The sequence below is a fragment of the Dermacentor silvarum genome, chromosome 8 (genome assembly GCF_013339745.2).
Source record: "Dermacentor silvarum isolate Dsil-2018 chromosome 8, BIME_Dsil_1.4, whole genome shotgun sequence".
Lineage (NCBI taxonomy): Eukaryota > Metazoa > Arthropoda > Arachnida > Ixodida > Ixodidae > Dermacentor > Dermacentor silvarum.
The window spans coordinates 125,802,118-126,074,540 of NC_051161.1; the positions used below are offsets into that span (position 1 = coordinate 125,802,118).

At 46.3% G+C, this 272,423-nt stretch overlaps 2 protein-coding genes and 1 long non-coding RNA gene across 4 annotated transcripts in view; 1 reads left to right on the top strand and 2 right to left on the bottom strand.

Moving 5' to 3' along the window:
- LOC119462392 (membrane metallo-endopeptidase-like 1) overlaps nt 1–18,490 on the bottom strand; it is a 258,366-nt gene extending 239,876 nt beyond the window's left edge. For both annotated transcript variants that reach the window (XM_049671870.1, XM_049671869.1), the window contains exons 1-2: nt 18,360–18,490; nt 1–155 (exon numbers count right to left, since the gene is read on the bottom strand). The exon at nt 1–155 is cut by the window's left edge and continues 627 nt beyond it. The gene's annotated coding sequence lies outside the window, so the exon portion shown is untranslated. The remainder of the gene's footprint in view (nt 156–18,359) is intronic.
- On the top strand, nt 9,467–13,501 carry LOC125947349 (uncharacterized). The gene is made up of 3 exons (XR_007468216.1): nt 9,467–10,335; nt 11,003–11,128; nt 12,231–13,501. It is a non-coding gene; the product is annotated as an uncharacterized LOC125947349 (long non-coding RNA).
- An 87,353-nt stretch (nt 18,491–105,843) lies between the features above and the next one.
- On the bottom strand, nt 105,844–243,416 carry LOC119461673 (uncharacterized). The gene is made up of 44 exons (XM_037723043.2): nt 243,257–243,416; nt 228,619–228,749; nt 218,522–218,648; nt 216,889–217,020; nt 215,424–215,519; nt 214,033–214,169; nt 213,384–213,588; nt 209,113–209,224; nt 207,697–207,851; nt 206,066–206,188; nt 205,226–205,401; nt 192,574–192,724; nt 189,282–189,416; nt 188,099–188,259; nt 186,650–186,742; nt 183,308–183,479; nt 180,382–180,519; nt 179,500–179,660; nt 173,250–173,370; nt 172,214–172,414; nt 170,414–170,530; nt 168,851–168,952; nt 167,706–167,804; nt 165,620–165,800; nt 164,571–164,704; nt 162,934–163,008; nt 160,302–160,511; nt 158,710–158,834; nt 157,028–157,169; nt 155,019–155,204; nt 152,332–152,447; nt 151,012–151,189; nt 145,779–145,969; nt 143,329–143,451; nt 140,769–140,859; nt 139,851–139,937; nt 136,931–137,116; nt 134,007–134,096; nt 127,142–127,301; nt 126,221–126,390; nt 124,860–125,027; nt 118,622–118,744; nt 117,454–117,601; nt 105,844–115,557 (listed from the first exon to the last, which is right to left on the bottom strand). The coding sequence occupies exons 1-44, from the start codon at nt 243,377–243,379 to the stop codon at nt 115,406–115,408; spliced, it is 6,204 nt and encodes a 2,067-aa protein (XP_037578971.1). The 5' UTR covers nt 243,380–243,416; the 3' UTR covers nt 105,844–115,405.
- Between the last annotated feature and the right edge of the window lie 29,007 nt (nt 243,417–272,423).

The following is a 272,423-nucleotide window of genomic DNA, read 5'->3' on the forward strand; positions in this document are numbered from 1 at the left end:
CTGACATGGTGGTGAACCTGTGGTGAACCATTCATGGTAGCAAGGAGCAGCACAATTGCCAGCATCCCAGGTTTCGTGTAAACACGTACAGCAAACCAACAGAGCGGTGAAACTCCGGCGCCACAACCGCACGAAACAGCAGGAAAACAGCCAACCTGAAAAGAAAACAATTTGAGGTAATACACAAGCCTTTTCCGTGTAGTTTTAAAAATTATTCCAATGTATTGTGATGCCTCAAGTTTTTCTAATGTGCGAAGTTCTCTCGTGCGTCCTGTAATGCACCTTCATCTCTTATTGCAGAGTTCAAACAAACTGGACTGCCTACAATTGCATTAAATTTCGCTGTTACTAGTTTTGTGACTTACAATCTTGGAGTATTTCTAGCTTCGCTGGATTTAGTCCTAATAGCTTCGAGCAGTGTAATATAGAAAATGTTCCCAAAATATACGCTCAATTTTCCTTAGACGTAGAAAAGATGCAGTAATGAGGCAATTTCGTTATGATTGTTCTTGCTACAGAAGCATATAATATAATTACTTGTGGTGCTAATTAGACAAGCAATAAAGAAAATTAGAATGATGGTCACGTTAACCAAAAGAGGCAGACGATTGGTCCTAATGCAAGACTTGGCGTCCGTCAAGAAGTATATAACCGCTTCCAAGCATGCAAACAGCTGACGCTGCTAAACTTTTCAGCTCAATAAATTCCAGCCAGCTTCGCTCACATAACGGAAAGTGGGGCAAATACACAAAACTTTGCGTGAATAAGTGATCTTGGCCATTGACCGCCCGCCTTCGTTACTTATACGCCCAGAATCAGGATTGATTAGAATTTGCTCTTGCGAAAGAATACTAGCGTAAGAAATTTTAACGCGTAGGTGGTGGTGAAAACATTTATTTCGCTATGGAGGGACATGAAGTATGCTTGGACCAGCCCGTAAGGGACTGGTCCTTACAAATACTGGATGGAGGTCCCTAGTTCGGGACCCCAGTGGCGGTAGCCGCCGCCCAGGCGCGCCCAACTAAGGCTTGTTGGGCCTGTAAGTCGTGGCAGCCGAGCAGGGTCGCCTCCCAGTCTTCCCTGGTTGGGTTGGGGATGGGGGGGATGGCCGGGTTGGAGGGAGAGGCCCACACCATGTTATAGGTGTCTGAAGACACTGCACGACAGTGTGGGCAGTTGCCACTAAAGGAGGGGTCAAAATGTTTTAGAACTGCCAGGCACAGCAAAGTATTCGTTAGAAGGCGGAGAAAGGGTCGCTCATCCTCCTTCCTAAGGCCTTTACATGGGCGGGGGTAAAGGCGATGACTATCTTGATAGTATATTGTAATATCTTTAAAGGCATAGGCCGGATTAAAATCGGGTTCCTGATCGGGTGGGGAGGAGAAAACAGCCTGGTGAGAGAGCGCGCGGGCGGCTGCGTCTGCTGCCTCGTTTCCTGCTAACCCCTGATGAGCAGGGCACCATATAAGGTAACGGTGTGCGGGGTCCGTATCCCGTATGCAATTTCTGTAGATATGATAGGCTAGAGAGGGGGTCCAGCCTTGTTCGACGTTCCGACAGGCCCCTCGCGAGTCGGTGATTATGTATTTCGAATCGGAATGTGAGGCCACGAGAGCGATGGCGACTTCTTCCACGTGTGTTGCATTGCGGGCTCTAAAGGTGAGGCCGTTAACTGTGTTGCTGTTGTGAACTACCGCCGCGGTGTTCTGAACTACTGCCGCGTTGTGAACTACCCCCGTGGTAGACACCTATTTTGTTGCCATAATGTCGGGCTAGAGCTTTCGCGCGCGCCAGGTGCCGGCCATTATGATCTTCATGTGACATGTTAGTTGGAACTGGTCGCACGTGGAGGGCGCGTCTCCACAGTTCTGGGATGCGAAACCTATCATCCATGGGAATGGTGTGTTGGACAGGGGCGTAGCCAGAAATTTTTTGGAGGGGGGCGGTTCACCGGGGGGGGCAAGCTTCTGCTTGCGTCTACGTCACGTGATCGATAGTAAATATCGGTAGTTTAAGCAGACTCTATACATGTATATCAAAGACATGGGACCGCCGCCCCACCCCCTCGCGTGTGCGTGTGCTTGTGAAGAAATTAAGTAAAATGTAAAGTAAGCTCAGTAAATGCAGTAAGTACGACAGGTACAGTGGGCGTTTGGAGCAACGGTCTCTCATCGCGCCACTGAATGGACCAGTCTTCGAAAACGCATCATTGAGACGACCCGTGCGATCTAAGCGTAGATGGCGTCGTCCTAGTCGGGGAGAAGTGCGTTTCACAAGTCAAGGACGGCTATACGCGTGAAAATGCACGTGTGACCAGGCTATACCTACTCCCATAGCAATAGCTTGTTCGCTGCGTCTGTGCGCTACAAAACTTAAATACGCGCAAAAACGCGTAAGGCTTTTTTTTTTCGAAGCTTTCGTCGCCCTGCTCCCTCATATACGAGAGGGTTGCTTTTCTTGCGACAAGTGCATTGGCCGCTGTGTCTTCAGCTGTGTGCGAGCGTGCAGCCGTCATTTGCCTTTACGTCAACAGATTTAGAATTATACAGAATATTTCACCGCGCAGCATAGATATGGCATGTGTACGCATTTTAAGTAGTACGTGCAACTCCTTTCTGCTTCACATACGCCGGTGCAAACAGGAAGCGGCCTTGTACCTCACAGAATCTCGACTGATTGGTGTACTAGTGATGCAGGAATGAACTCCGGTCTTGTTCAGTGCATAGTGCACATAATCAATTTCTCAGGACGCGTGAACTCCGACGAGAACTCTCAGCGCCTGCAACAAGAGTTTACTTACGCTGTACTGCGCACAGCAGTAATTCATGCTTGTCGGCTATCTGTTTCGTGCATTCTGTTGCGAGTCGATGGAATTTCACTGCTGTCATCAACCCCTTCGTGTGTACATTGCTGGTTTGGGATTCCACAACAAAACAGCAACTACCAGCCTTCCGTAATTGCTGGTTTGGGATTCAACAACACAACAGTAATTACCAGCCTTCCGTAGGGGCGAAATCGCAAACAAGAGACGTTTCTCGCGCAGACTAGATCCTGCGCGAGCGCGGCCTAACCGGCACCTGAAGGGAAGCGGCGGAAATGTATACCGGAGCTTTCGACCACCTGGGGTCTTTAACGTGCACCTAATTCTAAGTAAACGAGCCTCGAGCGTTTTCGCCATCATCTAAAATGCGGCTGCCGCATTTGTTGCTTCATTTGTTGCGCATTTGTTGCTTCAGAATGCGGCCGCCACATTCTCGCCCAACACTTCACTGAGTGTCAAAGCCTTGACAAACATCGTGACAGTTTTTTCCATATGCAGACATGATTCGCTGTAAATTACCAACCCAAACGAAGCACCCAGGAATGACATTGTGATAGTAGCACCGGTTTCATGAATTATGTCAGCGCGAAGCGACGAGAGCAAAGGGTGGGTAAGTGGGGGGGGGGGGGGGGGGCGTTGCGGAAAAAATTTCGAGCGAAAGACGAAGCACGGAACTGACACACTAATACAACGCGCAAGACAAAGCACGTAACTGAATCGTCACCGAGTCAAATCAGCGCGTACAGCGCGTCGTAATTGCAGCCTCCGCGATCAACTTCAGAAACATTTTCAGAGCTAATTGCGGAGGCCACGCTCCGCTGTGCTGAGTACGGTGAACGCCACCTAGGTGGCGTTGGTAGTGCTTCTTGATGCCAGCGTCCCTTCGAATGCTGGCATCGAGGCGTCGTAGTGCTGAGACCACCGAAGCGTTCACTGTCGGTGCGCGTTAGTGTCATAATGCAGTACTTCTCTTTTCTGCTCGTAGGCGGCGGCACCGCCCCGAGCAAGAGCGCGGGTACACGGAGGAGTGTTAGATATATAAGGCGCGTCTGTGTAGCTCTCTGCAAATGCGTTTGTGGCGCAATGGGTTAAACGCTCGGCGATCTATCGTCGCGGACCGAGAGGTCGTGGGTTCGATTTCCAAATTTTCCATGTTAAATTTCGGGGGGGGGGGTTGAACCCCCCCCCCCTGGCTACGCCCCTGGTGTTGGATATGGAGTCGAGCAACAAGGCGGCAACCTGACTCCGTTTGCGAAAGGCGTGTGTACTGGTTTGTGAGGTGCGCTTCCCTGAGCTCCCGGAAAGTGTTCACCACCGCAAGGGCCATAAGACGGCTGTTGGACGTGGTGACCGGGAGGTCCTGGGCACGCTTAACAATTTTGCGGAGGATGACCTCAAGGGCCTCCTCCTCTTGTTTCCGTAGGTGAAGGTAAGGAGTCGAATAGAGAATTCGACTGGTCACGAAGGCGTTTGCCAGCCGCAAGGCATCCTTACTTCGTAACCCCCCGCGTTTGTTCGAACCCCGGCGGACCATGCGGCCCACCTGTTCCCCCACCTTACGGAGTTTGGCCAATGTAGTATCTGGCCGTCTGTGTTTGTGGATGTAGAGTCAGAGTACCCGGATCTCTTCAGCTTCGTGTATGGGACCACTGTCAAGAGACAGAGAGATTTTAATTGTGCACTTCGGCGAGGGTCGGAGGTGCACAAATTCTGATTTAGGGGGGGAACATTGAAGACCGCAGCGGCGAGCGTAGTGGTCTACAATCGTCGCCGCTGTTTGCAGGCTGGTTTCAATGTCCGCTATGCTGCCCTGCGTGGCCCACAGGGTGATGTCATCGGCGTACAGGGCGTGCTTTACGCCGGCGACACCACCCAGCTGGGCCGGCAGGTGCATCATGGCCAGATTGAAAAGTAGTGGGGAAAGTACCGCGCCCTGGGGGGTTCCCCGCGTGCCGAGTAGGTAAGGACCGTGCTCTCTGTCTTGAATGCGGATGTAGGAATGTCGATCCGTGAGAAATTGGCGTATGTATCGGAATGTGTTGAGGCCACAGTCGGTCTGATTTAGGTGAGTGAGTATGATCTCGTGTGTTACGTTGTCAAATGCCCCCTTAAGATCCAAGGCGAGTACTGCTCGGTCATTATGGGGGCATTCGAGGGGGTCAAGGACTTCCCGATTTAGTTGCAGGAGGACATCCTGTGCGAATCTGTGTGGGCGAAATCCGAACATGGTGTCCGCAAACACATTTTTGTGTTCAAGATATGCAGATAGCCGAACACTGCTGAGCGCCCTTTGAGTTATGAACTCCTCGCGGGTAAGAGAGTGCATTGAGACGCTTGGCGCGTTTTCATAAGGCGCAGTTAGAATGCAGGCAAGAGCTTGCGTGGAACCCGCCGGGATGGCTCAATCAGCTAAAGCTGGTGAGCACGAGGTCGCGGGATCGAATCGCGGCCTCGGCGGCCGCATTTCGATGGAGGCGAAATGCAAAAACGCCCGTGTGCTTGCGTTGTAGTGCACGTTAAAGAACCCCAGGTGGACAAAATTAATCAGGAGCCCTCCACTACGGCGTGCCTCATAATCAGGACTGGTTTTGGCACGTTAAACGCCAGAAAGAAGAAGAAGAAGCTTGCATGGACAAAGAATGCGTGCATAACACAGGTTTACGAGAGCGACATGGCATGGCGGTGATGCGCTCTCCCTTCACGCAACATCTCTCGCGCTTCTGGGCTTCTTTGAGTTTCCACTTCTGGCTTCCCACGGGCTGCCAGAGCCAGCCAAAGCGTGTGCGTTTTTCACGGGTTACTCCGCCCACCGCGTGCCGCACTACCGCCGCGCGTTCGTTTTACACGGGCTGGAAGGTTTTGGCTACCCGCGGGCTGCCAAAACCAGCCAGGATGGTTTTGGTCTGGCTGATCTCTGAAAGTTCTCTGATTAGCATACGACAAAGTGTACGATGAGCGCTCGACGCCACCTTTATGGGGACTTGACCGGTTGCAACGCGGGTGCTTGCGGACTGATACCTCGCTCAGCCAACTGGCTTGCGTCGAACGCTAGCGCACGCCACCCCGGCTGACGGGGTTTTGGACTTTGTCTCAGTGAGCGCTCGCCGCTCGCGTACTTGTCGGCGCAATGCGTGCATCGCTGATGGCATTTCATCTAGCGTTATCTTGCTAGGGTTCTAACGCACCGGTCCGCCTTGCGAGGCGGTGCCATACGAGCGGCGGTGAACCAGTTGAAGCTTACTTGTGTGTGTGTGTGTGTGTGTGTGTGTGTGTGTGTGTGTGTGTGTGTGTGTGTGTGTGTGTGTGTGTGTGTGTGTGTGTGTGTGTGTGTGTGTGTGTGTGTGTGTGTGTGTGTGTGTGTGTGTGTGTGTGTGTGTGTGTGTGTGTGTGTGTGTGTGTGTGTGTGTGTGTGTGTGTGTGTGTGTGTGTGTGTGTGTGTGTGTGTGTGTGTGTGTGTGTGTGTGTGTGTGTGTGTGTGTGTGTGTGTGTGTGTGTGTGTGTGTGTGTGTTTCCCGGCCGTGAACAGCGCGCTGCGCTCTCGATCATGCTTGCACGGTATCTCACACATTGCGGCGCCTTTTCGGTTCATCTTTCTTCATTTTCACATCGCTCGCGTATCTGTGTTTTCTGCACTTAGCGTCGCAGCTAGCTCGTGTACGCTCCGTCTCCGTCGTATGCTTAGGTGGAAGTTCGAAAGCGATGCGTTATAACTATATATACACTCTTAATCTGGTTCCATATAAGTTTCAGTTAAAAAGGTGATCCACATATTTTTATCTGGATCCGAACAGTTAATAAGTGGAACGATACATATAAGTGGATCTTATGTGGAACGTTCGTTCTGTTTTCTTTGTGTTTATCGTTCTTATTTGGAACTCAGTAAAGGGGGGTAGGCGGTGTTGTATGATCCAGTTATCGTTCCACTTAGGTTCCAGTAACATTTCTAGACAGTGCGCTTGTATGTTTTTTGCTTGTGTCTTGTTCCACATAACTGGTGCGCTGCAGTGAAGTGTGCATTGCACCACATATAAATTTGACGCTCTTTGGGCGGAGATGCCCTTGGCGCATACATACATGGCATATAAAATTGCAAAAACTTACGCTGTATCTGTGAAGCTATCTTACAGCAGTTGACATTTATAAACTGCTAAGGAGGATGTTTAGTGATATCATTTTACATTAAAAAGATCCCTGTTCAGCAACGCCGTAGAAAGATTAAACGACGCAAGCAAAGGATATATATCTTAGCGAAAAGCAGAACTTGCAGGAACCTCTTGTGAGGTTGTCAGCGGCGCTCAAACGGCCTTTGCGAACCTGGTCTTGCTGACACTAATTTCAGACGCGCAGTACACCAAAGCGAAGGTGTCGTTGCCCTCTCTTGTGCTTGTCTCAGTTTGCGCTTACGTTTCAATGACGAATTTTCACCAGCTAGCTCGTCTCTGCATTTTGCTTCAGTGCGTATAAAATCATCAGTAACTTGAATTCTAGATGGTCTGGCATCTTCCGGTGCCCACTCTGCTGTTTGGACGAAGCCCATAACTGCCTGGGCTCAAGAATTTCTGGTGGACATCGCGCTTTTCTGGACACCTCGGTTACAAAATAATTCTTGAGGCTATCACGTGTTGTGCATTTGACTAACAAGTAGCACCATAGAAACAAGGGCTTTGGTTCAACGTTCAGCCATTTGCGCGCTGTGGTCTAGTACGTACACAGTTTTCAACGCTTAAGCAATAAGTCAATGACTACAGCCTTCAGTTATAATGCACCCTTGGGTCACGTTGCGGCATATTGCGCATGCTTATACGCATGCAAGTGTGGTTGCATTTTCCTGCTCCTGGTGGCTCTTTGATTTGCACAAGCAAACAAAAATATCAGTTAGCAGGGAATGGTCGACTGTATACGATTCAGAAGTGGGCAACTAAATTGAACTTAGAGAACTTAAAATACTTCGCAGTATCTGCAGTAAACTCTGTGTATTAATATTGATATAATATTTGTCTAAGTTATGCACTTCAATAAAGGAAAAATTCGCAGTGTAAACATCGATTTCTTCATGGTAACTGTAGCGCACCGAATGACCCTTCCGTCTCCTGTTGCTCCTTTGTTTATTGTTTTCCTGCAGTGCTGGCGTTAAGGAGGAAAAAAACTGTTTTGAAACGGGCCGGTGCTTTACTTTGTAATAAACTGTGCCACACCTTCCCCTGGCTGTACGCGAGTAATTTGTCATGGCTATATCAAAGAGCGTCGCATTATATTTTTTTGGTAATGACCAGGCTTGCTGTGGTCAAGGAAACGCAGCAAATGAAGCAGCGTACATTTTGCGCTTATTGTGAACAACAACGCTGAAAAGCTTTCTTTAGAAATTATGTAGGGTTATTGCGCGCGCTCACGGCCAGCAGAGCGAAACAACTTAAGTAGAAATTAACGTGTTAAGCGGTCTGCTAATATCTTTATAATGCATTAACTAACACCTGTATTACGTATATTGTATGTATTAAGTAAATATGTATATATATATATATATATATATATATATATATATATATTGACGTGTTAATATCTAACCACTGCGCCCTGAGGGCGCGCGGCGCGTCGTCATTTCCGGACAAACAAAAAGCGGCGACGGGGCGCAAGGCGTGAAACGGTGGTGTTGATTGAGAAGCGACATCGCCCACTGCCGATCCGGGCAGCATTGCATGTGTAGCGTGCGTTGGAATGTGGCCCGACTACTAACTGTTAAGCGTGGTGGAGCGCGCACAAACAAACATGAATGATCACACTGAATGACTGCATGACGACCGAAAACGTCTGGCAGCGAGGATACTGTCCTCGCCGGCGAACGTACGTTTACGTTCAACGGAAACTGACTATAAAGTCAGAGCCGTTTGGAGAATAATGCAGCGAGCGACGATTACCCTCCCTCCCTCCGGCGCTGGCTTACTAACTGTGCGGACCGAGCGCGGTGTGGCATGCCGCCCCACCCCCCCCCCCCCCTGCTCCCTCCGCGCTGGCTTATTGCTATGGATGCGCGTAAGTACAATATGTATATATATATATATATATATTTATATATTGACGTGTTAATATCTAACTCACGGCGACGCCTGAGGGCGGCGACGGCAGAAATCCGGTTGAAGTGTCCATATAATTGCTATCGCAATAAAAAAAAAAGCGGCGACGGCCGCGCAGTTGTCACGCGCTGTTCCGCGGGCTGGCCGCGGGCGACATCGCCCATACAATCGCTACCTCCAGATGCGCATGCGCGACGTCTGACGAGCTGTCCTCGCCGGCGCGGTTTACGTTGTGACTATATCTTTATAATGCATTAACTAACACCTGTATTACGTATATTGTATGTATTAAGTACAATATGTATATATATATATATATATTGACGTGTTAATATCTAACCACTGCGCCCTGAGGGCGCGCGGCGCGTCGTCATTTCCGGACAAACAAAAAAAAAGCGGCGACGGCCGCGCAGTTGTCACGCGCTGTTGCGCGGGCTGGCCGCGGGCGACATCGCCCATACAATCGCTACCTCCAGATGCGCATGCGCGACGTCTGACGAGCTCTCCTCGCCGGCTCGCCGGCGCGGTTTACGTTGTTACACGCCACGGCCGGGCTCGACTGGCGCCAAGCCCGGCCGTGGACACGCACAGTGCAGCGGCGCTTGCCGCGCCTGATACGAACTGCAAGAAATGGCGGTGGTGTGCTGTCGGGACAGTTTGGCGGGAACCGTTACGACGAGGCGGAGTGGTGGAGTTGCTAGGAGGCGCAAAGGTCTGTGCTGCATATTTATGTGCTCGTTACGGTTGTTCAGTGAAACCAAAAATATCATTATGTCGGGTAGGAATATTCAACTGTATTCAGTTGAATTCAGGCACGCCTGCCAAACTCGCTCCACAAAGACAATTACTGCTTATATAGTCCGATAGCTTAATTTGGGTGCCATCCCGGCGGATTTGTTTCCAGCGCGCGTAATAGAGCAATCTAAATGGCGGAATGATGGCAGTTTTTCCGTCAAATTGCGGATCACGAGGCAAAGGGCGAAAAGACAAGTCGTGTTACTACGTCATTTACGCTGTCTTAAGTTCTGCGCGGTGCAAATTTATGTTACCTTTGTAACATAAATTTTGCTTCTCAACACAGAATTTATCACATCCTGTGGTTTGAACGGTAATGTTTATACATGGTAGCAGCATTACAAAAACACATTGTGAATACATTCGTTATGTATTTTGTTATGTGAGATGTATAATAGCATATTTATAACCATTCCATATTGAGCACTCGATTCCCGCATAAACTGGAGAGGCCACTAGCATGTCAGGTATATACCGCCTATTATTTCAACGTTGACTCATGCTATTTCCGAAAGCATTCATGCGATCTGTGAGTGCAATGAGGAAAACGCGGCTGCTTTGGATGAAAAAGTATCTGAGAAGCCTGCAGAAAGTGACCACGCTTCCAGCAACCCAATCCCTTGTCCTGATGCACTACTTGAACTGAAGGTAAGAATTTCGTTTTTAAAAGGCCTTGTTCAAACATTGCCTGACAACATGTTAGTTACCTCTATGGTTAAAGTGGCAGCTGACGATATGCTTACAAGCAACCACCTGGTACCTTTTGCATTGGTAAACCATTTTTCGGCAGGCAAAATGTGATATCTTGTGGAACTACTAGATGTTAACAGGTATTGAGGGTTGTGCTGGCTGTCAGTCCAAGCATTTATGCCTATTGACCGCAGCTGTGGTAGACAAGGAATGTAAGAAATGCCTGTGCTGCTACTCAATTTGGAAGCTGCACTTTCGTAAAACAATTTGAGATTCTCGAATGAAAGTGCTTCATTGGCTCACTGCCTTTACTTCCTGTGTTGTGCGCCGGCATCATTCCCTTAGGCTCTAGCTTCCAAACAGGAGGATTTTGTATTTATTTTGTTGATGAGCTGCTTGCCATCTCTTCAACTATGCTATCAATTTTCATTATGTGCATATATTTTCTGCGATCAGGTGGAATGCAATTAGCCATTTTAGGTGTTAACTTCAGGCGTTTTTTCATGGATAATACTATGTGTGGTTTGTCAGAAGCATAAAAACGTAGCTTTTTTATAATCTGTGCTCTGATGATGTGTACAGTTCTTTATTTATCTGCCTTGCTTTTTTTGCCTATGCAATTGAGGACATGGTCACAGATCCCTTTTGCATGGACCTTGGGCGAATGAAAATGCTTTTGGCCGAAACTGCAGAGGCCCGCAGCTCCAATGCAGCAGATGATTTGCCGTCATACTTTTTAAATCCTGACGTGGTAAGATCACTCATGTTTTTCAAATCGTGTGTATCTGCTCTGTAAGGTTAAGAGTGTGTTATTTTGTTAGCTGTGATTTATGTTTAGTCAGCTGTGCTCTGTCGGTAGCATTTAATAAATGATAAAAAGTGAGTGGTCATTAACCAGACCGGCTCGCACTTTATAACCTTTAACACTGGTGAAAAGGCATTCCTGTAACAATGAATGTTCAAAGATGTCATCTAAGTCAAGATGAATATAGAATCAACTCCGCTGCTTGAGTAGTTGTGTAAAGGTGATGTTTTCTCTCATCGTATCGTTCAGCAGAATTAAAGTATTTGAAGCAATCCTAGGGCCTGTTTTTGTTTCATTGGGCCATAAAGTGTCACTCAATGTGCATTTCTTTCAGCTTAGCTTAGAAGCAGAAATAAGGTTTAGAGACACAGTGGAGGCTGTGGAGTTGGCCAAGCTAAGCAAAATGCAAGAGATTTTGAAACGGGAAAGTCTCATGGGACTTGAAGAATTTGTTCAACCCAAGAAGGCCTATGCTGCAGTTTTTACTATGCTATGACGGCACTTTCTGATCTCTTGAATGAAAAGCGACTGATAAAAAAACTTCAGGGCTGTAGTTCCGTACACAAAATACCTAAAAAAGGTATAGAAAGGTGAATTTCAAATCAAACTTTTTAAATCATATTTTACCTGGAAGTTACGTTAAGCATCATAACAGCACTGCAAAGCACATAATGGAGTAAAGAGGACATTTATTTGTAGTGGGAAAGTGCATGAAGTGTGAAGTGCGCAAAGATTAATATATTGTTTGGTTGGTAAATAACAATCCCTCAAGGCTGGAAAAGCCAATTGATGTTCAGGTCATTCAACCAGTAAAGTGTAATGCTTTTTCCAGAAATAAAGCAGCGATTCCATTCACACTAAGAAATCGTTGATGCGGCATGCTCATAGCATTTTGGTGCACACTGGCACCTTTTGCAGGTTTGAAAGAAAGGAAACCAAGAAATTATAGTGAAATAAATTATTAGTTTTATAAAAAGGGTATCATCACGAACACCACAATTTAAAGTCATTGTGTAGTTAAAATTTGCTGCTTCTCTTTTCTTTAAAGGCACAAGAACTTGGCAACAGGTCTCCACCAGGCCCATGCATTTTGAAATAGAATGGCAACTTCAAAATTGCCTGCAAGGAAAACATTGTGGCGTTACCACCCTGCATCATCACCTGACAAGGCAGTCATCCTTCTGTTGACTGTATATTTTATTTTAAACCTGTCATACCCATACGCTTTTGGACAGTTTTTGGGACTTGTGCAGGCAGTTTTTGTGAAGGGTGAGCCATTTGACAGTGGCTTGATGTCGTTTAAGGTAAAGTCTCTGTTGAAGAACCTGAAGCGGTCAGGCCTAATATTGACGTGCTAACTGTTTGGTAGGTAGAAGCAGCATGCCAGCTGCAACATTGTGAAGCCGTGCCTTCTTTTATGATTTTTTATCACCGAGGCAAGGCTCTGGCTGCAGGTTTCAAAGCTGGCTTGTTTTTTTAAGCTATCTCACTTGTATTTTTCAAGGCTGAGTTGTTTGGTTATTTAAAGATTTCTCACTTGTTTTCCAGAGTCTCTTACCTTTATATTTTGCTGTTGCCTTGTTGACTTTAAAATGTTGGTTTTGGCACGTAAAACCCCAGAAAGAAGACTTTAAAATGTGCAACATGCTTCCAGATATATTTGGGGCATAAAATTTTATAAACATTTACACTAGCTTTCATGGTAGTGTTTGGGATGAGTTATCCCAAACTACACAATGCTGGGGCAAATAACCTGCCTGGAGTGGGAGGCTTTTTCAGGGGCTTATTAAGTGTTTTGATCACAATTAGCTTTGTATTAGACGTACATCTGTTATCTGCCAACTGTATTGATTCTAGTGTTCATGTTTTTGTTGTGATATTTGCCACATGCTTCTGGCAAGTTTTTGTGTGCAAATGTTTCATTGTTTATTTTGGCTTGCACTGTCTTTTCTGTTTAATAACTTATCGACTACATTCTTCATTGGTCTTCTCTTAATTCAACTCTGTAAGCCCATTGTTTTATGCATTTTTCATAAAATTCTTAGAGTACTGAATTCTTTTGGAACGGGGATGCGTAAACTCGGTAAATGGCATATGGGTACTTGCGCATTTCAGTTACCTTATTTCCTGTGATAAGCCAGCTTATTTTATAGCCTTGTTTAATGTTTCTTTTTTCCCGTAGCCGATGTGCAAGTTTATTTGAATGTGGTGCACTTATGTCTCGGATCATTTTTATTACCCACTTATTAATATAGGCGCATACAAGTGAATGCCACTTAATGCCTGGTCTCTCTTCTTTTTGGTATTTGTTCCTTGTTGACTAGTGTATGCAATACTGCCATTCAATAAAGTTTGCTCATGTTGAAAAGCATTGTAATAATTTGTTTCATACCTCTTTTAATTTAGGTACCATGTTTCTTTTATATGCAGCTAAAGGCCAGAACAGGATCCGGCAGGCGAAGCCAAGGTTTCCACTGTGCCATTCCAGGTACCTCAAACCTACTTTTACATAGAACTGTGCTCTAATAGGCAACTGTTGGGAACTGTCGGGGACCACACTACTGCAAAATTTCTACTTTACAATTGTTGGTATCACTGCAGGCCACATGCCAAGCCAACTTGGCATATGACCTCAGTTTGTACTGACAGGGAAAAGCAAAAATATTGCAGAAGTGGGAACCCATAGGCAGCTTCCTAACTGTCTATTAGAACATTGTTTTATATAAAAAGCAGGTCTGAAAGTACCTGGAACGGCGCACCGGAAATAGCCATCGCTATTTTATGTGGATCAACGTTCCAGTAACTGAAACAACCCTTTTATTTGGAACAGGGTTCCATATACTCTTATGTGGAACGACGATCCACATAATTGATAAGTAAAAATAAGTGGTGCATTGTTCCATCTACTTTTTAAAGTACGTGGAACGTGGTTCCAAATATATAAGTGGAACTTTTTTGCAAAAAAGTTCCAGCTACTAAGTGGATCTTAAGTGGATCCAGATTAAGAGTGTAGGCCGGTGATATAGTAATGCAGTGGTTGAGATTAGTAACGGCCACACGTACATTAGCTTAATTATTGCTCTCATGATCGACCAGTGCTATTTCGCATGTGAAGCTGTTCGCTGGTCACAGGCGGCGTGCATTGTCATGCGCCAGCCGCCACCCCAGTTCCTTCAGCACGGTGCAGAATTAAGAGAAGAAGCATCAGCCAAAACAAACTTTCTGAAATAGAATTCAAGTATGTCAGCACGAAATTCTATGCGTATAAAACGCACCCGATATCTTGCTTTATCGTGTCATGTCAAAGGATTTCAAATGTCGCCAGTGGCCGACGTCCTCGAGGCATTCTCGAGCGATCGCTTTCGCGATCCCTTACGTGTGATTTCGCGTCTTGGCACCGCACGCATCGCAGGCCATTTGTTGAGCTGTGCAGAGTGAGGTGCCCTGCGCGCGTGCTGTGCCCACTCGCGCGAAATCTCGCAGAAGTGATCGTATTCCCGAATACAACTATCTATTTTCAAACTGGCAACGCATAAATAGACCGACTACGACCAACGCGCCGGCCATGCTGGTAGCATGTTTGCGTTTAACCCGCGGTCAGATGTCCGGGTGTTCGATTTTGCAAACTTCGGGCAGCTTCGGGTTCTCTTGGGATCCCAGCCCACGTGTCTTCCTATCAGGACCGGAACTAGCTGGCGGCCGTCTGGCTTGCCAGCGGGCTGCCAGAGGGCTGCCAGAACTCCGAAAATTGAAGAGACCCACTGCAGCTGCTGGTGTTCCCTTACGCCGGCTCCGTTCCGTCGAGGCGCGCTCGTACCCGGCCTTCCGGCCCAATCGCTAAGATCGTCATGAAGGGGCGAGATGCGACGAAAAAATCTGACAATTGTCGACTAAAACCTAAGCATTCCTTGCCACCCGAAAGTGCATAGCTAGGCCATGGATTATCTGAGGCAGAGAGTGGCTGCGTAAACACTAAGCCCCGGCGCCGATCGAACGTACACTCCAGTATGCCACTAACTCGTGACACTTGCTGCGCCAGTAACGGCTGGTCCTGCAAGTTGGATGACTTCTAAGCGCAGCTATTGTACAGTGGCAGCTATTGTTCTACGCTTTTCGTCTAAGCTTCGTTGCCATTTCTTAACATGTTTCATTGTTGTGAAAAGTGAGTGATGTTCATCGCTTTTCTTGTCGGTCCCCGTAGAATATTCTTGCTGCAAGCAGGCACTCTACGGCACGGTTTCGGGGGTCCTTGCCTCGTTTTCGTTTGTATCATCGTAAAGTAGAAAATATCAAGACCAGTGAGCACGTATAACCGTCGCCTGACCCGGTAATCCACCAAATCGTGGAGCAATTACAGTACCTCAAAGCGATTGGGTGCGCGCCCATTAATTAGTGAGTACAGCACCTCTACAAATCAGGGCTGAGACTAATGGCAGGCCTTACTTCTGTGTAGGATAATTCTACATTTGTAGATTGTTCTTTTTTGCACACATCTCTTCTTTCTCCGCCATTATAGCTGCCCTACGTCATCACGTTGGCCTCCGCAGAACGCCACATTCGGTGGGACTTCGATTTTCATCTCTTCTGAAGAGACATCGGCGCAGCAATTCTCTACACTCATAAATACTTGTTTGCCTTCTTGGTATCTTGCTACATACCCGCAACAGGCCTTCCTACTACGGTGGTTGCAGCCAAACAGAACATGTCTTCAGAATCAGGTGCCCATTAAATCCTTAAAATGTTGCGGCTGGGACAGTTATTCCAGCCGATAACCTTGGCCACCACCTTGACCTACCAATAATTAACTACCAGGTACACACATCTACGCCCCTCACTTGTAAGTACAAAGTAGAATGAATGTTGGACAAGGATGTCACAGGAACACGAAACCTCTCGGATACGAGACAGATTTTTTTCCGTAAGCTTGAGCAGACGTTCGGATACAAAGCGCACACTCTTGAAAACTACTACCGCAATATTTTATTGATCAGGAGCCGAATTCACAACACTAACAAACGAATTCTCGCATACAACAAATGAAAGCCCATAAGTGTATTCAAGAAGGAAAAAAAAGTCGCACTTTCTCCCAAAAGGTGAAGCGTCCATTGCGGTAGCAAATACAAAAATTTTGGGTTTTACGTGCCAAAACCGCCATCTGATTGTGAGCCACACTGTAATGGGGACTCCGGATTAATTTAGACCACCTGAGATTCTTTAACGTGCACCTAAATCTAAGTACACGGCTGTTTCTGCATTCCGCCCCCATCGAAATGCGGCCTCCGTGACCGAGATTCTATCCAGCGACCTCGTACACTGCAGCCCAACATCATAACCACTGAGCAACCACGGTGGTTTTGTGATAGTAAATTAGTAGACAGCTATACGAAGGAAGGATATTAGCTTTATCGGCCTTCATCATCATCAGCATCAGCATATACTTATGTCCACTGCAGGACGAAGGGGTCCTGTGATCTCCAATTACCCCTGTCTTGCGCTAGCTGATTCCAACTTGTGCCTGCAAATTTCCTGACTTCATCACCCCACCTAGTTTTCTGCCGTCCTCGACTGCGCTTCTATACTCTTGGTATCCATTCTGTAACTCTAATGGTCCACCGGTTATCCATCCTACGCATTACATGGCCTGCCCAACTCCATTTTTTGGGCCTAATGTCGACTATCGGCTATCCCCGTTCGTTCTCTGATCCACACCGCTATCTTCCTGTCTCTTAACGTTAGGCCTAACATTTTTCATTCCATCGCTTTTTTTGTGGTCGTTAACTTGTTCTCAAGCTACTTTGTTAACCTCCAAGTTTCTGCCCCATATGTTAGAACCGGTAGAATGCAATGGTTGTACACTTTTCTTTTCAACGACACCGGTAAGCTCCCAGTCAGGATTTGGCAATGCCTGCCGTATGCACTCCAAGCTAATTTTATTCTTTGTAAATTCTTTTCTCGTAATCAGGGTCCCCTGTCAGTAATTGACCTAGATAAACGTACTCCTTTACCGACTCGAGAGACTGACTAGCGATCCTGAATTCTTGCTCTCTTGCCAGGCAATTTACCATTAACTTTGCCTTCTGCATATTAATCTTCAACCCCAATCTTACACTTTCTCGGTTAAGATCCTCAATCATTTGCTGTAATTCATCCCCATTGTTGCTGAATAGGACAATGTCATCTGCAAACCGAAGGTTGCTGAGATATTCGCTGTTGATCCTCGCTCCTAAGCATTCCCAGACTTAGAGCCTGAATACTTCTTCTAAGCATGCATTGGAGAGATTGTGTCTCCTTGCCTGACGCCTTTCTTGATCGGTATCTTTCCACTTTTCTTGTGGAGAATCAATGTTGCTATGCAATCCTTGCAGATATTTTCCAAGATATTCACGTATGCCTCCTGTACTCCTTGATTACGCAATGCATCGATGACTGCTATTATCTCTGCTGAATCAAATGCTTTTTTCATGCTTCAAATTAGACACCATTAAACAGACTCAAGCTGAGTGGCACTCACAAATTAGGCAGCTCACAAAGTAGGCTAAGTAAAATCTGTATGAAGTAAAGTCAGAAGCCTAGGACAAAGTAACGTTGCTTGGAAGCTGTTCTCAACTGCTTTGGAATTGAACATACCAAACTCACACCGCTTTTTATCCTATTAAATAAACTGCGCCCCTGATACCTACCCTATCAAGAACCATAATAAAATTAGTACATTTTGATTATCTGTCTTTATTATAATAAAAGACAAAGAATGCAACGTTTTAATTCATTTTAAAGATACCCCACCCTCCACGCAGTGCTTCATACTCGGAGATGAAATGCACTTTTCATTGAAAAATATTTTAAATGTCTACATCTAATTTATATGTTACACAAACTGTATCTAACCTTGTAATAAAGGAGTCAAGTCAAGAATATAGTGCATCGTCTAGCGTTTTCCTGACTTAAAGATTTATAAGTTTGTTATTGGTGAAATACAGGAGGGAGTACCAAAAAAATGTTCACAAACCTTCCCTTAAAAGCCGATATCTGGATATCATCAACTTTGGTGAGTTCCATAGAACCTACGCGCACTGGCGTCAAGCGCGGAGACACAAACAAATGACGCTACTACAGGCCTTCTCCAACGGTTTCGTCTAATATTTCCGCACATGATAAAAAATCCTGCTACTTTTCTTACTTTTCTACTGAGGCTGCACCAGCTCTTCGAGCGTACTTTGCTGTGCAGAGAAGGCAAGAGTCCTGCAACAATCACCGAAATCCAGCGGGCAAAGCCGTCAGCTGAGACGCAAGGTCCTTGGCTACGCAAACTGGTATATTACAATACAGTCTGCCACGATGCACGGCGACTCTGCGGCGCCAACTCACAAATATTTCTTCAAGCTCTCATTCTCTTTTCAGATGCAGCTGTGTTAGGAGCAAGCATTGTGTGTTCCTAGCAGCGTCGGCAAAACCTCGACGACACTTGTGGCACGGGCGAATAGGTGGAGCCATTTCTATGCACTTCGCTTTTATCCTTTCAGGGTAGCGCAGCTTTCCGGTGCACCAAGTTTATGCGTTATTTCATCGCTACAAACTATCGAGTTCATCTGCAATATTTTCGGCCACAAGAACGCCAGACTTCCGTGATTTGCAGCAGGAGTCCTGTATGTCTGCCGACAAATATACACTCTTCACATGCTCAAGGGAAAACAAATTTCGCTGAAAACTATATTACAGTTGTGCGTGTGATGTGAGGCCAATTTTGAGACCGTATTTTTACTACAAGTTCATCTTAGTTTGGGATAAGTGTGTCAACACAGTGAAATGGTCTAATGCTATCGAATACAAATATTACAGCGAAACTCTTTACCTCTAGGCCCCGTATGCGTCTCCCGCAAGCGTTCCCAGGGAGGGTACCATATTTGTCCTACATTTTATATCATGATTTCACTACACAACCAGGCGAAAAATTGTCAAAGTGTAAACTTTACGGCCGTAAGCGGACACTTTTGATGTTTTTTTTTTCAATTCTGGAAATGACAACCAATTTCTTCAGTTCGACCAATTTGGCTATACTCTACAGAGCTAATTTGATATGAGTGAAAAATAAAAAGTTAGGTTGGCCCCACTAATATAGATTAGCCTTATGCATAATAGAATACGTATGTCTTGATTATATAAGATCTGTTCCTTATGTGACACACGCAGGAAGCATAAAGAATATGTACACATGCCTGACGCTTACGTGTAGATGTTCATGTGTGTTGTGTGCAACTAGCTAGGATAGCTTAACTTATTCCATCAAGACACTACATGCCAATTAGTCCCGTCGAAGCAGTTCTGTACAGTGTTTAGCTGGTCTTACTTAAACTGCATCAGTGGTTGTCATACTAGAATAAAGTTTTGAAATCAATCCAATTTATAGACTGTATCCACTGCATGTGAGAATGCAAGCTTTAGACCAATGACAGCACCTCAGGTAAGAAGTTAGTTGACATCTGCACTCATTTAGAATGACTGAAAGTTGAGAAAGCTGGTAAGGAGTAGTGATACTGAAAGGCGGGCATGCCAACACTGAAAGGAGCATAATGAAAAGGACAATACAGACCTTGTCGCTTATTAGAGTTGTCAAGCGGTCTTCAATCTCGATGTCACCTGAACAATTCAAAGTCTTGTGTTCATAGTATACCGGTACTGAATGCCCATAGAATACTTTGTACTCTAGTGAGATTAATTCCACCACACATTATACTGAGGGTGGGCTACTTTTGATGATTTGTTAGACATGACGACTGCGTCTAGTGTCATGGGTTCTAAACTCAATTTCACTTGGGCCTTTCAGTCGAACGAGCCAGCGAAATCCCTTCTTACAATGGTTGCTTTAGTGAAAATGCCAACCAGGGGTGCTATGCAGGATGCGCCGAGTTTCTCGTTCGCCCGAGTTTTACCCCAGTTTGCTCGATGGCAGTCAGTGAACGGATATACCAAGGAACGTGCAATAACAGCAGGCAAAAAGAAATGTCGAGATAAAGCCGCGTATGACAACATGAGCGCACCCTGCGCAGCACAGTGATTCCGCGCTTCAAGCACAGAGGACTGCGCAACAAAACGCGCCAGCACCGCCTGTTGTTATCAACGTATTATCGCAACTTAGCAATACCGTGACTGTCGCGCTGTCTATCTGCACACTTGCCGTGAGCCGCTTGCCACGCCTTTCTCGGGCGCGTCAAGGGCGTGCCTCCTCTTTCGAGCATTATCTTTCTATCCTCCGTCGAATGCGAACTGGGCACATGCGGTGCATTCTTGCACCTACACTTTCTCTCAATCGAATACATTGAAATACAACGAATAAAATAACAAACATTTTATTTCTCAAAGTATCGGTTTTTCGTTTTGAATGGTATAAATTTGTGATGACAAACGGACATCGAGTGAAGTATTAAATTTTGCACTTTTTTTGCCGCGAGTGGCGACAGTGAGGCGAAAGCTTACAAGCGGATAAATTCTAGAGGGTCGCGCGCACGAGGGAGTTCATACGGTGAGCAGTCGCCAGGGGCCCTGCAGTGCTTTTCTCGATAAAATCGATGTGATGACGACGCATAAAGTCAGTCATGACACTGATCTGTCCATTCCCTGTCTATTAGGGGAATTGCAACGCAGCGCTGCGGCGTGGCTGTTCACCGCAGGTGCTTTCACTGAGGCGGCTATTAAGGCCGCCACTTTACCAACTGAAACGACACTCTAGCCATAGAGACGGCGGCAACGGCTGTCACTGCGAAATTGCTGTGCGGTATTGTAGGGTCTGTAGTGACGCAGCACAGTGAAAATGCACCAGTTTATCTGTGTGCGCGAAGTCTCCGTGATGCATTGCGAAGAGCGGGCTATCCAGCGACACAATTCATCGCTTGTCATCGCTTGCCAAGTGAAGGTGCCTCCGTGCGCATGTACGCAGAATTTGTGTGTGTTGTTCACTCCAATGTGCTTTCCGATTGCCTCTGCTGCTGAGCTAACAAGCGATCGCAGATGGATATCGTAACGACAGCACAGCAATCGCATTTTGGCGAGTGAGGGCTCTTGTGTGCAGTTAGGATATTAGACTTCGAACGCAGGAAGGTGTTGCAATTGTTTAGTGTGCCGTGCTTGCGATGAAGAAATGCCATCGCACTGGGTGTGTTTGCGCTGACCGCTGACCGTGTTTGCGGCACTGCGGCTCCGATACATCACTGATGACAGAGCAGCCATCTCAAATGACAGCTACGATACGCTGTCGTTGGAAAACACTACGCACTGCTCAGGATCGTCGTCCACCACGGCGCATCGACGCCTTGCAAGCAGCTACAGTGACGTGCCGATAATTACTTGCTGTGCGCTACATCACCACAATGCACGCAATGAACCGTGTTGTGGGGCTATCACAGCCCAAGAAGATATATGCATAAGCCAGCGAAAGTCGACGCTTTTTTTTATATAGTGGTGCTCAGTACATCACCGATGACAGTGCGTTGTGCGTGCTTTATTTCGCCGGTCAATATTGTTAATGCCTCTCAGTTCCGCACCACGTCGCTGTTGCCGAAAAATAAGTTGGGTGTGGCCCAACCGTGGTGGGCGCGCACAAGAGTTAAATGCCTCGCGCGGGGCGTGACCTATGGTTTTGATTGACAAGTGAACTCGTGCCAAATTCGTACATCGCGAAACCCCCCTCGAGTTGAACTCGTAAACATGGCGGCGGCAGCAGCAGCCTGTGTTATCGCATCCAGCGTCAGTAAGCATCAATATGACCGTCTGGACCCGTTCACCTAGATGACCGACGTAGAGTTTCGCTCTTTTTGCCTTTCCAAAACGTCAGTGCGCTGGCTCTGTGAAGAGTTAGGCGAAGGCCGTCATCTGCGGAGACAGCGTGGCGGGCAAATTATGTTTTCTGGGCACAGAGTTGTGTGACTAGGCTGCGGAGGAAAAGATCGTGCGATCACTTCGGCTCTCTCTTGCTTCAAGCGCTGCTCGTCCACCGCGCCCCAGCCCCAGGCCCGGTCCGGCGTCATCATCGGAGTACTGGGGCACCAGGGGTTCAACCCGGACCAACCAACCTGCGCAGGCGAAGTGGTCACATTATAGTGGAATGCTCAGAATGGACGCAGGGCTGCCTTCCGGTGCAACAGCTGCCGAAATCAATTTTCGCAGTTACACGGTACCTCTGCACTGCACCGGCAGAGAGGCGAAGGAAGTTACTTCGGCAACACGGACGCCTCGGCCGTCAGAACGACCACGTCTCCAGGCGGCAAATGATTTGGCTCACGTACTTCATGAGCCAAAGTGTAGACATGTGACTGTTAAAGGAGATGACCGGCGACTTGTTTCCTTTATCGGAGCACGCCATCACCGACTGAAAGAACTACCCCCGTAAGTTCGCGAGGGACGAGCTGCTGGTGCGACCTCCACTCGGTGGCCCCGGGTAGATAGCGCAAATTGACGAGTGCCGTCTTCGCGGCGAGCAAAAGTACAATCGAGGCCGCCTAATGTCGGGCGACAACTTTCCGCCGAGCCGCCAAAATTACGTCGGTGTTAAAGATGGTGGACCATGGGTCTTCGGCATGTTCTGCGCGACCAGAGGGTGCAGCTACTTTCAAGGTCGACCGACGAAAGGCGGCGATGCTAGGTGCCATTATTGCAGCCAATGTTCAACTGGGGACCATTATTCATAGTGAAGAATTAGCCGCATACAAATATATCCCAAATTTAGTGGATGCTAACGGGTCTATGCCTCAATCGGCATTGGGAGATAGTCAACCACAGCTTGAAATTTGTGGACAATATCACGGGCGTTCACACGCAAAAAATAGAAAGTTATTGTCAAAAAGTGAAGCGCCACCTTGTCAGTGATAGGTAAAGGGCAACTGCACCGATGCTGGAGTCCCATCTGGGATGGATGTGGTGGCACTCAACGGCCATGTGCGCTGCAAAGAACCTCTCTTGCGTTTGTTAGAAACCACGGATCGCTCGGACTGCCCAGCATAAATAGTCTTTCCTGCGGTTGTTAGAAGCCATCGCTCGACGCTTGCCAGTATGAAGGTGCATCGCAAAGTAAAAGAAAATAAAGTTTAGTTTTCTGAACCCTGTATGAGGGCTTTCTGGCATTCCTGAGTGCTTAATTACACGGTAAGCGCGCGGCAAACCACTTGGCCGACGCTCACTTCGTCCCGCAGCTGGGGCAGCTGGGGTGTCTCTATGCGCGCGCGCGTGCATCGAGGCACCCTACCCGCAGCCTTTCTTTAGCGTGAGCAACGAGCGATCTGTTAAAAGCCCAGTGTGAAAACAAGGCGCACATCAATCTGTGCTCGGAAATGGGAGCGCAAGCACGTAGCGAGCCGCACCAATCCAATTCAGAGGAAAGAGAAAGAGCAACGAGCGATCTGTTGTAACCCCAGTGAGAAAACCAAGCGCACACCAATCTCTGCTCGGAAATGCTAGCGCAAGCATGTAGCGAGCCACGCCAATCCAATGCAGATGAAAAAAGAGGAGGGCTAGCATCCCCTCGTGGTATAACGCGAAACATATTAAACTACAAATTAGTCTAATACACATTCAGTGTACATCTTGTAAACTTTAAAATGCTTATAAACCACATTAATGTGACTAATATTATTGTACTAAATGCATTTATTTTATAACTTGCTTGTGCCTGTAATGCACTCGGTGGAACGACAAACAAGTGAAAGAAGGCACGACCATGCACCGACCGTATGATCGCGTGAGCCCCAGTTTGTCGACCGCCCATATGGCAACGCCCAAGGCTTAATAGCCACCCAGAGTGAATCTAGATAACCAATGAAACTGGAGGCGTGCCGACGGACAAATTTTGTCTTGTTACCATTTGTTCTTTCATCTTGGTGTGTCGCCAGAGCTCGTGAAGATCCCGAGTTTCGCCAAACTCGGCGCATCCTGCATAGCACCCCAGGGAACCAATAGCTCCAACACTGAATCCTGTCTGCTGTAGGCCAATGAGAATGTGCGCGGCAGTTGTGTATGAATAGTCACTTCAACAACGCCAATATGTTACATAGGTATGTCTGCTATGCGTGCGATCAATGCAACGACAAAGGTACACGAAGATGCACATATGCAGCCATCAGTCTTACTCAATATGTGACTGACTTAAAATGTTAATAATTAGCTTTGTTGTGCTCAAATAATAAACTTAAACTTTTGAAAGAATACTTCGCCAGCCTAAACTGATTCATTGCAACTATTCAGTGACCCTTTAAGCTGTACCATAGTCCCTCAATAGCTATTAAGGGACTTTGGCTGTACCCAGCCACTCGGCCGCCGTGTGAACGTGCAAGCAGAACAAGTACCATCACATGCAAGCAGGACCGGTACCAAGTATTTTTGTGGATATTTTTCAGTTCTTTATATGCTTATAGCACAAAACCACAGATACGGACTGGGAGCGCAGAATGCTAGCAATTCTGTCGTGACCTTCGTCTCCCACTAGGAGCTTTTGCATTATAAATTTAATTTTCTTTAGTGTAGCACCAGCTTGGCTGAATGCCCATCCTTAGTTTTTGGAACCCAAATGAATGATATATGTGTCTGCTTTCAAGCACATTCTGACAACTAATGTGCACCACCTTCATTTCAGAAGTATGAGAAACGATGATAGTGTATAGCCATGCTGTCCTAGCGTGCGTGCAGGAATACGTACGGAAGTGCTTGGGGGCTAATACATGTAAAGGAGGTAACAAGTAGTGAAGAACGTGGCCGACACTAAGCTGACCCCTACGTATGAGTTAGGAGGATGTCTTCAGAGTGATTCACATCTCAACGTCTTGTAAAGTTTCTTTTCGTTTAATGAATGGCCACAGCTGTGATCTGACAGGTGATTTTACTCCTCAGAGAACGCTACAATAAGGTTTGTGCAATAATAAGCAATACGAGAAAGAATAAGAATTTGTTTGCTACATGTCAATGCTTACTCAATTTGATATTTCGAATTTTTATCACAGAACAACTATGCGTTCAGCACCGACGCTGAGCCATTGTGGCTTCTTAACTGCAAACTTCTGCGTTCCATTTCACAGTGCTCATAGGGCTATGCATATTTGTTTGACTACTTATGTTGTGACTAGATGGTTATAGAGCACTCCACCCTGCAGATTTACACAAAACATATTGCGCTTCAACCAAGGCATTATATGTTGGTTTGTTGTGAAAATAAAGAATGGTAACAAATGTTTCGTCACATTGTTGTGCTTCCCTGTGCAAGGTGCTAATGAACTAATATCTATAACGCAAGCAACGTGCCCTTTCAGTGGAGGCTGGTGCAATATCCGCAGACACAATGAACATGGATTCAATGAAAAGTTTTAGCCTACCCGGTATTCGGGTCAACGCAAGCGCGCTAGGCGTTTTACTGGATGAGCGCTGGCGCAAACATGAACAGCCTGCACGGTGCAGCCACCTGGTGGCGCACCGTTCGACCAGACAAACACAGCTAATATTGCCGTAAAAGAGTGTATTTTACTTTGCTGCTAATGTAAGTTTTCGACAGCAACATGATTACGCCACTGCCGAAAACTTAGACCAACAACAGAGTACACGTGATTACTGTAACATTAGCTGTGTGTTCGTCTGGTTGAACTCTGCGCCCCGAGGTGGCTGGCGCCATGCAGGCCATTCACGTTTGCGCCTCCGCTCATCTGGTAAAGTGCCCAGTCGGCTTGCGTTTATTTGAATACCAGATAGGATAGGCTAAATATTTTTACTGCATTCAAGCACTGCGGGTTAGAATTAGTGTAACAGCAGGCATGGCTGAATGTTCTCTCCCACTTGCGGCTTGTGCCTAGTTTTTCTTTCACCGCCAGGTTCTTCTTTCTTGCTGTTTAGTTCGTCTTCGTAGTCGTTGTCGGCTTTACTTAAGCCGCTTCACTGTTCTCGAGCTTAGGTATTCAAGAACTCAAAATCGTGGATGTCAATAATTCGAACTGAGTTTAATTGCAGAAGACAGAGGTTACACTGCAAGCATATATTAAACAAGGAAAGCGAGTACACATTAATGAATGCAGCTGAGCAAAGGTCTCGGGGCAGTCCGTCACTCCGATCGGGCACTTGGGAGATCGGTCCGCTGTCTCTCAAGTCTCAGACCACACTGCCTGCTCAGCCGTGCATATTCTCACCCCTAGCCTCTGGACCACGTATCCGGGCTCCATAACTCACACCGGCGGTGGGCGCCACTCGAACCTGCCGAGCTGCCCACGCCATCTCGCTCCCGACCCAAACACTCCCGAAAAACTCCCTTCTCCAGATGCCTCTAGCGACGCGCCGTGTGATCTATGGCGCTCGCAAGACCCAGTGCGTGAGAACACCTGCGGCTCACTTTTTTGCCGAACCCCGTCCGGCCACAGCCGCTTTGCAGGCGTTCTCGGGAAGCGACTCGGGTCGCGAGCAAGGAGCACAACATTGCAAGGCAATATATACATAAACACACAGAGACCCCAGAGAAAACGTGTCACCACGAATTCCAACTAAACAAAAGGAATGCATACATGACTCAATCAAGGCGGACCTTCACAACGACCTTACATGCCATATGATCCTGGACTTCATTTTACTGTCACGTGCCCGTTTAAGCAGTTACTAATTCAGAAAGGCAAGCTCAACCATTTGAACTCTGGGATCACTGTACTCATTGCAAAGCTTAGTAAGTTTACAATCTTCAATGGCCTTGAGATCAAATACAAGTACCGGTCACCTTTTTATGTTACCCTATGCAATTTTTATTCTTTCAAGAGATAGAGAGAGAAGGGAGGAAGGAAGGAAAGGCAGGGAGGTTAACCAGACAGTCCAGTTTGCTACCCTACATGTGGGGATGGGGAAGGGGGAGTGAAAGAAAGAGAGAGAGAAGACACGAGTCTAGGTCGCACTTTCACATGCACTAAGCTAGGTGCAGCAAGTGAAGAGCTCGCCTTCAGCGACTATAGAAGAGCTCGAATGGCTTTCTGGGCTGATGAGCTGTGAGGCCAGGCTCCCAAGAACTTTCCTTCTGTAAATGACCTATCGTCCAAGGCACACTGGACAGTCTGGCTTTGATTAACGAAGCGAGAAGAGTTGCACAGAAGGTAATCGATGGTCTCTTCACACTTGCACTTAGCGCACATTGCGGCTGTGCATTAGTTAGCTAGTTGTTTCTATATGAATGGTATACATCCCATGCCCAACTTACTCAAATAATTTGAGTAGAGCTTGCTATAGCTCACCAACCTGATGTGTTCTATAACAGCTTATTTTTACAGCAACGATGTCTATCGATAACATCTCAGGATGCTTTCCGCGTCCGTCGACAGAAAACTATCATCATCAATGGCTCATACCCCGTAAGCACTCATGCCCTCGTAAGCAAGCAAAAGACGCAACGGCTTATAGCAACGTAAGGCAGAGGCTACAAGCACTCACCGAAGTGAAACGAATAGTCTATACATTTTTTGGAATCACGCATACAACACAAAGAACAGCATACCTTTAAATAAAGAACAAGCTCGAAACAAGCATCCTAACCACATGATTGATGATAAGGCGCTCGTGATAGCACTGCTAAGCACGTAGCGCTCCCCGCATAGGTTTTCCGGTAAAGATTACTGTTGCGCAAGCTGCCGCGGTGACATCAGCTTTCGACGTGGCGTGTGATGTCCCTAGCCTTTCGTACATAAAATAACCAGCCTAGCAACTTATTTCAATATTGTTGCAGCACCACTATGGGCGGCGGCGTGCTGTCAAAATTACCATTACTCCCATTCCCTACCATTACTACAAAATAACACTTCTACCATTACTCTAAAGCCATACAGCATTGCATATCCCCCTCAGCAGTTATAGGGTTAGTTTTCAACAGCTTCGCCGGACATCCACTTTCGCAGGGCCGGGATGACGACTTTCTTTTTTAATTTAATGGAGAAAAATAAAAAGGAAATGCATGCTTGGATAACGCTCGTAGCATCAAGCAATCTCAAGGCGGTCATCCTTGAATGTCATTGCAGACGGAAGCCTGCGAGTCATGGTACAGCTAAATTTTCGTGCACTTTTATAGTATGCAGTACATTGTTTAGCTGCTGAATGAAGTATGATTAAGTAGTGAAGGGGCAGCATCGTGGCCGTACAGACCTTCTTGCATGCGCATTGGTGCCTTGTGGGCCCTCTGTCGTCTCTCAAAACGAAATATCAGTGCTACTGCTATTTACAATGACACTTTTAGAAAGAACAAAAATTGTAAACAGTGAGATTTAAGTCCTAGCGACGTGTAATATCAGCATTAATAATTCATGTTTCCTTTCATACAAGCATTCAGCCTATCAAAACATCTGGTGAGCATTTATGTATAAGTTTACTATTACATACATATCCTTTTTATATCTCTCATAATAAATTGCATACTTGCACTGTCAGAACTTCATTTCCTTGCTGGACCAAGTTATCCACGTGTGCACACCATGTTTACACCCGTTAAGAACTTCATCCATCGCTGAGTAATTTAATTTTAATGCTTGAGCTAGGCTTTTAGTTGGAAAGTTTAAGGTTGCAGGCAATTATTTCTTACAAGGTCTGTTCGATGTTGCCCTTCCTCTGTGGTGGTTTTATATGTGAAGAAAACGTAAAAAGTTCGCCATGCATCAAGGTATTTTTGGCTCACTTTTAAACTTGGCAAAGTAAGAAACGTGAACACTCAAATGCAAGTAAATCAACAAGCCGTACTCACAGAGTCGCACGCAGACTCAGCGATAAAGAGGAGTCACTTGACCATCTACACAGCGGTAATCAGTGACAATCAAGTAATCTCAATGGATGGCGGTTAATAGATAACGACAAGACACTACAGCGTGTCCGCGGCTCAACAATATGCAACCATAGTACTGCTACAACGCTGTTGCCGCGACTGGTCCCCTTATTCATTATGCTGAAAACCTGTGTGCGTGTGCACGTCCGCCCTTGCAAGCTGTCGCTCACATCACTACAGAGTGTGCGCCGTCACAACACAACAGATTACTAAGAGCTATACATGATGTGACAAGTCTAGCGACTTGATGCGGTAGCAATGGGTTTAAATAAAAGTGGCGCAGGTACGCAATATGACTGCGGTAGTGTTTCAAAAGTGAATGACCGCGCCAATGCTACACATGCGGCCGCTGCCAGAAGAGAATGTGACAGTGCAAGAGGCGCGTTATGCCCTGACGTCGAAGCTTGAACCCAGATTTACAGGCATATGACAGTGTCGTCTGCTGTTTACTATCGTTGCCGACATCGAACACCTTTGCTCTGGCTAACGGTTGCCGGCTCTTAACTGATGCCGTGTTGTCCAATCGTCCAAACACTAAGCGCACGCGATCCGCCTGTACACATTCAGCGTAAACCAACATTTTGCGATGTGTACCGTCTTTCGCATTCCCACCCGCGTCCTACCTCGTGCGGAAGGCGGGTGGAACGGCGTGCGAATTAAGCATGGATTGGTCCTTAGCTTTGACTGAACAATCGTCATTAAAAAAAACAACTTCATGTAGAACGCCAGTAAAGGCAGCGCTGTAGTTTTTCATTCACGTCGAAATGTTGTCTACACCCAGTCACTTACTATCAGATAGCACTTGAATACGTGCAATCATTCAGACACTAGGCGTTTATTTTTCAGGTGCATTGTCTTGGGATGCTCAAATGACCGTTCTCCTTTAAAAGCTGTCTTACACTGGCGGTTTTATGTGGCGTTACTGCTGAGATTTTTTCTACGGGGAAGCTGTATATGACGCGGTTCTCGGGATGTATTTGTCTACATCGACAAAACAGTCGACAGAAAACCGTTCCACGAATCGAAGCGAAAAGTGCCTCTCTCAATTGCAATTACGCATTCAAGACAAACCCCAGTATTTGTTTCAATAAAAAAGCATAGGAGTGTCCAAGCCACATAATAGATGATGAGATGCATTAGAACATTGTGAAACACACACCGTTCGCAACATGCGTTTCCCGGTAAAGATTACGGATGCATAAGCTGCAGTTGCAGGGAAGCGGCAACTGCACCACCCAAAGCAGGGACTAACGTCACTACACTTTCATATGTAAAATAAGAACCCACCTAGCATCTCATTTCATTTGTCTTGTACAGAGGTTGTGTATAAACTTAACTTTAGCTAAGAATATATCTAACGTAGCAACGGAAAGCCTCTAGTGTTTACCACAGCGATTACAAACAAGTTATCAGTATCGTTTCAAAGAAATAAAATTTTCATACAGTCCATTTAATTGTCTTGCTGTCAATCATTTGATGTAGTGCATTTCTCAGTCGTTCAACGCTACGTCAGATTGCTCTATCGCATCGGGTGATAGCACAGCTTCGCTGGCCTTCACATCGTGGATTGAGGCCCGATTCTTTTACAGCGAAGCTGTTAAGGGCTCAGTCTCTTCGATGGTTACATCCAGATGTAGAAAAAAGTTGTCGCAGTTTCACCTGAAAGGCGAAGCATCAATTGCGATAGCAAACTTGTAGAGAGCTATACGGAGTAATGATATTAGCTTTATCAGCTGTATAAACTTGGACATGCAGCAGCATCGGCAACACGCAGAACTGTTGTCGACGCCATCGGCGTTTTGCCCGCGTTCGCTCAAAATGCGTGCGGCGTTGGTGACTGTTGCCGGAGCCTCTGATATAAATAGGCACTGCGTCCCGCAGCTAAACGTCGCCTCCCTTCCCTCCCCCTCCCCCACGGCCTCTCGCTCGTCGGAAGAAGGCGCGTTTGCTCTACATACATGGTGATTGTGAAGGAGAACAGAGACGCCTACTTCTGCAGCCCTTAAGCGAGCACGGCGCAGAACGCGCGTTTGTTCTCCGCCGTGCGTTCACTCCCCGTGAAAGACGCGCCCCTCGCGCCCTCTCACTCGCACATACAGCGTTCGGCGCGCTGAGCCGTGCTCCCTCAAGGGCTGCAGAAGATAGCGCCAACCTTTCCCTTTCCCTCAAGAACCACTTACCCCCCCCCCGGCGACAATTTCTTCTCCAAATGACGTCATACGGAACCTCACGGCGACGGCGACGGCAGAAATCTGCTTTTGAGTGCCCATATAATTGCTATCGCAATAAAAAACTCTCATTGGCCGTATACTGCATGTACGAATGAAAGCGCGCGAGGGACGCGCGCGGGGAGCGAACGCACGGCAGAGAGCAAACGCGACTTCTTCCGTCGCGCGACAGGCCGTGGTGGGACGGAAGGGAGGGAGGGGAGATGACGTTTAGCTGCGGCACCAAATTCGTATCTTGCGACCGGGTGCAAGGGTAACTGGCGACTCAATCTCCCACGCGAAAGAATGACAACGGGAAGGCAGCGCGGGAGGGACGGGTTGCGGCGCCGGGCGGTCGCGCGCACCATATCTTGAAAGCGATTTGCAACACGGCTCCTACGTTTGTATGCGCTGTGCTTTCGCCGTTCAGTTTCCGTTGAAGCGATAGGCCGCATGAACCTTCGGTCGCTGCTGCTGGCGCGCTTGCTCACGCCAGCGTTTTTACAGCGGTTGTCAGCGGTCACACAAACAACGCGCAGAAATGATGTCGACGGCGGCGGCGTTTTGCCCGCGTTCGCACCAACGCGCGCTGCGTTGGTGACGTGTTTATGAAGAACGTGACCTTTGCCGTACACCCTATGGCGGTATACCATAGCGACCTTAAGGCCCTGGTCTCTGTGGTCACTAAATAAATGAAAACCACCGGATCATATACATTTATCATCCTTTAATAGTTCAAATAACCAATTACACCATCACATCTTAACAGTCATAATTGGAAATACATAATTCCCACCATAGTATAGCTTCGCTGGTCTTCCATCTCCACCCCAGTGGAAGGGCTGACAGTTTCTTTTTTTAATTTTCAGCGAACGTTGTACTATACAACTCACTGTCCTCTTCCATCCTTAGTTACGGTGCACTTGTTTCGGTCGCGATATTTGAATACTTAAATAAGCTCGTAGTTTTCCAAAAGCGTGTCCTTCGCTTAGTGTGAAAAAATGCGTTATCCATGTTGTGCAGTTGACTTGCGCAATTAAATTGCACATTGTAACTGTGGTATCACCTTGCGATTTCAAACAATTTCAATCCTATGTACTGAATGCAAAAAACAAATATAATCAATTAGAAATCTTCGTAAAGCTTCAATTTGTTCAAATTAAGTACGCTACCCGCTATACTGAACGACGGGCTGTCAGTCGTTGCGTTATACAATGTGAAAAGCAGATGCCAGGCTATCGGCTCGCTTCGCCGCTCAAGGGCCTTCACGGCAAACATATCGACTTAACAATGATATATAAATAATAATAAAAAAGAAAAGGTCCGGATACATGTTTGTGACGAATGCGTTCAATGCAAATGCCAGTTTTTCGTTTCCTATTTGGCAAGGAACTGTTACAACTGCCCGAACGCCACAAGTGTAGCGTAATGCCTACAGCGCTTGTGTTCGAGTGTCTTGATTTGCATTAGTTTGCTTTGTTCGAAAGCTGGAAAAGCTGTGGGTATTAATAGTACGTTACAGTAATTCTGCCTTTTTTTTTACTCTGCCTCTCCCTCTTGAGCATTGTACAATAATTCTTCATATGGCTTCATTGTGGTTGAATATACCCGTATGTTTATGGATCGTTGCCGTCGTGTCAAGGAAGCATTCACTACGTCATTCTAATAACCCCGGTATTCCTGATCGTTCCTCCACTCAACACATGACTGAAGAAACCTTGGCTCAATGATGATAATGACGATGATGATTAATTGGCATCTCCTTTAAAACGGCGTGGTGACAAATAGTCACCTAGTCTGCCTGAGTAAATCAGATAATCTATACATGTGCATCAATGTAGTGTTTTGCCGAAATCTTAATAGTTTGCCTTCCTTTAGTTTCTATTATTCCCTATTCCTGTAACGGACCCGGTCGTATCAATCTCTTCCCTGCTCTTTTTCTATAATTACTTTAAATGTCTCATCCTTCTCTCGACCGCTGACCGCTTGATGCTTCCATCCTCTTTAAATCCCAGCACTTCTGGCAGGTGGGCTTTTCCTATGGGTCTCGCTGGGTGAATATTGACACGTATACATGTTTATCTTTCACCGGTGGCCGCTTTCCACCGGCTAACAAGTGTTAAACGTTATCGCTCGGCGCAGGACGCGCCTGCATCGGAAGCTTCTCGAACGTTATCGATGCTTCTATCCTTCGTCTGTAAAGCCCCTATATATAAAAAGTAGCGCCATCCACTTCCCTCCTCCTCCGTTCCACTATCGCGCTCGGCGCGACCAGCGGGATCGAGGCGCGATATCGACAGTGGCGCCGCCTGCGTCGGAGCCTGCCGTGGCAAACGACAGCTAACGCGCTACCAGAGGAAATCCGAGGAAAACTTCGATCGCGCCCTGCGGAGAAGTTTTTGAGGCGCGATTTTGCTTCGTCAGTCAGTAACTGGTCTTAATAATGCCGTTTTGGAAGTAGCAACGCGACGATGCGAGACGGCGCAAATATCAAGTGTGCAGCAAGCGTTTGCGCACGCCGGATGGTAAACAAAAAAAGCCTTTTGCCCTCGCCTTGTCGGTTGCGGCAACTTAAGGCGCAGCAGCATGCCATCACAACGAAGTTCTTGTCCCTAACACGTTTGATCCGTTTGTGCGTACAGCACTTTCGTCGCACAGGCCCGAGAATGGCACTTGGAGCGCACTGGAAAGAAAAAAATATACAAAAGCCCGATGCGAACTTCCACGTGACACGGATTGACCAATGGGGGAGCGGAGGAGGCTGGGGCGACAGGAGGCGGCTAAGAGAGGGCGAGGAGGAAGCGCCGGGGTGAGCGCGGTGGCGGCAAGATCTAAGAATGGCGCTACTTTTATAAATATATTCGTCTGTAGTCACCGACACTCATGTAATCTGATTGTATGAGCGGCGCGAATTGTCTAGAACTTTCTGGAAGACACGCGGGCATCAGGGATTAATCTGGAACCTTCGATGACTCAGGTATAAAAGCCGACGCGTTTCGCCGCTGATCAGATTTCGACGACCGCCGACTGTGTTCGCCGCTTTCGTTGTGCTCCGAGTGTAGCTTGCTTTTGTGGGCACAGGTTCGCCCAATAAAGAATCAGTCTCGTCATACACAGTTTTACGACCGTTTACTTCAGCGTCACTACTACGTGACATCTGGTGGAGGTGCTTTTGTGTCCATGCAGCGGACGCACCCGAAAAGGCGTGATCCAAGCCCGAACCTCGAAGAGAGTACCAACGTTGTCCCGGAGCATCGAGCTAGCCTCAGGCTACAAAACCAACCCCCGGAGTACGGACTTCTTCCTGAGAAGACCACAGCGATCAAGGTCAAGTCAACGACCCCAATGGCAGCCCCAGCGTCCCCCATCCTGTGTGCAACAACGTCGGGAGCCACCGACCTTCCTTGGATCATCTGCTGAAGACCCTGAAACCTGGCTGGAGACATACGAGAGGACCGCGACGTTCAACAAATGGAGCGACGACGACAAGCTGCGCCATGTCTATTTTTCGTTGGATGACGCTGCTCGGACCTGGTTTGAAAACAGAGACCACCCTGGTGACATGGGACCTATTTCGTGAGAACTTCGTGAGAACCTTCACGAGTGTCGTACGAAAGGAAAGGGCTGAAGTTCTCTTGGAAACCAGAGTTCTATTGCCGAACGAGAACATCGCGATCTTCACGGAGATGACTCGCCTCTTCCGCCATGCCGACCCCGACATGTCTGAAGAAAAGAAAGTTCGGTTCTTGATGCGAGGTGTCAAGGAGCAACTATTCGCCGGATTGATGCGCAACCCGCCCAAGACTGTCGCAGAATTTGCTTCAGAGGCTACAACGATCGAGAAGACGCTTGAAATGCGCGTCAGGCAATACAACCGCCGTGCCCTGACCAAATACGCCGACGCTCAAGCGCTAGGCGCCGCCGACCTGCGTGAGACCATCAGAGCGGTCGTTCTCGAGGAGCTGCATAAGCTCTTTCCCAGGTCGCAGCCTCACGTGGCATCTATCGCCGACGTCGTCAAAGACGAAGTTCAGCGCTCACTTGGAGTTCCCGATGTGCAGCCACAATCGCCGCAACCCCAGCCGGAAGCACTGACCTACGCCGCCGTCGCCCGTCGTCAAGGCCCCCCTCCGTGCTCGCGCCAGGGCCCCGTAACGCCGCAGTTCCGTCGTCCACCGCCGCCGCCGCCAGCACGCCCGCCCGTCGCCCAGCGCAGCTACCAGAGGAAGACGGACATTTGGCGCGCCCCCGACCACTGCCCGCTCTGCTATCACTGCGGGGAATCCGGCCATGTCTACCGCCGATGCCCATACCGCGAGATGGGCCTACGAGGGTTCGCCGTCAACGCGCCACGTCCACAGCTTGGCGAGCGACCACGCGACATCGCTGACTACCTCGCCGGAGCCCAGTGGCAACCACGACGACCCTCACGCTCGCCGTCACCAGGACGTTACCTGTCGCCGCAGCGCCGACCATACACTGGCCCAGCCCGGGGCCGGTCCGTGAGCCCCTATCCGGGATACTAAAGGCAGCAACCGATGGAGGTGCGGTTGCTGTACGACGCAATTCCGAAGATCCTCCGCCGCCGACGAAGAAGATTCGCGAATCATCACGACGAATTATCAGCACGCCGCCTGGCAAGAGCCTTGACGACAACACTTCGCCGCCGAAAGAAGACCTGCCGACGCGACGTAGCAGCAGCGGAGCAAGCCGACGCAGCCATGATCCGACGCCACGACTTAACCGCAACGCCAGACGACGGTCTACCGACTTAGACGTGCTAATCGATGGTAATAACGTCACCGCTCTCGTCGACACTGGAGCCGACTATTCCATCTTCAGTGGCCCGTTTGCCGCCAAGTTGAAGAAGGTGAAAACAGCGTGGCAAGGACCCGATATCCGGACAGCGGGAGGACACCTAATAACGCCGACTGGAATCTGCACAGCGCGAGTCACGGTAAACAACCGCACTTACCCGGCGAGTTTCGTAATCCTGCAGCACTGGTTCAGGGATGTCATCCTAGGCATGGACTTTCTAAATCAACACGGTGCAGTCATCTACTTAAGGTCCAAGTCAATAACGCTTTCAACGCACAACGCGATACCACCGGATACAAGCATAAGTTACCATGCCTTGAATGTGCTTGAAGAACAAGTCACCGTTCCGCCTCGCTCCAGCGTAATGATTTCGTCGGTACCGAAGTGCCTGCAGACATGGAGGGCGTCATCGAGGGCGATCATCACTTACTGCTCGACCGTGAAATTTGCGTCGCTAGAGGCATAGCTGAGCTACGTGCAGGGAAAGCAAGGGTGATGCCCACGATCTTCAGCCCCGAATACAAGCACATTAACAAAGGCACCACGGTCGCCTACATCGACGAAATAGTACAAGCGAGCAGTGCTTTCGCCTTCACGGATTCCAGTGCGCCTGCAACGACGACTATAGTACCTGAACCAACTTTAGACGTCAATCAGAACCTTCCCAGGCATAAGAAAGAACAACTAAAAGCTCTGCTCCTGCAATACAAGGACTGCTTCTCGTCGTCGTCAAAGGTTCGACAAACCCCTGTCGCCAAGCACCGCATCATAACCGACGAAAATGTCCGCCCACTCCGTCAGAGCCCGTACCGAGTTTCGGCGCGCGAACGCGAGGCCATAAGGCAACAAGTCGACGAAATGCTACGGGACGACATCATCCAGCCGTCCAAGAGTCCGTGGGCCTCCCCCGTGGTGTTAGTGATGAAGAAGGATGGAACCCTACGTTTCTGCGTCGATTATCGTCGCCTCAACAAGATCACGAAGAAGGACGTGTACCCCCTCCAACGGATTGACGACGCCTTGGATCGAATCTACAACGCAAAGTATTTTTCGTCGATGGACCTCAAAACCGGCTATTGGCAAATCGAAGTCGACGAGAAGGACCGGGGGAAGACTGCCTTTATAACACCAGATGGACTGTTCGAGTTCAAGGTCATGCCGTTTGGTCTTTGCTCGGCACCTCCGACTTTCTAATGCGTCATGGATACAGTACTGGCAGGCTTGAAGTGGCACACTTGCCTCGTCTATTTGGACGACGTCGTGTTTGCCTCAAGCTTCGAAGGACACCTGCGGCGCCTTGAAACAGTTCTTCAAGCAATCAAAACCTCCGGACTAACATTAAAGCCCGAAAAGTGCCGCTTCGCATATGAGGAGCTCTTGTTTTTGGGCTACGTCATCAACAAGTCTGGTGTGCGCCCCGATCCTCAAAAAACTGCGGCCATCTCCAACTTCCCTCCGCCCGCTGACAAGAAGGCAGTGCGTAGATTTCTTGGACTGTGCGCCTATTACAGGCGCTTCGTCAAGAATTTTTCACGGATCGCTGAGCCACTGACGTATCTCACGAAGGCCGACGTCGAGTTCAAGTGGGAGACGCCGCAAGTCGAAGCATTCGAAGAACTGAAGCATGGCCTGCAATCGCCGCCAATACTTGCGCATTTCGACGAAAACGCCGATACCGAAGTCCACACCGACGCAAGCAGCGTAGGACTCGGCGCCGTGATTGTGCAGAGGACTGACGGACTACAAATGGTTGTAAGTTACGCTAGCCGGTCGCTATCGAAGTAGGAAGGAAATTATTCCACAACAGAAAGGAGTGCCTCGCCATCATCTGGGCTACATCAAAGTTTCGCCCCTACCTCTATGGCAGGCCCTTTAATGTTGTGAGCGACCACCACGCCTTGTGTTGGCTAGCTAACTTGAAGGATCCTTCAGGTCACCTCGCACGATGGAGCCTGAGACTTCAAGCATTCGACATCACCGTCGTTTACAAGTCCGGGCGAAAGCACTCTGACGCCGATTGTTGGTCTCGCGCCCCCGTCGAACCGCCGCCACAAGACGACCAGGATGACGACACTTTCTTGGGACCCATCAGTGCCGACGAATTCGCCGAACAACAGCGAGCCGACCCGGAACTAAGGAGCCTAGTAGACTACCTGGAAGGCAAGACCGTCATTGTGCCGAAGGTGTTCAGGCGAGGATTGGCGTCGTTTTTCTTGCAAAACGACATTCTCCTAAAGAAGAACTTCTCGCCTCTCCGAGCCAACTACCTCCTCGTGGTACCCTCAGCATTGCGTCCAGAGGTTCTGCAAGCTCTCCAAGACGACCAAACGGCTGGACATCTCGGTTCTTCCCGCACTATCGCGAGGAAACAAGAAAAATACTACTGGCCTCGCCTCTCTGCCGACGTCGTCCATTACGTAAGGACATGCCGAGACTGTCAGCGACGCAAAACACCGCTGACAAGGCCAGCCGGACTTCTACAGCCAATCGAGCCACCTCGCCGACCGTTCCAGCAGATCGGGATGGACTTACTGGGGCCTTTTCCGACGTCGACGTCCAGGAATAAATGGATCGTCGTCGCTACGGACTACCTCACCCGCTACGCCGAAACAAAAGCCTTGCCCAAAGGCAGTGCCGCCGAGGTAGCCCGATTCTTCGTTGAGAACATCCTCCTGCATCACGGTGCCCCAGAAGTTCTCATCACTGACAGAGGCACAGCCTTTATGGCAGAACTAACTCAATCCATCCTGCGATACAGCCAGACAAGCCATCGCCGCACCACCGCCTACCACCCGCAGACGAAAGGCCTCACCGAGCGCCTAAATAAGACCATCGCCGACATGCTGGCAATGTATGTCGACGTCGAACACAAGACGTGGGATGCCATCCTTCTGTACGTGACCTTCGCATACAACACGGCCGTGCAAGAAACGACGCACATGGCGCCGTTCAACCTGGTCTACGCAAGGAACCCGGCAACGACGCTTGACGCCATGCTACCGGACGTCGCTGACGAAGAAAATCTCGACGTTGCCACTTATTTGCAGCGTGCCGAAGAAGGTCGACAGCTCGCCCGCCTGCGCATCAAGAACCAGCAGAGGACCGACAGCCGACACTACAATCTTCGACGACGCTACGTCGAGTACCAGCGCGGCGACCGTGTTTGGGTCTGGACTCCGATACGCCGACGAGGACTTAGCGAGAAACTGTTGCATCGCTATTTCGGGCCATATAATATAATCCGACGTATTGGCGCACTGGACTATGAGGTCGTGCCAGACGGCATTTCGCAATCACAGCGGCGCCGGGCACGACCTGAAGTCATCCATGTGGTGCGTCTTAAGCCTTTCTACGCCCGCTGACGATGTTAGGTACTTTGTTACTTTGTTATTGTTTTTTTTATTACGCGTGGCTTTGTTTTCGATTTCGTGTTTGTAGCATCGGGACGATACTTTTTAAGGGGAGGGTATTGTGTTATGATCGGCTTGGAACTGCACCTGTCAAATGTGGGAATCAAGCCCGAGCGCCTTTCCCGTGACGAGATAATCCTCTTTCATCCCCGAGAGAGCGTCTGACCTCTACGGAGCAGACGAAAACGGCGAGCTACCAAGAAGAAGGACCCGAGGGAGAGGAGGTCGTCAACGTGACCGCCCGACAGAGGTCTGACACTTCCACAAGTTCCCCGAAGGAGTCATCGGCAGGCAGGCGCGTAGCCAGGGGGGGGGGGGGGGGGGGGCTGATGGGGCTTCAGCCCCCCCCCCCCCCCCCCCCGAAATTTTTTCGTGCTGGCATGCACCGCCGACCAAAACTACCACCGACGCCGGCAATCATGCTGGATTTTGTTTACAATGTCCTTTTTACGCACGAAAAGACATTTCGGCACGAACATTGCAAACTCGGGCTGGATTTCGTGACAACGCCCTTGCACCTGGAGTCACGTAACGCAAGGAGCCCCATCCGAGCACAAACTTTCAACGGCTTTTCGATAGCGAGCGGGCGCGTTGCGGCATCTCGCAGCGGCCGCGGAATAAACGGAGCGCATGGATTTCAATTACGAAACTTTATGGGTATAAAGTTCTCATAAACTTTTGACGCGAAAGGTGCGCTGACATTTCCAAAGGCATGCTTTAAAAGATTTTCAATTCTAGAACTTTATGGGGTTAATGTTTTTATAAACTTGGGCCAACATGCGCGCACTGGAACGCTCGTGTCCAAGCCGTGCCATATGGAAGCGCGCGCTCGCAATCTCCCACACACACGAAAATACTAAATATCACCGTGAATGTCAGCTAGCAGCTGATAATTTTATCCAAACATTTTCAGGAAGCGTGCCCAGTGTGATTGATCAGCTGGACCAGGGCAGGCAAAGTAAAATATGAGAAAACAGAAGAAAGTGAACGGCCTATTATTGAGGATTTTTTTTTTTTTTTTCGGGCGACAAGGTGTGGCTCTCCGTGGCCACAGGGACAGGGGCCCTATGGATTTAAGCAATGCCGCTGCTGAAAATACAGGCATTTTCAGAGTGCTTCTTCGCATGCGAGCTGATTGTGGAGATACATATCTGAAGAACCATTTGGAAAGTTGCCCCAGTATTGCCTCGTATTTAAGCCCAGACGCACAAAACCAAATTATAGAAATTTGTAGTGACATTATCAAAGAAAGCTTAGATTCAAAAGCAGGCTGCTTCTCCATACTTCCTGTCAAAACGACGGACATCGCTGGAATCGAAGAGCCTACTGTTTCTGCAAGGTACCTAAACAAATATGCCAACGACATCAAGGGAGTGTTTTAGGTTTTAGCACCGGAATAGATGCCCATCTCTCACAGCGACAGCAGGTTCTATGTAAATGTGTAAATACTGCTGCAGCTTCTAGTCACCCTTCCAGTGACCACTGCCACCGCAGAGAGAATATTTTTTAAACAAGAGTTTACTAAAAAACTACTTGCGCTCTACAATGTCTGTGGAACGCATGGTTAGGCTGGCGCTTCTATACACCCACAGAGACGTCGGCATCGTGTCCGAAGTCATTGACCGCTTCGCTCAACTTTCCCGCCGAGAGAAGTTTGACCTTTAGATAGCGAAGCAGCAAAAATCAATGGAACTAAAAAGCACTGTTCCTTCAGGTCTATAACTTCTTAATTATGAAAACGTATGACCGTTTATTAGCTTTTAAAACCGCAGAAATTTTCGCCGTTTATTCTAGCAGTTAGCATCATGATCACAATTATCACGCGAATACAAAAATGACGAGGATACCAATAATTTTGACCGACCTTGCTCATTGAAAGCCCGGCCCACGCGGCGTTCGCCAAAAACACACTCGGATATTGGGTAGTTCAACTTACCGCATCATCTGTGGCCTTCGTTTGTCCTTTTCTTTCCATTTCAGCTACCTGCTTTTATTTCTTTTTTGAAACGAAGGAATACCCTCCTTTAATTTTTGGTGCAGAATAATTGTTGGCGTTGTGCAGGCAGTTAAATTACACATTTTCCTACTGATTTATGCATTATTCCTCTATTATTCTACCCACATGGCACTGTCGCGACCGCTGCATGGCCCAAGTACATATCACGATTTCTGCGATCATAGTTATTTTCTTGCCTAGATCATCTGTCTTTCTGTGCGCAAAGTTTACTATCTTTGACTGAGCAACATGTTTATTTGTCTTATTTGACGCATTATATACACTGACGTTTGCTTAAATACGTAGATTTATTGGAGACTCATACGTATTCTTAAATATCTTATTGCGAGGTTTTGTGTATACAAGCAGTCAACTTTTGTTTCCAGCGACTCTTTTTTTGCCCTTTAGCGAGTTGTATCTTCGCATTTGTATATTCCATTGTATCTTCGTATTTCTAATATATATTTTGCAGAACTCCCACTTTTTATTTGTACTCACTGCTGCGAGTATTATCTCGGTGTAATTACAATACACGACGAATTACAGCTGCTCCTGCGCAATCGATTGCAACGAGGGATAGCATCATTGAGGTTTCTTCCTGGCCATTGAATATATAGAAAAATGTAAACAAGGTTCTTGATTGACAAAGATTCATCAAAATATTTGTCCTCAACTTAATCATTTCATGGCCTTTACGTTTTTCATATAAGCTGCATGCACTGCTTTGCCGGTTTCGAACTGATATTGACCCTTTTCGCGGCGATCCTATGGGCGCTGCCATATTTAATCACGTGGTGACACGTCCATTGCTTGCCTCAACTGCCTCCGTTGCCTCCTTGTTTACAATGGAAGTGTATGACGCCGGCGCGGCTTAGAAAACCTCTGTTTTCGGAGATATCGTAGACGGTGACTAGGTGGACGACACGAAGCTTTGATCACAGCTTCAGAGAACATGTAAAAGCGCTTTCGGAGCTGATTAAGCTATGTCCAAACGCCGTAAGCAGTGTATATGGTGCTTCTTCTAAAAGCGGGGCTAAATATGCATTCCAAGCTTTGCGATTATGAATTCAGTCAGGATTAGTGTGTTTTGCTCTTTGTTCTTTATTCGGCAAATATTTTGAAGCAGTGGCTTGTCAGTTTCTGACTCAGTGAAGTTCCTCGGTGCGGCCACTATCTGATTATTTTCTGCCTAATCGCTCGCGGGTGTGCTCAGTTCCGAATCCGATAGATTTGTTCTTGCTGCGCGCAAGGCTTGAAACGTAGCTGTTTTGTACATTGTAATACTTTGTGGCAAATATATATTACAGCTAGTAACTTGCTTACTCTTGTGGACCGTCACGAAACACTCACCTTCGACCATTGCTGCGCCATAGGTGTAGTCCGTCATTTATTGTGTGTATACAGTGCGCATATATTCAAGTGTGCGTCAATTCACTTATTCTTGATACGTCGGCGATAGGGTGGGCGTAAGTTTTTCTGCCATTTGGACAGATGTGTATAGATAACGTGACCGAAACTTACTATGACAGGAAGCGGCGCTTTTCACTTTGTCATTGTTTAACGAGTGGTACTCTTGCCGACGTTCTGGGGATGAAGCCCTTTCTTTGAAGGTTAGCGATACAAGGCTGGCGGATGAGCAAATTTCTGTATCCTCGAGGAAAGCCGTACATCACGAAGTGCCGGTAATACGTTCGGACAGTTGCAGCAGCGGTCCGCGAACTTCGCCACACAGATTCATTCTATTCCTTAACATGCCAGGCACTATTTTTGCAGCCAACTACTGCACACGTCTTCAATCCACATTATTCAATCTAGCATGATTGTATCACAGTGTGTTAGCGAAAACTCAGTCGCATTTCCGACAGCTGATCGCACAGAAGCAAGGTAGAAGCGGTAATGGTTTCGTATACGTGCGCGGTCGCTGAGGAGAGGTATGGTGCGCCGCCGTGAGCGCCATCTCGTTTATCTAAAACAAACTGCTCCGCGAAAAGGGTCAATAGTTCGAACGTTCATGTGATGTTTTCTTTACTTATTAATTAGACAAAAAAAAACGCGGAAGCATTGATATCAGTTACTTCTGCCACAATTTTTGGGGCATACGAATATATTTTTTTATGAAAACATACATATTTTAATGGACAGTGCATAGCGTTCAATAATTTGTTTGCAGCATCTAATATACAATGAAATTGGCAATGCAGTTATTATTCATGCATTTAATCCCACGACCAATTCTATAAGGAGGAGGCCGCGCTGCAACCTGAGCCCCCCCCCCCCCCGAACAAAATTTCTGGCTACGCCACTGTCGGCAGGTTATGATCTTCGTGGAATCTGTATCTCTCCAATGTGGGAAGCAAGCCCCAGCGCTTTTCCCGTGACGAGATAATCCCCGAGAGAGCGTCTCACTTCTACGGAGCAGACGAAAACGGCGAGCTACCAAGAAGGAGGACCCGAGGGAGAGGAGGTCGTCAACTTGACCACCGGAGAGAGGACTTCCCTGAAGGGAACATCGGCCACCACGAGGGGATTTAAGGCCGTCCTGGCCCCCGTGTTAATCAGAACCGCTCGAGACTCGGATAGAGTCAAAACCATGTACCAATGAAGTGAATACAATCTTTTCTATTTTTCATCATCACGATGCCCGCCTTCATCGTCGTCTCCTGATTCCTGCGGTGACGACCCACCTCACCCGGTCAAGATTATATCAGCTGGTTGGCAGCAATGGGATACTCCACCCTTCGTCTTGGCTTCAGCAGAATGGTGAGCGCTTGACTTTCTTCGAGAATTTGCCAGGTTGTAGCTTCTGTGTTTTCTAAAACGGCGAATTAGTTTCTGTACGTGCAGGCTCCTGTTGAAAGCTTCCTCACGTCACAGCAGAGTAAGAAAGTCCTCGTTCGGGATTGACCATGGATTTGGGCAAACTGAAAAAGCCAGAGTTGTTATTACTTTGTGAAGAGCTGGGAATTGAGGTCGGGAAAAGTCAGAGAAAGCCGCAGCTTATTGAGGCGATTGAGAAGTGCGGGGCTCTTGAGGACGAAATTTCAGAAGCATGGGAAGAGATAGAGAAACGAGCTGAGAAAGCTGAACAAAACGCTGCAGAGGAAAGGCAAAGAGCTGAGAAAGCTGATTAAAGGGAAGCTGCAGAAAGAAAGGAACGAGAGGAACAGAGACCTCACGAACTAAAGCTAAAAGAACTAGACGTGCAGCGGGATCTGGCCAGGCAATCAGCAAATAATCTCTCAATAGATGAAAGACGTTCAGGTGAAGCAGGAGTGAAAATAAGGGATCTCATGCTGGTCGTACAAGGTGAACGATGACATGGGATTGTTTCTCGTTATTTTTGAACGAACCCGCGAGAAAAACGGGTTGGCACGAGAGAGTTGGCCGCAACAGATTCTGACCGTTCTTCCTGGCGAAGCAACCGAAATAATTGCAAGGCTAACGAAGGACGAGTCAGAGGATGATCAGAAAGTAAAAGCTGCGCTGCTAAGAAAATATCGGCTCTCAGCGGAGGCTTTCCGCCGCCGTTTTCGGGAGGCAGTTAGGACACCGGGCGAGTCTTTTCAGGATTTCAGTTATAAACTGAAAGTCAATTTAATTGAGTGGCTAAAAGGGGAAGAGGAGTTCGGTTGTCACGACAAGGTTGTTGAGATAGTCTGCATGGAGCAATTCTATGGGTCCTTGAGCGAAGAGATGCGCCTGTGGATTCAAGATAGGTCGGGCGAAAAGGACTTAGAACGTGCTGCAGTGCTAGCAGATGAATTCGCCGCACGTCGCGAATCTGAGAAAACGCGCGTCAGGCCGTTGACTAAATTCGGCAGAGGAAAACAAGCGCCCCTTTCACAAAGAGAAAGCTGAAAGTGGGACCAAAGACATGCCGACAGATAATTCCGGAGAGAATGAAACCACAATGAAAGACGAAAGAAAAACAAAAAAGGCGTTTGAGGCTAGAAAACCGGTCGTCTGTTTCCGTTGCAGGAGCCTGGACACCTTGCGATCGGCTGTAGAAAGCCTAGAATTGTTTTTTCTTTCATGAATGACGGCGACAACTTGGCGCTCTTAGAACCCTACCTTCGCGACCTCGCAGTGAACGGAACGTCATGTAAGGTACTTAGGGACTCAGCTGCGACAATGGACATTGTCCACCCCGCGTATGTGAAACCTGAGGATTTCACCGGGGAATGTGCATGGATCCGGCAGGTAGTTGAGGAAAATAGTGTCTGCTTGCCCATAGCCAACGTGAATATTGAGGGGCCGTTCGGACTATTGAGGACTGAAGCCGCAGTATCACAAAATCTGTCCAAACATTATCCCTACTTGTTTTCAAATCGCTCAGAGATGCTGCTAAAGAAAAAGGGCCTGAGTTTTGGCGACACTACGGTCCAAGCTCTCCCGCGTAACACGGCTCAGGAAATCGCGGTAGAAGAGAACGATTGCGCCACGAAAGTGGAAACAGTGGCTGTTCCGGAGGCCGTTCCTTGCGGAGCCAAGGCTTGTTTCAGCAGCCCTAAAAAGGTCAAGGAGGCGCTGAAAAACTCCCTTGTACTTCCGTATTTGAGCAACAGTCCTGAACCGCCCAAAGGAGAGGAGACTGACATGGCGGCCAAGCAGAGCAGGAAAATGACACTCGGGGATAGCAGAGACACGTTCAGTGACCGCCTGGTGAGGAAAAAATTTTTCAGACGGCGCAAACGAGCGAAGTATTTAGCGCAGCGCAAATTCGAGAAAGACGCCACACCGCAGCCCGTAAGCAAAATGAACAGGCCATCATGCAGAACGTCAAAGGGCTCGTTATGGTGGTTGAGAAAACGGAGACGTCTAAGGCGGATGACATCAGAAAAGGGCGCGTCTCCGCGGGTAGGAATGCGGCTGAAAGGGGCAACCTGGCTGAGGTACGCGCGCAAGCACAGGGCCAGTCAAACAGTCAATGAGGGGGAATGCGCCGCGAGAGGGAGAGCAAAGGAAGAATGGCGATTCTCCTCGCGTTTACGGCCTCCCTCTCTGAGACGCGAAAGAAAGGTGCGGCCACACGAATTGACAGGTGACGGGAGGGGGCAGTGTATGTCTGGCACCCTTTATTGCCCATGGCGAGGCCCAATGACTTTCAGATTGCGACCTAGTCGAGTGCGCATTAGGAGGTAGTAATTGTCGAATTGGGCGCCTCCATAAGGTTTCCGTTTGTAAATTTGTAAATAGAGCACGTTGCATTTTATTCATTTCTTAGTTATTAAGACCTTATTTCTTTTAATTTCAAAGGTTCCGCGTTAATCTCGGTGATTCGTTGTGATGATTGTTATGCGCGCCAGTTACGCGAATAGATATGCGAAGCAGGTTTTGCGACTGTGGTGGCTCGTGAACGCGCTGTTTTTGTAGATAGGCATTGACATTGGAGGTTTGTAGAAACAAACCATTTTGGGTAATTCAATGCTTACAGGGTAGGTGCGTTTATCGGCTACCATTGCAGATAGAGTATAGCTTTTGGTTTTCTGGCTTTAAATGCCACTTTATGAATCAGCTTAATTAGGAGTTCAAGCGGTCATCAGAGCGCAGTACATTTTGCCTTAGAAGCGCTGGTACTGGCAGATACTATTGACCCAACGAGTAACTAACTCACTGCGCAGCATTTATCCGTCTGATCATTTTCAATGCACTCTCAGTCTCTCAATAAATGTGGCTTTCCCGGGCAGGAGAAACAAAAACGTTAGGTATTAGGTTAATTGAAATATGCACTTAAGTCTGGTTTTTTCCTTTTGTTAATTTTCGGGAAGCTCGAACGAGGGCTGCAGGTTTAATTCTGATAAGGTCTTGCGTGAAGAATGTGTGAACCTGGCAGTTCTCATGGTTAGTTGGGTGCTCTCTGTTTGTTGTGCCTTGGGCTTGGCGTGGTCTCTTTCCAGAGGGTGTCACCTGGCCTGCCTTGGAACGAACGGCAAAACAAAGCAGAGGCACGGGGTCTACGGTCTCTTCGAGGTGCTTGGATGCTGCAACCCCTTCGAGACCTCCTGTGGCGGTGGACGGGCTGTTATGATCGGCTTGGAACTGCACCTGTCAAATGTGGGAATCAAGCCCGAGCGCCTTTCCCGTGACGAGATAATCCTCTTTCATCCCCGAGAGAGCGTCTCACCTCTACGGAGCAGACGAAAACGGCGAGCTACCAAGAAGGAGGACCCGAGGGAGAGGAGGTCGTCAACTTGACCACCGGAGAGAGGACTTCCCCGAAGGGAACATCGGCCACCACGAGGGGATTTAAGGCCGTCCTGGCCCCCGTGTTAATCAGAACCGCTCGAGACTCGGATAGAGTCAAAACCATGTACCAATGAAGTGAATACAATCTTTTCTATTTTTCATCATCACGATGCCCGCCTTCATCGTCGTCTCCTGATTCCTGCGGTGACGACCCACCTCACCCGGTCGAGATTATATCAATTGACACGTATACATGTTTATCTTTCACCGGTGGCCGCTTTCCACCGGCTAACAAGTGTTAAACGTTATCGCTCGGCGCAGGACGCGCCTGCATCGGAAGCTTCTCGAACGTTATCGATGCTTCTATCCTTCGTCTGTGGTCACCGACGCTCATGTAATCTGATGGTATGAGCGACGCGAATTGTCTAGAACTTTCTGGAAGACACGCGGGCATCAGGGATTAATCTGGAACCTTCGATGACTCAGGTATAAAAGCCGACGCGTTCCGCCGCTGATCAGATTTCGACGACCGCCGACTGTGTTCGCCGCTTTCGTTGTGCTTCGAGTGTAGCTTGCTTTTGTGGGCACAGGTTCGCCCAATAAACAACCAGTCTCGCCATACACAGTTTTACGACTGTTTACTTCAGCGTCACTACTACGTGACAATATTTTCGCATCTCATTAGGATGTGCTCAGTTGTATCCAGATTTTTTTCTGCAGCAGACATACGTCCCATCCTGGGGCGCTGTAACGTAAAGCTACTGCAAACTCTTTCTATTCCATTTCTACAATCACCCTTCTACAATTGGTGAAAAATTTTTCGGGCTACCCCCGCTTTGCTTGCCTGTCATGCGACGTCACGGGAACCACCAAACCTCCCCATGTGATACGACGTGTGCAGACTGATTATGCATTAATATACCATACAAAAGAAAAATAATTCTTTCATATTCCACAGCTTTCTCACCATTAGGCCTCCGCTATTGGTCAAACGTTTTCTGACTGCGCCCACTTCGCCTTTCTGCCACGTGAAGTCACAAAACCGCGAAAGCTCACCACGTCGAAATGACACGTATACATAAAAGATGCAAACGCTCACCACGTCGAAGTTACATTATTATGCCGAACAAAACTAAACACTTATGCACAGATTAAAGATGCATTAATATGCCGAACAAATTTGAACGTTTATAGGAATAGCCGGAGATTGCCCCGTTCCGAAAGGATAGAAGAGTCGCCGTCGATCGTTCTGGCGTGGGCTACTCGGAGCTGCCGGGGAGAACGGATTTATTTACGTATAATAAAAAGAAATACGCGGCATTATAACGTGGTCAAGCCCTTCGGCACTTAAGTGACATCGCTCTACCAATCTTCTTCGCTGAGGAACTGTTTTATCGGCATCTTTATCCTTCTGTTGCACGCCGTCGCGATTTTCGACCAGCTACCGCGAGCTTAGCCATGGGAAGGGGGCCGATCCCAGACGCCGGCGCCACCCTCGTCATCCACTTTCTACTTTCACTGCGCTAGCTCGGCCCCTCCGAAACCCTCTCCACTGCTGCCTGCTCTTCGCCTCTATAGTCAGCCAATTAGATAAGAAAAAAATCTGTATCCCCTCCCCTGTCGAGGAAATGGGGGTAAGCGAAGCTTGTCGTGTGTTTCTTCGGTGTTCCTCCAAACGAATTGCACTGGCGAGTACCACGTTGTGCTCGAACCACAACCGGTCACACGCAATGCAGCTGGCTCCGAAGTTCCGGTTGAGAAACTCGCGTTTAAACCTGGCCGTCGCACCTTCAGAATTAAATTTGTACGTTATTGTGAGCATTATACTCACCATTCATCTTATTCATCTGTATATATTCATCATCATAGATAGCGTCATTTTCTTATGCGCGCGGCCTGCGAGGCCACTTGCGAGGCTGCTGGTATACCTCGACGTTTTATTCAGCAGGCCCACGCGCTGAGGAGAACGACGTTGGCCATGATGATGAATATTAACATGTGAAGATGAAGTGCGAATAAAATGCTCACAATATATTTACGAGTGTATATATATCAGACTATAGTCCTGTACCACGATTTCCATGAGTTGTGGGAGCGTGATGCTTTAGAGACACTGTGCACCAGGGCTGTCGAAAGCGGTTCTGTATCTTCTAAGTGCAAAAAATACTAAGAAAGCCTAGCGTTAAAATAGAGCTTATTGCGCGCAATGTTTTCGCAGTATTAGCGTGATCCTCACCAGCGCCAGCGAAACTGAGTTCTGGGCGTCAACGCAACGATCCTTAATTCTGAGTACTATTAGAGCACCTAAAACCTCGTTAAATGACAAAAAAATTCTGAGGTGTCTCTTGCAGGAGGTATTGTACAGCAGCACGCAGGGCAGCAAGCTCTGCCACCGTTGATGTTGTGACGTGTAACAGTTTGAATTTGAGTGTGGTTTTCGTAGCCGGAATGACAACAGCACCTGAACAACTGGTAGATAAGACGGAACCATCGGTATAGATGTGTATTCGGTCCCAGTAGGTCTCATTCATTAATAGCAGCGTCATCTGTTGCAGAGATATTTTGTGATTCTAAGGCAGCACTTCAGAGTCTGCATTTTGCCATTTATCACAGGACTCATGAGCAGCTGGTATACGAGATGAGAGAAGACCACCACCAAGCTATCGCTAAAGGGCATGAAATTATATTTCAGTGGCTACCGGGACATACCGGCATTTCTGGTAATGACCTCGCCGACGAAGCCGCCCGCTCTGCTCATCTGGAAGGCCGACCAGTCCCAATCCCCTTATCCAGGACCGACGCTGCAGGAAAATTTCATATCGTAGCTAAAGCTATGACACACAAATATTGGTCTTCTCTTAACCCGAAGTGCCATCTCCACAAAATTGACCCATCCTTGAAGCTACAAGTGCCATCAAACATTTCCCGCTCTGAGGCGACAGTATTGTGCCGCCTCTGGCTCGGGGTGGCATTTACAAAGGCCTACTCGTTCCGCATTGGAATGGGGAATACGCTCATGCGCGACTCTTGTGGAACTAGTGAAACAATTGAACATGTCTTATGTGTCTGTCCCTAGTTCGACGTCCAGCGTGAAGCTCTCCGGACAGCATTGAACCGGCTGGACTCTCGACCATTTTCTGAAATGAAGATCCTTGAACCATGGCCGTATGCGTCGATGGCACAGAAAGCCACGAAAGCCTCGTTGCACTAGCTCAAGTCGACAGGTCTAGGCGACCGTCTGTAGACTTCGAGCGAAGTTTCAAATGCGCGCGAAACTGTGCTCTCTCTATTTCCTTTCTCTCTCTTTTCATTCCTATACCCCCTTTCCCCAGTGCAGGGTAGCAAACCGGACGTGCGTCTTGTTAACCTCCCTGCCTTTCCTCTCTTCTATTTCTCTCTCTCTCTCTCTCTCTCTCGTTAAATGACGCTGCACTTTGTTTTAAACTGAATAAACATACTCTAAACAACAAAAAGGCGGCTCTTCGTGCAATTCCTACAATACATCGACACACTATACGACCTTGTATTAGAAACGCTCTCGAATAAGATTACGATCATAGTCAAAAAGTCGCCGCTGTACGTAAGCCAGACTTTGCAACAAAAGCAGAGAAGTCTTCCACGAACTCTCGCCGCATCAGAACTACATTTGATTTCACAATCCATAACTTCAGCTGGAATTGCCTGGCAGTTTCTCAATACACTCCGTATTTTAAAACAATGGGAGTACCAGCTATAAAATTCGGGTAGCTGCGGTCGTTAACGACACCTCAGGGTGTATATGTTTCATGATTTTGTTCGCTGAGATAAGCGCTTCTTTTATTGCTGCATTATTTTCCAAGTATGGCACCGACAAGGCCATTCCTTTATCTTCTGCTTTCTTCAGAGCAGCTGAAGAAAAGCAGTGAAAAGGCGTCAACAAAGTGACGCAAACGGATTCAGCAGCGGACACTGTTAACAGACACGGTTACCCGTTATGGTATCCTTTAAATGCGTCGCCATTTCAAAAGCATCACCGCGGAATTAACAATGCGCAAATATGGGCGTTAATTTTTTACCATTTGCAAGAAGGTCGCTGTCGGCACAACACAAGCCATTCGACTGAAAAAGCTGAAAATAGCGATATTCCAATCAAAACAGTGGCAACACAGCAATGTGCCATCGAGTTTTTACCGAGTTTTACAGCGTAAGCGATCACTGCGGCGCAATGTACAGACAGCTCTTGACACACTAAGGGTTTACTTTCTTGTGTTATAGCACTGCAAGACACGCAGATGACGCGAAGACAATCGGGATTATTTCACTTTATAATTGTGTCAATGTGGAAAGCAAGCAGTTTTTTAAGCAACTATCAGCACTTTCACTGTGGTCCTGGGTGGCGATTCCTTCGGGCGATGGAGCGTTCCTACGTGGTACACATAGTCCGGATGCAATTCCCACTAGTACCTTCAGCATGGCTAATGCAATGGTACTTGCAACGGGCCCATCGATCTGCCAGCACTAATGACTCGCGCACAAACACGCTGGCATGACATCATGGGGTTTCACAACGAGCGCCCATTGTGTCGTCGGTTAAGAATTGTCTATTCAGTTCACACGTGCGAACACTTGGCCAACTATGCGAAAAGACCACACAATTTGAAGTGCCACTACAATAATATTGTAGCCACAGATGTCAAGTACACGTGCACCAGCGATATCAGTAAAACGCGCCAATTCAAGCACTTTTAAAGAGACTATCGAAAAGGACATCATGAATCGACTTCTACTGGTATGAGCTAGCGGTAGATTTCTGAAGGTGGCACTAAAGCAATCGGTGAGAAAAGTGTGCAGATGGGGGACTACGTGGACCACGACGGCATGACCATGAACTGAAAGCCGTTATAGTACCAGCGACGCCATGAGCTTCAGTGGCACCTGCGTGTAAAACAAAACAAAAAATGGCAGATTGTGAATTTGGATTCGCGATGCTATTAGGTATTAGTTTGAGGTATTTTATAAATTTAGCCTTATCAGACAAATCAGGGGCCGATTTCACACAGCTTTTCGCTCGTAAGTGCACTTTGCATTGGCCAGTCGCGTTCGATAATGATATGTCCCGCATCAGGGTTGGCTGAAATTTTGGTCCGAACAATTCTAGCACAAGAGTTTTTTGCGAGTACAGGCCCAGATGTGCAGAATCCAGAAGACAACAACGAGGGAAATCCCACTCCGAGGACAAAGAGGAGGAAAAAGAGGAGTGAAATAAAATGGAGGACTGGGTTCAAATGTATCCATGCAGCTTTTTACCCCGTATTTTACTAATAGTATGTCGAGCGCAGTAAATGTCTCCAAGGGCTGTGTAGGGCTGTAATCATGCATGCTTGCAGAAAATGCGAATGAATAAGTCCTGAAAAGGGACACAGAAGAGCTCTGTTTTCGTTCATCACGACCATATAAATTCCAGCAGGCAGTGACACCAAGGAAAGCATAGGGTTAATTAGCTGTGGTTGAAATTGAAACTTAGAAAATAATGAAGAAAAGGAGGAAATTGAAAGTGGTCGAAAATGGTCGAAAACGGAAAGTGGTGGAAAGTGGTCGATCCCACCGGCGACAACGCCGGTGGGATCGACCCCACAACCTTCGCATTACGCGTGCGATGCACTACCAATTGTGCTACTGCGACGGATATCGATGCGTCCACTAACTTGGGTATTTATGTGTACTAGTTCTCGCCCTAGAGGTGTTGGCCAACGCCACACACAGTCATGGCGGGCAGATGTGAAACACCCTTTTTTACTGGATGGCGTCGCATAAACCGTGAACCTAGGAGAGCAGACACGTGGCTAATAAGCCCTCGTATGCAACTAATGGCAGCTTAAGACGACTTATGAGTTGAATAATAAATTTCCGTGGCATGTCAGCATAAATGAGGCCGCTATTTAGGCTGACACACCTACACGGCTATATTAGGAGGCAAAAGCTAAAATTAAAGAAAAATATCGAGCTCGGGAGGTTCCATTGCGTATCGCCGATAACGTAATTATGGGTGGAGCACTTAGCCGGGGTCTCTTAGATTTAAAAAACATGAATGATAAGGGAAGGAAAGCGCCGTCTAGGTCGACAGAAAGTTAGATGCTAGGATAAAATTGGAAAATTTGCAGGCATAACCTGGAAATTGCTTGCGCAAGGCAGGTGTAATTGGTGATCGCTGGGAGAGGCCTTCGTCCTGCAGTGGACCTAAATGGGCTGATGATAATCTGCACAGCTAATCTATGTCATCAAGGTACAGCGCATACGTCGTAAAGTATACAAACGCTATTGGTATCAACGTTATTAGAACCTTAGTTTTAGTAACGTAGATTGGTATATTTGCTCTAAAACGCCCGCGAGCGCTTATTGAACGTGGCACATTAATATGGCGGCGTGCAGCACAAGCAGGTGCTTTTCACACCGAGCTCTAGCTCCAGCCTCCTTCCGTTCAACGGGCTTCATCTCACTTACACGGTTCTCCAAAGCGTTTGATGTAAGAATATCGCCTTGAGTAGGCAGTGCACTTCACGCCTTACGCTCGTCATGTCCTCTTAATACTTTCTGAGCACTGACAAAAGAACATCGATATTTGTTCAATGGCCTGTATATCTTCATCTTTCAGGGGTTTTACGTGCCACAACCAGTTCCGATTATGAGGCACGCCGTAGTGGAGGGCTCCGGTATAATTTTGACCACCTGGGGTTCTTTAACGTGCACTACAACGCAAGCACACGGGCGTTTTTGCATTTCGCCTCCATCAAAATGCGGCCGCCGTGGCCGGGATTTGATCCCGCGATCTCGTGCTCAGCAGCGCAACGCCTTAGCCGACTAGGCCACCGCGGCGGGTCAATTGCTTTAATATTATGTTTAATAAAATGTTCACAAGCCCACCAAAACATCGGAGAATATTGTCTTTAAAATCCCTCTAATTAGCTTCTTTTGGCAGCCATCGAAAAAAAAAAAGATGGACTTATTGTAGTGATGCGTCTTTGTTATGTCTGAGGTACTTAGGTGATAACCGAAGGTTGCGCTGAAATATGTCTGCCAGGACACTGGTCAGTATGAGCATGTGCGTTCTAGAGTGGGCAGACAACCGTAAGGCATGCAAAACGTTTAATATGCACTGTCGTTTGTGAAAAGATTCGAAGGCACTGCGCCCTTGACTACATCGACTCCAAGGCGCTCAGTTGGACATGCGGTATATTCCCATCACTCTGAAACTATGTTAAGAAATGTGAACTAGTGTATTCATAGTTTGAAGCCTTATCAATGCTGCAAAACACCCACCGCGAGACACATCCACAGCTGATGCCACAGGCTTAGTTGTTTGGAGGCTATAGACAAAGCGAAAAGGCAAAGTTTTAACGTAAGTATTCGTGCACGTTGTGTGCATATGAGTGCAAATGGCATTTAATGCTTTGAATACAATATCGAGGTTCTGCCTCCAATCCTCACGTTAGTATGCTGCCCACTTCAAATATCGTCGCGTTTCTATGTTCGTCAGCTGGAGCAGCAAAGCTCACAATGACTGCGAGGATAGCCCTGCGCATTTAGTGCATGTCGTGCTGGCTCCGTGCAGAGCCTTAAGCCACAGGCCGAGCATCCTGACTAGTGCGGCGACGTACCTGTCAAAGCATCCTTCGCGCTGTGTTTAAAGTTCGTGCTCGAAGGCCACTCTCCGACACGACGTCGCTGCTTGTCCACCCTCAGGCTAGCTGCTGATTCATCGTGGCTGGTGCCGCCGCACATCTCCTAGCCAGCTCATGCTGCTGCCAGTGAGACGACGCGTGGGCCCGAGTCGCGACGCCACCCACCCGGTGATGCTGATGCGCAGCTCGCACCGCGCCCTCTAACGATGCCGTGGGGTGTCATGGCAGCGTTGACGACGAAGGCGGCCCTACCGGTGCGGTCGAGGAAATCTTGGGCCGCGGAGGTCCCAGCGGCAGCACGAAGATCAGCAGCAGAATCAAAAAGCCAATGATTATCGCGCAGATTAGGCCACGCTTGAACCCCGTTGCCTCCATGGTGCTGCTACCCGGAGCACTTTTGGGAGATAGCACGGAGTCCGCGTAGCCGGGTCCAGGGGCTGCCTGCATAGATTAATGGCAGTCTGAGCACACAAAAAGTTTGTGTAAGTAATGGAAAAAAGGTAAGAACGCAACAGGTCGCTTAATTGAGACATCGTTCACCTCTGGGAATCTGGGATCGTATTCGCGAAGGAGTTCTTACGCAAGAACTGTCTGTAAGAGCAAGTTCCAGCCAATCTACATGTTAGATGTACAGACGAACGCCCCTACATCGAACACGTTTAGAACAGAACGACCTGTATAACGTATGATTGATGAGGTGCCGGCTAAATTTCTATACTTCTTATGCATTGTACGCGCCTCCATAACTAATTGTACACGCCTGCACAACTAATTGGCGTGTACAACGAAAGAATTAAGAATGTAATCTGCATATTAAGCACTGAATACGTTGCACGTGTTCTATGGACAGAACAATATTTATGTAGTTCTAACAGCGAGGCTGTTTAAGGCAGCCGTAATTTGTGCGCGTGGCACGAAACTGTCGCGCCGTAGCCATGGCAACCAGGCGACGCCACACAAGACACGGCTCAACCGAGCTCCCGCCAGCTGCGCGCTACTGCGCATGCGCCGTGACGTCATACTGGCGCGTCTGCGCTCGGCAGAAATAAATAAATAAAACAAAACGAACGTTCTTGGCAAGGCAGGATTCGAACCCGGGTACCTACGGTCCGAAGGCGAGCGTCATAACCACAGCGCTTGGACACCTACGCTTGCAGAACGTGCAGCTATGGGAACTATATGGTTGCATTGTACTGATGATTGCAACGCAACTTCCTTGGGGAGAATGAAAGAGAAAATGAGAGCGAGAGAGAGATAGAAGGAGAGAGAAAGAGAAATAAGGAGAGTGAAAGAAGGAGAGATATAGAGGTAAATAAATAGACAAAGAAAGAGAAAGAAAGAAAGAAAGAAAGAAAGAATGCGAGAGAAAGAAACAAAGAGAGAGAGAGATAACCTAGCTACCACCAAGAGATGCAATCAATCGGCCAGCTTCGCTGTGTCTTGAGCTTTGCGCGGCGTAGTGCAAGCTTTCTCCTTTTCTTTATTTCTAGGTGTCAATAAACGGTAGTAAACGTAGCTTAAGATTTACCCCGCTATTGATAAATACGCCTTAAGCTGAAGCCCAGGCTTGACTTGATACAAGCCGCGCCTGGTGTGAACCACGACGCTCATTGCGTTTCCTCCGGCGCGTTCATGACAGGCGGCATTTAAATCAAGTGAAGCATGGGCTTGAACTTTATATGCATTTCTGAATACGGGGTTAGACATGTCAGAAAGTTAAAAGAAAGAGCTTAGCACATGTCACGCCCCCGTTTCGATATAGATGCTGATATCACCATCACTGTCATCATCATCATTGGTTCGCAACAATTTTCAAAGTGCGCGTAACCTTATGCGAAGGTTTAAGTTCAAGGTGGAGTAGCACGCACCGCTGATGAAGGCCTCGCAAAATGCGCATCTCAGCATTTCACTTTAAACCCGTCACGCTAAGAATCCGTAGACCATATAACAGCAGATATTGTTCCATTTAAAATGACATGTCGACTATCATTAGCAGCGCTAAGTTCTTTGGTAAACGTCCAGGAAATATGCTCTCGAATGGGCGTGAGAGATTTCTGTGACGCCCGCATTAGGCAAAAGTCTCAACTTTCGTATTCTCAGAGAGGACGTCGAAAAAAAATAGAAAAAGGCTCACAATATTGCAAAAAAAAAAAACGTTGTCTCACAGTGTACAAAATGTGCAAACGTAGACACGAGACTAACCAGTAAACATTACATTCAACGGAAGCGTCGATGGCGGCAGGAAAAAGGGTGTTAAATTTAAACTCCGAGACGGGGAAACAGTACAGCGGACAGGGGCAATGGAGAAGAAGCGAGCTACGGAACTATATCGAGCACCGAAGAATAAAATTGGTATAAAGAAGGTTTACGATAATTCAAAGCGCTCAGTCTAACTGTTCGAGCCCATATAAGGGTATACGATTATTTGAACCCGGTGTTAGATGTAGGAAAAAGCCTGCCGATGTTGACTATTCTTCTGTATAGCGCCTAGAAATAGCACAGAAACAATTCAGGGCATCTTCTGATAAATGGTGATTTAGGTGCTCTTTCGAGTGCACTGTTTTTAACAGTAGGACAGAGGTAAATTAGCTTGCGACGGGAAATGATAAACTGTAATAATAGAGTTATGATAGCCTTCTCTCGACGCCTTCTCAAACTGCTCTATTATTGTTACAGCAGCCATATTGTTCCAACTGCCATGAAATAGTGTGGCAAATAGTACGTGTTGTTTCTTTTTTCTTTTTTTTTTTTCACTTTACACAACTTCATATTCTAGGCGTACGCCGACGTTGAGGAAGATGCGCGACAGCGACGGCCGGGCGACCACGGCCAGCCAAATTGTCCAATAAAATCATGCTCTATTTTTTGCGCCTGCTTTAGCTGCTACAAATTCTATTACAGGCACGGGTATTTACAGTGACCAGATCAGCGCTCTAGAGTGAAATCAAAGCACTCAAAACCTGCAGCGCCCTAGTTATATAATTAGTAATGGCTATAATTAGTAATACATTACGCAGTAGTAAATCTAGTGCCTTACGGCATTCAATTTTCTCAATGATGTCTGGTTGATAGAAAAATGAGTTATCATAAAAGTGTCGTCTCTTAGAATAAACTTTAACGGCCGCCAGTGATTCTGGGTGTAATTGTGGATTTTGCCATGATGTATCTTGTATCTTAAGATAGACGATACTTTGCATTATATATCTAAAATACAGATACTGATACACATTTTGCCAATTATGTCCCCATACATTTACAATTACAAGATGCCCAAAAATATCTGAAGATAGTATCGAAGATAAACTTCGAACCAATTCACGTACAGTCTACCGATTCTTTAACAGTACCGCGCGAGCGTCGACTGGCCGGCCGGTCAGCACATTCTAACAGCGCGAAGCGACGAGATCAGCAAGAGTTACACACATGCGCACAAAGTTCACTGGAAGCTTATACCTCCGATAAGCCAGGTTAAGGCTGTTTCACATGCTCCGACTGGAGCGACGAAAATCGGTGCGTTCGCACGCGTCGCAATGCGAATTTTCGAAGGCTCAATTCACACGATTGCGATGTCAACAATGCGGATGGTACGGCGTCCAGGGTTGCTTGCTGCCAAATTTTGTGGCATACGCCGCGTAATTCTTCAAATGTAATGAAAAAGCCTGTGCGTTCAAAAATTATTGATCAGTCTTTAATGGGAGCAAATAATACGCTTGTTTTGTGGTTTAAGAATGCTTCAAAGTTTAATTTGTTTTGGAGTGCGCAACTGCGGTTTCTGAAGTTTAGTGCGAGGAGACATGGCGGTCGTAAACAGCTGTTTGCAGCTGGTCGTTCAGTGCTGTGTGCGGTCTGGTGTGTCTTCCATGTCCGTGTCGTTTTGCCTGCGCTACGACAAACTACAAGAGGATCTTTTAACAATCCCATATAGATGTCCTCGTCGCATATGCAGCATTCGGAATTCGGTTGCAGCGAAGTCGTCCTGTCGACGCAGAGAGACCCTCGCGCTACCCATGTTTAACGTCAGCTTCTGAAGAAAGGATGTGCGCATATTGCTCGTAATTGCGCATAAGCGGTTCCTGCTCCTAGCAATACGTATTCTTGCACCAACCCGAAAGCTCACGTCTGGCCCTGAAGGAAGCCGCAAATTATCTGCGTGTAATTGCTGAAAGCTCAATGGAATTTGTGTTGTGAACTTTAATCTTAGCGCCAGCCTGGTTCGTCCATCGCGGCGCGTGGGCTGTAATTAGGTATACAAGTCCGCTCTGAATATTTCGAAAGGCGTGAAAGGAGCTGCAGTCACTACAGTCACTTAGGAGCTGCAGTCACTTGTGTACGTAGCATCATAGCATTCTAACAGACATGGGCGCCGTCTACTTTCTCGTCCTGTGTCTCGCGCGGTTGGTATACTGTGAATCTGTATCAAGAAGCTTAAATTAATATACTGCCGTACCTAGCGCAACGGCGTAGCCCCACGGCAAACATTAAATACCTTGTTAGGAGTACGTTTGTTTGTTTAATAGCAAAATAGAACGCTAGAAGTTTGTATTCGTAGTGGCAAGCGTAAAGTAAAAAGCTATCGAAACTATCGGCCAATCTCGTTGGCATGCGTGTGCCTCAGCGCATTATCTTGAAAGGGGGGTTGAAGACGCCAGATTGCCAAAAACATATGCAACTGGAGCAAATGTTATGGTTCCTTTCCTGGAAATGAAAGCAAGCATGTCAATCAAGCGCCTCGAGCGGCCAGTCACGCGGCAATTCTGCGGTGTACTCGCGGGCTCCTTTCACACTCGGAAAAACATATTTATGTAGCACGTATTGAGCAACGGAAAGCTGTATCGGGAGTTTCTCATGTTGCTGTACAATTTTCTCATTGACACTTTGATAATGAGGACATTACTTCTCGAGTTAGATAATTAACTACAATTAACTAATTAAATCTCAGTAACTAAAAAATTACTGGCGGCTAGTCCACTGCACTGTACACAATACGCACTAGGTTTGCTTCGCGTAACGCCGTTCCTCTTCTTTCAAATGGTGCTGCGTGATAGCTGGGACACCCTGTATATATATATATATATATATTGTACCACAGTCTTCATCTTTCACCTTTGCGCTGAAATGTGCAAAATGGGGCTTCCAGCAGCATCGGCAAAATTATGGCGCAGATCCAATGCCCTTGTTGGAATCCACATGAGGCGAAGCTTTCATGCAACGGCCAATTAAATTCTATAAAATTAACTGCAATGTATACAGTTGTCCCTTTTTCATCTGATGCAACACGGACTCGTATGCAATGTTTGCTTATGCAGCGCACACGTCAACTACGGTACTTCAATGCAATGTATTGGGAGGGCTGGACGGAAAGCCTAAGGACGTTAGCGTGGCATGGCAAGTCGAGGCGACATAACATCTTGAATAGAACACGTTTATTACATCGCTCAACCGAAACGCGACCGTCCGTGGCGGCGGCGGGACCAGAAGAGAGAAAGAGCGAGCGTACGAGCCCGGGCATCGCTTGGGCCTGGTGTCATGTAGGCGTAGAGGAGGCGCCGGAGGTGGCACTAGCGATCGGTTACACTAATACGGGCACTCACATATACGGCCGCTCACAGTACACATAGCTCGGTGAACTCACTCAAACGTCAGCTCACTAAGACTTGGACCTAACCGTGAGGCTGAGTTCGTGTGAGCCTGGCTGGGCAGATGTTGGTGAATATGAGTAAGAGCGAGCTCGGCCCAGTAGAACTGTCGTGAATATAAGTAAGAGCAAGCTCGGATGAATAGAATTTTGGTGAATATGAGTCACAGTAAGCTCGGCTGAGCATAATTTTAGTGCACATAAGGCACAGCAAGCTCAGCCGAGTAGAATTTTGATGAATATGAGTAAGAGCAAGCTCGGCTGAGTAGAATTTTGGTGAATATGAGTCAGAGAAAGCTTGGCTGAGTAAAATTTTGGTGCATATGAGTCATAGCAAGCTCGGCTGAGTATCATTTTGATGAATATGAGTCCAAGCAAGCTCGGCTGAGTAGAAGTTTGGTGAATATGAGCCAGAGAAAGCTCGGCTGAGTGTAATTTTGGTGAATATCAGTCAGAGCAAGCTCGTCTGACTAGAATATTGGAGAATATGAGTCGGAGCAAGCTCGGCTGAGTAATGATGGGGTATGGTTATACGAGTTTATGCAGTAATACATGTAATTGCAAACTTATTAGCAACATTGCCTTCTCTTGTTGGGCACGGGCTACCTCATGATGCGTCTGCACACATTATTGGTTGTGGACGTGCAAGAGCCGCCCGGACTTGAAAAGATGCTATCATTCACAGGAAGGGATGCAACCGGCTGATTTCACTGTACAATTTTGATCAGCTTTTGTATAATGTGTTATCTACTGCTTATACAAACAAGGTGTTTGCCTGCTTTTCACACTGTTGCATGTGTTTTACAGGAGCGGGAGAGAGAGAACCAAGGAAAGGCAAGGGTGCTTATGGCGAATTAGTTTCTTAGAATACTGCGATATGTTACGACCAGTATAAACCAAAAAAAATTCAATGCACTGAAGTAAGTGCAATATCCTATTACCTTTTAATGTTACGGTTAATACAATTGCAGTAAGGGTACAAAGTCTGCAACACCTTGAAGTTTTATTGGTTTCTATGCGGGAGAAAAATACATCAGAAAAGTGAGATAAAACTGTTTAAATAATGCGTATCGCGCAATGATGCTTCGAAAACAAATTGACGATGCTGTTTATTCCCACTCAAAGCGTTAAATATGCTATTGTAGAATATTCACTACACTATACAGGGTGTTCATTTTTAAGTTTTACGGAATTTTTAGAAATCGCCTATGGCAGGTAGCATAATTCTTATCATTGAGCTGGGTTATTCATTATGCGGCTGACATTAGTAGCGCGAGAAATCGAACCACATTAAACTAATTAACAAAAATTCACAAATTAACTTCTCAGTTAATCACTTTATGACACATATTGCAATTTCAGAATTGTAGCCGGTGAGCTTGTCAGGCGTGTCCACTTGGAATGAATTTCTAGAATGACACCAGTTCAGAAATATGCGCCATCAAACTCGCCGTAAAAATGCACCGTTGTTCCACTTACTTTTTTACCAAAATGCTGTTTTATGCATTGGTGTACCAATATAACTAGAACGCCCATGTATTTTGTCCAACACTTTGGGAAATAATGTCTCGAAACTTGAGTCATCGTAGAAATGCATTTCAAGTGGATGCGTCTTGCAAACTCAGCGGCTACAATTCGTAAATTACACTGTGTCATAAATTATTTACCTAAGGCGTTCATTAGTCAATTTTTGTTAATTAGTTGAATATGTGTTTCGATTTCTCGGGCTACTAGTGCCAGCCTCTTCGAGTAATCCAGCTCAATGTTAAAAATTATGCTACCTGCCACAGGCGATTTTTAAAAATTCCGTAAAACTTAAAAATGAACTCCCAGTATTGTGTGGACGTTCGCTTTGCGAGCTTGATAAGTACTTGCGTCTCGCAGCTGAAGTAACCGAACCTTGAAATGTTTCATTGAGGAAAGTTCATTGGGGAAATTAATTGGGAAAATTTATTGGGGAAAATGCGCGTGAAAGCCGAAACCACCCGACTGCAACTAAATGGCCGCGTGTTTAGCGTGACCATTTGACCATAGCATTTGTGCGTAGTTGCATATACTTTAAATTGTTCCATCCAAAAAGCATACCGCGCTCCGACTGTGGCGTTTTCGTATATCACGAGTAGCTTTTACAACCAGAAAACTGGGACGACATCGGAAGGCCACGTCTTCCTGTGAAGGACACCACGTATAATTTACCAACTCGCAGCGCGTGTTAATAACGGGAAGGCACGCAAATGTACGCACTATCAGTAACCGAAGCCAACGTAAAAAAAGTCGCTTGATTAGCAACGTAGCGCCTCAACAAACGCATAGAAATCACAGAACCGAATCTGACCTACGAGTTTTTATCTGTCGGTGCTGATGGTACGTACCGCTTGCGCAGTCCACGGCTCCACTGTTGCACTGTTCAAGGGTTGTTGAGCCAACATTTTTAAATAAAAAAGTATCTATAAACGTTGTGTTGAGCAAACAAAAGAACGGCCATTACAGAATTCCACTTGTGCGGACCAACAATGGAGCTCAAATGCTTTCATACTTAACTTCGAGTCTTTTCAACAGCACAGGCCATAGAAATTACTCAGAAATGTGTGTCCCTGGGCTCTTTAAAAAAGAATGTTAAAGCTTGCTTCCTTTCCTGTTCTTATGATTAACAGGTTGTGAATACAGAAATTTTTATGTTCCTCGGGTTTCGTTATTTGTATTAATTTTTCTTTATGATTGCAAAAGTATGCACCCTGTTTCGTTTACTTTGCGTAAAACTGTGTTCTGTATGTAACGATAGTGTATGATGTTCTTGTTTCCGTTGCTGCATGCCCTGGGTATGTGCATTCGGGTGCTGGGATCCCGTCAGGCAGAGCACATCTGCCTTTTGCCCTTGTTTCCGAGACTCTGTTGTCTGAAATAAAGAACTGAATTGAGCTGACGGGGAGCGTTGTCCAGGACGGCAGAAACCTAGGTGGGGTGATGAAATGAGGAAATTTGCAGTTGGAAAATGGAATCAGCTAGCGCAATATAGGGGTAATTGGAGATCGCAGGGAGAGGCCTTCGTCCTGCAGTGGACATAAAATTAGGCTGATGGTGATGATGATCAATATGTGTTTCGGAGACGCGGAATGGTTGAAATGGTCAAGCCAGTGGTAGTACGAAGTCTTCGCTTTAGTGCAAGCACGCGGCGCTCGCCACTGCCGTGCTCCTCACCACACCAGCGTTGCGACAGCAATTGCTAGCAGTCATCGAGTGACATATGTTCATTTTTCGTAGTGTGCGCTTGAAACTATGCTTGTTTGTTAGCAAACAAATGTTTGCTAACATTTGTACGGCCGATAAAACTATGAACCTTACTTCGTGTCTAACAGTTTGCTATCGCTTTCAATGGTATCGCTTTCGGGTAAAATTGCGACTTTCGGTGATTTTTCTCAGCTGGGACATGCTCCGAGCGATATTTCCTTCGGCAAGCGCCTCCTGCGGTAAGCACGACACCAGTTCTCGGGATTGGCGCTGTTCGCGAACTTGAGCCGGCTTTCGCATCTAACGAGTTTGCAAGTCTTCGTGATCAAAAACAAGGAAAACGAAGGACACCAACAACAGCTATGTCAGCTTTCCGCATAGCGTACTTTAATAATCGAAATCACAAATTATTCAAGCCATACGTGAATCGGCACCTGCTAGCACGTCGTCCTTTCGTGCAGCCGCATGCATGCAATGTATCTCGGTGCTTGTCACATTTTCATGCTCGGGCTCCCCGCGTATTCTAAACTGAAACTGAAATCTCGAAACTAGTATCACCCAAAACAATTGTTCTACGCGGGTATGTCTTGCAAGCTCACCCGCTAATATTCGTAAATAGTTAAGGCCGTTAAGCAATTAGTGTAAATGTAATTGGGGAAATTTTAGGAATTCGTCTAATATGCACTTGGATTTCACGTGCTTGTTAGAGTACTCCAGCTCAGCGAATGGACTGTGCTACACGCCACAGGTGATTTTTCAAAATTCTGTTAGCTCTAAAATAAAACACCCTGCACATTGTCCAGAATATTCTAGGCACTATGGTACATGCGTTCGTGCAAAATCACGTGTAAAATAAGCGTCCAAGCGTTTTGATATACAGCTCCGACGAGTCGGTTATTGATTTCGCAGCTATTCGACTACTATCGCAAAGCTTTAAAAATTAGGGTGCCGCCTCCCTCCCCCCCTTTCGAGTGACTGGCTCGAAACATTCGCTTTGCGACACAAGCAACCGATTTGTTCTCGCGATTCGTTTGTGTGAATGCGCCCTTTACGCGTCGGCACAACTCGCCTTCTGTGGTTCCTGTTGGGCAGCGTGTTGTGGAGCAGGTGCGACGTCCACCTCGAATGGCACGCTCGCACATCCTGCCCCCGAGGCACTGATCGGGGACTCGGTGATTGCTGGAAGTGAACCCGTAAATGGCACGACCCAAAGATCCGTGGAAGCATTTGTGGCTGCGCATAGAATAGTCGCCAGGAAAAAAAAAAGAAGAAGAAGACGCCTTTAAGCAATAGTAAATTACTGAGCGACAGGAGCAAAAATTTAAGCACTGGCACGAAATCAATCAGCACCTGTATGTATGTTTGAATGGTTGTATATCAGATGATGCGCCTGGTTGCAGAGTTAACTCTATCTTTATTATACACTCATTGTAATAATTCTTACTTATTTTCATTAGCATATGTGGTTTTACGTTGATAATACTGCGTTTATAGTATTTACAATGTTTACCATTTTTTTTTCGTTATGCTATACCTATGTAAACGTTTCATGTATCGCCTCCCTTACTCTATGCCCCACTTGGGCTATGTAAGGTATTTCAAGTACAATAAATAAAAACTGTCATTTGCTTTTCCATATGGTAAAGCAAATGATAGATGGAACACCGTATGAAACTAAAAAAAAAATCAACGTTTTTCTCATACCTCGATGTAGAACTATTTACAGTTTGACTACGAAACATTTTACCGAAATGTTTGAATACTGTAATATACGAAAACATAAACACTGTCTTTTACTACCGTACTACATTTATTCGGGAGTTAGTTCCTAGTAACCCTACAGATATACGAGTACTTACGTGCATACTTTCTTGTGTGTACAATGCTGTACCATTTATTTCATTAACATGTTTTCTCGAATGCAGCGCAATACAAGTGCGTAACCGATATTCGAATCAATGTTTTATTTTCCGGGTGCTTGTTTGAGCACAGTCACAGTGTTGTAATATTTATTAGTTTTGTACAATCATGTATTCGATTGAACTAAATTATGCAAGGTATCTAATGTAATATATATTAAATTAATTGCATCAGGCTTATTGTGCTATATTTTGCCTCATGTTTATGACCCAAGCGTCACTGCCGTTTTTTAGGTTCGAGGGCTTTGGCAAGCGGTCGTTTAAGCAGCTTTTTTTTTTCTCTCAAACTCCCCTGTTTCACTTGAAAACTATAATAAGTTATCCCCTTCAGTCACGGCGTACACATTTGTGTACGCGACTTATTTTCGCAATTTCTCTGCAGTGGTGTCAAGGAATAGATCGCGAACATTATGCTTACAGTAACTTGAAAATTCCGCTTACCTAATGCACCTCCATTGTATTTCTGAGTGCAATGTGTCACTATAGACGACCGCTTTGGTGAAGGCACTACCGTGTTTGACGGGCTGTTCGACGTGAAGCGGTTTGGTAGCAGCTGTGAAATAACTTTTTTTCCTTTCTAGTAATGCTTGCAGCGAATAATTAAATTGTGTATGTAATTCGAGCGGTTTACTAAATTTATTTTATGAAGAAACGTAGTATGACTGACTGATCACTAAGCAGATATTCGATAACTCTATAATTATAATGAGTCATCATAATATGCACAAGGAGTCCTTCCACTACCTAGATTTGCTTTCAATGGAGCATGCAGTACCTTGGCATAAATATTTGTAAATTTCATACATTTATCGAAAGTCTATCATAATTCGTGACTGAAGGGGTTATTGATTGATTGATTGATTGATTGACCGATAACATTAAAGCAATAACTTAACATTATCACGCGGCTTCTGATACAACTTGCGACGCTCCTTTAAGATAGCTCCTGTGACTGTCTGACAGGACATACTGGGAATTTCTTGGATGCGACTGGATTGGTATGGTAATCAGTATGGCTCGTACTGGCCATAGTCGTACGTTGGATCGCACTCACAATATTAGCACGTATATCTTGTTAAAATAAGCGATACGAACATATTAATTCTAATAAATCCAGGCTATAAGGAGCAAATGACGAAGGCCTTGAAGGTAAAAGCATGAAAGTAGCAATTTGACGGCACCCGAGCCAGAAATCTGCAGCACCATACGGGGGAGAAGCGAAAATGCGCTTATGACGTGTTCGGTTTTATCTACGAAAGAGCCTGTACAGTTTCGGAACTTAGTGCATTCTTGCAGAAGAGAATTCGTCATCACAAGAAAAAGTAGATTCAGACCATCCACATCATTTTTTTTTAAGTTCATGGCTCCCCCAAGCAATGTCAACACTAAGGTGGCCCTGATTTCGTAGTCTATCTACTAGGTGTTCTTTATGCCCTAATAATCTACCAAAGTTACTACGTAGGTAAAGCATGGCGCCAAAATCTGAACGACATGAAAAGCTGCCTAAAAATTTTGGGTCAGCATCGTCACCGGTATTTCGTCCCAAGTGGGGCTGCCTGGCATAACTAGCGATGAGACAGATTACATTTAAAAGGACTGCGCCAGGGTTACACCTTATCACCTATGTTCTTTATGGTGTACATGATAGGCATGAAAAGAAAGCCATATTCACGTAAGTTTGGATATAATGTCTCGTATAAAGAAGACGGTGGTGGAGGTATACAGAGTAACGTCGCTGGTAGAGGTGCGGAGGTAGAGCAACATTCCCAGATGACATTGTTTTGTTTGCGGATAGCCAAAAAGATAATCAGCCTCTGGTATATGTTTGCGGAGAGCAGGCGACGCTCTTGGATTTAGGTTCAGAGGAAAGAAATCAGGCCTTATAGTGTTCAATGATGCCTGTGATTAGATGATCACAATACAAGGAAGAGAAAATTCCAAGGTTGAAGAATAAAAAATACCTAGGAATATCGATTAAAAGAGAGAAAGGATTACATCCGAAAGCAGGAACAAGTATTCAAAGCGAAAGGCAAGCAAAATGCAGCTCTATTGAAACCAGAGTCATTTACTACCTCCTTTAAAAGGCCTCTGATCAAACGCTATGGGGGCACGATGATCAGTCAGCGGCAAACCGCGACCAGCTACTGACCATTCTTTCACCCTGTTATGGGCAGGATACCCGGCTACATCCGTATCAGTGTGTGGGAGGATCTTCTATCTGCAGAGAGCTGCTTCGTCTCGGAGTGCACATCGGCGCATGCGGACTGCTGACCTACGTCTCCATTGGCTGCGCCGCCAGTTACGTGGTTCTCTACGTCGCACCCAAACGCTCGCGCCATTGGCAGCGCCGTTAGTGACGTCGTTAGCGAACGCGTTCCCGCTATTGCCACGTTGATGCAGCTCTAACCGCAACGCCGCCTCCCGGGCTCGCCGTTGTCGCATGCGTTCGATATCTCGAGTTAGCTCGGCGTCGTGGTTAGCAATATCCACCTGCCATTGGCGCTTCGTGGCTCCCGGAGTATTGTGGCGCAAATGCACGGAACATGAGAAAAAAAAACACCTTAGAAAATATTTTCAGGCTCAACGGTTTGTTATTTGCAGTCCTAGGCGCTGAAGAAAGGTGAAAGTGACGAGATTCGTTTTTTTTTTTTAAGCTTGGCTAAAGTTATCTGGGACACCCTGTATTGTGACGCAAGCGCAGAGCACCAGCAATAGAACCCGTGTAGTCAGTGACAAGTGAAAAATGCCGGAGAGGCTCCTCCCAAAACAGCCTGGTGTGCCTGCCATATATATTCCGCCGTGCTTCATCTAGTCATCCACAGGGTCAATCGGGGCAGTGCAGAGCTGCTTACATGAAGCGCCAGACGTGGCGAGCGGCCTCACCTGCGCCCCGCAAAAGTCGGAGATACTCCTGGTCTCACCGCTAAAGAAGCACGCCCATCCGACTCGCCCACTATCAACATACACCTGGAGGGACACATCATCGTTCCGTCTCAGAGCGTAAAGATACTGGGAATGGTTTTCCAGTCGGATCGCACCAACACAATATTAATCAACACGCTTAAGAATACAAAAGCCCAAGTTACCCACATGATCCGGCGAACAGCAACCAAGACAACAGGCATGGGGGAGATGGACACAAGCCTTCGTCGTGTCTCGAATAACTTACGCTATTCCAAACGCACTACTTACCACAACAGAACTTTAAAGAAAATCGACACAATGATAAAAAAGCATATGAGCCTGCGATGGGTCTGCCGATAAGTACGTCCACAGAACGCCGACTACGACTATACTCCTGGACAACTTTCTGTGGCAATGAAGGGAAAGCTACGGGCGCGTGGCTGCTGCACATGTGTTACCGCGCAAAGTAGTCCGGCAGCGTTTGACAGTGCTTGTGGTTGCTCGGAACAGACGCTGAATCCAGTGGCTGATCCAGCTTTTTTCTGAGGGGGGGGGGGGGGGGTCAGGTTCGGTGAATGATGATGATGATTATAGTAGCCTTTATTATTTACATAAATTCCGCGTTTCTGCTCACGATAAACCCGCCTCTTACAGGGCTAGTGCAACACCTGTAGCGAAGCCAGGTATCGGTTTCTCCAAACTTACAGGAAAAGAACGTTGCCCAACGCAGCTGAACGCAGCAACACAGCTGTGCCAGATAAATTATCAGGCACAGCTTGGCGGCTCTGCCTGATAATTTATCTAAGTCTCTAAGTTTAGTTGGTTCATGTACATGACTGAAAATAAATGGGCGGCTAAAGTGCACAAGTATCTATCTGTACTTGAAAAGCGTAGACACAGAATGGAGGAAGAGTTCAAGAAAGTTGGCAACGAAGTACAGGATAATTTAAACTGTAAACAGACAACCAGGAGTCATCAGAAAGAAAGTTAGATATATAGATACAGTGAATTGGATGCAAGGAATGGAAACAAAAATGGCCGTGGAGATTTACAAGAATGACAAAAAAAGATATTAGAAGGGAAAATCTGTAGGATAAAACAAAGGGCCGTGCCTCGCTTATTGAGGCTCGAGCCGGTTGCCTAAGGACAAAAGCATACCGGAGCAAATATTCTGAACTAGATTAGGCATGTGGATGCTGCAGCCAAAATCCGGAGACCACTCATCACACGCTGATGGAAGGCGAAGGGATTCACCCAGTGAGAAGCGCAGGTAACGTACACCTTCCAGAAGCGCTTGGGTTTTAAGTGCACGGAACCGTCAACCAGTCAGCAGTCGAGATAAGCAAGAGACGTTTGGAGTACTGCTGGAGAAAAAAGCAGAGAAGAAATTGATGCGACCGGATCTCTTGCAGTTATAGGTAGTGGTACAAGATAGATTTTGAAGGGGAAAAAAAGGAATTGAAATGTCAATGCCGAATGGGTCCTCAGTAGCAAGTGCAATCAAGGAACGCTGCAAGAACCTTCCAGCAAGCTTCAGCCACAAACCTTCTTCTGTCGCTATGGTTCTCAGGGCAGCCACCTTGGCCCCGAGAAGTGTGTAAGCGCGCCATTTGTGTTCCTTGCCAATAAAGAGCTTCTATTTCTTGGTCAGTGTAACCGTGTATAGATAAGGTTTGACTGTGTTTTTGATAAGTCGTGCCTTGCGGATGTTCAGTAAGGACTTAGGGGATGTTGTTTTCAAGAATGAAATTTAGTTGTTAGTCCAGCCACCTTCCTGTCGCTTTGTCTATGTCTGCTTCGCGATTTTTTTCTACTTGCAAGTTTGCTGACATTTTCCTAGTATAACCTTGTACCAACGAGCCCAACAAGCCACTCTCATGAATTCATTTTCTTGTTCCTTGGGCTCTTTCCTAAATCGGTTTCCTTCTACAGTCCGTAGGAACGTGTGTGTGCGGGCTACACGATCAAGGCACGGTACCTTTCCAAGTGCATCAAGAACGGTGTTCCACCCTGTGATATGATCGCGCTATTCGGAACACTGCCGCCTTCGGAGGGACATGGGGAGAGGATTTCGAAGATTCTAATTTCGGGGACATGGAAACAAGTCAGGCCTGTGTGTTTTCACGGTGAAAAAGTGGAAAGCCCATCAGCATTCCTCTTCTTAACAGTCTTTTCTAAAAGCTCCAGGTTAAGCCTCTCCAGAAGCTCCAGAGCACTTTTTTCTCACTTTTTCTGGTTTTACGCAAACTGCCTTGAAGTTTTTGTTCAAAGCTTCTTTGGCTTTCTTACTGCACAAAGTATTCGGTAGGACAACAAACCCACCTTCCTTATCGGACTGCATAATTCCAAGGTCATTGTCAACGAGGAAACGTACAACAGGCCGCATGAGCTTTTTCGAGGGACCACGAGAAGGTCCTGAATTCCGCAGTTGTTCAACACCTTCTGATTGGCACCTTTCCTTCTCCTCGGAAGGCGCTTTCATGATATCTCCCGAACAGTGGCTAGAAGCTGGTAACCACGCAAGCTCGGTGGCTGGGCGAACTTAGGTCGCTTGACCAGCACGTCGTGCACTCCAGCTGGAACCGAAGCGTCGTCGAGATAGACCACCCGTCCGGTTTCCGAGTTTACCTTGCTCCGCTTCGGAACATGACGAACCACGTCACGCCAAAAGGCTTCTACCAACAATCCAGCTCGGTGGATGTGTTGACGCAGCAGAGCTGGTCCCAAGCGGCAATGATGACCTTGAAGGCACGTCAACCTGAGCCAACCTTGTCAGGGCCTGACTTGTCTCCATGTCTCCGAAATCAGAATCTTAGAAATCCTCTTCCCATGTCCCTCCGAAGGCGGTAGTGTTCCGAATAGCGCGATCACATCACCGGGTGGAACACCGTTCTTGATGCACTTGGAAAGGGACCGTGTCTTGATCGTGTAGTAAACTATGCCGTCCGCGCACACACGTTCGTACGGACTGTAAAAGGAAACCGATTTAGGAAAGAGCCCAAGGAACAAAAAAATGAAGTCATGAGAGTGGCTTGTTGGGCTCGCTGGTACATGGTTATACTAGAAAAGTGCTAGCAAACTTGGAAATGGAAAAAATCGAGAAGCAGACATTTACAAAGCGACAGGTAGGTGGCTGGACTAACGACTGAATTTCATTCTTGAAAACAACGTCCGCTACGTCCGCACTGAACATGCGCAAGGCACAACATATCACGGTCGTTTTGCCTAGGCATGTACAGCCTCGCAGTAAAACATGTATAGCATACCTGATTAAATCAAGAAGGCTAAGTGACTATTTGTCGCCGCCTCGTTTCAGAGGGGATGCCATTAAATTATATTCATCATCATCATCACCTGAAGTTTCGCCGACTTGAGCTACTACAGACAAGGTTACGTTCTTCCTTGGACTCATGGTCCTGCGACACACAAGTTATGCACTTTTGCACTGTCCTGCTTTCGCTGTCTGTGTTCACGTTGTCTGTATTCACATTGTTGCTGTCGACGCCTCTCCGCTTTGTTACCTTTCTTTCTCCGGCCTGAACGCGCTACCCCGCACCCCTGTCTTTTCCAGGTAACAATAAAAAAATAGACAACCGATGACACCCCGATAGGGTTCTAAGTTAATCAGGAGCGAAGGCGCTCGCGCGGACGTGGGCGTGCTTGACAAAAGGGACGTTCCCTCGTTCGCTCGTCGCCGCCGACGGGCACGGCCGGCACCAGGAGGTCCAAGGTGTTTTTGAGAAAACTTAACTACGGCAACTTCGAGACACCGCACCCCTACAGAAAACAGCTAACCTTATTAGCGAGGTAGCTTTACTTCTACATGGCTGCTACCACTGGTACTTGCGAAAAATACTTTTGAACAACGCTGGAAGCCCCTTTTTTTTCGACAGGGCCGTCACCCTGTCAGCGAGGGGCGATGCAGAAATCTGAGGGAGGGGGGGGGGGGGGGGGTCAGGACATCCCCCCCTGGATCCGCGCCTGGCTGAATCAACGCAGCTGCCACGTGCGACGGTTTCGTGTTTGTTGAGACGCAGAAGGGAAAAGCCCCAAAATAAGTAAACCTTTACACTGACTGGTGTGTTCAGCCGTATTTAACTGTTGCTAATAAGGTGTTCGTTTTCTTTTGCCCAGCCTAAACTAACGCGGATTTGTACACGGGACTCTTTTTCAGAAGCGCTCTCACTTGTGAGCGCTTTGTCTCCATAGCTTTCCCTTCATTGCCACAGAAAGTTGTCCGCGAGTACAGGAGTGAACAATACGGCCGAGGAGCTAATCGAGGCACATCTCTCCAGCCAGCGAACAAGGTTGGTGGTCACGGAAAAGGGGAGGTCCATCCTCTCATACCTGGGGCTTTCTGCCCCGCGAAGCCACCCACCACCTGGGAATGTAGGCTAACTCCATGCCATCCGGAGCAACATCGCAACATGCACCCAGTGCACCACGCGCAGAGAAGGAAGGCACGGGATCGGGCCATACACAAGCAATACGGGAGTCAACTCTTTACAGCATGCACGGATGCGGCCTCTTACCCCGGACGAGCAGCCACAACAGCCACCGTATTCGTGAACAAAGAACATCAGTGCAGCATTTCATTCCCCCGAAACAATCCCCTCCAAGCTGAGGAAGCGGCCATCGCCCTCGCGTTCTCCCAAACAGAGGTTGAAGTCATAGTGACCGACTCTCAACAGGCGTGTCGCAGCTTCGCTAGCGGTAGAATCATCAGTCAAAAGCCGCCAACGAGACCAGTCATAATCACCTGGGCGCCAGCCCACCGCGGCATTCCTGGCAGCGAGATCGCCAACCTCGTGGTTCGAGATTTGACTCGCCGAGCCAACGCCAGGGAATCCGAGTCCCAAACGCGTTAGTCCCGTACCAAGACATCAGACAACATTACAAGGCAACCCGCAGAACCTACCCTCCCCCGCACAAGTCACTACCTAGAGAGCAGGAGAGATGCCTCCGAGCTCTACAAGTCAATACCCCAACCCAAACAGAAATCACCTTATAGCCCTACACAATTCTCTCCACAATGCCGCCTCTGTGGAGAAACCGGGCTCCCTTGGGCATATAGTAAGGGCTACGTTTCAGACAGGTACCACTAAATCCTTCGAACTCTTATCAAACCAACGAGCTTTGGGCGCATAGTTAAAGAATCATCTTGGTTCTTACGTTTTTGGCCAGCTCCGACCTTGGCCAGCTCTGACCTCGAGGATTAACAACGGCTGATCACGAGGGCCCAGGACGCGGCCCGAGCTCAAGGCATTCTAGAATGGGGACGCCTCTCCAAAGCTACATTCACGTAATAAAGATGTTTATTCTCTATGTCTCTCAAGAAGCGCTTCCCTAATGCACAACACAGGAATGACTATGCGGTGACTTGCCTGAACCAATGGGTCACGCACCACATGCACGAACAGCCAAGATCACCACGTATGGGGACGAAGACAAATCACAGCACAAACGGTTCGTTTGACGGGAGCATTTCGAGGAAGAACTTTTGCGAGCCCCTGTGCAAAGTACCTCCTCGCCAACGCCCATGCCTCCCCCTCTTCTTTGTGGGTGCACGATACCGCCGAGGTGTACTAAGAAAGGTCAAACAGGCCCAACAGATCCCTTCACAGACCTATCACTCGCAACTGATGCAAAAAGCTGTTCAGCAGGGTGATGGGTGTCACAAGGGAAGCGTCCCAGAAATTCGAGCATGTCCGAGGACACGGCTAACAAGGGATAGGAAAGGGGAGGAGGACTATAGACGAGGTGATTCGCTGGTGCATATATATGGTGTCCCAGCTAACCTTAGCCAAGTGAGACAATTTCAAGACATATGGTGTGCGGTCTTCAGAGGTCTGACGACCGAATACCGTAAGTCTTTTAATTGTATATTGCACCCAGCTTCTTTATTAATTCTTTCGTTGAACCGTTTGGCTAAAGTTAAGCTGGGACACACTGCACACACGTACAAGGAACACTTGCCGCTGCGTTCTCGACCTGTCACTGACTATAGTGAGCGTCATTATGTTCGACTGGCACTTGTAGCCGCACTACCAGCAAACTCTCGACAAATAGACGGAAAGAAAGGTACCCTTCGAAAAATAAACCTCTACACGACGGAGTATACATTACCCCCGGAAGAACGGAAGAACCAAGATAATTATTTAAGTATGCGCTTTAAGTATGCGCCGAAAGAGGACGCGACTGTTTTTGGGTTCCTGACATGTAAGAACGTGTTCGTACCATGCAGAAAAGATGGGTCGAATGAGCAGGTGCTCGATCGAGGAGCCCCGTATCCTCTAAGCCACCTCTCAAAATATAGCAAATTCTTCAATTCGCGCCGTGCTGTGTATATAACCGCATACCTTGCGTGATTTTTCTCCATTTGCGAGAATCTACTACCATGAGCACGCCGAGAATTCTCTTACGTGTAGAGAGCTGCGTCGCTTCAGATACAATGCCGTTTATCGGAACAAGAGCGCTGTGCTGATGCTGCGTCTCCGGCGATCGGTCACTGGCAGCCGGTGCGGGTTGCTCGGGCATCCTCTTCGATGCGGTAGGCGGCTCTTGGGATGACTCGGCGTCTAACGGCGGGCTACAGGTTTCGTGGTTGGCAGAATCGGGAGTCTGAGCGGGGGCGACGGGAGCATGATGGTACGACTTGGTTGCTTTCGGGTGGTCATTCGCGACACCCTTTGTCTCGGATGGCAGGGCTTCTGCTAACTCTGCCGCAATGAGGTCCGGCATCTTCTTGTTCGGAGTGGTATACGGCTGTTCGGGGGCTACAACGGCCGGCGTCATGCTGCGAGGCAGGCCGCCGTCACCACCCGTCTCTGGAGACTGGACAGGGGCGGACGGAACGTGCTGATGTCGCTTAAATCCGCAGGAGCGTTCGCTCGTGACGGCCTTTGATTCCGGCAGCGGCGCGTCTGGTGGTGGCGGCTGCATCGGAGGTAGGTCTGGCACCGAGCTCGACTTGGTTGGGCTTGAGTGGTGCTTCGATGGTTTGGACAGGATGGTTTCCTCCACGGATACCCCAAAGTCAGCCGCAGCCACCGACGACCCGTGCGCTTCCGCTGACTTGGCTTTCTTTGATCCAGACGACCTCTTGCGGCTTGGCCAGCCGCGCGACGGCTTGCTTGAGCCGAAGAGCGATGACGATGTCTCGGTGTCGATCGTCGTCGTCGTCGTCGTCGTCTCTTCCAGTTGTTCCGTTGGGGCCAAATTAACGTGCCTGGAAAGAAAAGTTGGGGAAATCTGTGATCTGAGGTCCCAAAACAGATGAACACAAAAGCTAGGCGCCCAATGTCGGTCTCAGGGAAATTTAATTATGCCAAGTAGGACACTTGCCAGTCACATAGCTGTGTCGCCGAGTGCATCTGCAGTGGCAGTCATCCCCAAGTGTTCAAACAGAAGCAATTTAAATTGTGGGTAAGAGAGTAGGGGGATGGGGGCATTGTAGTGGGATAAATTGTAGGGGATGCCCGAACAGTGACACTGCCGAACCTAATAGCATACAAATATTCGAGAAAGGCAACCTTAGAGTATCGAATCAAATATGTAATGTCTTTCTTTTTTTTTCAAGTAAAATTAAATATAAAGGTAGCATTTAGCCCGTTTGGTAAAGAAAGGAAAAGGAAGCCTTATTTACATTATTTTTCCCATTATTTACTCATTTACATTATTTTATAAGCTTAATATCGATCACAACAAGTGTACCGCTCAGCTGAGGAGCACGTTAATAAGAAAAAAAAAACTGATAGATGATCGCATCTGACGCACGCCGAGAATGTCCATAACGAAAAACGGGAACGACATGTCGAAGGAGCATACTCGTAGTGTGGAGTCGCTTTAAAGTGGACGCAAAGATGGTGAGATTGTCCAAATAATAAACGGGTTGGCCTAAATCAGGACAACAAATTCGCAGGGTGCCTGAAGGTGAGTCATTCCTACTGAATGGCGGGAAAATATCGAGCAAGTAAGAGTTACTCTATGCGTTCGCTCAGCAGCTGTGCCCTCAACGCAGTAACCGAGGCTATCCTGCAACATAATAATCACTGGGAACAGTCACCACTTGCAACTGGAACTCTAGACTCTAATGAGCGCTTGCTGCAGTGCCATCTTCAACTGCGCCACCACCGACAAAAAGGATGATCAGCTCGGCGCGCGATGTGAAAGAACGCCATCCAGCCAGCAGCCAGGACTGTTATTACTCCGTGCCCGAACAAGGTCTTCTCAAATAAATATGGCGGCCGCTATCGTCTGCAACGGCAACCTCCACGTATTGGTGACCTGGACTTCGTGTTATTCACATATTGATATCCCTTATGTTGTTATCCTTGAAATAGGGTATTCTCGAATCGAAAACGAATCGAAAGCAAATACTATTGGATTCGTATTCGAAATTTCGAATATTCTCACACTCCTAGTTTTTTCCTAATATGTCTCAAAATTTTCATTTCCCTTTATTGTCGCTTTAGGCTCACATGAGTGTACTAAGTGGCACTTCCGTTTGCACGGGACTTTGCTAATTACGGGCTTCGTTTTTTTACCAGATACACCTTAAATGGCATTGCCAGTATCTACATAGTCTCGGATCACGATCTACATAAAAAAGCACTAGCTCCATGTGCCTGCTCATAAAGTGACACACACACACACACACACACACACACACACACATATATATATATATATATATATATATATATATATATATATACTTACGACCCGATGAAGCCAGCAAAAGATGAAACGAAAGAAAGCATAGGGGTAATTATCAGCTGTGGTTGCAATTGATAATTTGAAAATGTAGAGGATAACAGAGACAAGGGGAAATGAAAGCGGAGGGAAAGATAACTTTTCGCGGGTGGGGACCGAACCCACAACCTTCGCATTACGCCGGCGATTAGTTACCTTTTTGTCCACTTTCGTCCTCCCGTTTTCTTCATTATTTTCTACATTTTAATTTCAACCACAGCTAATTAGCCCTATGCTATCCTCGGTTTCATTGCGTGTGGGTTCTACATGGTCGTGTTTCACAAAAATCGAGCCCCTCGGTTTCCCTTCTTCTCAGTTGGCCTTTGCGAAAAGTTGATTTCGCCTTACTCTGGCCCGTACCGGGTCTTGCGCCAAACGTCACACATGAAATCACGCCCCTCGATTCCACCACGTCTCGACCTTCCACCGCTGTCGTACACGTCACGCGCCTCAAGCGATACCACTCGGACAATCCAGCCAGCACCAGGACGGCGCCTTCGCCGCCGGGGGTCATGTTACCAAGCGCTGCTCGAGACGAAGCTGAGGACAGACAGTACGTATGACGACGACGCTCTCTGATGTCGCGCGGCTTGGTTTTCCATCTTGTAGGTTTTGTATGCCAGTGGCCGCATTGTAAATGTCCTGTAAATATATTTAAACCTCTTTCCCCGTAACAGTATATATATATATATATATATATATATATATATATATATATATATATATATATATATACAGGGTGTCCCAGCTATCACGCAGCACGATTTAAAAAAAGAGGAACGGCGTTACGCGAAGCAAACCTAGTGCGTATTGTTTCCAGTACAGTGGAGCAGCCGCCAGCAATTTTTTCGTTACTGAGATTTATTTGATTAATTGTAATTAATTATCTAACTCGAGCAGTACTGTCCTAATTATCAAAGTGTCAATGATAAAGTTGTAGAGCAACATGAAAAACTCCCGATACAGCTTTCTGTTGTTCAATACGTGCTACATAAAAGTGTTTTTCCGAGCGTGAAAGAAGCCCGCGAATACACGCAAAGTGCCTCGAGCGGCCACTCGTGCGGCAATTGTGCGTGTATTCGCTGGCTTCTTTCAGATTCGGAAAAACACATTTATGTAGCACGTATAGAGCGACACAAAGCTGTATCGGGAGTTTTTCATGTTGCTCTACAACTTTATCATTGACACTTTGATAATTAGGACACTACTTCTCGAGTTAGATAATTAATTACAATTAATCAAATAAATCTCAGTAACGAAAAAATTACGGGCGGCTACTCCACTTTATTGGAAACAATACGCACTATGGTCGGGTGCAACTTAAGAAGACAGGAGAGGCCCCGCCCAGATGACCGAAGCGCAGCAGCCGATTGCCTCCGCGACTAAAGAAATAGTTCCGCTGACGTGACTCGCCACAGCGTGAAGCGTGGGCTTCTATGTTCTCCGTCGGCGGGGACACCGGCCGTCCGGCGCATGACGCAAGTCTATAGTGCGCGCCTCTTGGTGGAGGCTCGAATGCATCCGCCTTTGAGGGGGAAAATGCCGCTGCCTTCTAAAGTTGTACCCGACTATAGGTCGGCTTCGCGTAACGCCGTTCCTCTTTTTTTTTTAAATCGTGCTGCGTGATAGCTGGGACACCCTGTAAATATATATATACAGGGTGTCCAAACTATAATCCACCAACATTTTAAAATATGCAAATGCCATGTAGCTGGTCAGAACCAAGGTGATACTGTTTGCCGTCGCTTGGAGATACTCAGACTGTTTTTGCATTACACCTATCTACATAGTTATTCATTAATAATTATTCAAGTTCTCAGATGTTATCAGTAGATGAAAAGTGTCAATGAGAAAATTACATCGCAAACATCCAAACAGCTTCCTGTTGCTCAACACGTGCTACATAAAAGTGTTTTAACAGCGAAGCTGTGAAAGCTGGAGGAAGGCCGGGGGTGTGCGCTGAAAACTCCTCCGCCTGGCGATGACGTCACGGGCGTCGCCTAGCAACGGAGTGCCACCTCCTCCCCCCAGCTGCGCCGCCACCAGCCGCCACTTCCTCGCCCCGCCGCCGATCCTGCCACAAGGCCATCTAGGGACGCCTTGCCTAACCTCCGCAGCAGCGCCGCTCGTTCCTCCGCCGAGCTAGAATGACCTATATTCTAGGTCACTCTAGCCGAGCTCCGTTGTAGTTCTGCCTAGCTTCTCCCTACACCCACGTGGGGGCGAAGCTACGCAATGACGTCACTCCAGACTATATAGCTCCGCGTCGCCGAGGCGCAGAACAGTGCCAGACACACACTTTGCCTCGTGAGTTTGCGCCCAGCACATGGGTCGTCCGAAAAAGAGGAAGAGCGGCGCGAAAAGCGCCGTGCTGCCACTCGAGAGCGACTTCGAAGACTTCGCACCGATCCACAGTTTCCCCAGCACCACCACCTAAAGCCTAGAATAGCCGAGCTAAATAGAAAGGCCAAGTTATAGCTAATGAAGAGGCCAAGTTAAACCAAGTTAAAGGGACACTAAAGAGAAACAGGAAGTTCAGCTAGAATAAAAGAGGGACCTTCAGGAATGCATGCAGGTTTTGTTGGGTGCAAAAATATGAGTTATTAGCGGAGAAATTCGTAAACAAAGACCAAATATCTCTTCCTCAATTTCTCTCACGCCAGATTCGGCGCTGAAGCAGTGTCGTCACAGATTTCATTGCTCTTAGCGAATCAGAGGACGCCGTGATACGTCACCGCTTGCGTAAACGGCCGAGGCGCTCGCTCCATCATAGGCTGCATGGCCGCTGCGTTTGCGTTCGCTGCGACTTTTGCTTAGGTGTTCTGTGGCCGCGATGGATACCGTTGCTGACGCTGAACCTTGCAGCGAAGAGCTCGCCAGGGAAGCAGGACTGCATTTGAGCGACTTCAGTGAAACGGAGCACGAAATGATCCTCCGTGCTCGCGCAGTAGGTGTTTCCGCGTACGATGGCGGTGAGCAGCCGGCCGCGCCGACGGAAACGAAGCCTCGCTTTTGTCGGCGGAAGGCGAGGCGGCCGGTCCGCCAGTCGACGATGTTCCCAAGAGAGCAAGCGTAGAAAGTTGCCCGCGTGCTCGGTATGGTTTTTTCGTGTCTTTTTTTAATGACATTCAGCACTCACTGAGCCGCCAGTTTGCTGCTGCAGGGGCATCAGTAGGGGATTTGATGAAGGCGACATTGATGGGACAGCTGCTCGAGAAAGGACTGGCCTCTGGGGGACGCCAAGATACTTTCCGAGGGCAGGATTATATATATAATCCGAGGGCGAGAAATGCAGAGAGCACACCATCGGTTTCTCTAGCTCTTTTGCCGTTTGATCATCGGCAGAGCACTGAGCCATTGCGAAGGCCCGGGCTCATCGCGCGGCACCACATGAAAGAACACAGTCGGGTCGACACTGCCGCTGCCCCTGAGCAAGCACCTTGCGCCGTTTATACAACCCTCAACACTACACGCACGAGGAATTTTCTGGCTGTTTCCCGCGAAGTCAACGTTTTTGGAGCCACGCAACACGCAACCAAACACTGCAACAGTGTAGAGCGGAACAGGTGCGCGCGATGCTGCATGGAGCAAAAACGAAACTACGAAACTATTACGACCGCATGTAGCGCCACGCCATTTTTTCTTATTACTTATTTAATTTTGCGCTTAACTTCTACGTCCTGGCTTGAAACGGCTTAAAAAGTTGGCAAATGCTGTTTATGTACGTTTAAAGTGCATTTCATTTTGCGCTCTATTAACAGCGATGAATCGCTCTCGACCAATCGCGGCCGGGCTGCGTTTGTGATCTCCGACGTCACGAAGGTGTAGTGCGGGAAATTCGAAGGGGCGTCAGCACCTCTCCTTCAGTTTTTCGCTATTTTCTAACTTATTAAACTTCTGTTCGAAGTAAGAATGCTATGTCTGTGATCGTGATAGGATAATCTACCATTAAAGCTGAACTTCCTGTTTCTCTTTAGTGTCCCTTTAAAGCCAATGAAAAGCTAAGTTACAGCTAGGGAAGGGCCACCTAGCTTCGCTGTTTGCTCACACTTCGCACCACTAGTGTTAAGCTGCCCCCACTTTTTTCCGAGCGTGAAAGAAGCCCGCGAATACACGCAATATTGCCGCACGACTGGCCGCCCGAAGCACGATTGCGATAGGAAATTGGTGGACAGCTATACGAAGTAAGGATAGTAGTTTTATCGGCCATATAAAATTGTAAACATTCGCTCGCTAACTAGATTAACAAGCATGGTTTCACGCACGCACAAGCAAATATGAACACATCTCACTCTATGACCGCGGAAACTCGCTGTCAAAACGCTTGAGTGAGCACGCGCGGCGGCAGCAGCGAGGGGATTGGCCTTCGTGCTGCCTCTCGCATCAACACGAACTAAGTCGCGAAAATATAGCGCACGGCGGACTCCGTCCCCGTCGCAGATGGCTTTCAAGAGAAGGCGGCCCGCGCGGCCGCGCCTTGCGCAGCAGCCGCCGCAGTAAAACGTGCCCCCCCCCTCCCTCCCTTCCCCCGGAGGCTTGCGCGCGACGGAAGACGGCGCGCTTCCTCCCCGCTTTCACTCGCACATACAGCAAACGGCGCGCGGCGACGATGTTATCGCCCTTGGACTTTATACGGAACCTCACGGCGATAGTATAAATGCACCTGGAGTGCCCATATATTGGTATTGCAATAAAACTGTATAGATAAAGCTAGACGTTGACTGTCCGTTCAAAAGCAGTCTATGTACCACCTAGGTAACTAGTTTGGTTCTAGTAATGTAGTGGTATGCACACTGCTGCCCTGTAGGAACGCTAATGTGTGTGCGCACAACGATCGTCTTTTATTGCTGATAGCAATTATATGGACACTCCTAAGCAAGTTTTTGCCTTCATCTATTTAGGTGTATATGTGTGCTATATGCCACGCCATGCTATATGACATGCGGTATATGCGGGTTATATTCCCACGCCATTCTATCACTAAAGCTGCCCATACCTCGGTCTTACATTCGTGATAAAATTATTCCTCAGACTTTTGAGAATGGCAGCCCACAAACAAATGTCATGAAACAAAACACCGACAACGCATGCCTTTTATCTTAAATCTTCTCAGACATAAATATTCTTATGAGCCAGTTGTCCCATAGCTAATTAAGATACTGAAGCGTTGAACAGATAACAGGAGAAAGAAGTGAAGTCTATGGTTCGTCCATCGTTGTTGCTGCTGCCCCACTTTTAGTCTCCATGTACATAGTATAAATAAACCCCCTTTTCTGTAAATCTGTCGGTAACATCTTGGTGGATTCGCAGGGGCACATCACGAGCATATCACGGAACTATATTAAAAGCGCGAAACAATAGAGACTTTTAGTATTGCGGAATATGCTTGCGTTAGCGTTAGCGTGTTACGCACGCTAAATCTTTGCGGAACGCTGTTCGATAGAGTTTTAGTATAGCGTAAGACAACGATGCTAAGCGCAAAACCATCTAGCTGCGAGTAGTCAAAGCAGCAAACTGAGCAGCTCGACAACCAAACTAGCCGTGTGGGATCCACGCCAAGCCTTGAAACGAGCCTGCATGTCAAGCGCTCGGGCCGAGGGTGCCACCATGTTTGCAACGCTAAAAACTTAGCGAGCGTTTAGCGTCTCCGCTATATTTGAAAAATAGCGGACGCACGCTACCCGCAAAACTGAAACAGCGTTCTGAGCATGGGCAGTCTGACGCCGCTATTTTATTGCGTTTAGCGTGTTGCCATTTCCGCAATACTAAAACAGTCTAATAACAGAGCCCGAACCTGAAAATGATGTAATTCTATTGGCGCGGCTGTGCACTACCTCCGAGATCGGCCCAGGAAAAAGGTTTGAAACATACCCGATACGGAAAAGCGGCGGTAAAGTCGCTAAAAAAGATGTTGTCTTTAATTAATAAACACAAATAAAATTGTCCGATGGAAGGATTCAAACAGGATTCCTAGCAAAACATCTCCTTTTCACTTAGCTTGCGTTTTCTTCAACCCCCGCGGTGGCTTAGCGTCTATGGCATTGCGCTGCTAAGCACGAGGTCGCGGGATCAAATCCCGGCCGCGGCGGCCGCATTTCGATGGGGACGAAATGCAAAAATGCCTGTGTCCGGTGCATTGGGAGCACGGTTAAACATCCCTAGGTGGTCCACATTATTCCGGAGTCTCCCACTACGGCGTGCCTCATAATGAAATGGCGGATTCGGCACGTGGAAAACCCATATTCATTCAACGTTTACTTCTATTCATGCTGCCAGTCTTACATTCGTGTAATATTCTAACGTGTTGCTAGCGCATTCATTGCTTCGCCCTTATGGTGAAACTGTGATATTTTGTTTTAGTACGGAGAGCCTTCTTGGCCTTGTCAGACCAGTCTCACTGTACTAGTCCATCCGCTTACGCAAATCATCCAAAACTGGCGGGAGCGCCGGCGTTCTGCAAAACTATAGTCGGATATAACTTAAGTCTGCAGTGAAGCCCCGCCCACGCCCTCATAACCGCCAGCCACTGTTCCTCCGCGAGGCTGCAAATAGTTCGTACTTGAAACTTTCCCTCTTAGCCTAAATAAGGCGGTAACCACAAAAATAAAATTATAAGCACGTAATTTTATACGTTTTCACTTGTCTATTATAGTGGAACGTTCAAGTACGACAAGTAAAGTCCTATCAAGTCCGACGCAATTTTGAAAAGGCGCATGACGACGATTTTGTTTGGTTCAGTGATTGGCTGGTGGAGTAACACAACCCCGCGTGGTCCGTGTGCTTTTATTGCCAACTAATATTTTTTCTAAGTTGTATCCTACTATACGCGCTGACATATAACTTTTGACGAGATTTGCAACAAATGACTCGTACACAAAAATAGCTTCTCTGAGTCGGCTAAAACAGGAGACTTCACTTTAATAATAAATGCTTTACGTCGATAAAACAGCTAACCTGCGATAGTGCGTGCGAGGGTCCACTCCAGTGCAGTCCCGCTCTGGTCGGGTTACTCCGAGAAGGTTTTAGAGACGCACGTTGCGGTTGTTGTCACCTATACCACGTCTTTTTTTATCTAACCGATTGAGCGATAAGCTTCCCTACAACTTGGCACAGCACGTTATCACTGAACAAGAGAAGTTCGGATTGTACACTGTCCGTATCGTTACTGATAACCACAATACAAACGTTACCAATACAAACGTTACTCAATCCAGTTTTGAGACATCCGTGCGATCCAGCTAGAAGCTTTCTTTTATATTTCGACCAGTGCCACGTCATTAAAAACATGAGAAAGAATTTTCCTAGGTGGTTACATGACTGATGGAAGCCAACCCATTACTGGAAAGCTTGTGAAACTTCTCTATGGGCTGCAAGAACAGAGTTCGTAAAACCCGGTCCGTTCAGCTTCCTGACACAACTGCACTTACATCCAACTAATTTTGAGAAAATGCATGTGCAATCGCAGCAATTTCGTTTTTCAAGGTATAGAAGGCATATTTCAGAAAGGCAGGAGCAACTGGAATGCTTATGAAGACAATGCACGAGTAGTTTGCTAATCACAGTGCGGAAATCAGACGGCGCAGTGCACCTGAACAAGCTATAGATAAACGCCTGCAGTTACTTTTGAAGGACGAATTCTCTGAGTACCTGGCAGACTCTTCACAACGCATTGAAGGTGAGCGGCAAGACGTTCTTGAGTCCTGAGACGTTTGAGGAATTGCTGTTGCCAAGCGAATCCACTAGCTGTTCTTTGCGTCAGGAGCCTCCTCGATTGCTGTTTCTTCTTATGTGCTATCCCGAAACCTCTCAAAGGACCCTGCGGAGCTGCTTTTCATTGACTTGCGACAGATGGCAAGGGGCAGTGACTGCGTGAATGCTAGAGCTGTGGCATACAGCCTGGTGAGGACACGGAGGACAGGCGTTCTGTGTTCATCGCATGCATCAAATGTTGGAGATGACCCCAGTGTCTTCAGCTAAGCCATATTTGCCATAATTTCAGGAATCGGCATATTTTGTTGTGATACAGATTGTCGATGGCCCTGCAGTTAATACTGCAGGGCCAGTAGTTTAAATTTCCCAAGCTTCTAAACTGTGATTGTTACTGTTACAGTCAGTCACCTCTAGCTTTAATTTCTTTTTCCTGAGAGCTCTATAAGCACTTATAAATCTACGGGACATCTAGATCGACCAATACCCGCCGAGGTGGCGCAGTAGTTTTGGAATTGCGCTGCTAAGCCTGAGAACGTGGAATCAAATCCCGGTCACGGCCGCCGCATTATTATGGGAGCGAAATGCAAAAAAAGAAAAAGCGGCAGCGCTCATCTTACGAGTAATGAATAAATACAGCGACACAACGTATTTGCCATCGTCGAAACGAGCTATGAAACGTGTACTGCAGCGACGCTCCTCTGTCGCGCTTCCCCGTAAGCACACGGCGCCATCTAGCGCGCACCGCTGCCCCAAAGCCTGCGCGTGGTCTCCGAAATGCATAGTGCGCCGGTGCGCGTGAACGCTTAAACGCGTCATGCGGCGTCCGAGCTCCTCTCTCGCGCTTCTTTCAGGACAGCCGGCGCCATCCAGTGGCACTGTGCGGAAGTACCCGCGTGGACTCCGAAGCGAGAGGCGCGGCGCATCGGTGCCTTCTAACGCTGAGAATTGTTCCCTGGCTTGCCGCACACTCAGTGGCACATACTCTGTGGCCCAAACTGGCGAGAAGTTCACTGAAGAGCTGCACACTCATGGTGCAGCTCGTTAAACCGTTCCCGTGAAAAGCGTCCATTGAAAAGCGGCCCATACCTTGTGCATTTGTGGCGCATCCTGCTAGTGCGTCGGGTTGCTGTCCTTGAGGAACTCTTGCGACGGGGGTTCGATACCGTTCATCATTGGAGAAATTTAAGGGATCTTTTTCGTCATTGTAGGGCGGCACATTCCCACTGGCACATGCCCAGTGACCCAAGATGGCATCAAATATGTTCATTGGAGACCAGCGCAGACCGAGTGGCACATACCCACTAGTGCAAGTCGGCGTCATAGAGCTTCTTCGAACCGCGCTACCTACCCAGTCCGGCGTCTACAGTGACACATGACGGCGTGATAGAGGTTCGTTGAAGAGTGGTAGGTATGTACACATTGTCACATAGCGGCCTAAGTTGGTCCAAGGTTTGGTTTCTAGCCCGTTAAATCAGCACAGCCGCCAGGTGCGCTACGTATTCTACCACCAACTACCCATGACCCTGGTAGGAGGGAAGATGGTTCAATACAAACACAGATAGCTGGATAGATAGTCCTCGGTAAGTGCGTGAACAATGCTAACGCATTAAAAGACCGGTGTACCTTGCATTGGATGCATGTTAGAGAAGCCCGGTCGCAGAAATTGATCCGGACTCCCCCAGTCCGGCGTCTCTGATAATCAGATCGTGGTTTTGGCACGTAAGACCCCAGAATTTAATTTTTTTTTTATTGCAATGAGCCTCCTATGGGTACTTTACGCACTTCCGGGGGGCTAACTGTGTAACCCCTTTTCCGCGCACCTGGGTCTCTGGGCAGCCGATGGTCGAGCGGTTAGCGCGTTAGGCTGCTGTGCTGAACGTACAGCGTCGAAACCAACTTACGGATCAACGGGGGTCACTTTATGTGTGGCACTGTGTACTCAAGTGTTATTCTTCAATGAACCTCTTTGACAGGGGTCACTGTGGATGCGGAAGTGTGTATGTACAATCAATCAATCTCTCACGCTGACTTGGAGCACTGTGTATGTGCCACTCGATGTGTGCTGAACGTTAAAGAACCTCTTTGATATCAACTTGGGTAACTGGGTATGTGCCAGTGGGAGTGTGTCGCTCTTCGATGAACGTATTTCAATCCAGCGTGGGTAACGAGGCATTTCCCATTAGGGAAGCGCCGTTCTACAACGACAGAAATATGATTTTAATTTCTTGGATGCTTGGCGGAATATCGAAACCGCGCCGAGCGCGGACTTTACGGCGACGCCTCTAGATGGCGTAGCGTGTGCAGTGGGAAGCGCGGGAGAGGGGCCCGGCTGTATTTCGACCAGCCATTTTCGCAAATCATCAGTTTCCGAAATGTGAAGGAATAGTAGACCACAATTGATACCTTTGGGGATTTTCTGTATCCCTTTGACATAGCGCTGCACCCGTGACGTAATGAGAAGCATCAGCGTTAAACTCGAAAAACAACCTAACTCTGTAAAAAAGGTTAGGACCGGGTCGAGCGAAATACAGAGCACAAGGCTTTCGTAAACAGCTTCACAGCCTTGTGTCCACGGCAACAGCACATTCGATCTTCTCGGTAAATTATGTAAGGCATTTTGTCTTGAACGCAAAACCTCTCACAGAAGGATCAAATTATCTGCAAGTCGAGGAGCACAAGAACGAGTGCAAGTCATTCGACTTCCACATTTTGGAGGTGGACATACGCTTGTACGTCTTGCCATTCACGTCATGATGCACGCGAGGTGTCATGAAAACCATGTCATTAACGACACGACATCCATGTCGTTCATGTCATTCATTTATGTCATGTTAACTATGTCTTCTATGTTAACATGTCATGTTAACTATTCAAGCTCTTAGACTGGGAAGGCTTAGGAGTGAGGATCAACGGCGAATATCTCAGCAACCTTCGGTTTGCAGATGACATTGTCCTATTCAGCAACAATGGAGACGAATTACAACAAATGATTGAGGACCTTAATCGAGAAAGTGTAAGAATTGGGTTGAAGATGAATATGCAGAAGACAAAGATAATGTTCAATAGCCTGGCAAGGGAACAAGAATTCAGGATCGCCAGTCAGCCTCTAGAGTCTGTAAAGGGGTACCTTTATCTAGGTCAATTACTCACAGGGGACCCTGATCACGAGAAAGAAATTTACAGAGGAATTAAATTGCGTTGGAGTGCATACGGCAGGCATTACCAAATCCTGACTGGGAGCTTACCACTGTCGTTGAAAAGAAAAGTGTACAATCATTGCATTCTATCGGTGCTAACATATGGGGCAGAAATTTGGAGGTTAACAAAGAAGCTCGAGAACAAGTTAAGGACCGCACAAAGAGGGATGGAACGAAAAATCTTAGGACTAACGTTAAGAGACAGGAAGAGAGCGGTGTGGATCAGAGAACAAACGGGGATAGCCGATATTCTAGTTGACATTAAGCGGAATAAATGGAGCTGGGCAGGCCATGTAATGCGTAGGATGGATGACCGGTGGACCATTAGGGTTACAGAATGGATAGCAAGAGAAGGGAAGCACAGTCGAGGTCGGCAGAAAACCAGATGGGATTATGAAGTTAAGAAATTTGCAGGCGCAAGTTGGAATACGCTAGCGCAAGACAGGAGTAATTGGAGATCGCGGGGAGAGGCCTTCGTCCTGCAGTGGACATAAAATATAGGCTGATGATGATGGTGATGATGAACTATGTCAGGTCATGCGTGCATTTCATTCATGTCGTGGTATAGATGGAGATAAAAAAAGTGAACGATGGCATCATGTAATTCACACCGTTTATGTCATGACAAATATGTCTTGTCACTGATGTAATCTTGTCACAAAAGAGTGCTTAATCCAAGCGCGCGCAACACGTGTCACGCATGCCAGCGAAAGAACACGCCGGCCCCGCGGCAACTTCAACAGAGGGGGAGAGTGCATACGCCTCAAACAGCAACGCGAACAACGGCGCCGAAACGTCTAGAAGAGCCTCAACGAAGCGACGTTAACCGGAGAGAGAGAGACAGAGGACACGCGCGCGCCGAGACACCTTCTCACTCGGCGAGTCGAACGAGATAACTACAGCGTGAGCGTGCGCCAACAGCATGAGTCATCACCTCCCCCCCCCCTCGACAACACTCCGATGGCGGCCGTCGAAGGTACGAGAAAAGACGAGAAGGTTCCCAAGCTTTGGCCATGCTACGAGATCACGACTCTGATAGGAAAGTTCGAGAACGCCTGTGGAAGCTATATAACCGCCGTGCGAGAATCGTCAGCAGGAGTTCTGTCCGCACCGGTGAAGTGATGTAACGTGAAGACCGAGAGTCTGCGGAAGAAGGGAATTCCCCGGCAAGCTAGTCTACGAGTTCATCGAGCGTCTGCATTTCCGGAAGTTCCTTCTTTGTGAGTTGCCCCGAGCTACGCCGAGATCGTCTGACTCCAAGACCAACACTGGTGAATACGATTGGACACAGTGTTCCTTTTGTACTGTAGGTGCTGGACTCTTAGTACTTGTCGTTAATTATTTTCCTGTGTCTTGTGAATACCCATCTGATTTGTATTGTGTTGTGTCTAGCCTAAGTGTGCAAGTGTGTGTGTAACTGCTTTGTGTGAAGAATATATTTTGTTGTGTTTCGACAACTCTGGACTCTGACTCGGTCTTTGGACAGCAACCGGCGTTCGCTGGCGCACCAGAGGGCCCACTCTTAATTGTCCTTGCTTTCGTAGGATTATTTTCGGAAGCTGATAAGTCGGCTTTGGAATTTGGTCCGGCATCTAGGCCTTGTTCACGGGGTTGGTGACAAATCTCATGTCATTCGTGTTACGTATGCATGTATGTCATCCAACCCCATGCCTATTCTGTTAAATATCCAGTTGAAGAAACGACCACGACGGCATCACGACGTAGGAGGACGAACGCACGCACGCACGCACGGACGGGTGGCCGGACGAACGGACACGGACGGACGGACAGACAGACAGATCAGCAGCAGCAGTCTATATTTTATGTCCACTGCAGGACGAAGGCGATCTCCCTGTGATCTCCAATTACCCCTGTCTTGCGCTAGCTGATTCCAACTTGCGCCTGCAAATTGTCTAACTTCACCTCCCCCCCAACCTAGTTGTCTGCCATCCTCGAGGGCGCTTCCCTTCTCTTGGTATCCATTCTGTAACCCTAATGGTCCACCGGTTATCCGTCCTACGCATTACATGGCCTGCCCAGCTCCATTTCTTCCGCTTAATGTCATCTAGAATATCGGCTATCCCCGTTTGTTCTCTGATTCACACCGCTCTCTTCCTGTCTCTTAACGTTAGTCCTAAGATTTTTCGTTCCATCGCTCTTTGTGCGGTCCTTGTTCTCGAGCTTCTTTGTTAACCTCCAAGTTTCTTCCCCATATGGTAGCACCGGTAGAATGCAATGATTGTACACTTTTCTTTTCAACGACAGTGGTAAGCTCCCAGTCAGGATTTGGTAATGCCTGCCGTATGCACTCCAACCCAATTTTATTCTGTAAATTTCTTTCTCGTGATCAGGGTCCCCTGTGAGTAATTGACCTAGACAAACGTACTCCTTTACAGACTCTAGAGGCTGACTGGCGATCCTGAATTCTTGTTCCCTTGCCAGGATATTTATTTGTCTTCTGCATATTAATCTTCAACCGCACGCTTACACTTTCTCGGTTAAGGTCCTCAATCATTTGTTGTAATTCGTCCCCATTGTTGCTGAATAGGACAATGTCATCTGCAAACCGAAGGTTGCTGAAATATTCACCGTTGATCCTCACTTCTGAGCCTTCCCAGTCTAAGGGCTTGGCTACTTCTTCTAAGCATGCAATGTGAATAGAATTGGAGAGATTGCGTCTCCTTGCCTGATCCCTTTCTTGATAGGTAACTTTCTACTTTTCTTATGGAGAACCAAGGTAGCTGTGGAATCTTTGTAGATATTTGTCAAGATATTCACGTATGCATCCTGTACTCCTTGATTACGCAATGCCTCTATGACTGCTGCTTTCTCTACTGAATCAAATGTCTTTTCATAATCTATAAAAGTCATATAGAGAGGTTGAGTGTACTCCGCAGATCTCTCGGTTACCTGGTTGATGACAAGGATATGATCCATCGTAGAATACCCCTTCCTGAAGCCAGCCTGTTCTCTGGTTGGCTGAAGTCAAATACGTGTTGCCCTGATTTTATTGGAAATTATCTTGGTGAATATTTTATACAATACTGAAAGTAAGCTGATGGGTCTATAGTTGTTCAATTCGTTAACGTCTCCCTTCTGATGGAATAGTTTAATGTTGGCGTTCTTCCAGCTCTCGGGTACACTGAAGTCGTGAGGCATTGCGTATAAAGGGCCGCAAGCTTTTCAAGTAGCTTGGCTGCTCTGGCAGTGTTCAAGTCAGTATAGAATTCTTCCACTGCTTTTACTATGTCATCGAAATTGGTGATATTACCCTGCTTACCTTTCATTGCATACATCTTGCCTTGTCCTATGTCAAGTTTCTTCTCACTGATTTCATGCTGCGTCCATATTTTAGATAGATAGATAGATAGATAGATAGATAGATAGATAGATAGATAGATAGATAGATAGATAGATAGATAGATAGATAGATAGATAGATAGATAGATTCAAAGTGCCCGCCCGGCAGTGCCCAACCACGTGCACAACCTCGAAGATATTCATCACTGTAGTCGGTTTCAACGGCGGCGCAATGGGACGGTGGCGCAGTGTTTAGCGCGCTCGGCTACGGAGCGTAGCAGTAGCGGTGGGGTAGAGGATAAAATGCTCACCGTGGCCACTTTTTTTTTTTTTTTTTTTTTATATGAAGATGACGTAATTTGTGTCCTGTTTTTCTGCCACGGCTTTCCGAAGACAACGAGGTCGTACAATGAGCCATGTAATGCTCTCGCTTTAAAAAGTAAAGGGCTTTTGCAGAGCAGTTGTGCGTTTCTTTGCTCAACCGAGTCTTCGAGGCGCCTTCGCGTAGGCACTGCTAGGTACGAGCATGTGTGCGTATACTCTTTCAACCAGTCGGATGCGCCTGATTGCTTCTGGCACATCCGCGGCTACTGTCGCCAGTCCGTCTCATTGAGGTATTTGTGTTAACAGCCGTCCTGGTCTAGTTATTTTAGTTCATTTTTTTAGGTAAGGCTTCATATTAAGTTTGACTTTGCCTTTCGCGATTTTATCGAAGGAGCTGGGCGCATTTCTGGTAAACTTATAGCAAACAGATTCATAGTTCCTCACCACTTGCGTTAGAGATTGCTTCTCTTCGTCTCGAGGTGTTCTCAGACACCGCCATGAAAACAAAGAAAAAAACTGTCGGCTGGGTCAATTCGTAATAATACACAATGGGGCTGGCTACAGCGCCCGCTATCTTGTTTATTCCGCCATCTCCCGGGCCCCCATCGTCTACTCTCCAATTATTGTGATAGCAACTATATGGACTCATCAGGCACATTTCCGCCATCGGCGTCGCCGTGATGTTCCGTATAACGTCCAAGTGCGATAACATCGTGGCCACGCGCCATACGATGTGTACCCGCCGTGGTTTCGTTCACGTTTGCCTGTGCGAGCTTAAATCCATGCTTGTTAATTCAGTTAGTGAGCGAATGTTTACAACTTTATACGGTCGATGAAAGTAATATCCTTACACGTTTAGCTGTCTAATAATTTGCTATCGCGATCAATACTTCGCCTTCGGGCGAAACTGCGCCTTTGTGGTTCTACCTACCCTCTTCTATGGAACGGCCAGACAAGTTGAAAGACATTTTTGGTATGTACTTTTGATTATCATTGATGCGCTCATTCTAAAAGGGAACGACAGCACAGATAATGACTGCGGGAGGAGGAGAGCCACGAGCGCAGCGATGTCGTTACGGCTAGCACCGTTGACGCTCACTTTTTTGTGCATGCTTAAAACTGTAGCAAATGCCATGCTATCCAGTACCACAAAGTGGCACAAACACCCACACGCGCACGCGCATTTGTGTGTGCGTGCGTGTGTGTTTATTTTCGTTTCAGTGACTTTGGTACTAGTGCATGCCTAACGTATGGCGTCAGGCTATCTCGCTAACCACAGGGACGCTTACCCAGTGGCGGACGAGGATGTCATCGTGCCGGAACCTCTGCGTCCTCGTCTAGGCGCCGTGGCGTCAGTGGCTACAGCCCCCGGGTCAGAGCGGTGGCGAGGCATTGCACCCGACTCGGAGGGCGCCTGATGGCCGCGGCTGGAGCGTGACCGGTGCGTCGCGCCCGGTACCGGTACCTCCGGCGACGGCGTTGTCGCGTCAGTGGGCGCCATAGCTGCCGTCGCGTCGGAGTTACGTCGACTTTCCGAAGATGCCTTCTTGGACATGGCCTATCCCGCTTTCACGCTTCCTCTTCTTTCTCCCCTTCAGTGGCCACTTCACGGGGACTCCTTTTTCGATCGTAATAACTGCTCGCGGACATCGCCCAAAGGGACATCGGAGGCAAGGGGGCGCCGCTTAGTCCATCTATCCTTCAGAGATGATGATGATGATGATGATGATGATGCACCTCCGTTATGGCTCGCACCCACTAAGGGGGATAGGCCAAGAATCCTTCAGAGAAGTAGCAAAGCGGAGGAATGACGTTTATCATCATCTTCGTCCACGCAGGCGGCCTGCGTGGACATAAATCTCCCTGCGATCTCCAATTACCCCTGTCTTGTGCTACCGGATTCCAATTTGCGCCTGCTTGTTTCCTAACACCTAGTTTTCTGCCGGCCTCCACTGCGCTTCGCTTCTCTTGGTATCCATTTTATAACTACAATGGTCCACCGGTTGTCCATCCTACGCATTGCATGGCCTGCCCAGCTTCATTTCTTTTCTCTTAATATCAATTAGAATATCGGTTATCCCCGTTTGCTCTCTGATCCACACCGCTCTCTTCCTGTCTCTTAATGTTAGGCCTAACATCTTTCGTTCCATCGTTCCTCGTGTGGTCCTTAACTTGTTCTCGAGTTTCTTTGTTAACCTCCAAGTTTCTGCCCCATGTGTTAGCACCGGTAGAATGCAATGATTGCACACTTTTCAACGAGAGTGGGTAGCTCTCAGTCAGGATTTGGCAATGTCTGCCGGATGCACTCCAACCCACTTTTATTCTTATGTAAAATTTCTTCTCACGACCCCCCTACACTATGACGTTTATATGGCGAGTCAACTGTTGCGAACCTCGCCGGGTTTTGGGCCGTGGCTGCGGCCTGGCTGTTACCTTGCCGAATAGGCCAACCAATCACAGCGCAGTGCGCGTGCCGCTAGATTCCTTGCATCAACAGCAGATGGCGCTCGCTTCCTTCGGCGTCACTCTATCGACGAAGTGAACAGACGTGCAGATTAGAAGTGCCTTCTCAGCGCAGCAGGAGCAGTGCACCAGAGCGATAAGTTCTTTTGATTTTACTCCCATTTGGTTGTTAGAAGCGTCTGGTTAAACGAACAATATATATATTGTTGCGATAGCAGTTATATGGACACTCCAGGCGCATTTCTGTCGTCGCCGTCGTCCTTGCCGTGAGGTTCCGTATAAAGTACAATGGCGATAAAGTCGCCGCGCGCCTTATGCTGTATGTGCGAGTGAAAGCGCGCGAGGGGAGCCGACGATCGCGGCTCAGTCTGGCATGCGCGAGGGAGGAATGCGGAAAGCACATGCGACGTCTTCCGTCGCACGAAAGGCCGTGGGGGAATGAAAGAGAGGGAGGGGGCGGCATTGTCCTCTGGCACCAAATGCGAATTTGGCGACCGGGCGCAAGGGGAACTGGCGCTCGCGGCTCAATCTCGCACCCGAAAGGAGGAAAGCGGGGAGGCAGCGTGGGAGGGCGGGGGTGCGGCTTCTACTGTGCCAGAAACTGCGCAGTTTGCGCGGGCGCGCAAGGTCTAACGCGCCGTATCTTGAAAGCGATCTGCAGACGACTCGTACCTTTGTGCGCTCTGTGTTTTCGCCGCTCAGATTCCGTTGAAACAATAGACAGCACGAACGTCACTTCGCTCACTGCTGCCGCCGCGCTTGCTCACGCCAGCGTTTTGACAGTGAGTGTCCGTGGTGATCGAGCGTGATGTGTTCATGTTTGTTTGTGCGCGCTAACACTATGATTGTTAATTCAATTAGTAAGACATGTGGGTATGCGCGACTCTCACGCGTCACTGATGTTGTTTTCCCCGCTTGGCTTCCGTCTCCTGTAATTCTGCTTCGCCGCGTGGCTTTACGGCGGCGGCGGTCGGTGTGGTTGCGGCGTTTTGCCAGAGATGGTGCGGGTATCACGCTGCTAACGCCACCTAACGGCGGGGTTACTCGGGCGCACGAGGGAGCAGGCTTTCCTCTTTGGCGTCGGGTCGGCGAGCAGCGCGGACGCTTCGCGCGTACGCCGACCCGCTTCGTGGGACCGTTCTGAGAAGGCTTAGAAGCACGACGCCGGAATGGACGAACATGAATCGTTCGAACGCGCCACCGTTGGCGTGACCGTACACGCGAACGACTAGGCGTTGGTAACCAGCATGGGGCCAACATATTCTCTCGCTATCCGGTCGCGATGAGTCGGAGCTCTTCAATTTGTCATGCGTCTATCGGCGTAGTAATTCTGCTAGCGTACATTAGTGTTTGAAAGGAGCAATAAATGCCCTTTTGACTGTTTGCACTACTGTGTTGTCGTTCCTTTGTCCCAAGAGCACCTGTGAGACCCCACAGCCAATGTTTCAAGTCTATACGGCCGATAAAACTGCTATCCTTACTTCGTATAGCTGTCTATTACTTTGCTATCGCAATTGATGCTTCGCCTTTCGGGTGAAACTGCTACTTCTTTCAGGCTTTTCAGTTTCTTGGTCCTCTTGGTTAGATATAAGTAGGTTACAATTTCTTGTATTTTTTTGCTACAAGTAGGGTCACGTTTTTACGACGCCTTGTTAGTACAAGGTAATGGTCAGTACTAGGAGGAGCCCAAGAGTGCGTTGTTCTGAGTGCGAGCGTTGCTACACGTTAGAGGAAACGCGGTTTGAGTCAGTACGTGATGCAAACAGGACAGCTTTTATCTGTGGGATGTGTGTGCTAGGGTCGCGACTGGAACGCGTCTAGAGCAGGAGAAGGAAAAGGCTAGCTAAGCAGGTTGGGAAGCTAGAAAAAGCCGAAGCAGAGCAAGGTGGTAGAAGATATGCTAGCCAGCGTAGAAATGAACTAGACGTAATTTTTAGAGCGCGGCTCTTCGGCGCCCGTTCCTGCGTCGGCGTCGTGTCTCGTAACCGAGCGCAGGGGGAGGTGAAAGATGGCGATAGCGAAGAGAGCGCGAGCATGGAAGTACAGGAGGAGTGTGCAGTGGAACCATGATGTGGAGGAGGAGGGTATGTCAAAAGCATGAAAAGAGTAGTGCCGCGCAAGACGGGCTTTGCGGCGACGATGGTTACGAGATGGCGCCAGAGTAGCGCGCGTCGTCTGTTCACCGAATCACTGCATGACTGGAGGCCTGTCTACGGCGGCGGCTGCTGTGAATCGCACCCACGCGTCACCCACGCGCTGCCTCTCGGATCTCCCGTTTGACGAGGCAGACGCGCCACACTTCGCTCCGTTTGGAACGTGTCGTACGAGACAGGTTGCACGCGCAACATCGCGAAATGAAAACACGGATAGACTTGCGCTGAAATTTCGCATTAGGGAGTACTGTATAATCGTCGGTGAATTTTTTTGCAAGCTAGTTGGTGGCTCATACTGAAATTTTTAACATACTGCGCGAAACAATCACCGTTACGTGAGCAAAGGAGACACGATAGGAAAGAGCGCGGCAATCTTTCCTATCTTACCGCACTTAACGGTGATTGTTTCGCGCAGTGCGCTAAGAATTTCAGTAGAAATTAAGCTAATGATGATGAGCATGCATGCTTTTTTTTGCACAAGTGCCAGGGATGGCCAAAGAGCGCCAAGCAATAGTATGGGGAAGTCGATGACGCAGTGAATTACAAGTCTCAGATGTAACGAGGCTGTATATATAAAGGCCTAAAGTGTTCGCTGTAAGGCACGTAAAATGTACAAGTATTTAAACAATGTCAAGAACGAGTAATGTGAGCGATGGCCACAAAATATATTCCAGAAAGAGATAATACAAGAAAATGCGCCGCTTCCAGTAGCGCTAGCCTCACTGAGACCTTTCAGCACAAGTGCCTGAAGGCACGTGCTCTACAAAACAGTACGCTCGCAGCAATACCCTCTAGATAGAGGGACGGCTACGTGCAGGGACGGCTACGAATCTCTCTTGCGTCGTTTAAAACGACGCCAAATGTTTTTTGTGAAGTGCTTCAATAACATTGCGACCATAAAATTTGACTAATTTCGTCAAATTTCGTCAAATTTCGTCAAATTTGACTAATTTCGTCGCGCCCCTTCCGACTAACGGAAGGGGCGCGACGATGACACATCGTGCGCTCGACACGTGCAGTCACTGACTATTGCAGCTCGAGGACTATAGCTCAAAGCCAAATGAGTCTCTACATCATTAAAAAATGCATACCACCATTCACGACTGCACTACAACAACGGAACAAGCAGACTTTAAAGTATATGTGTGCCGTACGCGCACACGTAAACGAGTAGTGGCTAACAGACGACGCGACGTGCCATCCATACTATCGTGGTTCAGCTAGTGAAAAAAAAGGTCACAGCTATTGCGTCCCTGAGGAATGCAAGCGATAGCTGTAATTATATGGGAATTATTGTACATGTGCGCACACTGTTTCCTATACTATTGCCTTGCATGGTCTTTTGGGTCACATCATTTAGCCCAAAATGACCGTACAGCATGTACACTGGAGAATAAATTGATTTGATTTGATTGATTTCGTCGGACACTTGGAAAATTAATATCTCGAAACTGGTTCAGTCCTGAGAATTCGTTCTAGGTAAGTAGGTACTCCTTGCGAACTCATCGACTATAATTCGTAGATTGAAAGATGTGGTGTAAAATATTTAATTAAGAATTAAATAGCGTAACGATGCGTAACGATGTTAATTTATCAATTAGGCATTTTGATGTCTCGTGGAAGTAATGGCCGCCTCGTGGAGTAGTTTACATCATGGATTATAATTGTGCTGTCTGCCACAGGCAATTTTTAAAAATTTGGTGCAGCTAAAATTAAACACCCTGTATATCTGCATGCTAAGTGACATCATAGAACCATATCGTACAAATCAAGGTAAGTGCATGCACACCAGCTGAAGAATAGCAGCACAGGCAATGGGCCGGATTACTGATGTTCCCATGGGAGAAACAAAGATTTCGGTATTTTAGTGCTTATATACTGCAGCTGAATAAACCTCGAGAAGGTGAGGCTGGCAGATACGGTACAATCTGTAAATAAAAAAAGAAATATTTTCTTACAGGCCGGGCCTGGTCAAGCTTAGTAATGAACGCCCGGGTCCGGGCCGGGACCGGGTTCAATAACACGGGCCCGGGCCGGGCTCGGGCTTTGTATTACGGGCCCGGGCTGAGCTCGGGCCTCAGAAAGCGGGCCCGGGCCCGGGCCGGGCTCGGGCCGAAAAATCAGGCCCGTGCAGTGGTCTACCCCACAATTCCCTGCGATTGCTCGTTTTACGGGTCACCTATTGGCCTCGTGCGCTACCGATGGTGGCGCTGCGAACGGCGCTCCCATGACGTCAGAGGGGGGACTCGCCTTTGTCGTCTGCTACGCTCCGGCTAGAATAGCTTCATTTTATATGGGTTTTCTCGCGCTCTAACTGCGTGCTCGGGTAGCACGGCGCTCTTCAAATACCATCTGTATTTTTTCCTAGTGTTAGTTTTATTATTGCCACCGTTACGAGGACAACAAACCTTGTATATTAAATGTGTCTTCCATATCACCGCCCGATGTGATCGCGCAGTGGCTCTGGCGTTGCGCTGCTTGGCTCGAGGTCGCTGATTGGACCTCTTCCGTGGCGGCCGCGTTTAAATGGGAGCGAAATGCAGACGCGCTCGCGTGTACTTATATTTAGGTGCAAGGTAATTAAGAACCCCATGTGGTCAAAATTAATCCGGAATCCTGCACTACGTGCCTGATAATCATATGGTGGTTTTGGTATGTAAAATCTCAGAATTTATTTTTAACGCATATTTTTATTTTTCATATGACCCCATCTCTCGCTGGCAGAGGCACGATCTCTTGACTCACGTCATAAAACATCGCGCCGAGCCAGTAAATGAGAGTCTACGCAGCTTTGGAAATGAAGCACGATCGCAGGGCTCATGCGCTAAATCTCGCGTTGACAAAACGGCATTGTAGTTGAATGCGAATTTCACATTTCGCTCGTAATTCCACTATCTTGGGGTTGCAAATGTAAAAGTTTTTCTGACAACAAAAGTAGCGTTATTTTACCGAGCAGCGATTTACCTTGAACATTATTGGGGCTCCACGAGCTATCTTACCAATTGCCAAGCATGCTTTGCATTATTTTCTTGTAAATAAATCTCATTACCACTTTCTAATTAAGAAAAAAAAAGGTTTGCTTAGGTCAGCATAATACTATTTCTGTTCAACGCACTTCCAACTACCGGAGAACACTCGGAAAAGAGTACGTTATCAGCGTTATAATTAAAGTATTATGTTAAAAAAACGCACAAAATCTTGTAAACATTTCGCCGTAAACATTTACGCCAGCATGCGGACCCGGAGCTGAGGGCTCGCGAAGCTCGCGCTTTAACAGAGCATCGGCGCCACCAACCTCAGGTAGAGAACGCTTCCGGCGTTTTGCCGCCGCTTCCCGCGCTCTCGCCGCCTCTGGGTCCGCTTGCCGGCGTCGACGTGCTGCTGCACTGATCACAAGGCAGTCTTAATGAAAGGAAAAAGTCCGCACCTCAATACCATATACGACCAGTAAAACAATATTGTATATACTGTACACATGTGTTGTCACTCATTTGCATGTTCAAGTGGGAAATGTACGGGGGATTCACGGTTACCCGAATGATCCCCCGGTGCTTCGCCCACTCATCATCATTCACTTCGTGGATATGCGGTGATTTTTGTTAGCGCGCTGCCCTGCCTCTTCGTGGGCATGGTTGCTTCGCGCGGACAGCGCATCCGCAGATGGGAGGGGCGGCTGCTGGACTTTGTGCGATTATCCGTTCAAATAAAAAAAAATATTACGACAGAACTCATCTCACGATGGATCGCTGGTAATGCGAATAGCAATCTGGCAACGTAACGCCAGCGCATATGCCTGAAGTCACGTTTATTTAAGACGTGTTGTGGTAATTCCGAGACGTCAGTTGCTTCGGCTGATATCGCGAATATCGTCCCACTTTGCTAAGGCATTCGCTTGACAAGTTCGGCCACGAGCATAGAGGCACGACGACCACTGTATGACACCAACGCAGTGACGATAGAATGACGAAGGAGGAGTGATATCGATTGAACTAAAAAGCCGTACAACGACGACACGACGACGAGGAGATGTAGATTCTTAAATTATAACGATGGTTCAACGACAACGTGAGGACATATCGATATGACTGCATGACGACGTCGTGACGACGACGATATGACGACAATTAACCGTATGACGACGGAGGCATGATAACGATGGCGGCAGGACAAGGGCGGTATAATCACGATTGAATGATGGCAGCATGGTCTGAATACAATGACGAAGAAAGATTGATGTCGATGGTGGTGAAGATGGAGGTGGTATATGATGACAATGGGATGACGTTAGCAAAGAGGACAGCACCACAACCGTGGCATAATCACGATTGAATGATGACAGTGGTATTACGATAGAATGACGAAGAAAGATCGGCGTCGATGGAACGACGAAGGCAGTACGTATGACGACAGTGGGATGACGTTACTCAAGTGATGACAGTCATGAATGAACAGCGTGACGACATGAAAACGGATGGCGTGATGACGACGGCTTGACGGGAGTCGATGACAAGCTGGAATGATGACAATGCGCAACGACCTCGTCGGCATCGCAACCACGAGCACATACCTATAGTGGTCCACAGTAGCGCACCCAGGATCTCTGCCAGGGGGGGGTTGACAGTTTGCCAATACCATCTAAATAGCACTAATTTCGATTTCTTCACGGGAAATTGTCAAAAAAATTCGCTTTTTGCGAGTGTGCAGACGATTGCGCGTCTTGCATCTTAGTTGCAGCACTCAAATGCGTAATGAAAGAAAAGGGGTTAAACAAAAGGGGGGGGGGGGTTAAGTCGGCCTCAGGGGGAGGGGGTTACAACCCCCGAATCCCCCCCCCCCCCCCCGGTCGGTGCGCCACTGGTGGTCCAAGCAATTAGATAACATGGATCACTGTGTCATAGTGTCATTTTTCTCCGGCGATGGACCCCTGGCAGCCTAGCCCCGGGCACCAACAGCCTTAACCGCTGGACAAACAAAGTTTATTCCTATCCTATCCTGTGTCATAGAAAGCGTGACGACAGCATGACGAAATTAAAGTCGGATCACGATCGCTTGAATGACAATATGATTGAACGACCCGATGGCATCACTATGGTATGGTGGTGTGACAACGAATGCATGACGACGATGACGTGACGAGTGTCGGATGACAAAGCTGGAATAACCGCGATGCATCGACCACGACCGCATCACGACCACGAGCCCATACCCAGTGGCCCAAGCTTTTAGACTACTAGGTCCCTGGGTTGGGATAGCAGGCGCGACCACGACGGCATGACGAAGCGTGATTGAGCGACGAAGCACGACGAAGCGTGATTGAGGTTATGGAACTACCACGACGGCATCCCGACCAGGAGCACATGCCTTGTTGTCCAAGCAGGCGCCGGTAGACAACATGGGCCACTTCGCTGGTGCAAGAGGCTAGATAGACAGGCACAAAATGGCTGAAGTAAACAAAGAATATTCGCATTAAGATCTCGCCGTAGAGCAAACTTGCTACCACTCTTGTGTGTTTCTGCAATATATGTCGTATGCCTATAGAATGGTTTGTTTTAATCCTGACACGGCGGCGCTGTCGCCGATGCGTTTGCGTCAGAACGAAACAAAGTGGGAGATACAAAAAGAAGATAGTAACGTGAGGACCATGATAAAAGTGCACTTCCCATTATCCATGTGATTTTTTCCCTTCGGCATAACCAAAAATAAACCGTTGTTTTTGTTTTATAATATCAAGAAAAAAAAAAACGGCATATCCCACGCCCTGTGGGAATCGATGTTATGCGAAGCAGTGTGCGGCGAGCCTGCCAAGTTAATGAAACCACCATGAGAGCACCAAGACGTAGGCGGTTGTTTTATGACCTACATGACACGCATGTCATGCCATTCATGTAACGAGTCCCCAGGCGTCCCTTTAGCTACAACTAATAGATCTTAAGGCGAATCGATCATCAACCTTTAACCCTTTCTTTTGCTTAGTACCACATACGAACAGATTCTACTGGTTTTTCAGTGTTAATCTTTGTCCTAGTCATTGTCATTTTTGCTCAGTCATGGCAATGACTATGACTTCTACCACCATCCTTTAGTGTTTCCTTCAATTAGTACCCACGTTCGAACCCATTTCAATGGTTTTTGAGTCTTAATATTTTTTCGCTGAGTCATTGTCATTTCTGCTCAGTCATGCTCATGATTATGACTTTTACCACCTTCCTTTAGTGTTTCCTTCACTTAGTGCCCACGTAAGAACCCATTACAGTGGTTTTTGACTGTTACTCTTTTTTCGCTTGTTCAGTGTCATTTTAGGCAGCTGTTTCACGACCTACATGACACGCAGGTCATGACATTCATATCATGACCTATCATTTATGTTCGTCATACACTCTTGTCATACTATGCCAATTTTGGTACATACCAAGTTAACGAAACGACCATGAGAGCACCAATACGTAGGCGTCTAGATAGATAGATGGATGGATGGATGGATGGATATATATATATATATATATATATATATATATATATATATATATATATATATATATACTGTCAAAGTAGCAAATGTTCGCCATGAAATGCTTCGCATATAAAAAATGGGGGCAGCTTGACACTAGCGGTGCGAACTCTGAGCAAACAGCGCAGCTAGCGGCCCTTAATTCTCTAGCTTTAACTTGGATTTTCATTAGCTTTATCGGTTCTCTCTTAGCTTTCACTTGGCCTTTTCATTAGCTTTAACTTGGTTCTCTCTCGAGCATCGTCGTCTTCCACAGCTGGCACGTAGGCGCACCTCGGCGTAACCGCGCGAACGCGCTCGTGCCATTGCTCCCGCGTTCGTCATCTTCGTCTGCATTGGCTCCGTTGCCGCTCATCATTCCAGCACAGAGAGAGAGAGAGAGAGAATTAACTTTATTAAATGTCCTGAAGGGGCCTGAGCACCCCTTACGGGGGCCGGCCCGGTGGCTCCGCCCATGTGGGGACTGGGAGTCGGAGCTCGCCAGCCACCTGTTGGGCCTTCTGGACGGCCTGGTGTTGAAGGGCCCTGTCGGGGCTCCTGAGGTGGTTGATCCAGTCGTCCTCGGTGGCAGGAGACCCGAAGCAAGCGTTTAGGGCGGGACACTGCCACAGCATGTGATCTAAGTCGCACTTTGGATTTTTGCATTTAGGGCATTCTGGCCTTATATCTGGGAGGTATTTGCTGCATATATAGGGGTTGGGGTAACTGTGCGTTTGCAGCAATCTAAGCGTTAATTGTTGTGCTTTATTTAGTGTTGGGTTAGGTGAGGGGAATTCAGCACAGAATTTCACTCTTCTCTTTAGTGGGACACGTAGAGCTGCCGCCGACGCCGACCGCATTTCCCCGCGTTCGCGCCGAACGTGCCCGGTGTTCGTCACTGCACGGAGCTAGCGAGTGCGCTCGGTTGGCATGCTTCTGCTAGGTTCTTTTTGCTCCACGTTCGTTTCTGTTCGCATTCACGCTGTGCAGTTGTGCGTCCTTGTGATGACAGTATTTTTACAGGTTGCCATGCCATCAGGATCGAGCCATGGCAAGTCGCATGGAACGACAGACGCAGTGTTCCGACGGGCTGCACAACAGGCTATGTTTCTGCCAGTTGCGCACCCAGGATTTCTGCCAGGGGGGGTTGATGTTTTGTGGGGGGGGGGGGGGGGGGGAAGCAAGCACTTTGCATAATATGCAATTTCCTTGCTTTAGCCAGAGGAATCCAACAGCAAATAAAATACCTAATAATTATGATAATACCATGACACCAAGGATGATGACGTTCATTTCTTCAGCATTCTACTAAAATTTAAGAGTGAATGAATAAATACAAGACAGTGAGTGTTTTTGTTCATCAGGAAAATTCGACCTCAAGCCACCTCCTGAATTAAAATGACAATGTGAACAGAGCGCTGAAGGTACACGTTGGACTGGTGGGGCTGGATTCGTGGGGGGGTTACAACACCAGGCGATGTACTCACCGCCACAACGCTTGCGTGATGGTTGAGGAATGCCGGCAGTGGAGAGCACACTTGCCTGTGCCAAAGCTTGAATCCGCATGTCACTGGCGTGCTCCATATTAACGTCGCATGGTAAGTAGCTTGTATAGCTATATGTGCGTTTTCATTATTGTATTGTTGGTTGCACGCATTACAATTTTTCACTAGTTGCGAATGTAGCAATATTGTCTCCTATTGCTGGCCAGAATCATACGATTCCAGTCTTACGGTCATGCATGGATCATACATCATCAGGTGAAACTAAAGCGAAATCCCCCTCAATAAGAAATTAAGTCCCCTAAAGTAAGAAATTAAGTCTTCTAAAGTAAGTGAAAGTCCCATCAATCAGATTATACATACTATATACTGTATACAATCCCTATTACGTATTTACAATGTGTTCTGTGAATACTGTATCTACTATGTCTATCATTTTGTATATGCCCTCCTGCTATGATCCTAATTGGGATTGGCAGTATGTGTAAGTAATTAAATCAAACAAATAAATATTATAGGCAATATTGCGCAAATCTTCAGAATCTGGCAACTTCTACAGCCCTACATATGTACTGCGAGCGACTTTCTTTTGCCTGACAGGATCTTGCAGTAAATTAAATAAATTGCAGGGCACCAGCCTTAGCACATGCTATCCCCCTCCAAGAAGAGAGAAATGCAGTCAAACCTCGGTATAACGAACACGGATATAACGAAGTAAATACAAATTTTCTTGCCAAGATCAGCGTGTGGCAAATATATATGCTTATAACGAATATCGGATATAACGAAGGTATTTCCATGTCAGATTTGACTTCGTTATAACGAGGTTCAACTGTATTAAAAAAAAAGGGCCTCAATTTTTTTCTTTCTTCAGCTACAGTGCAACCACTAAGTCCTCCGTTCGGCTTCTACATCGTTCTGTGCTGCACAAGTTACGACAGACAGCACACGCAGACCCAACTTAAAAATAACAAAACAAAAAGAAACATCAAATGCAGGCAGGAAGGCAGTTTCTGTTTCATGCTTTTATTACACTGACCATACAACTACTTACACGACTATTTACATGGACACTGATACATGATTCTCTTTGCCAGTGTATACTCCCACCAAAGTTGACACACAGCAACTGTCTACGGCACCTGGAGTGTTCAGAAACATTCGTGCTAAGCGGCACATGTCATTCCTTCTAACGAGGAAAATTTGTTCCTGCCTAAGCATCTGGTAGGCGAACTCAGCAGCAAAGAATAGGCTAAAGGACAATAGTGTCCCCACTTGCCTAAGATGTAAATGGACCTGTATGCTATCCTAAGAGAGCACAGATTTCTTTTTATTTATTTGACACGCATCGACTGAAAGACTGGTGGTTCAAAACAGTGCATTAAAGCCCACTGCAGCACTAAAATCACACGAGGATAGTAAAGTGCAGAACTGTGCAATTAACGCTGACGTTTGAACAGCACTAGATGATCATAAAGTTTATATGTGCAATGCACACAGACTAGCAGAAGTTAGTTTTCTGCCCCGACTAGGTTCACACAGTTTCCAGAATCAATGTATTAATTATATATTTAAGTGTGTACATATCAGTATAAGGTCAGACACTCGTATGCTGATAAACCTCAACATATGAAGATCAGCTGTAACAGAACATTTCTCAACTACTTTTACAGGGCTGGTGAGGTTAAAGATATTATCTTTCCCAATGTAAGGGCAGAATTAAGTCACTTTTTTTCACTAGTTTGCAGTAAAGACAGCATCAGTTCAAAATGTTTAGGATTAATGTCTCGCTGCAAAGGCACCCAGAAAAAAGGCAGCTGAAATTAGAATTCACAAGGTGTGCATACTGGAACAGGCCACACCATGACATAGCTGTTTAAGCTTAACAAACCACTAAATCTTAGTGCTTCTTCATATTTTGTACAGAATTATATGTTGAAAATGTGTGATGATTTGCAGTGAATAAATGAGCCATGGCCCACGAAATGGACCCACTAATTTGCACCACATCAAACCTGTGTAAGCATAAACATATTACACAGCTTGTTCCACCTGACTATAGCCAGTCACAGTGCAAATAATCTAGGTTTAGGTCAAACTTCTGCACATTCTGTACATCAGCTCCAATTAAGCGCGAAAAATGAAGTTGCTCTATGCAAAAAAAAAAAGTTGCCTCAGACGCAATCATTGCTCTAGTTTTTGTAGGTGTTGCAGCTACAAAACTGTGGTACATGGCCTCACTGACTGAGCGAAAGCAAGTAACATGACTTGCTTAGACTTCCGACAAAGTAAAATAATCTACCTTGTATTGCTTACTTCGTGTCAGATATGGGCTCTTTTAATTGAAACTGCCAGTGTGTCAGGAAGTCTTATCTTTCCTTTGACAGTTTGAAGCTAATCTTTTTTCAAATAAATGTGCATAGACTAACTTTATTCAACACTTCATTGTTTCATCACTCTCATAAGAATTGATCAGCAAATGCAGTTAAAGCCAGAAGAAAGAATGCTCCCTGTCCTTAATTATACACATAGTGATGGGAGCGACATCTACCAGCAAAATTCAGCAAAAGTCTTGAAACCTACAGATGGTGAAAATTATATGCTTGTAACGAAATGTGTCATAAATCTTCACAACTTTTGCAAGTCATTAGCTGCAAATTTCACTGCTAGTAGCAGATAAAACTATGGTTAGCTGTTGTGAATGCTGTACCTCACATGACTGCACTTATCAGGCAGAGGCGTACAAAATTAATTTTACTTTGCTCTTGAAGGTTTATCAGATATTATAAAACCCGCACATCAGAATAGCGTTCTCCAAAATGGCACATGTTTGACTTATTCAAGCATGCACGTCCAAAAAATGGTCACAAGAAAGTCACGATGTTTTGCACAATGCACATAAAACGAGGATTACCAATCTAAATGACAGTGAGCAAAGCAGCTTTTCTGACCAATACTCAACAGCCCTTTTATACCCTAATAAAAACATAGAACTATAGCACGGGTAACTGACAAACGACTGCTTATAATCGCCACACCCACGAAAAGTGTCGTAAATTTAAATTGCTAATCCACTGTAATGACACATAATGAGCAGCTTTTTTGGTAGTACTAACTTTCCTTATGATTCACTGAAATGACTTTTGACTCCTAAATATTTGCACCCACAGGAAAACTAGATAACACATTAGCTTCAAACTGTCAAAGGAAAGATAAGACTTCCTGACACAGTGGCAGTTTCAATTAAAAGAGCCCATATCTGACACGAAGCAAGCAATACAAGGTAGATTATTTTACTTTGTCAAAAGTCTAAGCAACACTTTCTTTAAGGTATAAAACAGACTGCCAAGGCTTTTATAATATGCTCTGTTCGTTACATATTCAACCAAGCACCACATGGCTAGACCGAAAAGCTATTCCTGATGTGTAATTTCACCAGTGAGAAACCAAACCTCGATATAATAAACGCGTGTGTAACACATTATCGGATATAACAAATTACCGAATATAACGAAAGTAAAGCTAAAATGTTAGTCGCCGATATCAGCATGTAACAAACATACGCTTGTATTGAATATCAGATATAACGAAGATACTTCCACGCCAGATGCGACTTCAATTTAATGTGTACATTGACATGGTGGGCTTCAGAAGTCAAAGAATACAAAAACAGGAGAAAAAATCTGGCCTGGATGCTAACATTATGGCACTGAAGGGCATGTTTGCAACATTGTGTGTTTCTTTTCTGCACAAGGTTCTCATAACACGCAGAATGCTTTCCTAGAATGCACACCTCGTTTCGAACCTGCCGTTCAATTATTCTCCGCACTGTGTTTTCTGTTTTTCTTTTTTTATGGTGTAAAATGGTCCTTTCAAGCCACGAGAGTTCTGCGAGATGGCTGAATGCTTCACAGCATAATGCCAAGTACCACTATGCACTACTTCACGAAAGCTATAACATGAAGGGGCACGCTACTGAAATGCCTGTGTCTTTTTGAATCTTACCAATGCCTTCACTCCCAATTTTCTTGGTGCTGCCACAAAGAAGCCACTAAAAATTTTGACTAAAGCAAAATTTTACAAGTATTAGAATGAATTTCTCTTGCTGCTTTGCTTTTTCAAAAAGTCAAAGGCTCTAGGGAGTTATATGTAACTATTTCAAAGGATTTAATGCCCCAAAGCAAAGAAGTTATGTTTGCACTTCCACTCATACGTCAACGGTTTATTATCTTTTTGCAACTCTCAGCCCGGCCACACGCCACACAGTCACAAGCTTGACCGAAGTGACGCTTTTTGCAAATCAAAGCCGTGAGCTGGTTGTATGTAGAGCATCAGCGCTGCTCCTTGCTCTTGTCATGCCGGCTGAACAATGCACCATTCAGTATACACATACGACTTGCTTACGAAGAGAATGCAACACATCTGCACAAAACACCAACAGAGTGATTGCATGCCGAGATCAGCACCAAGGTTCAAAGGCTGTGCTCGAACACCGGATGAAGGAACTTAAGTACTTGGGTTGACAAAGTGACGTTCAGTGATGCGATGTTCAGGACAAGGAACAACATCCACCATATATGACTTCACAAAGCACGTTGTTAAATACACGTTTAATGAATCACCCAAAATGACAAGCATGCACTTACACGAGGGTGCCACGTACCTCATCCTGGACCCCTTTGGGGAGAGTCAGTGGCAGTACAGAGTCAAATAGTACAGCCTGTTAAGTGCTGTTGGTGTCACTGGGCAACATATTGCATCCTGATGTGCTATGCGGTGCAAGATCATCTCCATCATCCTTTTATATTCCTCTTTCAATACAAGCCTCTTGCTATTTTCGTTTATTTTTGATTGTGCAATCAACCAAACTGAAAGGACATGCCACACTTGACACATTTTTGCACCTACACATAGACCGTTGCGTAAACAAGAGGGACAAGTATAAGCAGCTCTTGTCAGCTAAATTACTGGCTTATACGAACCCAACTTCCACAACGAAGTGGAATTTTGTTGCATTATTTGGTTCGATACCTTGTTTGAAGGCACTACTTGTTTCGTCCAGAATGAATTGCAACTATACATAACATCTGTGGTGATGCGGGACGACCGAAAAATTATCTCAGTTAAAGAAATGGTGGTGCCATTTGCCATTGTTAGGACAAAACACAGCATGTGCCCCGGACAACAAGTCCTTATGACTTATTCTAACCAACACGGGCTAGTGCTGCCCCAACGCACTGGATTAAACAAAATACAGTGCAACATGCTGCCTCTGTGCAAACGAAACTACCAATGCGACTCAGGCACAGGTTCAGCAGGAAGGGCTGTTCATGCCTATCTTAATTATGCAATATTTCATAGAGCACTGGCAATGCAGTGCATACTCAGCAACAGTGTACGTACAAACCAGTGCGTCCAATGTTACCGATCGTAACACAATAATGCAACAAAGCTCAAGTTGCAAGGCCACCTGGGCATGTTGAATGCCAGGTTGCCAGCAAGAACTGATGCTTCGCCATGTGCTCTCCCCAGAGAGATCTTGTGAACACCACCGCTTGTGAACACCACGAGTGACCAAGAATCAATAGCTCTTATGAACATTCAAACACACAAAACAACACATACATGTTATCAGCCCTCACCGCTGCCCTGTGAAGTGGTCTTACACTAAAGATTGTTCTTTACTTCTTGTGACTGTATCATTTTTTCCCCCCTTCTACAATTCCTGGCAGTTTTACCGCAATGAACGACCTCCTGGGCCACAGATCACCGCAGAAATGACTCCGAGCTTATCAATCTGGCCCGAGACTGCCCGAGGAAAGCACAACAGTTCTCTCAACGTCTGGGAGAGAGAGAAAAAAAAAGACGGAAGAGACAAAGCGGAAGCCCAAGGAGCACCACACTATGAAAGACTCAAAACGTACCGGCCGCGCGACATGCGTTGCTGCTGCTGCTGCGAGTAGTATTGCTGGCAAGCGGCTAACAAGTGGGCACAGGTCACAACACGGTACAAGCCAGACGGTGAAACTATGTGGTGCTACAGCTATAGCATCACAGGGGGGTGGCCGAAAGCCTCGCAACGACAGTATAACAGCAACAATGACAACAAACGATATGTTATAAGGTTACACTTGACACGGCCCTGTTTAAACAGCCCTGCGCCTGCCAAGTCGTGCCTAACGCAGCGGAGAAGCACTATCGCTCGTGTTGCACTACATTACTACTCGGGGGCGCTACTGGCACCTAGGTTGCTCGCTGGAAGCTTCTACTTTCACATTAGCACTGCGCCTTGCGTTAACCTAACCGACAGTAACAAATGCACAGGTAAAGCAAAAAACAAGAAAGCTACATCCCCATTTTAGATGACATACTGCAGTCGAACCTCCAATTAAATGAACATGGATATAAAGAAGTAAATCTAAAATGCTTATTGCCAATATCAGCATGCAACAAATATATCTTTATAATGAATGTTGGATGTAATGTATTTTCATGTCACATGCAACTTTGTTGTAATGGCGTTTGACTGTATACAGTTTTTTTGCAAGTTGTTGCCTGCTGCCACCACTCGCACGATCTGTTACTAGGGCACCAACTGCTCCTTGTCATACGCCATGGCCAATTCTTTCACAGTAGCAGGGACAAAGGCCGTTATTATGCAAAACTGGAGCTACTCTATCCTACACGAGCAGTGCCCCCAGTGATAATGGGGCAGCTTGGGTGACCTGGCAGGCGCAGTTATATAGGAGTCTAATGCACTCAATTGAAGCGCGAGCAAATCCCACTATATATTCAAACCTGCGGTGCAAGACCGCTCGACGACTGATAGAGGAGACAAGTGCACACTGCGTTCTTTTGTGTGTCTCACTCGTTTGACCCGTTATCTTGCGCTGCAGACTGTACTGGCGAACTCCACAACTTCAGCAAACCATAGCCAAAGTGTGACCCCCAGTGTGCCAGAAGAGCTAGAACCTTCCACCGGTGCTCCTTTGTGGTGCCCGCTCCAACATCAGTACAGTTTGCTGGTTGCAAAATACACGTGCATAAGGATATGAAAGCCCGCTAATCTCACAATAGACTGCTGAATGATTGTTAGGCTGAGCAAATTCCTAAGCTTTCATCCGACGGTCTCGCTAGCTCGAACCAGTCAGGCACATACAAACAAAAGTCTCCTGAGCCACCTTTGGAAACCTTGTGAAATGAGAAACCTTGTGAAACGTTCTGCTAAAAGACTTGACACTCCAGTCATGGCTATTCCTAGGCGTTTTCAATCACACTGTCTCCGTGCAAGGATGGTGCAATAGAATTTGCTTCATATTGTTTTGGGCCCAGCGGTTTAAAAAGTAAGCCAAAAAAAAGGTAGCTGCTCTCCAACAGCACACTGTGTACACAGGTGTTACAGCTGTGACATACATGAGCACTCAACCATGTGCAAAAAAAAAATGTTTTTTACGCATGCACCATGTTCATGTGCACGTGTATTACACACACTGCACTGTTACTTGCACTGCGTGTTTGTCCCTTTACCACACTGCCTGAAAGTGCTGAATAGAATGCTCATGCCATCTTAATAAACGGTCGTAGACTGTTTCTTTTTCCAAACATTTAAATGGTTCCAAGAACCAGAAACCTTAATTTAGTCACTGTATGTACGTATGCATACGAGTCAGGCTAAGGAAATTGCATAAAGTTTGTTATACAGAGCTCAGTTCTTGTTCCAGGAGGCTTGTGTCATTGTTCAAAGAATACTTTTTTTTCCCAGCAGTAGCATGACGTCAAAGAACAAACAGTTCCATTTGTTTCAAGTTGAAACAAAGTCTGCGGCTACTTTCTAACCACATGTTCTGTCTTATGTTTGTCATGAACATAAGTTTGTTATAAACACCCGCTACAAAAGTGAGTGCTATGTATATTGCACAACCAATTACTAGTCGCAGCACTCGCAGGCATCTATTAAAAATAATTAAGCCAATGTGTGTTTCATGCTAAAGCTGACACATATGCAAACTTAGAACTCCTAATGCCTTTAGGCTTCTAGTAGTTTCAACGCAAACTCAGTAGGAGCTCTTCCGCTAGTCATAAATTTGGCAACAATGTTTATATGTGCTTCAGGCTAGGCTTTAGACAACTACAGCATGGTTGGCATAGGGCTTAACACTATGTCCAATTCCTATTTCTTAGGAGGAGTGATAAGAAATTCAATCGGCATTAGTTGCCACTGGTGCACCACTCGTTTCTTTCGCTTACTTTTTTTTTGTTTCGTACCTACTTTCTCACAATCTTTACTTTTTGCCTTCATATCAGATGCCAAGTGCCCAACTAGAGGGTGTAGAGCCCAACTGGTTACTTTAAACCACCACGATGCAAGTTACCTCTTCAAGATTGGTGTGTCACTTCCGAGTGACCAGACTAATTTTCTAGAAAACAAGCTCTCAGAGCAAAATCACAATATGCTCAACTTGCGGAAAGGGTTCCATTCTTATTTTAAATACATAATATGCAAGTCCCAAGACACTGATTAAAATCATGCTCTTGACTAATGTTGTTTGCAAACCATTGCAGACAGCCCCAAATTGGCTTTTTGGAGTGGCCATTTAGAGTGGAGTGGCCATTTGGAGTGGAGTGACCACTCCAAAATGGAGTGGCCATTTAAGGTATCATTACAGATAAAACGGCCAAGTCATGAGGCCAAAACTGCTATAGTAATGCGGACATGGCAAGATGCTTTAATCTTTAATTAATAAGGTAACCCGTAATGTCACATAAAGATGCCACACTCTGTAGTTTTGTTAAGTAAGACATTACACCATCTCCTAACCTAGGCTGATGCCGAGCTTTCTGGTATGCATACAGATTAAAGAACAGAAAGAGATCTTCGTTAAAGATAACTAAATAGCAGCGGCATAGCTGTTCACAGACAAAAGCAATTAATCCCTGCCATACAAAAGCCCAGTGCTGAAATTCCTCGCTTTAGAAGTTTGAAAGCTTTCTTGTAGCACGAGAAAGAGTGCAGGGCAGGTCAGTGGTATAACAGTGCTCACTTAGTACACATTCAAGTACCTCAAAACAACACAACTGCTTTCACTGCACCTTCTGAGAGTGCATGCTATTGTTTTTTTTTTTAGAAGTGAATCGGATTCTGGCTGCCAAAATGTCCACAAGAGTTTCTCAGTGCATTTTTCTTTCTTTTATTTTCATTACACCTCTCAATTTGTGTTTGCGTGGAAACACAAGTAAAACACGGCAACGGTAAACATCAACATTAACAACAAGGAATATAAAATAATACCAACAGCTGCAATGCCTCGTCAAGAGCTGCGACATCACGGGAAATTAAGTCCAGGCACGAATGCAAAGACATGCAAACTGCAGACAGTGACAGACACACCATTCTTGAAGCTGCTTACGCGAGGGCTTCCTTTCTGCCAAAGCAGTTAGAACAAGAACTTACGGCATTTAATGTAAGGCATCAGACACCAATGTCATATATTCTGCCAGCGTAGCACAGTTGTCTGCACTTAGCCATAGCCTTCAAAAAACAGTGCCGCAAGAAAGCAACTGCCAGCAATTCCCACAAGGCTGGATCCACCTATGGCCAGCATCACCATCAGAGCTTTTTTACTCTACCATTCATCATCCTGTGCAAGATGGCTAATTGCGTTCCCAAGATGTCCCAGAATATCCTGCTTGGCACAACGGACATTCCGTTTGTTTTAAGCAGCTTGTGCCTGTAGCTTGAGCACGATGATGCGACATTACTTCTAGCCTCTTTACCACACCCTCAGTTGTTGGCTCGAGCACTACCATTGTTCTATCTTTAGAATCAGCCAATCAGCTTGGTGGAATTGAGAACAGAACGAAACTAGAAAAAACAAACTGCCACATTGTGTGCAATCTGAACTTAAAGCTGGGCCCTGGCCTTCAACTCTCCCAGGTTGTCAATATTTGTTCTTTACAAGTTAATTTTTTGCCCTTTACTTTTATTCACTTTGCTTTCTGTGGTGAGATGCAACCGGAATGATGGCACTCTACGTAGGCACCCCAGTTTTAGTGCTAGAAACCCCAGTTCGCTCCTGCAGGAATGGTGTGCGCGCATGTGCACACGTGCCTGGACTGCCTTCACGGAACCCGCAACGCCAGCACCTCAAACAAAGGCTTTTCTGAGAGTGAGGCCACTGCAGCCAGCCCAAGGCCTTGTCTCTCAACCCCTCCTGTTGGCAACTCTCGAGACATGTTAATTCATTAGAGTGCTCACAAACCTTTGGCCGCAAGCACTACTTACGCTTCAGTGGCATTCCCAATGCAAACTGCAGAATGAAAATAGTACGACACTAAGAGTGACAGCTGGAGATACAGCGGAGGTCACTGCTTAGCTGCCGATGCCGAGCTTGCACGAGAAGGGAGTCTTGGCCTCTGTCAGCTTCCTCACACGCAGCGTGGGTCTGTCAAGGGCGCTTGAGTGCGCACTGGCTCACACACTACCTACTCTTGGCGGAAAACCCCGGGGAGGTAAACCGCGGAACGAAAACGTACGACAGTCCGAGCAACTACTGCAGCCCCGGACGTGGCTGTTTACGAGCCAACAGCGAGCTCGTACGTGAAAGGAATGATGCCTCCGGGACCCGCGAGCAGGCTCTTTCCGGCGAGGTCAAGGTCGATTTGCCGGGCGGCTTGGCGGCCCTCGTTGATGGCATGCACCACGAGGGACTGGCCTCGGCGGCAGTCTGCGTACAGTGCAACAAGATTTAATTTTGCATCATTCGTCACTTTTTTTTTACAATGCACCAGTGATGACAGCACAATACAATCTGAAATCCTATTATGTATAAGTTTCAGTCTACACTATTCAAGACAAGGAACTAAAGTATTTGTCAGAAGTATGCAAGCATGTAGGAATAACTGACTGGGTGATTAATTCTTTTTGTCAGTTTCATGTACCTAATACTCAAACCACTAAACAGTTGTGCGGGACAGCGTTTTCTCTGATGGCTATGCCCCAAGTCTTACTCAGACATACGCAACTTTCAGAATGCAATCAGAAACACATCAATACAGGGTTCTGCTGTACAAGCATGAGAAAAGTAAGATAGGATCCATGCAGATTTAAACCTTCCAAAGCACAAATGCTTATTAGGGAGCTAAAATAACCAGGCCAGCTTTAAACTAGTTGCAACAAGACAATTAAGCCCTTTTTAACTGTTTTTAAATATTACTTTTCTACCTCTGAAGCACACACACTGCTGCCAAGAATAGGCATTTTAATAAAGCAAGGATAGCTCAACAAATGGATGCATTAGCAAGTATGTTTTACCAAAATAGTATGACTAGAATTTGTTGCTTGACTGCCTGTGAATATGATGTTAAAAGGACAACATATAAAGGCAAAACTGAGTAAATCAAGTGACTGATTGGTCCAAAGCATCAGTTTTGCTGGGAACTGCCCTTTTGTGAGTGAGTATTAACAATGTAAACATAGGTTAAATTTGTAACTGCGACCGAGAAAGAACAGTATTGACATGTTCAAATTGTTTGTCTTTTTCCGAAGGTCATTTTTCACCGGCTAACTACTGTTACAAAGTTATCGCTTGGCACAAGACACACCTATATGTATTGGACCTTTCCTTAATGTTGCTGCTTCTATAGTGAAAGAAGCTTGTTTAATCAGATTGCTTGCACAACATGAATAGTGGTGCAGATTCTGGAAAGTACGCGAGTGCAAGCAATTAGACTGGAATGTATGGTAAGTCATGTCTAAAGGGCTGACATGCTTGACCCGTAGATCAGATTCAATGACAGACAATTCTACTCGCCGCTGTTTTTCTGGGCAGAGGTTCACCCAATAAAGAGTTAGATTCGCGACTCACGGTTCTGGCACTGCATGGTTCTTCACCATCACCACATTGTGACAGTACCATCTCCCAAACGCTCATTAAAAAATTTAATTACGTACCATTTCAACATGACAAAGAAAGCTGTTAAGACAATTTTATTGTATTTTCTTACCAAAAACTTCCCCAGTGCTACATCTTCATGACACTCTGTTGCCAACTGTTGCGAGAGTCTCTGTGTGAGGTTCTTGGATTCAAAGCATGGCAGAGATGTAGCAAAAAGTGCTAGCACAGCTACATCAGAAGAGCCATTTTTTGCACGAGATTTGAGTCACTGAAGAATTGTGCTGCTCCTTCAAAGTGATTTTGGTCTACAGTTAAAGTCATCCCTGAGCGTAAAACAAATGCTGCAAGGTTTTTTTTCAACGTTTCAAGTGAATTTATTGTTTGTATTTACAAAAATAATTTGACTGTGGTTTGTAATGTCCCAAAACTGTGCAGTAGATTATGCTGGATGCCATAGTGGAGGGCTGTTGTCTAGTTTTGACCACCTGGGGATCTTTAATGTGAACAAACAACTCCGTAAGCTAGTGTTCGTGTAACATGCCCCCATCGGAACGCAACTGTGGCGGCCAAGAATTGTTGTTGTTGTTGAAACGTTTCTTAAAAATAACAAGAATTGAATCTCAACCTCGAGTTTCAATGTTTGACTTCAGCTTCTTTTTAAAGTTGAGTGACGCTTTGTTTAAGTGACGCCGCATCGACAGGCCCATGTGACGATTTGAAACTCACCTCCGGCAGCATAGACCCGTGGCACCGACGTGCGGTACGAGTTTGCTGAGGTGCGGATGTTGCACCGTGGGTCTTGCTCCAGGCTCAGCTCGTCGATGAGGTATTTCTCGGGACCCAGGAACCCCATGGCAAGTAGCACCAGGTCAGCCTGTGTGGAAATTCAGAAGAGCCAGTTGATTTTAACGTTCCGAAGTTGCGCCTGGGCTGTGAGACGCTGTACAGCCGTGATTTTCACTGATACTGACCAATTGGAATTCTTTATAACAAAGCTCAAGTTAACTATGCTTCTGACTTTCTCACTCTGACCGGTTGACACAGATTATTATAATGTCATGCTTTTTGAAATCCAATGCACGGGTTTTCAATAAAATCACCTGATTTCATACAGAATTGGTATTGAAGCATGCACCATTTCTCTTTGCCATTAGTCAATGATGCCTTAGTTTGTTTTCAGCCAAAACATTGCCTCCTTCAATACGATTTATGGGATATAGCACAGCAAACGGCGTCCTTTCTATCACTTTGTCAATGCGGATCAACTGCCTCACATTAGGTCCACTCTTGACAGCAACACATTTTTTCCTAATACACTGGCAAGAGATTCATCAGAATATTGTCACACACAGTTTGCATATGCTTAGACTAAATGTGAAACAAAAAGTGGCCAACTTTATTTTGAGCCACAGCACTTGTCACAATGATGCAGAAGATCTTACACCATAGACATGGGGAACGTTGTGTTTAAGGTGTTGTGTTTTATTTTTTAGTACTCGCTCACATAGATAGGTAGGTAGGTAGAACCTACCAAAATCAGGAGCAGATGAAAACAGTAATTCTCAGCTCAACAAACTTCAGATACAGTTTCGAATGGCCATAATCAAGAGGAGGAGGTGAGACCAAGGTGGTGCACTAGCAGCTATGTGATCAGAAAGGGCAAGGACAACAATGGCAAAATGCGACGGTGACAAAAGTTGGGAGCCCAGATGGGACAAGGTTGACAAAAAAAAAGTGGGGGGTGTGTAACAAAGTGACAATGAGTGTCATTGAAGGTGCTCTAATAGGTGAGAGAATCATTGTAAGGAAGAGGTAGATGCTGTGACAAGTGGAAAACCATTTTCAGATATCGGTCAGCCCTCGCAAAATTGAATATAGTCAATTAAAAAGTGACCTTAAAGACTTTGGAGGTGTCCGGCAGCTCCTCCATGTTCCAGCGGCCTGTGGCATCCTTAGTCCACTTGACTTGAACTGTCCGGATGCCCGAAACGTGGCCCTGACCATTGTCCAGGAATTCCTGCAAGGCATGTTTTCAGTTTTTCAGTCCTTCAGTACCGGCTGCAGCCATACCAGCTTCCATTGCACACTTTTCATGCGGTTACTTTACACCAGCGCAATTCAATTGCAATTAAATTGAATATTGTGCTTGGTTGAAATACAAGTGCAAAGTCTGTTGCACAAGCACAGTAGGATGCCAGTTGGACAAGAAGTTTATTCACGACACTGTGGCTGGAAGTACTCAAGCTAACTGGACTACACTTATTTTTTGACACTATGATACGTTGGACGAGTCCTTCAACAGTTCACTAAAAGACAGTAAAGGTTACTCTTCCGTGCTTGTACTGAGTAATGGTAATGTTTTTTTCTTTTCTGCTGAATGGTCGAAGCAGAAGAACTTTTTTTTTTGATTTAGTGTAAAAAGTCATAAGGTGTTTCGGTATGCTACCTCGCTATGCTGAAATAAGAGCACGACACTGTCACATGGTAATGTGCCAATATATTAAAGAAAATAGCTACGGTACAAAGCAATTAATGTTTTTAATCCCAACCTTCATAATTGCACATCCAAACACGATCACTATTGCGCAAAGCTTAAGACTAATGGATTGCATTACAAATGTTATGAAGGCCTATTTAATTACTTTTCCAGAGTGAGATTAAGTTGGCAAGTTCTGTTATTACACTTCAGTAGTCCTTTGCATGCATGCATTCTAATCACTATTTTTTGTTGGGTCAGATTAATCATGTGCTTGTACAACCTTGCCCTATTTCTTACATATGTATATTACTGTGTCAGACTTACACAGTATTGCTTAGAAAATACACAATTATCCCTTGTACGTACAAAAAGTCCCTATTGAGCAATGTTTGAGTGACAGGGCCTACGTCAGAAGGTATACTATCGAGCCTTGACATCCATGACCTTCATTGCATCTAAAATAATGTTAAATAAGTAAAACCAATATTAACATTTTCTTGAACAACCTATTTACAAGGTGCAGGTGGTAAGTGCGACTTTAAAGAGGTGCAGCTTACGCTCTGGAAAGGCGAGTAATAAGGTGAGCAGGGCACTATTATACTATATCTACACAGAAAAATATGTGCAGTTGTAGTTCACAACACAGTGTTGTGCCCGGTTAACACTTTATCAGCACTGTGGAATATGCAGTGTGTACCTCTTCCTCGCCGTGCACTTTTCCATACGCCCCTTTTAATGTGATTAGCATTCTTAGGATACTTCAACCACTTTCCGGTATCGTTGCCGTTATTTGTTTTCCTTTCACGCCAACTTTGATAGCTGGGTGTGCGCCATTCGGTATGTGTCGCTTTTCAACGACAAAAAAGTATCCTTAAAAATTTATCCAGTGCTGGGCGAAATCAAATCTGCGTCATTTACATTCAGACACTTTTCCGAATATAGTATAATCAGACGTGCCGTGCAAGGACTTTGCGGCGTCACTGCTAGAGCGCCACTATGTGTCCTTAGTGGCGTTGCTACATTGCTGCAATCTAATCGCATTGACATCAACGTTCATTGTAAGATGGGTCCTGCTGTATTTTTTTTTTACCACTCGAAATGTCTCACTGACTAGTCTGAGCTTCCATCCTAATCAACTTCATCTACAGCTTTTCTTTCCCGAACAGCTACCCTCATTTTTTGGGTCACAGCAATAATACTGGCAGCAGACGGAGGTGTAACAGACCGGACTATCTGCTGTCTGCATTCGTCCTCGGCGATATCGCCTCGTCCTCCTCTCCCCCCTTCCGTCTGCTTTACTTTCCTCCTGGCTTTCGTTCGCCCTTCCCCGCTGGGAACACGGCTACTTAACCGCGGCAAATAAACGGCCGGGGGTCTTTTCGTCTTGGCAAGGCCCAGCCAAATGTTGATCGTCGTTTCGTCTGTCAGTCAAACGTTACATGGTGTCAGAAGTGGGATGTGACGTACTAGATGGACGTCGTAAAGCCCCCAGAACCGCTGCACCTGTCCGGCAACATCAGGAAAAACTGGCTGGTGTTCAAGCAGAAGCTGCAGCTGTTCATCACCGCTACGGAACCGGAGAAGCCCCGCCCATCGGTCGTAAAAGCAGCGATTCTTCTGAGCACCGCGGGGGACGAGGCGCTCGATGTCTACAACAACTTCTCGTTTGCCGCAGGTGAGAACCGAGAAGATTATGACACGTTAGTGCAGAAGTTTGAAGAATACTGTGTCGACCAGGGTAATGAAGTCTACGAAAGGCGCATTTTTCGACTGCGAACACAGGAAGAGGCCGAGCCTTTTGAGCGGTTCCTACGGGACTTAAAAAAGCAGGCAAAGCTGTGCAACTTCGGTTCACTTGAAGAATCTATGATCAGGGATCAAGTGGTTTTTGGCACAAATAATGCAAAACTTCGAGAAAAGTTGCTAAGTGACAAAGACTTAAACTTGCAGAAAGCAGAAGAAATTTGCAAAGCCGCTGAGCTTTCTGCCCTTCAGAGCGCAGCATGGTCAAAGGAAAGCCTGCACGTTGACTTCACAAATCGCACAAACCGCACGAAGTTTGCGAATGCAACTCGTTGTCGAAATTGTAACAAGGTACATGCCCCTGAGCGGTGCCCGGCATATGGGAAAACTTGTTATGCATGCAAGAAACGAAATCACTTCGCCGCATGCTGCAACAATGCTCGCAGGATAAACGAGGTGCACAAATTGGAAGAAGGCGACGAAAACTTTGACATCTTGGGCATCAGCATTTGCGGCGTCACCGGAGCCATAGGAGCGGATTGGGTGGTTCGCGGCAAAATAGCCAGTCTGGAGATACAATTCAAAGTAGATACCGGGTCTCAGGCAAATTTGCTGCCCCTATCCCTGTTCAACCGAATTGCCAACGCAAGCACTCCGCGTAAGAGCGCGGCCGTCCTCACAGCATACAACGGCAGCGCAATCAAGCACGTTGGCGTGGCAACCGAAGATCTCGATATAAGCGAAACGCAGCATTCCGTCTCGTTCTTTATCGTGAAAAAGGGGCGCCAAGCTATCCTTGGCTTAAAAGCATGCCAACAGTTTGGTCTGATACCGGTGACTGCGGACGCTGTGAATGTAGGCTATACGCGAACGGAATTCCAGCTTGCCTTTCCTGACCTCTTCAGCGGCACCGGCTGCGTCAAGCGACCCTACAAAATGGTGCTATGAGAGGATGCCGTTCCAGTCGTCCAACCTGCCCGCAGAGTACCCATAGCATTGAAAGGACGCCTGCGACAAGAACTCCAAAGAATTGAAAAGGCCTCAATCATCGTCAAGGTGGATGAACCAACCAATTGGGTAAGCCCCCTGGTTGTTGTGCACAAGAAGGATGGTACGCTTCGCATTTGCATGGACCCGAGAGCAGTGAACAGGAGCATTAAGCGGGAGCACTATCCTATGCCTTCACGAGAGGACATAGAGAGCGAACTGGCAGGAGCAAAATACTTCTCCCGGCTCGACGCCAATGCTGGCTTTCATCAGATTCCTTTAGACGAGGCCACGTCACGAATATGCACTTTTGCGACACCATTTGGGCGGTACCGTTCTTGACATCTTCCTTTCGGAATTTCATCGGCGAGCGAGGTGTTCCAAAAGACGTTAACAGAGATGTTCGAAGGGCTGCCGGGAGTGCGCGTCTACGTAGACGACGTTTTAATATGGGGCGACTCTAAGGAAGAACACGACGAACGCGTCACTGCTGTGCTAACACGGGCACAGGAGGAAGGGCTAACATTTAATCCAGCTAAGTGTGTGTTCTGTACCACACAGGTTGCATTCCTTGGCGATGTTATAGGACGAGACGGAATTCGTCCTAGTCCCGATTTAATCGAAAGCGTCCGTGCCATGCCAGCTCCAAAAGATAAACAGGGTGTGCGTAGACTGCTCGGTGTCGTGAACTACTTTCGAAAATACCTGCCAGCATTGAGCGACAAAACAGCATTGCTTCGAAGCCTCGTTAAAGAATCCTCGGTGTTTGAGTGGACAACAGCCCATGAGCACGAATGGGACCAGATCTGCACAGTGCTTACAAATCCCCCGTTGTTGGCTCTTTTTGATGAAAAAAGGAACACAAAGATAACGGCGGACGCCTCGGGAACGGGTATCGATGCTGCATTATTGCAAAGACACGGGGATGACTGGCGCCCAGTGACCTACGCGTCAAGGGCGCTGACGCCGAGTGAAGAACGATACGCCCACATAGAAAAGGAAACACTTGCAATCGTTTTCGCTTGTGAAAAATTTCATCAGTTCGTATATGGACGAAAGATTACGGTTGAAACTGATCACCGGCCATTAACTGCGATTGCCCAAAAGAACATTGGAGATATGCCACCCAGACTGCAACGGTTTTTCATCCGTCTGATGAAATTTGATTTTGTATTGCAGTTTGTACCTGGGAAGGACCTGTTACTCGCAGACATGCTGTCCCGGGCCACACTACCAACTGGCGGAAGTGACCAAGTCGAGGACGTGGACGTGCACACAACGCAAGTAGTCTCCAGCATCATAAGCAAAGCGACTATGGTGCGACTACAAAAGGATACCCTTGAAGATCGCTTCTCAGCCGCACTATGAAACAAATGGAAGATGGCATGGCAATAGACGGCGTACTGAAGCCGTATGCGGAAGAGCTATCCGTGGTCAATGGAGTGATTCTCAAGGGTTGCAAAGTGGTTGTGCCTAAATCAATGCATCCGGAAATTCTTGAGCGTATTCACGAAGGCCACTTGGGTATGAACAAGTGTAAGGCTAGAGCTCGTAGATTGGTTTTCTGGCCGGGAATGAGCAGTGACATTGAACAACGAGCGCGAACTTGTAGCGTATGTCGAAAGTACGCCTACAGCCAACCGAGTGAACCCCTCCTGCTACAGCCAACGCCTGACCGACCGTGGCATCGCGTAGGAATAGACCTATTTACATTCGCTGGAGATCACTACGTTGTTGTGTTTGATGCCCATTCTAACTTTCCAGATGTCGAGAAACTGAGAGGTACCATGGCGGTGGAAGTAATCGACAAGATATCTGCTATCTTCTCTCGATACGGCATTCCCAGTCAAGTTTGCACCGACAACGGGCCTCAATTTGCATCGCGAGAGTTCGCGTTGTTCGTACACCGGTATGACTTCGAGCATATCACGTCAAGTCCCGAGTTCCCATGGTCAAATGGCTTAGCCGAAAAGGGTGTGCAGATCGTGAAGCGTATTCTAAAGAAAACCCACGAGTCCCGGGGTGATGTATGGCTCGGTCTGTTGGCGTATCGATCTTCTCCTCTTGACAGCGGTCAATCACCCGGAGAACTACTGCAAGGTCGCTGCCTGCACGCAACACTTCCTGAATACAATGTCGACGGAGGGATCCCCGTATTGAAACAGCGTCAGTCTTCCCGAGGCAGGCCACTACCACCCTTGGAAGCCGGAAACGTGGTCCGGATCAAACACGGAAGCTGGTCACGCCGAGCGAAAGTGGTAAAAGAGACTGCACCACGATCGTACGTGGTAAAAACAGAAGACCATGGCCTCCTGAGACGCAACCGACAGCACTTGCTGCAAACGGACGAAAACTTCGACGGTGAGGTTAGCGACGTGGGTAACGGTAACCCGCACCCCGACGCGAGGCACCCTGACGCACCCCGACACGAGACGGAGTGCAGTGATAGACATCGAGGCAACATCACGCAGGGCAACCCATTAGGCAGTCACCAGGCAGAACCAGCTCATCCAGGTGAGGACTCCAATGCCACTTCCCCAGAGACTCCAGGAAGCCCACTGGCTGGACTGCACAGGTCAGGACGCCAGCGCAGCGAACCGAAGCGCCTTCACTACGGGCCATCCTTCCATCAAGTTAACGAGTGCAAATCAAATCAGTGTTTTGAAAATGTGTGAAGAGAAGATGTAACAGACCGGACTATCTGCTGTCTGCATTCGTCCTCGGTGATATCGCCTTGTCCTCCTCTCCCCCCTTCCGTCTGCTTTACTTTCCTCCTGGCTTTCGTTCGCCCTTCCCCGCTGGGAACACGGCTACTTAACCGCGGCAAATAAATGGCCGGGGGTCTTTTCGTCTTGGCAAGGCCCAGCCAAATGTTGATCGTCGTTTCGTCTGTCAGTCAAACGTTACAGGAGGCATGTGTCACCTTGCTGAGGATGCTGTAGTGTCGTGGGTCCTGGCCGTACTTGAGGCGGACCTCCTCATGGCCATAGTCCACGCGCATGATGCGAGGCCACTGGGGCCAAGGGTTGCCCTCTGCACGCTGCGGAGGGGGCTGCGGCAGGATTTCGAAGGTCACAATGCTCCGTGCACCCTGCAGAGATAACAAAAAAAAAAAGAAACGTCATCATGAGCAGACATTTCCACAAGTTTTGGCTGTTGCTCAAGGACTAAGCTTGCAGCATTATCTATTTCCCCATGTGAAAACTGTTGATTGACTAATTTTTAGTGTTACAAAGCAACAAAAGAGACTCCAGGTGAACTTGCACCACCGGTGCCACTGTGTTGTCACATTATCGACAGCGCATGCGTGGTCTGCACGTGGTGGATTAGGTCTCCAGAGACGTGCAGTACGTTTGGCTGGGAAAATGATGAAACCAAGTGGATGCACAGTCACGTTCAGCTCAAACTGCTCTGCAGCGGAGCCAAGGCAGCATTCTGCCTTGCAGTGATTGCATGATCATTGTTCTGCACAAACACTAGCATTCCTGCTGTGCAGTTGCATGCACACAGTGGTGCGAGTACAACAAACAGCTTCGACCTCACCTTGTGCATCATCGACGTGCAGCAATGCCTGCAACATTACAGCTGGTACTCCTCATCATGCCAGCAGTCTCAGATGCCTGGTAACTGTCACGGTGCTGCTTCTGCAGCACTGCAGCAGTTATCTCACATGCTGCGTCGTGCCAACATGTTGCCAGCGTGAGTTCTTAAAACACCATCTAAGGGGCTTTAGCACAACTCCAAACCTTGCTATAACTTTCAATGCTTTTGCCCTTTGCTGCACCCTTGGTGACCTTTTAATGTACTATTGTGGTGAGTATGAGCTTTGCTACACGCTCGCGTGTGCCAAAATTGCAGGGAACCTTCATAGAGGTGGGCACCGTGGTAGCCGGCTTTGAGATTTATTTAAAGTTTTTAATAGTCTTGACCTAAACTCCTGCAGACTTGAGCAATCTCTGTTAACGCTTCTGCTATCTGCTAAACGTTGCATTTGGAAATGTTTGCAAAACTTAGAGGCTTGCCCTCTGCTTACACGTTTCTTGATGTGTTCCACTTTGCATATACATATATGCTGTAGTCCTTTTTCTTTTACCATGTTGAACCACATGATCGCAAACCAGCATGAACCCTTTTGAAACCTTTAGCATTTCCACATGGCACAAAGCTGCTTTGGGAATTTCTACTTGGCATTGCTAGGCACCTTTAGTTGCTAGCAGCGACATTTTTTTTTGGGGTGTCTCTGCTATGCCACAACCATGCAACCACGACTGCAGTGATCCTGACCTGTCGCAGTGAGGTGGCAATGCAGTCCACACCAGTGTCTCCACCACCGATGACAATGACGTCCTTGTTGCGGGCCGACAGCGGCAGGTGGTCGATGTCGTTGCCCATCTGCTTCTTCTGCCAAGTCTCCAGGAAGCTCATGGCAAAGTGGATGCCCTCCAGATGGCGGCCTACATACACACACCACTTCTAAAACCACAAAATATAAACGTCTCGTTTACATGAATTCGCAATACATTAGTTTAGTTAAATTTGTGGCATGAAGTGTGTGAAGAACCTAATACTTAAGGGACAACTAATATATTCACATGACAAATGTGACTGCGGCTGCAATAAATATGCTATAGAACACTATGCATCCAAAAGTAAACATTTCTGTACATTGCCTCCTCATATGCTTCTCATTTATAACAAACTTAAGGTTGAGCCCCTGCTGTGGCAGCCACAGTTCGGTGGGAGCGAAATGCAAAAACGCCTGTTTAGGTGCATGTTAAGGAATCCCGTAGGCAAAATATTTCTGGAGCCCTCCACTACAGGGTGCCCTATAATCAGATCTTGGTTTTGGCCTGTAAAACCCCAGAATTTAATTATAATTTATGAACAATTTACCAAAAGCAATATTTTATTGCAATTGGCCAATAATATAAGTGTGGCCTGACATGGCACTACATGTAGGTAATGTCTCTAATTAGGACCATGATGACGCGTAAGGCTGCAAGTTAGGCTTGTATATCGCTCATCACAAAGCAAACCAGCAAAGGAATCAGACATGCTAGGATGGCAGCCAAGGCATGAACAAGCCACACGTGGTGCTGTTACTATTTTGCTTGTGCCTTAACTGCTGTTCTCACCTGATTCCTGCACGGGTCCCTTAGCGACAGGATCATGACAAACAAAATGAGAAACGAGGCAAGCACTTACCGGGGATGGGGAGATCACGCGGCCATGTTGATCCTGTGGTTAGGAGTAGGGCATCGAACTGGGACATCAGGTCACTGCTGGCCACGTCCTTGCCCACGTCTGTCGAGGTCTTGAACGTGATGCCTTCCTCTGCCATCAGGTCAACACGCCTCTTCACGACCTACAGAGTGAACCAACTTACAATGTGAAGCTTTGTGAATGCATGCATGTATGCACACTACATAAGCAGCTTGAACGCAATCCTTTTTAACACTGAAGCAGTTTTTCTCGAGGTTTGCCCTAGACTCTCAGATGCAACAGAAATTACGCCAACGCCTGAGAAGGCAGCACCTGGCCCACTTCAAGTTGAACATGTAGCTGTTTCTATTCTGTTTGCCCCTTTCCTGGGGAAGTGAATACAGTAAAACTTCATTAATTCGGATTTCACGGGATCAAAAAAAATGTCCGAATTAACCGAATGTCGAATTATCGAGGGTATTCAGAAAACAATAAGCAAACGCTCACTACGTCAACACGCTTTTATTTAGTGAATGACTGAGCAACTCCTGTTGCTATTTAGCACAAAAGCAGAGCGGAAACTGAAATTCTCACATCGTGACTCACTGGCTCTCGCAGCAGCGATCGAGGCCTCGCGTCTTTCTTCGCAGCACAACCGCAGCGCATGCGCCTTTATTTGCGACACGCTTCGTACTATTGCAACCACATCGCGATTATGTTTTCGCCAGCTCACTGGCGAAAACATAATCGCGATGTAGCCGGTGCTTTTCAAGCTCGACAGCCTTGCACCGAGTCGAAACAAAACAACTGTTTGCCGCAACCGCTGCGGAAAAAACCGTGACCGTTATCGACGCGATTATGAACAGCAACTTTGCGGTGCTGAAGGAACGTGCCTGACGCAAGCACCGAGTCTAGACAAATTAACTACCATTCGCTGCAACAACTGCAGTCGAAACCGCGGTCGCTATCTATGCGATCATCGATGGCAACTACGCAGTTGTTCACGCACGCGGCCGACGCGCGTACCGAGTAAAAACGAACCTACTGTTCACCACAACCGCTGCGAAGAAAACTGCGGCCACTATCGACGCGATCGTGGAGGACGACTACGCAGTTACGAAAGCCCACGGCCAGTGCGGTGTTATGCGTGGCGGTAAACACAAGAATACAGGCTTTAAAGACACAAATAGGCTTGAAGCGTTCCGGCGTTGCTGTCATTCACGTACGATTTCAACTGATGGCTGTGGCGATGCGGACTCCGCCGCTTCGTTTTAGTTGGACGCTAGCGCCATTCTTGCTCTTTTGAACCGCACATTCACGGCGCTACTCGCTCACCGAGCTCCAAAAGTAGCCCGAATTAACCGATGTGCGGCCAAATAAGTCCGAATTAACGAGAGTTTGATTGCATTGAATAATGCATACGCTGGCCGGGACTAGAGGACGAGTCCAAATTAACTGATTTTCCGAATTAACGAGAGTCAAATCAACAAGGTTTTACTGTAGTGCTCTAGACCTTTTCTACACTTTGTCTCAGCTCAGTAGCAAAGTTCAGGCATAATCTTTGCAGTTTTCTCGAGACTGGTTCTTGATATGGAGGGATGAAGATCTAGCCTATGGTTCCACACAGGCAGCTCATAGTCTCACTGCAATAGAAAGGTGGCGCCATCTGCCACCGCTATGGAAAAAACAAAGCACAGTGAAACACGCCCCACGGTGACAGGTAGCACCACCCTTCTATTACAGAGAAATGGCAGTCAATGGCAGTCTTTTGAGTCAATATACACTTGCCATTGCCTTCGACTGGCATTGCTTCAGGCAGCAAACGCCAGTATATATGCTCTCCTCGCTCATGGATCAATACTCAGACCAGTCAAATCAGTTTTACCACAGAAGAGTTTTTTCTCTAGGTCTCCCACACACTTCCACTTTACGGAAAGTACATCATCGCCCAACATGGCTCAACACAAGACAGCACACTTATGTAGAGTCGGCGTACACGCACAGCCATCTCTACAACTGCTTCAGATGTGCTGCTCACCGGTTCTGCCCTCTACGAAATTAGGCAACAAAAGAACAAATGCTATTTCATATCCTCACCACAACAAATATATGACATCAAGCGCATCATTCCTTTAACCCTTTGCGCTCCGAAACTTTTACCCACTTTCCGGCTGTCCTGGTCTGACACTATATTGCCAGTTTGTGGTGCCGCGAAGAAAACCACAAACTGTGGCAGAAAAACTCGCAGGATATTTATTTTTTTTCTTTTGCATTCCGCAGGCTACTCCTCTACCGATACTTGAGCAGTGTGCGATACCGCTCGAAGCACTCTCCTGGGTGCAGGCCAGGGTTGTTACTGCAGGTTTTACAGAAAAACACAGTTTGCCTCCTGCCTCTGTTTGTTTTTTGATTGCTACAAGCAGCACAGTCCTTGCTGCTTTGGCCTGGGAGCTTGTAGATGAAATGGCTCCTCCCATCTAGCCTTTCCTCGCACTCCTTCCGCGCAAACAGGCCCCGATTTTTGGCTCTAGCCCTCACGTCACCCACCAGCTGTGGGATGAGGTGCAGCGGTACTGCAGGTGTCACTGTTCTTACTCACCATGATTCTGCAGCTGTGTGCGCCTCAAAATACCTGTAGAAGCTTTCACTAAATACACCACCGTAAAACGCATGCGGTGAAAAAGTGGTCATGCTTCTCAGCAAACCGCGCGAATGTGCGGTTCGGCGCGCAAGTGACGCTCTGGTATCCAGAAGCCGTGCTGAACATTGTGCTGCACCCTAGTGCAAAAAGAAGTAAACTTCAACAAACAAAGTTTATTTATCCCTCAAGAGATAGCGCATCATGTATACAAAGAATGCGCACGAATTGCGGTGAGAAAAAACGCGAAATTTAACCCCCAAACCCCCTTGTCGGGCGGTGCCCGACAGCAGACCGCTACGGCTGTGTGGCGTTGTCGGGCCCTGCTCGACAACGGACCTCAAAGGGGTAATAAGCAAAAGTGATTTCTTTGGCTCTTTCCCCAATATCATACTCCAGGTTTCTCTGCTGAGTGCAACCGAATTGCTGGGCGCATTTGTTGCCGAACGACAACTAGCTCTTTGAGATGCTCGTGCTGTTGTGTGGGACCTTTATGGTGTCTGAAGGTTAAGATGCTGTTGTCAGTGGTAGCGTTATGCTGCGCTTCTTCGCCGCCTGGACTAACGGTTCCAGGCCGCGTTTATACCCAAAATCTACTGCGCATCTCTTGTAGAGAAGCGCCGAAATGTACTCTTCTCCCATGGATACAGTCAACTGCCAATTTTTTTGATGCCCAATTTTTCAGACATGCCTGATAATTCGGACGCCTTCGTGGTACCGCCACGTGTCCCATAGAGCCAATGCATAAGGATGTCTGAAATTTTAGATGCCAAAACCCTTGCACGTTAAATTTTTCTAACTTTTTGCCATGACCACAGGTCTGAAACAGCCTTAATTGAAGCCACCACCACCATTTTGATTACCTCCCAGACTTGAACCAGCGCTCTTGCGTGGCGATCCACTGGCAGTTGTAGTAGTCGTTCTGTGCTACCGTTTGGCCTAACTGCTTCGTCATTCACTACCAATGCCATATTTTTCATTAAATATTTCCCACTGTTGGCAGTGGTGCCAACTCTCATTCTCGTCGATGGTGTTAAAGAGAGAGAGAGAGGAACGTGGTGGGAAAGGCCGGGAGGTTAACCGGAAAAGATTCTGGTGTTAAAGTGCACAAGGCACGACCAGGGTCATAATGCCAGTTCCCAAGAGTCAGCTTCGTCGCAATACAGCAATGTTACACGGTCAAGCATACACAATGTATTGCAGTGAAGCACACTGAGTGCAAAGGGACATAAAATGTGCTCCTGAATTATACACGTGCACCCACCTATCCTGTTACAGTACTACCACCGAGGCACCCAATAATTGCATGGGCAGGCCTTAAAACATATTTTGGACGTGGCTCTGGCAATTTGAGCCCTTGAGGGCAGTTAAGGCATGCATTCATTTTTTCAGACAGCCCAATCTTTTACATTTTCGCAGTCCCTAAGGAGTCTGAAAGATTGTACGTTGAATGTAATACACATTTCAGTGCCATATAATTGCAAACCTATTTGTGACTACTTCTAAGGTTCCATGGCACTCAGCAGCCACCGCTTCTGCAGTAACCTAGTTTGATTCGGAAATTAAACAGTCTTAAAATGTTTTTATAAAAATGATGGAACATGTTATTTGATCTCCGATACAAATTTTAACAAGTAGTGTGGGCATCCACCTATGCATCGCTTTGCAAATGCATCCATGCAGCTAGGTCACAAACCATGAATGCCACAAATAAATGTAAATGTCTTCCTGACAGCAATGTTTCTCACAAGTGTGTCTAGAACTTTCCTCCTCAATGTATTTTTCCAGCACAAGGGACGACAAGGAAAACGGAAGAATTACAAATGAACAGCAATGACTCTCAATTGAAGGCTTGTTTCACAAAGTGCAAACACCAAAGGAAAATAAGCATGTGCAACAAGAAAAGGAAAAACAAAAAGTGATAAAAAGCCCAACAGGCAAGGCAATCTGTTTAGCACTTACACATATTTTTTAAAAAAATTTATCTGCTCATTGCTTAAAGGGCCCCTCACCAGGTTTGCTCATCATAAACAAACGAACATAGTGTATACTAGAGCACTGCACGGGCCGATTTTTTCAGCTCGAGCCCGGCGCAGGCCCGATTTTACATCGGGCTGCCCGCCCGAGCCCGACCAAAAGTTTTATGACGAGACCCGGGCCCAGCCCGGGCCCAGAAATAATCTACGTCACCCGCCCGGCCTGGCCCGCCACCCCTTTACCTTAGGCCTGAGCCCGGCCCGAGACCGAAAAAGACCACCGAGTGGCATTAAAAAAATAACATAAAGAAGAGAATGAAAGGAATTTGTTCTTAAGGCATAAATACATGTCATAGCAATTATGAACACCACTTTAGCGGTCTGAACGCAAATACCAGCGCGCACAGTAGTACGAATGAGCCTGCCGAGCAGTATCGCCAGCAGTTTCCAACGGTGTGACTTAGATGCGGCCCAATCGACTTCTATCGCCACCCGCTGCGGTGGCTCAGTCAGCTAAGGTGTTGAGCTGCTGAGCACGAGATCGCGGGATCGTATCCCGGCCGTGGCGGCCACATTTCGATGGAGGCGAAATGCAAAAACGCTCGTGTGCTAGCTTGCGTTGTAGTGCACGTTAAAGAACACCATGTGGTCAAAGTTAATCCGGAGCCCTCCACTACGGCGTGCCTCATAATCAGAACTGGTTTTGGCATGTAAAACCCCAGAAATATGAAGATGACTTCTCTCGCCACGCCGCCACAGTATTTTTCCACGTCGGACGCCTCACTGCAAAGCATGTGCCGCCCCAACCGTTCGTCCCACTCAACCGTATTCTAGTACACTATAGCCGAAGCGCCGCCACGACCGGTCGTGAGCGCAGCGCATGGATGGAGTAAATGGAGAAAGAAAGCTTCTCGTTCCTCCATGGTGCAGCGTAATGCGCTGCTGCTAGGCGGCCAGTTGAGAACATGTGTGCAATCATGGATGGACGCAGTGCCATATGTCAGCCGCGTGACGAATTATCTCATCTTACCAGTCATCGTTTCACCGATTCGCCTTTGAAGAATCAGCAAGTCGCGAACGCGCTTACACCGTGCTGAAAGCATTAATTACATTGATTTAGGTAAGGAATAAAATGGCATCCTTTGGTTTGAGGCGACTTCGGTCTTTCTGGACTTTTACATTCTGTTGAAACAGCACAAAATATGACGGAAGAAGAAAAGGGAAGTACACACGAGTAGCACTGCTAGCTTCCAGCTGCGCCGGGGCAAGAGGTTTTTCAGAGTCGAGACACGTGAGGATAACTCGCTGCACGTTACATGCACACCACCAGAAAGTCCGAGCCCGGCCGGGGCCCGTGTCGAAATACCCGAGCCTGGCCCGGGTCCGGGTCAAAAAGCCCATGCCGTGCCCGAGCCCGGCCCGAGCCCGTGAAAAAACTGCCCTACCCGGCCCGACCCGGCCCATGGGCCGGGCCGGCCCGGGCCCGGGCTTTCGGGTAAGCCCGAGCCCGTGCAGTGCTCTAGTATATATATGGCATACTAACGATTGTGTCTGCAAAGTTTATGACGCTGTGCACCTGCAAAAACCGCTGGAATTGCGCTGCATGCCTTCCTTTCAATTGAGGAAGCCCCATTGCCAGCCAAAGAGTCAAAAATCACACACACAAGTGCCTCTTTGCCGTGAGTGTTTCATCACTCACCATGACTAATCATCCAATGTGGAATGCGCAACAGTACAAAAAAGGAGAATGAAAAAATAAATAAAAAGGAGGCAAAGCTCTACTGCCCTCAGCTTTGGTATGGGAGAAGACAGGAAAGGAACACTATGTCGAGGCAGAGGGAGTGAGTGTCTCCATTGGCAGCGATGCTTGCCTCCTGGGGCCATGGTAAAAGGACAGTTGATTCCTTCTATCTCTTCAAATATTGAACTGTTTTGAAAGATTGTTTCGGTAGAACGTTCCGTAAAGAGTTTTACAGCTTCCAGTGCATAACCAAAATTTACGCTGGAGCCTGGTAAGGGGCCCTTTAAGGATAGCCTTTTTATGCAGTAGGCATTTGTTTATTGATCTCTTGGTACCGTCAATAATTCCGTATTCAATTATTTCTGACATTTTTTTTCAGTCCTGTGAAATCCAAATGAGGTTTTACTGTATCCGCTATGCCTTTTGCTAATTCCCTTGACAAGCATGACTTCAGGTGCCCCATAGGATGCTACACCCCACGTGCACACCCACGAATGTGACATGACCACTCACGTCTTTTCCCAGTTTCATGGTAGGTATGCCGTACTGCAACAGGCCACCGACGCGGTCATTCCTCTCAAAGACGGTGACCTCGTGACCAGCCTGAAAGAGCAAGCAAGCAGAACACAATCTTTTCAGTGACTGGCCCACGCAGGAAATGGAAAGAGACAGTTTTAGTACAGCATATGCGCAATTAACGGCTTTGTGCAAACTATTAAATAGTAAGTCCCTGTGCTAGCATTCTGATGGAGGCAGAATTCGAGAATGCTTGTGTAAAATGCTTTGGGTTCATGTGGTCCCCGTGATAAAACTTTCGAATTTATACGGCACATCCCACTATGGCATCTCTCCCAATTTGCACAAATCAATCAATCATAAATAGTGGGTTCTTCGTGTCCATGTGCGGAAGACAGCAGGGAGTTTTGCGGGATTTATAAGTGCACTATTTTTTGGATTCAGCATTATGGAATTTCTTTGGCTTGCATCACTAGAATGACAACACAGTGTGCTTGAGTACTTGCTCCTATAGCTGTAGTATTATTCTGACACTCCCTAAATGTTTTTCATGCAGTCTTATATTAACATCCTTTGTTCATTAAACAACTTACGTTTTCATGGCAAAAACATCAACACAACACTTGCCAACATTTTCAATTTCATCCAAATAAATCACTCACACGCACACATTCTATGGAGCATTTCTAGCAATGACTGTCTCCCGTTAATATGAGTGTGCGAATAGTGATTTTTGAGACCTAATCGAATACGAATTGAACAGTGCCAGAAGTTAATCGAATCAAACATCTAATAGTTTTTGAATAATGAACAGCCATTATCACGATTAATATAAAACGATGTTCACATCCCAGTTACTTTTAAGGTTAGCAAGTTTCTGTCATTACATAGTACATTTTGAAGCGTTGTTTATTAAAAGCACAGATAGAGCATTAGAAGCAAAGAAATCGTTTCTTTACATGCACACAGCTCTCCAGAGTGTGAATGATCGCTGTACAGCCCGAAAGGTATTGCTACCTAAGTGATGTAGCCTGCTCCACTACACAAGTTCTCATGTTTTATGTACATACTATGCCCACGGGGTTGAAAATTTACCGCACTGTTGCTCCAATTTTATGTTTATTTGGGTGCAGTTGACATTTTGAAACATTCAAAAAGTATTAGAAAAATATTTGCATTTACGAATAGGGACTATTCGATTTGAAGACCGAATAGAATAGGACACTATTCGATTTGTCATTCAAAAGTTTCGAATATTCGCACAACCCTACCCGTTAAGGGGGGACACGGCTTTCGGGACCAACTTTCTTGTTTCTTGGTGGATGTCAATGAAAATTGGTACATAGAATAAGAATGGCTCTATGATGCTTTAATAAAAATTCCAAGGCGGTACCATGAAAACTTTTTGCTAGACAAATTATTTCTTTCTTGAACCTCGTGGAGGGACTGGAGGATTTACGAAATCAAGTGAAAAGTTTGTTAAATACTGTATGCACAGCCAAATGTATGCAGAAGCGGATAGCGTTCTCGAAATAATTTTTTTTCAACACTAAAATTTGTAGTTTATGTTTTCTCCAGTCCCACTGCAGTGAGCACGCTTACACTGCAAACAAGGAACCCTACTACGAATTCTTAAAACACTAGGATAAAAAAAGAAGAGCGCTATCCCCTAAAGTACAGTTCAGTGAGTCTGACAAAACAAACGCAATCAAAATGTGTAAAGTAGTTACCAAGATATCTGCTGCACGAGCTGAGCAACATGCCAAAAAAACTGTACTGAGAAAACAAGGTTCAAAGTTGTCAAAATTTAATAGGCACCAGGGTTATAGTCCTTTGTGTCCTTTGCGATGCGGCATCGCTTGACCATCTGACCTGATGGTCTGATGAGCTTTTGCAGCTTTCTTTTTCCGCATTGCATCTTTTTCGGCTGGGTTCCTGAACAATTTCGCCAATACGCGCGGACGATGTTCCATCCGTGCTTAAGGTGCTCAGCTGCACGTCCGCGTCGCGCTGCATGCCACCGTCATTGTCACTGCTGAAGTCGCCGGAGCAAACTTTGTTTTAGAGATCGGTGGCTTCGACTTACGAGCACCAAATTGATGCGCAGTCTTGCGTTTCTTCTTGAACAATCGCCGGCCCATGATAACAGACGAGAGCCGTTCTCCAAGCTAAGAAGGGCCGAGCTTGACAACGTTTTTCGTTTCTCTAACAAGTGAGCGCCGGTCCGTTATCATGAGTGAGATACGATCTCTAAACCACGCCGCGACGAGTTGAAAAGACGTGAAATCGGCTTCTCAGCGCCGTCAGCGCGGCGAGCAGACGACCTTTCCGCCGGTTGCTAAGGGCAACCGCCCGGGAGACCAATCCGGAGCCGCGTACAGTCATGTGGCGCGCGCTGCCGATCAGAAACCGCCGCGAGACCTTGAAACTTTTGCTTGCTGTGCGCTTGTTCTTGCCTGGTGCAGCTGGCCGAGGCGCCAGATTTAAAGACGGAGAATCGCGCTATCCATAGAGACCAAGATGGCGGCGCTAGGTTACGCGGTTGCGGAGATATCGCGGCTTGAAAAATGCCGTTTTTTCGCTATTTTCGAGAAACTCCTCGCCACCTTAGCTTCGATAAACAATTTTTACATCATTTCCGCGCGATTTTCCGTGACGAAATTTTGAAATAAAATAGAAAAGAAGTCATACAAACTGAAAATGTGATTTTCAAAAAATCGGTTTTTTGACCAAATATTGCGATGCGAAAGCCGCGTCCCCCCTTAATAAAAATACAATTGGAGACGAAATGACAACCTTGTAGGCCAATAGCAATGGTGGACACGAGAATTTATGCGACAGCTTTCAATTACATCAGTAATTACCTCTTTGTGCAAGCCAATTTGATCATTTACTTCACAGCATGTCAGGGTTGAACGCACCTTGTTCAGCTGAGCAGCTGCGGCCAAACCAGCTGGTCCACTACCCACAACGGCCACTTTCTTGCCCGTCCGCTGCGATGGTGGATCAGCATGGATCCAGCCCTGCTCAAAGGCATGGTCGATGATGGCACACTCAATGTTCTTGATGGTCACCGCTGGCTCATTTATGCCCAACACACAGGATCCCTGCAGCAAGGAATAGGTTGGATAGTTGGGACAGTTGGTATTACACTACTGAGAAAGTGGAGAGAGCGCTGGTATGACGAGACATGAAGATTGTGTAAACAGGCGCTCTCTCAGAAGTTTTACAGTACACAAGAAAAAATACAAGCCAGCATAAAATGAAAAATGTCTGTACTACATATTTTCCTTGTGTGCAGTAAAAATTCACTTGTGACAGAGCACTTCTTTGTGTCATCTCCTTCTTCATCTCTCGTATGTGTTTTTTTAGTTTCTAAATACTGCAGCAAGGAAGAAGCAATGTTCTCTGGAAAAGCAAGTTTTTCAACACCATAAACCTGTCCTGAAAAAAAAAAAAAAGTTCTGAGTTACAGCATCATGGCCATTTAAAGCATGAAGCTTTTCAACAATGCTACTAAAGTAGTACAAATAGGCACAATTTGAAGAAAAAAGAATAAATTATTAAAGTGACAGTAAATTGAACTGGATTGCAGCCTATTTGAGTGGTCGTGTGCAATCCGTCCACACTGAAAACTTCTTGTCTCATTCACTAGAAGTCTTGGCTGGGGTTCCAGAAGGATCAGTATTGGGGCCACTATTGTTCTTGACTTACATCAATGATATTTCCAGTGTTCTTGAATCACCTGTTAAAAAAAAACTTTTTGCCGACGCTTGCTTAATTTATTCCACCGTGGCAGATAAAACCGATCAAAGGATAAACCCATGCAGCGCCAACGATGGTTATGCGTAAAGCGGTGATCGAGTCGCATGACACGCGGTCCTCGCTTCCATCTGTTACGCAGACTGACCTTAACAAGCTGACGATAACCCGCAGAATGCACCTGCCCGTACAGTTTTAAAAAAAAACCTTCTGAACTTTGGGGAGAAACTGGAAAGGCAATGATGGATTGCCATAAAATGAGGTCCCCTATTAAACTGAAAAATGTCATAAGATATCCATTACAACATAACTTCACTGCTTCTTCAGCTTCAGAGGGCAAAAAGCACTTGATGTTGTTCAACAGATGTTCTATTGATAAAAAAATTGTTTTCCAGACTTTATAGAACTGAGCAGTAATCAGTACTGGCTTAATAATTTGATGTTCTTTTACAAAATTTGTAAGCATTAAAGTAAGATAAATTCTGATATTCGATTCAATATCTGGCATTTTTTTTTGCTTGATTCAATTCGATATTCGATTCGCAATCTACTATTCAGTATTAGCACACTCCTAGTATTTACTCAATGGTAGGCCAATACATTCTTTTACAAGATGTATGAAAGTGGGGGGTCAGATTAGATTCTAGGATGCGATTTGGTCGCAACCGCCATACACTGCCGACCGCAGGAAGGTTGATGCCGAGGTGGAAAAAGATGTTGCAAGTTTTAATAAAGCACAAAGAAAACCGGAAATGTCCATAATGACGGATATTATACAGGTGACGGTGGAGGAGGGAGGTCGCAAATGTTTGCAGCATTGCTCAGAACAAGTTCAGGTACCTGTCCACTTCGACACGAGACAAAATAAAAATGAAATTCTGGGGCTTTATGTGCCAAAACCACAATAAGATAAATGAGGCACACCGCAGTGGGGGACTCTGGATTAACTTTGACGCCAAAGCCACTGCGCCACTAAGGCAGATGACATGAAACATGTCTATTTCACTTGGTCAGGTAGTGAACTAAGTTGCAGCGACATGGAGTGAAATTCACACCAATATGATAGTACGATCATTCCGAAAGAGAAACATCTCGACGATGTTCATGTTCTTTTCTCAGTCTAATGGAGTTTTTCATTCGGCTTACATTCAAGGAAAGTTCTTTTTTTTTCCTGACCTTACACTTTCGAGGGTTGGCTTAGAATTGAGGCCGGCCTAAATTCTAATAAATACGGTAAGGGTCAAAGTAAAAAAACATCATGTGGGCATGCGTTCAACCTCGAGTTTACTGTGGGAAACCGCAATAGCAATTGCAGTTTGTGAAGTAGTAGAACAGCACAAAAACATATGCAGAAGCGTGTCAAATGGAGAGTCAAACCAAAACTTTGACTGTAACCGCTTGATGGTCTTGGCAAAGGTGACAAAAAGTAAACTCGACATAATAAACACTCGCATAATACTTACATTTTAAACACACGTATTATTGTCGTTTTAGCCCCCAAAACCCCAAATTTGCCCACTCTTCAGTTTGCACTTTGTATCCTACAAAATTAGGTCTGATAACAAAGAACAAAGTGAACAAGTCGAAGCTAAACAGTGCACTTTCTTGCATTTCTGTGTTCATGAGCCTTTCTTTGTTGCAATAGTGCAATCCAACCCCCAAAGTGAACGTTCAGAATTATGGCATGTTTATAATCTGGCTGCACAGGAATTGAGAACATCGCATTATGAAATTGGAATGGGCAGGATGTTAAACCAATTACTTTTCCTTTCTTCACTCACTTACAATTTAGCAGGACAATGCTGCCTAAGGCTGAGCTACATCTCATGTCAGTGCTTATGTTCAGCTACGATATCGCCTTGCTCTTGCAAAATCTAAATTCTAGCTTGGTGCTGGCAGAGTCAGGGTAGTGAGACGATACAAAGCATCACTGTAACAGCAAGATTGAATCCATTAAAGCCGTGCGAGTCCCGCCTGAATTGGGACGCCTGGTCACCTTAGGCATTAGAGGCGGTAATTACTCCTTCCTTGCAGGTTCGGTTCAAGGAGAATTCGATTCAAATCAACATCCAGACTCACCTCGCACGGAGCCGGGCAGACTCGGCCAGTGAACTCTGGGAAGTTGTTCGTCTGCAGCAGTTGGGCCAGGGCCTCCTTCCAGTCTTGCTGCACAGGGGAAGGAGAGAGAGAGAGAGTGTGGAAGAGAGTGGGAGTAGTCAGTGTACCGAGTAACTACTGAACTTTGAGCGGTTTTGCAAATGGTTAAAGACTTGTTTACAGATAGCCTGCTGATCGGAAGTGCCACTAAGCCCAGTACGATTCTGGAAATATATCAGTAAAATGTTTTTACAAACGACAGCTGGCCAGTAGACGGGAAGTTCTAACGAGCCACAGCACTTCTTGAAACAACGCACTGGAAGCTCTATCAAGTCTAGGACAGTTCTCGAAACAGCGAAATTATTTTGACAGGTTTAAATGATGACTGTGCTGAAAATGGGGGTGTTCATTCTACCACTAACAAATACTTGGCCAAGCAGCTCAATGATAGGTATTTACTATTTTGGCTAATGATGTCATCATCCATCAAGGGAGCTGTTCTTTCACTTCTATACAGTTGACTTTCGTTAATTCGACCAGGACAGGTCCAGCGAATTTGATCTAATTATGCGCTGGGTCGAATTAAACAATATGCAGAAAAAAACGCCAGAACACACTGCCGATTCATTTGGCAATATTTTCCCCATTTTCACACGCCCCCGAATCAAACTAGCGCCCGCTTTCTGTTGTCCAAAGTAGAAAACTAGCATAGAAATGACATTAAAGCTCCTAAACAAAGTAGGAATCTAACGTACACCCAATTTTTCAACAAGAAAAATAAGCAATGGTCTATTACGCGTCTCCTAAAGTCAGCTTCGTCGCAATACATCCGTGTTACGCGGTAAAGCACATAAGCCCGCGACGGCCAACAATGGGGCGTCTCAGAGTTGTGCCTCTCACCCGGTAGACGAGGTCGTTCCACTTGGGGATGATGTTGCCCAGGGGGCAGCCATGAGATGACTGGCAGAATGGAACACCACACTCCATGCACCTGTGGACAGTTGCATGTCATTTGTGTAGCGTACTTGACTTCTCCACACTTTTAAAGCTCTGCCTCTGTATTGAGGCTTGTTGAGGGGCTGGTCAGTCTTCCATATCCAAGTAAATTGCACTACACAGTTTACTGGAAAACAAGACGAATGGCAGATAGAATCATGCTTCATTGCGTGTATTGTTCTATCTACCATTCGTCTTGTTTTACCCGTAACCTTTGTAGTGCAACTTACTCAAATCAGCCTCTGTACATGTGCTCCCTTCTTTATCTCCCTTTTTTTTTTTTCACTACAGTCAAACCTTGATATAATGAACACCGATATAACGAACTATTGACCCTTTTCATGGCGATCCCATGGGCGCTGCCCTGTTTGATCACGTGGCGATGCATTCATTGCTTGCCTCAACTGCCTCCGTTGCCTCCGTGTTTACACTGAATGTGTATGACGCCGGTGCGGCTTAGCAAACCTCTGTTTTGGGATATACCGGGTGGACAACACGAAACTTTGGCCAGAGCTTTAGAGAACATGTAAAAGCGCTTTCAGGGCTGATTAAGCTATGACCAAACGGCAAGACCAGCGTATATGATGCTTGTTCTAAAAGTGGGGCTAAATATGTATTCCAAGCTACCCAAACCTTCCGCTCATGAATTGAATCCGGATTAGTATGTATTCCTCTTCGTTCTTTATTTGGCAAATATTTTGAAGCAGCGGCTTGTCACGTTTCTGACTCAATAAGGTTCGTCGGTGCGGTCACTGTCTGATTATTTTCTGCCTAATCGGTCGAGGGTGTGCTCAGTTCCAACAGATTTAGTTCTTGCTGTGCACAAGGCTTGAAAGGTAGCTGTTTTGTACAGTGTAATACCTTGTAGAAAAGATGTATTATCACTGGCAACTCGCTTACTCTTGTGAACCGTCACGAAACATTCAGCTTCAACTACTCGTGCACTGTAGGTGTAGTCCGTCATTTACTGTGCGTATTAGTGCGCATATATTCAAGTGTGCGCCCATTCACTTATTCTTAACACATTGGCGATAGACTGGACGCAGTTTCTGTACCAGTTGGCGTAGATGTGTGTAGATACCGTGCGCAACACTTACTATGACAGGAAGCAGCGCTACTCCCTTTGTCATTGTCCAACGAGCGGTACTCCCTCTTTCCGACGTTCCGGGGCTGAAGCCCTTTCTTTGAAGGTTCGATACAACACTGGCGGATGAGCAAATTTCTGTAACCCCGAGGAAAGTCGTGCATCTCGAAGTGTCGGTAACACGTACGGAGTAGTTGCAGCAGCAGTCCACGAACTTCGCCCCACATACTCATTCCATTCCTTAATATGCCAGCTACTATTTTTGTAGCCAACTACTGCACGTATCTTCAATTGACATGATTCAATCCAGCATGATCAAAGCTAAGTGCGTTAGCAAAAACTCAGTTGCATTTCTGACAGCTGATCTCACAGAAGCAAGGTAGAAGCGGTAATGGATTCGTATTCGTGCGCGGTCACTGAGGTCATGTGCAGTGCACCGCCGAAAGCGCCATCTCGTTTCTCTAGAACAAGCTGCTCCGCAAAAAGGGTCAATAATAGGCTATAAAAAAAGTGAATCTAAAATATTTATGATTAATATCAGCATGTAACAATTACATGCTTATAACGAATATAGAATATTGTGACGTAGTAGTGGCGGTCAATAACACATGTACACAAGTGCACGTGACAGTATGATGAAGGTGCTTTCGTGTCGGATTCGACTTCGTTAAAACGAGGTTCGACTGTATCAAGAATCATGACATCAATATACCAACTAGCCTGCAATCTAAAAAAAATTATAATAAAGTTTTGCACAACACAGCCACAGTCTAGCTAAAGAGCACACCACGATGGGAGCTCAGGAAGAATGCTGGCCCTTTGAGTTTCTATAACATTCCCAAAACTTTGTAAACAAGCATTCGTTTCCATTGTGTGGCACAGAGATCTTGCTTTAATGACCCTTTAAAAATTTATTTTACAAACTGGCATTAAATAAACAAAGTATGTATCTGGCATTGTTGCGTGTATCCTTATAATTTCACTGTAGCATAGTAGCATTGCTTAATAAGTTAATGTGTCTGTTTGCTTCTGTTAAAGTCACTTTCAGACTTCCTGTACATTGGAGCCACCTCTTGGTGCCCCTTTGGGATCGCTTTCAGTACGAAACTGCTCACAAATCAAAACATTCAACACAATTGGTTAAAAAAATATGTTTGCAATAGAATTCTTCACGTACTTTACAAATGCTATGAATGTCAATGACACATTTATACAAAGAATATATGCAGAAACTCAAAGCAACAACACAGTGAGGGTAAGAAAGTTGGCTTTTTTTGTGGGCAGCCATAAAAGCGCTCAGCTGAAACCACAATCGCTACCACTCGAAATTCCAAAAGCACAAAAGATGATAGCGAGGCTTGTTTGTTCAAAGATTCCCACCTGGCGGCCTGTACGCGGATGTTCTTGCGGACTCCTTGCCGATTGTAGATCTCCTTCCAGTCCTGCATTCGCTGCATTGCTGGCCGATACGGCTCCGTCTCACGCTTGTACTTCATGAAGCCCCTGCACCATAATGCAATGACGGGAGTGTATTGTGATGATGACATCCTTGCCTTAATAGAGCAATGACAGTCCTGATAGCACAAAACTGTCACTAGCTATGCTGAACGGCCTTCGGTCGAGCACTTCCTTGGTGCCACGTACCACATGGGGCGCTAATGTGAAGGGGAACATAATAAATGTTTCAAAAACAATAACTGTAGCTCTTGGAAGGTGAACTATTCATGGCATATCAAGTACTATTCCCCTCGGTCAAGAAAGTGTAACATGATAATTTTTTTATTTAACTGCTAGAAGAAAGTACAGTAGAATCTCAGTAAATGTAAATCGCTGAAGCGGAATTGCCACATAAACAGAACAGCCTCTAATTGGTTTGTTTTCTATTTGATTAGTGCAAAGAAACTTTTGTAATTCGGAACCAAAATTTTCACACCTCTCTGCAAATGGAACCACAGAAGCAAGCTCTAAAGAAATTTTTCAGAAAGAGACAGATCTGAAATATATTTTTTGCTACATTTGTCATATCTATCCAGAAAGCCAACTTTAAGAAACAGTGGCAAAGGCTTGAGCAGGCAAAAATGATTTTTAATGCACACCATGTACAGACCTGAACAGCTCCGAGGCCCCACTACTCACCTCTTAGGCATGTGGCGAGATCGTACTTCACCTGTGACATAGGTAGCCTCATGGGCGACCAAAGTAAAGACAACTGAAATTTTGTATGCCTCACAATTTGTCATTCAGTAACTTGGACTCCTTCTGCCTGAATGCGTATTATTCTGCCACCGATTGGAGCAGTAAGGGCTACGTTGTTTTTTATACGTCGCTGGCACCTCCTTGAAACCGTAACTAGCAAAGCCTAGTCAATCCAGTAGCCATCAACAATGCCCAAACCATGGGAAAAACAAGCTGCTTCATTCACTATTAAGAGGGTGTATGACAGTGTCTGCACCTCTACATATGTTTCACAGTAAATGGAATTCCTGTTCATCGGAACATATTTCTCCAGTTCCTTGAGGTATCGTTGAAAGAGATTCTACAATATTTTTTGTTTGATATGTAAATCAGTTTGTTTTCACATAGCTATAGCTAATGTTTGTAGTATGAGGGTACGTCAATGATGCCTTTAGTTGACAGCATATGATGTTAAAACATGTTGCTGCACATTCCTGCATAGTCCTCACGGGGTCTTAACTTGCGCAAGTTGGTAATTCATAGAAACCTTGCGAAAGAGTGCTACAGACAAGACATAAGCAGTGACATAGGTAAGAAGCGGAGTGTTGTGGTCGTTTTACTTGCGTCACTGCCTGTCCTGCCTGTAATGCCTTTTGCAAGTTTACTGCATAGTCTTGCTTACATTCTGACATACAGTGATAATACAATTCTCCTTTCTAACACCACTGCTTCGAACATGCACGTCAACCACTCGACGCATCTCAGTTCACGCTCATAACAAGTTGCCAGTATAAAATGCCTCAATTCTTTCGTGAGACAACTTCAGCTTTGACGACAACGGAGTGCCATTTTCCGTCTGTTTCTTTCTCCCGTTCCATTTCTCCAGTGCTTTAGCTCGAATTTGTCGCAGCGGTGTGGACAGCCAAAGAAGTTGTGGCTCAGTCTCTCAAGTGGTCTGGTAGGTAAACTGACCCAAATGAAGGACAGTCAGCACTAGGCCCCATTTGGCCAAGTACATGGTAGAAAGAAAAGTTTAGCAGATTCCACGCTTATGTGGGAATCAGTGTTAAGCGAAGCCTCCTTTAAATTTTGTGGAAACGTTACGCTTCACATTTACAGACCAGCAAATAATTACATGCTAAATCGCCACTTCAGTTGCGTAACGAAGACGTCCTTGGACACATGTGCACTTTCACATGACCAGTTGAACGCATCCAGTGGCCGAAGTTGTTTATTTGGACACATACACAATGGTACATGTTCTGGGGAGCATGCCCAGACACACGAACTCACTGGCACATATCCAATAGCACGTATCCACTCACCCAAGTTGTCTATTTGGACACATGCCCAATGGCAGTCCAAATTTGTCTGCTCGGCAAGACAGGACCAGTAAAATGGGAGGAAGAGGTTAAAAAAAGCTTGGTTTTAATATAAATTTCACTTCTTATGGCTGCTGAGTGTTAGGTATGTGTACAACTGCACCCACATCTTGTGGATCAGCAAACAGAGCTTCCAGAACTCGAACTCATTCCACATGCAAATGTGAATCGTACAGCACTTTCCCTCCCAGAGTCTAGGCACCAGAGACAAATGGCAAGGATGGTTCAACTGCACTGAAGGCCATCGCATAGCATCGGCAGCAAAGGGCGTACCGGATTTTGTCAACATTCTCCAGCTGCTTCTTCTTGGCGTCACCATCTGCAATCACCTCCTCGATGTCACCCACTTTCTCAGTCGCTGCAGGGGCGGGTGCGGTCGGAGCAACTCGGTCGTTCTGCATCGAGAGCGCCGCCTTCTCCTCTGCTAACTGCTTCAGTGCCCTCTGGTACTCCTTCGGGAACACCTGTATTATCATCATCCTTGTTGTCAGCATCATTATAATCAACCTATTGAAGTCAATAATGGGACAAAGAACTCGTACAATAACCTCTCACTACTTTGATTCTATGCTACAAAAGGGAAGCGAAAATACGGTATTACAAGAGGATCATTTGTGACATTACAGTCTAGGCGCAGGATGTCATAACACTGAGTCGCTGACGGCTTTTACAGTAGAACCTCATTTATACATTATGGAAGAAAACGAAAGAAAAAATGCACTAACCGGGAAAACGTACGATCCGTAGTCACTATAAAATTTGGCAGCCTCGACTGTAGTTAACATCTACGTAATGCAAAGAGTTGCGTGAGTCGTTACAGGACGAGATGCCGACGTGCGCACATCTGGTGGCGCCCGAGCGGCTTAAGATGCGCATTGTCATTTTCATGGCTTTGGCAAGCTTATGTTCGTGCTCCTCGAATTTGGCCTGTGTCGGCAGCTTCTTCGGGCGGAGCATTTTAGCGGGAAGTTTAGACATGCTCACTAGGCGAGGATCGTTGCCTCACGGGACACCAATGCGAGTCAAGCTCATGAGGCCCGAGGGACCCGAGACTTGTGTTGCTAATCAAAACCACAACAAAATTGAACTGGTGGGCGACACCAGAATACAATGCTACAATGACAGAGCGAAACATGAATGGTGGGCACGTTTGGGTTATCACCCATTAAAAGCGTGCAGTAAGCTTCTAACAGCACTACGCCAAACGCGCTGTGAAACAGATGGGTGTGGATGCTTATTGCAATAGCGTTGGTGGTGATAACTGTGAATGCAGTGTGCGACGACCCAGGAGGTGATTTGCTGGCACCCAAATAGGAAACCAAGTGCGTAACAACATTTTCAGGTGACACGGGCGGGCGAGTACCGCAGTGAAGCTGTCGTTGCGAGCGCCTACTGCTTTTGATCACGCATGCTTTACACTTTTCCTTGTTTACATGGGATCTTGTGACTGGAAAACTTATCATATGATCGCAGTTTGATGATTTACTGAACGTCGGTGCCAAAACATTGTCTTTTGGGAACATATTAACCGGCAAGAAAGATGCGTAACTGTATTGGGTTATTTTTTGCATTCTCGATCACGAATGTTGGAGCAGGAACATCGCACAAAACGGGATCGTATCACTGACGCTATACAGTCGAATCCCCCTACAACGAATGCTGCTACAATGAAATTTCCGCCACAACGAAGATTTTTACAAAAAAAGTATCTCCATAATGAAGGCATTTTATTTGGTATTTCTGCTTCAACGAACTTTTCGAGAACGAAACTGGGACTGAATTGAAGTTGGAACTGCCAAGTAGTCAAATTAGAAGGCCCTCCCAAAGCTGTGACGACCGTATGTCCGCTTTAACGAGGTTTTCGCGTACGAAATCAAGTTCAAAGTACCGATTTACGCCACTGCAATTCATAGCTATGCGTGGTCATCACGCGCCTGCGCAAGACCGCACGGGGTCACCACAATCGCTGCTGTTTTCTGTGGTGTGTGCGTCCGGTCGAAATGGCTATGCCAACGAAGAAGCGTAAATTTCTCTCTCTCGAGAAGGCACATATGATCCCCGAGGCAGAAAGCGAAAGGAAAAAATTTCGCAGTTTCGCTCGAAAGGCGAAGCATCGATTGCGATAGCAGATTAGTAGACAGCTATACGAACTAAAGCTCTTAGTTTTATCGGCCGTATAAACTTGTAAAAATTCACTTATGAACTAAATTGCTAAGCACGGTGTCACGCATGCACAGGTAAACATAAAAACATCTCGCTCGATGACTGCTGAAACTGTGTCAACACACTGGAGTGAGAGGAGGTGCGGCAATCGCAGCGAGCGAATTGACCTCCGGGCCGTCTCTCGCTTCAACATGAACTAAACATTGAAAGCACAGCGCACACGACTCTACCGGCACTAGTTGTACTTTGCCCACATCACAGATCGCTTTGAAGATGAGGCCCGCCCGGGTGCGCACTTTGTGCACGGCACAGATTGCTTTCAAGATACGGCGGCCGGGCTGCAGCTGCTGTTGTCAACATGATGCCAACGTCTCGTCGTCTGGGGAAAATGACAACCCGCTAGACAGACCGACTTCAGCAATTGCTTTGAAAGTAATGGATCCTTTTGACCTCGTCTTAAAAGTTATCAGAGCCCACAAAAATGACATTGCGATGGCTCTTTAAACGGACTGTAAGACTTGCGCTACGGCTTTGCTTGCCGTGAAGCGTAAGAAATCCAGGCTGACTGACTTCTGGAAGTAAAACTTCTGGTAAGCGCAAGCTTGCCAATTTTGCAGACTTTGTCATAAATATGCAATGAAATTGTGATAATTTAAACCGCTTCATTGCGACGGTGAATGTGCCGAAAAATGAGTGTTGTGTGATCGGCTGGGCACACATGTTGAGTTAGTCATCGGCCGCAATGTACGAAAAATGCTGTAACAGCGGCACGAAATGCATTCTTTCGTGAAGTTGACACTTTATTGACCGCCTCTGGTACGTCTCAACCTTTGCCCCTATGCCATCGTGAAGATTTCCCGGACGATCGTTTCGGTTTCATTCGCGGCTTTGCCGTTTATCGTACATATATATATATACTTACTAATTTCGTGTCCACGAAGTTCCTCCACAACGAAATTTTTTGCGTCTCCCATGAATTTCGTTGTAGCGGGACTTGACTGTACTGTATATTGTGCTCTTGTTATTGCGAGTTTGACAGACGGTAGAAGCCAAAACAAAGAAATCTATGCAATAAGCTTGGCCCTTAATATAATTTTAACTTCTTCGCATCACTCATGCAGGTACAGCTTTTTGGACAAATGCTTTGTTTTTACTGTTACAGCGATAGAATTAAATGTGCGTAAAGCCACATGCCAATCCTGCCAACTCGCTGTCCCTCATAGTTGCGTACCTTGTTTATAACTGAACTTCGTAAATGTTTTGTATTTCAGAGAGAGTTGCAAAAGAAAAAAAAAGCACTTGTATATATCATGCATAAACGCAATGAAGTAGAGTGCACAATAACTACAATTAAGCCTCAATACAGCAGAACCCCGCTGTTACGTTTTTCACGGGACCGTAAAAAAAAAAACGTAAGAGCCGGGAAACGCAAGAGCCAGGAAACAGGAAAAATTGAGAAATGGGAGTAGTGTTGAACTGCACACAACATTATTTTAATTCTTACGTGCGACAAAAAGTAGTTTCGCCCGACAGCCGAAGTATCGATTGCGATGAGCTATACAAAGTAAGAATAGTAGTTTTATCGTCTGTATAAACTTGTAAACATTCGGTTATTAACTAATTAACAAACATGGTGTCAGCGCCCAAAGGCAAACATGAACACATCACACTCGATGAGCGCGGACACGCGCAGTTAAGCGCCGCTGCAGAAGCGAGCGAAGTGACCTTCGTGCTGTTGTCTATCGCTTCAACCCAAACTGAGCGCCGAGAACACGCAGCACGCACAAAGCCACGAGCCGCCGACGCACCTACACTGCGTAGAATCTGCCCCCACGCAGATCGCTTTCAAGATACGGCCCGCGGGACCGCGCGCGCGCCGCCGCGCAGTATGATGCTAGAGCACAACGCTGCCCGCTACCCCCCCCCCCCCTCGCTCCCTCGCTAGCGCCTCGAGTGCAACGGAAGGAGGCGCGCTTCCTTCCTGCTTTTCTTTCGCGCGCGAGACGCGGTCGTCGGCTCCCCCCGCACGCTTTCACTCGCACATACAGCATACGGCACGCGGCGACGTATGCTGTAAGTGCGAGTGAAAGCGTGCGAGGGGAGCCGACGACTGCGTCTCGCGCGCGAAAGAAAGCATACGGCGCGCGGCGACGGCGTTATCGCCCTTGGACTTTATACGGAACATCTATGAGCCAAAACCAATTTTAGGGCCGCAACGCGTCATAGACATCATCTTTAGATAGCAAAAGCGGTTATCAAAGGCCATACTTTTGCTGGCGGAAACCGAAAATACGTAATAAATGTTGCCCCCAGCACTTTGGGTGGCCAATGCCATCGTTAAGCAACCAAGCCAAGCGACATGAAAAGTCAAAATGGCCGCTCGGGCTGGCGCGGTGTGGCAGTTCGCAACGTATGATGCGGGAAAGGTCCCACAGTTGCGACGTAACAGCGGGGTTACCAATGCATTGGGTTCTATGGGAGCTGTGCCGGGACCGGGCGAAAACGACGTAACAGCCAGGAAAATGCAGCACCCGGGAACGTAACAGCGGGGTTCTACTGTATAAGGAAGTCTGTAAAATTGGCAATTTGCTTCATTGTATAGAAATTTCGTTATATTGCAAGTCAACCTTTTATGCAAATAAGTGAAGTCACCAACGGATTTTTCTTATATAGAAGGAGCTGTGAAATTTTTTTAATTATCGGGCAATCAGAAAAATCACATTTGAATGAGAAAAAAAAATTATTTTGTTGAATTTGAGAGTCAGTGACGAAAGATAAGATTTCACGCAGTGTCGACATCTTCACACTGGGGGCACAAAGTGAAGCCTGCGACGCTTTGCGTCCACGCCCACAGCTGCGGTGGGACGACGTTATCATAAAAAGCGCCGGCATTGGGGAGCGAATGCTTTGACTGCCCTCTTGCTTCAACGCGTCTCCGAAACTCGAGATCATGCCACCTCTAGCACTAAACACGCGGGAAGACAGCGCACATGATGCCACGCTGTCTCGGCATGCCCCCTTCTTGCAAACGCAGCAGACTACCTCTAAAATAAGGCACGCGGGCTGCGTATTCACTCAGCCGTGCGCTAGAAAAAGATATGCACGCCCACCTGGATGATGAGCTATCTCTACTAACTGCTACATGACCTGGCCCAGTCCGCTTTTTCCTCTTAATGTCCACTCAAAAGTGTGTGAAAGCCAACAAGCAACCGAAGAAATGTGCACGTGTAGTAATCGAAATTGTTCACACTAACACTTGCTGCCTCCCAAGAAGTGGAACATTACAAAACCTCACCAAAGACAATAACATTCACACATTCCCTACATGCACACACACACATACCTTGATAAAAAGTTTGGCCGAGTCGGGCCACTTGGAGAGGAGCGAGGCAGCGACTGCGGAGCCCGTCAGGTCATAGAACTCGCGGATCAGGGACTCCACCTGGTCCAGGTCCTCGGCCAGCTCCAGTGGCAACAGGTCTACCATGATGGCGTTGCACTTGTTCCGGAAATTGCCATCCCTGCACACAGTGGCACACCACTCTGTTGTTCAGCCTTCCACTTAAGCCACAGCATGGGTGTGCACTAAATGACAAGCTGTTTTTTCTATATCGGTTATCGCTCTCGGAGATACTTTAACTTTTGCAAGCTTTCACGTGACTAGTGCCAGAGGGGTAGGCATCCACAGGTGACAGCATTCCTGTCACTGCGATGAAACAGCGTTCTTGGCACTGTGCGAAGAACGATGTTGCCCACACTTTGTCTCAAATTCTTTACAAAGTTATTCCTCGGAATTTTGAGAACAACAGCTCACAACCAAATGTGATGAAACAAAACACCGACAGCACATGCCTTTTATGTTAAATCTTCTCAGACTGAAAAATTAAAAGTGCGAGACAATAGCAGAAGATCGGCCTGCGTGTTTACCAGAAAGCGCGCCTTCGTGCATAGCGTTCGCCGCCAGTTTTTCCCAGTAAACATTCCTGGTAGGCCGGCATGTAGCCCGCAGCTACATGGCGATGGACGAACAATCTATTGCCAACCAGCTCAATGGCAAAAAAATAATTGGGATGCGCGCGCGGTAGTGAAAAGTATGTCCACTTGGATGAAGATGCGGGTCTTACACCATGGGCAAATAAACCGCACTGTGAAGGAAGTCACTAGGCCCTCACCGCTGTGAGCGCTAATCAGTCAAAAGATGACAAGAATTGCCACTTCTGCACTGATTTCGTGCCAAATAGAAGCCAGGGTTGCGAACTTATTCAGTAAATAAATGCAGATTGGTGTAGAAGGCATTTACTTCTTGCTTTCACCCTCGATAATTTGACATTTCGTTGATTTAGCCGTATTTATCGGTCCCATGAAATCTGAATTAACGAGGCTTTACTGTACTAATGATTCCCCAAAGCTGGGAGGAATTAGCTACAGAGCCTTTGTAGGTGCATCTGCTCTGTGGCCACACCCGATCTCACTTCTTGTGGGGAACAGAGAAGATGTTCGTCACAAATGACGTCGCGGATAGTACATGTTCCCTAATTCCCTAAATAAGTCCTCCATGTGACCGCACATTTACATGCATGAAAATTTATTTCATACCTACATCAAAAAAATGCAAGAAAGAGTGCTTGGAAACCAATTCTTCTAGCGAAATAAAGGTACTCACACGTCAAGGACGTACGCGATACCGCCAGACATGCCAGCGGCAAAGTTCCTGCCTGTGGGCCCCAAGATGATGGTCAGGCCACCAGTCATGTACTCGCAACCGTGGTCACCCACGCCCTGCAGCAAGAGGAAAGGCAATGATTAGTCTTCAGAGTGATTTTCCAGAAGATTTTTACTGGTGGCTGCACTATTCATTTATTTATAATACAGTCCACGCCTGTCACGACAGATCCACATACAAGATACAGATATAAACGACCATACTGCTCACATAGTTAGGTCTGCCTAAATAATACAATTCCTGCAAAAAAATTAAAGAACCTGGATATAACGAACTGTAGGTTTCGATTGACGAATTTGGGGGCAAAGTCTATCTAGATGAGGCACATGCAACATACTTTCCTGTGGCAATGCGAGTGCACAGCAGTTCACTCTACCCAACTTTTCCAGCGACTCGTGGAAAGTGCGGAAATACATCTTTCTCTAAAGGAACAAACACACCAACTGGAAGCTTCACACAATAGCGTGCAGTGCAACGCACTGCTGGCTAACAGCAGCTTTTCCGCGACATGATTACGCAAGCTCCGCTCGGTGGTGAGCAGGTGGCGAGGGTGCTGCTAGGCCTAGCATATGGCCCAGCCCGTTTCGCTTCGAGAGTGGACAGCACTTCAAGAACAACTGCCGATAAACACAAAACACGTAGTCTTGGGGAATGCTTTATCTTATTATCTCATCAACTCACACATAAGAGGAGATGGGCTACTAGTCGCAGCATTTAGGATGCGATGCGTGTGATGCAGACTAGCTGTCTTGTAACCCATGGACCTGTGCACTGATGTGAACTTGCCTCGTAACGCAGCTCCTGTTCATACCAGAGCTTTGACAGTGGTCATCGCTTGTGGTCATCCAGTGGTCATCCACTGCATTCTATTGGCCATTATTTTGATAAAAACAAACTGTAGCTAATTTTCATATCAACGATAGTGGTATAGCGGGTAGCTGGCTGTAACAGTAGAAATATCGCTTGGACTGTTTTTCTCACAGACAGCAAAATATTGCAACAGTGTGGGCAGACTGCCATTTCTTTAGCCAGCACTCAGAAAACAGCGAGCGGATAGCAAGGTTCTGTGGCACAAAAGTGTCTTTGTATCATACCTTAAATATTTTTTTTTAGCTTCTAGCCTTGTCATTGTTTTTGTGATCATCTCCAGCTTACAATAATCAAACACTTGAAGGTGGGGTTTATGCAATGTGCTGCCATTTCACAACATACTGGACTTGGGATGTGATGGACCTTTGTCGGATTATTACGGACCTTTGTAAGGAGCATCAAACGTACCTTGCAGGGCTATGAAAGGGCATTGAGTAAGGGCTGTTACGTCGTAAGTAACGCAAGGCAGCTAATGAAGTGCTATAAAAATAAAAGACAAACAAAACGTCTACATGTACAGCGACATTTAAACATCAATATACATAAGATCAATAACATGAACACTGCGGAATACAAAAGAGAAGGCAAAAAGTGCAGATGGCAGACAAAAGATAATACAAAGGCACACACATAAAATGTGTGGGGATGCGCGACTCTCACGCGTCCCCTGATGTTGTTTTCCCGGAGTGGCTCCCGTGGTCCGGCTTCTCCGCGTGGCTAACGGCGGCGGTCGGTGTGGTTGCGGCGCATTGCGAGAGATGGCGCGAGTGTCCCGATGCTAGCGCCACCGAACGGCGGGGTGACTTCGGCGCAAAAGGTCAAAGGCGCTTCCTTTTTTGGCTTGGGATCGGCGACCAACACGCACGAACGCTTCGCGTGACCGTCGCGCGAGGCTAAACAGGACACCGGTATGGACGAACACGGATTGTTCGAGCGCGCCACCGTTCGCGTGACTGCACACGTGAACGACTAGGCGACGGTGTCACAGCATGGGGCGAACATATTCGCTCGCTATCGGGTCATGGTGAGTCGGACTTCCTTGATTTGTCGCGCGCCCATGTGAATGTTCTATTGGTTGTAATTCGGCTAGTGTGCATTAGTCTATGAAAGGTGCAATAAATGCCCTTTTGATTGTTTGCACTAATGTGTTGTCGTTACTTTGTCCCAAGAGCACATGTGAGACCCCACAAATGGCTGTGGCAAAATTATATAGAACTCGATATAAAGTGTGTGCAGCTCATTACGAGAACTTTTTGGAGATATTGATGCGATGTCATTAGGAAGATCATTCCAGTGGTATGGCATGTGGTTGTCCTGAAAAGTTAAATACCCATGCATTGCCAAAGATGCGCATAAAACTGGTGTTATTACAAAGGTGACATGACATGCACATGGGTTATTGAAGGCATAGCGATGGGATCTGCTGCTGTAGACACACTTATGAAGGAAACAACAAAAGCAAAAAAAAAAAATGTCTGGTTTCTTATCACACAGCAAGCACAGTGGCCAACCCCAGTGATAACTCCAGTGTGGTTATCACTGGGTTATCACTGGGAAGTCACATTCAAGCAAATAACAAAGGACTGAAAGAATGGACAATGAAATAAAATGTTAGAAGATATGGCTCCAGATCACCTTATGCTTGTAACCAAAACACAAAGCCATCACGCGATCAGAGCTCACTGGTCCCACCAATTCAACGCAGCCCAATTCTGCAGTCAATCAACAACACATTCCTCGAAAAGACTCGAACATACCTCAATGACTGCAGTGGCACCCGAGTTGCGCACACAGAAGCGCTCAGCCGCAATGCCGCGGAAGAACGCCCGGCCCGATGTGGCGCCGTAGAGGCACACGTTGCCGACGATCACATTCTCTTCGGACTTGAATTCGGGTGGGAGGTCTTTGGGTGGGAATATCACCAGCTCACCTCCTGACAGCCCCTGCAAGCACACATTAATAGGCAGCATTTGGACGCTTCAACGATTGATAAAATGACAGCAATGCTTTTTGCTCATCTCTGTTATTTCCAAAACGCACTTTTCATGGGAAAACAAGGAGAGGAGAAACAAGGGCTTACCGTGCATTAAACACGCTACTTCAACACAGGACAGACCAACCACTGTTAGAGAGACCATTAATAAGTACCCAGATGAAAATTTGGATGGGAAAAATTTATGTTCTGAATGGGAACAAATGAATTACTTAGTCCAAAAGGCGTATTGCTCTACTAAACCAACTGGTTTAAGAATCCTGTTTCTTTACTACACCAATTTATCCAACATGCTAGTTAGTCAGCATGCCCCTTAATCCAACGTGCCATTAGTCTAACACACTTATTATTCCAATGGGTGTACTTCAGTCAATTATGTAAAACGTTGGTTTTACGATACTGAGGACACTAAGCAAAAAAAAACATTTCGTGCATAAAGCAGCAAAAAGGAAATTTTTTCTACGATGAATCACTCTCACAGTGTTCTGCCTACTTGTCCTACAGTGCAACTAAGAGTTATTAACTCCTATCAGACGGACACAATTTGGAGTCTCTTTGAGCGCGTGCACTTCACCATTATTCATTCACAGGCTGTCAAATGGAAAGGCTTAGTGACACTCGCTGTACGACACACTAACCTACGAGTTTAATCGTCGAAATCACTCCACTGTGTTGAAGTACATAGCCTCGATGCCAATGCTTGAAATACTATACATAAAACAATACTCAGTAGATGGTCAACACCAATTCTGAAACCAGTGTTCTTGTGATCTAAAACGCTCCACTCGTCCCTGATCCCGAAAACAACCATTCTTTCTTCGCCAACGACATCCATCTCATTCCGAGGGGGCCAACTCTTCGGCACTCTCGGGACTTCCAAACAAGCAGCGCGTCGCTTGCGTGTTGGATGCAATGTCATGTGGTCTTCACTCTTAACGTTGATCACGTTAATTTTATTTTGCAAGTACAGTAAACTTCCGCTGATACGATTCCGGTTAATTAAATTTTTTGGTTAATACGATCCCGACTGTAAGTCCGGCCGGCACCCATGCACCCAGGCCAGAGTCTTTGTCTTCCTCTAGTTCGTGTCACCTACTTCTTTCCCTTCACCGTAACAATATGGGCCCAAACATTCATTATTTCAATCCTAAAATTGGCCTTCGTCGAATTATAGCAGCGCAGCGCACTGCCAAAGTGACACTTGCTGCGACGAAGTGCACTAGCTCACACTGTCGCTAAATTTGCCTACTCACTCCGGTATAAGACCAAATTAAATTTTTCAATCAAGCATTTGGATGCGTCTCATTTTTGACGAGCACAGCTGGCATTTCTTGGATGCTGCAAGTTGCCAGTGCAAGCTCCAGAGCGTCTGCCACTTGTTTGGCTCTCCCAATGAAACAAATAAAAATTAATGCTGCGAAAACATTCATAAACTCGGGGAGTACTTTACTTGATAAACTGGCCTAAATTAATTTCTAAGGTCTTAACTGCAATTCTGATAAAAGTGAATGGAAGGTTTCTACTCTGTAGTTATCTTGTTACTTCAAATCCTCTGTGGCCGTTATTAAACAAATTAAATACGGGAAAAGTGTGTGGTGCTTTAAATCAATGGAAATTGCAGTTCGCAATATCTTTTTCTTCTCTTTGAACATGCAGTAGCCTCTTAAAAAACATTTTGCCCAATGTCAGCCACTGGCAACAGCCGCTTTATCTCCCCAAGTCACTATTCTTTTGCGACCAAGTTGGCCATTTCCACCAGCCGACCCAGCTCACCTTGCCAACATAGTCATTGGCATCGCCTTCCAAGGTCACGTAGACCCCCCGCGATAAGAAGGCGCAGAAGCTCTGTCCCGCAGACCCCTTGAGGAACACGCTGATCCGGGATCCCTCAGGCAGGCCCTCCTCGTCATACTTCCTGTGCAAGATAGACCATGCAAACCAGAGGGCACAATTTTTTTTTAGCAACAAGCACAGTTGTCAAGCTGCAGAGACGGTGAAGAATTATAGACACTTCTGAAAGCGCGAGTTGAGAATTTAACTTTTTATTTAGGTGAACTTGTGCCCAGAAAGACAAGCAACGTTCCAATCACAACGAGAACAGCAAGCACAGCCATTGGTCGCAATCAGAACTCGCGGGTCAAGGCCGTCACCTATTTACGTGTGTCACCGTACATTTCAGAGCAGTAATAGCTGCTTCTCGTGTACATTTGAGAACGCACAACAGCATTCACATCAAATGCGCAATCTGATTATTCTTTTGTTATAAAATTGGCAACAACTTTCAGGCCGTTTTGGTTACAGTAGGCATGTCTTGCACCGAGCGACTTGATAACAGTGATAATACCGTGAAAAACTGTCACCACCAAAAAAGTAAAACAATGTACATGTGACAATATGGAGACAAAAAAGCCAAGGAAAGTGAGAGCAATTGTTAGGCACTCACTGCCATTCTCCTTCACATCCTGTACTCTCAACCGACTAGAGTACCAAATTACCCAGCAAGCACCTTTCACGCCTAGAGCAAGAAGCACATGTACTCGATCCTACTGTCAGATTCTGAATGAGAACAATGAATCGGGGCGACCTTGACCCCATCTGTCACCTGGGCCGGGGAACATGATAACCGATGAGCAAGGAATGTGGCTAGTTGCGAGCAGAAAACGATGCAACAGATTTGCACTGACTAGCTTTAGGCTCGTCGTATCAATGTGTTCTTGTGTGGCTGTTATTTCGGTGCATGCAGACAAACATGCTAACAGAACGTCTCCCAACTGTTTGGCTACTTTGGTTATGGCAGGTACTCAATGCCTGTGCTGGCTCTGCCCTAGCTAGGTTGCTTGCTATCAGGCTTTATATGCTGCCACGTTGAAGGCAGATGTGTTGGAGAACTATAACCATTGAGAGACAACAAAAAATTATTTTAGACATGTCGCAATTCCTGCATTATGCAGAGCAACATGCTTTTCGTTGTCTTTTCTTTTCATTTTGGCTTGCAGCAAATTCTTTGAATAAAAACACAAGTAAAATGATGGGACCAAAAGCAGAAAAGATAATAACATCAGAAGTGCCGGCATTTTGCAGACAACCACAGCCTCCTGTATTTTTACAATGCCTACCCAGTTGCTCGGCAAGGCATGGGAGATAGTGGTCCACTGCAGCAATGCAAGGTTCCCAAACATTTTACGCATTGTGTTGCTAGAGCATGAGCAACTTTCACCGGGCACTGATGCCACTCTGTTCTTGATTGTTTCCTTCTGCCTGACATGCGCTGAAAGAAAGTTGACACGACCCTAACCGTGCCCTGTGAACTATGACCGACTACTTGGAATGAGGCACCCTCTAACTAACCGGGTTTTGACATCATTGGGCAAGTAATGAAAAAAATACAGGAGGCTATGTATGGCTGAACCTACCAAATTACGCAGCATTCCATCTTAGTTCCACGTGTAACTCACTTGGCGATGTGGTAGCTCAGCGTGGTGGCGAACGCTCGGTCTTCATTGGTGATGTCCATGTGCAGGGTGACCTCTTTGGATCGACCCTCGAGCACAGCCTTGGACTGCTTGATGAGCAGGTTGTCCTGAAAGCATGGTCACACAAAAGCAGTGTCAGGCGTGTATGTGACAGACACAAACAGGTAGACAGATAATAATGAAATGTAAAAATTGAAGGTCTCATCTAGATGAACTCAAGCCTGCTAAAATACAGTACAACATGGCAGCAGCGATGGGGACAGCATGGTTGGAAGGCTTACAAACCGCCAACTCACAAATTTGTAATTCTTCGAAAGCTCACATTTTTAGTGTTCCAATGCTTTATATATAAAACCTTGGACAGTGTGTATGAGTAAACAGTTTTAAACTCATGCTTGTCTAGTGCATGTCCTTTATTAGCTACAAATCGCCCTTTTGAATTTCTTCTACTGTGTGGATTCAGAGCAAGGAGAAATCCATATTTCAAATCTGCATACGTGTAACAAATAACTTGAGCAGTACGAAATGTACTGTAACATCCGGAGAGGTGCCTCACCCCCTAAAGAAAACCCGCGTCTGTTTTTGGCATGATTTGATACTTTTTTACAAAACATCGAAAGATAGCCCACTTGGGCATCCGTGTCCTTGGGCATCTGCGTCCAAGGAAGTTGTCGCAGGAAGTTGTCGCCCATGCTAAAGCACTGTGGATCTGAATATCTACCGCACCTGATGGGTCCAAAGACAGCGAGCTCCACAAACAACTGGCATCGGTGGTTCCCCCTTATGCTGCCCTGCCAACCACGCCTGACCATGTGCATGATGAAGTCTTCGACGTTTTGTTCAACAGCGATAGTGACTGTTCTTTTGAAGGTATTGAGGAAGACTGAACAAGGCATATAAACAAACGTTCACAACCTCTGGCTATGATGCTCTTTTTTTGTTTGTTCAACTTTTCTTGACTGTACACTAAAAGTTAGCCCACTCCCTCTTTTTGCCCGATTTGCTCTAGATTTTAGGTAGGCCATCAACTGGGATGTTACGGTAGGCGAATTGATAATATAGTAGAACTCCGATATAGCAGACACGGTTATAAGAATTATCAAATATAATGAAGTGAATCAATATGCACAATTATTTTTCACTGATATTCAGTGTGCATGCTTGTAATAAGTATCAGATGAGTGCAAATTTGTTATAACGAAGTTTGACTGTTTCTGAACAAGTTGACTGAACAGTGCCAACAATTAAATTTCCGAATACCGTATTGATCCCATCTTTTGCATTGTTCAGTCATCGTGTTCAGCTAAAATCTACTATCCATCAGGAAAACATTTAATCCAAACATAAGACTACTGGCACTTTTGCTCAACAATAAACTGCCAAAAAGCAAACAGTGAATTTGGGAACAAGACAAGCCAAGTTTAGATTTGCCTGATACTGTTTGAACTCATGCTCCTGTTGCAGTTGGAAACGAATGGGCAGCTAAGGTGCATCCAAGTCAAGCATGATGGTGGGCGAAATGAACGATAAACGATTCCCTGCTGGTCCTGAAACAGCAGTGGTTGACCGCTTACCATGCGCTTGCCAAGCTCAAAGTCCTGTGCAATGCTGCCCCCACGAATGTTGGTTCCAGGTCGAAGGCTCAATGCATTGAGGAGAATGGTGTCGAGGTTGAGGAGTTTCGCCTTGGGGTTGCCCTCAAAGGGGGCAGCGCGCAGGAGGTCGGTGCGGCCGACCGCCTCTTGCAGGCTGTGCAAGCCAAGCTTGGCCAGATAGCCTCGCACCTGCATGCACACAAGTGCAGTATAGAAATATCAGATCATTTACGATTACATTGTAGGAGGCTTGAGGCTTTACATTCTAGGAAGCTTGAAGAGGCGCTATGTTCATTTTAAAAGCATATTAGTGAGGATTCACACAACAAACCAAACAGCAGATTCAGCCCACAGACAGAACAATTTATTGACTTTATTTATTGAAATATTATTAACAATGTACAATAATGAAACACTTATAGTGTTCATTAGATACTGTCTTTATTTTACTTCTTTGGGGGAGATAATTACAGTAAAACCTTATTGATATGATCCCATTACGTACGATTTCCTGGTGCCAACGTTCGCGATCGAGAACACACAAAAATGATGCAAAACAGTTGCGCTTATTTTTTACCGGTTTGCACATTCCTGGAAAACACTATCTTTCGGCGGCACCACAGTTCAGCACATGACCAGACTGGGATGGTATCATACGCTTCCCAGCTGCTAGATCCCATGCAAACAAGGAAAGACTGAGAACAGTAGCTGCCTGCCGTAGCCATTTCCCTGCAATACTCGCCCACCCGTCTCCCATAAAAACGGTGGTGTGCACTCAGTTTCCTCTTCCGGTATACCAGCGAATCTACTCCCCGGCTTGTCGCAAGCCGCATTCACAGCTATTGCTACCAACCCTATTGCAATAAGCATCTTCACTTGTATGTTTCACGGCACGTGGGGCATAGTGCCATTGGAAGTGCACTGCATGCTTTTAATAGGCGGTAAACCAAACACGCTGTGGCGCTAAGTTAGCGTCATGTTTCACTCTGGCAGCACCGTATATTGGCGTTGCCCACCAGCTGGATTCTGTTTAGGTTTCCCGGCTGTCTTAAAACATTACACAATAGGAAAATGACAACTTGCACCTCGGGTTGTTCGGGCCCCACCGGCTTTACGCACGACGGCTTCTTGTAGTGCCGCAATGATTTGTGCCGAGTCGGCACGTCGAAACTTCCCACAAGGCCAAATTCGAGGAGCACAAATGTAAGCCAAAGCCACAAAAACGACAATGCGCATTTCGGGCTACACCAGCTTGGACGCGCGTATTGTGCTGCAGCGATTCGCGCAATGCTTTGCGTTACGTAGATGTCAACTACAACTGAGTCTGCAGATTTTTTTGGTACTTCAAATCGTATGTTTTTTTCAATTAGTACGTGTTTTCTTGCACTCTTTTCCGAAACATACGATCGAGCTTCTATGTATTAATGTATATAGATCGCTATCAATCTATAATTATTTTCTATTTCGTATACAGTTCTAATTTATTCTTAAGGAGTAACATGAACATTCAAGTAGAAAAAGTGTTCCATACTTTTGCACATATAACCAGCACCAAAAATTCAACAAGTTTAACAATAATGGGGGCCGAGTTATATGCTAATTTCACCTTGAGGTGTGGCTTCACGGTAACGTGGCGCACGCTGCCGTGAAGCCACCTCTCAAGACAAGGCTCTCTGCCATTCAAAGTTTCATTATCCTAGGGAACCCCACCCTCTCTTCAACCCATGCGTGTTGAAGCACCCTTCTCCCCTCCGTTATGGTCACCCATTCTCCTCCTCTTTACGGGGCACCATTTTGCATTTAGTAGTTGGCGAATAGTGCAGGCGGTGTCGCCAAACTCATAGGTCACTCATTTTCATGGCTCTCTCTCGGTCCACGCAAAGTGCTTAGCAATACGGCAGAGAGCCAAATCACCATTGGGATTTTCGACTTGGTCAAATTTGCTCCATCACCGTAGCACATGTGAGGGCTGCTTCGTCTGCACTGTCATCTTCGGTCGTGCAAATGCTGTAGCTGCGAAGTGATCAGATTCCCGTCACATGTCACATGACTAATTCGTCCGCGATCACGTCCGTTGCGTGAATCCAGCGTTATCAGCATCACCGAAGGGGTGGGGAGGGAACAGAGCCGCTGGCTGAAGATACGATGTGGACGAATCGTGCATCCGCGAATACAGACTGTTTTGGGAAGATTTGAGCGTTGTTTGCAGTTATTACCAACAATTATACATGCGGATTTTGATGGTTTTCTTTTCTTTTTACGGGCTGTTGTAATTAGGGGGGGGGGGGGCTTATATGTGGAAAAATACAGTACATGTGTGTTTTGCAATGCATACTGTTGTATGGTTGTGGATCATTTGTCTATGATTCAAGATGGCATATCATTCAAACCTGCATATGATTCAAGCTGATGCAGAAAAATAAGTTCTGAATTTTACATTGCATAGTATATACATATAGCACATCTACATTTATTGTTACTTGGTTACATTCAATGCATACATACCTAAATAATCTATTGTTGGGCATACCTGCCCAGTCTTGCATAATAGAATTTATGCTGGAGCAGGCTGGCAAAGCTATCATGATATTGATGATATTGTGGTACATACCTCCTCGGCTAAGAGGAAGAGGAAGTTGACCACATGCTCTGGCTTCCCTTCAAACTTCTTTCGGAGCTCAGGGTCCTGGAAGAAGCATCATCCAAGCGTAAAAGTGAGACATGTGAGAAAACAAACTGCAACAGTTCCGGATGTATAATCATACAAATTGCATTACTGATTCAAATAGAGAAAGCAACAAGTCATACATGTCCCATGATTAACTGTGTGACTTTCACCAAAAAATAAATAGCAAGTAAGCCAGTTGCCTACTCTTCTACGAGGATGTCATTACTGATTTCTCGCACTCCATGCTTGGCATCCAACTATTGCTTGCAGATTGACTCAATATACATGATAAATGTGCCGCACTTTTTTTTTTCACAATTTTGACGAGGTGCGGCCCTTAAATAGGACCAAACCTTTTGGCAAAATGGTGCACACCCTGGATTCCCAGATGTGCCATTGCATCAGAGGTCAACGCACAGCTCTCAGCATCTAGTAGCGCCACGCAGAAGTACGCAGCACGCAAAAGTTCGCCAACATGTGCGCGCGGCATTAGGGCACTAAACGCGATTGCTTCTCAGGTGGAAATTTTTTTGGGACAAATTTTGACCTGCCAAGTTGGGGGGTGCAACCCTTACATGAGTCTATGCGGTATGCACTTTTCAAACAGATCCTGACATCTGCTGCAATGAATTATGTGTTGCCAAAATCTGTATCTTCCATTCTGCTTCTGTGAAACACAATATCTTCCCAGAAATTACCCAGTATAAAAGATCAGTCAGTTGTAGGAATTCAGTTTGCCAGCAAATGGTAGTTTGCAATTAATTTTCACACGCGTAACTTTCACTTGAGTCAGACGGTTACTTAATTTATTAAGCAGAGCCAAACAGCCTCAATAAATCAGCACTTAGAAATGTTGATGGTTATCTTATACAGGTACTTGCAGCCTTTGGTTACACAGGTTGAGCTTGACATACAATCCAACACTTCTTAACGTGACTAGATTTCACGTTCGAGGCTCCTGACATTTACCAGTTTCGTTTTCTCAATATTAGCATCCAACATGCACAATATCACGTTTCTTAGAACTATCTGCCACAATGCTGGAAGCCTGGCCTAAGCCATAGTTCTGGTCATTCTAAGTTAGTAAAGAGAGGGATTGCTTTCTCTTTTATTCGTGCAGCATTGTTAAAGTCTTGCACACACACCTGGTGGCATGCAGTGTAAATGCAAAACTAAATAGGCTTCTTTCTGCTAGATTCCTTACATTCGTTATTTCTTCAGTTGGCAAGAAACTGCTGCAAGTTAATAAATATGGCGTTACCAAGCCATTGGCAGGATAGAAAGAAATATGTAGCCGTTATCCCATATCTGCACAGAATCTCGCATCAGTAAAGAAAAGTTGGGTTACAGTTCGAGGTTGAGGTTCATTAAAGGTCACTTCATTAATGGTTCTGCGCTAACATGATGACAAAGAAACAAGGCCGAAATGCTTTAAAATTCACAGTGGGACAGCAACTTGACCCTCTGCTCCTCTACCACATTGACACTGGAGAGTGGCACGACCTGATGGTATTGTTCTAAACATAGCGGTAATGAGTAACCAACAAACTGAGAGAAATGCGTAGGAGTGAAGCAGACACCTGTGTTGCTATGCCGACGGGGCAGGTGTTCAGGTGGCACTTGCGCATCATGGTGCAGCCCATGACAATGAGCGGCGCAGTCGAGAAGCCGAACTCGTCCGCACCCAAGATGGCGGCCACAATCACATCAAAGCCTGGATACAAGGTGCCAGAAACACAAGCGCATTAATTGGGTCACAATGAGGAAATCAAGGAAACATCAACAACTCTGTCCGTAGCTTTTCCTAACATCTGTGCACACCCTCACATCCTCATAGTCATTAGTAAACCTCTCCTCCTTCCTCCTCCTTAAAACCTTTTCCTAATCACTTGCAGGAAGACGTCATGGACTAGGTCAAGTCATGTAACGCGCAGAGCAGGTAAGTGGTGGTCTGTTAGAGTAACATAACAGAAACTAAGGGTAGCCATCGCATTATTTATAATCCTCTGTTAGCCTCAAATGTTACATTAATCAGTAGAGAGCAAAAGATGATTAGGAGGTGTGATTAGGAAGTTTACAAGAATAGGATGGAATTGGCTGGGACAAGACAAGGACAATTGGAGGTCATTAGAAAAGGCCTTTCTTGCAAAGAGACATAATACAGTCGAAGGTTATAAAACGAGGCCTCATCTGGCATGAACGCATCTTTATTATATTAAATACTTGTTATAGGCATATATTCATTGCATGCCAATGTCTGCGAGAACATTTATATATTTACTTAGCTATATCCGACAATTCATTATACAGTTAAACCTTCATATAACAAAGTCGGTAAAAACGGCAATTTGCTTCTTTATAGTGCAAATTTCACTGTATTGAAATTTGACCTTTTATTCAAGTAAGTGATCGATGGATTTTTCTTACACGGAAGGAACCGTAAAATTTTCCGAGTTATCGAGCAATCGGAAAAAGTAAATTTGAATGAGAAAAAAATTCATTTTGTTGAATTTGAGAGCCGGTGACAAAAGATAGTTTCATGCCATGTCGACAATATCTTCACATCGGCAGTACAAAGCGAAGCCAACCACGCTGTCTGTCTGTCTGTAATAAACTGTGCAGCGCATACCTGTGCGTATCTGCCCGTCAGCCTGCAGGACAATGCGCGAGCGCAGGTCGTTCTGCACCAACGTCTGGTGGGTCTCGGCAATGCCCAGCTCCCAGGGCAGGCCTGCACCCTTGATGCCTGTCCAACTGCTCGCTCCCGTGCCTCCGTCGTGGCCAGAAATGGTGATGTGTTCTGCCTTGCCCTGTCATCATCGGTTGGGAAATGCATTCTGTGCAATGCTGGCATCTTTTATGGCACAAGAGATGAACTATAGCGAGGTGCACATGTGTATAAGGTAAACAAAATGCCTGGAACAGTGTCTGACACGAGCGAGTTCAATTTTGAAAAAGCAGTAATGGAAAGCCTTGCGGCGAAGGCTTAATGTTGAGCTACTTTTAATGCATGCAGGAAAACTACTTCAGAAGTGCACGACATGAAAGCACTTACACTAGCAACTATCGCAAGCCACCACAGACATAACACAATGATTTCTGGCAGCTCTCTGTTAATGTGCTAGCATGTTGTAGAATTGCGACAGCTAGAGACAGTTTCTTGCAAATTTCTTGAAGAGTTATGGTTATTTGGTAGAAAGACTGCCACGTACCTGCAATGATTTACAATGGTTTGCTGCATGTACTATACTGCCACGCTATGCAGCTGCAACAATGGCGAGGGTGTCTTTTCTTTTTTTTTTTAACATGTGCGCTATCATATGTGCGCCTGTAATGAGTTCTGGCAGGTTCTTGCACATATGTTACCGTGCCATGTGCTAATGCACATCCATGGCACTTTTAACACATACATCAGCACTGCCCAAGAGTGATGAATAAATTTTCCTACTCTTTTTTTTTTTACTGTGTCATGGGCTACCAGTAAAACACATGTACATGCTCTTTCGAAATGAAATTGAAATGTCCAACATGCATCCCCTTAACTCTGTCAAAGTAGGTCCTGCACATTAATTTTTATAGTTGTCCCACATCAACTGTCCCAAATCCACAGTTCTTTGTGCTTCTGAAAGTGTAAGCCTAGTCATTAATACACAAATTCCTGCAAACCCAGTGCTCTTCTCACTTCAGTTAAGTTCACTGGCCACAACTAGAGAAAAAAGTGATGAGGGTCCACTTCTGAAGAAAATATAGTTAACATCTTCGCAGGAGGATGTCTTCCCTTCACGTTTTCTGCTTATCGACAGCACATGTCAGTTTAGAACAGAACGAAGCAATGATACAATATTCACCCGAATTACTTTACTAATTTTTGAAGGAGACCAAATATAAAAATCAGTCTTGGCAATGGACTCATTAGGTGCTGGGTTACTGCACAAAGTGACGCCTTAATTATGATAACCTTGAATGATGACACAATGACATAGCACCTGACATTGTCATGATCCATCCTTGTTTTATTTCTTTCCTACAAGCCAGCACTTGCCTCGAGTCAATGAGCTTGCTATATTTGGGCATTTTTATCATTACCGTACAGCACCTTAGCACTCGTGAAAGTAGCAGAGACAGCCACAAAAATTTGTCGCAGTTTCACCCGAAAGGCGAAGCACCAATTGCGATAGCAAATTAGTAGAGAGCTATACGGAGTAAGGATAGAAGTTTTATCAGCTGTATAAACTTGGACATGCAGCAGCACCAGCAACGCGCAGAACTGTTGTCGACGCCGTCGGCGTTTTGCCCGCGTTCGCACTGAACGCGCACGGCCTTTTTAGATAAATACGTATTTGGTACCGCAGCTAAACGTCGCCTCCCCTTCCTCCTGTCCCCCACAGCCTTTCGCGCGACGGAAAAAGTTGCGTTTGCTCTCTATATATGGAAAGGAGGAAAGAGACGCTTAATTCTGCAGCCCTTCAGGGAGCCCGGCGCAGAACGCGCGTTTGCTCTTCGACGTGCGTTCGCTCCCCGTGAAAGCGCGCGTCCCTCGCGCCCTTTCACTCGCACATACAGCGTCCGGAGCACGGCGACGATTTCAATGCCATTGACGTCATACGGAACCTCACGGCGACGGCGACGCCGACGGCAGAAATCTGCTTTAGAGTGTCCATATAATTGCTATCGCAATAAAATGACAACAAGGAGCAACATTCTGCCAGCCATACCTTGGCCACACCAGAAGCGACCACTCCCACGCCAACTTCAGACACCAGTTTGACAGAGACGCGAGCGCTGGGGTTTGAGCACTTGAGATCGTAGATCAGCTGCAAAAGAAAACAGAAAAGAGACAAGATGGAACAGCTTCAAACAACCGGGAAGCACAGAATCTGAAACTACATATGCATACACTCGCTGGCCGGCCGGCCGGCACCGACCCGACCCGACTCAACCGAGACTAATTGCCTGACTGTGACTGATTGATTGATTGATTGACTGATTTAGTTTAATGTCTCAAAGACTCACTGGGGCTATGTGAGTTGTAGTGGAAGACTCCAGGTTAATTCTGAACACCTGGGGTTCTTTAACATGCTGCCAAATTTAGGTATGTGAGCATTTTTGCATTTTGCACCCATCAGAATGTGGCCACCATGGCTGGGAATCGAACCTGTGACGTTGTCAGCAGCAGAAGGCCTTAACCACTGAGCCACCGCGGCACGTAGGACTCAACTTTCCGGGACGCAACAAGACTTGGCGAAAACTTATAGATCCCTAACCTATTCTGCTGCCATTAATATTTAAGGATGCTGCAGGTGCAGGAAATGTATTAACCCCTTAACTGCCTAGAGAAGTTTCATAAAATTGATGAAAAGTGTGAATGTTTTACAAGCCTGCAATCTCTTGCCACCTTTTTCGAAAAATTATGATACAGTCAAACGTCGATATAACGAACCTCAATTTAATGAAATTCACGATGTAACGAACAATCATTATTTTACCATCTTAGCTCTATTGAATTAACGAAACTCGATATAACGAAATTCTCGATATAACAAAGTTTTTCGCTGCAAATACAACTTCGTTATATCGCGATTTGACTGTACTAGGAATGTCTATAGCACTTATACTGACCTTGTTGCAAAAAAATAAGCAAAACCAAGACACATTGAGTTTTATTTATTTATGTGTAAAAATTACAGGTACAACCTTTGTGTAGTACAACCTTTGTGTGTAAAAATTACAGGTAGTACAACCTTTGTTGTGACAAGTTAACTCGTCCTCAGCAGTTAAGGGGTTAAAACTAAATTTTTAACAAACGAAATTACGTGGTGCCTGACAGAGACAAACACGACAGCAAAGACACCAGCCTCACCTCAGCCAGGTCCTCAATGGAATAGATGTCGTGGTGAGGCGGAGGACTGATGAGTCCCACACCGGGAACGGAGTGCCGGGTCTTGGCAATGTCCTTGCTCACCTGAAAGGCACAAAAAGACTTACACAACCTAGCTAAAACTTTTAAAGAGATATTCTAACAGACTGTTCCATTAGTCTTGTTATTGCTGTACTGGTACAGCAAAACTTGTGCAGTCGATTTCTATTAATTCCACTTTGACAAGATTGATGGAATTGATTAACTTATCCAGAAGTTTGAATTAAGAAGAGAGGCAGAATAAATGTCAAAATACACCGGTGCTTGTTCAGCGGTATTTACCGTATTTACCCGAATCTAACACACCATTTTTCCGAGAGAATGGGTCAGAAATTTGCCTGCATGTTACAACTGGATATGAGACCAACTCGTTTGCTGCATTGGCAACAGCCAACCATAAGAGCCATCAGACACAGCATCACCGCCATCACAAAATGGCAACAGAACGCGATTTTGTGATTGTTGCTGTCCGTTCATGTTGTGCTCGACTACAATCGAGTGGTATTTTCGGAGATACTATCACTTTTTTCATGATATTTCGCACGACTCGGCACCAGATGCGTCGGCATAATCAGCCCCGGCGTTTCTGGTGCTGTACCAAGCTAACTACCTGTGCACAATGCCAGGAACGCTGTCGGACGCATACTTTGACAAGTCCGATGCAGAGTGACTAGTAATATCTCTAAAAGTGATTGCTTGAGAATACTGCCTTGGTGTGCTTGGTATCTGTGGCCAATGAAGCGCAAATGGCGAAAATGATGCACCGCTTACATTATGAAAGCTCACTCGAAAAAATTCCCATCTAGAAAGGTACATTCTGCATTTCTCATTCTTTCCAATCGTGAGCATGGGTGGCGTGCAATATGTTGCCTTTATGAATCACCGGCACGTTACATTCAGGTGCACTTTTATTTTGTTACTGTAAGCTTTCAAAAATTGGGTTCACATTTGATTTGGGGGCATGCTAGAATCGGTTAAATACGGCTCCCATATGGTACCATGCTTCTGAATCTAGTCTCCACCCTTTATTTATGGGTTCAATGCACACCTAATTCGAACACGCACTCTATTTTATTACAAAAATATTGCACGCGACCAATTTGGGCAATAGAATGAAGATCACACCCACAGCAGTTACCTTTGCAGGATGTTAACTTACTTACACATATTTCACCACAATTATTTGTGGCGAAATGCACTAATGCTCCATTCAACACTTATAAGCACTGTCGAAAATGGGGTACTCAATTGGATCTTGCACTCTAAAGTGATCATTACACATAAATTTAGTAAAATTTTGTTAATTAGCTAACATCAGGGTGCAATTTTTCTTGCAAGTAGTGTCCACCTCTTCAAGTAATCCAGTTGATGTGACGAAATTGCAGAATCTACCACAGAAGATCCAGTCAATAGGTCTGTCTCTATTAAAATAGACAGCCTAACTTAATGTTGCTACCTGAGAGAGACTCATGGTTCCACATAGAAATAAACTCAGTATGCCATCACCTTATATCCAGGCAGTTCACCGCCCTCCCCTGGCTTGGCTCCCTGAGCCATCTTGATCTGGAGCTCGTCGCTGTTGGCCAGGTAGGCAGCTGTCACGCCAAACCTCCCCGAAGCCACCTGGTAGGAAGGACAAATGCACTATATCATACACTGCATAGCAGCTGTGCATACATCCACTGTCCAGCAAGCACAATGATTGCATTAGGTAACACCTGCTCGTTGTTTGCATTTTATATTTGTCACATGCATGACGGAAGAGCCTGCATATCCACAGCATCTTGGCAACAATCTGTTCATGACTTCTGTGTAAGTCCACTACATCCCAACTGACGAGATATCAGTTAATTACTTTGTCCCTTTAGCTGTGCACTTCCAATGCAACACATCGTAGCTTGCATATAGTTCCTGCATTTGCTATGATAATTACAACATTACTTATCTTGAACTGCATCACATTGCAATGTACGTTGCGACATCGCACAACAATCATGCTATATACAAAAGTCACGCAGCATGTTGAGACAAAGTCACATGTAAAATTTGTTTAGCTTGTACATTTGCAGTGCTACTTTTGCAACAATACTACTTACATCATTGGAGTAGCCACATTACAGATGACATACGACAAAGTTTGCTCATTATTTCTATTGTAATGACAAGACAGCTATGGTGATTCTGACTGTGCGCTGCTCCAAAGTTTCCCCGAAAGCATTGCTTCAACAAACACGGCACCACATATTGAAGTAATGGCTCTCACCTCACCATAACTACAACAAGATTCCTGTACAAATCACAACATTTGTATAACTGATGACGTATGATAAATGATTTGATAATTGATTTGATAATTGATTTGATAATTGATTTGATAAATGATTTGATAAATGATTTGATAAATGATTTGATAAATGATTTGATAAATGATTTGATAAATGATTTGATAAATGATTTGATAAATGATTTGATAAATGATTACGTATGTGCTATCACTTTCACTAATCTCATGCAGAATCAGAAAGCCTGAACATAAAGTTCCCAATGTTTTTGGAGTAGGTTGTCGACTGAAAACTGGAAATGAAGGTCATTTGAAAACTTTCAGATAAGTAACCGAATTATTCTTTCAATTAAACATCTGCAATTGCACATAACTAAGTTAATCTTAGTGTGAGCAGAGGCTTAGAAAGCCAGAATGAATGCAAAAAATAGTAGTACCACTGTCCTGAAATTATCACATTAACTTCTTCTGACATGATAAACGTAATTAGCAGCTGCTTATGGATAGTGAGAATCATAAAAATACATAGCATTTTTAAAGGTATACAACAACTCAGCCCAACCAGGTATTTCTGCATGAAAACGCTTGTAATATGCGAAAATAAAGTAAACTTTGTGACACCGACATCACCACTTTGGGTGTGAAACTCAAAAACGGAAAAGTTACCTTCATTCTCTATACTAATGATCAACATTTTTCAGTCTAGGTAATGTAACTAGAGTTCTGAAAAAAATATTTTGTGACTTTAAATTCATTTTATGTTTCTTGTCAGTGTCTCTGTAAGGGATTGAACACAGCTCAATGAAACAGAATTTTGGGCTGGTTGGCGTAAATTTATTGTTACATACTGAATACAACGTTACCCTAGATCACTTGTCTCGTCTCTTCTTTTCTGTCAATTCTCGTTCTAGTGTTACAATGTACGCAGGTAAGGACAGATTGTCAGAAGTATTCAGGTGAAGACAGATTAAGCATCACAAAAGACACATAGACCAGACACGTCGATGACACAGGCTTGCACACACCTGCTTGATGGCAGAGCGCTTGTTGTTGTCTGGGTGCTGGAGTGCCCAGCGTTCGGCGTTCTCGCCGCCCTCACCCGTGTTGGACTTGCCGCCTGCACGGTTCATGGCAATGGCCAGCGTAGTGTGTGCCTCAATGGAGATGCTGCCAAAGCTCATGGCACCTGTCACAAAGCGCTTGACAATCTCCTTGGCAGGCTCTACCTGGACGGTGCACAAAAAAAAAGAGCATTTCTATTAATTTTGTCCATGGCACCACAATTGCATCACATCACACCGTCGGCTTCCAAGACCACTGTATAAGAAAGAACTGTCTGATCACTCTTGAGTTGCCCCTTTCAGGCATATACAGCCGACTTCTAGTAATTCGACCCTGACGGGGCCGACAAAATTAATTCAATTATCTGGCGGGTCGAATTAAATAACATGCAGGATCCCGTGCATTCTTGCACAGGCACGTGATGACCACGCGTGGCTATGGATTGTAGTGGCTCAAATCAATACTTTGACTTTGATTTTGTTTGCGAAAACCTCGTTCAAGCGGACATACGATCGTTACAGCTATGAAAGAGCCTTCTAATTTGACTATACTCGGCAGTTCCTATTTCGGTTCAGTCCCAGCTTCGCTCTCGAAAAGTTCGTTGAAGCGGAAATAACGAATGAAATGCCTTCGTTATGAAGATACTTTTTTTTGTGACTTTCTATGGGCAGCTGACAGGGAATTGGAAAATCTTCGTTGTGGCGGAAATTTCGTTGTAGTGGCGTTCGTTGTAGGGGGATTCGACTGTAATATGCGATGTGCACTAAAGCTTCCTACTTACAAAGTGCATCTCCTACTGGCTGGCAGCTTAGATGGTTATTGACATTATATTGAGGCAAGTACTGGGGTCATGACTAACTGCAGACAACATTTGCATCAGAGAAGCCTCGCAAATGTGAGTCAAAGAACCTTGAGAGCTGAACTGTACTCAGTAGATTGATCATACATGCTAAAGCCAGTGAAACAACCAGTAAACATGCAATGAAATTGGATGCTTACCTGTGAAATGTCCAGAGGAGTACTGGCATAGTTAAACTCAAACTGTCCACGGAGCGTGCACTGTCGGATGCTCTTCATAGCATTCTCAATGTAGCGATTCCATGAATCCTTGCTGTTGGAACTGCACAACACAAACCAGGGCCAATAGTATATAAGTTTATTATTATTACATTTTTGAACAGGCCTTACTGAATATCACCCACGGCAGATAGCATTGTTGGGCCTTCCTTCAGTGGCTAATTCATAGAGCTAAGCATAACCTGGATGAAAAATCGAAATGCTAAAGTTTGCTAATTACTTTTAAAAATTTTTACTTTACAGCTAATGGTGCATGTGCAGATTTGAAGCCAGGTGATAGCGAAGTGATATTCACTTTGCAGAAATCTGGACACTGCCATAAATTTTGAGATTCCCTTCTTCAGAATGCGCCACAGAATACATTGGTATTCCAGTTCTTCAGAAACCTCCCCATGCATTTTGGTGAAAGAATTGAAGGATTGTCTGCTAAACGTATGTGACCGCATTAAGCCCGACCCTCATAGAACGAATTTCCGGCGTCCAAGCATCGAACATCACCCGACGGTGGCCGCTCGTTGGCCGGCGTCAAAAATCAGGATGCGTGCCATCAACTTGGAGGGGATGGATATTTTCGCCCGCCGCCGGAAGCATTTAGCGCGCGGCGACAAGCCCGATCCAATCAGGAGGCAGAACTTGCGGCCATTGCATCATGGGATTGAGTTTACGTAAAACATAGCAGCGGCCTCGGTTGCCCGCTTCGAACTGAATTCGGCATTGTTTTTGTAGAATTCACTTCGTTCGTAGCAAATGACTGCGCAAACGGCTTTTGCTTAGTCTCACGCCACTTCGACGATAGAGTGTTATGGCTAATCTTAAAGAATTTTCAAGATCGCTTTTCGTTTCGAACCAGGGTTCGTACAGGTTCCCAAGGCAAAAATTCAAGGATATTCCAGGACTTTCCAGGACCTGTCACAGGTTTTTCAAGGACTCAGAGCGGCATCCAAAGTAGGATTTCTTTACTCTAACATTCCCAAAAATGACTTGTTTTATTGCACTTACAATAAATAAATGTATGTCACAATTATAATAAAACGTCTAGCCTTGATAACTTCTCAAGATCACAACACAAAATGAATGCTTACAACAGCGGCTGAGATTTCTCCAGTATAGACTTGGTAAAGTTCACCAAAAATATTCAAAACATTCAGCATAGGGTTATTGCGCTAAAATCAAAAGAAATAAATGTATATCCCAATGATGTTAGTAATGTGTAACCTTGATAACTTTGCAAGTTCACAACAATACCAAAGAAAAGGAAGTTCACAAAACACACTGAATGCTCCCAACAGCTACTCTGACTTCTCCAGCATTAACTGGTCAAGTTTACCGAACATTTCCAAACTATTCAGTGTAGCCTTGCTACACATCCATTATATTATAAAAAATAGATTTACAGTATATTGCAATTTTGTAAAACATGTCTTATCTTGATCATTTCTCAAGTCTGCAATATTAAAAGTTAACACAACAAACATTTCGAAAACATTCAGCATAATGTTGTTGCACTTATATTACCATAAATAAAATCATAACAAATCTCCAGCCGAAGGCACAAAGGCACTGAGCATCAGTGGTAAAGTTGCTCCACTATAGCTCTCTTTAGGTTCACCTCGCGCGCAAGAGGGAAAGTGGGAAAAGGCAGACCGACGGGCGAGGAGTGAAACGAACGATAGGATGAGGAAAGCAGCGTAAACACTGCCAGCCGAGCCAGCACCCAAGCGCTGCACGCATCTCTCACTCCGTTCACGGTTTGATGCGGTGAAGCCTTTTATTTTTTCCCCACACTTCTACAAAACGGAACCGTGTGTGCTCGTGCCGGCGTATTGCTTCTGAAATGGGGAGTATATCAGATCGATGCTGATCTACCACAGAAAGGTCGCAATGTCGATATCAGAGTGCATTGCTCACGAAATTCAAGGATTTTCAAGGAAGGAAAAAAATTCCAGGACTTTCAAGGGCCTTGAAAATGCACTTTTCAATTTCAAGGGTTTTCAAGGATTTCAAGGACCTGTACGCACCCTGTCGAACGCACCTAAACCTAACGAGATAAATTTTCTTTGAGATGCGAGCGCCACCTGTTGATAAAGTTGGGAGATAGGCGTGACGACGGCGTATGGCCTCTGAGATGGGAAGATTTCGGAGGCTATGGTAGACAGCTTGTACTGCTTGTCTGTTTCTCTGCAGATCGGCGGACATGGGAAGTAAAAACACAATGCGCTCTTTGCTACCATTGCGCTGCCTCTCGCACTTTCTGGACGCACACACACATAATATTACTTAGGTGCCCTATGTATGCGAAATTCAAAGCGTAAGGGAATAGCATCCCACACGTAAACTACGTTATCACGCTATACTAAAACTCTCTTTCTGCAAAGTTCGTTTGCGGAACGGTAATGCTATTTCCCTTAACCCCGCTATTATACGCTTGCGTTAAACTAAAGCTGTCTAATGACACTACCCACTGTATCCGCATGGGCACAATGTTGGCAGAGCCAAGCTGTTTTCTGCGCTTTCTGGAGGTTGCGAATAGCCAAGCGTAAAATGTAGAAGAAATAACTCAAGAAAAATTATAAAACACTAAGTTATGACATTATTAAGTGTCGCAACATGCTAAACCTTACTATGGGTTACATTTAAAAAACAGTAATCTCCTGCTTCACGGCTGGCCACATTGATAGCGGCTCGGCGGCGTTCACCGCTGGATCGTCGCATGAGGGGCGGTGAGGCGAAAACACGGCAGCGCGTCTCGCTACATTTCTTGACGCGCGAACATCGTCGGCGAAGTTCGCTCCATGAGGATCGGGCTTTATTGTCCAGATTCCATATCTGCAACTGCAGCATGTGCCATAAAAATTTTGATTAGTCAAACTTTGCTATAAGCAAATTTAAATGCTGCAATTTGTTGTGCAACCAACGTCGACCTCTTCAAGTAGTCCACATAATGAAGAAGCAGAACTATCCTATCAGCCACAGGCACTTTCCTAAAAACCTGTCTCAAGTAAGAAAAAAAATGTGGTATACCTAAATCAGAGGGTCAATGAATAAACAGAAAGATCATCATTATCATCATCAGCAGCCTATATTTTATGTCCACTACAGGACGAAGGCCTCTCCCTGCGATCTCCAATTACCCCTGTCTTGCACAAAGCTGATTCCAACTTGGGCCTGCAAATTTCCTAACTTCATCACCCCACCTAGTTTTCTGCCATCCTCAACTACGCTTCCCTTCTCTTGGTGCTCATTCTGTAACTCTTTGGTCCACCTGTTATTCATCCTATGCATTACATGGCCTGCCAAGCTCCATTTCTTTCTCTTAATATCTATTAGAACATTGACTATCCCAGTTTGCTCTCTAATCCACACGGTCTCTTCTTGTCTCTTAACGTTAGGCCTAACATTTTTCGCCTAACAAGCTTTTGCAATGCAAAGAGAGGGTGTGACCAATTGGGAGAGCTGCCTGAAGATAGCAACTTTACAAATGCTGCTAGCAAAAACATTAATGCCCATGCATTTTGCTGCTTTCCTGATTTTACTCTTAAAGAAATACGGAAAGCACACAAAGAAGGCATTGAAAAGCTGACAGCGCGAATGCGAATTGTGAGCTAAGTGGACCCCATACACTTCGCTTGCAGCTCACGAAGAACTTCAGGAATGTTCAGGACCTGTCCCTCTCTTATTTCCTTTCGCTTGTTGCAATATTTTCAATGTGTGCGTGCAACACACAAAGGCTTCGTGAAGTGAAACTGCAATTTCAAATCCTGTTTTTATGCTCAGAATAATATGCACTTTCTTTAAAGGAAGCAAAATAGAAAACTGAGCAGATGTTATCGTGTTTTAAGTTATCAAAAAATAAGGGTTTTATAATGGAGACGCTCTACTGCACTGCATGGAATATTTACAAATCTACAAAAAAGCACCATCTGGTGCTTTTGTAATTGAAAAAAAAATTTCAAGAATGGTGTGTCACAACAGTGTGTGCCTTCTTTACAGAACAGCTCGACTAACATTGCGAGCAGCTTTACTAGACAGTTTTAGCTGAGCATCGCTCACGATCCGCTTCATTCCCATTTCACGTGTTCAGGCACTGCAGAGATCATAAGCTGTCTTGTGCTGCATGTTATGGAGAAAAGAAAATAAGGGATGGCACAAAAAAAGTCATGAAAGCGCAGCATACCTACGTTTGTGTGCTTTCATTTCTGCTTCTGCTTCATTTGCATACTTTTTTTGTGTTGTCCCTTCTTTTTTATGCACGCCACACAGTACAAGGCAACTGTGAATGTGCGCGATCTAGCCCAATTTATTGCATTGCTGCACGGTCAATAGCAGCAACCATATTTGTTTGCCGCTGAAGTTTCGTCAGTGTCGTATTTTCTGCACATAAAGTAGATGTTAAACTTTTAATGTAAATTGCTGATACCGCATGAATGTGAGCAGTATCGCAATAAAACTGCTATATCAGCCGTAGTTGCGCACAGCACGTGCAAGGCGAGGCGTGCGTTGCAGTGAATGAACGATGTGTTTTAAGGAACCCGTGGTGTTAGCGTCTGCGCAATCTGATTCGTGCAGTAGTATATTTGGATAGTTTTATCTATGGCTGCTGTTTTGACTTCAAAACAAGGCAAGGCAAGTGTTTTACACCTGCCCTTCGCGGCTTCGTGGATTTATCAGCGTTCGATGTGCAGTGTTCTCGCCGGCGCCGATTCACCATTTCGAGGTAATTATACTTCTTATTCTTCTTAGCGACGGTGGACGTAAGTACTTCTGTACAGTGCCGTCGGGCCGATTGCTGTGTGCGTTGCACAACGCTTGCGTATAATTCCTATCGTGTCACGTGGCAGCATTTTCTATGCCTCCTTTCTATGCCCAGGTTTTTTAACCGGGCCCTTTGGTCGAAGTCAACGAAAAGCTCGGCTTGTGTTCGTTGCTGTGCTAATAAATGCTTTCAGCAATTTTACCTGTTTGCCACGCCAGATATATTTGCGGGTAAATATATACCGTAAATTACCGCATGGGCCAGTTGAAGCGGGACCAGTTGCAACGGGGTCCAACTGGGACCAGTTGCAATGGGGACCAACTGGGAATTGTTCCATAAACCAGTTTAACTGGAACCAGTTGCATTCCCAGTTGGACACCTGAAGATCCGCTAGTGTTAATGCAGAGATCATAAGCTGGATATGGGCACTTGAAAGCGCAGCATACCTACGTCCATAAGTGTTGTCCCTTCTTTTTTAGTAAAAAACCATCTAGCCCAATTTATTGCATGCTGCGGCCAAAAGCGAAGCTTTCTATGCCTCCAACTACGGGTAAATATATACCGCAGAAGCGCCCACCCCACTTTTACTGAAGATTAGGTTAATCTGGATATGGGCACTTGTCCAGTCGAAGCAGTAAAAACCAAGATGGCGGCCAATGAAAAACTTCGGAGCAGGGTTACAGTGGCTACGGAATCGAAGAAAGCACGTTTAGTTTCGTATGGTAAATGATGGGGCACACTAGCGCCTACTCATCGTCACTGAACCCAGCGAATGTGCGAGTTGGTGCAGAATTTAAGCATCATTGCCAGATATGAAAGTTGGTTCTGCCAATACGATAGTTCACTTGCTCACCCCCATCGGTCTTTTCCCTTCCCACCCCAAGGAAGCGAATATCCCCGTCATGGCCCCTAGCGGTCGCCACGAGACCGCTAGGGGCTCAAGCTTTGGAAACGTTAATACTGGGCGCTTCCGCGGTATTTTACGGTAAATATAGCGGGTGACACGAGCGCAGCCGTGTCATTCGATACAGCTGCTACCTCGCTAACTGAAACAACAGCCGAGTCATTTAGATTACAAGTTTGCGTTGGATTTGAGTGTTTTTTTTAAAGGACATTCCTAATATTGCAAGCAATGTGCAACACAGCAAGGGCAGTGTTCTTTCTGCCTCTCGCTGCTGGCACATGCATTGTGCACATGTGCACTTGTGTTCCCACTGAGCAGCTGTGTGCCCATTGTCAGGATGCACAGGTATGAGTGGAGCGAACACTAAAGGCCAGGCTAAAAGCTGTGTATACTATCCCAGCTCGTGTGAACAAGCGTTACTTGTTTTAGCTGTGGACGATTTCATGTCGGAAATAAATGCCAGTGTCTGCACGCACGCACGTCTGTAAATGTGTGGCAGAGGAGAGGACACCTACGTGGCAGCTTCCTGCAGTGTGGCTATGCTGAGCGGGTCGTTGACGTGGCTCTCGCCGCCATTACGCCAGTGGTAGAAGCCAGAATTGCGGAGTACAAGGTTGTCGAACTCGCGGCCCAAATAGGCCAAGTCGTGACGCTGGACCAACTCCCGAGCCAGCACCTGCAAGAAGGTCCGAGAGAAATGGTGCAAAGTGCGCACATTTTCAATGACCGCATACCTACTCTCACCCTAATCATACCCTCTGACTATCCAGTGCTCCGTGGATCAAACTGAAAGTTAGAATAGTCCTTTGTCGGACAAATGTTGGTATTGTTGAGTGTACAGTACGGTTCGCTTTGAGAAAGAACATTTAAGTGGTGGCACAGCTAATATGACTTGAAATATTTTTTTAATATTATTGAACAAGAAAAAGTGGATGAGATCAAATATCTAAGGCAGACGTCAATATATACAAGAAAGTGAAAGTTTAAATATGATGCCAGCATAAATACAGCCCAAGCATGTCACCAATAAAGCTTGATCCCACATCCCCTTATTAATTACCATGATACTGCACTTTTATCATCACTGAACAGCGTCTCTCAAAACCCACTTGGCAGTTTTGGGACGCTAAACCGCACTATTTAATTTTGATTTTAATTGACATACCCCTAACTTCTAACATGTTCTCTTGCATTATGTTAGAATGTTCCTGTTTAGTATATTGATTATTATCATATGTGCTATTTGCTGCTGTTTCGCATTGTTTGTTTGCTTTTGACTGTCACAGCCTTTGTCAGGTAAACTGAGTGCTACCTTGAGGCACTGCTACCGAAGTCTTGCTTTTTTTTGTCTTGAAAGACAAATCAACTAACAAAGACATTACAACCAAAGCTCTTACATCAAATGTGGCACCACCTATGCGGGAGGCAGTGTTGCGGAAGCAGACGTCGATCACTTCCTGGGCAAGGCCCACGGCCTCAAAGATCTGCGCCCCTTTGTAGCTGTGCAATGTTGAGATGCCCATCTTGGCCATCACCTGTGCAAATAAACACCACACCAGCCATGTACATCACCTGTGCTGCCACTTCGTTTTTTGTTCCCGATAGATTTTGCTCAAGCCACGTTAATATCTGCAAGAATTCACAAAACCAATCTGGCGGACAATAAGTACGAATAAACTGAAATTTTTCAAGTTCAATTTGCAACTGTTTTGTTTATGACACCACAAATTCCTGAAAAAAAAAAGAAAGAAAAGAGGAACTGCTGCACTTAACCAGCTATGTTCACCTCACGCAGTGTGCCTTGCCTGTGGTGAAATTCAGAAATACCCTCTAGATTGCAAAAAGCCTTGAAACTCAAAGCTGGGGCTCAGCAGTAGTACATGTGAGAAAAGTCCACGCTATCAGCTTGTGCAATGGCCACTGAGCGGCCATGCTCACTGGCCATTGTTACTGGCCATGCTCACTGGCAAGAAGTTATTAGAAGAATTATTATTATTTTATTAGAAGAAAAAATGAAGGTCAAAAGTTCCGATTTTTAAATTTCATGCTGAAAGCCCAGTGCTAGTACATCACTGTGACATCACATGTTTTAAAGTGCATTTTTGCATTTGGGTGGTTGTGGCTCAGAAAGATTCTCCAAGTTTGCTAAGTTCAATCTTTGACTCACTTAGAATACAATGTAGTCCATAGCTACTGATAAAAATTAACTAGGTCCCAGCAGATGCCATCAAAATCCACAACGTCACGGCTAGTTAGTGCGGGAACTGCAAGGCAGCGTCACCATCAGTCTTTTGTTTACACATTTTTTCTCACTTACCACGTCACTTCACACAATAAGCGTGGCTCCTTTGGTATTGTGGAAGGGCAATGTTCCAAAGAGGCCACGGAGAAAGAATAACTCGGGAGGCGCAACTCTGCTTCTTCTCGCGTCATCACAATGTCACGCTGGAGCGCGGCGGCGGACATCATGACAGCGCCCCCTACCAAACGCCGGACCCCTGACGTATGGTCACGTGACGGTTTGTCGAAGTGATGCAGCGGATGCAGGGAGCACGGGGCTCAGTCTTATCGTCTGCTCACGCGCGGATGCTTGATACCAGTGGGCCGCCCTTGCATTAGGTAGCTACAGCTCGAGTACGCTAGCTGAACACGATGCCTGACGCTAAACGAGACGGCAGCTGTTACGTGTTCTCACTAAGCTGGCTGGAGCGCCAAGAGACGGGGACCGACCAGTACCGCCCCAAGGAGCAATAATTACTTTTTCGGCTGGTCAGGGAAGACTGTGCCTCCAAGGTCAGCGTAGTATTTACGCCTGCTGAGCGTTCTGCTGGGAAAATGTTTTTAGCAGACGTCGTTTCTCGTCAGTTCTCGATCCTCGCTTTCTATAGATCTCGCCCATTCTTGCAGGCGTTCGTAATTTGGAGCTCTGAAAGTTCGAGCGTTTTCCGCGCATTACTTCTATTCGCTGTCACAGTTTGGGACGAAGCATTGGTGCCCCATTTTCGATAATCATGAAATGTATACACAACGAACACTTACATCGCAGAGGAGCAATGGAGGAACTGCAGAACTTAGAAGGGATGATTCTGACTGCGCGAAGCGAGCGGCAGACTCTGCTCTACTCTGCTGTTCCGTCTCTCCACGTCTCCCCAAATGTGCCGGAGAAATATAATTAAATTTAGTTTCCCCGCACGGTAGCTATGTATCGCATACTCTGATCGGTACTTTTTATAGTGCATGATGATTAAGATCAAACAAATTCTCGTTTTTTGTTACGGCGAAAAATTTGTAAAAGCACAAAGTGCAGTTTTCTATACGCGCATGGATATGGTTGCAAATCGTCTGCTCTTTCCATACGCACCTGGCTAAAATCTCAGATCGTCTGGTCCTTCAAGTGCTCTAGTTTCTTGCTCTCATTGCCGCATAAAAAGCATGTAATCTTAAATTTAAATCTTGAAAAAAATATTTATACCATGACAGTCTACAGGTATTTTATTCCTTGAGTGCAAACCGCGCTGGCGCAAATCTTTTTGTGGCATCAGACAAGCTAGCGAAAGCAGCCAGTAGCAGACGACGCCGGGCGCCGTCGGAGAGCAATTTTTTTTCTTCCTGTGACCGCAGGCCGCGCGCACCGCTCCGACTACGACCGCGAGGGAAGTAGATTCCTTCCGTCACCGCAAGGGGCGCTGCGCCAACGTTCACCACTAGCGCGTCTCCTCCTCTTCCACCGTAACATTATCACGACAAGTGCTCACGCTGGCGCCGGCCTAGAGTTTCGCCTCCTGTTACTTCTTTCTCTGTGAAAGAGGCTCAAATGATTTTTCTCTTTAGTGTCATTTTAAATTCAGGCTCTTAACTACTACATTTGCCCCACCATGCATGAGGCAGGCTTTCTGGAAGAATTTTGTTGCACGAGTTAGGGGGTAGATATCTCAAAAGCGCCGCTAGTCTAAAAACTTATGCTGATTTGATACAACTTCACTGGTTGGCTTCAATTCCACACATGATCTAAAGTAGACAATCAAAAGTTGACTATGTAGTAGAATTTTGTTTACCAGCAGCCGACTGGTTCAGCAGATAAGGCCCACCTCTTCAAGTAATCCAGCAGAAGAGCTAGAACTACAACATCTGCCACAATGTACTAGTACAGTTAAACCTCGATATGATGAACTTCAATCAAACGAAATTCTTGATATAGCGAAGTATTTGCCTTTTTATAAGTTCTTCTCCATGGAACACCATGCATATTGAACCTCAATACTATAATGCTTCTTGAATTTCTGGTGCAGGTAACACACGTAAGAACATGGCAACCACATGCACCTTGGAAATACCACGTTCCATGGCGGCCACGTAGTTCTTGAAGATCTGCTCGTCCGAAAGGGGTGGGTTCAGGAGGCCGTCCGAGCGCAGCATGGCGACCATCTCGAACACGAGATACGGGCAGATGGCATCGGCACCGTAGCCCAGCAGGACACACATGTGGTGCACTTCTCTGAAACGCACGTGGAGCGATGCCAAACACAGTGTGATCAAGAGTGCATCAGTACGTGCTCACCCTCAACTAGAAGAGAGAATAAACAGTGAGAAAGGTGGGCTTGACACTTCATACAGTTGCTAGTTGCCCGTTCCTAAGCTACCGCAGTAGTTTAATTGGTAAAGCATCGTATGCTTAATGTAGAAAATGTAGGCTTGGCTCTTACCTGCAGCAAGTTATCTTGTCATTCCCTTTCGTTTCCCAGTACCTTATTGATGCGACAGCTTTCTGTAGCTACTTCGGCCACTTTGAATGGTTGGACAACCTCGCACAATAAATAGTGGCACATACCCAAGTGGGTATTTGCTGGCAGCTGTCTGGCCGAGTAGACAACTTGGGTCACTGTGTACGTGATATAATGGTATGTGCCCATTCTTGGCCGATCCCCCCAGAATTAATTTGACAAGGCGAGCCAATCATTCTGCCTTGACAGACACAGGTCAGCATAAAATGTCAGAACTGCCATGTGCATTTACTATTCTAGATGTTCTTTTACCTACTGGGTTTACATTTCCACATTATTGCAAGTCACTAGCTATAACAAAGTTCAGCAACAGCTTCTTCTGCTTTTCATGTATTATGCTATTTATATTAACTTTTGCAATCTTCAAAGTGATTTACATTTCAATATATTCTTTATAAAAATTATGCATAGAAAATGGTACTGCACATCATTATCATTCTGATGCGCTAAACTGTAGCATGCATCTCAGCCTATTACAGTGAAACCTCGATTATACGTCCCCCGGTTATGCGATGACCTGCATTTTACGACGAATTGGTTTGGTCCCGACAATACCCCCACAGAAATAATGTATTAAAAACCTCGATTATATGACACAATTTTACGCCGACCCCGCCTCGTAAAACGACTCTGTCCGGTACCGTCCAAGAAAAAAAAAGAAAGAAAACAAAAGCCCTAAGCAGACACAGGCTGGCGCGTGAGCACACTGCAGCCAGCTGATAATGGGTGTGCTGTACCGTATTCACCCGAATGTAACATGACCGTGAATGTAACACGAGGGGCGACTTTACAGTCACGCGAAATAATAAAAATAAAACCACGAATGTAACGCAAGATGAACGGAAAAAGAAATGGTACCTTTATTCAAAGAATCGCAATTCGGAAACTAAACTAGTTCTCATCGCTCATCATCGTCGTCTGAAGAGGAGACGCCCCGGGGCTTTCCTTGAACGGTATTCTAGGGCAATCACTTTTGTGGATAGTTTCACTTTCGCGAAAATTTGCGTGACTCGGCACTGAAACCGTCCCCACCAAGTGTTTCTTTCACTTTCACTTTATTTCCTTAAAGACCCCTCTTCGGGGTATTACATAAGGGGTGGGTTACAAAAATATGGATTAAGCATGCTATCAGCACCAAGAGCGCTGTCGGCCGTATACTTCAAGGGGTTCGGTGCCGGGACAAGCAGTCTCGCAAAACCGAAACTGTCTCCAGAAGTGATCGCCCGAGAATCCAGTCATCTTCCGTGCCGTCGAGCTTGTTTGAGATTTAAGTACCCCTTCTTCAAAGACCGCGCATTTCATTTGGGGCCAGTACCAGGCCACTTCAGGTTCCACAGAGCCTTTCCGACTGGCCTCGTACATAAATAGGGCCTGCCGCTGGCCCCGTCGAGACACCGAGCCACGGCAGACTTTCCCAGCTCCTCGGCCATCAAAATTACTTGTCTCTCAAAGCAGACGTTATACCGAATGCGCTGCGTCACCATACGTCGTGAATGAACGGAGTCGAACTGCAAAAGGCCGTAGGGTATTGCGGCATCGTAACCAGGCACAACCATGCACGGCGAAAACAGCGTCGATTCCAATCAAAATCAAGTTCCAACTTCGGTCGACTTGTATATCGATTGGATCTAGACGTAAAGTTACAGGTTGCCAATGTAGGGCTAGAAATCGCGGGATTTATAGCATTTGTTTTAAAATGGTCAATTTCGCTGTTATTTGGCCGTAACGCGAGGGTTGAGTTCAAGCAATGAAAATCATGAAAAATATGCACGTTACATCAATAAATACGGTAATTTCTTTATAATTTATTCTACCTTCCTTGGAGCAGTGCAGGTTCGTGCCGTGGGCTTATTTAGATGGTCTGTACCCGTTTTTTTTGGCAAGGCTGAGCGTCGCTGCATATATTCTCAGTTTTTCGATTATACGATGCCCGGATTATATGAGGGTTTTGCGTGGTCCCCTGCAAGTCATATAATCGGGGTTCCACAATATAATGTTGCTATCGTTACAACCCCCCTTACATTACTGTAATGCCCTACTCATAATAAACTTAAGGATACAATGTCTAAAGAATGTAAAGCATACCTACAAGAACTGACAGTTCTTTGATTGTGAGGCATGCATTCTGGAGTGATCACATCAAGGAATGCCCTCTCACAGCATAACACCCAATGCAAGATCTTACGATACCACTGTTCGCTCACACTACAAGATTTTCACTGTTTACTAGGGGAACGTACTCGGCAACTACATGGCTGAGAATGTGATAACAAACGAACCTTCCCATGAGTTCCTATAGTGCAATCCGCTGCAAATACTTTAAGCCAATTAGCATGAGCTAAAACCGATATCTTTGAAAGTTGGTGATCTGCAGACTGTGCGTGATGGCCCTAGAGCAAGTCACAGAAGTTATGGCCACGGGGTTGGAAAGCACCGTTGTGCTAGATGTGCTACGCATTTCACATCACAAACTAAATAAGTTGTCAACACCGAATCTGTCTGGATTCTGCCACGTCAAATTAGGTGACACTTGAACTTTGTTGACATTTCTTAGAGAAACTCTGGTCTAATGAACAAGTTCACTTCATTCAACAAAGCCAGTCACTCAGATACGCAAGGTGCAACGCTTTTCATATTATGAAGACCGTGTATAGCCCACCCAAAGCTTGCCTCAACCATAAGCTGCGAAGTAAACCTTGACCACGTGTACTGTGCTAGTGTTCATGCAGTGGCATCGCAAAGCTTGTGGCACTGCGAATAACCATTTGAAGGAAAAGGTCAGTCTTGTAGTGCGACATTCGCATATTTTGAGTGTTCTACCATTCCCAGTGTAGAAGAGTTTGGGAAAGACGGCCAGGAGATACGAAAATCAGCCATCACTCACCTGGCCTCCCCAGTCTCCACAATGAGGCCGCACTTCATGCGCTGCCGCATGGTGATGAGGTGATGGTGGACAGCGCCCAGTGCCATGGCCGCACTGAAACAAACACACAGGACAAGCCGCCCATTCAGAGGCCACTACTAGAAAACATTGCTCAGTGAAAGCATTGCGTGGATCAATGCAATAGAAAGTTCCAACATAACATTAGTGCTAACGGCCATTACCTGTTATGTGCTAGCTGATCTGCATCACTCACAGGTACATAAAAACATACCAGTAGAGGAGCATTATTAAGACTGCATTAAAATGTTCCAATAGCTGCAAGCACAGTGTATATCTCACTATATTATCATCTGCAGTGTTGGTTCTGCTGAATAGACAAGTAGAGCACAAATACCACAGTGTATATTGCCCTGCAAGTAGCGTAAGAACACCTTATGAATAAATTTTAAATTATTTTTTGCAAGGAATCAACTAGTCAAAGCACAGACGCATGGAGCAAAACAGACAAGAATGTCACCCTTTGAGCCTTGCAATATAAATCTCCTCTCGCACGCACTGTGTAGGCATAAAAGCAGCAGCAAGGCAACTGCGCTCACTAGATTCCATAATCTCATTTTCCGGTCTTCAGATGCAATACACTTGTTTTTCTTTTTTATGAGCAAAAGTCTGAAAATGGTGCCATGTGAATGAGATAAGTTGACAGTTAAGCAAAGCATGAGGTGAAAGTTTTAACTGTCTAGTACAAAAGTTGCAGTGTAAAGTCACTATTGCATAATCGGCATGACACTTTGTCGACCTGCGGTTCACAGTTACATTATCATATGCTCTTTAACAGCCCAGTTAGCCTTCTATACACATAGAGGTATGCAAACAGTAATTCTTGAAACTGAATAGAATAGGCACAGCATAATGATGGCACCAACTCAAATACAAATCATCAAATACGAATATATTACTGATGGGAACAGTTGAAATGCAAATCAAAAAGTCATCAAATAATAATGTGATAGCTTCCACATGCCGAATGCACACATTTTCGACACACTTTTTTTGTTTATGCTGGCTGGCTTTATATTTCCAACCTAGCATTGGCAGGAAGGAAACATCTATTTGTTTCAAAGCTGCTCTGCCGGTCATCTCCATGTCAGTGCAAATAATGTGATAACTATCAAAAACAAAACAAAAAAAGTTACGCAAAATTTAAAACAGTAGCTATTCTATTTGAGGACCTAATTAAACAGCTGCTGCTGCATTCGAGGGTAAAACTGAACCGTGGCTCCACGCAGAAGACTTCACACAACAGAATGAAACTTGTCCAACAGGTGCACTCTACATTCCCCAGCTGCTAGAGGTTCAAGTTCGAATGCTGTGTGGCAAAAAGCTGCGAACACATACGATGCTGCTAGCTCATTTATAATGTCATGCTCAATGGGCACGAAGAACACTTACCTGACAGGTATGAAGTCCTTGCCAGCCTTGCGGTCTGAGAGGACGATGAGCGTGTAGCCGTACTTTGCAGCTGTGCAGGCCTCGTCGCAGATGCGCCGGATGGCATTCAGGAGGCCTGCACCTCCTTCGCTCGCCGAGAACACAATGTCGATCTCCTTCGTCTGCGCAAGCAACAAGAATGCATCCTTGTGTGGCTCGTGCCAGCCAGCTAGTGCACGATATACTCCAGCTTCAACAGAGAGATCAATGTAAACAAGAACCTGACTGGTAGGTCTCCTAGGTTACGAGATCTGGTTTACACATTTACAATGGGAAATACTGCTAACAGCCCATTTGGATAACACAATTTAGCCACAACTCTTCCTGGATAATATGTTTTTCTGAACCTGCTTGATTGAAAGTTATTATTGAGGTTCTATCGTAAATAGGCACAGCAAGTGCAACAAAACACTTGGAAAGCACGCCTTAATGTGGCATGGTATGCTGGATTGTTGTTGAAGACATTAAATGTGGTAAATGGCAAAAGTTCAAGATAAGCCTAGGTAGAAGGCACCTGCACTTATCCAAAAGTATTTTCAAATGGGCATTCTTTTTCATTCAATATTGAAAATACCTCAAAATGGCACAATTCAAATCAAGCTGATTTGAGTGTAAAAGTAAACCAGACAATTCATGTTCCCAAGTTTCCAAACATATTGGAAAAGTACCTTGGAGAAGCAAACAATTACACCAATTTACAACTTCTGAGAAGAAGAAAACTGCCCAGAAAAAACAGCATTCTCATCTGACATTTACTCTTTGTTGATTTGCGATACTTCACTCTCAGAAAAGCTTTGCTTTTACAACAGCTAGCTATTCTCATTCTATTAGCCCCCTATTGAGTGAACTTGGACAACATGTGCGAGTTGGCGACAGGCCCTGGAGTATGTGCCCAGATGTAAAATGAATGTGCTAGTGATCAGTACACATGCAAATATGTTCCTGCTTATAACCAGCCTGATCCAACAGAGACAGACAAGCACGTGCCAGACGGGCTTGCAAAATTTCAAATGCAGTATACAGTGCACTCCACTTACAACAACAGCACATGAATGCCTTCTCTGAACAGACTACATGCCTGCAGACAGAATTGAAGTCCTCCCATTCCGACAAGCTACGAGAATTAAGCATGTCAAGAACTCACCCTCCACCCTTTGTATGTGGTCTCTTTGATGACCTCCATGTCACGCAGGGAGAGGATGGGCTGCTCAAGCCACAAGCGCCGGCACTGGGCCGGGCTCGGCTCCAGGATGTTGGCCTCTGGTCCAATCGGGCATGCCTGCACATTGATGCAGTCCACACAATCACACACGCAATCAAGCACAATCAATACCAGTGTTGGTCTCTTAGCAAGAAAGTTGCTAAAATTTAGCACTATAATGTCAACCTGCCTTTTTTTGAGTATTAAGAACTTTCCAGTGACTTTTTTAGTGACATAAATAACCAGTCAATTTCCCTGACAAAATTGCTCAAATGACTATTGCTAATTTAAATGCCTTGCCCACATTTCATACCAAAGACTGCTATTTGTCACCACTTCCAAAGACATGCCAAAGCGCTTGTTAGTGAACCATCTGAGTGCATCAAGGCTGATTTGCTAGGCAAAGCACAATCTTGAGATCTGATATCGCTTTAGAAATTGGAGGTTGTTTTCCCTTATTGCATTCCACCATTGAAGGAGGTAATTTATAGTTATAGTTTCAGAAATAATAAGCAACACATCAAGGAACAATTGAAACCTTAAGAGACCAAATTCCATGCAAGTCATCACCTGGCAATATTTCGCTAAAAATGGGTTATTGCCATAACCTGGAGACTGGTTAAAAAAATTTAGTTTCACCCACCAAAACACCACAGAGGGAAGTGAGATGAAGAGTACACAAGCAAAAGATAATGGGAGCATGAAGAGGATGCACAAATTCCTCGTGGTTAATAACAGATGCATTATGCATTCTTTACTAAGGCAGACTTGATGACATGCGCGAAAATGCTTTGTTAATCATCTCATGGCAAGCAGAAGTCACAGGTGTGCTCCAAGCTGAGCATCATGACAGCATGAAGGCAAGGCTTCACAGAAATTGGGTCATGTGCACGCCTTCTCCATCATGTGCCATGTGGTGATGCCTGCTATGGGCTTTGCTTAGCATGGCAACAAAAGGCAATAGTAGCATGGAGTTAACCACAGCATTTACAAAGCAGTTAGCAAGGTAACATTGTTATGTTTGGTAGCGGTAGTCTTTAGGGAAAATAAGTTGAAGTGCATTTTATTTGTATTTATGTTTGTTTATATATATTTTCTTTTCCTCCCCCCCCCCCCCTTTTCTTTCCATAGCACACCCACTTATCACAAATTGTGGAATGTAAGGGGATGGGGGAGGGTAATGGGGGAGGGACAAGAGCCAGAGCAAGGTCAAAATAGCAGCACTGTTGTGCATATCAATAAAGCCCTGACAAGACGGATCTGTCAAACCATGACTTTAGCAGGGCTTTATTCAAGTTCTTTTTATTCACGAAGTACCTGCCCCAAAATCACTCTCCTTCAAATCTTCGTATTAAACAGCAACAAATCCCAAAATGTGACTAATGGTCAGTGGGCTGGTAGTTTTTGAGGGCTCAGAACACATTCAGCGGGTTCTTTCAGAGTGCCCTACTCGAGCTCATAGGCGCCCTCACCATCGACTTGGGAGCATGACCAAAATCTGGCATAGTTCTGGTCCCGTGGTTCCTGCAGCTTCTGTTATTGGCATGACATCTGCCGTGGCGACATACGCATTGGTGCCAAGGCACCTCGCGTGCCTTTGTTGTTTACAGCAAAAGGAGTGCTGACATGTTTACTGTTCAGGCCTCGGATTGCTCTGGCGAACGACTGCACATTCGGCTCGGGCACACTTTCTCAGGATCAGATCAAGAGCAGGCTCCACGTCGTTGTAATCCAAGTCAGAGCATGAAAGGGACCAGCCAAATGTACCCTATCCACGTATATACTCAGCATTCCAGTCAGGGCTGCTGAGAATACAAATACAGTGTTATCCACACTTAGGGAAAACACTTCATTATATTCAATTCGAGATACCTTCACCATTTCTGCTGCCTCATCGAAAAAAGTGGTGGCATATTGCACCGACATTCATTAATAAAGGTTAATCTAGGGGTCTTCACGCAAAATTTAAACTATTAATGAGTGCACAAATATCAATGAGGTGTTCCACCTGACAGTGGATCACCCTGTGCACATAAAAACGATGGAAAGTACTACCAGCATCATGGCACCAGCAGCGCATGAGCTCCAAGCCTGGTGAGATTGGTCTATTAATAAAATGAGATCTATTTTTCTCCTAGTTGGCTGGTCGACAGCTCACACCGTACCGCACACAACCCATTTGCCATTTTTCTTTGCTTTTCTATCGTAATGTTTGCTCTGCATTCTTGCTATATGCTGTATCTGTAGATGTAATTTGATAATAAGGTAAGAGCAGGAGCTAACTGCATTCCACTTCTTATCGAGCATCACATTATGAAGATATACAATTTTAGCAGAGCATTTACGGTGTGCTCTGCTCAGGCAAGTGTGCCCTAGGAATGTGCACACAGCTGGCCAGTGTAAAAATGACAATTAATGCATCTGTGCACAACGCTGCTGGCAGCGGAACGCAGAACACTGCCCTCGCTCCGCTACAGGGCTGATTGAGCAGAGCACGAGTTTGCACCCACTTGCTTTTTTGACTTTTTGTAGACAAGCTGATTGTGCATTGCTGGCATCTCCGGGGCTTGTTGAAGAAAGTGAAATTAAGGAACTTATCTGCAGCCACCTGAGCACCTGAAATCTGAGCAGAGTGAAGCATAAACAACACTCTGCTAAAACTGTTTGTCATTTATTTCCTAACAGAGCAGACTTTATGACTGAAACAACTTCCAGTGCCCGAGGGAGACAGACAAAGTATGTCCTGCTTTTGTTGGCTCTTTTTTCTTTTTTATTGCAAGTTTTTGCATCATTGATAACTGAGTCATCCTGACATACAATTTCTTAAGCCGTGTTTCTTCAAGATAAACGCCATTATGGCGATAAACTAAACAGAGCTAGAACCTTTGTTCGGCGCCCCACAGATTCAGTACACATCTGTTAAGAATATCTATCAGTGAGACTAGCAGACTTCAGTGGTTCTTTTACGCTCTAAACAAAATGTGCGTACTTCAAGTTGTAAGACAGATCTGCGCATGTTCATATGTTCGTACATTTTCGTAGGATCTGGTACCTCTAAAATCTCTTGACCTGTCAGGACTAGTATTGTTTATTTATGATTTCATAATTTTTCGTTTCCAATCCTTCTTATGCACCTCCATGAAAGCATAAACCTTCTGGTCTATGTAAAATAACCCACAGGTTTTCAAGCATGACAGCCACAAGTTTTTGAAACGTGACAGAGAGGGTCACTTGCCAGTGACATGACAATCTTCTCTCGGAACGGGTCAATGGGTGGGTTGGTGACTTGGGCAAATAGCTGCTTGAAGTAGTCGTAGATGAGCGGCTGGCAGAGTGACAAGCACGCCAGTGCAGCATCGTTACCCATGGAGCCGAGGGCTTCCTTCCTGCCACCCAAAGAAAAAGCAGTCGTGCAAGTAGTTAGTACACACTGCTTCAAAAATGAAAACTGCTCTAAACCAAGAAAGGCACTTCACACCAAACGAGACACCTGCAGATAATATCGCATAAATGAGGGAGACGGTACATAGTATAAGTAGCTTTTCTGGTTAAACCACTGTCTCATTTGCCTCAAACTTTGCTTACAAAGAGCTTTTTGTCATGTATTTAATTTTGAACAGCCTCAAGTTTGGTGCAGCACTTGTCTGTATTTAAATGTAATTTGGAACTGCTCATCTGTGACAATGCCAGCCATATAAAATGTCGATTTTCTCTCTCCAATGAACAGTGTCACCAACTGCCACTTCACAGAATAAGACTAGGTGCATGCCATGTTTCATGTAAAAATGACAGATGGTGCCACTATTTATTTCAATGAGAATAACTTTTCCAGCCCTCCATTGCCACAGATGACAGTACTAGTCGTGGTGTGTGCTTGCAGATTTAGGCAAACATATGACGATGCACACTCAATGTTGGTTCTTTTTCAGAACTTGGTTTCATTCAGTGGGCACCATTTTTTTTTTTTTTTTCAATTAGTGCATGTTGCACAAATGTAGTCTGTTTGGAACTAATGGTCTTGCAAATAGACACAACTACTCATCTGTGTGTCTATATTTCTCATGTTCTAAATCTTCCTTGCTTAAGCACGTTTAAATTTTAATTACTGTATTTCGTTATGTATTTCCACTGCCTGTGCACTGGGTGCACCGGCACCCGATGCATGCATGGACCTGTTGGGCAGGTCACCGCCTCAAGCAAATAACATGTGGGCAGTGTTGTCATTTTTTGCTGCAAAGATTCCCCTAAAACACTTATGGCAAACCTTGGCTGCTAAAGCAGCCTAAATGTCACCAAATCTAGCAGAAAACTCACGAAAATAACCAGTGTGGGGTGGCCGATGTTTGATTACCAATGGTACAGTGATCTTATCCCTTTACGATGTTTGTCCATTTGGCAGAAGCTGTACCTATAAAGAATCCCATGGCAGGCTGTCTGACCCGTGGGTGTGGCTGCAAATCACTCACTTGTTACACTGCTTGTTATCAGTAGGGTTTACTGCAGCCAGATAATACCACAAATCTAAAAGTGGTGGCATTTCTGTGTATCAATTCTGAAGAAAAAAATTGTGTTTATGTACATTACTTGCAAGAAATGTCCTCCAAGTTTCATAAAAGCGTATTTCTCACGGAATATACAAAACAAATATCTTGGCCTTACCTCATGATCTCAGACAAAACACACTGACAATGTTTTATCAGATACTACTTTGCTAAGTATTTTTTTCTTCAATAAATTGTATAGTTTCCCAGTGGCTAATTTCTACTTCTAATTAACAACATGTCCCATAATACACAGTCCAACATTAACCCTTTCTGTGTCAACTTTTATTTATTTTTTCAGAAAACCATGAAAGTCTCCCACAATTTTTTAATGATGGATTTAGGTGAACAGTTTCAATTATTACAATGTTAGCAGTTAATATGTCTAAATATTACTGTCAATTATTTCTTTCTATTTTTTTAGTTGAGCAGTAACAGTCTATATATTAACTGCGATATTTCTTGGAACAGAAGTCGAGCGTGATTTTATTATCCTCCATGCAACGTGTTATTGCTGGTGCAGCGTGGAAAGGAAATCACAGAGACACCGGCGGCAAAGCACTTTTGTGAAGCTATGCTCACGGGAAAGAAGTCACCAGAGGGTCTAAATCTTTCTTGCAATCGTTAGCACTAAGTTGAAACTCCAAACGTAACTTGCTGAAGCTTTCTGAACTGTTTGCTTGAGGTGAAGAAATGTCCAAAAATATTACGATTCGGGCATTGGAAAGGCGCACATTGTCACTACAGCCATCAACTTGCAAGCTGAATATGCAAGGATTACTGCACAGTACACCGTTGTAAACAGACAAGTAACACTACATATCATTGCATATCAACATGTATCAGTGAGACCAAAGAAAGTATACCACCCTGCAATGTCCACTGTTAGAGATCCTAGTAATGACGTCCGTAGCGATTTACACTGAATTAATCAGCTGTTCTTAATGATCTAAAATGTGACGTCCGTCCGTACCTTGTTCATCCACGGAACTTTCTGCATTGGGCTCGAATGTGTGGATGTTACCCGGACATCCATCAGCTAACGTCCCATGCCGGACGTGGACGTTCAGACCTAATCCAGATATATGTCGGATATCGGCAATCCATTGAGCCTCTCTGAACGATAACATTTCTAAAACCCAAGAGAGCCAGACTTTTGCTTTCCTTCCACCACCTGCGCCCTCAGAAAATTAGTTTTCTGGAAAGCTGGTGCCATGTAATAGGTCAGCATTCACACCAAAATGATGAAACGACTGCTACATGTCTGCGGCATGCGCTAGACGAAAGTAAATCCTTGGACGAGTCAGACTCTGGACTAGTAAAACTTATCCTTGGCATGAAAAGGTTAACCAGCTCAAATAACTTCAAAAGAAGGCTTTTCTCCGTATCTACTACTGTTTTCAGTGCAACTCCAGTTCTTGGAAAAGTTTCCATCACTCTCTGGGAACAAATTTTATGTTTCATCTAAAGTGTCTGAACCAATCAAATAAATAATATTCTAAAATGAAGGTAACAGGAAAAGGTTTCTTATCCAAATATGGCCCCAGATTAAGGCTAAGTATGGCACCAGATAAGGATAAACCCTTTTTATAGAAAGAACAACTGCTAAAATTCCCTTTTTATTTCTTTCTTTCCAAACAGTAATCAAGTAGAATGATGTAACAAACCACGAAGTTCTACAACGTGCAGTTACTTCGTTATAGCATCCAGATTATTACAGTTTTTTTTGTTTTTTTATTTCTGCACATATAATTGTGCCACATAGCTTTCGCCATGTTCCATGTTTCCCTTACTATTACTGAATTATGTTTGTATCCTCACTCTGCTGAAATTCTCAGTAAGAACTGTAGTATGACAAAATAAAATATATAGAATAACGTTTCAATGCACAGGCATGTTCGTGAAAAAAGTCCTAGGCTGAAAATTAAAGCTATGACCTTCTGCTTTGTAACACAATGCCAAAACTGCTGAATCAATCACATAAGCCCTTCCTTTCCTCTTTGAGATATTGAAACACGCCAGGAATGCTGCCATGTTTCTGGACAGCACTGGAGAAAGTCCACGCTGACAGCTATGAAGACAGCTTCGAGCCCAAGTAATGGAACAGATTTAGCACTGCCTGGAAGACGTTGCTGTGACTTGATGCCACCTCACATTGACAAGAAAAAGGTAGGAGAAGCACATATCTTTGCTGTATTCTAACACTTTGCATGTGTGAACCTATGAAAAGCACAACGTAGCTTACATTAGGCACATAAGAAAGTGCGACTACGTTTTCCTGTGAGCAGACTGAGTTTCTTCTGCTCAACCGCCACCCTGTTTGGGCAGCAATGTAGCCCGCATCATTTCCGACTTCTATGCTGCTTTCACAAAGCTGTCTCTTTTGAAAGCTTCGTCAGAATTGGAGCGAGACTTAAGATTGGCACTGTTTACTTAGCTGTCTATTTGGCCATCTATGGCAATACGTATTGGAACACAATCATTGAACTAATTAAAAAAATATGGCTACAGATTTGCATGTCTTCAGTACCTAAACAAGTTAAGTCTTGCAATGAAAAGAGTGTTCTCAATACATAGCTTGCTGCACATATTGTTGCAATGTTCACCTTTAAGAGTAAAACTAGAATTCACCATAATAACTGCAGTGGCACATATAGCTTCCATTATATAGCAAAACCACTGTCTATGCTGCACATTTTAACGATCCTGTCCACTTTCTGTTCATGCCTCAAAATTCCTCCATTCTTATCTGTTAGCCCCCTCACACATAAACCTCACTTTTTTTTTTTTGAACAGAAGATAAAAAAGTGAAGTACATCTCTCATCCGTTATTGGATTCACACGTCACACCTACATGAAACAGCATGTTGGAAACTTCAACTTACAGAAAAAACGCGACCCGCTAAACATTCATTATTCTGCCAGCACTCTCTGTGATCGATGAACTGAACAGCTAGGTCAAACTCTGAACATATCTGAACTGCTGCAAAGATGACATAATCACATCGGACAAACGGTAGTTGTTCGAGACAGTTGTGCATAAAATTATAAAAATATAGACGAGCTGAGTGTGTCTAAAACCGAGAAGGAGTTAAACAAAGACATAAGCCAAATAAGCAGTAGACTGAAAGCTCCAGCGATGCCGTGCAAACAGCACTGCCTGTTAGGTATAAAATCGTTTAGCTGTCACAGGATGCGAACACACATAAGCCTCATTTTGTGAAACAATGACTGAAGTGATGCGCCTTGGTCATAGACAACAACAATGATCAGCTGTGAGGAGAACGGTGAATCTCCAGCTTTTTTTTTTTTTTTTTTACTGATGCCAAATTTCCTTGTGACTAGGGTGTACATTTTCTACATGAATGTTACAAAAATGGTAGATTTACACTCTAAAGAGGATAATTAACCCTTTGTGTAGTTTGTCACCTTTACAACACCCAACACTTGTCTCAGCTGACACCTGAAAGTTAGTGACAAGTAAGAGAACAAATGTGTTAGGTACGACTTGCAGAGGGTTGGGCTAGTTGAAACCTGATCAGTAGAGTACAATTCTGTACAATTCTGCACAATTCTAGTGCACTTAAGAAAGAACGGAACAGTACAAGGGGAACACTGTTCCTCTTGTTTTGTTCTTTCCATTTCCTAAAAGGGCCACAAATACCCAATGTTTGACTCTAGTCTTTTAAGATACAGCTGTCTGTCACAGACATAGACTTCTTGGCAGTTACTAATACTGTGCCGACAAAGCGTCGCGGAACAAGTGCTCACGGTTTCCTACGGCTTCATCCGACTGCCAGCAGCAGCTGCAGTCGTGCCACGCTTCTCACGCCACTTTGTCGTCGACGAATTCGCAGAGGCCGGAGGGAGGGGGGGAGGGGTGGAGGCTGCGAGAGCACACACACGCTCCCCACTGCGAAGCACAAATCGGTCCCTAGGTTTCAGCAATGCCAGTGGGCAAGTCACGCCCTTGGCAGGACAGAGCTGCATTCCTGAATGAGTTAGAGCGCAAGCTTCCGATGACTTTCAGCACACATGACCTACCACATGTGGGGAACACAGAGTAATCAAAACATTCCTTTTATATTTATTTTTTCGTTTGCAAACGTGCAGTGGAATAAATGACTACAATTAACTTGACCAGGAGAGAAGCAGGACACAATGACCACTGAAGCAGCATGAAAAATACAGAGAGGGAGGCATATTGACACACACACAGGCACTGAGAACTTCACTTTGTTTGCAGACGTGTACGATTCGGCAAATAAATAAAAGAAAAATTGTGAACAAACTTTCAAAGTGAGGCCTTAAATGCTGCCTAAAATAATGGTGGCTGGCATGATGACAAGGACAATAAAAATGGCACGATGATGATAATGACTGCGAAGATAATGACCCTGAACAATATCTGATAATGGCATGACAGTTGTGGTTACTGTAGCACCCTGTTTCTGTTGAACTCGGGAATCTGGTTTTGCTTAACCCATCGCCACATGCATCATGAACTGAGGTATGCTAGGACTGACACAGACTGGCAGCAATCAAATGTTGGCGACCGGTGAGATTGCCAACATATAGGTTGTATCCATGTTAATCTCTGCATTAAAGCTCCATTTTCTTCAGTAACTACAACGCCAACAGCAACATGATAATTACTCTAACGGCAGGACAATGAAAATGAAATCAGCACAGCAGTGTTGACAGCCAAGTAACGCAACAGTCTAGGATGGCATGATGATGACAACACTGACAACAACAGTGGAACAATGATGACAACTTCAAAGATGGCACAACAGCCTAGAAGCATTGAACATGGGATCGTATCTCCACCCAGGAGATGTTTTGTGGGCGACTCTTGCCAAGGAAACATGATGATGCTGAGGATACTTGCGACAGACACTTAAGATTGGCTGAGGCACAACAGCCAAGGATGGCCTGATGGTGACAACAGTAACAATGGTGGCCCAATTATGACAACTAAATAATTCCTGTTCCCTAGCTTCCTATTGGATTCCTATTCTGTTAAGGAACTGTCACTTTTATCAGTGCAAGCAAAAAACTAACCTCTTGACAGAAGCTGTGTTGCACTTTGGCAGTCAACGAATCTCTTAGAGAACAATGGTGCAGTCGCAGAGTTGATTGCTCAAGAAAGACAAATTTAGGCATTGAGAGATGGATGCATCTACTCACCATTCAATTGCTCTTACCAATAAAGTGTAGAAGCACTTTGATGGAGTAAGAAGATTCACTGCTCCTTGCTGGCTTGAACAATATCATGTGATAGACAGCCTTGTGCCTGTGTCTATAGGTCTCTCTCACTCTCAATGTTTTTCGTGATGTTTCGCTAGTCTTTGCAGCACAACATCAAATTTTATTAACTATGCCTAAGAACATAGCCCCATATAAAAATAAATCTCGTAGAAGCAGTGGCAAATTGACATTGAAATGCAAGAGAAACAAAATTAAAATTAATAAAACCAACAAACAAGGATATCAAAAAGAAACATCTCTGCTGTCCTATCACCCCACTAGCTAACACTGTTAGGCATAATGTATACTGCCGTAATTCTGCCTTATAGCGAGCCCTCCACCTCATGCATTTGTGCAGTTGCGAAGTGGGACACATATTTACGACCAATGCATTGTTGCAACAGCAGGCAAAATGTTCTAGTTTTGTGACAGCCATAGCATTTTTACTGTTACTAGGCCGCATTTCGATAGGGGCGAAATGCGAAAACACCCGTGTACTTAGCTTTAGGTGCACATTAAAGAACCCCAGGTGGTCCAAATTTCCGGAGACCCCCACTACGGCGTGCCTCATAATCAGATCGTGGTTTTGGCATGTAAAGCCCCATAATTTAATTTTTTGTTACCAGTTGAAGTGTGCATTCGAAAATAAAGCAATAATCTTAGCTTTGTAACAAATTAGGATGACAAATTTGTGACAGCCAGACCAAACCTTACGTGCAGCTGAATGTACCATATTCGCATGAATATAAGGCGACCACAAGTATGACATGAGAGGGTATGACTTTTGATGGTATGAATAAAATATTGAATAATATTGTAACCATAGCATGCACTATGCATTTGTAATACAGCTGCATCCGTGAGCATATAATGTGGTCCTTCAGCAAAGCATGATGTACGACTTGTCATCATGATGTGTGCCCAAGTAGGACCACCTGTGCCACGACCATGTGCCCAGGGTCCGTAGAGTCCCATTAACTAACCGCCTGTTACACTACGATATGACATTCAAAGTGAACCACAATGTACTGCTACAAGAGTACGGATGCACGCATGATGGAGCAGCTGTGCGTGGGCACTGAGGCCATGTGGGTATGCACTGTTGTAGTACATATCAGCGCATGTTAAATAGAATGGCTGAATGGACAATGCCCTACTTTGTGACAACTTAAGAACTCCAGTACAAGCTCCACCCACAAAAATCAGCATTGCACCTGCCATCTGTGCCCCCACACTCGAAAACAGTGCACGAGGGATGCCGATACTGAAAGAAGTTCACTTCCACCATGATGTCAGAGGAATGAACAAACATAATTATCTGCCATCTCTATACAAGTTCGTTTCGAATTGGTTTTGATGCCACTGCATTTTTAAGTGCCACTGATCCACTGCAGCACAAGACTCAAAAATCCCCACATACACATTGCTATTGCAGTTGGACTAATTTTTCCCATCACCTCCATTCATCTTCATCATGCACTGAGTGGACTTGTTGGGCCTTCATACATCCAGAGGCAGGCATTTCCTCCAACACTATAGTAAACTAGTCCATGGGTACTTTCGAGTGACCTCGCATCATATTCGAAGCGTTGGTCAGGTCCGGTTTCTCTGATGCACTTCCAGCAGAGGCAAAACGCAAGCGCTACAAGTGCAGGCGGTTGTGCCAAGTACTTTCCCTCCTCAGTAATTTCTGCGGACTCCATTTCTCTTGAATTCTTTTCAATTTTTACCATTTCGGGAACCATTCAGCATCACACATGGCATTGTGGCTTTGCTCGGTTTTCTCGGGTGTTGCAATGTTCATGCATATCTGCGACACCGTGCTCACAGCAGTGAGGGATGCGACTGTTCTATCTGTTAATCCTTTGACGTCTCCATAGTGGTTATGTGGTGACAGCTGCCTGTGTTTTGTGCCTGCCTTAATTCTCGGCACCCAGTGAGTGTGAGCAGAAGACAAAAAGGTCTCGCAGTGAACAGCCCGATTACCCCTTTTAGAAGTATGTCTGACCTTGCTCGTTGCACTGTGGTAATTTGATTATGCGTGCAGAAGCGCTGCTACATCGTGGGAACCAACAGAATGACCAATATGCACCCAAATGGCTGCAACAGGAAGGATCCCAGTGCATTTGTCACTGCGTCCGCCTCTTGCATCAGCCAGTAATGAGTGGCTGTGTGCCAGCAGGTGCCACTGTTACTGCTACCAATAACTTCGATACAGTTTTCAATACAGTTAATACAGTTGATTTCCATTCATTCGATCCTGACGGGCCCGATGAAAATGGCAGAATTATCGACCGGGCAGAATTAAATCAAAGGCAGAAAAAACGTCAAAACACGCCGATGATTCACTTGGCCGTCTTTGTCTTTGAAGTTAGCTTCACTGCAAAACAGTCGTATTATGCGGTGAAGCATATCCAGGGAGGAAAGGTGGGACTGTTAAGGGACACAGCACGTGTGCCTTAATTTACACACGTACATGCGCCATCTCCGGTCACAGTACAAGCACAAAGGCACCTAGTAAGTTTACCGGTAGGTCTTCAGAGTTTTAGAAAGACCCCCACTCTACTGCTGGCTTTAAACATCCCTTTGACTTTCTGTGTTGTTTTATCTTGCCAACTTCCTTTTCGCTAGCTTTCTAAAAACACAAATGTTCTTTTCTCCACTTCTCAGTGCAGGGCGTGTGTGTGTGCATACACAGTAGAACGTTGTTCATACATTTTGGAAAAAACACAAGATAAAACGTACTAACCGAGAAAATGTACGAATCGAAGTAACTAAAAATGTGACAGACTCGATTGCATTTGACATCTCCGTAAGGTGAAGTGTTGCGCGAATTGTTGCACACGAGGCACGAGACGCCAATGTGCGTCGAACTGGTGAGGCTTTGGTGGCCCAAAACATGTTTTCTTGTTTTCCTATTGCACAAAAAAACGACGACGGGAAACCAAAACTGGTGGGCGACACCAGATGCCGCCGAAGCGAAAGGTGACGCTCACATTGCGCCGCCTGCAGCAGGGAACGGCGGCGCGCTTGGATTATCGCCTACTAAAAGCGTGCAGTACGCTATCAACTGCACTACACCCCATACGCTGTAAAACAGATAGGTGAAGATGCTTATCGCATTGGGTTTCACAGTTTTCAACCTTTGCTTCCAGCAGTGAAAATTATAGTCAGAAGCAAGTGAAAATTGCTGCTGGTTCATGAGTGTATGAAAATCCTTTCTGCAATACTGATGTGGAAGAAGCCCCAAAAGCTTTCGATGTTAAAACAAGTCTAGGTTCCTTGGTGTTGAAATTGTCCTTGCTCCTTCTAAAGTAACTGGATTAAATTAAAGCAACTAGATTAAAGTAAAGTAACTGCATTAAAGTAATGTAACCGGACCAAAGTAAATGGACTGGCATAAAGTAACTGCATTAAAAACCTGGCTTCCAAAGTGTGTCACATAATTAAAGTCATGGTAAGGGGCACACAGTTTACGTCTGATTTTTCGAACTCTCCAGGGGCCATCAAAATGTCCATAAAATCATTCAGTCCGAAAAAATGAATGCATGTCTTTTTATGCCCACAAGGGTTCAAATTGCTACAGGCAAGTCCGAAATAGCTCTGAAAGCCTCCAAGCACAATCAGGTGCATCGGTGCTCATACCGTGACAGGAGACGGCAGGTGCATTGGGTGTTTAATTAGGGAATGCTTACTGTGTCCCATACAGTGGCCCCTTTCAAATCTTGATATGCTTCCCCATGTAAGAGCGCTGTATTGCGGCAAAGCTGACTTTTGAGAACTGGCATTATGAAATCTTGGACCCTCGCTGTGCTTTACACACTTCAAAGCCATCAGCAAAGATGACAAAGGCACCATTGATGGTGCCATGACAATGTACCATGACAAGGCACTATGACAATGGCACCATGACAAGGCGTCATTGTCATTGTTGGTGCCATTGCTGACAGCGACGAATCTTTTCAATAAAAAACACAGCACCGAACAAGGAGCTTGGCAGTGAACGTCGAAGAAACTAGGCCTAGCGTTGCTGCGGTGGTGGCTACGGCTGCCAGCTGATCTGAATGCAAGAGCACTCATTCGAGGCTGCGAGATAATCAAAATGGCGGCGGTGGTCGCTTTGATTAAGGCCAGTTTGAACCTGCTGTTTAGGACCTGTGGTCATGGTAAAAAGTCAGAAAAATCGGACGGCAAAGGGTTTCAATGCCTAAATTTTCAAAAGTTCTTATACATAGGCTCTACGGGGTACATGGCAGTGCCGTGAAATCATCTGGATAATTGGGCTTGTCCAAAAAATCGGTCATTGACTGTAGATATTCTGCTGTTGAGACACTCTTCTACTCTAAATGAGACAAAAGGTTCACAGAAAAATGGCAATAATAGGTGATTAACAGTGTTCGAGCAAGGAAAGCATCTACCAATAACAAAGACAGGCTGAGCCATTGATCACCCATGGTTCATTGCTGGACCACTGCACCTCAACAGCATTGTGCGGTTTCTAAGTACAGTGGGATCTCGTTGATAGGATTCTGCGCAATACGTTTTTTGGGATAATATGTTTCTTTTTCTTTTCCCGGTAATACAATTTGGTTGGATAATACGTTGGATGATACGATTTTCAGATGATATGTTTTATTTTCTGGTTTCTGTGAAGATCGTATCAACAAGATTCCAATGTATTTTCGGATACTGGGCTTTTTTGGGCCGGCCCAGTAAAGACATGCATTTTGTATTTCCTTAGGTTGCACATGCTACCACAAGAGCCTTCAGATTACCACCCGTACCATGAATGTGAGCAAGTTCGAAATGAATGTAACTTTGTGCTTTCTTCTTTATTTTTATTAGAAGTTAATTTTGGTTGTTTTAAGTTAGCAGTGTGTTTTTCATTCATTCAGTTGTGCAAATCGAATAAGTGTCCACCGGAACATACATTGCATTCCATCCACTTCTGTAGTTTCTCTCTAGTGCATGTGAGAGGAACTGCGGTAAACTTGCGTACTACGCATGTTATGTTAAAAATGTTGTGCAATAGACTTTAGTTCATTCGACTCCAGATAGTTACTTTTCTCAGTCTTATCGATTCAAACTGAATGTCCCGCACACTTTTTTTGCCTCTTTATTTCGACCCACTGGATCATTCAATGAATTTTGTCGGTCCCATCATGGTAGAATCAATGGAAGTTGACTGTATTATGTAAGTAAAGGTTGTGAAAAAGCAACGCTGTGGCTATTCTGTGTTGCAAGTGGACTTCGTTTTTTCCTGGCACATGAATCATGATCACCAGAAATATACAAGACAGACTGTGTATACTTAAACTCATCAACAAAGTGTAATCCATGAAAGAAAAAAAAAACACTGCAATCACATACAGAACAGTAAATGGTGCCTTGGCAATGGTACAGGAAGAATTAATAAAAATTTAAAGAAAATGTGTCACCAGCAATGTTCTCCATCGGGCTGGTCATTGTTACCATGATGACAAGACAGGCAGTGCACCCTTTGCTGCATAAACCATCACCCTGACCTACAGGACCCAAGCTGTCTAGTCAAGGTGAGTTACGCTAGAATCTTCCAATGGGAACACAGGAAGATTCACATACACTGGGTGCAGTTTCGAATATAACACGAGGCGTTTGCCTAAGCTGGTACCTCAGAAAAAAAAAGAAAAAACAAAGGAAAAAAAATTCGCCTTATATTCATGAAAATGTGGTCCCACAGAGCGACGTATGTACTCAGAAACTGGATGTCAAAAGGCAGGAAGACGTGGCAAAGCACTCGAAAAACACTTCTCCTGCGGTCTGCACGCGACATGCATTGGATGTTGCACCAAAGCTACGTCCTATAACTGTGCCATTACTGCCCTGTGCATCAATTCTGGCCATCTGGCAATGCTTGCACAACTTTCCACCATGTCAAACCACAACAATGCGAAATTCTTGTTGCTGTCCATGCATGGTTCTCAAGTTCATGTACTGCTCGCTCTTGATGTTTTCTGTGCAAGACAGCCACTATGCTGTTGTTTTTACGATGTCAACTACGATTCTCACGCTTACCCTTAACTGAAAAAATGGAAACATGGCCTCAAGGTAACTCACTCAGTCTGGACCATGGGAAGCAGCAGGAGGTTGATGGTCTCCGGAGAATAGCCAAATAGGGGCAGTCGCAAGTCTTGGAACACCTTGCTACTCTTGGCAAAGGTGCTCGTGTCCTGGCGACGCAGTCCCGGCACGTGAACGGGTCCCGCCGCTTCGTGCAAGTCCGCCAAAGTGAACTGCGAAACAGCGCCAGATATTTCACCGGAAAGAACTGCAAATAAGTAGCCTATCCAATGTCTTTACTTGCACATACTCTGCCTTCCCAAGCTTAGGCGAGGCTTTCAAGAAATAGCTAGGCCTGAACATGCTTTCAGAACTTGAACAGAAGATGTGGTTCTGCACATATGGTTTACACATGCACAGACAAAACAGAGTTGTGAATGAAACGGTGCTAGTGTCCTTCATCTTGTGTCCTTCCTAGCTTTCTTCAGTGTCATCACTTTTTGCTGTAATTAGCAATAAGTGACTGGTACACCAATAATATTTTACATTAGAGAAAGGGGCCACGCAACCACATAGGTTCATCACACAGTGAAAGTCTGCATCAGGTCTCCGTCACGTTAGTTGCAAGTGCTAAGGTGTGCCCTTCTTGCACTTTTTATGCCTCAATTCCACAGCTGTACCCCACCCCCAAGTGCAGAGTAGCCAACCGGACACTGAATCTGGTTAACCTCTCCTCTGCCTTTTTCCTCTTGTGTTCCCTCCTGTTCCCTTGTAAGTGCTAAGACATCTGCACGTGTAGACGACTTTCGCACTGTTAACTTGAGGTATAATTAGCGCAGTTGTTACACTACTGCAGTCCTGGTAGCCCACGGTAGCTGTTGCGAGAAAAGCACGCACCATTTCCTTGAGCCAATCAGCCAGAGGCCTCTGGCGGGCGATCTGCAACTTCAGTTCCTCATCCTTGGTGACATTCTTCTCCAGGGTGTCGACAAGCAGCATGCGTCCAGGTCGCAGACGACCCTGGATGCAGCAGACAAAAGGGAACATAACATTCTACAAACCACAGATAGAGGCTTTCAGGCAAGCTCATATTCTTTACATAGCTGGTATCAAGCCCGCATTAATGAGCGTTTGCTCACAGCTCAAATAGCTATTGTTAAGTTTCATGCATAAAATAATTGATGTGGTTCACTAACAATGACAACTGTGTTAGGCAGAAATGTTCCTGTGCAGAAATAACAAAACCGAAAAAAAAAATATCAAACATTGAATAGAGCTAGACTAGGCTCCATACAAAGTTCTCATACTTCATTTGTTTCAAGCTTCCAGTGCTTTCAGCTGTTTCTCAAGCGGCTACCTGTAGGCTTCCTTTACCCAAAATCATAGTGCAACTGTCTTAAGTTTGATTCTAGGTTTGATCCCTAAATGAAGACTATTTTTCTTCATCTGCAAAGTTCACTTTTCAAAGACACTAAAATGGGCTTCTTTGTAACATTCCGCCCCTATCGGGTGGGTGATACTATTACCATACACAAAAGCATGTACTACTAAATTAGACTTTGAGACTGCGCTTGCGGATATTCCCAAGCATACTAAGATCATCACTCATATTACTATACAGTGAAATTTCATTACTACGAACCTCATATTAACAAATTTTTCAGATTAACGAAAATTTGAAAAATCACAAGCCAGCAGGAGGGGATTTTAATATAAAATGTTAAAAGTGATCACGTAATGTAAAAATATCTGATTACTACGAATTTCAAAAGACCGATTATTTCAAAATAGCAACTTTTATGCTTTCTCTGTTTTTACTAGGGGCTCAACATAATGAATTTGCAGGCCACAATATTGTGAACAGTTGCAACTCATAAACCTGCGAAAAATTAGGCATGCCACCATCAGCACTTGGACAGCCGTGATCCCAAACCTGCTCCAGCCATATCACCATAGCCCGCAGGAATATCGGCCTGCAGAAATCGAAACTACACAAATCGGCACCGTCTGCACAGTGCTACGAACTGCGAGATCGCAATCACACCCATTGCACATTTCACAACTGCAACAATCTTGAAGGAGTGAAAAGTAATATTGCCAGTGAAATGCGGGTTACCTTAAAACACTACCCAAACCCCAGGTCAATCAGCAAGTCGGTGAACAAAACGAGGAAAGCGATAAAATTCATGGATGCAGCATTTTGCAACAATGTGCAGTGGCAGATCATATGCAGATCACAGATATGTTAATTACATAAGTGCTCAGTGAGCACTTTATTGCCACTGGCATTATCAGTGAGCTTACGAGTCATGGGCACGACAGCTTGAGGCATGCTATTGGTGCTCTGAAGATCGAGACTCACTGCTGCATGGCTTATAAGTGACAGTCGGCATCCCGCATGCTCAAGAATCACCGTGTTGTTATCGCTGCCACCCCTACAGCACTGTGTTTCATCTTACCACAGACAGAACATGCATGCAACCTCGACACTGAAGCAGCAAAGGGAAGGAAAAACCAGGAATGCATACCTTCTGCACAATCATCTCAGACGGAATGTCGAGCACACCGACTTCGCTTGCCATCACCATGTAGTTGTCCTTGGTGATGTAATAGCGCGATGGCCGCAGTCCATTTCGGTCAAGGATGGCCCCAATGTAACGGCCATCCGAGAAGGTCAGCAGTGCTGCATTGAAAACAGATGAACTTGCAGGTAAAACACAACCCTAAAGAACTGCCTAAGTAGACAATAAATTGCAAAAGGTAGTATGAGCCAGGAACTAAATGTAGCACACACAATGTGTGGTCACAAAAAGAACACTATGTACTGAAGACATCCCGACTCAAATGCGTGATTGCAATGCATTAAGCTTTGGGCATTATTTATGCTGGAACATTTTTTTTACAAACTGCACACAAAATTTTCTTTTAAGTACACAAGGCAGCAGCTGAATGGAGAAATCATTTGTACAGTCTCACTTTAGAAGACAAAGTGCAGCCAATTTTTCTCCACTCCCTTCGCCTAATAAGCAAAATTTAATAACATAAAGATACAAAAGAAACAGTTGGAAAATTGTGTGCACTCATAATTACCTGTGAAACGCAAACAGTTATTCAGCGCAACATTATCATATTACAGCCCTGACTTGTGTAACACTTGCAGTGAGTAACATAAATGAGAAAAACCAGAAGCACTATAATACGTAACTTTCGGAGGTGAAAAGCACAATGTTTTTCTTTGAACTAAGCCATAAGCCAAGCTCACACCTGCATCAATTCATAATCATGGTCATACATATCATACATATAAGACAACTTCGCCTTTTGGAGGCAGGCTGGCTAGCACTAGCAAAAGAAATCTTAGGCTCAATACGAAAAATATAGTTTTGCATCTCCAGCTGCACACAGTGGCATCCACAGATCATGAGCAAAATCTTGAAAGAAAATGCTCCGGTCACTACAAAATTCTATGCCATATTTCAATGTGTGCGCAAACTTCCACTCATCTATGCAAAGTATGAATGCTTGTAAGTGCTTCTCCCTTTGTCCAAGCATAGTTAACATCTCAACAAAGGGATGATGTCATATTGTACATTACAGTCAAACTGTGATATAACAAACCTCGATTTAACGAAATTCGCAATGTAACAAACTATTTTTATTTCCCCATCTTAGTTCTAGTGAATTAACGAAACCTTGATAAAACGAAATTCTCGATATAACGAAGTTTTTCGCTGTAATTACAACTTCGTTATATCGAGGTTTGACTGTACACTGCTACTAACAAAACACCAACAAGCATGAAACGCACCAATGTTTGAATACATGGCTAAGACTCAACATAGCTATAAGCTCAGCTCATAGCTTGCTTCAAGAAAAGACGGTGCTTTTCACCTCTTTAACAGTTATGGCTGTGCAGCTGAGTTAACTTTTAGGATTAAACTCACCTGGACCATCCCAGGGTTCCATGGCGCAGCCACTCCATTGGTAAAACCGCCGCTTCTCAACGTTCATCTGCTCATTGTTCTGCCATGCCTCGGGCACCATAGTCATAACCGCCTGCAAACAGCACAACAACGAAAACCACAGAGAGTCGGCAACCGTTACCAAAGTGCTTTGAGCAGAGGCGATGTTGTCAGGTGATCACTTCAGGATATACACTTTTACTTTTGCATGTTTTGGTGCAAGTTGCACCAGATGCATTGGCATCCACTGGCAACAGCATTCCGGGCATTGTGCCAACTGCACTTAAACAGCGTGCTTAGCATTGGGTCAGGAAAGCTGTGTCGTTTATAGATGCTAATGTGTCCAGCACTAGTCGCAATAAATATAACGAAAGTGAGAGCATTTCCAAAAGCATTCACCTGAAAATAATGCTCCAGAACGGCACTGATCTTACGTGAAAAAGCCACAGAATCATAAAGGATTCAACCGTGCCTTTTCATACGTGAAACAGTCAAGGAGCTTCTTTCATTTTTTACTCATCTTTGCTTTTTGTTATAATTACAAACAAACCTCTTTGATATGTTCTAAATTCATAGGATTAATGAGTGGAAGGTGTTCTGTGCAAAAAGCAGGTTATCTTTTTATGAAAGAGCCACTGAATGTTGAATGATCCAACAGTGACCCTTGCTTCATAAAACAGTCAAGGAGCATATATTTGCTGCATTAAGTATTAAATGCATCATTAAATAAACCTTCTCAATGTGTTCTCAGTTCATACAACTTACTGGTGGAAAACGTTAAAAAGGCACCGATTTTAAATGAAACAGTCACTGAATCATGAAAAAATTTACACTGGCTTCTGCATTACGAACCAGTAAAGGTTCGAGGTTCATAAGACTTCCTAGTGGGAAATGTTCTTAACAAAACGCACTGACCTTACATCAACCACCCACTGAATTATGGAAGATTTAACAATGATTTTCTCATCATTGAGCGAGGCACAACGATATCACCGTCAAGACTGTGCAATGCATAAACACAACATCGAGGCCAAAAGTCCATGCTGCTGAGGGAAGGATGTCTCTAGCCCTGAACATTTCCCAGGCCAACTTCAACTTGAAACGAAAGTTCCTGGACAATGCCTTTGGCACTGTCTACAGAGGCACTTCATTGAATATCTGGGTGACTGTACTGCTAGTTCAGTACAGCAATGCAGCATTTTTTCCCACTTCCTTCTCTCTTCTGTTTCAAACTGCACCAACGAGGTTCTACTGCTATCACCTTGCAGAGACATAACACCTACATGATTATTATCATCGTCCTATTTTTATATCCACTGCAGGACGAAGGCCTCTCTCGGCAATCTGAAATTACCTGTGTTGTGCTTTTTAACTCGTCTGGTGCCAGCCAACGCCATCCTACACCTACCATCTCCTAATTTCATCACATCACCTAGTTCTCAATGTCCTGCTACTGTGCCTCCCTTCCCATGATACCCTTTATAAAATGCTATCACACTAGTGGTTATCTGTCATGGGTTATCTGTCCCAACTCCACTTCTACCTCTTAATCTCAAGTGCTGGCTACCTCCATTTGATGTCTGATCTACGTACACCACTGTTTTCCTGTTTCAACGTTAGGTGACACATAATCAACATAATCAATGTCACATAATTATGCCCATATGTAAATCCCTTAGAAAGCTTTCCTACAATTCTTTAGTCCATGAAAGGTATGTAAGCAAAGCAGCTGCACATGCACAATGGTTCACTCCCTCTATCCTAACAGTCAGCTTCATCATTGCAAAATTTAAAGCACTGTGAAGTTGATTCTTTCGTTGCAGGATAGAAGCTATAAACAAAACAAAATTAAAGAACAGCCATTGCTTCCAAGCTCGTAAGGAATTGTTTTGCCTGTCTAATTTGCTGTAATGTATGATTACTGGCATATCAAGAAAAATGACATTATGAAGCAATGACAGATGTTTCTTTACAGGCTAGGTATATGACAACTATGAAATATCGAGCACAGAGAAAACAGTAGCCGTTCAATTCCAGGCTGCTTGTCTACAATGTGAGTATATAAGTTTGTGGCATCTGCTGCAAGTGCCATCATGCTTCTTAAGCTGAAGCCGTGAGAAAAGAAAGGTCTACTTGTACTGACCCAGGTTTTGATTCCCTGCCTTCAATGCGGCAACTACCATGCTATAACATTGGAATTATTGTCATGTTGCCATTGTTCTTTCTGCGGCATTGTCATACCCTCCCTGTTCCGTCAACATTACTGTTATTTTCATATACTGATAATCACTGTGCTGCCATTGTTCTCCTTATTATCATCAACCCAGCTAATGCCATTCTGGGGTGGCTTCTCAGACTCTCATTTGCATGGCCAACTATGATTACTTAATTAGTATTCTTTTTTAATAGCGGACTGGTTTTGAGCAGCTCTAAGCCCAGTCTGACATGAAAACAAGATACAGCACAAACACTGGATTCCTGGACATACGGTCCCACCAAGGAAGATTTCACTGCTCTGTGGCTTTCTGCTAGCGAGGCAAATATGATCCCATTGTTTTAACCCTCATTCTCCTTGCAAAAAAAAAAAATTATGGCAGAAACAACTGAAAATGACCATCAATGTTGGCAACAGCTTTCTTATGCGACCTAATGCACATCCCTACACTAGCCCTGAATTATGAAACATACACGAGATGAATCAACGTGAACAAAAAATTATGTGCATCACAAACAGACACATGAAGTGGCAATGTCACTGCCAACCACAGTGCCAAATGATATCATGAAATAGAATAGCTTGTAGTCACAGCGCTCAAGTTCAAACTCCGTAGCAACACCCACTGTCCCTAGTATCCTGGCTGCAACTTCATTGCAATGGTTATCTATCAAGCGGCCGTGCTCAATGCGGATGTGTCTGTTGTGAATGGGGTGCTATTGCTTCAATATATTTAAGGCTACACACCCTTGTGTCACCTTGGCATATTCATTCTGGGGGAATGACCAAGAATGGGCACACACCAATATACCGTATGCAGTGATGAAGTTGCCTGTTTACGCACATATCTAGTGACCTAAATTGTCTACTAGGCCAGACAGCAGCCAACAGAAACATGTACGAGGTGTGTTCAAAAAGAAATCAAAATTTTGAAATAGCACGTCAACCGACAGAGGGAGCGCGCTGCAGCTACTGAGCGCATGTAGCGGCAGGTTTAGACAACAAACTGCCATTTGCCGCGTATCGCTCAGACCGTTAGTTGGCGAGCTACAGCCGCTGAAGTGAGCACATGAACAAGCTGTTCTTCGAATTGGTGCCAAAGTGACAATGAAGGAATTGGAAGAACAGCATGTGTGTGTGAAGTTCTGCTACAAACTTGGGAAAACTTTCACAGAGACATTTCAGTTGCTTAGCCAAGCATACGGGGAGGGCTGTACGAGTCGCACGCAGTGCTATGATTGGTTCACGCGTTTTGAGGACGGAAGAATGTCAGTCGGTGACGATCCCAAGCCTGGACGACCTTCCACATCAACAGATGATGACCACGTCGAGAGAGTTCGAACTGTGATTCGTGGAAATCGTCGTTTGACAGTTCGAGAAGTCGCTGACGAAGTGGGTATCAGCGTAGGATCATGTCATGAAATTTTGAGTGACAAACTTGGGATGCGTCGTGTCAGTGCGAAATTCGTGCCGCGTTTGTTGACTGACGAACAGAAGCAGACCCATGTTGAAATCAGCCAGGAACTGCTCGCCGCTGCCAATGACGATGAAAACTTTCTTTAGAACATCATAACAGGCGATGAGACAAGGGTTTATGACTGTGATCTTGAAACGAAAGTGCAGCCATCGCAGTAAGTGGCCAAAGGTTCTCCTCATCCAAAAAAAGCACGCATGAGTCGGTCAAAAATAAAGGTGATGTTGGTTATGTTTTTGACTGCAAAGGCAATGTCCATCAGGAATTAGTGCCACATGGTCAGATCGTAAACGAAGGAGTTTACCAGGGAATCATAGCACGTTTGAGAGATTCGGTGCCCAGTAAGAGGCCTGAATTGTGGGAACATCAGGCTTGGATGTTGCATCATGACAATCAACAATGTTTTTGCAACAAACATTCGTTTTGCCTGGCCGTGTTTGGGCAACACATTTCCCCCACATTTCGGCAGTTGACAAAGCACCTACAAACGACACCTGTGATTGATGCCATGAAAGCGGGTACAAGTACTTTTAACACCACTTGCTGCAAAAAGAGGCCACTGACCTCAGGAAGAGTGCGTTGGCCAGCCATGACAAGGAACTCGAGCACTGTGTCCACACTGCCAGAGTCGGACAGGTTGGGCTCAACCACAGGGTACAGCTCGCGGAGCCGGTCCCCAAAGATGGACGTGTGCATGACGCCCTCGCGGGCACTCATCAGGTTCACGTTGCCCTGGAGCGTGTTGATCTCTCCATTGTGAGCCAAGAGCCTGTGGAAAACCAGAAATCACAGTGTCAATCGAGTGGAGTGCTTTGCAGTGTGGTTCTTCAAGCAGATGCACACATAATTGCTAACTCTTGGGCTCGAAATTATGCGAAGGAAAATTGACCTACTATTTTGGGCAAAGCTTACAGAGCAGTTCTTTTTCAACTTGGTGCGACACCCTGCCATCAAACTTAATAGTATTTTGCAAATTGTGAGATGTGCACAAACATCCTTTTAGATGTCAACATATATCCAAGAAAATTCCATTTCTTACACGACCATTACAGAACTGAAGCAGTTAGCATATAAGTCACCAAGTGCATTATTTGGTGCACCAAGTGCACCAAACAGCTGCTTTCTATGCACTAGCATTCTCAATTTGGATGGGACCTACGTATGAAGCATACCACATGCTGCTAATGACAGCATCACAAAAAAGCAGTCTTACCGCAGTGGGTGGGCCCTCTCCCAGCTAGGGAAGGTGTTTGTCGAGAAGCGGGCATGGACGAGGGCCAAGTATGTCTCGCACTGGGGGTCCTGGAGGTCCAAGAAGTAACGCCACAACTGGGTGGTCGTCAGCTGACCCTGCGAAAGAAGAAAGGCAAAGACGGGGTCTTGATTATAATAATTAACCCCCTGATGCTGCATAGTGTGTTGTGAGGTAAACCTGTGTGGGAGGCTACAGATTAATTCTGGCCCTCTGGAGGTTCCTGACAAGATATCTAAATTTAAGTACACAAGGGTGCTTTGCATTCTGATCCCACTGAAGCGGGGCCACCATAGCAGGCAAACAAGTCCCCAACGTCTTATTTAGCTGCTGCGCAACGCCTGAAGACATGCGAGATTAGAAAATTGGCAGTTCCGCAAAGCAGTGAGGGTGATAGCAATGTTTAGTGGTGGGCCTGATCTCGTTGGCCCATGCTCCGAAGATACGTGGGACGACATGTTTGCGAGATGCAGCGTCCCTGGTAAGTGCTGCTGAGCAGTAGAAACAGTACCCTGACAGCTACCGGGCATCTCGTAACACTAGCCTGATGAGGAGCGCTGCCAGCAGCGATGGAGGCAACGCGCATCGATGTTGCACGAGATGCATTCAACGAAAAACAGTCGGTGTTCGTAGCTTCAAGTTTACTATGCACCACGGTATAGCATGCACACAGCTACAAAGCAGGAAAGCAAAGTGTTTGTGCGCATAACACTCATGCCAGCAACGGAAGGCAGAGCGCTGCCCTCGTTCTTACAGTCGCACTCGCTGTTACAGCGGAACGCATTGCGCATCTCTGAAGACCTTCTAACCGTCCACTTGTGAGCCACGCGTGTGCTATTGACCGTACGTGAACCAGCGTCCATATAATTCTATCGCAATAAACAAACAGGACACAGTTTTGCACATGTGAAACTGCGTCCAGGCCACATGCCTTCTTCATTATTTTGTGCCATCGAGTATAAACTCAAGCTTTAGGCAAAAGATAGTGGTGCAATGGCTACATTTCGTGGCAGTGTACGTACTTAACATTTTCAACAAGCCGTTCTCCGAGGACTATACTCGCGCTGGCTGTTCTTTGGGTTTGTACATGCCTTCTGTCTGATGTCTCCATGTCATTCCAGTAGGCAGAATTTGCAGTGTTTGTGGCCTGCTGGCACAAGGTGGAGACTCAAGTGAACAACAGCCACACTGGAGCGTCGTTATGGCCTCTTTTAGTTTTCTGTGATTTTGACACAATCAGATATACTGCACTAAAGACACAGAGTTTTAAGAGAGAATGATCTTACAGCAAACATGCTAGACAAGGGTGTAATAAAACGTATTCAAACGGACTTGTCCCTTAATTGTCTCACCTTGTATACGATAGTGTCCGGTGACAGGCTGCATATATAGTAACGCAGCTTATCAGTGGGGATCTTGTGGGAGGTGACCTTCCGGAGGACGAACACCTGCAGAGACAGTATCAATCAATCAATGAATCAATAAATCCCTTATGGTTATCTGTACTGCTGATGTGCATAATTATGTTACGAGTGCACTGCAATACTAGTGCTGATTTTATGCAGAGCTACAATACGAGCATGAATACAGTACATTCGTAGCGCAATCAATAGAAACTATAAAGTTTTATTATAAAAATGTGCGGATAGGTTTTTTTTTTTTTTAAACCTGGGGATGCTCTTATTTACAACTCTTGCTTTTTACACCAAGATGATGCAGTCTTCAGCAAGGAGCTCAAGCCCTTTGTAGTGTTGCTTAATTACCTGCATTAATGACAAACCCAGGCCATTTTCATACATGAACCAATTTACATAGCAAAAAGAACATAAACATGTTAGCAACAGCAAGTCAATTTCTTATTGCCATATGCAACAATGTTGACAGGCCTTCGTGCAGTTTCACATTTTTTCTGGAACAAGGATTTCAGTCAATACAACATATCTGCAACACGTTTCGAGCAAAGTTCTGTCAAGCATTTTTCATGCATGCAGTGACTTGCTGCTGTAGGTACCGACTGGCAGTTTGCGAGTTACAACATAAAGCTGACAAACACATACACAGCCTACACTTGAGCAATGATTACAGTTGGCCATTATACAGTACGCAATAGATGTGCTGATATTGTGCTGAGAATACGCGAAACGTACATGTTACAACTGGTGCATGAAGAAAAATATATGAGCAGCCAGGACAGATCAGCAAATTGAGCAGAAGCTGCTGATGCAAAGCATGTTTAGTGACTCGTATAACAATGACAAGACAAATATAAGTCAAAGGAATGTAGAGATGAAATGATTATTAGTAAGTGAATGAGGAAAGCCCGAGCCACAGTCTAACACTTCGATAAGGGGAGTGGTCTTCGCAAGTGCAACTGCTGCTGGACAAGCTACTGAACTATAAGCAGCTGCTGGCCTGAGGAAAAGTGCCCTAGCCAAAACAATGGCTGTAGATTGAGGCTTCCCTCATTCAAGCACTGTTTACTGCGAGTTTCTTAGTTAATGTTTGTTTGTTCATTTATTTTTTAATTTATTTATTATGCCCTCGGGGCTTATGCTGAAGCACCAACAAACACGCATTTATTAAAGTACTTTAATTTCTTTATTCTGTGGGCCCTATGACTGGAAATGCGCTACCAAGTAGTGTTGCAGGGATCGCACAACACTGAACACCAAACAGAATGTTCCTGCCAAACATTTCAATGAAAGTGTGGTCATGACTCCCAGCTTTCTCGGCACCAGATCGAAGCCTTATGGTGATGCAGCTGGTCAGAGAGAATCGACGAGAGTCCCACAGAAGGACGAAAGTGGGTCAACTCACGTCTCGCTTGAAATCGCTGCCTGCCTGTCCACCGGTGGGCACCACAAATACCTGGCGCATGTAGGGCTCCGTGGAACGGGCCACCGAGCCCAGGGTTGTGTCATCTGTGGGCAGGGTCCTCCAGCAGAGAACCTGCACACCCAGCGACCAAGAGAAAGTGCTTGACAGAAGTTCTATCTTGGCAATTCACTAAACACCTCTTTTTATTTGCTTTAAGTAGCATATCCGTCTGAATTTTTAACTGGTAATCCAACTGCCTTTCATCATCATCATCATCAGCCTGTATTTATGTCCACTGCAGGACGAAGGCCTCTCCCTGTGATCTCCAATTACCCCTGTCGTGCGCTAGCTGATTCCAACTTGCGCTTGCAAATTTCCTAACTTCATCACCCCACCTAGTTTTCTGCCGTCCTCGACTGCGCTTCCCTTCTCTTGGTATCCATTCTGTAACCCTAATGGTCCACCGGTTATCCATCCTACGCATTACATGGCCTGCCCAGCTCCATTTCTTCCGCTTATTGTCAACTAGAATATCGGCTATCCCCGTTTGTTCTCTGATCCACACCACTCTCTTCCCGTCTCTTAAAGTTAGGCCTAACATTTTTCGTTCCAACGCTCTTTGTGCGGTCCTTAACTTGTTCTCGAGCCTTTAACTAGGATCAGCTGGTCGCTGTGAGAAACCAACTCGGCAAAACTGGTTTCAGCTTGGAACATTTACCAGTTGTTTGTACTGGAAGCAATTGGATCCAGTTAGGACACAAGTGAAACCTTAACCAGCTGTACTGAAATTGGTTCCAGTTTGGTTCCAAGTGGAATCAAACTCAAGTGGAACCAATTGAAATCAAAGTTGAGTTCCAACTGGAACCTTGACCAATTGTATAGGAGCAAATTGTACCAATTGGGATCTTATGGCCTCTTGCTAACTTTGTGATCTTCCTTTCCAATTGAAAAACCTCTCTTTCAAGAAAACACCCATGAAAAGCAAGAAATAAGACCCACAAGTCTAGCTCGATTATCAGCTAATTACCTTTCACAACCAGTTAAAATCAGAGCCAGCGGTAGCCAAATGCTGACATCCAAAAACTGCCTAATTAACCTAAATCAAATGGTCACGAATTTCTATACGACACCACATTGTCTTTCTTATTGCTCTGCACACTTGCCATCACATCAACAGACTCCCATTTCTGCCCCCTATTTTCTTGTATTGACTGTTTGTGGGTTTGATAACTTTTGATTTCATATCTTGGCCATTGCCTAAGATATGTGCCACTAAAACCCAATAGTACAATGGAAAAACTGACAAAACCATTATCACAGCGCAAGTGGTAACGATTGCTGGCGTAAATCGCACAGCCAGCACCAGCGTCGCTTCCCTATCCACGGATTGCATAGTTCCACGGATTGCATATGACAGAGCTTAAATCAACTACACTAGCATTTCATAAACCCATCAAAAACTATATCAATATCTAGGCTTGGATCTGAACCTTCCCATTCTGTGTTCCTTTCATAGTGGCTCTACACAGCATAAAACCTGCGTCTATAGTATCCATGCAGGGGTACAATAAGCACGATTCTTCAGATCAGCTTTGAAACAAAAAGCATGAGCTGCCTGCATAATGAAAGGCACCTTAAGTTTGTTGGCCAGGGCCTCTTCCTCGAACCTCCTCTCTGCTTCGGGAGCTGTCATCTGTTCCAAGAAGCAGACGCCAGTGGCATAGTGCCCTGCAGGGGGCAGCACTATGTTCAGCTCCTCCCTGCAAAACAAGAGGACACCAATGGTGAGTCTACTCGGAGGCATTGCTCCTACACAGTGTAATTGAACATGCTAAACTGAGTGTGAGATTACAATAATAATCAAGATTTACTCGATCTTAATGCATATATGCCATATCACATACATACACACACACACACACACATACCATCAGGAAAACCTAGCTGTAACGGCTACGGATATATCATGAATTCTCGGATATAATGAAATAAAACAAAAATTGATTGGCCATGCTTTACGTCAGTGACAATTCTACTGATAACAAAACCAATAAAGTGCAAGGTTCATGACAAAATCGGTTACAGGTAATTCGTGAATACTGAATTCACTTACAACTACAATAATTAAGTATTCCGATGGCAAAAATTTGCAACTAATGAAGCTTTGATAGCGATAGCAAAGTATTAGAAGATTACACCAAAGTAAGGTTCCCAGTTCTTAGGTCGTATAAATTGCAGTAAACCTAGCTTTGGCTTACAAACTAAAAAGGCATGGTTATAGTGTTCTCGTGTGCACAGACAAATATCAACAGATCTCACTCGATGACAGCTAACGAGTACTCGTTGTTGCAACACTAGCTGGCGTGATAAGGAGCGTCGGCAGCGTGCGCTCTTGCCCCCAAGCATGCTTTGCGTCGCCGCTTGCGTCGAACATTTTAGCTGTGCCGCATCTCCAAAACACAGATTACACAACCCCCAATACTATGCATGGGTCGCGTATGCGACACGCCTTGTATGCATGGGCTCTCTCTGCGCGACCACAAGGATAGAGGAGGGGATGTGCACTCTCCTCCTGTAACACGGTCTTGGGGCAGCGCAGGCTCAATCACATGACCTCGAACATAATTATGGGCGCACATGAAGCCATCAGCGACACACTTCTAGGCTCACCCTAACCCTTGCACCTACCTGCAAGGGAAAGGGCGAGCAACCTGCAACCATTCCTTGGAAGCACCATATATAAGCACCACGTCAGTCTGTTTCTGCGAGGGCAATGAAACCTCTAAAATTACATATTGATCTTAATGCTTGCAGACTTGCTAACATTTGATCATTGTTTGGGCGCCTCAGTACCTGATGTGTAACGTGCTGCAAACTTTGTGAATTCGCCATTGATCTGTCATGACAATGACGGGAAAAAAATTCACCAACGATTACGATACTCCCTAATGCAAAATTTGAGCGCAGCTGGATACGTGCTTTCATTTCACGATATATTCGCCGGCGTAGACAACCTGCCTTGTGTGGCACGTTGCAAACGGAGCAAAGTGCAGCGCGACAGCCTCGCTAATCAGGAGATCATGAGAGGAAGCGCGTGGATGACGCGTGGGCTCGATTCACAGCAGCTGCTGCACAAACCTCCGCTCACGCAGTGCTTTTTTTTTTCATACATACAACGTGCGCAACCCTGGTGCCATCTCGTAGCCATCGGTGCAAAGCCCCTCGTGCGCAGCACTATGCTTTTCTTCTCACGCTTTCACCATACCCTCCTCCGCTTTCCAGCAGAACGCTGCACTCTCCTCGTCGCACTATCTTCATTCTCGCCACTTTAATACAGCCCCCGCTGTGCTCCGCATTCGTTCTCATCTTTCACTGTGCTCGTTCACTCAGTTACGCATGACGCTTGCTGCAGGAATGGGCGCCCAAGAGCTGCGTTCTAATAATGTGTCGAGATGCGCATTAAAGATGGAAAGCGGTAAAGATTTGTAAGGATATAGTGCCTGATCATGGTGCTTTGATCACACTATACATATGCTGCGGGAAAATAGTGTGAACATGGAGGTTTAAATTGACTCGGTACACTTCGCGAGAGGACACAAAGATCACGAAATTATAGACTTTCTCAAGGCCGTCCTTCTGTACATGTGGGTCGTATTACTGAAAGTGCCAATTGAAAATTTTGGAACCCTTTTATTTCTTACAGAAGCACAATTTATGTCACACATTCACGAGACACGCTTAGTTTGTCAAACTTTGTCTTTTGGTTCTGTGCGGATATATTTTAATAAAGCCTAACTGCATGAAAAATTTAAATTGCAGTCGATTGTTCGACCAGCATTCTTTTTTTTAGTTATGTCCGCTGCAGACATTAAGGTTTGGGAATTTGATGAGTTTTGTAAATGGTCCAAAGATTCAAGGCAAACAACTTTGGGAGCAATTAAAGCAACAAACGAATATCTACAATCGAAAGCTCAAAGTTAACTCTTTCCGTACCGCGGCCATTGGGCATCGTTAGTGCTCTATTGATGGTTTGAAATGCCGCTTTCAAGACCTTCCTCACCGCTCACGGACATACTACGTGAAGAAGGAGAGCTATTTTTTGGGTTTTCTAAGCAGTTCGCTTTTTTCCCGCCAGTCGGTGACTTTTAAATGCGCTCCGAGTTTCACGATCGTCAAAGCAGAACGCAACAATGTCCGGCTCCGGAAACGGCGGGCACGCTTCGGGAGATCGCAGATATCGCGATTCCACTGCCTCTTCTGGGGCTAATCTTATCAATACATCGAATAGCAGCGAGACAGAGGACGCTGATTTTTCGTTGGACTTTGATTCTGAAAGAGACGACGACGCAAACCTGCCCGGAACATCAGCAGCCACAGCCCGGCACGCCCAACTGCAGTGCTTGCAGTTAAATTTTTGTAGCGGAATACCTGTTCAATGAAAATTTTTGATTTTTTGCGGAGATAGTGTCTAATAGACGGCAATACATTTTTGTATATCTCAATTATTGTGACATTTTTTGCGTAGTAGATACAAACGTGTCTTTACAACTTTGTTGAATTTTATCACACAATCTTGATTTTAACAATTTATATCTTTTTATGACATAAATCTCGTTAAGAAAACTTTTATGCGTGAAAAGTGCATTCATATTGATTTCTGTTTATGTGTTACATTAATTATTGAGTGCAGCAGTTTCTTCAGAAAAAAAAAAGTATCTGCCATAACATACAAAAAAAACCACCTATTTTCCCCATGGTAGGGAAAGAGTTGAGGGACAACGATATGATGGTTAGATTTGTTTCTGTGGAGAACTATTTCTTAATTGCAATCTTCTAAGTCAACCTGCTCACAGTGTGCATGCTCCGATAGCACGTGCCGAACAACCACCGCGGGTTCGAGCGCCACGAGCCTCTATGCATACAAGACGCCGAGTCAGCACCTGCTCCGGCCGCTCCGTGTGCCGATGCACGTGCGCGACCACCTGGTCCCAGCTAGGGCAAAGCGAGATCGCACGTGCAGCAATGGAGACTCTAGGCGAAGCTCGCCTTACAGAAAACAAGACATTATGAAGGGCTTCGATACCATACAGGGTTAGCAACAAGACCAAATCTGAACCTAATTGCTGCACAAAACATGGCCGAATAGCTGCTGGTGACAGCGCACCGCGAAAGATAAAAACTAAGAACAAGAAACCCAGTCTAGAGAGGACGCCTATTTTTCGGTCAGCACCTGCCAGGGCGCACCCCAGAGCAGAAAAAATTGAAAGAGAAGCAAACAGAGGAATAGACGAGGGCACGATCGGAAGGCGCCGCCTCGGGACATAGAGACGACGGAAGAGTGCACGCGCCCGCCGACGCCGCGACCCCGACGAGCCCCAGTGACCAACGGCTGGCAGCGGACAAAGGGGCCGCTGCCGGCCGGATGGAACACGTATCGCACCTTCCGACGTTCGGATGTGGTCTCTGCAGGCCCCGTCTTGCGCGCCAGCAACAGCCCGAACCTCGTCAAAACTAGGCCAGTGAATTGGGGAAGCTCGTACCTCCCCGTAAGCGGGATGACAGCCAAGTCATCCAGTCCAGGCAGGGGAGGCGAGGGACGTGGAATTCTTGGAAACGCAACGGCTTCGCACATGTCATTGCGAGCGCTCGAAACCCCCCAACGTAGACCACAATTTGGTTCACTTCATAGCATACCAACGCTTCGAAGGGTATGATGTGCCCTCTGGTCCAAATTCCTTGTGATTTATTTCGAAGATTCTCGAACACAAAACACAAAGAGCACGATTCTACATTTTAATAAGGTGTACAGGAAGGCATTCCACTTTGCATTTCATGTTGCTAGAACCAGGGGCGAGTGGGGAACAAGAGGGAAAATAATTGGGAGGGCGCTTAAGCTTCGCTTTTAAGAGTGGAACGCGATACCATATTCAAAGATCCCCGACTTCTCACTTTTTCCAGCAACTTATGTAATCGTAATGTTTACCGGGTAATGCTGGCTGCGAACACTATGCACAAAGGTGAGCTTTCTGTTCGAAACGCGGCCTCATGCGCGGGCCGATCCCGGAGGTAGTACACGCCTCGCCACCCACCCCCCCCCCAAAAAAAAATTACATCATTTTCATGGTTCTGTTTTTGTTTCGCACTTTCAATATTTCAGACAGAGATTTCATATAAAAGGCATGCTCGGTGTTTTGTTTCATGAAATTTGTTTGCGGGCTGTCATTTTCAAAATTCCAAGAAATAACTTTGTCAAGAATGTAAGATAAGGTATGAGCAACTGTAGTGATAGAATGGTGTTGCAATATAACGCGCATGTACCACATGTCATATAGCAAGGTGTGGTACAGTTAAACCTGCTTATAACGAACCTCCATATAATGAATTCCTGGATATAACGAAGTTATTCTATTCCCCGCCGTAACTCCATAGAAGCACATGTATTTGAGACCTCTACATAACGAAGTGGCAGCAGTAGACCCCCTCGAAATAACGAAATTTCCCCGCCAACAACCTAGAGATTTCACCCCAAATTTTGTCATTTTTGCGCGAGCAGCAACCGGAAGCACCTTCTCCGCTGCGACGGAATGCGAAGCGGCGGCGTCGCGCTAGGCGCGCTCGAATTCACGGCGACTGCGAGGCGAGAGCGAGCGCACGGGTGCGTGCGTGAGCGAGGCCGGCCTGCATATCCCTCGACCGGGCGATCTTGCCCCCGCGGGCGTGACCTTTCCCCCTCCTTTCATTCAAACCTGATCCCACCGCTCGCTGCAGCTGGCCTAGCCCGCCAAGCCGGCACTCTCCTTTTCCTGTTGATGTTGCCGAAGGAGGAAAAAAATTTTTTTTTCAACGCGCTGGCAGCGCCACTCTTTGGTTACTGCGCAAGTATCAGCCCTTCACTTCACTAACCTGACACTAGGTAACACTATACGACGTTACGATCGTGTCGCTCGCTCTTCGTTTCTGACGCCTCGCGCTTGAGCGAAACGACATGCGTCCACGCATACATTCCAAGGATGAGTGCTTCGACGAAGAAACGCAAGATATTGACCTTGTCTGCAGTTCGCTTTGAAGATAAGCCCGCGCGGGCGCACACTTTTTCCACATCGCAGATCGCTTTCAAGATACGGCGGCCGCCGCCGAAGTAAACGCCTCCCTTTCTCGCCTCCCCCGCCGTGCCTAGCGCGGAAGCGCGCTCCCGTCCCCCCCCCCCCCCCCCCTCTTCTCCCTCGCGCGCACGAGACTGAGTCCGCTGACCCCCGCAAGCTTTCACTCGCACACACAGCGTACGGCGCGCGGCGACGATGTTGCCGTGTTTGGATTTAACACGGAACCTCAAAGCGACGTCCACGGTGACGGCACAAATGCGCTTCGCAATAAAATGTGCTTCTGCGCGGTTACTACTCCGACGGCGATAGCGAATTCGCACCCCCTACAGGCAACTTCTCCGCGTTACCGGGAACTAATCTCGAAGGTCATGCTTTTGTGCGCGGCAATCGGCAACAGCCGTACGAGCAGGAAATACGTCTTGGTGGCCATGTTGTAAGTTCACTATCGCTGGCGACTGTCGTCCGGGCGTCGCAACTCGAGAATCGAACGTCTCCGCACATGAGATTTTGCCGATTTTCTGCCTGTGCGTGTAGAACAAGAAAAATAATACGCACTAACCGTTTGGTGGGCAATGAGCGACTACGGCTTAAGCGGTCAGCCAATACATGGGGCTCAATGGGGGCTGGGTGGAGGAATCTTCGCGACTACGTTTAAGCCGCAATTACGCATTAAGCGGGTACGTATTGACGAGGTTTGACTGCACTATCCCTACTTCGCATAGCTGTCTGCTAATTTGCTGTCGCAATCGATGCTTCGCCTTCCGGGCGAAACTGGGACTTTTTTGTTCATCGCAACTTTAGTGTATTGGGAGTAAACCTTGAACGATAGTACATACGGTAAGCGTTTCTTTTTCGAATTTTCGTGCGGGACCTGCATATACATATACTTAAATATACAGGGTGTCCCAGCTATCACGCAGCACGATTAAAAAAAAGAGGAACGGCCTTACGCGAAGCCAACCTAATGCGTATTGTTTCCAGTACAGTGGAGTAGCCGCCAGTAATTTTTTCGTTACTGGGATTTAATTAATTAATTGTAATTAATTATCTAACTCGAGAAGTACTGTCCTCATTATCAAAGTGTCAATGAGAAAGTTGTAAAGCAACATGAAAAACTCCCGATACAGCTTTCTCTGGCTCAATACGTGCTACATAAATGTGTTTTTCCGAGTGTGAAAGAAGCCCGCGAATACACGCAGAATTGCCGCACGACTGGCCGCTCGAGGCACTTTGCGTGTATTCGCGGGCTTCTTTCATGCTCGGAAAAACACTTTTGTGTAGCACGTATTGCACAACGGAAAGCTGTATCTGGAGTTTTTCATGTTGCTCTACGACTTTCTCATTGACAGTTTGATAATAAGGACAGTACTTCGCGAGTTATATAATTAAAATTAATTATTTAAACCTCAGTAACGAAAAAATACAGGCGGCTACTCCACTGTACTGGAAACAATATGCACTAGGTTTGCTCCGCGTAACGCCGTTCCTCTTTTTTTTTTTTTTTAATTGTGCTGCCTGATAGCTGGGACACCCTGTATACGGAAATTTCGCTCACGGATAACCCCGCCGATGGCGGCGCCGACCCCGGATTTTCTGCGTTAATATTGTGGGGTCGGCCGCTCCCCCTCGCTCCTGTTTAGAGCCGCCTTATTATATAAGCTAAGTAACACATGGTTCTGAAGTGCCAAAGTACACAACGGCGAAGGCACTGAGAATTTAAACCTCTCTCTCCGGCCATGTTGTTTAGTGGAGGACCACGTATCCTTGTTATTGTATGTATAATTTTGCGAGAAACGTGCTCAGTAAATACGACCTGAACAGGTGTAAATATTATATTACATTGCGCTCCTAAACTATCAGGACAATAGATTCCCTTTTGAATCACGCCAGATAGCGAGTGCTGCTACCCCGACACCACTCCATATTGATACGGTATGACGTCGCGCCGTCGCAACATGCAGCTGAAGACGCTGAGCACTTTTCACAACCGCGAGAACATCATCCTATTATATTATCGTCAGTGGTTTGGAAAAGCCAAGGCCAATATATTCGGCGAGTTGCTTGTAGGCAATAGGCAGGTCGCCATCGAAGCGGACATTCGCCGCTTTCTGTGTCAGGTTGCATCCTACACTAAACGAAGACGCGCACATACACACATGTGTACAATCCCGCATCTCGTCCAATCCGGCACACAAGCAGTGCAAATAACGGAACGTCTCCGCTGCGCTTCGATTGGATGCTCGCGCCTCATCCTACTTAATCGTCCCATCTGCGGGCGTTCTGCGCTGCTCCGTGGCGTCCAATTACTGGCACGCCATCGGATGCTTCCGAATAATGAGTGTCCGACAAAGAACAACGCACACGTTTGTAGAGCCCAGACGGAATATGTTGGCTATCCAACTTTCGTAATTAACGCCGCTGGAGCTAATGAGCTCCTAGTGCGGAGTTTATTACCACAAATACACTAACTTTCTTTTTTCGCCGGTGAGCGTTTTTCACGGAATTACCACCGTTATTAATCAAGTTTCGCTCGGCGCAAGGCACGCACCTTCTGCTGCAGAAATTTCTTGAATGCTGTCGTTCATTATAATAGCGAGAGATTTTGTCCAATCAGATTGCGGAGCTACGCGAATGGTGTTCTTCACTATAGAATGTATGCGAGCACCACCCATTACTTTGGGATGTACGGTGATACATGGATAAAACAGCAAACTTTTTATATGCAGCTAGCCGATTCGTCCGTCTGTCGCCTGCACGCCGAAAACTGTCATCAGCAAGGGCTCGAGCGTCGTCGTCGTCTTCCACAGATGACTCCGTTGCCGCTCATCATTCCAGCGTAGAATTTCACTTCTCTTCTGTCGTTGTAATGGGGAGGCCGCGTTTACGGGGGTATGAGCCATTGCTTAAGAGGGTGTGAGCCATCGTGCGTGCGTAAGCTTGCGTGACGGACAGATTTAATTTCGAAGCAACCTAATTTTGAAGAATCGCAAGCGGCAATGCGACAGCGGCGGACTGCGGGCACACCATCAGGGACGTCGTTTTCTCCGTCGCAGCCGAACGTGTGTGTAACCTCATTAAGAAACACAAAAACGTAACCAATAATTGAAAAATACTTCAATGTCCCGTCGGGATTAACCCAGTGAATATTAACCCTGCGAAATAACACCGGGGCCGCACGTTTCAGCTTCGCTGGTTAACCATCTGTACGGAGTGCTTGCGCGGTGATCTTTTTATTACGGTACGGTTTGACAGACGGATTATTATGGTTAAACAAATGTGGGCAGGCCTTCTTCGCGAAGAAGCTGCATAAGTTTGCTGTGGAACTTATCGGTCATAATCAACCATTCATGTCCATTCGCATATAGGCGAATACGCAGGCTAACCACACGGCTGAAACAGAAGAGCTTTCTCTCTCTCGTTCATAGTCTGTGGACTGGTCTGTCCGTATCCCGGCACCTCGAAATTCTTTGTCTCTTGTGTATGTTTTGATTATTAGGCTCCACCCACCACGGAGATCGACGCTTCTCCATGCCTCATCAAAATAAAGTTTCGTCTCTCTCTCTCTTGTCTCTTGTGTACTCTGTCCTTGGACACAGCCACCACGGACAGCGAACGTTTGCTGCAGACACCGGGACAGACTTGACCTGTGAATTCACATTCGACGACCGAAGTCTTTGCTCGCCGCTATCGTTGCGACTCGAGTGTCGCTTGTCTTTCGGCCGCACAAGTTCGCCTAATAAATGGTCAGGTTCTTAAACCACTTTTGGCAGTATTTTGTTTTTCACCTTCACTACGATGTGACATCTGCGCAACGCATGCGTGACAAAATGTGGGAGAAAATCTGTGACAGAATGTGCGGCCGTACGTGTGGCGGCACGTGTGGCGGTACGTGTGGCAGGTACGTGTGGCAGGTACGTGTGGCAGGTACGTGTGGCAGGTACGTGTGGCAGGTACGTGTGGCGGTACGTGTGGCGGTACGTGTGGCAGGTACGTGTGGCAGGTACGTGTGGCGGTACGTGTGGCAGGTACGTGTGGCAGGTACGTGTGGCGGTACGTGTGGCGGTACGTGTGGCGGTACGTGTGGCGGTACGTGTGGCGGTACGTGTGGCGGTACGTGTGGCGGTACGTGTGTGTGGCAGGTACGTGTGGCGGTACGTGTCGCGGTACGTGTGGCAGTACGTGTGGCGGTACGTGTGGCGGTACGTGTGGCGGTACGTGTGGCGGTACGTGTGGCAGGTACGTGTGGCGGTACGTGTGGCGGTACGTGTGGCAGGTACGTGTGGCGGTACGTGTGGCGGTACGTGTGGCAGGTACGTGTGGCGGTACGTGTGGCGGTACGTGTGGCGGTACGTGTGGCAGGTACGTGTGGCGGTACGTGTGGCGGTGCGTGTGGCGGTACGTGTGGCAGGTACGTGTGGCGGTACGTGTGGCAGGTACGTGTGGCGGTACGTGTGGCGGTACGTGTGGCGGTACGTGTGGCGGTACGTGGGACAGATTGTGTGACGGTATGCGTGACGGTATACGTGACGGTATACGTGACGGTATGCGTGACGGTATGCGTGACAGTATGCGGGACAGTATGCGGACGTGTTGCAGGTCGGGATCATGCACTCCTCGTGCAGCGCACCTGAGCCTCTTGCGGTAGAACTTGTCGGGGACGGCCATCATGACGCCGGCTCCATCGCCCGTGTTGTTGTCGCAGGCACAGGCTCCACGATGCTCCATGCGCCGAGACATGGTCTCCGCATCTTGGATGATCTGCGAGAGTAAGAGTGGCGCATGCGCGTCCGTTAACTACAATCATTGCTTTCGAGCCTCCATTACAATTACTAGTCGCTAGCAGCCGGTTCTTTTTATTTATTATTATTATTTACTTTTTTTTAAATCGTTCTGCCCCTAAAGAAACTTTTCAAGATGATCCATAGGTACACACAATGGGGCATGCAAATATTGAAGTTTTCGAATCATATATCAATATCCGCACAAAAAAGAATAGTTTCGAATATCGAATTGAACATAAAGTATTCCCCTGGTTTATAGAAAACAAGATGTAAAACATAGCGATACAAACAAGGTGAGATCCACCAAGAAAACAAAGATTTAGTTCCCACGCGCAAACACCAACACACAAAAAAATAAACAGAAAGAACAGCCAGCAGACTGTCAGTAAACAGCCTAGATTACATGCAAGGTGCGCAAACATTTTTAACATCAAATAGTGTTTCACACGTTAGCTTAGAAACCAGCATCTACACAAGGCAATAATACATCCTGAAGCATATTAGTCCCTTGAAAATAGTGGTTGCAAGAATGTTTAAGTATTTCTGGTAGAATTAGTGTAACAGCTGACATCTGCAGTGATATTGTTGCAGAGGTCTTTCTGAATCTAGGCTTTAGTTTTAAGCTCATTTATGCTGTTTATTCGACCAGAAAAACAAATATTAGAAAGTTAGAAAAGGGAAAATTGTTATTCACCCGACCGTAGCATGGAACTACCTTGTGGATTTTTTAAGAACTCAAGCCATAGAAAAATGAGAACATGAAATTCTTGAATCAAATACGAGTCGAATCGTGTACGCAATTCCTAGTATTCGTCCAACTCTTTAGTGGGCGAATAACTCAGCGCCGAATTACGAGGGTAGGAGAAAGGGAGAGCTAGCAGTCCGAGGCATCACTCCCCACAGCAGAGAAGGGGAGGAAGAATGGAGCATTGGACGAGTTGGGGCAGATTCTTGATTTACACCTATCGGCAGCGCTTGAAAAATGCGCAGCCTGGATTTGACTACTATCCGTCGGTCCAGCTGCCGCAGGAAAAGGCCACTGCGCACCACGTAGCAAGGCCAAACAAAAACACGAGCGCGTATTCCAGCCCGGTCGCGCACGCAAAATAAAAAAAAGAGAAAGAAGAAAAAAAAGTTTGGCGTGGTTGAACGCGGTTAAACCAAGTTTGTCGAGCGATAGCACGGTTTTGCTTGCTTTGGGAAAGGACACAGACGCTGCTCGGCGCCGTCAGCAAGTAACGCATCTATACAATTGCACCACAAATCACACAGACGCTGCTCGGCGAGGCATCAACAGCGAGCGAATTGACATTCATGCAGCGTCTCGCTTCAACGCGAACCAAGCGTCGAAAGCACAACGCATACGAAGCTACCAGCACTCGGCGCATTTTGTACACATCGCAGATCGCTTTGAAGATATGGGCGCCCACGCGGCAAAAAGGGTACGATAAGCGGCGCATAAGGCAAAATGTTTACAAGTCCTAATCTCATATATTTCTTAATCCAGCCCCGCATCACTCGTGATCGATTCCATTATCTACAAGATGCGCTTAACTGAAAACGACGATCGGTGCACACTAAAAAAAATCGAAATGAACATCGTCTATTCTGTTAATTTGTCTTTACCACTCGCTAACGCTGTCATGTAATTTCGAAGCTGTAAATTACAAGATATCGGTCTCCTTCATTACAGTAAGAAAAAAAAATCCTCCAGCGAGCGTGAGCAGATGTGAGAGGAGCTGCACCGTCCAAGTAAGCGAGGTTACAACTAGAAATAGCGTAGCAACTTAAACGGACACTAAAGCGAAACAATACTCGTACATCAGTTTAGGCTGGCAGCGTTTGAAAACTCTGTTGTAGCTAATTTTGCGATGATCCATTGATTATTAAACGAGAAAATGAAGGCTAAAAGTTTCGTTTTTTTTTTAAATTTCGAGCGAGAACCGCACGCCGATACATCATTGTGACGTCATAAATTTCAAAGAAAACCTTTCAAATTTTGGCGACGTTGGCTCCGTAAAGGTTCCCGAAACTTGCCACATGCAGTCTTTGGCGCCTTAGAACACAATGAAGACAATCTTGACCGCTAAATATTTACTTAGACCCTAGCAGACATCGTCAAAATGCATGACGTGACGGCGGGCTGGTGCAGGAACTTCCAGACGGCGTCGCCACCCGCCTTTAGTTAGCCCTTTTCTGGCCTAGCAAGCGTTTTCTCGGGGCGAGAGTGGTGTTTTTGCCATTGTGGAATTATTTCCATAATGAAAAAAAATAAGTGCTCTTTGGTGCAATGCCACCTTTATATCACTTTTCTACAACCTCACACTCGGAAGGTCTGACAAACGTTCAGGAGACATTAGCTGTTCTTAACGAATTGTACGCCTCAAACATGACATGGTCCGCTTTGTTGAGAGGTAGAGTCTCGCGACATTCAACTTCATTTACATGAAGAAGAACAGGTGCAGCTCGAGGAAGACAAGACGCACAGGAGTAGACGCACACAGCACGCTCCTGTCCGTCTTGTCTTCCTGGCGCTGTAGCTACGGCCATGAGCAAGCATCAATAAAAAAAAAAGCCCAACTTAAATTTCCACCCTGGCAGAAGAAGACGCAAAAGAAAACAAGCCTCATTTACATTCATAAGCTTTTTCTCAGCAGTTAAAAGACGCCCGTGGGCGGAAGCTCGAAACGTCGAGCCAAGCTCAGTGGGCCTTTTTGTTAGAATGAACAAAAAATGTGGTTGATCCCTCTTATATAGGAATCGGTATAGAACACGAAAGTGAAACGTGTCTTCACAGAAGTAGTGTAATGTTTATTGCACATTGATATATAATGTCTATTGGTGTTTTGTGGCTAAAGCGCCCTTAGGCGTTGATGCACCCACGCTGACGCCTGGTGGCACGTCTCCTCCATCACGACTACCAACGTCGATGACCATGAGCAACCGTCGTGCATATGGAAGCTGCACTACGCTGCACACGCTAGCACAACGCGAAAGACGAAGCACGTAACTGACACACTAATACAACGCGCAAGACAAAGCACGTAACTGAATCGTCACCGAGTCAAATCAGCGCGTACAGCGCGTCGTAATTGCAGCCTCCGCGATCACCTTCAGAAACATTTTCAGAGCTAATTGCGGAGGCCACGCTCCGCTGTGCTGAGTACGGTGAACGCCACCTAGGTGGCGTTGGTAGTGCTTCTTGATGCCAGCGTCCCTTCGAATGCTGGCATCGAGGCGTCGTAGTGCTGAGACCACCGAAGCGTTCACTGTCGGTGCGCGTTAGTGTCATAATGCAGTATTTCTCTTTTCTGCTCGTAGGCGGCGGCACCGCCCCGAGCAAGAGCGCGGGTACACGGAGGAGTGTAAGATATATAAGGCGCGTCTGTGTAGCTGTGCAAATGCGTTTGTGGCGCAATGGGTTAAACGCTCGGCGATCTATCGTCGCGGACCGAGAGGTCGTGGGTTCGATTGCCAAATTTTGCATGTTTGTGGAACTTTTTCTTCTGGTTTCTTTCTTTGTATTATGTTCTATGACGTATTTCCGTGACGGAAATACGTCACTGAAGTCTTGGTGGACCCCGGCATAAAACACTTTCGTGTTAAAAATGGAACTCGTTACTACAGTCAAGTCCACCCTCGACAGACGCGAAATTTAACCCGCATCTAAATCTTGACGAATGTCCGCCCACAAATTTCAACCATTCGCGAACGATCGCGCAACGTGCAAGAGGGTCAACGGCCTCGCGCCTAGTCCCCCCCCCCCCCCCCCTTTTCTTATTACCACCTACGCCACTCGTTTTCCCGCAGCGGCCTGCAGAGCTTGCTTTCCCGCAGTGTGACCCATTGTGCGGAGAAGCCCAACGCGCGCAGACAGACCCGAAGAAAAAGAAACGAAAAAAAAAAAAAAAATGACCGCTATCGACCCCGACGGCCGCGGCGCAGTTATCGAGCGCGTCGAGCCGGAATGGCACGCAGAACGAGAAACCGTAAAGGAACCAAGCCAACAATGCGGGCAGGCGAGGCGTAAGAGACGGTGATTTCTAGCGCTATTTTTCTCCCGGCAGTCTATTACGGGGCGCGCGGTCAAAAGCGGCTATGCTTACACGCGCTTACGAACCGCACGCTGCCAATAAAGATTCCACGTTCGTGTCGAAGCAGCACTTAGTAACTACTCGTCGTAGCGCAATTTTTGGTGCGCTTTTTTTTTACACTGCGATACGCTTGTGAGGAAATAAAGCGTAGTAAAAAAAAAAAAAGAGAGAGAGAAGAAGAATCAATGAGACGAGAATTGAAAGCTGTTTAAACACGTGAATGGGAATTCTTATTACCAGCGTGCGATGCGTGTCGTCTCTCTCCGACTATGTATCTACATGTATATCGGCGAGAGGAAAATGACGGCGGCGGACGGAAACAAGGTCAGTTTTTAGAAAAGCCTCCAAGGCGGCATACACAACCAACGGCTTTAACAAAAATAAGTAAATAAATGGATAAAATAATAAATACATGGGAAACGTGTGGTTGAGAAATAAGGCGAGGGAGGAACTCCATCAATATATATATATATATATATATATATATATGTGTGTGTGTGTGTGTGTGTGTGTGTGTGTGTGTGTGTGTGTGTGTGTGTGTGTGTGTGTGTGTGTGTGTGAACGAGAAGAAAGGGAACCGAGGGGCCCGATTTTTATTAATCATATCATAAGCGAAAAAACAGTGACACCAAGGACAGCATGGGGGAAATGCACTTACTAATTAAATTAAAGATAAATTAATGAAAATGAAAATGGATGAAAAAACTACTGGCCGCAGGTGGGGAACGAACCCACGCCTTCGCATTACGCGTGCGATGCTCTCACCATTGAGCTACCGCGGAGCCGTTTTCCCATCCACTTTCTAGGGTATTTGTCTTAAAACTAGAATTAATCCTGGGAGTGTTAGCCAGCACCACCACTCACAAACCTAGGCAGCGGATGTGGAACATCCTTTCTGCCGCAGGCGTCACGATTACGTGATCTCTCTGGGGGAAGGCAACTGGTCAATAAACCCACATATGCTACCTGAAGGCATCAATCTTGCCGGATTCGAGCCCTTGTTATGTAATGAACGAGAAGAAAGGGAACCGAGGGGCCCGATTTTTAGTAATCAGATCATATCATTTTCATTAATTTATCATTTCTTTAATTCAATTAGTACGTGCATCCCCCCCCCCCCCCATGTCCTTGGTGTCACTGTCTATTGGCTTATGATAATGTCTATATATATATATACACTCGCAAAATAACACCGATCCCACGTAGTAGCTGACAGAAGCCACCGGCAAAATACGAGGGGCGTTCAATAAAGATTTCCCCTGACCCACTCCTTGTGGGCTGAAAAGCACGAAAGTTGGCCTATTTATTTACATTCTTCTACAGAGCCAGCACCGAGAGCCACGCACTACTGCCACCGCTTCACGCAATCTGCGGATGCTGTTTTTGTAGAAGTCAGGTTTGTCCTTGGAGCAACATGCGAGTTGTGAGCAGGTGCATTGTCTTGCAAGAGCAGGACGCCTCTTGGCAACATGACACGCCTGCTGATTTTGATGGCTTTCATTAATTTTGTCAGCAAGTTAGCACAGTGGGTCTCCGTTACGGTGGCACCTTTGAGCAGGAAATCTGTCATCACAACCCCCTTCCTGCCGACTAAAAAAAACTGTAAGCATCATCTGGCTAGCTCGAGCTTGCGTGCGTGCCTGTGTGAGAGTGGTGAGCCGTACAGTACTTCCATTGTTTAGACTGGAATTTAATTTCTAGTTCATAACGATAACACCCAAATTTCATCCAGTTTAATCAATTTTACACAAAAAGTCTACGGCACGTAGCCAAGAGTTTTGCGCCACGCGCGGTAGGCCACTGGATCGTCCTCGTGGAAAGCAGAAAGCAAGCGAAGAACCCAACGCGCTGACACCTTTCGCGTTTTGCAGATGTTCCTGAATAATACTTCTTATGGACCCTCTTGAATCGTTATGCGGCGATCTTCCAAATGACTGTCGCCACTTTTGTAAGGGTGTCCCATTGACCGGGAGTCTGTGTCGTTTAGACCAAGTTCAGCCCACATTCGAACTGCCGATGCCAGTGCTTAACGACGTCATACGATGAGACATCCGTCTCGAACACAGTGGTCATCTCGTGAAAAATTTGTTGGGGTGTGTTGCCTTAGAAATTCAGAAAGTTATTAACAGTCCTGTACTCCACTGGCTCCCCGATACTCCCTTCGTCAGTCTTCAGACCGGTGAAACAAAAATAGCTATTAGAAAAGAGCTTAATATTTTTTTTCTGGTCTATAAAGATGCACGCCTAGCAGTGTAAAATTTCCCTAATGGACGACAAAGTGAAGTGTGCCAGAGGCCACATCTATTGAACAACACTCATATATTGCGACAAAAAATGAGACAAGTAAAAAGCAACAAAAAAAGAAGAAACGTTGTGCAATGCGCAACTGCTGCCCGATACGCACGTTTAAACAATGCGCCGAAACAACGCAGACGGCATTATTTCCGCCGCACCCTGACTTTCTACGAGAAGCGTTGTTTCCGTACAGTGCGTCAGCAGATTCTGCGATACATGTGACGTAGTCCCATTAAAGTAGACGAGGGCGTTTCGGATGAAAAAGAAGCAACCTAATAGGCTGAGCGTATAGGCCCATTCTCGCTTGTCGGCGATCGGTCGTTGCGGCTTAGGCACATTCTTTCCTCAGTTCGGGCAAAACTTGCAGAGTTTGAAAACAAAACCTCGCGTTATCCATAGCATAGACCGAAAACGCCTAGCGGTAATTAAAGCGCGCGTGGCGCGAAACTCGCCGTGATCTTCAACATGTACGGAGCAGAAGGCGAACTCTTTAAGCTCTCGAGAAATGCGCGAACAGTTTAAATCGGTGCCGAAGATATTTCGCTTAAAAAGGAACGCCAATGGTAAGCAATAAATTACGTCCAAAGCAGCATACCCACCGACGAGGCTCAAGACTGGAAATTCCGGGAACAATGAACAAGCGCCTCGCTAACGACCGCGAGCAGCGGGAAACACTCGCTATAAAACACCGTTCTTCGCGTATATGTAGTGTTTTTCAATGAAACATGCAAGCAACGCGCGTTTATCTTTCGAAAGCGAGCCGCTTGCGTCGTTCGACGTCGTTATATCTAAAGCGCTCTAATGACACAAGGTATGAAATCAAATTGTCGGAGTCATCAGGGAGGTATTGCGTAATCAAGGGGTAGAGGAGGCATACGTGAATATCTTAGCAACTATCTACAAGGATTCCACAGCTACTTTGGTTCTCCACAAGAAAAGTAGAAAGATACCTATCAAGAAAGGGGTCAGGCAAGGAGACACAATCTCTCCAATGCTATTCACTGCATGCTTAGAAGAAGTATTCAAGCTCTTAGACTGGGAAGGATTAGGAGTGAGGATCGACCGCGAATGTCTCAGCAACCTTCGGTTTGCAGATGACATTGTCCTATTGAGCAACAATGGAGAGGAATTACAACAAACGATTGAGGACCTTCATCGAGAAAGTGCAAGAATTGGGTTGAAGATGAATATGCAGAAGACAAAGATTATGTTCAATAGCCTGGCAAGGGAACAAGAATTCAGGATCGCCAGTCAGCCTCTAGAGTCTGTAAAGGAATATGTTTATCTAGGTCAATTACTCACAGGGGAACCTGATCAAGAGAAAGAAATTTACAGAAGAATAAAATTGGGTTGGAGTGCATACGGCAGGCATTGCCAAATCCTGACTGGGAGCTTACCACTGTCATTGAAAAGAAAAGTGTAGAATCATTGCATTCTACCGGTGCTAACATATGGGGCAGAAACTTGGAGGTTAACAAAGAAGCTCGAGAACAAGTTAAGGACCGCACAAAGAGCGATGGAACGAAAAATCTTAGGAGTAACGTTAAGAGACAGGAAGAGAGCGCTGTGGATCAGAGAACAAACGGGGGTAGACGATATTCTAGTTGACATTAAGCGGAAGAAATGGAGCTGGGCAGGCCATGTAATGCGTAGGATGGATAACCGGTGGACCATTATGGTTACAGAATGGATACCAAGAGAAGGGAAGCGCAGTCGAGGACGGCAGAAAGTCAGATGGGATGATGAGGTTAGGAAATTCCCAGGCGCAAGTTGGAATACGCTAGCGCAAGACAGGGGTAATTGGAGATCGCAGGGAGAGGCCTTCGTTCTGCAGTGGACATAAATATAGGCTGATGATGATGATGAAATCAAAAAAGCCGCAGATGAAATATTACATCGCATATGCAGCCGAACTGTTCTTTCTCTCTAATGCTCTAGCAGACATAAGGGATCGACGTTGCGCTAGTTAGTGTTGCATTTGAACGGGGAAACAGCGCGTAAGACGAGCACAAAGAAAATCGACACACAGTGCACGTGTGTGGGTTAAAGCTGTGTATACTCGCGGACAACTTTCTGTGGCAATGAAGGGAAAGCTACGGACGCGTAGATGCTGCACATGTGTCACCGCGCCAAGTAGTCCTGCAGAGTTTGGCAGCGCTTTTTGGTTTCTCGGAACAGACGCTGGGGGAATGACGTAGATTCCACGTGCGACAGCGTCTCTCGTTTGTCCAGACGCGGAAGGGAAACGCCGCAAAATACGTCAACGTCAACACTCGGTGTTGTGTGTTTTGTCTTATATTTAGCTGGTGTAAATAAGGTGTCTATATATGTTTTCTCTTCCTCGGCTTAAACTTAACGCGGATGAAAGTGCGGGACTATTTTCGTGTGCGCTTTGCCTTTCGTTGCCGCAGAAAGTCGTCCGCGAGTGTAGTGCAGAGAAGTACGCAGCTTTGGCATTTTCAACAAGCGCGTCAGACACACGATTGACGAACGGAGACGCAGCATCACTCCGCGCTCAATCGGTCCCTGCGAGGGCAGCGTTCCGCCTTTCGCTGTTTGAACTATATATGCGAGCTTTAGAAACAGTCTAATATTAAGCAGACACTGATTTCCGGAGCAGGTGCGACACAGAGTACAATTGACGATTATCCATAGCATAATTTACCGCATCTGACTTTATTTATTACAAATACCATCCCCGAAAATTGCATAAACTGCACTTTATCACTTGTAGCTATCGAATGGTTCTTGCATCATATACAGAAAGTGTACAGTAGAAAACCTGTGAACTGTCGATACATGCTCTAAAGGGGCGCCCAACGTGGACAGCGGTGTGCACCAGAGATCAAACGGGGATAGCGGATATTCTAGTTGACTTTAACAGAACGAAATGGAGCTGGGCAGGGCCCGTAATGCGTAGGGCAGATAACCGGTGGACCACTGAGAGGTGCAGAATGGGTGTCAAGGAAGGGAAACGCAGTCGAGGACGGCAGAAAACTCGGTGGGGTGATGAAATTGGGAAACTTGCAGGCGCAAGTTGGAGTCGGCTAACGCAAGGCAGGGGTAACTGGAGATCGCTGGGAGAGGCCTCCGTCCTTCCAGTGGCCTTAAAAATAGGCTGATGATATATATACATACACACCGTGAAGAGAGAGAGGGTAGTGAAGGAAGACGACGTTCGGCTGGCTGCCTCTGTACCGGTCACGGAAAACGCCAACGGTCGCGATTGATCTGCCTTGCGTTTTTAAATAAACGCTTCGCGCGCAACTGGCAAATTCTCATGCACATTGGCGATAAGGGAAAAACGAGCATTTGCGACGCCCGACGGTTTATTTCAATTTAACGTCATGCCTTTCGGGCTGTGCAACGCGCCCGCCACGTTCGAACGGTTCACGGACAACTATATGCTGCGCGGCTTGAAATTGCATGCGCTATACCTGGACGACGTTGACATATTCGGGCGAGCATTTAGTGAGCACATCAAGCGCCTGGAGTTGGTGCTGAACTGCTTGGAGAAAGCTGGCCCTGTCCTCAATTCTAAGTGCCATTTTGGTGAACGACAAAACCTCTTGTGCTGGGACATCAGGTCAGATAAAGAAGGCATACGACCAGATCCACAAAAGACTGCGGCTGTAGAGGCATTTAAGGAACCTCACGGTGTCAAGCAGTCACTAAGGTTTTTAGGCTTATGTTCACGCTTTCGCCGATTCATTCCCACATTTTCTGACGCGGCACATACTCTTACGCGCCTCCTCCAGAAAGGCGTTCCTTTTGAGTGGACCACATAGTGCCATTCCTCGCTTCGTCAATTGAAGTTCCTCTAAACGTCCGCAGCTTATTCTTCCCCACTTCGATCCTTCAGCACCAACAGAGGCTCACACCGTATGCGAGTGGTGCTGGCATCGGCGCTGCGCTCGTTCAGCGCATCGGCGGTAGTGAGCACGTGATCTCGTACGCTAGCCGCTCCTTGAGTCAGCTCTGAGTGTAATTATACAGTGAGCGAGCAAGAGTGCCTAATTGGCGGTCATCTTCGCGGTGCAACGGTTTCGTTCATACTTCTACGGGTGCACCTTCACAGTGGTCACGGATCATCGTTCACTGTGCTGGCTCGTGAATCAGCGGGACCCTTCCGGTCGACTTGCGCGTTGGGCCCTCCGTCTACCGGAATACGATTTTGTTGTTTCCTACAAGAGCGGACGACGACACGCTGACGCCGATTGTCTCTCTCGGATTTCACTTCCGATGACTGAATGCGGCGCTGACAACTTCGATCACTACATCGCTTTTGTATCTCCGGTATTACCTGATATGGGTGCCTTCAAATCCGAGCAGCAGAAGGACGAGAGCTTGCAGCCGCTCTCAGCGGCTGCGAACGAGCCTTTAGAAGATAGACGTTTTCGCCTACGTGACGGCGTCCTGTGTAAGGAGAGCTACTCGGCCACTGGAGCGCGCTACCTTTTAGTTGTCCCCAAGAGCCTCCGCATTCAAGTACTACGCACCATGCACGACGACCCAGCTTCAGGCCATCTGGGTTCCACACGAACGCTCTACCGTGCTCGAGAACGCTTTTACTGGTCCAAGATGTGTCACGATACCGAGCGGTACGTCGCCAACTGCACCGAATGCCGGCGTTACAAGCGACCTCCAAACACACCGCATAGTCGACTTCAGCCAGTTACACCTTCGAGCGCCCCTTTTGACAAGTTGGTATAGATCTCTCCGCGATCCTAAAACGGCGATCGTTGGATTCTTGCGTGTGTAGATCACCTGGCCCGTTATTGTGAGGCGGCAGCGTTTGTGAGGCGGCAGCGGCAACAAGAAAGGAGATGTTTCTCCTTTCTTGTTATATTCCGTCATTCTCCGACATGTTTCTCCCCGCATCATAATCAGCGATCGTGGGCGATAATTTACCGCAGATGTTGTCGAAGAGACCCTTCGTCAGTGTTCGGCTTCCGCCATTCGACGCCATACCATCCACAAACTAATGGTCTGGTCGAGCGTACGTACACCTAGAACGCTTGCCAACATGCTGTCCATGTCTGTCGATTCCGCACATAAGAACTGGGACAGTATACTTGCCTTTTGTCACCTATGCATTAAACACCGCGAGACACGAGACCACCGGCTACTCGACGCCATGTTTCCTTACTTCACTCATGACAATGACTCTATGGCCAAAATCCTCTGTCGAGCAGAAAAAGCGCGACGCCTTGCTCGGCTACACACCCCGGCTTCGCAGGACCGGTTAAAGATCCCCTACGACGGCCGCCGCCTGCATGTTTACTTCGATCTTAGTGTCCTTGTGTGGCTCTGGACGCCTTTACGGAAGCGCGGCTTGTGCCAGAAGTTCTTGCCCACTATGCTGCGCCCTACGTTATACTCGAACGTCTCAGCGAGGTCAGCTATCGCATTGCACGCCTCAAACAGTGGACGGCACTGGGCCAAAACCGAGGTGACGCACGTTGCCCGCCTGAAGCCTTACAATCCCAGAACTATTGAGGGACTTGCCCGGCGGGCTTCGTCTGCCAACGGGGAAATGTCACGAGCTCTCGCAACAGAGGGCAGAAAGAGCGCGAATGTACGTGGAGACAGAGTAGAGACTGAAGACGACATTCGGCTGGCTGCCTTTGTACCAGTTCCGAAAAACGCCAACCGTTCCGATTGATCTGCCTTGGATTTTTAAGTAAACTATTGGCGCATAGCAATATATATATAGGGTTCAGTAGAGGCGATAATCGCGGTACGCTAGCTGTGCGGTGGAAGAGGGGGCAAGATTTAACGAAACGTGTGGACGTTCTGCGTATGATGCTTCCCAGTAGAGCAGGCGCATGTGCTCCACGTCCGGCATGTTGTACTGTACAGTATCAGAGTCCTTCAGTTGCGCGTCACCGCCGCGACTTGCGCGTGCTGGACTTGAGGGCGCCCTAGCTCCACATGACAGTCCTAAGCCAAAGCTATAGTCGGGAGCTGAAATCGCTACGGGATTCCGTCCTTGAAGCAAGCATCTTCGTTGCCGCTGACTCATGCTGGGCCGAGCCACGGCTGCCTCCGATGGCGCACACCCGGCGTTTCGTCGGTGAGCATTGGTCCAATGGTACATAGTATACTTAAGCCCGTGATAGAACTTCATGTTGTATTACTTAGGCCTTGGTTCATTTCGGGCAGACCGCAAAGAAACGACGGTGAATCGTGTCATAATTTTATTGCGATAGCAATTATATGGACACTTCAACCGGATTTCTGCCGTCGGCGTCGCCGTAGCCGTCGTCGTCGCCGTCGCGGTCACCGTGAGGTTCCGTATAGATAAAATCTTCACCGCGCGCCGTATGCCCGAGCGGAAGCGTGCGGGGACGCGCGCTATCACGGAGAGCGAACGCACTCAATCTCCCACGCGCAAGCAACGCAGGGGGAAGCCAGCGCCGGAGGGAGCGGGGGGGGGGGGGGGGGGGCACTTCTACTGTGCCAACCACCGCGCTCGTCGCTCGACCGCAGGGTCTCTTATCTCTCCCACGCGCAAGCAAGGAAGCGGGAAGCCAGCGCCGGAGGGAGCGGGGGGGGGGGGGGGGGGGGGGCGCACTTCTCCTCTGCCAACAACCGCGCTCGTCGCTCGCCGCAACGTCTCTTATCTCCACACGGCTCTGACCTTCATGCACTGTGCATTCGCCGCTCAGTTTCTGTTGAAGCGATAGACCGCACGTACCTTCGCCCGCTGCAGCGTATGGGCTTGCTGCCAGCGTTTTGCCAGTCGTTGTCTGCAGTCATTCAGTGTGATCTATTTATGTTTGTTTGTGCGCTCTCACACCACGTTTGTTCATTCAGTTAGTAATAGTCGGGCCACATTTCCCAACGCACGCTACACATGTAATGCTGCCCGGATCGGCAGTGCAGCGCTACAGGTGTGTCCCTTCGCACGCGCGCTGCCCACGGGAAGCGCTTCTCATCAACACCACCGTTTCACACGCGCCTTCTCGTGGTCATCCAGACTCTCTTCATGTCGGTCTACTTACGCCGCAGCACACCTGCTTACTTAATCAGCTCATGTTTACTACAATTCATATTGCTACCAAAGCCGCTCACCTTACTTCGTATGACATTGCTGTGTTGCTATCGCATTCATTGCTTCGCCCTTAGGGCGAAACTGTGACATTTTTTTTATTGCGATAGCAACTATATGGACACGCCAAGCATATTTCTGCCGTCGCCGTCCTCGTCGTCGCCGTGAGGTTCCGTATAAAGTCCAACGGCGATAAAATCTTCGCCGCGCACCGTATACGCTGTGTGTGCGAGTGAAAGCGTACAAGGGTGAGCCGCCAATAGCGGCTCAATGTAGCGCACGCGAGCTAGGCAGGCCGGAAGCGCTCGGTCTCCTTTCACGCGCAAGGCATGGGGGCGAGGCGACCGAGAGGGAGGAGGGATGCGTTCTGCTCCGTCGGCTGCTGCTCACGGCCAGGCCGCGCGGCCGCCGTATCTTGAAAGCGATCTGCGATGTGGGCGAAGTGCGTGCTCGCGCGGGCCTCATCTTCAAATCGATCTGCGATACGGACAAAGTGCATGCGCCGAGTGCCGGTAGCTTCGTATGCGCTGTGCTTTCGATGTTTAGTTCGTGTTGAAGCGAGACGAGAGACAGCGCAAAGGTCAATTTGCCCGCTGCTGCTGGCGTGCTTTCTCACTGCAGTGTTTTCACAGCTAGTTTCCGCGGTCATCGAGCGAGATGTGTTCATGTTTACCTGTGCACGCGTGACGTGCTTGTCTATTCAGTTAGTAAGCGAATGTTTATAACTTAATACGGCCCATTAAACTACTATCCTTGCTTCGTATAGCTCTACTAAATTGCTATCGCAATCGATGCTTCGCCTTTCGGGCAAAACTGCGACATTTTTTTTTCGTCCAGCATCTTGGCTAACGTTAGTTAGCTGGGACACACGCTATAATACCACAGTTCTCTGATAGCTTTTACTGTGATAGTACGACGCCGGATAAATTACCAGGGCCGACATTGGGACCACCAGGTTAATACAATTTTTTCCCGTTCTTGCCGCAACGAGAAGGGTACTCCGTAGCGAGGCTACGAGTACGCACCACCGGCGCCTCTCACCTTGTGCGAGGGTACGCCCTCGATGCTGACGATGAAACCGACGCCGCAGGACTCGCGCTCCTGCCGGGGGTCGTACAGGCCCCGCGCCGGGGGCAGGCCTCCTCCGCCCGCCGACGACGTCATGGCCTGCTTTGATTACTCCTGCGTGAGAAGAAAAAGAAACCCCGACGTCAATTCATTTCTTTTGTGCTCACTCTTTCTTCGTGAGCGGAAGTGTGCGAAGACTCTTCGAAGTCGCATGCATGACAGTGAAGTGCACTCTCGTACATGGATCTCGGGACTCCTGTTATTACATATTACCCAATAAACGCGTCAAGCGGCTGGCCAAAGCCCAAGATGACCATGTCGGACAATGTTTTAGTCTCCAAACTCTCCACACAAAACTGTGCAGCGATTCTCCAGATAAAACAATCCACGTAGAACTGGCAGGCACACATACTGTATAAAGTCTTCTGTAGAGAGAGAGAGAGCTGTTCTCGCAGTCTTGATTAAAGAAGACAAGAGGAGGCTAAGCGAGATTACAAAACATCTTTTTCTTTAACAGTTCCGAGAGGAATGATTGGGTGATTAACGCAGAGTTTAGAAAACGGACTGGTGCTCAAGTTTTGAGCTCCGGCTGAAGCCACGTGAAGAACAGATACACATGTTGCAGAAATACACTTTTTTTTTACAGTTGTCATAGCATGCAAGATACACAGAGCATGACAAATAAATGAACTCCAGAAATCATACAATTCCCAGTATTAACTGCAATCCACACGTCATGTACATGGATCTGCTAGAACTCCTGCATGTTTATTAACAGTTCGACGCGTGGTAGCCACTCTGGAATACATTTCTGACCGTTTTGTTCTTTATGTAATTCCGCATGGTTTCTTCTGGAATACTGGCCTGTTAGCCATGCATCTACTTCAACATGTCAAACCGCCCTTCCAAAAGAAGTACCATACCAGATATCCATTGGCACTAGGTAGCGGATTCGATGAGCATCAGGGGCACGATGCTTCTCGATTGTGCGTTACATCACGTTTCAAAGAAATGTAGCATCCCAGCGATCAAGGGACAACACATGCTCAACAGTTTCCCTCTTGCCGCAGATAGAACAGCCCTTTCGATACAGTGCGCAAACATTTCCGCCATCCACGGTTTACTGTCAGCGTTCTGCAGTATGAGTTCGCTCAGGAACTATAGTGCATCTGCGTAACAACAGAAAGCTATCATGCAGCAGAATCATTCGAAACTGTTCTCACACACATCGCCCTCTATCTCTGGAGACTTTTGATCCCTTATATATCCGAAAAAATTTATTCAATAATTTTGAATAATGTATTTTCGAATCGAGTGCGAATCGAATAACAGAGTATTCGCAATATTCGCATATTCCTACTGATGTTCTTGTATACACCAAAATGCGGTCATCATGCAATGAACACGAGGACGCGCAGGAGTCGGAACGCACTTAAAGGAGTCGGAACGGAGAAAGGAGTCGGAGGAGTCGGAACGCACTTAAATTGAAGTTGACTAACTTCAATGTAGCAGACGACTGCCTCTTCAGTCGTAATTGAAGCAAGCGTGCTTCGAATGCGTCCAGCGAGACAGGCTTCATATGTTGCCGCCGAGGCAACTAGCAGTTTTAGGTTGCTTTTCGTATACGATAACAGTGTCGTCTAGACGGGAGAGAAATATACGGCACTTCACTCGCCATCTACGCACACATCTTCGATTTAATATGGCCCCCGACATTCAGTTAAACATGCAGCGCTCGTGAACGGTTGTCCCGTATATAAACGGTCCTTCTGCAAGGCGCGCGAAATATGTCGCAGACCGCTAAGGATGTCTCGAGAGGGGAAAAGAAGGCAAGTGAGTCCCGCCGAATCAGCTAATGCGTATCGATTAGTGTCCCGCCTCTGAGCCGAGTTCCGCGGCTAAGCGACATCACGTCAGTGTCTGGAAGATGGACGACTCTATAAAATATACGCAGGCGAAACTGCGCGCCTGTTTGTTCCGACTTTGTGCATCCGAACATTTATTCGCTCGCGACGGCGGAGAGTTCTACGGATAGTAAACACTGTTCCATCAGGCGACGTCTGCTGTAAAATCTGTTAGTTTGATATTTCCAGAAAAGCACAAAAGGGCAAGAAAAAATATATATTATAAAATAAGGCGACACACAAAGCAGGGGGCTGAAGGTCGATCTGGAAAACAGCTTCTGGACAAAGGCACTGAAGCCAATGCGAAAAAAAAGAACGAAAGAAAAGAAAGCGTAAAATGAGCGAGAAAGAAAAACGACGTTGCATTACTGGCAACAAAAGAGTGGCGATCGCTACCATCAAAGGTCATACGTCCCTGTCATGCGTAAACAGGTTAATACACGGAAATAATCCTAGTGTGCGCGAGTGTACAGCAATTTGGTTTGAGGAGGCGCCTTGACGCAGCTGGTAGAAGTGAAGTGCGTCAGCTTAAGCGCCCTTCGGCGCCGAAAAACCTTGTTGGGCACTTGTTTACTGCATCAGAGTTTCGCGAGAGAGAAACATCGCGGCCGACTGTAATACTCGCCCTCAACGATGGCTAAGACGCGTCATTCTTTTCTATAGTGCATAGCGCATAAAGTTGGGGCCAAAACGGACAGAAGTCGCTCGACTCTGTATCAAGGTTGCTTTGTTCTGCACAGGCATAAAAACGAAATTAATAGATCACTAATCAAAAGTGCTGCAATAGATAAGCTCGGTCAAAAGTGCGTTATTCCTCATGCTCTTCCTTGTCGAGGAAAGAACTAATTTTCTCGCTGGCTCTTAGTTTGCGCAGGCTTGGTATTTTTCTCGGATATATAAATAAACCGGTGACCATGCTTCCAATAATCGTTGTTAAAATTGGCGCCTCTGTGCGCCCGTTGTGTCCCAACTTTAAGCGCTAAGCAATGGAAAATATACCACACCAACAAAGCCGTAAACGAACGCTTACATTACTATCCTCCACATGTGGTCGCGGCAATAGATGACATGCGCCGGGCAGCTCTCTGCGGCCACAGACAGGCACACTCATTTTCATGTTTTTTTTTTTTTTTCGTTCCCTTACGTGTGACATGCGCTCGAGAAAACGAGTCAAGAATCATTCGCCGCACTACATTACACTGCAATCTGAAAAGCGATACAGCTGGTTTGACCCTGGTGAACTCCTCGGTGCAGGTTTCAACCATGGCAAATTTATGTATATCAAGATAAATACGCGCCGTACGAGCTAGGGAAAGTAAGAATTAAATATAGAGAAAAGTAAGTAAGGAGAGCTTCGCAGTAGCACGTGGAGATTGTAATTGTGAAAAATAGAACGAGCACCGAGTGAAAAAGGAATAAAAATAACCAGTGAGCAAAAATGTACGCGACAAACACATAAATAGGCGCAAGATAAGAGGTCAGAGAACCGTGCCTATTTGAAAGCGGCAATACTCCGGCATGACAGTCACATGAGATGTAGAGCAAGGAGGTAAGGTCCGCCGCGTGCAACGGCTCGGCTCATTCTAACGAGACAACCTGGAACCTTCGAATTCCTGGCTTGGCAGTGCAGGCTCAGCGCCTGCTACTAACTGGTTGTTAAGGGATCATGGTCGTAGCGTGCAGCTCTGCAGCGAACGACCTCTCTGCAGTGTTCACGAAACGAATACCTTCTATAGGGAAGAGCCTCATTACGGCTGGCCGCGGCCGGTATTCCCTTTCGTACGTTAATTTGCCTCGTATCTGGTTCCGCGCTGTATCCAGACAGCAGCACGTACCGCTGTCGAGGCCTCGCCTGTCCTGCTCCGACTCCCGAAAAATAAATTTTTAAATTTTGACCGATTTTGATTGCTGGATCTTAATGGCGCAGGGTCGTCAATCACCGACATCGCTTTGATATCAGAATCGCGAGGTTGAACAAATACGCGCGTGTGAAAGGAACGACGGATACTAAAGAAATGCGGTGTAAGCTCTAAACTCGGTACGTGATTTGAAAAATTAGCTTTATAGCCACCGTTGAAACGCAACTAAGAGTGTCCGATGTAATGCAGTGCTAGAAACTGATGCACGGAATGCTTACGAAGAGCTCTAAATGTTCGTTAAAATACGCTATGCGGTATAGTCTCGAGAACGCGACCGTGCATGGGCAGAGGCTATACAGGGTGTTTCAGCGAACACTTTCAAAATTCTTAAAGGTTGCCTGTGGCAGATAGCACAATTCTAGTTCATGAGCTGGTCTACTCGAAGAGGCGGACATTTTTTGCACAAGAAATTAAAATGCAGAATTGAATAATTAACAAGAATTCAATAATTAAAATTTTAACTAATTACCTGATGGCCCATATTGCAATTTACAAATTGTAGCCGTGAAGTTCGCAAGGCGGATCCACTTGGAACGAAATCTCGAGATGACACCAGTTTCGAGATATTAATTCCAGAACTTTGCGAAGAAATGCATTGGCGTTTCAGTGAGATTCTTAACAAAACGTCGCTTTATGCATTGAAGCACAAAATTAACTGGAACGCCAATGCATTTCTCTGGGAAGTTCGGGAATTAATATCTCGAAACTGGTGGCATCCTGGGAATTAATTCCAAGTGGATCCGCCTAGCGAACTTCACGGCTACAATTTGTAAATTGCAATATGGGCCATCAGGTAATTAGTTTAAAATTTAATTAGTGAATTTCTGTTAATTATTAAATTCTGCATCTTAATTTCTTGTGCAAGTAACGTCCACCTCTTCGCGTAGACCAGCTCATTAACTAGAATTGGGCTATCTGCCAAAGGGCTCCCTAAATAAATTATGAAAGTGTTCGCTGAAACGCCCTGTATATACCAACAGGTTTAGAATCAAGCAGGCCCCAACCTCCACATCGTTTTGTCGCGCAGGCTTATTGCGCAAACGAAAAGAGCACGTTACCATCGCACTGCGTTCGTACCGCGATGTACCGCGTAGCAGAGCATACAGACACGCAAACAGCTGGTCCTATATTCCCTTACTTATAATACTGTTGAGAAAAAGTGCAGTCGGTTAATGCGCGGCCATAATTGGTCTAGATCAGGGCGAATAGCGTGGCTCCATTTGAAGCTACTGTGACGCAGTCGCTAACGATCACATTCGTTACCCCGCAACGCTTGCCCTTGGCCTATTCCGCAATGAAAGATAAATATGTGCCAATACAGCCGTTTAAACGACGGCGGAATCGCCTCTGCCACCAGCCGCTTTATACAGCAGCACTTGTCGTTCGAATCCAGCCAAGCGACACAGTGTCTCCTATCTCTGCACAAGCGGTCGAAGGAGTGGCCGCTTTGACGGTACTTTTATGGAGTACGCAATTCTTTCGTCCCTTCGTTGTAAGCGAACAGAACAGGAAGCGAAACTCAAAAGCCGCTCTATGAGGCCGCTATCACGCATACTGCATCACTCAGACGACATAACGCCAAGAGAAAACCTGTCCCCGCTATTTCTTCCAAGATGAACCGATCGAATTAAGGGCGCAGTCGCCATTAATTAATCGATTAACGTGACGCGAACTGGCTCTCGCTTCGATTCGCGCCACATTTTCTCTCTCCCTTCATTTGCTTTGTTTATTAGATTCTTCACTGCGAAGATCGCTTATATTGTGCGCGTTTGCATTCCGCGGACGCTGAGCCGCGGCTCGCAACGCAGAAACGTTACCTTAAATTGCATTCTCAAGTGAGCGTCCCGTGTTGCCTAGTAATTACCCGAGCGCTCGAGAAACCGCCCACTCTAAGCCACGCTCAAGGAGTAAACTAAGACAATGTAATATCGATCTATCAACGTGAACAAAGACACACGCCTTGCCCGAATCCGAAAGCAATTTAATTTCTTATGACTCGTTTCTTTGAATGTCGTTTACTTGTTTGTTTGTGTTAAGAAAAAATACCTCAAGTGCGCGTGTAACCCGAAAGCCTATATACGTCTTCGAGGAACCATTTGCTGCACCAGTGCGAAAGTTTTGGGATTGTTGCGAAAATCGAAGGGAAGGGCCTCAGCTGCTAAAGCGAACGGAAAATAAAATTCTTGTCCGTCATGGGCGGAGCCACCAACTTGATTGGGGTAGGGCGCCTACATGCAAGCGCCTACATGCAAGCGCTGTTTGCATGTAGGCTCCCTAGATTGGGGTGCCTTCGGCTCCCCCAATATTTTTGATGATGATATATGTTGTTTTCTGGCGCAAGGGCCAGCTATGGCCAAAGAGCGCCAAGACGTGGTGTACTGAGTGAGCAATGGTATGATCAATGACAGTGGGTAGGTGTAGGGTGGCTGTAAAGGGGCCTAAAATTCTGCGCACTAAAGGTGCGTAAAATACAAAATTAATAAGATCATGACAATGATGTGATAGGGCGCAATGAAAATGGTATAAAAAATCTGTGAGCGATACAAGGCACTACTGCCTCACAGAGACCCTTAGAAGCAAGAGCCTGGAGGAGAGTGCATTTCAAAATGCTGTCGCAGCAGCGTCCTCTGAAAGAGGGCCCTGCTACGAATCTCTCGGGCGAAGAACTTGCAAAATGTCGATGTCGTTTAAAAAGGCTAAAACTGAGTCGTGCTGAAATACCGGGTCATTAGCTAAAAACATCGCTGGGTGAAGGGGTATGTTCTCTCTATAGGCTTGAACAAAGTGTTTCTTTCTTTCAGGTTCTATTAATGGACACTGTACTAGGATGTGAAGTACAGTAAGTGCTTCCCCGCATCTAGTACAGGTTGGGGGTTCGCCTCCAGACAGCAGGTAATTATGCGTGCTGTAAGTGTGTCCTATTCTGAGCCTACAGAATAGGACATCATTTCTTCTAGATTTCGTGGTCGATGGCCAGTTTCCTAAATGGGGCTTAATTAAATGGAGCTTGTTATGAGTCTGGCCGTGCCACAAACGCTGCCAATGGACTCGAAGTCTCTTGCGTAGATATGGCTTCATATCATGAACAGGGACGGGCATAGATGTGTTGCCAGCTTTTGCCTCGACGGATGTGGCAAGCTGGTCTGCCAGTACATTTCCCTCGATGTCTCGGTGTCCTGGCACCCAGCACACCACAACATGCTGCCCAGATGCATAAATACTACATATGAATGAATAAAGCGATACTATTATGGGATTTTTGTGCCTTTTAAGAGATTTTAAAGCTTTTACTACGCTCAGCGAGTCTGTGTAGATGATTGCTTTGGGTATTTTCGAGTCCTTGATATGTTTAAGAGCCGACAGTATTGCATAAGCCTCTGCTGTAAAAATGCTCGTTTGTGGGTGCAGGGCGTCGGCATCTGAAAATGATGGGCCAACCGCTGCATAAGAGACGCCAGCATGAGACTTTGATGCATCGGTGTAAAATTCCGGACAGGAGTATTTATGCTGCAGTTCAAGGAAGTGCATTCGAATGTGTGCAATGGGGGCGTGCTTCGTAACATGTAAAAAGGACAAATCACACTCTACAATCTGCCACTGCCACGGTGCGACCTGTATAGTGGGTGTCATTAGACGATGTTCAAAAAGTGGGACATCCATTTCCTCAGCCAGACTTCTCACACGCAACGAGAAGGGCTCTCTTACTGCAGGGCGGTTATGAAAGAGGTGGGAGCTGGACAAATCATTTACGGTGGAATATGAAGGATGTTCACTGTTTGCGTTCACTCTAAGGAAATATATGAAAGCTGTGTAGGTCCTCTGCAAGTGGAGGGACCACTCATTGGATTCCACGTAAAGGCTTTCTACAGGGCTTGTCCTAAAGGCACCTGTAGACAAGCGAATACCTAGATGGTGGATGGGGTCCAGCATCTTCAACGCGGTTGGGGTGGCTGACTGATAAATTATGGCCCCGTAGTCTAGGCGTGTTCGTATGAGGCTTTTATACACGTTTAAGAGACATTTTTTGTCGCTACCCCATGTAGTGTGTGACAACACTTTTAAAATATTCATTGTTTTCATGCACTTGTTTTTTAGATATTTTAGGTGTGGTATGAATGTCAGCTTTGTGTCAAGAATTATGCCTAAGAATTTATGTTCCGTTTTTACAGGTAGACTCTGTCCTTGCAGGTGAATGTCGGGGTCGGGGTACAGTCCTCTCTTTCGAGAAAAAAGGACGCAGGTGCTCTTTTGTGGATTTAGGCAGAACCCATTCTCGTCTGCCCATTTAGCCACCTTGTTCAGACCAAGCTGAACCTGCCGCTCACAGATGGCAAGGTTGCACGATTTAAATCCAATCTGTACATCATCGACGTACGTTGAATAGAACATGTTGCGTGGGATGCATAGACGCAAGGAATTCATTTTTATAATGAAGAGAGTGCAACTGAGCACTCCACCCTGCGGCACTCCGGTTTCCTGCACAAAAGGTCGTGATAAAGCATTGCCAACTCGAACACGGAATGTGCGATTCAGCAGATAACTTTCAATCACATTTAGCATATTACCACGTATATCAAAGTGGGAGAGGTCTCTCAGTATCCCAAACCGCCATGTGGTGTCGTAGGCCTTTTCCATGTCTAGGAATACAGACAGAAAGAACTGTTTGTGAACAAAAGCTTCGCGTATCTGCGCCTCAATACGTATCAAATGGTCAGTGGTGGATCGACCCTCGCGAAAACCGCACTGGTATGGGTCAAGTAGTTTGTTTGATTCTAGGAAATGTAGTAGGCGACGGTTTATCATTTTTTCGAAGACTTTGCAGAGACAGCTAGTTAGTGCTATAGGCTGGTAACTCGAAACAGACGATGGATCCTTGCCCTGTTTCAGGATAGGGATCACTATGGCCTCTTTCCAGGCAGACGGGATCTCACCGGAAGACCATACAGTGTTGTAGAGGGAAAGGAGGGTTTTCTGTGTTTCATGGGGAAGGTGCTTCAGCATTTCATATATTACACGGTCAGCTCCTGGAGCAGAATTATTGCAGCAGTTTAGTGATGCCTGTAGCTCAGCTAATCTTAATGGCTCGTTATATGGCTCATGTTTTTTGCATTTTCGTTCCAGCTTCTGTCCTTCTATTCTGGCTTTGTACCGTTTAAACGTTTCGGAATAGTGCGATGAGCTGGACACTAGTTGAAAATGTGCGCCCAGGAGGTTCGCTTGGTCTTCCAAGCTGTCGCCCTGTGTGCTTACCAAAGGGAGTGAATATGTTTGTCGTCCTCTTACCTTATTTACCCTGTTCCAGACTTTGGATTCATCTGTATACGAGTTTATACCTGATAAAAACTTCTGCCAGCTCTCTCTTCTGGCCTGTCGGCGCGTTCTCCTGCCTTCGGACTTTACCTTCTTAAAATTCATAAGATTCTCCGCAGTAGGAGAATCACGTAACAACCCCCACGCTTTGTTCTGTTTCTTACGAGCGTTCCTACATTCGTCGTTCCACCATGGGACACGGCGTTTGCATGCCACACCACTTATTTCGGATATGGATTTAGAGGCGGCATCAATTATGAAGGTAGTGAAATACTCAACAGCAGCATCGATTCCTAACGAAGAGATGTCAGCCCAGGAGATGCTACTAGTAAGAGTGCGAAATTTCTCCCAATCGGCTGTGTCAATCTTCCATCGAGGGGCTTGTGGTGACGGCTCAGTTTTGGTTGTTCGCAGTAGTATTGGGAAGTGATCGCTCCCGTACGGATTTTTGGTAACTTCCCATTTAAGTTCAGATAATAGAGACGGGGAAGCTATGCTAAGATCAATAGAAGAAGAGGTTCTGTTTGCGAGACAGTAAAATGTAGGTTCCTTCTTGTTTAGGAGACACGCGCCAGAGGAGAAAAGAAATTGTTCAACAAGACGACCTCGCGCATCGATACGAGAGTCGCCCCACAGACTACTGTGCGCATTGAGATCACCAAGAACAAGATAAGGTTCTGGCAATTCGTCTATAAAGGACTGAAATTCATGTTTGTGTAAGTGGTAATGTGGGGGTATGTAAAGCGAGCAAATGGTTATGAGTTTGTTTAGAAGAACAAGTCGAACTGCCACTGCTTCAAGGGGCGTTTGTAGCTGCAAACGTTGACATGCTATGTTTTTGTGAATCACAATGGCAACGCCTCCTGATGATGCGAGAGCATCATCGCGATCTTTACGAAACGTAACATACTGTCGGAGAAAGTTCGTATGTTTTGATTTTAAGTGCGTTTCCTGTACACACAGCACTTTCGGATTGTGTTGGTAAAGAAGTTCTTGGATATCGTCGAGGTTCCTAAGAAGGCCTCTTACGTTCCACTGCATAATTTTTGTGTCCATAATGAAGTTAAATTGGTGCTGTGTGTACGAAACGAAACGTGTTTTAGCCTACAGAGCCGTTTGCGGCCCTGTAATTTTGGTTTTGTCTTTTCTAGAGCGGTCCAAAGAATTTGGCCGCTCTTTAGGTGCTGGCTACACCACTTTGCTTGGAGTAGTGTCTATAGCCTCTTGCGAAGCGCTGGACACTCGCTCGAACGAGCGATGTGTACGTCGTGTAGCCTTCGCCTCGAGGGACGAAGGCTGTGGCCTCACCAGCCCGGAGGCCGATGGGTCCTCCTTAGCCTCTGAGCTGCGATGGCTGCTGCCAGCGCTAGTGGAGGCCTCGGGTGTGACCGATTTCGAGAGGGGCAGGGCAGCCTTAGCTGCTCCCACCATGGGGGCGGGTGGCAGTCCCCTCAGTACGCTGCGCGTGCCTTGGGCGACCGCCGGGGTCCGTCGTGATGCTGCCCCCTGTTGCACCACTTCGGCAAAAGAAGTTTTCATTGAAAATGAAGGTGAAAGACGCTGTCGTGCTTCCCTGAAACTGATGTTCTCTTTGACTTTGATAGTGATTATCTCTTTTTCTTTCTTCCAGGCTGCGCAAGATCTGGAATATGCGGGGTGGTTGCCATCGCAGTTCGCGCAATGGGCCTCAGCAGTACATTCATCAGCAGAGTGATCTTTTGTAGCGCATTTCGCACAAGTTAGTTGTCCTCGGCAGCTTTGAGAGGCATGGCCAAACCTCTGACATTTGTAGCAGCGTCGTGGATTTGGAATGTAAGGTCTTACACGCAGTTTGAGGTAGCCTGTTTCTATTGCATCCGGGAGTGTGCTAGAGCCAAATGTAAGTACTATGTGTTTGGTTGGTAATTCTTTGTTGTCGCGCCTGATTTTTATGCGTTGTACATTTATAACGTTTTCTTCTTTCCATCCATTCAGGAGTTCTTCGTCAGTCAAATCCATGAGGGCGTTGTCTGAAACCACACCCTTGACGGTGTTCATTGTTCGGTGTGCGCTGACAGATATGGTTTTATCACCAAATGCCACCAGGTTTGTGAGTTTCTCGTACTGCATTTTGCTTTTTACTTCAATCAGAAGGTCACCACTAGCCATCTTGGTGGCTTTGTAGCCACTTCCAATGACCTCAGTGAGACATTTTGACACTAAGAAGGGTGAGATGTTTATCGCTTTTTTGTCAGTGTTTTCACAATGAATCACGTGGAAACGTGGGAAAGTTTCAGTGGTCTTTGCGAAGAAGTTCAGGGATTCATCGGTGCGCCCTCTTTTAAAAAGAGGGCGATCAGGGAGTTTGGGGTATGAGGATGCCATACAGATTAAAATGATTTCGGCAGCGGTGCCAGCCGCCCACCGTGGAGCCCAACAAGGGGACGCGACAGGGTTGTTATGAACAAGACCTGCCAACGCCAGCTGTACACAACCACTATAACCAAATATGATATAACCAAGGTTGGCTATCTCACACAAGGTTAACCCTAGCTGCCTGGAAAATCAGAAGTTCAGAAGTGAGAAGGAGACAGGAAAGATTCAAAGTGAGAGAAAAAGACGAAGGATTGAAGAGGAGGACAGGAAAAGGCAACTACCGATTTCCCCCGGGTGGGTCAGTCCGGGGGTGCCGTCTACGTGAAGCCGAGGCCAAAGGGGTGTGTTGCCTCTGCCGAGGGGCCTTAAAGGTCCAAACACCCGGCTTCGGCTCAACCCCCAGGATCCCCTTTTCCCCGGACACGGCTAAGCCACGCACGGTTAAACGCGGGAGGGTCCGACCCTCATGTGCTCGGGTCCGTGGTGTCGCAACACACCAAACGCCTGCTGACGCAGACGCCCCTGCGGGGCCCCAATATTTTTCCTCAGGATCTTTCAATAAAGTTCTTGTCGACTGTCAACTGTCGTCGCCTCCGTTTTATATATGTAATTCGACCCCAAGTCTTTCAGAATGTTCATTTGAATGTATAGATGTAGAATTCTTTATGTTGTTCCATAGGATCTGAACCGACCGGTTTTTGGAAGCTTTTATCCTCATCGTAATGCTTGGTTTGCAGCATGGGCTTCGTTTTTCGCAGGAAATTAGGTGACGCAGTACGACAACAACGTTATAGAAGTTCCTCTCGCTTAGTGTTGCAGCCTGATTTCGGAGATTACAATAAGTTTATCACAATATCGAGGCAAATCGCACGAAAAATCTGAATGATAGAGTTTCTTACAAAGGTCACTTGAGGAAACTAATGCACTACGATCGTTCTTCTTTCATGGGAATGATGGTTAATACATTAATTTGTCTAATCTCATCGTGCACGCGGCTTCAAACATTTCTGTCACGTTATTCATTACTTTTTATCTTCGTAAATCTCCAAGCAATCACGACTTTTTAAACATCGCAAGACAATTGAGTATCTGTGCCTATGCCTAATGGTTACGAATTGTGGCATTTAAGAAACGCAATATAATGTCGAAAATTATATATTTGCAAAGCCGCAAATAAAAACCGTTTGAAGGCCGAAGGGCAAAGTTTAGGCAGATCCATGTATACTAATAATCATTCACATGCTGGAATAAACCGACATGAATAAACCATCGCCAGAGTTGCCTGTAGTAATTTTTGTATAGGAAACTCCGTCCCGTTTCTGTCCGTGTGTTACTCGCGTGCTCTCGTCGTTTGCTCGCGCGCTGCATTTCCCAAGAAAATTAAACTAACCCTCGTATTGGGAAATGCGCCTCAACTTAAAGCCCACGCTTGACTTTATCTAGGCGACGCCTCGCGTGAGCGTGTCCGAGACGTTCGTTATGTTCCCTTCGGCGCGTTCACGTCGACCTTTGGTGGGATTCCAACCCACCAGCTTTGGTGTTAAAGCGAAGTTAAATTAAGACTACTGAAAGAGCGCAGGCATCGCGCTGTGGTAGCAATGCTTTCGCGTTCATCCACGTAGGGATAACTAAGTGCCCCTTGATTCTTTTTTTTAACCAAGTCCAACATGGACTTGCGAGTTAAGGCGCATTTTCTGAATACGAGGGTTATAGGCTGAATCGACACTGTGCGTTCACCGCGCGTCGCTTTAATGAGATGCACCAAACACACGCAGGCGCTGCGTCACTTGGAACGCAATGTTGCGACGCGGTGAACGCGCGCGCTCAAGTGCGTCATCACGCGTCAACGGTAGCCGAGCGCGTCTGGGCGCGCCCTGTCTCCGGAGGCTGAACGCGCCGTCGCGCGTCGCGAAACCTGCAAGGACTTTTAGCGCAGTTGGGGATTGTCTGCGAGAATGTGCCGCTGCAACTTCTAAACGTGACGTCACGAAGACGCGGCGATGCTGCCGTCACGATCGGCAAAAGAGATGGTCATGCTCACTTCGCAGCATAAAAGATAACTACAGTCTCTCTCTCTCACACACACACAGAAAGAGAGAGAAGCAAAAAATATTCCGCGATGATGTCAACATTTGAAGATCCGACAGGAGAATAAGCAAACCCGCCGTGGTTGCTCAGTGGCTATGGTGTTGGGCTGCTGAGCCCGAGGTCGTGGGATCGAATCCCGTCCACGGCGGCCGCATTTCGATGGCGGCGAAATGCGAAAACACCCGTGTGCTTAAATTTAGGTGCAGGTTAACGAATTCCAGATGGTCCAAATTATTCCGGAGTCAGCCCACTACGGCGTGCCCCATAATCAGATCGTGGTTTTGGCACGTAAAAACCCATAATGCTTTTTTTTCTGGGGTAAGGGGGGATGAAACAGTGATGCAAGTCACAGTGAGAAAATTAGATCATTCACTGACAGTGGTAACTTCGCATGATCTCTTTTTGTTGACTTCTCAAAAGCATTTGGCAGCATTGATCACCTAATATTTTTAATTTGTCAATTAGAGCGCTATGGCATAACTGGTCGAGCATGACACTTCTGCATTCTCCTTAATGGGCTTCATGTCGTTCCTATTATTAATTATACATCTAATCCTGTCTCTATTAGCTGAGTTGTTGCGCAAGGTTCAGTATTAGGCCCTTTAAAAAATTTTATAGTACATTTCTGACTAAACAATTTATTTTAAATATTTCTCCTTATAACTTTACGCGGGTGATACGATTACCTTTTGTCACCATTCCGATTCTGCGACTCTTGTGTCTAACTTGCAAACTGACTTAACCACTCTCGAATAGCGGTGCAATATATTATCTATTATTGCATCTTATACTTAGCTTCCTGCATTCTATTTCCCCCTCCTCCCTCACCAAAAAAAAGCGATCTCTTCCCTGCCTTCATGCCAATTCTGAAGCCATCTCTTTAGGAGATCAAACACCCGTTCTAGGAGTCATACTTGACACCCATTTAAAATTCCACCACCATATCACTTCCATTTCTCAAAAGATTTCATACGGAATTGTGGCGTTGTTAAAATCTACAATGTGTTTTAGCATAAACACTCTTATTGCGCTGTATTACCGCATTCATACATAGTAAAACTTCACTTGGGCCAAGTTGGTACATAATTGTTACCTTGAACTTACAGCACAAACACCTAAGACCAACCACAAAAGCAAGATACGACACACACTGGCGCTGAATATAACAACTTCTTTCATTCTTCGCCGTCAATGCATAGATAAACCCTAGCCCACACAGCCACGCAGGCGCACAGAATACATTACAGAGATCTGCCAAAACTATCACATTCGCGAACGTATAAAGTCAAATTCAGATGGGTGCAGGGACAAAGATGTATCGCTGACGCAATTATCGCCTTGTCTTTTTATGTGCTAGGCCTCTAAGGCAAGCAGCGCATGCTCATTCTTGCTTTTGGGACGTCAATTCTTGGCAAAAGCAAGAATGAGCATGCGGGACCTCCTGTGTTGATATATATATATATATATATATATATATATATATATATATATACAGGGTGTCCCAGCTATCACGCAGCACGATTTAAAAAAAAATAGGAACGGCGTTACGCGAAGCAAACCTAGTGCGTATTGTTTCCTGTGCAGTGGAGTAGCCGCCAGTAATTTTTTTGTTACTGAGATTTAATCAGCTAACTGTAATTAATTATCTAACTCGAGAAGTACTGTCCTAATAATCAAAGTGTCAATCAGAAAATTATAGAGCAGCATGAAAAACTCCCGATACAGCTTTCTGTTGCTCAATACGTGCCACATAAATGTGTTTTTCCGAGTGTGAAAGAAGCCCGCGAATACACGCAGAATTGCCGCACGACTTGCCGCTCGAGGCACTCGAGGGCTGACTGGAGAAACGTTGTAGAATAGAGGGGTTAGCATGCAGTTACGCCTTCAGCTCCGTCATGCCAATAAGATAGTATGTCTCATATGAACCAGAGACAGAAAAAAAAAATAACAATGCATTATATAGGCGGTAACCGAATATCCAATCAAATCTAATATCAAGTTCTCGAGTTTTCAAATTTGATTCTGAACATTCCGGTTCGACTGTATTCGAGAAGTTAGAATATCCGGGCATGCCTATTAGCACAGCAGTCTTCGCAAGTGAAGGAAACCAAGGTGCAAACGCGCAATTTCAGGCCGAAGATAGGTCCTCTAGAAGCTGCTTGGTTGCGAAAGAGCGCGCTAACTCCCTACTACACCGCTTGCGAATGAGAGACCGTGCTATACAGACAGCCCAGCGTTGTGAGCAATTAAGGCAGTCCGCGTTGACCGAGAATGCCCGTAATCAGCTGAGGAACGGCACGGGAGAACTGCGACTCGCTGCCCAGTGTACTCTCTTCTTGAGGAGCGCATAGGCGCGCAATTTTCTTTCAGAAAAAGAAAAACGGTACAAAGCAACCCAGTCAACTCGACACGAGAAGCCGAAATAAGCAGACGCACAGCGCGCTTTTTCCATCGAGGCAAATGGGGGTTATTAACTGGGCGCTTCGATTTCTCGATTAGGATCGACGGCATGGCGCTAACGATCCAAGCCTTTTTTTTACTCGGCCCTAGATCATCGAGGACGCTTAATGGCTAAACATGGAATAACATTTTCCCCGACCACCAGAAATGAAAGACCCGCGTATTAGAAAGAGAGAGAGAGAAAGGCAGTCTTGCTTGACGAAACAAAGATGGCGCCAATGGCTTACAGGCCATGACACTGCACGTAATGCGGTAAAATACTACACGGCTTCGAATACTAAACCCGGCAGAACCAAACACTTTTTCTTGAATAATAAGCACAGCGACCCTCACCAGCTCTAACTCAATGGCATATAATTACCAACCCGCTAGTCTGACGTTTGAGCGAGCAGTAATGGTACATTCATATTTGATGCAAGTTAGTGAAAGAGGAGACCCCAAGTTTTTTTTTTTTTTTTTTTTTTTTTTTTTTTTTTTTTTTTTACTTTCAACGTGGTCAAATACAGCAGATATTGGTTAAAGTATAGATGTATAAGTTATCAGCATATATGTATTATAATGAATACGGTAAAGAAACGATAGCGTATATCGGTTCCTCAGTGAGTCGATCGCATCTACAATGCTTTCAACGCGCCCAGGAGACGCTGGCGGAGCGCCGATCAGCGAGGACGGACTCGCACTACGCTCCGCCTTCTCAAAGGTTTTCAAGAGGAATTTTCGCTCAAACCCACCTGAAAACCGTATATTCTGCTTCGTGAAGCTGTGAGGATCCCGTGGATACCACGATCTCGGACCAGGAACGACTTTACGAGGAGAAACCGCTTTCGGAAGATTGGAAGCACAAGTAAGGACGCTAACCCTCACGACGACTACGGCCGGCGTCGCGCATCGCGGGAGACTCTCGCACGTGCGGGGTGCGACGGCTTTGTGTGTCTGTGTGGGCGCACGGACCAACAACCAGTGAATTTGGACACTTACCGACACGAACGAAGGACTCAGGGTGAGCGATATTTACCTCACCTTCGTTCCTTTCTGTGTGAAACGCTAAGAACAGTAGCGGGAAACGCGTAAGCCAACAGCATGCCCAGCTCGGCTTGATCGCCTTTTTCGCCATATGGACGTCGATGAAGAGCTTCCCGGCCCTTCTCAGGAGCCGATATGTCTAACCAATGAAACGGACGAGAGGGAAATCGCGTCTCCGCAGACAAGTTCGGATGAACAACCGGCGTCTGGCGACGCGTCTCTCGGAAACGAGAATTACGACGAGAACCATTCGGAACGCCGCGCTTGGACTGAGGACGCTTGGCACACCGTCCTCTCGCGCAGGCAACAGAAGAAACAGTTAAAGCAGAAATCCGACATGGAGAAGACTGCGAATGCAAACGAGAAATCGAAAAGCGATCCACTCGCCGAAAAAGAAAAAAAGTCACGCCAAACAGGGATTACGACGGATGAAACGCCGCGGCCCACCTCCTCTGCCAAAAGAGGATATCAAGATTATTCTGAGGCCACACAGGGGTCTTTTGGTGAAAAACATATTGGGACTGGAACTCTCCAGGGCGGTGATAGATGCCTGCCAACAAAGTTTCAACGGCAACGACTTTTTGTTGCGGATCCACCCAGGATCAAACATTGTAATCTTATCCACGCCAAGCGAAGACGTGGCGAGTAGGCTGCGAGAGATGAGCCAATTAAACATCAGGGGGACAACTCACTCCTTCAACGCATACGTGGCCGACCCCGAAGGCGTCCTGCGGGGAATAGTTCACGGAATACCAGCCGGAACTTCGCAGGCTGAGCTTATGGAGAACCTGCGTGTTCGGACACAAGGAGTGAAAATTGAGAGAGCAAGAATGTTGGGCTCGTCAAAGACGGCAATAATCACATTCACGGGCCGTGTACTGCCAAGGAGCGTATACATGATGGGAGCTGAGTTAATCTGCTACCCATACAAGCCAACAGTACAGGTATGCAAGATATGCCTCTTAACCGGACACCGAACGGATGTATGTCCAACTCCAAATGTCAACGTCTGCCCCAAGTGCGGGGCAAGAGAACCAACGCTAGGACACCACTGCACCCCCAAGTGTGCCATCTGTGACGGGGAGCACCCCACGGGAGACAGTCTATGCAAGAAAAAACTTAAAAGCGTTGCTCCTCCCAGAAAATCCAGAATGGAGCAGCCAAAAAAGAGGGGAGACCAACCTGAGTGGACCTGCGATGCCAACTCGGACAGCGAATTCCCTCAACTGGAACTGCACAAGCATCGATGGTTCAGCTCGGAACGGGAGGAACAGCACCAGTCGAGATCAAGATCCCAATCCCCATCGAGTTCCAGATCAATATCTCAATCTAGGAACCAGTGGCAAATCAACAACGGCAGCACGGTATCTGCTCACCCTGGGTCATCCAGCCTAAAGAAACAGAACAAAAGCGGAGGACCCCAGACCAAGACGGGCTCTCTCCAGGCCAAGGAATCAAAAGACCCGCAAGCCGCCGGTCGGACAAACAAAAATCAGGTGAGCTGGGCGAGAGTAGTATCTCCCAGTGCTCCGGTAACAGAAAATCCGCAATATAAAAAAATATTAGAAGAAAATAAGAGGCTGACGCAAGAGGTCAAGCAGCTCAGGAAACAAATGACCGAGGAGCGAAATGATTTACATGCGGCAATATCCTCATTAGAGAGAAGGCTAGAGGCTAAGCTGCAGCCACCACCACAATTTCCGAAAGGGACAGCTGGAGGCTGTAGTGAGAGCACAAGCGATACACCGTCAATAAACCGCGTGAATTCAATGGGAACAGCGACGTCAGGTGAAGGAGGGGAAGGGAGGATGGACGAAAATACCACCACCACCCCGAACGTTATACTAAATAACAACGATCAATTAACGCAGCAAATACAGGCACAGTTACAGGAAAACAGGCAGGGTATCGCTAACGTTAATAAACTCCTACAAGATTTCATGATGGAAATCAAACTTTTCGTCGGAGAGGAATTGAGAACTCAACGACAGTACGTAAACGAAGCCGTGGGAAGTTTGCAGAGGGCGATAAACAAGCGCCCTCGCTCGGCCTCCGCGGGCAGGAGTAAACAATCAAAGGCGGAGCGCGACGACACGGAAGCGCCCATACATCATGGCCAAAAATAATTTAAAAAGTGCAGAACAATTAGAGATCTGGCAGTGGAATTGCCGCACTTTTCACAAGCGCGCAGCTGCACTCCAGAATTATATAAACTCGGCACCAATTCAACCGGACGTAGTATGCTTGCAAGAAATTGGCACCAAAATGGTCAAGCTGCGCGGATACTACACCCTGCAAAACCCTAATTATCCCCGCATAGCCACGCTGGTGAGTAAGACGATTGCGGCAAAGGCAGAGTATATAGAAAGTCTTAAATTCAATCATCAAATAATCAGCTTATTCCCCCAAAAAAGGGGCAAAGCGAGGACTGTAATAGTGAACTTATACAGTCCTCCAAAAGAGAGAGATGTGGATTTTAGCGAGCTCCTCGCGCAAGCGGTTAATATCACGGGCACCAAGGACCGCCTATTGGTGTTGGGCGATTTTAACGCACCTAACACTGCATGGGGTTATATAAAAGACTCACCCAAGGGAACGCGTCTCGAGCACGCTGCGTCTAGGCTGGGTCTGACCTTAATAACGCTTCCCACCTCGCCCACAAGAGTAGGCAACAGTGTAAGTAGGGACACGTTCCCAGACCTCACTTTCACCTTCAACATCAAAGACGCTTCCTGGACAAATCTGGAGGAAAATCTAGGAAGCGACCATTATATCATCAGCGTCTCCCTATCGACACCCAAACTGCGCAGAGTCATAGGGGACGCGAGGATCACAGATTGGGCGGAATTCAGAAAATGGGATCCCCCACCCGAATCCGTACCGGAATCAATTGAGGCTTGGTCTGAGTACATAAAATCGGTACACGCAAACACAACGAAGAAAATAGCAAGAACCATAGAGGCACCGGCAGTAGATAGCCACCTGTTACGCCTATGGGAGATCAGGCGAAGCCTTCTGAAGCGGTGGAGAAGTCAACGACTGAATAGGAAACTCTTGCGCAGGATCGCGGCTCTGGCAGAGGAAGCAAACGAACACGCAAGCAAATTGGCAACTGAGGGATGGGTCAGCTTTTGCTGCTCGCTTCAGGGCACACTAAGCACTGCTAAAACTTGGACCATCCTGAGGAACATCCTTGACCCAGATAAGTCCAAATCCGCGACCAACCGAACAATGCAGAAAATCGCGGAAGACTTCCCGGGCACGGATGACGACCTCATAAAGGCTCTCAAGGCCAGATACATTGGCGAGAGTGCAACCACAACAAATTCGACAAATCAAATCAGTTACACGGGAGAAAAAAATGAAAACCTAGACGCGCCGATAACAAAGGCGGAGGTCTTTGCGGCAGCCCAGGCGGCCAAGAGGAACACAGCCCCCGGTGAGGACCAAATTACAAATGCCATGATCAGGAACCTTAGTGACAAAGTCATAGAGGACCTAACAAATAAATTTAATGAACATTATTGGCTTAAAGGAAAGATCCCTGAAGAATGGAAAAAGGCCAAAATTATAACCATTCCAAAACCCGGGAAGAAGCCTTCCCTGCAGGCACTCAGACCCATATCACTGACGTCATGCATGGGAAAGCTTTTCGAACGGGTCATTCACACCAGACTTCAAAATTTCATAGAGGACGGGGGCCTGTTCCCGGCTACCATGCTGGGCTTCCGCAGTCGCCTCTCGACACAGGACGCTTTCCTCCTGTTACAGGAAGAGGTCCTAAAAGGCGTTCCCACGGGTGGGGAGCATTTGCTGCTTGCTCTCGACCTGAAGGGGGCTTTTGATAATATATCTCACGAGGCTATACTCTCAGAGTTAAATATAATTGGTTGCGGCGAAAACATATTCAACTATATAAGGGCTTTCCTCACGGAGAGGACGGCAACAATTGGTATCTCACAAGTAAAGTCTGAACCTTTCCAAATGCCAAACAAGGGCACGCCTCAGGGAGCCATCATATCTCCTTTGTTGTTTAACATCGCCATGCGTAGACTCGCGCGGGCCTTGGACGGTGTCCCGCAGCTAGGTTACACCCTCTACGCGGATGACATCACTCTATGGGCCACGCGCGGGTCTCTGGCCAGCAAGGAGCAGACCCTGCAGGAGGCGGCCCTGGTCGTAGAAAACTTTGCCAGAGCCAGCGGTCTCAGCTGCGCCCCCGAAAAGTCGGAGGTGATCCGTATACATGGAAAACGTTACAAAAGTAACGGACAAATAGAAATCCAAATCGAAAATCAGAAAATTAAAGAGGTCACCGTTGCTCGTATCCTGGGTTTCTGGGTTCAGAGCAACGGTAGGGCAGATTACACAATTGGTCTCCTAAAATCGGCAACCAAACAGGTGGCTAGGATGATTCAGAGGATCACCTTCCACAAAAAGGGGATGAAGGAAACCGACACTCTACGTTTAGTGCAGGCGCTCGTAATAAGTAAGTTGACATACAGCTTGCCCTTCCACACGCTCAACAAGAGCGAGGAAGGGCAAGTAGACTCTATCATTAGAGGGATCTACAAGGCGGCATTAGGTTTACCGGTAGCCACTGCGACAGACAGGCTCCTCGGGATCGGCGTGCATAACACGTACGCCGAGCTCAAGGCTGCTACATTAATCTCTCAAAGGAACCGTCTCAGCCAGACGAGGTCGGGAAGGGAGATTCTGATAAGGACGGGCTTTCCACCGCATCCCCAAAACTTGGACGAGGTGCTAGTGGACATGCCAGAATCCGTTCGACGCAACATCTCGGTAGCCCCTATCCCGAAGAATATGGCCAAAGAAAGGCATAAAAAAAGGAGAGAGGAACGAATAAAATGGCTCCGAAAACTAGTCAGAGGCAATGACAACGTACTCTACGCAGACGCTTCGAGATATAATTGGAAGCGCGCAGTGGTTACGGTAATCAATAGCGACACGAGTAGCATGGTATCAAGCGCCTCCCTGTACACGTCCTCGATCGCCAAAGCCGAGTGTTTCGCCATCGCCTTGGCAATTAAACATGGGGAGCGAAAAGTCGGGAAGGCCTACATCACCATCATCTCGGATTCCCAGGAGGCGTGCCGACTCTTTACGAACGGCCGCCTCCCATTAAAAATACGCAACTTATTAGGAAGGGAACTAAAAAACACTTATAGGCTGGTCTGGTGCCCGGGACATGCTGGCCTAGAGGGTAACGAGAGGGCGGACGCTCTAGCTCGAGAGCTCACGAACCGAGCGGAGCACCAGCCGCCCTCCCAATTACAACCACCCCACACGACACTGCATGGCCTTCGCGGGGAGGAAGACAGTGATCCTGCTCGGTTGGATCCGCGCGAGATTCTTGCTCATCAGCGAGGCGCACGGCAAAAGTATGGCGTCCCCCACAAATCTCTTGAAGTGGAAGACGCAATGGACCTCCGTAGAATTCAAACGGGGGTCTATCCAAATTTATTGCGACTGCACAAAATTTTTCCAACCTTGTACGGGCACGATTGTCCGTGGTGTCGCGAATCGCCACCGACCCTCTACCACGTCTCATGGGGATGTAGTAAAAGGCCAGAGAAACTAAATTCCTTACAGGATAGGTACAGACTAGAAAGCTCTCCGGAGCAATGGGAGGCACTCCTCGCTAGCTCAGACCCGGAAGTGCAACTAGCGCTTCTGGGCCACGTCCGGCTGGCGGCAGAAGCCAGTGGAGCCCTGGACTTGGGGCCCCACCCATCTAGCTCCTAAATCCCTTCCCTTTTACCTCAATAAATGTTAGTCTCTCTCTCTTTATTCAGATACATACCGACACTCTTCCTGTAAAGCCACGGTTACAAAGTAAAGGTCTTTTTGTACCTTGATCGGTAAACTGCTCAATCTAACAAACCGGGAACAATAGAGCATATTTTTCTAGACTGCCACGATGCCGTATTGCTGTGGGATGTCCTACAAAGCACTCTTAAAAAAGAATTGCCGTTAAGCCCTTTTGGAATCCGGTTTCTTCCACGTGCGGATACAGCAAGGGAAGTGCCGAGTGATATGCTAATGTTGCTTTGCATGCCTAGCGTATGGAAGACGAGAATGGGTAACAGGCATGCTCATATACAGGCTCACTCAGCAAGGCACTATTTTGTTGAGAGTGTGATGTACACCCGAGACTTGTTGAGAGCACAATATGAACTTCCGGAGTGGCTACATGTACATGTGTATCCGATAATTTTGTTTTTGTTTGTATTTAGAATGTGTGTATGTGTATCTGATAATTTTTTTGTGTTTGTGAAATGGCAATAAAGAAAAAAAAGTTGTATAGTCTAGTGGTTACGACGCTCGCCTTGGGACCGTTGGTACGCGGGCTCGAATCCAGCCTCAGCAAGGAAGTTTGCTTCCTTTTATTTCTTTCTTCATTGCTGCTGATGATAGTTTCTTGATACGAACCAAAAATTACGACTGGCTTAAACAGCTTCGCTGTTAAAAGTCGGGCTTCACCCGCCGTGGTTGCTCAGTGGCTATGGTGTTGGGCTGCTGAGCACGAGGTCGCGGGATCGAATCCCGGCCACGGCGGCCGCATTTCGATGAGGGCGAAATGCGAAAACACCCATGTACTTAGATTTAGGTGCACGTTAAAGCACCCCAGGTGGTCAAAATTTCCGGAGTCCCCCACTACGGCGTGCCTCATAATCAGATCGTGGTTTTGGCACGTAAAACCCCATAATTTAATTTAAAAGTCGGGCTTCTCTTTAAAGAACTTCCCTTCCTGTTGGCTTGGCCTTGATCTTCCGAGTATCGCGAAGCGGTGCCATTGCTGCTTTGCTTCATACGACGTGGCAGATTCCTTTACTGCATTAGCGAGCTGTTCAGCTTCCTTTCTCATCCTCTTTGCTTACGGAGCTTCTCTTGCGTTTTCTCCACGTCTTAGAGAAATACGACGGACACCCAAGAAATACTATCGGTACAGAATCACAGCCTGTACTTCACAGGCAGAAGTACAGGCTCCGGCAATGACACTTGCAGCGAATTGCTAGTTCTTGGGTCTGTGAAAGACGTCGTGCGCTCCCAGCAGGACGAGAGAAAATGGTCTGCACGCACCTGCACGAACGCAAATGCGTGACTGACTCCCACGGTAACCGCAAGAAAAGAAAAAAAATTATGATTGATCATCACTCTTTCACAGGAATCGGTTAAACACGAAAGTGAAACATGTCTTCACAGAGGCTGTTGCATGTTTTCTTCGTGAACTAACGGTGCACGTCAGCGAAAGGCGCACGACTTGAGAGTCGGCGACCGTGTTGCAGGTTTTCTCGGCCCGCGGCGACCTGTAGGTGAGCGCCGTCCTGCTGGCGAGCGGCTTTGGCGAAGGTGGGATCATTCTGATGCGGCTCCGCAGTGGCTAGGGCAGCCAGTCGAGCTGCGATTCGCTCAGGGAGAACGCCACTGGCGGTGGAGCAGAGCGGACGCACCTCATATCGGCTTCGTTAATTTTATTGCGATAGCAATTATATGGACACTCAAAAGCAGATTTCTGCCGTCGGTGTCGCCGTCGCCGTCGCCGTGAGGTTCCGTATGACGTCAATGGAGATGAAATCGTCGCTGCGCGCCGCCGAACGCTGTATCTGCGAGTGAAAGAGTGCGAGGAACGCGCGCTTTCACGGGGAGTGAACGCATGGCGGAGAGAGAGAGAGAGAGACAACTTTATTCGTCAGAGTGGGGAGCTAGTTCATGGGCTCCTCAGGAAGGCCAGATGGCCGCCAGGCGATGCGTGACGGCGACCTCTTCGGCTCGCTCCACGGCTCGGAGTTGTACGTCCGGACTGGAGCTAAGCAGCACTTCCTCCCACGATGAAGGTGAGGGAGAGGCCAGGAGAGCGGGTGGAGGGGGATCCTCTTCGCAGTCCCAGAGGATGTGACTGAGCGTAGCTAACTCGCCGCACAGGTGACAGTACGGACTTAATCTATCTGGGTAAACGCATGGCGGAGAACAAACGCGCGTTCTGCGCCGCGCTCGCTTAAGGGCTGCAGAAGTAGGCGTCTCTTTCCTCCTTTACAATCACCATATATGTAGAGCAAACGCTCTTTCTTCCGACGCGCGAGAGGCCGTGGGGGAGGGGGGGGGGAGGGGGAGGGAAGGGAGGCGACGTGTAGCTGCGGCACCAAGTGCCTATTTATATCAGAGGCTCCGGCAACAGTCACCAACGCCGCACGCATTTTGTGCGAACGCGAGCAAAACGCCGACGGCGTCGACAACAGTTCTGCGTGTTGCCGGTGCTGCTGCATGTCCAAGTTTATACAGCTGATAAAGCTACCATCATTACTCCGTATAGCTCTCTACAAATTTGCTATCGCAATTGATGATTCACCTTTCAGGTGAAACTGCGACAATTTTTTTCACCGACAAGGCGGATATGGCACCGTAAATGGTCTGAAAACAGTCCCTAAAGGTCAGTGAAGGTGTCCGGCACCTGTCCTCACTTTTTTCTGAACTTTCTGACTGGATTTTGTATCCGAGAAGGTCTTTCCAGCTGACGCGGCGGCTGACACGCTTGGCGCTCTTTACGCCTAACACAACGAGCACCACGCCGAGACAGCCGGTTAGGTCTTGGCCTACCGGCGTCTGTTCCGACCCCCTTCGGCGCCATGAAGTCGTCCTTGCAGATGGCCTACTGTGTCGAAGGTGGCCTACTGTGTCGAAGGAGAAAATATCACACCAGAAGAGTTGGAAAGTGACCCAAGGTAGGAGAGGGCCTTTCAAGCCCGGAAAGCTGCCTACCCCAAATCCAACACGCGACGTCGACACCGCTCCCGGCGCCACCGGCTGGTTCTGCCGGCAGTGCTTCCCGTTCAACCACCCCGACAACGGCTCCACTGGCTTCCGGCAAGCCAGAAAGGCAGGCTCCTCTACCCAAGCTACCCAAAACGGACCTCAAAATCATATTCCGACCCGGCGGCGGACTGTGCGTACGACAGTGCAACGGCGGAATGCTTCTCCCACTCGTCTGCGCGGCCGCCCGCTTTGACTATAATGTCCAGACCACACGTACGCTTGCGGACGCGCGCAAGCTCGCGTCTACGCGCCTTGTGGTTGCCGCGCCTAGCGAGGAATGGCGGTTTGCGTTCACAAATACGCGCGATAGCGCGCGCTCACTGGCCTCACTTGTTGACGCCTTCGCAGACGCCACTATAAACATATCTATAAACGTAATTGTTATATTTTATAGAGCTGTTATATCAGCACAAAAAGTGAAGAAGTAGCACTTTCTTGCATGGATAAATCTGCTTAACTGAGAGTTGAATGTACCGCGCCATCGCTGCGTAGCCAGGCACGCCGACGCGAGGCAGCCCAAGCGCGCAATATCAGAGAGGAGCTGATCATCGAAATCGCGCCGCGTTTCGACGCGTACGAGCCGTGCCGCACCATCTGCGCATGCGTGGGCGCGGAGACGCGAGCTTGCGCGAGTCCGCAAGCGTACGTGTGGTCTGGGCTTAACACAGCCCGGCAGCAGGACAAACTGCGCCTGAACCCATTCAAAAACTTGTTCACAGCCAGTACCCCTACCAAGGTCCGAGCGAGGAGGTATATGGGTGTGGACTCTTTGCAACTAGGCACCGTGAAATATCCACTCCGCGCTTACGTGGCCGCCCCTGGCGACGATGTACGTGGCATCATTTACAATGCGCTGTACAATCAAACCGAAGAGATCATCCAAAACATGCAAGCCTTGAATAAGAGCTCCCAGTACACAATCACTGACACAAGACCTTTGAGCAACACCAAGTCTACCCTAATCACCTTCATCAGCGTGCAAACGCTCCCGAAGCAGCTGAACTTCTATGAGACTCTATATGTCTGTCACCCTTTCAAGGCAAAAGTGGAGGCATGCCACAACTGCAGGAGGGCAGGGCACAGAGTGAACCTGTGTCCGCACCCCAAGAGCAACCGCTGCCCGCGATGCGGAGTGGAGCACCAACTCGTCCAACCACCCACCTGTACTGCTAGGGGTGCATCCTCTGGGAAGAGGCGCACTTCAAGGGGTCCAAGAAGTGTAAGGTGCGGTTTGACCGCACCGGCAACAAGTCTCCACCCGCCACCAGCAAAGTGGCCCTGGTGACCGCGAAAAAAATTCACCGCATATCCACGAAGTGAATCATGATGAGTGGGCGAAGCACCGGGGGATCATATATATATATATATATATATATTAGAGTTTGTGATATAAGTAGCTTGCATAGGTTGGGGGTGTTTGCAAAATTAATTCCCGAAGATGACAACCCTAATGCTTCTCCAACAAACCCGTGAACCTTGCTATTGCAAATGGACATCTTTGTAATTGTATACATAATGTCTTTCCGTTGTATGTGTTGCTTTTCGATTCTTATGTTTTCGTTGGTTAAGACTGTCACCTGTTCCGATGTAGTTGTATGTTTATTTTTATAAGACGTTATTGTACTAGTTTTGCTTCTATCTCCATATCTGTATAATATTTGAATTTGGTTCTCCCAGAGTTGACTTGTCCCCCAAACAATCATGGATATCCATGGGACGTCCGCCACAAGTCCGGATGTCCATACTTCTAAATATCGATCACAGACGTTCATAGGACGTACAAGAAATGTCCATATCCCGTTCGGATATACAGAGGACATCCTGTATTGACCGTCCCCTGGCTGTACATAACTGGGAATGACTAGAACTGAAGTTAGGACATGGATCAGTGTCCATTATGAAAAGAATATAGTTGTAAATTCTAAAGGATCGTAATTCATTTTGTATTTTCATGCTTCTGCACTCTATTGAACACATAATATAAGTTATTTTTGCAAGGCAAGACGAGTAGCTGACACATCCTTACAACTTAAGACGACAGTTGACAGTTGACAAGAACTTTATTAAAAGGTCCTGAGGAAAAAGATTGGGGGAGCCGAAGGCACCCCAATCAAGTTGGTGGCTCCGCCCATGACGGAACCGGGAGCTGGTGACTCTCGGCGACGTCGCGGGCCCTCTGGACGGCCTGTCGTTGATGCGTAAAGTCCGCGCTTTGCAGTAGGGCGTCCCACTTGGGCTTGTCGTGAAGATCAGAGCCCGCGTTGGACGGGCACAGCCAGAGCATATGATCGAAAGAGCAGAAGTCGTGCCCACATTTGGAACACGATTGCGGGAAGTTAGAATCTATCCGATTGAGCGCTCTGGGGGTGAGGTACGATCTCGTCTGTAAGAGCCTGAACGTGACACACTGAGCCCTGTTTAATTTTGGGTGAGGGGGAGGGAATTTCCTTCTGCTCAGTCTGTAGTGGGATGTGATCTCGTTAAAGGTGATAAGAGGGTCTTTAGGGGAGCAATCCTGTGAGAGAGCTGGACCGCTAGCCCGGGCGCGGTTCGTGAATTCACGCGCTAGGCAGTGGGCCTGCTCGTTGGGATTGCATCCCGCTTGATTAACTACGCCTTTAACGTGGGCCGGGAACCAGACGATGTGGTGACCTCCTGTCTCGTTATCCGCAGTGTTTTCAAGAGATTTGTTGACTAGGCTAGCCGTGTGCTTAGACACTAGGGCTGACGAGAAGGCCCTGACGGCAGTGCGTGAGTCGGAGAAAACAGTTGTTGGGCCTTTGGCAGCGTAAAGCGCCAAGGCTATCGCGGTTTCCTCCGCCTCGTTTGCGTGCTTAGTGCAAACGGATGCAGCGCTAATCAGCGTTCCGCGCGCGTCTACGACCGAGATTGCAAACTTATTTTCGCTGCCGTATTTGGCCGCGTCAACGAAGAGTGCATCTGCCCCGTACGGATTAACTCTTTGAAGGATGGCTTTAGCCCGTGCGATTCTTCGGCCCTCGTTATATATCGGATGAATGTTTCTCGGTACGGGATCGACCGTTATAGCTTCCTTGGCTTCTTTGGACAGGGGGTATCTGTCGAGCGGCGGTTGTATGGATGATATGCCTGCTTCGTTTAGGATTTTGTTACCCGGCTTAGTTAACGAAAGCCTGGTGATCTGTGCAGTTCGATGTGCCTCGATTAATTCGTCGATAGTATTGTGAACACCAAGCTCCAATAGTTTCTCCGTGCTAGCACATTGTG

Coding starts and splice junctions, on each gene's coding strand:
- LOC119461673 (XM_037723043.2), bottom strand. CDS start 243,379: ATGACGTCGTCGGCGGGCGGAGGAGGCCTGCCCCCGGCGCGGGGCCTG. Junction 155,205..157,027: donor CCAATGACTATGTTGGCAAG/GTGAGCTGGGTC, acceptor GTGTGCTTGCAG/GGGCTGTCAGGAGGTGAGCT. Junction 143,452..145,778: donor GAGAATGTTGACAAAATCCG/GTACGCCCTTTG, acceptor ATTATGGTGCAG/GGGCTTCATGAAGTACAAGC.